Genomic DNA, 288,358 nt, shown 5'->3' with positions numbered 1-288,358 from the left:
ACTGCCAACTGAGATGAAACTAGCACACAGGTTATACCATGAAAGACCTAATTAACGACGCCCCCATTCAGCAGGAAGCAGTTTGGAGAGAAAAAACTGCGCCCATATTCCCAAATATGGTTATAAACGTTCTTTTACATTTAAAGGGGGATATGATATAGATATGAATAATTTACATTAGTATAGATTTTGCTTTATTGATAGAGATTTAAGGTCAATTTTGTTATATGTATAAGTGTTTCTGATTTTGATTAAGGTATTGTGATTGTGTAGTTCATTTAAATATGTACTGTATAATTAAGAAATATAGGTTGTTAATGGATAATCATCGATAATAGTAAAGCTTGTAGTCATGTTAGATTTTCTAGATATATTTTAGATAGACATTCTTCATGTCTTTCAAAGATTACAGAATAGGACATTTAATGTTTTAATAACTTAGGATTTTTCATGACAATGAGACACTCTGCTCCTGGCAACACCAATCTACTTCAAGAGGAAGATGGGCATCGAAGAGGCTCGTTATGGAGTTTGATAGCCATTTGGGCAAGAAACTGCTCTTGCCTGGACTATTGCATAAACTGGACACAGAGAACCCGCAGAGAGAGGACTACTGAACTTGCCTAAGGTGAGATGATCTTTCGGGGTTCCTGATTCATGAAAGAGTCTGCGAGACATTCTGCAGGACACAACAGATAGTGACTGAATTGACTTTGAATTTTCCTGCTTTATGGAAATGTCTGCTGGATAGCATGGGCCTGAAGGCTGAAGATGGATGCCCCAACGGTACAGAGGAACCTTGGGTGACTGTCCAGGCAGCGAGATGTCTCTGTCATTTCTAGAGTTTTAAAAGTTGCTTTTTTCTTGTTTGCTTAGGTAGTATTGTATCTTTCTGGAGTCTTTGATGGAGTTAAGAATAGTTAGTTATAGTTATAGTTTTCCTTAGTTATGATAAAGATTATTGTAACTTTTACTTGATAACTGTTTTGTTATATGTAATTTTGCTATGTTAAAGTTAAAGCTTTTTTTTTTAAAGCTTTTTTTTTGTTTGTTTGTTTAAACCGAAAAAGGGGAAATGATGGAGGAAGGTCATTGGCTAATAAAGGAACTTCCCTGGCCCATTTTATTGGTTAGAGGATAGGTGGGAGGAGAAAACAGAACAGAACGCTGGGAGGAAGAGGAAGTGAGCTCAGAGACTCGACTGCTGTCCTCTCGGGAGCAGACGCCTGAGAGAGACGCCATGCCCCGCTCCCAGGATGAAGCTCCGACCCAGGATGGACATAGGCTAGAATCTTCCTGGTAAGCGCACCTTGGGGTGCCATACACACATGATTAGAAATGGGCTAAATTAATATGTGAGAATTAGCCTAGAAGAGAATGGGCCAAGCAGTGTTTTTAAAGAATACAGTGTCCGTGTAATTATTTCGGGGCATAAGCTAGCCGGGCAGGCGGCTAGGGTGTTGGGGACGCAGCCCCACCGCCCTTATTACTTCAATCCCTCAGAACAATATGAAGAAAAAAATAATAACAAAGTTTAAGCATGAGCTATTGTCAACATGGGATGTGGCAAGTAAAATAGAGAATCCTCCCCCTTGCCTCATAGTCCAGCAGTAAGAAAAAATGTAAGTAACTTGTATATTACTATGGAATGTAGTAAATTTAGTAACTGAGAAACTTGAAGGCCAAACATCAAAACAACTTCCCATCCTCAAAGACTGGATGAACTGTCTCTGCTGTGAACCCTTCTTTGATCTATCCCCTTCCATCCCACCTACTCTCCTGTGCTCCTGTAAAATTTAATCATGCATGGTGTTCTCATATTTTCTTTCTGATTTCTTCTTTCCCATTTTTAGAGACTGGGACCATTTTAACCAATCCCCTCCCTTATTCATGTGTAAATAAAAAAAATCTAACTGAAATTTAGAATGTTAGAACTAACTACTAGAATTACATCTTGGCTATTTCCCAACTTAAGTGTTATCTTCTCAACACATGTCCACATGCTGCCTTTATAATGGCAGTATTAATATAAATAATGATAATAGCCTAACATTTGTAGAATGTTTTCTAGTTCAGAAAGCACATTCTATGGGTGTTAGATATAGATTTTAATTACTTTTCAGACACACAGAAAATGACTAAAAATAACTACACGCAGTTAACTGTTTTAACTAATATTTTTTGTTTATTTGCTTCAACTTTCTTTTTTTCTAGTCATATGTTAAAGGGTATAGCTGATGGAGGAACTTAGTGAAGAACTCTTATCTAACATGCACAAAGTTCTGGTTTCACTTCCACAAGAGAAAGAGAGAGAGATAAAGACAGAGACAGAGACAAAAAGATAATCAACAAAATGAACAAAAATGCAATAATGAAGCCCATTATTTTGCAGGCTAATCAAAAGAAACAAAAGGGGCTAAGGAGTTGGCTCAGTCAGTAAAGTGTTTGCTACAGAATCATGAGGACTTAAGTTCTGATCCCTAGCACCAAGTAAAAAGCCCAGCATAGTGGCATATGTCTGTAATCCTAGCACTGGGGAGGAAGAAACAGTAGAATTCCTGGATTATACTGGTCTTGAAAAATTAGTGAGCATCACATTCAGTACAAGACTCTGTCTCCAAAAAATAATGTGGAATATAATAAAGGAAAACACTCAACAGCAACCCCTGGTCTCCAATACACATTTGCAAACCTGTATGCGCACACACACATGAACAAGCTCACCACGATTTTTTTTTATTTTTTATTTTTTTTCACAAAAATGTCTTTAAAAAGAACATAAAAACAACACTGTGTAGTTTAAAAGTTAGGAATTAATGAGGACTAGAAGGATGACTCATTTGTGTATATTATGTATGCTATACAATATTAATTATGTATCACTTATGCCAAGTTGTATATATATAATATAGATGCATAGATCTTAAGCACGATCTTCTTGATACATGTCCACAAGCTGCTTTTATAATGGAAGTATTAATGTAAATAATAATACACACACACACACACACACACACACACACAAGCCTGTATCCCTCCCAGTATGGGATCTCAATGTGGACAAGAAGGAGTCCATTCCTAAAATTTCCAGGAACATTTCTGCCATAAGAATCAGGCCATAAAGCCATAAGAATCAGGGTCACTTCGTGGTTGGAGCCTGTGGCCATCAGGCAGCACAGTCCTCTACCTCCCCATGCCCTGGCCAGGCCTCCAGGTCCAGGATGAATGGCACCCATACCCAGGTCAGGGTCTACGGAATGTTGTGGAGAACAGAGTCTGCTTTACCTGCTCATGGTGATGCTGCTTGAAGGCATTTGGAAGCATTAACTCTGATACCTTCCCCAAACCTCTAACACCACTTTTTCAAGCGACTTTGCAGACCTATAGTCTGTACCTGCATTAAAGATGCATAGCCTAAAAATAAGCAGCCAATCAAGCCCACAGACAGAACCAACCACCAAGCCTCTCACTTTTGTAATTATTCACTAAGCAGGACAGATGCTAAGAGACACTGTTGAACTCACTAGGCCTTCAGGAGTTCTGACAGATAAGAGCAGAAGCAGGGTCTGTAAAGAGGTGACCAGAAAGGGAAACAAGTGAGAAAAGGAACCAGAGGTCCGGAATGAGTGTTGGGGTGAAAATGGAGGGAGGAAGGGGAGCTTAGAGGGCAACAGGGAGTGAGGCCCTGTGTGGTGACAAGGAAAATGGGGTGTAGCTTTGAATCTTAATGCTGTAAGTGCATGCTATTGGAGTATAGTGCCGCTTTAAGGCTGGAGGCTTGGTGTGGGCATGTCTGGAAAAAGTCCTGGGCAGATCTGCAAGTCTTGAAATGAAGCATTGATGGAACTGGACTGAAGAAGGGCCTAGTTAGGCTGTGCGTACATAATGAGAGTTGGGGATGTAAATGGGGGCATACAAAGTCTATTGGGCAGCAGGGCAGGGCTGAGTACTCATTCCACTGGAATACCAGGGTGAGCGTGAGCAGTGAGGAAGAGTTCGGGCCAAGACTATGGATCCCGACCAGGTGGGTGCGAACACAAGATTCTAGAGTGCAACTGAGTTGTGACGTTTGCAATGTGGGCGGGACTTCAAAGCCTTCCCCTGTGAGAAGCTGGACAGTTGGAGGAAGAAGGCAGAACTGTCCGGTGCTGTCTTGGTGAGGTGGGAATTGCAAGCAGGGCTGGGTGTGGGAACTCTGGAATGGGCAGGGTTATGGGAAAAGTCAGAAGGATACAAGTAGTTACCTAAGTGGGCAGGGCTACTAGAATATCAGGGCGTGGCTATGAGTGGTGAGGTATAAACTGCAGAAGGAGCTTTAAATTCTGCGGATTTTGCGCATAGACAAAGGATATGAATATTCTCCAATGAAATATATAAATGGCCAATAAACACGTGAAACAATGTTCAACATCACTAGCCATTAGGTAAATGTAGATTCAAACCACAAACATTTTATATTCATGCAAAATCAGACATGACACACAGATCACAGAACATGTCCTCTTTCTTGACTAGCTTTCATAATACTGGATGGTAACCCACAGGCTGCTGGCAGAAAAAGTTATCAACAGTCTTACCAAGTTGTACAATACAATACAGAAATACAATAATGGCTAGTGTGGCAAAATATGCCAAGGGTAAGGTAAGCCTGTGTTCTATGTGTGCCTGGCAGCAGTACTCTTAGGTTTGTTCTTTTCTTTTCTTTTTCTTTCCTTTTCTTTTGGTTTTTCGAGACAGGGTTTCTCTGTAGCTTTGGAGCCTGTCCTGGAACTAACCCTGTAGACCAGGCTGGCCTCGAATTCACAGAGATCCGTCTGCCTCCCAAGTGCTGGGATTAAAGGCATGGGCCACCACTGCCCGGCCAGGTTTGTTTTTTTCTTTAAAGTGGTTCCTTCTGCCTATCTTCATGTATACTTTAGATACATACTAGCATGAATTTGTAACATAATCTATACTGTAACTCAATATATTTCTAATGAGTCATTTAAATCCATGTCTTAACATTCTCAGAAACTATTAAGGCCGGATGAAAAAATAAGGACGTTTATAAGAATGTCTGGGGGAAAAAAGAAGTAAACGAGGAAACAGATAGAGGGAAGAGTACCAAAAGGGAGGGGGAGAGGGAGAGTAGGTGAGGAGAAGAAGGAAAGAAGGGGACAGGGAGAGAGATGACGCCAGCTTTTCCAAACCACTTCCAACATAACTTACTCTGGCTAGCATAGAGCTGCCCACGTTCCCCATTCTTACTAGTCCATCTCATATCCAAATCTTCCAAATGCTTGGGGTTTCTACTTGCAGAATATACCCAGAGTCAGATCCTCATCCTCTCCATAGCTGATTCTTCATTGCCAGCCACTGTCTTCTCTTGCTTTGATGATGGCTTTAGCATTTAAAGGACACCTCGCTTCTTCTCTTGCTGTACTGTGGTCTTCTCCAAACACAACAGGGGATAGATATATGGATAGATATATGCTAATATATCTGCTCATCACTTTACAAAGGCTCACTGCTTTCCTCTGAGTTCAAAGTGATAACTGTAGCCTACAGTGCCCAATTTCACTAGCTGCTTGCTCCTTTTCAGGCCCTTCTTTCCTACTCTTCTTCCTCTCCATCACACAGCTTCAGTCAGTCCAGCTGTTCTGCAAATTTTCAAACCCATTAGACAGGCTCGCCTTAATACCTTAATGCTGCCTAGTACACACTTTCCCTCAATATCGCACGCCAATCAATCTCTTGATTTCCTTGAGTCTTTGTTCATACTTCATTTTATCCAAAAAGCCATCATGATCATGACCATGATTTTTAACTGCATTTTGCATTACCCCACTCCTAGTCATTGCTTTACAGTACGCTTGCTTGTTTTACTTGTATTTCCTTAGAATGCATAATTTACAGTATTTAGTATATATATATTGTCCCTTTCTATAACTAGACTGTGAACCTCTCCTGGGCAATCCTGGAGATAATACAAACAGAAAGCAACCCCTCTACATGTAGAACATAAATGACAAATGGAGTAGAGATGTAGACTTGATGGTGAGAAACTTGCCAGATTACTACCACCTTAAAAATTTTAGACTTTTATATTAGCTGTTTTGAATAAGAAACATTTTAATTGTAACTTTAAAAATGGAACAGTATTTATATATTGATCATACTTCAATAGCCCAGTTAAAACCAGCTTTAGCGTTCCATTGGTAAACTGTTTTTATCTCCTCACCGTATTATACAGAACAATCCAGAACAATTTCAGATGAATAAAACACTGACTCTTGAGTTCCAAAAAAAAGAAAGAAAGAAAAAAGAAGGACGTTCTATCAAATGCTCTAGAACAGACCACAGGTCAAACCATAATCCTCTAGACAATGACCTTGGTCTACTTCATTCCTCGTACAATTTGTTCAGATAATTCAAGGATTAAGGAGGATAAATTAAGCCTTTCAATATAATCACTGGGATAGGAACAGAATACTTTTATTAAAATTCATTTGCTTTGAAATAATTAAATAAACCCTATTTCAAGTAAACAAATAAAAGTTAAACTGACAGAATGGTATATTTGGCCAATTTTGAGTTGCAAAAGACAAAAGTTTTACATACTCATGAGAACCACAGGTTAAACAAAGCATACTTCTACTAAAAAAAATTGATAACTTACTTTAGAAGTAACTACAGTTAAAGAAAATGAGCTTTAGACAAAAGTGTCCATACCTTTGTCTCTAAAGAGATGGGAAGGACACAGACTGACCACCTGGTAAAACCACCTGCCTTTCACAGCAATTGTTCCCTTCCTGGTCCCCTCCACTCGGTTTCCTAAACGGATCTCCACTATGATCTCAGTTGTATGACTCCGATTTATAATGAAATGATTTCACACACGTGATCTGATGGAAAAAGAGGATGTTGGACAAGAACGTCTTCCAGGCGATCCTTAAATCACACCATTCCACTCTGCCTACTTTCTGTGCTATCGCATCAATTTTTGAACCTGATCCTTTGCACCTGTTGACTATGGGCAGCATTTAGAGATGTGCTTCGAGATGTCGGTCATAATCTACAAGCTATCTAAAACTGTTTACAGATCACTTCAAATTGTTTCAAAACAGCTCTTTCAGTAAAACTTGGATAGAATTTAAAGGGTATCTCAAATTCCATTAGAATATGCTTAGGATATCAGGCAGCAATTACCTTGCAGGTTTTATGTTGCCCAACAATCAACTTTGTTTACTGAATTGCATGTGTAATAATAACTGGCTTTGTGGAACATTAAATTAAAAACATGTTAAAAAGCAATTGGGCCTATGGTAACTATGTCTGATTTGCAAATCCAATTTTCTAAATAAATAAATAAATAAAGTAAAAGAAATTAAGAGTTTAGCCTGATAACATATCTAGCCAGGTTCTCACAAGTTGTTTTTTTGAATGAATTAATAACAGCATGATTTGACTTTAAAGTGTGTTAGCCATGTTTCTGTGTCCCCCAGTATTCTAGCCAATTTTTCTTAAGTAGGAAAAGTTAGTTTAAACGAAAGGAGAGTTTATTCAACCCAAAACTAGAATATTTTCAAGATGGACATCGCAGGTGCAGGGAAAACTAAGATATTTAATTATACAGCTGTCTTCAATCCTTGATTCTGCCCTGTACCCATCAAATCATTTCTAGTTTTTGGGTCTCAGTATGTACCTACAACTCCCTTTCAACATAAAAAGCTTATGTGTTCACCAATGTCAGAGAAAAAGCTATTTGTTAAGTTTTAAGCTTCAAGCTGGGCATGGTGGTGTGTGCCTGGAATCCCAGCACTCAGGAGGCTGAAGCAGAAGTTTTCTGAGTTTATGGCTTGCTTGGGATACACAGTACAAAGCAGATCAGCCTAGGCTACATGGCAAGATCTTACCTTGGAAAAAACAGAGGTTTAAACTTCTACATATCACTTGTTTTCAAGGCTGTGTGTACTAAAAAACAAAGGATGAACGTGTCCTAAATGTTAATTTGGCTCTATGTGGCTTATTTCTGAATTTTTTCACTTCAGATGTTTAAAGTGACATTTTTTATTTTAAAAAAAAAATAAGCATTTCATAAACTTTAAATCTAATCATGATAAATCAGAAACTTGGCATTTTCTTAGGTTACTGAATTGAGTGTTTCTTCTAAGGGCTCAACAGACATTTTCTTGATAAGCCCTGAAGCATCCCTGTGAGGTGGGTGGGTGATATCATATTTCTGTGTATAAGCAACATTTTCCACTTGAGTTCTCCAAAGGAATTAAGCCCTGATGCCTACAGGCATCTACCCTATCTTAGTGTTCTATAGCTGTGAAGAGATGCCATAACCATGGCAACTCTTGATAAGGAAAACACTTAACTGGGGCTGGATTATAGTTCAGTTTAGTCCGATACCAGCATGGCAGGAAGCATAGCGGTATGCAGCCAGACACAGTGCTTTAGAAGAAGCTGAGAGTTCTACATCTGGATCCACAGGCAGCAGGAAGAGAGAGAAAGACACTGGGTCTGGTGTGGGCTCTTGAAACCTCAAAGCATATCCCCAGTGACACACTTCTGCCAACAAGGCCACACCTACTCCAACAAGGCCACACCTCCTACAACAAGGCCACACCTCCTAATCCTTCTCAAGTAGTGTCACTCCCTCATAACTAAAAATCCAAATATATGAGCCTTTGGGGGCCATTCTTATTGAAAGCACTACATACAATGTGAAGTGAATTAGCTTTTCCTTTATGAATCTAGATTACTACTAATTACTTCTCCTCTGAGAAGTTGTGGGAAACAGCCACTCAATTTTTGTATACAGCAATGCAGCTGAGAAATTCCAGTTTTCATCAATTTTCCTCCTTATTTTGGAGTATCCATTTATGATGCAATTTTATTTCCTTTTCTAACTTACTCGCCATATCTGTATCTTAGCAATTAGTTGAGTTTACTGGACACATCTTCATATTATAAGACTATGCCTCCAGTTGTTGCCCATTGCACATATAAGATCTATGTAATAACTACCTTTTACCTCATCTCTCCTGTCCTTGCTCTTACCACCATAAATCATTCTTCTACATGGATTATAAACCCACAGAAACTCTGCCTGTCTTTCTCTGGGTTACTCCTTCACATGCTGTGACGTAAGAACTCTCCCTCAATGGTAACAATACACACTGTAGTGTTCACTTGCTTATTTTTTTCTCTCCAAGGATCACCGCCCCTGAATTCCTGATGTCTTGGACCTTGAAATTGCTATTTCCAATATTTTGTCTATTATTTTTCACATTATTTAACATAAAATAGTAAATGTATATGATTTCACTTCATCTTACTTAGACTCCAAAGACCAGAAGAAGGCATGTGTGTGTGTTTGCACATAGGCACGTTGGGGATGGATCCCGCCCTCAAGCTAAGCATTCACTCCTCAATGAACCACCCTCTCACTCCCTACTGTGACCCTTGTGCTGTGTATGAATTTTTTGTACTTAGGATAGGCTGTTAGAGTTTATTCAGGGAGCTGGCTTGGTTTCAGAATGAAGTTACAATTGGAGAGTTCCTTGATGTTTGTCAAATATCTGGGGTGGGGGTGGATAAACTGATGATCAATGCATCAGCCAAGATTGTGTGACAGAATTTCAAAGCAATGCCTTGGAACTGCTCACGAAGCAAGTACCCAAGCGGCATATAGTATCTGAGATACCGTAACCAAGGACTGAAGAAGAATAGACTTAGAATAGTAACCCAGGTGAGGAGTGAGTTTTCAGATGATAACCTACTTATTGTAGACTAGACAATGGTCAGCCAGCATTTCTGTAGATGTAAAACTGGGATTCGGTGGAAGAGAGCATTTTGACTAACTTGCACATTTCAGTGGGCTAGTAGAGTTAATTCCTGGTTATCTGATTAAAATACCATCAACAACAACAAAGCAACTGTATCACTGTTGCAAAGAATTATTTCCTTGAGAAGACATTAAAAAATGTCTACCAGCTCCTTAGAAGGTCACAACAACAATCCAAGGTATGATTCCTTCAAAGTTCAAGCTAGGGATCAAAGAGTTTGCTGCGCATTCTTACAGAGCACGGATAAACAGTTGTTTATATTAGTGTGGGTGACCCCAAAGCAGCCACACTGCAAAGTCTTCATCAGCATGCTGGTGTGTTCCCTGCAACTACACAGATGGAGTCTTCTTCTGTTTACCTTCCCCAGTACCTTCTAAGACCCCATAGGTCACAATAAGGTCAGAATTGCACACTAATGGCTAGGAAGAATGGCTGGAAAGTCAGGCAAGGGTTCAATGACAGTCCCTATGCCCTCCTTTGAGGAAATGTCAGCAGTTCATTGACCTTATCATGTTGGGCTCTTGGAAGCAGGCACAGCTGATTTTACAAAGATAATGGCTGTTCTACTCAGAAGTCTGTGTTCTACAACAGGATCTGTAGCTTTGAAGTATTGAATATGTTTATCCCCATAACAAGTGTTGGAAGGAGATAAGTACCATTTGCCCTATTTGACAGATTAAAGCTCCAAATGCTTAAACTGCCTACCAAAAGTTTATACTGCTAACAAACAAGAGGAATTTGACCTAAGAGCCATGTGATTACAAACTCAAGGCTTCAATGGCCATCTGTGCCACAGGAAAGTGAAAGTCTATTTTTATGAGATTCTATACCCCACATTTCTGAATCTAAACAGGTGGCCATTTTGGGTCCAGTGATTATGAATAACGAAGGACTGAGGTAGAAAAGGTGTTTAGCTGCTCTGGATAACAAACTCTAGCCTAATCTTAACAGCTTGAAGAGCGGGTATTTTACCACATCATATGTTCTCTGGCTGCCCTTGTCTCAGAAAGCTCCAAAGCTCACCTTACCTTGGATAGCTTAGGAAGCTGTCATTAGAGTCTAAGATAGCAACAGGGTTGACTCATCTGGAGGCCTAAGTGGGGTGCTGAGAAGGCTGAGCCTTTCTCCTCATTGTAGTTCAAGGCCACTCCATAGCTGCTGCTGCTGCTGCTGCTGCTGCTGCTGCTTCTTCTTCTTCTTCTTCTTCTTCTTCTTCTTCTTCTTCTTCTTCTTCTTCTTCTTCTTCTTCTTCTTCTTCTTCTTCTTCTTCTTCTTCTTCTTCTTCTTCTTTTCTTCTTCTTCTTCTTCTTCTTCTTCTTCTTCTTCTTCCTCTCTCTCTCTTTTGCCCTTCCTTCCTTCCTTTTTTCTTTTTCTCTTCGTTGTCTTTCCAGTTGTTTTACCTTTTGAGTCACGATCTCTCTATGTAAGCCTGTTTGTCCTGAAACTCACTATGTAGACCAGACTATTCTTGAACCCAGAGAGATTCCCCTGGCCTCTGCTGTGACTAAAAGCATGTGCCATTATGCCAGTCCCTTCCAGCCTTTTCTAATAGTTTCTACAAAGCCATTCCAGCTTTACCCAATACCATGTCTATCTTAGTTAGAGTTGCTGTTGCTGTAATGAAAAACCATGGCCAAAAGAAACTTGGGGAAGAAAGGGTTTATTTCACTCACACTTCCACATTCATTATTAAAAGCAGCAAGAGTAGAACCTGGAGGCAGGAGCTGATGCAGAAGCCATGGAGGGGTACTACTTACTGACTTGCTCATCATGGATTTCTCAGCCTGCTTCCTTGCATAACACAGAACCACCAGCCTAGAGATGGCCCCACCCACAATAGTTTGGCCTGCCCCTATTAATCAGTAATCAAGAAAATGTCTTACAGGCTCATCTGATTGCAGACGGTTTGCCTAAAGGCATTTCTCAACTGTGATTCCCTCCTCTCACATGACTATAGCTTGTGTCAAGTTGTTAGAAAATCAGCCAGCACAGTATCTTGCAATTTTTTTCTTATTGCAGCACTGCCTTTTACCTACCCATTTATCTGTCTGTCTATCTATCTATCTATCTATCTATCTATCTATCTATCTATCTATCTATCCTCTCTCTCTCTCTCTCTCTCTCTCTCTCTCTCTCTCTCTCTCTCTCTCTCTCTCTCTCTCTCTCTCTCTCTCTCTCTGATATAGTTTCATCAGGTATCCCAGACTGCCTCTGGGTAATGGGATTGAAATTCTGAGCCACCATACCTCGAATATATTTTATTTCATTTATTTTGCTTTATTACAGTGTGTTGTTATGTAGCCCAGTTAACCCTGAATTCATGATCTTTCTGCTTTAATCTCCCAAGTACTGAAAGTAGAATTGTATGCCACTTACGTTTAGCTGTTATTTCTTTATTATTTTTAGATGTTGGTTCTCTATCATTGCATAACAATCCTAAAACTTATTACTCTGTTTATCCCACCTGGAATTCTCTCCCTCAGCCCCATCACAGGAAATGACAAAGCCACTAAATTTGAAAACATACTTTTGACAAACTCCTGAAAAACTGCAGTGGCTGTAATACCATTTTTCAGCCACTAATTTGAATAAAATGTAAAGGTTTAGCAACTTCAAAAGACCACAAGCCTGGGAGCCAGTGGGAGTTCATATCCTCTGTAGGAATATAAGCTGGGACAACCTCTTTGGGGAAGGATACTAGTTTTTCTTATAAAACCGAGATATTTGTTACTCCTTGTAATATATCCATTCTCTGGGGAGGGAGAAACTCCCCAGAGAAACTCTTATACACAACTACCACAAGTCATGTGCATTAAGAGCAGCACTGTATGTAATAGTGTCCATTCATGGAAGAAAGGGTAGGCACGTTCATGTAATAACATTCTGTGTGTCAGTAAGAAGAATTGCATTATACATAACAAGGATAAAGCAAGTGTTAGGAGAGACATAGAAGCATCTCCCCTTGTTCTTTCCCCTTTTTCTAAACAAGGAATGGGACCCAAGTCCTCACACATGGTAAACCTTAGAACTCTGTTACATGTTACACTTACAGCTCTCCATTCTTACTTTTTCAGAGTCAAGAAAAACTAGGGACACCTGCTTCAAGAGAAACCTTAAGGGAATCAAGAGAATGGTTCAGGTATGGTGGCACACACTCATAATTCCTGCCTGCCTGCAGGAGGAGGAAGAGGAAAGACAAGAGTTCAAGGCCAGACAGAGAAACGGGAGAATCTTTTGAAAGAAAGGATGGAGGGGAGAGGAGAGAGGAGGGAAGGAGAGGAGAGGAGAGGAGGGGAGGAGGAGAGGGGGAGGAGGGGAAGAGGGGAGGGGAGGGAAAGGGAGAGGAGGGGAGGGGAGGGAAGGGGAGAGGAGGGGAAGGGAAGGAATCAAGTGAATGAGAAAGCAAGTCAGGAGAAGGGTTAACTCAGGCCAAGGTAAAGAAAGTATTATGTCAGGAGCACACAAGCAAACTCCATGAAATGCTGGTATTAAGTTAGTTGAAGGGTTCACAAATAATCATTTTATTACTGGACTTCATAAGTTTATATATATATATAAACTTATATATATATATAACATATATATAAGAATATACGTATGCATGCATACATACTTATATTCTTTCATACGTAATTTACTAATGAAATTTTTATTTTTTTTACTTTTTTTTTATTGAGAAATGGAGAAAAAAAAACAAGTTTCCACCTCCTCCCAGCCTCCCATTTCCCTCCCCCTCCTCCCCCCCTACGCCCCCTCCTCCCACCCTTCTCCCCCTCCCCCCACTCCTTTCCCCCTCCCTCTCCAGTCCAAAGAGCAGTCAGGGTTTTCTGCCCTGTGGTAAGACCTAGGACCTCCCACCTCCGTCCATATCTAGGAAGGTGAACATCCAAACTGGCTGGGCTCCCACAAAGCCATCACATTACGTAGGATCAAACCCCCGTGCCATTGTCCTTTGCGTCTCATCAGCCCTCATAGTTCGCCATGTTCAGAGAGTCCAGTTTTATCCCATGCTTTTTCAGTCACAGTCCAGCTGGTCTTGGTGAGCTCTCAATAGATCAGCTCCACTGTCTCAGTGGGTGGGTGCATCCCTCGTGGTCCCGACTTCTTTGCTCATGTTCTCCCTCCTTCTGCTCCTCATTGGGACTTTGGGAGCTCAGTCCAGTGCTCCAGTGTGGGTCTCTGTCTCTATCTCCATCCATCACCAGATGAAGGTTCTATGATGATATGCAAGATATTCGTCAGTATTGCTCAAGGATAGGGTCATTTCAGGTTCCCTATTCTCAACTGCCCAAGGAACTAACTGGGGACCTCAGCTTGGGCACCTGGGAGCCCCTCTAGGGTCAGGTCTCTTGCCAACCCTAAAGTGGTTCCCTTAACTAAGAATTGTGGTTCCGTGCTCCCCTGTCCAACCTTCCTTTATCCCAATCCTCCTGCTTTCCCAAGGCCCGACCTCCTTCCCTTCTAACTTTTCTCTCCCCATCTCCCCTTACCCCCAACCCACCCCACCCCAAGATCCCAATTTTCTCCCCGGCAATTTTGTCTACTTCCCTTAGCCAAGAGGATAACTATATGTTTTTCCTTGGGTTCCCCTTCTTACTTAGCTTCTTTAGATTCACCTATTGTAGACTCCGTGACCCTTATTTATGGCTAGGAACCAATTATGAGTGAGTACATCCCATGTTCATCTTTTTGGGTCTGGGATACCTCACTCAGGATAGTGTTTTCTATTTCCATCCATTTGCATGCAAAATTCGAGAAGTCATTGTTTTTTACCGCTGAGTAGTACTCATACGTAATTTACTAATGAAATTTTTATTTTATATTTCTAGTTTACACTTGTCGTTTAGTTTCACATCTCCTAACTCTGCCATTTACAAACACTATGGATTTGGCAAGGACTGGGAGACTCTCCTACCTGGCATGTACCGGTGCTAAGTAACTGCTAGTTTCTCCCATGTGCATTGCATTTGGATGAGTAAATCCTACAGCCTGAACTGGTGGGGAAAAGTGAGGGTAAATCTGTTGATGTTTGCTGCTATTATTTGTTTGTTTTAAGACAAGGTGTTTTATAATTTAGGCTGGCCTTGGCCTTGAATTCTTTCAAAGATTTATTTTATTTATGTATGTGTGCAAGGCAGAAGAAGGTATTGGCTCCCCTGCAGCTAGAGTTAGAAGCATTTGTGAGCTGCCTAACATGGGTGCTGGAAACCACCCTCAGGACCTCTGAAAGAGCAGTAAGTGCTCCTAATCACTGAGCCATCTCTCTAGCCCCAGACATTGCATTTTAAAAATGCCTTTTTAAATGTCTGTTGATGTGTTAATTTTTTTCAGTGTATCATTGCATGAACTACAATGACAAATTACAGTGTTTCTAAATGTTAAACCAACAACATATTCTTAGAGAAAATGTATTCATGATTATTATTCTTATTTATTTTTGGATTTGATTTGTTGAAATTAACTTTATAAGCCTAGGCAGTTTGGATGCTCACCTTAATAGACCTGGATGGAGGTGAGTGGTCCTTGGACTTCCCACAGGTCAGGGAACCCTGATTGCTCTTCGAGCTGATGAGGGAGGGGGACTTGGTCGGGGGAGGGGGAGGGAAATGGGAGGCGGTGGTGGGAGGAGGCAGAAATATTTAATAAATAAATAAATTTTAAAAAAGTAAAAAATAAATAAAAAAATAAAAAAACCAAAAAAAAAGAACCACAGGTTCAACTCATTTCATACTCTCTCATAGATAACATCAATGTAATGAGGCATTAAAAAAACAAGTTAAATTTCCCTCACCACCAGACTTTAAATTCAGAAGGGCTAGGTCTTTTACAAGTGTTTCATAATATGCTTTGCAAATATTATCATTATGTATTTTAAGTTTAATAACAATAATTAAACTTGCTTATTGCTATATTTGTAGTTACAAATGGTCAGTATTTGTCTATGAATCTTCCAAAGGTTCTTGGAAAGTAAAATTTTTGTACAGAGAAAACGTGAATAAACTAAGCATTTTCTTTATATAAAACATAAAAAAGAAATTAACTTTATAATTTTTCATTCTATAATTTTTATTAAAAATGTACTTTTCATTTTACATACCAACTCCAGTTCCCCCTAACCTCACCTTGTACCACCCCCTCTTCCTATCCCCCATCCACTCCTCAGAGGGGTTAAGACCTTCCTTGGGGAGTCAACAAGGTCTGGCATATCAACTTGAGACAGAACAAAGCTCCTCTCCCTCAAACAAGACTGAGCAAAGTATCCCAACATAGAGAATGGGCTTCAAAAAGCCAGTTCATGCACCTGGAATAGGTCCTGCTGCCACTGCCAGGGGACCCACCAACAAATAAAGCACATAACTGTCACCCATATTCAGAGGGTCTAGTTCAGTCCCATGCAGGTTCGCCAGCTGTTCATTCATAGTCTTTGAGCTTCCACTAGCTTGGGTCAGCTGTCTCTGTGGTTTCCCCCATCACGATATGTAGTAAAAAGAGCGGCGGCGGGGCTGCGTCCCCAACACCCCAGCCGCCTGCCCGGCTAGCTTATGCCCGAAATAACAACACACAAACTATTCATTTAATCACTGCTTGGCCCTTCTGCCCTAGCCCTTACTGGCTAATTCTGATATCCCGATCAACCCATCTCTAATAATTGGTGAGCACCGGTCTTACCGGGAAGATTCTAGCCTAGTCCATCCTGGGTCGAGCTTCATAGCATGCATCTGCCCAGGAGCCAGGAGCATGGCATCTCTGCTGAGGCGTCTGCTCCGGAGAGCTGTGGAGTCTCTGACCTCACTTCCTCTTCCTCCCAGCGTTCTGATCTGTTTACTCCACCTACCTATGTCCTAACCAATAAAATGGGCCAAGGCAGTTCCTTTATTAGCCAATGACCTTCCTCCATCAACGATATTGACCCCTTTGTTCATATGATCCCTCCTTCCTCTCTTCAGCTGAACTCCAGGATCTCAGCCCAGTGCTTGGCTATGGATCACTGCATCTGCTTCCATCAGTTACTTGATGTAGGTTCTGTGATGCCAATTGGGGTAGTCACTAATCTGATTAAAGGGGGAGGCCCTTTGAGATATCCTCTCCACTATTGTTAGGAGTCTTAGCTGGGCTCATCCTTGTGGATTCCAGAGAATTTCTCTAACATCAGGTTTTCCCCTAACCCCATAATGGTTCCCTCTATCAGGATATCTCTTTCATTGCTCCCTCCCTCTGTCCCTCCCCCATAATGGTTCCCACTATCAGGATATCTCTTTCATTGCTCCCTCCCTCTGTCCCTCCCCCATAATGGTTCCCTCTATCAGGATATCTCTTTCATTGCTCCCTTCCTCTGTCCCTCTCCCATAATGGTTCCCTCTATCAGGATATCTCTTTCATTGCTCCCTCCCTCTGTCCCTCCCCCATAATGGTTCCCTCTATCAGGATATCTCTTTCATTGCTCCCTCCCTCTGTCCCTCCCCCATAATGGTTCCCTCTATCAGGATATCTCTTTCATTGCTCCCTCCCTCTGTCCCGCCCCCATTCAGTCTCCTTGATCCCACCGCATGTCCCCATCCCCCATTACCTTCCTTCTACCCGCTCCCAGTTTACCCAGATCTGAACTATTTTCCCCCCTTGGACCCTCCGTATCTGTCCCTCTTAGGGTTCCCCTTTTTAACCTAGCTTCTCTGGGTTTGTGCATTATAGATTGGTTATCCTTTGCTTTACATCTAATGTCCACTTATGAGTGAATACATACTGTGCTTGTCTTTCTGGGTCTGGATTACCTCACTCAGGATTTTTTTTTCTAGTTCCATCCATTTGCCTGTGAATTTAAAATGTCGTTGGTTGAGGGACATCTAAGTTGTTTTCAGGTTCTGGCTATTACAAATAATGCTGCTATGCACATAACTGAGCAAATGTCCTTGTTGTATGATTGTGCATCCTCTTGAGTATATGCTCACAACTAGTATTGCTGGGTCTTGAGGTAAATTGATTCCCAATTTTCTGAGAAACCACCATACTAGGGAGCTGGGCTCTCCAGCTGGAATATCAAACACTTACCTATCCCTCTAGGTACAGGTGGAGTCCATGATCACTAGTGCAGCGCTTGACCCTAATTTTTCTTTATCCTTCTTGCTCTACCTCCTGATTGCTAGGACTGGATTGCAGGTCTGTACTATCAAGCCCACTTTATAGGCTGAACCCAGGGTTTTGTGCATACTAGGCCAACATGCTACCAATTGAGCTATAGCCCCAGCCCTACCCTGTCATTCTTGATTTCAGACTCATGTTTTCTATGTCCTTTCCTTTCTCCTCTAACCCTGCAAGGAAAAAAAATCCTCTTATTTTTAAAGCCCACCCCTCCAATACAGGATCTCTCTATGTGAGCCTGACTGTCCTGGAGCTCACTAAGTATAGAAGGTTTTGAACTCACAGAGATCCTCCTGCCTTTGCTGGGATTAAAGGAATGTGCCACTACTCAAGGGTCTTAAAGCCCTTTTAAAATGAAACCTTATGTGATTATTTTCTTGATGTTTACGCTCCTTGTCCACATGATGGCAGAACAGGCAAAGAGTTGTGAAATGGAAACTGGCCTGTCAACAACTCCTTTTTACGAGTCAAGAAAACCTTATAGAACTCAATCTGTTACCATTTCATTAATGTCAGCCACTGAATAAATTGAGATTGAACCAAAAATTCAGATTAAACTTGATTTTCACACTTCATATAATAACTAGAACACATTAGCAGGCGCATAATAAAACATAATTTCTAGCACTATAGATATTCCTATAGGTAGGTTCTCACCCGAGAGAGAGAGAGAGAGAGAAAGAGAGAGAGTCTCATGGTCAGGTACAGGAAATAACTGTTAGTGAGCTAGCTTGAGCCACCTGCCCACCCTTGTGGCCAGAAAGGGAATATACTGTAATTGTTAGTTCTTTACATAACTACTTGATTTTGATTTTTTTTTAAAAAAAAAAAAGGTCATTTTTCAAAATAGTAGATTTCCTGTTCTAATCAGATAAAAATAACATGTCCGTAAAAGGGGGTGGCATAAGGTTCCCTATATAAATATCTATACTTTTAAGTTATCAAGTCATTGATTGTGTTGTTATAGTCTCTGTAATCTTAATAATTTGTGTCTATTCTTCTATTTGTATTTCACTGAAAGTTATATGAAGCTATGTGACTTGTTTTGAATGGCACCAGGGACCAACCTAACTGGGATGGTAAAGGAAGGCACACAGACAAAGGAACGCAGGGAGCAAATGGACTAAAGTCTTCGGTGAAGAAGCTGCAATACCTTGGGAGCTTAGTGCATTTATTACATGGAGTTAAAAAGGGAAGCAAGGCTATTCCATGCAGCTAAATAAGAGGTGGGGTTATTACAAACATATAAAGAAAAGGATAGAATTATTATATACAGCTGAACAGGGCTAAGACGTTGGTCCTTGACATGGCCATGCCCATTTCAACAACATACATTCACTCAGGGCTTCACTTGTTCCCTACAGCTGTGCATCTATAGGTTCCTAAATCTCAACTGTTTGTTTCATAAAGGTTAATATTAGAATTGATTGGCCACCACTGACTTTATTTCTTGAGTTCTTTTGTCATTCTTTTCTGGACCCCATCCACAAATTCCTTTCAGTCCCTGATTCCTGCCTTTATTGTCATATGTGGTGGCTAGATTTCCTTATATAAAAATCAGAAATAGCATCTCATTATCCTTTTATCCTTTCTAGGTGACGACTCTAAGATGGCTGAGTATGTCACTACACCCAACAACAACAGCTATTTCTGTGACATACATGGTCTGTGCATACTAGACAAATACCCTATCTCTGACCCACATCCCCAGTCCCAAATTATCATTTCTATGGAATTTCTTGTGTGATAGGTACCATGCTAAGTACCATACATAAATTGTTTAAATTAGTCTTATGTTTTCATTTGGAAGCTTTTATTATTTTTCTACTTTTAAAAGATGACAGCATAAAATACAGAAACATTAAGTTCCTCAAAAGGCACCTAGCTCATAAATGTTGTCATACAACCATCACAATATCTGTCTTCAGAAAATTTCTTGATCTCAAAATGAAATGCTGTCATCACTCAAAAATAATTTCCTATTTTCCACACTGCCAACAGCTACTAGGATTCTGCTTCTATCTCTGTGAATTTGATCACTGTGAGAAGATGATATAAGTGGAATCACAGTATAGTACTTTTCTGTTAGAATAATGTCTTTAAGGTTCATTAACATTATATTGAAATTTCATTCCTCTTTAAGGTTGAATAATGTTCTAATGAGTGAATGAATGTACCCTATTCATTTATCCATCTAACCACTGGTAAACTGTAGTAATAAGGGGTGGCGGGGGCTGCGTCCCTGGCACCCCAGCCGCCTGGCTAGCTTATGCCCCAAAATAACAACACACAAACTGTATTCATTTAAACACTGCTTGGCCCTTTAGCTCTAGCCCTTACAGGCTAATTCTCACATCCCGATCAACCCATCTCTAATAATCTGTGAGCACCGGTCTTACCAGGAAAGGTTCAGCATGTCTAACCTGGCGGCTTGCTTCATCGTGTGCATCTGCCCGGGAGAGCAGAGCATGGCTTCTCTCTGAGGCGTCTGCTCCCAAGAGGACAGCTGTGGAGTCTGAGCTCACTTCCTCTTCCTCCCAGCGTTCTGTTCTGTTTACTCCTCCCACCTATCTTCTAACCAATGAGGGCCAAGCAGTTTCTTTTTATTTAACCAATGACCTTCCTCCATCAGTAAACATTTATTGGAGCTTCAGTATCTTTCGGCTATTACGAGAAAAGCTACCATGAACATCAGAGTATGAATAGTTGTGAGTAAAAAAAAAACTATACTGAAAAATAATACTACACAAAGACCCCAATTATATGTATCATGTATGTGTGTGTTCATCACGTGCATAGAATGCAAGTTAGAATGTCAAAAGTGACTTGAGGGGCTGGAGATATGGCGCAGTAGTTCAGAGCACATGTTTCTGTTGTAGAGAGCTCCTGAGTTTGGTCCCCAGCAGCTCCACTGGGTGGCTCACAAACCACCTGTATCTCCAGCTCCAGGGGATCTGATACTTCTTGACCTCCTTGAGGGGCACTTGCATTCACATGTGCCTACCCCATACACTCATATACATAACATAAACATCTTTAAAAAGTGAGGCAACAGATGTACATCAAATATTTGAGTCATTGTCTCTGGAATGAGAATAGAGTGGGGGTGGAAGTGAGTCTGTAAATTTTATTATTACTATGCTTTAGTATTGTTCCTGAAAAATATTTTAAGGAATTTTAAAATGCAATGAAAAATAATAATGAAAATTTCTAGCATCCTGAGAGTAAAATATATATAAAGAATTTTTCAAGAGATCAGAAGAACACAAGAGGCACAAGAAACTGGAAATCAGTATGTGAGTTGAAAAGAATCTGTGGGAAGAGAACTGAAAGTAAGAGATCACCCTGGGCTGCATAGTGTGTTCAAAATCAACCTGTACTATATAATGAGACCCTTTTTCAAACAAACACAGTCAGCCTGGAGTGGTAGTCAATAGAAAGTTCCAGAAAACCCAGATTACATTAGCAAAACTTTGTCTCAAACAAACAAAATTCTAGTAAGAAAAGCTTTAAGGAGGAGCAGAAGGAGGGAGAACATGAGCAAAGAATTCGGGACCACGAGGCGTGCATCCACCCACTGAGACAGTGGAGCTGATCTACGGGGAGCTCACCAAGGCCAGCTTGACTGTGACCGAAAAAGCATGGGATAAAACCGGACTCTCTGAACATGGCGAACAATGAGGGCTGATGAGACACCAAGGACAATGGCAGGGGGTTTTGATCCTACTTAATGTGCTGGCTTTGTGGGAGCCTAGCCAGTTTGGATGTTCACCTTCCTAGATATGGACGGAGGGGGGAGGACCTAGGACTTAACACAGGGCAGGGAACCCGGACTGCTCTGTGGACTGGAGAGGGAGGGGGAAAGGAGTGGGGGGAGGGGGAGAAGGGTGGGAGGAGGGGGAGAAGGGTGGGAGGAGGGGGAGAAGGGTGGGAGGAGGGGAAGGGAAATGGGAGGCTGGGAGGAGGTGGAAACTTGTTTTTTGTTTATGTTTTTTTTCTTCTTTTTGCAATAAAAAAAATAGAAAAAAAAGAAAAGCTTTAAAAGGTCTATGTAACATTGCAATGTCAACTGCCTACCAGATGGGGGCAGTAGAGAGCCATAAATCTGCATAGACAGACAAACGGTTAAGGCAGAACTTCAAATTTTCAGGGTAGAGGTACTGTTATTTTCAGGCTAAAGGTGCTGGCAAGACACTAGAAACAAGACAATCAGATATAACAGAGGAAATTAGAACATCAGCAAGTGCTCAGCTCTGGAGAGCTAGGGGAGAGAAATCTGCAGCAAGCACTCTTTGCTGAGAATAATTCCACAGTGACCCAAGAGCAGCACACTGGGTCAGATGACCTTGAAAGATTCTTAGGTGTCTGGGGGCTGTGGGCCTACTTAGAAACACCCAGCTGAGCCATCGAATCCTGCACCTTTACTTGTTATAGTGAAAATACCCTACAGACTGAAGATGTGTGGCTAGGCTTAGGGGAAGTGCAGGTTTGAGTCTATCTTTAAATGTCTGATACGGTGCTGGGTGGATGGCTCAGCAGTTAACAGTGCTTGCTGCTCTTCCAGAGAACCAGAGTTTGATTCCCAGCACATACATGGTGGCTCACAACTGCCTATAACTCAAGCCCCAGGTGATCCTAGGCCCTACTCTGGCCTCATGCACACGCACACACGCACACACACACACACACACACACACACACACACAATTTATTTTTAATTTTTGATATTCCTGGAATTTTTGCACCAATTTTTATTTTAGAATACTGTATAAAAATATCATTTGTCTTGATAAACCAGTTTGTAAGCCATCCCTTAAATTAGATGTAATAAATAGTTAAGCATCACTGGGCCTAAACCTAATCCTGGTAACAGTAAAATAAAAACAGACAATATAAAGCAAGACCTGGAGATATAAAATGTATCTGTTAGCAGATGTGGTGATTCATGCAATTAATCCTTGCATTCAAGAGGTTGAGACAGGAGGATCAGCAGGAATTTGAGGCCAGCCCCAACTACAAAGTGAGTTCCAGGTCAGTTTATGCTACAGAATCACATCTCTCAAAAAAAGAATAGAAAGAAAAAAATCCCAAAATGTAGATAAAAATACATCTCATGCATGTAAAAAATAACTTATGCACAAGTTTAATCAAAAATTTTAACTCTATCCCAGGTTTTCTGAAGTTGAAATGAGTGATTTTAAAAAATTAGTTATGTGAACCTGCAGATGAAATAAAATTATATAAATCTATGTTAAAGCAAAAAAGTAAATGGTTTCTGTACCCCTTGTGAACATGGGATATTTGGGGTCCAGTTAATTTGGAAGTTATTTGTGAAAGGCTATCTTTAATAGTAAAAAAAAAAAAAAAGAGCTGGGCATGGTGGTACCCACTCTAAAGCCAGCACTCAGAAAGCAGAAGCCAGCAGATCTATGCTTTCAAGATCAGTCTGGTCTGCATAGTGAGTTCCAGATATGTGAGGGCTACATAGTGAGACTCTGTCTCAATGGATGGATGGATGGATGAATGAATGAATGAATGAATGAATGAATGAATGAATGAACAGTTGATAGGTGCATTCTTGCATTCTACAGGCACCAGAAAATTTGAAGAAGTAGATTAGGAAGCCAACAAGATGGTTCAAGAAAGTACTAACTGCCAAGCCTGAGAATTTAATCCCTAGACTCTACATGAAAGAAGGTAAGAACCACCTTCTGGAAGCTCTCCTCTCCTCCTTGACACACACAAGCAATAAAATAAGTGTAAAAAAATAAAATAAATATTCAAAATCACACAACTACTTTCACTTAAAAGTTATTTGTGGAACAGAATTATTAAAAGTTTCAAGATAAAGAAAACATCATATTGAGTGAGGTAACCCAGACCCAGAAAGACAAATATCAAATGTACTCATTCATAAGTGGCTTTTAGACACAAAGCAAAGAAAAACCAGCCTACAATTCACAATCCCAGAGAACCTAGACAACAAAGAGTACCCTAGGAGAGACATACATGGATCTAATCTACATAGGAAGGAGAAAAAGACATCTCCTGAGTAAATTGGGAGCATGGGGATCATGAGAGAGGGTAGGAGGAAAAGGGGGAAGGAAGGGAGGGGAGAGGAGAAAAATATATAGCTCAATAAAAACAATTTTAAAAAAAGAAAAAGAAAGATCCAGTTAACTAAAACTTCTTTACAGGTGTGCCTGCTCAGTGACTTGGGTTTTCAGTTAATTCCAGATGTAGTCAGATTGACACCAATAATAGGCATCGCAGGTGTTTTAACCGCATGTATGTGTGTGTACATGTGCATGCCTGGTGTCCATAGAGGTGAGAAGAGAGCGTCAGATCTGCTGAACTGCTGTTTGTGAGCCACTATGTAGGTCCTGGGACCCGAATTTGGGGCCTCTGTCAGAGCAGTGAAGGCTTTTAAAGGCTGAGCCCCCTCTCCGGCCCAGCATTGTTTTCTTAACTGGGAGAAGATGTATAAAGACATCTGATGGAAACTCACTACTTTGTAATATTATTTTGTAAATGTTGCAAATTGATTTTGTAAATAACAAATATTTCTTAAATGCTTCAAAAAAGGTGGGTTCTATTTTCCACTGAATATTTAGTTTTGTTCCGTTCTAATGGCCGTAAGTGCATAATTTCAACGACTTGTATTCTATATTAACTTGTATTCTATATTAACTTGTATTCTATATTAACTTGTATTCTATATTAACTTGACATGTTCTTTCGTCATTTCTCAATTCTTTAAAAAATTTCTAGTAATCATTTGAAAATTTCACAAACATGTATCTTGATCATATCCATATCTTAATACCCTCTCCAATTGCCTCATGACCTCCGAACCATCCCTTTCTCAACTCTGTGCCCTTCATTACTTGTTTAATTTGTTCGATTATTTTAACCCACTGAATCCAATTAGTACTACCAATATACATGGGTGTGGGCTCATCCACTGGGGCATAGACAAGCTTCCAGTGGCCAGACCCTCAAAGAAATTTGCATCTCCCTCCCCTAGCAGTCACATTCAGCTAGGGGTGGACTTTCAGAGTGTCTTCACAACATGGTGGAACTTTTAACTAGCTAGTTCTTCCATTGATAACCACTGCTGCTCTGACTTATGTGTAAAACAGCAGTTTAATGTTCAGATGTCAGCATTTCACAGCACTCTGCCCATCGTGCAGCTCTTATGTTTTTCTATCTCCTCTTCTGCAGTGCTCCCTAAGTCTTGAAGGGAATTCGTGTTATCTATGACTGAGCACCCATAGTCCCTTCTTCGTAGCACTGTAAATGAAAATGTCTCTGCATTCACTAGTACACACCTGTGTGACAAGACATTTCCTGTGGAGACACAACATGCATGTGTACTCGTTCCAGATGGGGAGCACACAAAGCCCAAAGTACAGGTACCACTGAAGCCCAGTTTGGTGAGCCAGTGAATTTTACTTGGGTTACTGACAGGGATATGGACGAGGAGCTGCTTACAAGAGCAGAAATGACTCAAAGACAGCTGCATCACTAAAGCCCACCCCAGCATGGGTGACAGCTCACAAAGCTGGGGACCGGGTGCACACTGCACAGCCTGCAGGCATCTCAACAAGTTGGAGAGTGTCCTTTCCAGGTGCCTCAGTTGGTCCTAAACCTCTTCCAGGCAGTTAGCTGGTCTAGTCTTGGGTTCTTCTTTGTAGCTTGGCTTGTCTAAAAGTAACTCTTAGCACTCTTTATTGTTCGTACTTGAAAGGGCAGGGCCTAGTAAATTTGGTCAGTTTTAGGGATTTTCTGAGCTATTTTGAGTTGATTCCCTCTTAGATTAAAGAGCTTTCCTGAAGGATGGACTGTTTTAATCTCTGAGGAAACTGCTACACACCACCACTGTAATAGGAATCTCTTGTGACTAAAGTTGGGAGCAGCCTAATGTATGGATATAAGCGAAAATATTTAGAAGGCAGTTTGACAATATGACAATTTAGAAAACCATCAACAGGACCTCCCCTAGGGCCTATGACCTCATTAGCCAAGTATTTTGACCATGTTCATACTATCAGGCATGAATTCCTCTTATAGAACAGACCTGAAACCAAATTAAGAGAGCTGTAGGTTACTTCAATAAACTATTATTGCACCAGTAGGCACATCATGCCTAGAAGGTCAGTATTGTAGCATGCAGGGTCAAGCGCTGAATACGACTACTGATGTTGTTCCCCCCACAACAGCCTGCCTGCAAAGCATATTCATACACAATAAAAGATAGTCACCAGGGTGTTTCCTGCTCAATTTAAGACTTTTTTTTATTGAGCTCTACATTTTTCTCTGCTCACCTCTCTGCCTCTCCCCTCCCCTTCAACCCTCTAAGATTTATTTTTTGTGTTCTTCAACCAAAATATGTAGTGCTCAGACCGAATGTGTAATCCTGTCCTCAGACCTCCTCTTCAGACTGTGTGCTCAGACTGACTGCTGCTCAGACTGCTTGCTCAGAGAGCTCCTCAGACTGACTGCTTCAGACTGCTGCCTCAGACTGCAGGGGCAATCATCAGACTGCAATGAGCTCCTGTTTCATCCCACCTTATATTCCTCTCTCCGCCCAGCCATATCACTCCTGTCTCCACCTCCCCTGGTGTTGGGACTAAAGCTGTGAGATTCCAAGTGCTAGGATCACCTTTGTGTGAGTTCTGTTATTCTTTTAGTGAGATTTAATCTCGTGTAGCCCAGGGTGGCCTTGGACTCACAGAGATCCATGGGCCTCTGTCTCCCAAATCCTGGGATTAAAGGTGTGTGTCACCACCGCCTGGCCTCTAGTGCTTTAGCTCTGCACTCTGATCTTCAGGCAAACGTTATTTATTAAAACACAAACACAACTACAGAAAAGAGTCCAGGAAAAGGCACAAAAAAACAGATACAACTTTTACTGAGTGATGAGCTCATCTACCTTGCCTTTTATCTCTTCAATCCTCCACATCACAGTAGGACAACCAAGTGTGGAGAACCACACCAGAACTCATCTTAGGAGAGGAACAGCAAGAGGTACGCTGATTTTGGACAGTGTCTGTTCTCATGAACCATAGCAGACTTGTAAAGACAAGGGATATAACTCGAAACTCCCATTACCAGTTCCACAGAGGAAAGTAATGTATCAACCATCTCACAATGGAATCTCTCATGAACATTGTATATAATAACTACACTTAAGAAAAGTGTTTTAAATCCAGGTGTGGAGTCTCATTCCTTTACTCCCAATAAGAATTACTTAGTCAGGTGGTGCTGGCACACACCTTTAATCCAAGTACTCAGAAGGCAGAGGCAGGAGGATCTCTGTGAGCTCAAGGCCAGCCTGGTCTACATAGTGAGTTCCAGGATAGGCACCAAAGCTACAGAGAAACCCTGTCTCGAAAAGCCAAAAAAAAATTACCCAGAAGATTTTTCTAGACAACAAATTCAAGAGAACAATTATACCTATATGATATGGGATTCCCCACTGTATGCTGTGAATACCATTGGCTAATAAAGAAATTATCTTAAACCTACACAACGCAGAACTTAGGTAGGCATGGGAAAACTAAACTAAATGCTGGGAGAAAGAAGGCAGAGTCAGAAAGAAGCCGTGTAGCCCAGCCAGAGACAGATGCCAGAACTTTAACCCATAAGCCACAGCCACCTGGCAATACACTGTTTAATAGAAATGGGTTAAATTAAGATGCATGAGTTAGCCAGAAATATGCTTAAGCTATTCAAACAGTATTGCAAATAGTATAGTTTCTGTGTGGTTATTTTGGGTCTGAGCACCCAGGAATAAATAAGTAGTCTCCTACAACACCTATATCCAAACAATTTGGGAAGATATATACAAAAACAAAGAGGTGAATAGAATGGGGATATAAATGCAAAATAGAATATAATTTAACAAAGAATTCATGAAGAAAATTCAAATTGAAAAAGATGCTGGAAATTAAAACCTTAATGAACCAGATTTTAAAAAGCAATGGAAATTATCTCCACAAAAAAAGGATCATGTGGAAGACATGCGAAACTGGTAATAGGAGTTTCGAGTTATATCCCTTGTCTTTACAAGTCTGCTATAGTTCCTGAGAACAGACACTGTCCAAAATCAGTATACCTCTTGCGGTTCCTCTCCTAAGATGAGTTCTGGTGTGGTTCTCCACACTTGGTTGTCCTACTGTGATGTGGAGAATGGCTCTCTTATGTTCAAACACTTGGTCACCAGTTGATGGAACTGTTTGGAAAAAGTTAGAAGGTATGGCCTGTTGGAGGATGTATGTCATAGGGGTGGTCGTTAAGGCTTCAAATGCCTCCTGCCATCCCCAGTAAACTCTCTGCTTTCTGTTTGTGGATCAGAATGTGAACTCTCCGATTCTACTCCAATGCTCTACCTGCGTGCTGCCATGCTCCCAACCATTATAGTGACAGACTCCTATGCTCTGGAAATATAAACGCCAACTAAACTTTTCCTTCTATATGTTACCTTGGCCCATGGTGTCTTATCACAACAATAGAAAATCAATAATGTACCTAATAAGTTCCCATCTATTGGTGATTGGGGATGTCTTGGTATGATAGGTGTGTAATAGGGAGGCCTAATGTGTTGAGTCAGGGCCTACCTGGGAGCCCTGGGAAGCAAGAACCCAGAGGAGTAAGCCTTGTGTAAAGTATGTAAGGTTGGAACAAGTGGGCCTAGCCTAAGGTATGAAAGATCCCAGAGGAGTCTAGTAGCCTGGCAGCACACAGAAGCAAAATCCCAGAGAAACTGATAGGCCTACAGGGTGAGACAGAGGAATGCCCACCCAGCATTTCAGGGAAATGAAATCATAGAATAAAAACAAACAAACAAACAAACAAACAAACAAAAAACCAGATGGCATACGGTGTGGAAAGTAAAGGAGCATAGGTAACCTGCTGGGTAGGGAAGGGAGGTCAAAGAGGATTCCAGCTACCTGTGAGGTAGGGTGACCTATTTGACAGCATAGAGAAGGGAAGAGCCAGGCCTGTGAAGTGGGAAGAAGCTCACACTCTTTCTTTTAACCATGTATATTTTTATTTGAGTCTTCCAATTTGCCACAGTGCTTTTGCAAGTGTGCTTGGCCTCCTTTACTAAGATATCCTTCTCTTTCATTTTCTCATATAGTCTTATTTGTTTCCCATGATTCAGCTCCTGTACTGTTTCTCCAATGTCACTGGCCCTAGACTTCCTTAATGAAATCAAATCTGTTATTCTCAGTTCTACTAGCACACAAGTAATTTTCTTTAATGTTTCCCCCACACACAATTCTCTCTACCACTGAAGCCTCTACAACACCGAAGAAGCCCCACTTGGGAGTTGAATACTGCCAATTCATGGTGAAACAACACAAAATTTCAAGAGCAAATCCATTTGTTGGAACGCAGTCTGTTTTCCCGCTGCCACCTATCTGTGATTCATACACACCTCTCTAAGAGAAATAAATGTCTTCCATAGAGACCCTCCTTGTCTGTATGCTGAAACAGAAACCAGGGCAGGCAAAAATAGGCTAAACAAAGAGACCAGGACATGTGCTTAAGCGAGGCATCTCCTGGTGTGTCTGTTTTAGGAGCCTAGGCTCGGAGCCCTGAGATGAGTCAGCTCTTTGAATAGTATATGCTGGTCCATTAGTCAGATACTGACAGAATGTGGTTGTCAGGGAAAACTCCTCAGCAAATTGAATGCTCTCTTATACAGCAGTTCTGATTAACGTCTATTTCCCACGTAAGATTAATTATGGTGATTAATTTATTAACTTAATGAACCTATCACCTACCATAGAAATAGCTTTGTCATTAAAGAAAATAATTTTCCCATTATGCAGAGAAAGGCACAATTGCCAACCGTTAGCACATCTGATAGTTTCTTTTGTCTCTCCATTCCCTGCAGCATCTGAGCAGCCTTCCTCACTGTCCTCAGATTTTTGCCCTACCTCCTTTAAAAATAGTTCGTACTTTTCCATCGCACAATTCCACTGTGCACATATATGACATTTTCTCTATCCATTTCTCTGTTGTTGGATCCCAAGGTTGGTTCCATTACACAGCTATTGTGGAAAAAGTGTTGCAATCAAGACTGTTGTGAAGATATCTCTGCAATACGGTGATCTTGGGATTTTTCAAGTAAATCCCTAGCAGTAGTATAGCTAGGAGGTGGGAGGGTTATATTTCCTAAGTACATCATATGCTTACATGATAATGAACTTTCTTGAGCTTACGGTCTTAGGTCATATGAAAGAGCAAGCCCATAAGTCATGGGGAACAAACAAGTAAGCAACATTCCTCCATGGTCTTTGCTTCAGTTCCTGCCTCTAGGTTCGCACCTTGAGTTCCTGCCTTGGCTTTGTTGGAGTGTACCTTGTGAGTTCAAATAAACCCTTTCCTCCCCCAAATTTCTTTTGACCGATATTTTATTACAAGCAGTAGAGAAGCAAAGTAAAAAACCAATCTCTATAACTGAGTACTTAACATCTGTTATTTAAAAAGCCCTACTGTGCTTTCCCTTTGGCATGGCATTTCAAACCAACTAAGACAGCCCCTGTCCGAACCAGCAATTTGATCTTGCCACTGTTTACAGTCAAACTGGAAAGCAATTATATATACCAGCTGTGGTGGTTTAAATGGAAAATGTCTCCCAAAGGCTAAGGTAGTCATGCATTTGGTCCCTAGTAGATGGTGCTTTTGGGAGGATATTATGGAACCCTTAAGAGGTGGAGTTTTTCTAGAGGAAGTGTATCAGTAGAGGTGGATTTTGAGAGTTAATATCCATGTCCTACTTCCAGTTTGTTCTCTTTGCTTCATATTTGCAGTTGAAGATGTGGTCTCTCAGATTCCAGCTCCAGCTGCCTACTTACATGCACTATAGCCTCTCCTTCTGGAATCATAAGGGAAAATTCATCTCTTAAGTTGCTTTTGGTATTTTATCACAACAATAACTAATAAACAAGCGAATACCTCTTTCTCAACTCTTGATTACTCTGCAACCCATTGAGACCTGATTTCTGCCTCCACTGTTCCACTGAGTATCTCTGACACTCCATTTGCTTTGCTGGATCAGCCTCTTTTACCCAAATTCTAAACAAAGGAAAGCTAAACAAACAAATTCCTCATAATTTGATTTGAACATTCTCCTTTACCTTCTCTCCCTAGGTTCTTCATATCCATTTCTACAAGCTAGACTTAGCATCTAGATTGGGTTTGTGACACAGAACCAAGAATAGAATTTGGATGTAAACAAAAGTAGATAAAAACATAAATTTTGATTAGGCAGCAGTGGTGCACGCCTCTAATCCCAGCACTCAAGAGGAAGAGGAGGGTGGAACTCTTAGTTCAAGGCCAGCCTGGTCTATAGGTCAAGTTCCAGGATGGTCGTGGCAACACAAAGAAACCCTATCTCAAAAAAAAAAATAATAAAAACCACAAAACAAACAAACAGAACCCATAATTTTGTGAGTGTTTTTGTAAGTGTATAGGTACATGCTTGTGGATACACATTACAAGCATGTATGTGAAGGCCAGAGGGAACAGTTGATTTTCTTCAAGTGCTATCCAGCTGGTTTATTGAAGCAGGGTCTCTCAGTGGCCTGGAGCTCACCAATTAGACTAGGCTGGCTAGACTCTGAGATCTACTGGTCCCTACCTCTTCAACACTGGGATTATAAATCCACCATTCTCAGGTTTTGTTTACGGGGTGCTAGGGATCTAAGGTGGGTCTTCATGCTTATGCTTCAAGGCACTTATTGCGACTTCTCTCCTCAGGCTGAAAAGGTTAACTTTTTATATTTAGTAATCTCTAGTGAACATTTAATATTTCTTCTAATTATTAATATAGATAACAATCCAATATGCATGATTTTTATCATTGATAGAAATCACAAATATTTTCATAAATCATGGTTGTTACTGATACATCAGAATATTATTGATACTTAGCATTATTTAAGCTTATAGGCATTGTTACATTCACCATCTGATCATTTAACAGATTAATAATTACATGTGTTCTTACATAATAATATCTTTATTTGATAATTGTATCTCAGTGTAACTTCTTTTCTTTGTAATCTGATTCATTTTCCTTGATCCATTTAAAAATATTATGCTGAGAAAAGGCCATAGGCTTCCCAGGCTTCCAATAGCATAAAGAGTGTTAGAAAAATCCTTTTCCAGATGCTGATGACTTAAGTGGCTCATGGACATCTGTATTTGAATACCTCATAGGACTCTGAAACAAAACTCCAGATTGATCTTAGCACTTCTTCCAATCTAATTTTCCTAATCACTCCTTCAGTAATTCAGAGGGGAAACATGAGGCTTCAACTTTTTTTTTTTTTTTTTTTTTTTTTTTTTGGTTTTTCGAGACAGGGTTTCTCTGTGGCTTTGGAAACTGTCCTGGAATTAGCTCTTGTAGACCAGGCTGGCCTCAAACTCACAGAGATCAGCCTGCCTCTGCCTCCAAAGTACTCGAATTAAAGATGTGTGCCACCACTGCTCAGCTTCAGCATTTCTTAAACTCGCCCATTTTTCTTCTTTGTCAACACCTCAATTTTCATAACCATGTTCTCTTTTCTTCCTAAATAATCTCCCCACAGAGTGAGTTCCTTCCTAGACCATTTTCCCATCACTATTAGAATGATAATTTTCCCCATGAATAACTATATATATATATATATATATATATCACACTTTACATTATCATCCTGGTATACCTTACTTGGTATAAGTTCCTTGAGCATAAGGGCTTGTACTTTGGTAATTTGTGCACCTATAGCATTAATCTTGGTGTCAGATATACAAAAATACTCTATAAATGGTGTTCATGTGAGCTCAAGTTCTCTAGAAAAGCTAAATCTATATTAAAAATCCTGTAGATTGTTTGACCTTGGCTAAATAGTTTTATGACTGTATATACATAGAATATTACAAGTGAAGAGCCAAATTTAGTCATCTTTAACCTGTTTTTAATTTTTTATTAATTACATTTATTTTTCAACAATTTCGTACATGATTAAAATGCATTCTGATTACTCTTATCCCCTGTGCTGGCTAGTTATTTGTTTGTATTTTTGTTAACTTGACACAAGCTAGAGCCATCTGAAAGGAGGGAACCTCAATTGAGAAAATGCCTCTATAAAATCAGGCTATATGGAGTTTTCTTAATTAGTGATTATGGGGGAGGGCCAAGCCCATTGTGGGTGGTGCCACCCCTGGGCAGGTGGTCCCTGGATTCTATAAAGAAGCAAAACAAGCAAGACATAGAGAGCAAGCAAGTAAGCAACACCACCTCCATGGCTGCTTCAGTTCCTGCCTTCAGGTTTTTGGGTTGTTTTGTTTTGTTTTGTTTGCAGAGACTCACTATGAAACAGTCTTTATACACTGCAATTATGTCTTGCTCTCATTATTTCATTACTAATAAAAAGGTGACTGACCAATAGCTGGGGATGAAGAGATTGGGCGAGACAACCTGACATAGAGGGAATGCTGGGAGGAAGAAGGGTGGAGTAAGGAATTGCCAGACAGACAGGAAGTAAGCAAGGCATGCTTACTTGAGCCTTGGGACATCACATAGATTAATGGAAATGGATTAATTTAAGTCGTACGAGCTAGTTAGTAACAAACTGGAGCTATTTGCTGAGCATTTATAATTAATATTAAGACTCTGACTGGTTATTCGAGATTCACTACTAGCACAGGAAAACTCTGCCTACAGAGACTCAAGGTTCATCCTTCATGACTTTGTTTATTGATTTGAGACTCATCTCAGCAATAACCTTGTGGATCTGATTCTTTCTTGGGAGGTACTTTAACATATTTATTATTTAAAGTTCTATTTACACTTCTGCATAAACCTACAGTTACTTGTGTGTTGAATTCTTGTCTCCTAAGTTTAGCACATTTCTTTACAGTTTTTTCATGTAATAGAATTTTAGATGTTGTACATGTCTAGTGAAAACAATCTCTGGATGTATTTTTCTCCGACAAAATAACAAATAGTAAACTAAGTATTAGTTGGTGAACATTTTTAAAAATTCATTAGCTAACTTGATTTCCACTTTGGGTAGCACTGACACAGAAAGTGTCTGGCATTGACCCATTAGTAAAGAAAGCGAGTTTCTATATTAGTTAAAGAAAGGTAAGCTAATCATAATTGCAAAGGAAATACCATTTCAAATAAATTAGCTTTCATTTTTTACAATATTTCTTTTGCTCCAAGACTGCTAATTACATTCAGGATAGTTACAAACCTTGCAACATAAAACATGCAAATTTAAATTATAATTTCCCCTTGCAATGTGAGAGAATATTCTAACATAGTAAAGAAATTGAGATATGTAAAAATCATAAATTCTTGGTTGCACTAAGATTCAATAAGTAACAATAAGTCCCTATGCAAAGGCAGAAGGAATTCTAGCTTGGAACAAAGCCAGTTCTTGAGACATTCAACATGTTCTACCAAAGAAACACTGCTTTACTGTTGCTGTTGTTTTCAAATATACATAAGCACATGGGATCATTCTTTTGACACTACTGTGAAATCAGACCTCCACCTAGTACTTCAGGTGCTTTATCCTGCCTTCAGGTTCTTGCCATGAATTTCTTCCCTAACTTTCCTTCATGATAGACTGTGATGTGGAACTGTAAGCTTCAATAAACCCTTTCTTTCATAAGCTACTTTTGGACATGGTATTTTAATATAGCAAAAGAGACCCTAACTAAGAAACCTCTTCCCTTATCTCTCTCCCCCAGACTGAAATGGATGTGTTGTTGTTGTTGGAGAATGTTAGGAGTTGTTTGTGATAGGGCCTTACTGTGTAGTTTAGTTTGGCCTCAAATGTATGAGCTTCCTGCCTTGCCTTCCAAATGCTGTGATTATAGTAATGTACCACTAAGCCTGACTCTTTAGTCCTTTTTTCTGCTTTTCCACAGCAAGATTATGCTGTCAGTGTCTGATGCAAAACTGACAGTGATGTCACAAACCCCAAGACCAGTCTGAGGAGATACAGGGGTAACCTCAGCCAAAGAAGCATTTGGCCAAACTCTGGCCATGAAGGTTCATATTTGCTTCTTATTCTTATTCATTTGGACAATCAGTTGCTTAAATATAAACCACATCCATGAATCATCTACTGCCAGAACCACAGGTACGTGCCTAAGCTTAATGTTCAAAATGTATTATCATATTATTAATGTATTATGTTATTAAGAATGCTGGATTAAGAAATATGCTCTTATAATGGTGTTGCTGTTAGGAGGGCTTTAAGAATTTGCAGTACAATAGTTGGTATTTTAAGTTCTATGTGGAAATTCAAAATCTAAAGAATATAGAGTTACAGTCCCCTCTGACTTTCCTTTAACACCCTCTCTGCCAACCAAACTAGACAGCCTTATGGGAATAAATCTACCAAGGACTTAAGAAGCAGGGGTTTGTTTTGATTTGGGTTTAGTTGCTGGAGTTAGGTTCTTTCTGTGTTGTTCAGACTCTTTTCAAGTACCTGAGCTGAATGACCCTTCATTCTTTGCCTCTGAAGTAGCAGTTACTAATATACTATTGACTTTGAGCATGGTCTGCTGTTATCTTGTCCTATTTCCTGCCACATACATAGTAACACTCAACTGTTCTCACCTATGCACAGCATATGCTCAATATGCTTAGTTACTGCAATAACCACCCATGATTCAGAGGTAATGCAGATAATGATATAAATTAGCCACAGATACTACTCACATTTGACATTTATAGCCATGATGTGGGCTGCCCTGTATATGTGTTGCTTTTATTGGATAATGAATAAAGCTGTTTGGGCCAATGCTTAGCAGAGTAAAGCCAGGTGGGACATCAGAACAGAGACAGAGAGAGTAGGCGGAGTCAGGGAGTCACCATGTAGCTGCTGAAGGAGACAGACGCTGATCCTTACCAGTAAACCACAGCCTTGTGCCAATACATAGATAAAGAAAAATGGGTTAATTCAAGATGATAGAGCTAAGCAAGGAATACGACTAAGCTATTGACCAAATAGTATAGTTTCTGTGTGATTATTTGGGTCTGAGCAGTCAGGAAATGAAAAAGCAATCTCTGACTACAAAGCCAGGATGTGCTCAAGGAAAGAAAATTACACTGGAAGGTTAAGTGTATAAGGCAATTGCTGCACAAGTGTGATGACAAATTCAGAGCCCCAGAACACACATAAAACTGAGCACAATGACAAGTTATCTATAATCCCAGTGTTCCTACAGTGGGATCTCACAAATCAGCTAACCTGGTTTTCAGTGCAGCAATACACAACCAAAGAGACCAGTAACACGAATTCTAATCAATATTAATAATAAAACTTGGAATCAGCTATTGTTGGACCCTGGAGTCCAATTACCGAGGAAGAGTTGCCCCAAGAAAACACTCTCACACCTCAGTTGATGCAAAAGCATGTGTATTTTAATTAATTCTGTCGCAACAGGGTTTATCAGCATTCAAGAAGCCAGAAAGACCCCGAATAGCAGATACAGGCTGCTTTTCAAGCAAAAAGCCACAGAAACAAGGGGGAAGTCTAGGGGATTGTTCTTCAACTATTGGGACTGGCTTATTCAAAGGGCTATTAGCAAAGATTGGTCTGAGCCAGGACTGGAGGGCGGTTACCAGATCAAGTGAGGTAAGAGGAAACATTTGAGGGTTACTTTGGCCCCTTCCCAGGGACTGAGTCAAAACATCAGGAACTGAGTCAACATCTTAAGGGTTATCTTGCCCCAATTTTAACAACTGAGTTTTATCTGGAGAACATTCACAAAGACTCAGGGAGACGGAAAGTTTCCAACATTTCAGTACATGTGTAGGTAATTGTTAGATTTCTAGTTCACAGGGGAGGGGGAAAGCACTAAGGCTGAGAGGCCTCAGAGTTGTCATAAAATTTTACATTTCCTCCTCTTATTTGGCCGAAAATCTCAATCCTGAGATTTAGAGGGTACTGGGTACCAGTTTCCTGTCATCCTGGGACTAGGGAGAGTTAGGTTACACAGGTGTTGATATTGAGGGGTTGGAGTCCCCAAACACAGGCCTTTGTCTGACACTTTTGTCAAGGTTAACTTTTTCTGTTGCAGGACGTATGAGAGGTGATATTGTTGAAACTGCCAGATAAGACTATTTCCTCGTAATGGAGGGGGGGTGAACCATGAAGGATCAGAGAAGCAGGGAAGCCGGCAACTAGAGAGTTCTTACCTCTACCAATGCTCAGACCAAAAGGGCAATCCTGTCCACAGACTGTCTCCTCAGATTGCATCCTTAGACTGCAACCTCAGACTGCTGGTTCAGGCTGCTGCCTCACACTGTTCCTCAGACTGATTGCTTCGGACTGCTCCTCAGACTGCACTGAGCTCCTATATCCTTCTGCCTTATATTCCTTTCTACACCCAGCCATATCACTCATTTTGTCTGTAGTGATATTTTGTTTGTAATCTAACAACTAAATCTTGCCTGAAGATCGGAATTTAGTGCTAAGCCACAAGAGGCCAGACAGTGGTGGGACACACCTTTAATCTCAGAACTCTGGATCTCTGTTAGTTCAAGGCCACCCTGGGTGACACAAAATTGAGCCAGTCTAAAAGAGAAACAGAGCTCACATAAAGGTGATCCTAGCACTTGGGATCCCATACCTTTAATCCCAGAACTAGAGAGGTGGAGACAGGAGTGATATGAATGGGCAGAGAGAGGAATATAAAAGGAAAGAGACAGGAGGTCAGTGCAGTCTGAGGAGCAGTCGGAGGTAGAAGTCTGAGCAGCAGTCAGTCTGAGGATGCAGTCTGAAGACCTTTTGGTCTTAGCATTGGTAGAGGTAAGAACTCTAGTGGCTGGCTACTCCACTTCTCTGATCTTTCAGCTTTCACCCCCTGAGAGCTGAGTCCTGAGTTTTTATTATTAAGACCAATTAGAATTCATGCTACAGAGACCCTGTCTCAAACAAAGTAGAAGACAGGGAATGACACCCAAGGTGTCCTCTGACCTCCACATGTACATTGAAACATGCACTTGTCCACACACAGACAAATCCATATGCACACAAATAGATAGATAGATAGATAGATAGATAGATAGATAGATAGATAGATAGATGATAGATAGATAGATAGATAGATAGATAGATAGATAGATAGATAGATAGATAGATAGATAGATATTTCAAAAAATGAGATAGTGATTGAGGAAAATACCTAAAGTCCTCTTCTGACATTCACGTGCACATGCATGGGGAAATCACATTTGCATACTTACATGCCCACATGTATGCACACACACACACACACACACACACACACACACACACACGCAAATTATTAAGGAAAGTTTCTTAAACTTAAAAAGGAATCACTGAAGGACTGGAGAGATAGCTCAGTAGTTAAGAGTACTTGTTTCTCTTACAGAGGGCTGAGTTCAGTTCCTGGTACACTCATATGGTAGTTCATAAGCATTTGCAACAACAGTTTCAGAATATCTGACACTCTCTTCTAACCTCTGCCAGATTCCAGGCATACATGCATATCGTATACATAAATACATCCAAGCAAACACTCCAACACATAGGCAAACACTCATAGACTTAAACATATTTTTCAAGAAATCAATGAGAAAGAGATTTGACTTCCATGTACAGTGGCAAACCACTCTCAAAGTGGGGGGGGGGGGACTGGGTTACCTAGCACATTTGCTGATGATACAATCTATTTGCAGTTGTAAAAACTACGGTCTCTACAGGAGCAAAGATGGACGATTTTAGGAAACGCTTGCTGGGCTTCATAATTGGAATAATGATCATAACCTTTACCTTTACCTGCTTTTGTTTACTGTATTATAACTGCATGATTGAGGAGGTCAAACCACCAAGAGGGTAAGTTTTACACATTTAAGAATGAAAAGTGTGTGTATGTTGTGTGGTATGTGGGTGGGTGAAGTATTTGTGCACAGGTGTGTGTACACATGCAGAAATCAGAAGATGATGTCAGATATGCCCTGCTCTATCGTTTTATGCCTTATTGTACTGATACAGTGTGTGTCACTAAACCTAAATGTTGGCTTACAGGCAGGAAGCCCCAGCAATCTTCCCCAGCAACCTCTCCCTTACATGTGGAGTACAAACATATGCTACCATACACAACTTTTTACTTGAGTTTTAAGTGAAATATCTATGAGAAAGAAAGACAGGTATTTACTTCTATATGTATGAGTATTAGTCTGCATATACAAATGTGCATGCAGTACCCATAGCAGCCAAAAGAGGGCATCAAATCTCTTGGAAATGGAGTTAAAGTTGCTTGGAGGCCACAGTGGGTCCTGTTAACTAAACCCAGTTTCTATGCAAGAACGGCAAGTACTCTTAACCACTAAGCCATGTCTCCAGACCAATAATACAGGCTTTTATTTGGGGGGAAAGGAAGTTCTTCAGAAGAAATCTCTGTTGTAAAGAGAGATAGCTCAGCAGTTAAGAGCACTGGCTATTCTATGAGAAGTCATGGCTTTGATTCTCAGCACCTACCCAGCAGCTCAAAACCATCTGTAACTCCAGGTTTAGAGGATCATTGTCATCATCTAGCCCCTACAGGCATCAAGCACAAACATGATGTAAATACATACATGCAAGCAACATACCCATATACATAAAATTAAATTACTGTTTTTTAATTAAAAGAGTAAGAGCTCACTATCTGATTACAATCTGGGGTAGCCACGGGACAGAAAATTGGGAAAAGGATGATTGAAATTTTTCCTTTAGCCAGGTATGGTGGCACACATGTTTTATCCCACCACTTGGGAGTCAGAGGTAGGTGGAGATCTATAAGTTTGAGGCCAGCCTGATCTACATAGTAAGTTCCAGGCCAGCCAAAGGATGTTAGGTGGTTAATAAACATCTTTCATGGCTAGTCCCTTACTGGAGATTGATAGAAAAAGGAAGGCAGGAATCTAACAAAGCAAGTTGCTTTTATTCTAGAAATTTGGCAACGTTAGCTTCCAAAATTGTCACTGTTTAATCAAAATGTAGGAGTTTTACAAAATGTCATGACTATGAATAACATTTCCTGACTTTTGTTTCAGTTATACCAGTGAAAAACAGAACAGTTTTTCTTTTTGTATCTCTCGCTTGACAGGGTATGTATCCTCCTCAGAGAGGGCATGGAGAAGTCTTCAGTATAGTAAACTTTAGAAGAGGAAGATGATAGAAGGGAGGAGTCCCTTTTCAATAGCCTTCAAAACTATTATCTGTTTACTTACCTAACATTGTGTCGTTAAGAGTTGAGCCCTAAACTCATTTACAAGATGAACATCAAGTTACTCTCTGCATTTATGGATGAAATCAAGGGTGTATAAGGGTTGAGGGTCCCCACTCTTACTGACTTTAATGTATTGGAGATCAATCAAGGGGACCCAGGTAGATGGAGACAGATTGTTGCAGGATTGATACCTGAGTGTGAATGGACAAGGAGACTATGATGTTTGGTGTGGTCTTAGTGCAGGTAACAACAGTTGATGTGAGTTAATGATTACAGTAGCTGCATCATCAAGTGGAGGGAATGGCCTTTCACCTTAGTCTTTCACCTTAGCATCCAGCTCTTAAAGACTTCTGGCCACCTCTTCCACAGTATTCCCTGATTCTAAGAAGTGGTGGTATACGTGACTTGCCTGGGGCTAAATCCACATTGGTGACACATTTTCTAAATTCTCCACTGTTTGTTGTAAGGAGAGGCTTCCTTGATTAAGGCTGAAGCTGCTTTTGCCTGTGGGCATACACATAGGTGTTTAAAAAGCAGTTTGCTGCTATATCAGTTTAGTTAACCATCAGAAGTCCATTCCTCCTGTGGGCATACCCCCTCCTATACTTGAGTTGTTAGTCAAGCTTACTGGTCCCCTTTCCATCACCCAGACTGAGACTCTAGAATCCATTCAGAGAGCAGTTAGTTAGCACCACTACTAAAACAGTCAAGCTGTTATTGCATAGGTGGGTATATCTAGCTTTCCAAATGGTTTTTTTATACTCCTTCTATTCCAATTAATCCTCCTCCATCCCACACCATCATCTCCCCAATTCCCTCTCTCTCTGCCTCCCTCTCTGTCTAAACATTTCCTCTCAGAATCCCTCTTCCTTTTATCTATGTTCTACTATCCTCCCCCTCAAGGTATACACACATGCTACACACACACACACACACACACACACACACACACACACACACACACACTTTTTTTCCCTAGTTCGCACAGGTACTCCACTAGATATAATGTACTAAAACTAGGATCCTCGTATGATGAAAGAGAACTAGTGAAATTTGTTCTTTTTATCCTAGGTTACTCATGTACAAATCCACTCGTTTCCCCTGCAAATTTTAATTTTATACCCAAGTTATAGTCTACTATACATACGTACCACATCTTTATTATTATTGACAATTTTGTGTCCCCCCATACTTAGACTAAAAGTTATCTAATGCCTTTGAATTCCAATTACTGCTCCTCCATCCCACACCTTCATCTCCTGTAAGAAGAATTAGTTATGAATTCATATGTATAACATGTTACAGCTGTCAGCACACTCTAATTGTTACTGAGTTTAACTTTTACTCTGGAAAAATGCATACCCTAAGCTAGCATTCTATTTCCTGATGATAGCAATAGTACTTTTGTTTTAAATTATGACACCCAAAGTTTTCTGTGTTTTAGGCTCAGCAAAGAAAATATGGAAGCTATATCATCCTGGGTATCCAAGGTATCAGCTTGTCAACCTGATATAATAACTGAGGACATTCTGGAAACTCAACCTCTGCTGTTAAATTCAGACCAAAAAGCTGAGCCCCCATGTCAAGAAAACCTATCTATGCCAAACGATACAATAAAAGCAGATGAGCCTTCAAGTCTAGAAAAGCCATGCATACCATCCAACCCACAAAATTCAATGAAATGTACAAATACTGATAAGTCGTCCATGCAATGCAGTGAAAAAACATCAAACAGACAATTCAATACAAAAAGGTCAACCAAGTCGTCAAATCCCCAAAGATTACGTGAGTCATCTAGCCTGAATAAGTACTATGAGAAACACAGCCTTAAAAAATTGCAGAAGCTCGCCCATACCCGTAAATTATCCTGTTCAGAGATGCAAGCCACACCACCTTGGCTAACTATTGTGAAAATGTCAGTTGCTCTGGCCACACAGCCTTGCAAATCAGTCTCCAATAATCAACTTGTGTCCACCAAACCACCTAGAAGGAGATCAAATCAGGCACGTAGAAGCCATGATCAAAAAAAGTCAATGAGTACAGGAAAGGCTGTGTTACGCGGAAAGCATTCATCATTCACATTTTGCAAATATTATAAGGAAAAATGCCTTACTTGTAATCCTGAATTTTTTCTCAAAGATCTTGCGGGGCCAAAGAGGGAGCATGCTGGAAATCCTTATGTTTCAAAGACAGTGAAGCCATTTCCCAAGTCCTTTTATGAAGCAGAGTATAAGTACATTGAAAGAGGGTACAAGTACAAATGTTATAAAGATAATGAGAGTAATGAGGCTATGAAAACCTGTGAGAGTGAAGACAGCGGTACAGAGGTAGTCATTATTTGTGACAGAAGTCATGAAAATGATGACATGGCTAAAAGCATCTCAACTTACTAAGGACTTAAAACAATTTAATCTACATGCAGAATACCAACATGTAATCACTATCAATAATAGACATATATGTTCTGAAGGCAATTAAATGCATGGCACAACAAATTATTGGTCGCTGTATTTATCACTGCATCTCATTGGCACAAGATTCATTTGGTGCATTTTTTTATATGTGATCACTTAAATGGGAACCATACATGTACATGTACATACAAATCTAGAAAGAAATTTTAAGATGGATAACCTTAACTGCTCTTTCCCCTGAGATAGAGCTCAATGAAAGGCCCGATTTGACATTATTTATAAAGGTTTTTTTCAGCGCTGAGGAGTAAACTGAGAGTATCATTTCTGCTAGTCAAGTAGTGTACCAGTGAGCTTTGTGACCACTTGGAAATGTTTTTTTTATTTTTAAATTAATTTTTTTATTATTATTTTATGTGTGTGAGTGTTTTGCCTCCATATATTCCTGTGCACCACTTGTGAGCCTGGTGCCCAAGGAGGCCAGAAGAGAGATTCCCTGGAAGTGGAGTTCCAGACAGGAGCTGCCATGTGGATGTTGAGAATATTAACTGGGTACCCTGGAAGAGCTCTTAATCCACTGAGTCATCTCTTCTGCCCCTGGAAATTATTTGTAAATTTTTATTTTCAGAGTTGGGATCAAGCCCAGGACTGTGAATACTAGACAAATGTTTCACCACAGAACTATACTCCCAGTCCCTGAAGTAACTTTTAGTTGGGGGTGGGATGTGTGGTGCTGATTATGGAATCCAGAACCACATACATGTTAGACAAGCTCTCTGCCACTGAGGCACATCCCCAGCTCTACTGTCAATACTTATGTGGAAAACTCATGATTTAAGACAGTGTCTTTTTCTATAGGACATAGTGCTTGTTGGAAATATAGCTCTATAGCTCTGTGCTATGGAATGAATGCTTGTATTTGCCCCAAATTCACATGGTTGAAACCTAATGCTATATAGGATGGGTATGGAGTCCTCAGGTGGTAGTGGGGTCATGAAAATAGAGCACATCATGAACAGGATTTGTACCTCTATAAGGGGCTAAAGTGCTTGCATCTGCACTGAGAGACCCAGCAAAAATTTCCATACATGAATTCTAGAGCTGGCCCTCCCTAGACATCTGCTGATGCCTTAAGTTTGAACTTTCCAGACTTCCGAACTGTGAGAAAGAAATTTTCAGGCTTACAAGCCATTCCGTTTATGGTATTTTGTTATGGACTCCAGACTATAACATTCTCAATACAGTTTGTTGCTGGATAATTTAGAAAAATTCCTAACAACCAGTTCTAAGAACACCTCCTCCTCTAGAGATTACCACCTAAATGGAGGCCTCCAACCTATATAGCACACACTCCTGGAATTCTATGATATCAGACTAAGTGTTGTAATTGACTCAGCAATTAACTTACTGTAGATAGCAAGGGGCCCATGGTGAAATTTATACACATTGATTATATAATGAAATTAAATGTTGGGGTCAAAGAAAGACTGGAGCTAAAACAGTAAAGTTGGGGACTGGAGAAAGGGCTTAGCAGTTAAAAACACTTAAACTACTTTAGCATAAGACCTAGATTTAATTCCCAACACCCACATGGATACTAATCATGACATTTAACTCAAATTCCAGGGCATATAACTCCCTCTTCTGGCCTTTATTGGCTTCTGCACATATGTGATATATATATACATATATATATGCATATATATACATATATATACATATATATGCAGGCAAACACATATACGTATAATTCACATACATATAAATACATCTTTTTTTAAAAAAAAAAGAACAGTAAAATTGGGAGCACTGACTGAAGAAGACAAGAGGTCTCACAGCTGCGTATGAGAACACAAAATTGATGGGAGGAAAGAGGTTTCTGAACCAGTGTTAGTGGCCTGCTGGTTCCCCTGATTCCTAGTCCCGAAGGAATGCATGCTAGACACTATTCCCCTTTCATATACTATTGAACCTGATGCAGGTACTCATAACAGAGTAAATCATGAGTGGAAATTGTCCATGTATTTCAGGAAAGAGACTCTCAGATTGCTCTGTGATATAAAATACTAAATAACCAAGAACAGCCACAGCTACAACTTGGTTTCTATGATAAGGGTTATTTTGATGTTGAAGCGATAAGCTGGCCACAAAAATGTGAAAACAACAAAAGCATAGCGTAGTATCAAGATTCCTACACGAATGATGAGTAGTGGGCCAATGACTAGTAGACAAGGCTGGCAGCCAATGAAGCAGGAACCAGAGATGAACACAGGAGGGCTCTAACTACTCCTTAACTGGGTGGGCAGCATACGAATAGAACATGGTCATCTCCCTGCTTGAACCAGGCGAACAGACAGCTACTTCACCTACTTCTACAAATTTCTTGTATCTTTAATATTCACTGTAATGAGACAATCAACTCATGAGCCACTGTTTCTGGTGGACTTTTGGTGGTTGTTGAATTTCTGGCACCTTAATTCCTAGGTCAAGTACAAATGGGCCAAGAAAAGGATGGAAGTAAGGAAGGGAAGGAAGGAGGAAGAGAAACGGGGAAAAGGGTGGGGTGGGAGCACTACTAAAACCTTGTCCACGTCAATAACTTTGAAAAATTAAACCTTGTCATTGCAAGTGCTTTGAACATCTTGGAAATGTCCTGATCTAATAAAAATGGTCTCAAATGACTACTTCCTGGCTAACTTGCCTCTCTGTCTTAACTTTATGCTACTTTACTCCCTTTGTTCCCACTCTTCCGTTTAAAGCACGTTCATTTTCATTTTTCAGATTTCTTTTTAACAACAAATACAGGAAAAATTTAAGGACTGGTAGAATTTTTAATATGTTGAGCATTGAAAATAATATGTAAGCAATTTTATAAGACTGTAATTTACCATTACATGGATGACATTTTGTTATCTGATTCAAATGCAGATACCTTAAAAAGAATGTTTCAAAAAGTAAAAAAAAAAAAAATGCCTAAATGGGGATTACAAATTGTTCCTAGAAAGATTCAAAGAGGAGATTCTGTCAATTACTTAGGTTACAAAATAGAAAATTTTTCTTTCTCCATGCCTATTTTGTCTATATTGTATTTTTATTGAATATATGTCTTTATAAATGATGTTTAGTTTTCCACAATAAACATTAGATTTTTCTACAGATCCCTTTCCTCCAATAATCTTTAAAGTTTCCAGGAAGATGTGGCCCCACAGCAATGACTCCACCTGGTTAAGATAAAATCATGATGCTGACAGCACTAAAATAAAGTTCAGTTTTTTGGGTAAAAAAATAAATAAATAAATAAATAAATAAATAAATAAATAAATAAAGCACGTTCCGAGAGAATCGGGGTCCTGGGTCCATCACTTCCTTACATTTTATACTGCCAAGGAACACTGTAAAACCATTTCAAGGATGCCTCTTCCCTTTCAGACCACCCCTATTCTCTTTCTTTTGAATTACCTCTCCATATTCATCTATAAAACTCATACTCCCCTCATGGCTATAGGACTGAAATGGATTATATTTTGCTTTTTGATCAATTTGGTTTAATGGAAGGAACTGAGATGATAAAGCAGACAGATTGTGAGTTTGAGGCCAGTTTGGTTTACAGAGTGCACATGTACAACATTTGCTAAAATTGTGATATTTGTATAAAAAGGTGATAAATGGTAAGTTTTAAAATGTTTCTCTAATATACCTTCTATTTATACAAAAGCATGAATCTAAAGGATTCTTAGAGATCTTCAAATTCACCCTTCTGTGGGAAAGGCATCTGTAGAGTGAAAAGTATGCTCAGGCAGCAAGATCACTTTTTTCCAAAGGTGAACTTGCAGTAGCATTGTACAGGTAATAACATTTTTTTAAATTTAATTTATTGCTTTTAATTGAACTTTACATTTTCCCCACTCCCCTTACTCCCCCCTCCTTCTACCCTCCCCTGACCCCCACACTCCCAATTTATTCGGGAGATTTGTCTTTTTCTCCTTCCTAGAAGAATCCATCCGTGTATGTCTTTCTCTCTTAGGGTCTTCTTTGTTGTCTAGCTTCTCTGGGGTTGTGGACTATAGGTTTTTCTTTGCTTTATGTCTAAAATCCACTTACGAGTGAGTACATATATGTTTGTCTTTCTGGATCTGGGAAGACACTTATGAGTGAGTACAAATTTGTCTTTCCGGATCTGGGTTACCTCACCCAGGATGGTTTTTTCTAGTTCCATCCATTTGCGCAAATTTCAAGATGTCATTTTTTTACTCCATTGTATAAATGTACCACATTTTCTTTATCCATTCTTCAGTTGAGGGGCATCTAGTCTGTTTCCAGGTTCTGGCCATTAAAAATAATGCTGCTATGAACAGAAGTCCTTGTAGTACGACTGAGCATCCTTTGGGTATATGCTATTGCTGGGTCCTGAGGTAGGTTGATTCTCAATTTTCTGAGAAATTGCCATACTGATTTCCAAAGCAGCTGTTCAAGTTTGCACTCCCACCAGCAATAGGGGAGTGTTCTCCTTACTCCATATCCTCTCCAGCATACGTTGTCATCAGTGTTTTTGATCTTGGCTATTCTTAAAGGTGTGAGATGATATCTCAGAGTTGTTTTGATTTGCATTTCTCTGATGGCTAAGGATGTTGAGCACTTCCTTAAGTGTCTTTTGGCCATTTGAGATTCTTCTGTTTAGAATTCTCTGTTTAGGACTGTACCCTATTTTTATTGGGTTATTTGTTCTTTTGATGTCTAGTTTCTTGAGTTCTTCGTGTATATTGGAGATCAGTCCTCTGTCAGATGTGGGTTTGGAGAATATCTTTTTCCATTCGGTAGGCTGCTATTTTGTCTTCTTGACCATATCCTTTGCCTTACAGAAGCTTCTCACTGTATTAATTGTTGCTTTCCGTGTCTGTACTTCTGGAGTTATATTTTGGAAGTTGTCTCCTGTGCCAATGAATTCAAGGCTACTTCCCACTTTCTCTTCTATGAAATTCAGTGTGGTTGGTTTTATGTTGAGGTCTTTGATTCATTTGTATTTGTATTTTGTGCATGGGGATAGATATGGATTTATTTGCATTCTTCTACATGTTGATATCCTGCTATGCCAGCACCATTTACTGAAGATGCTTTCTTTTTTCCATTTTATAATTTTATCTTCTTTGTCAAAAATCAAGTATTCATGGCTATGCGGGTTGATATCTGGGCCTTTGATTCAGTTCCATTGGTCCTCCTGTTTGTTTTTATGCCAATATCAAGTTGTTTTCATTACTGCAGCTCTACAGTATAGTTTGAAGTCAGGGATAGTGATGCCTCCAGGATTCCCTTATTGTACAGGATTGTTTTGGCTATCCTGGGTTTTTTCTTTTTCCATATGAAGTTAAGTATTTTTCTTTCAAGGTCTGTGCAGAATTTTTCTGGAATTTTGATGGAAATTGCATTGAATCTGTAGAAAGCTTTTTTTAGCAAGACTGCCATTTTGCTGTGTTGGTCCTACCTATCCAAGAGCATGGGAGATCTTTCCATTTTCTGATGTCTTCAATTTATATTATTTGTGGCTATTGTAAAGGGTGAGGTTTCTCTGTTTTCTTTTTCAGACCGTTTATCATTTATATAGAGGAGGGATACTGATTTTTTTTAGTTAATCTTATATCCTGCTATTCTACTAAAGGTGATTATTAGTTGTAAGAGTTTACAGGTGGAATTTTTGGGGTCACTTATGTATATGTATATTATCATGTCATCAGCAAATAGTGAAAGTTTGACTTCTTCTTTTCCAATTTGTAGCCCCTTGATCTCCTTTTTTTTTGTCTTATTGCTATAGCTAGAACTTTGAGTACTATATTGATAGATATGGAGATAGTGGACAACCTTGATTGTTCCTGATTTCAGTGGGATTGCTGGGAGTTTCTCTCCATTTAGTTTGAATCTGGCTGTTGGCTTGCTGTATATTGCCTTTATTATGTTTAGGTATGTTCCTTGTATCTTTGCTCTCTCCAAGACCTTATTATGAAGGGGTATTGAATTTTGTCAAAGGCTTTTTCAGCATCTAATGAGATGATCATGTGGTTTTTTTCTTTCAGTTTGCTTTTGGTTTTGTGACTTTAAGCTGAACTTCTTCTCCTTCCTATTATTCTTAGGTTTGGTCTTTTCATGATGTCCCATACTTCCTTGATATTTTGTGCTAAGAATTTGTTGGAGTTAATATTTTCTTTGACCAATGAATCTATTTCTTCTATCATATCTTCAATGCCTGAGATTCTCTCTTCCATCTCTTGTATCTGTTGTTTATGCTTGCATCTGTAGTTCCTGATCATTTACCCAGATTTTCCATTTCCAGAGTTCCCTCAGTTTGTTTTCTTTGTAGCCTCTATTTCAGTTTTCAAGTCTTGAACCATTTCTTTCTCCTGTTTGATTGCTTTTCCTTGGATTTCTTTAAGGACTTTGTTGATTTCTTCCAAGTTTTTGTTTGTCCTTTCCTTCATTTCTTTAAGGGAATTTTTCATTTCTTCTTTAAGGGCTTCAATCATCTTCATTAAGTTATTTTTAAGGTCATTTTTTTTCTGCCTCATCTGCAGTGGGATGCTCAGGTCTTGCTGTTGTATAACTACTAGCTTCTGGTTGTGCTGTATTGCTCTTTATGTTGTTGTCTACCCAATTCTTCCTCCGATGGGAACAGATGGAGCCTGTGTTTCTGGGAGATCTCCTTTCCTCCAATTGGTGTACTTGGGGGCTGATTCATTGATCGCTCCTTCAGATGTAGGCAGAGGAGAGACTTCAGTGATCATTCCTCCAGGTGCCTACAAGTTCAAGGTTCAGATGGTCATTCTTCTTGGTGTTGACGGGACTTAGGGTGAGGCTCTGGTGGTTAGATAATATTTGGAGCCTACTGCTGTGGCTGCTGCGCTGCTGCTATGCTTCTCCTCCTGCAATCTGGTTTGGCCGACCACGCAGATGCTCACACTTCCCAACAAAATTTTTAAAAAGCTTTATCTATTTATTTTAACTTTATGTGTATGTCTTCAGTGTATGTGTATCATATGCATGTAGGTACCTTTGGAAGCCAGAAGATGGCATCAGATCCCTTGAAACTGGAATTACTGGTGGTTATGAACCACCATGTAGGTGTTAGACATCAAACCAGTGTCCTCTGAAAGAGCACCAAGTTCTCTTAAGTACTCTCCAGCCCTTGGTAGCAGATTTTCAAATGATCACAAAGAAGTGAACCAGCAAGTGTGCTATGCTTATAGAAGCACGAAAGTCTTCAGTTTTATCAGTTCCTGCAGTCCAATAGCCCCTCCCACAATGTGAGTACTCCCTAAGAATTAAGATACAAGAAAGAAAAGAAAATCCAAAGAAACCAAGCTCTATAAAAGTATCAGTCTTCCTAATAAATACCTTCCTAATTGTTATCTATGTACAATTCACAATTACTCTTGTACTGTTTTGATTTTTGAAATAAGAATTTAAAATAATATCCTCTTCACCAGGCATGTGACACATGCCACGAATCCCGGCACTAGAGAAGAAGAAGCAAGCATTTCCTTGTGAGCGTCAGGTCAGTTTGGTCTATATAGCAAGTTACATGCGAGCCAGAGCTATACAGTGAGATCTTTTCTCAAACAAACAAATAAGAAATAAACAATAATCTTAGCTTTGCATACATACCTGAGAACTTTCAGAGCTTTATTTGCATAGAACTATCCACTTATCGAAGTCCAAACATATTGAAAAGACTCCTGAAGATGAGGAAGTAAACTGTCATTATTCTGCTGTACATAATTTTCTTTTAAAATACAACACAATAATATGGCCATTTTCCCCGGACATTAAAACTTCTTTAATAAAAATACACTGATGTGGGAGTGGTTTCTTTCTAATCTGTTGCTTTCATTGGTTAATTAATAAAGAAACTGCCTAGGCCCATTTGATAGGCCAACCCTTAGGTGGGTGGAGAAAACAGAACAGAATGCTGGGAGAAAGAAGCTGAGTCAAGGAGTCACCATGATTCTCCCACTCCAGGCAGACGCAGGTTAAGATCATTCCTGGTAAGCCAGCTCGTGGGCTACACAGATTATTAGAAATGGGTTAGGTCAATATGTAAGAGCTAGCTAATAAGAAACTGAAACTAATGGGCCAGGCAGTATTTAAAAGAATACAGTTTCCGTGTAATTATTTCGGGTAAAGCTAGCCTTGCGGGCGGCCGGGTGCCAGGGACACAGCCCGCTGTTCCTATTACAACAATACACAATCATTAATCACTTCCCGTATGCATATCTTTTCATGGCAAAAGTGGGCTATTTTTTAAGACACATTCTCACTCTACCTGGGACTTCCCATGTAGCCCCAGCTGATCTCGAACTTTTGATAATCCTGCCTCAGCTTCTTGTATGCTAGGATTACAAAGGTGTACATTTGGGTTGGCTAGTTTTAAAATATTGCATTGAAGCCAGGCAGTGGAGGCACATGCCTTTAATCCCAGCAATTTGTGGGCAGAGGCAGGTAGATTTCAGTGAGTGTGAGGCCAGTCTGGTTTACAGAGTGAGTTCTAAGACAGTCAGGAGTACACAGAGAAACCTGTCATGAAAAATTGCATTGAAATGACCAAAAATCGATAACGAGAAATACATAAAGAATGCATGAGGTTATATGATAATGTGTAATTATATAAATTTTAGGTCTAGAAATCCTGAGAACTGATCATATTTATCATCAGTAGACTTTCTTTGCTCTCCCTGGCATTTTTCTTTTTTCTCTTTTTTAAAAATTTTATTAGATTTTTTTAAAAAAAAGTACCAATCCATGTTCCTACTCCCTCCTTCTGGGTTAGGATAATCAAGTCTTCCTATTGTGTGACCACTGAGTTCTGGTGTTAAAATGTTGCTTTTTAGATTGTTGAAGGAATTATTGCATTGGCGCCTACCCATCTCTTCCTTCAAATTAGGCTGACAGGGTCTTTGGGAGTTTTTCTTAGCCTGCTCTGTACTGTCCATGTCTGTTTCAGAAAGCTTCCAAGGCTTTCTTGGTCTTCTCTTCTGGTTTGCTCTCTTGGTGCTCTCTCTTAATCCCCTCAGCGTTTGTAACAAGCTCTTGGTCCTTCTTAAATCCCCTCAGTATTGGAGCAAGCTGTGTTTCAGAGTTCCACCGAGGTTGCAGGAGGATAGGTGGGCTTGGGGGCGGGGATGTGGCTAGTAGTATGGATGGCAGCTGGATGGATTTGGGTTTGGGGGGAGCCTAGCCACAGGAAACTCCCTGCTGACTGGCTAGAAAAGCCAAAGGAGTTGGAGGAGGGGCCCGAGGTTTTGTCCCACTGGGGAGGTCATAGAGAGTGGGGCATCCCACCATGAGGCTGTTCACTCACCTCTTAATTCCCTTCAGTATTGGAGCAAGCTGTATTTAAGAGTATCTCTGGCATTTTTCTTTTCTTTTCTTTTTTTTAAACTTATTTATTTATTATGTATACAACATTCTGCCTCGATGTATGCCCGCACGCCAGAGGAGGGTGCCAGATCTCAGTATAGATGGTTGTGAGCCACCATGTGGTTGCTGGGAATTGAACTCAGGACCTCTGGAAGAGCAGCCAGTGCTCTTAACCTCTGAGCCATCTGTCCAGCCCTCTCTGGCATTTTTCAAAGTAAGAAAAAACTCAATGACAAATTGTGTGGTTACGTAGTAGGACAAAATAATTGTCATTAAGCTTCTTGTTCTTTTACTTCTGAATGTTCATCTACATGAAGCTGCTGAAGGAAAATTCTTGAGTGCTACAAGAGCAAGGGTATGTCTTATAGATGATTACAATAAAGATAATCAACTTCTGAGAGTGATACTGGTTTGAAAAAGGAATATATTGGTTTTGTGTGAATAAGTCTCTTATAAAATTTGGTTTAATAGAAGGAGCAGAGATAATAAAGTAGAATTGTCAAATATAAAGCTTTCTAGGATGGTGAGATGGTCCAGCAGGCAAAAGAACTTGCCATGCAAGCCTAATAACCTGAGTTCAAACCCTGGAAATCACAGTGGAAAGAGAGAACTGACTCATATATGTTACCCTCTGGCCTACAGAATGAGAGAGAGAGAGAGAGAGAGAGAGAGAGAGAGAGAGAGAGAGAGAGAGAGAGAGAGAGAGAGGAGAGAAAGATGAAGAGAGAAATATGGAGAGAGAGATACACATATGTGTACACAAATAATCTTTTAAAAAATAAGGTTTTTTTAAAAATAAGGTTTTCTGACTGGTGTAAGATGGTATCTCAGAGTCATTTTGATTTGCATTTCTCTGATGAGTAAGGATGTTGAACATTTCTTTAATTTCTTTAAGTGTCTTTCAGCCATTTGAGATTCTGTGTAGAGAGAATCTCAAATGTACCCGATTCTTAATTGGATTATTTGGAATTTTAATGTCTAGTTTCTTGAGTTCTTTGTATAATTTGGTGATCAGCCCTCTGTTCAATGTGGGGTTGGTGAAGATCTTTTCCCATTCTTTAGGCAACTGTTTTGTCTTATTGACCATGTCCCTTGCCATACAGAAGTTTTACAGTTTCAGGAGGTCCAATTTATTTTTTGTTGCTCTCAGTGTCTGTACTACTGGTGTTATATTTAGGAAGTGGTCTCCTGTGCTCATGCATTGAAAGCTTCTTCCCACTTTCTCTTCTATCATGTTCAGTGTGGTCGGATTTACATTGAGGTCTTTAACCCATTTGGACTTGAGTTTTGTGCATGGGTATAGATAAGGATCTATTTGTATTCTTCTACATGTTGACATCCAGTTATGACAGCACCATTTGTTGAAGATGCTTTCTTTTTTCCATTTTATAGTTTTATCTTCTTTGTGAAAAAAAGAAGAATTTAGGAATTTGTAAGAGTTGCCCTCTGGAGCACAAATCCCCCTCCCCCAGCTCCTTCTGCAGGACTGTCTTTCTTTCGCATGACCGACCCCCCCCCAGCACGACCGACCCCCCCCCCCCCGCACGCCTCCCCAACCCTGCCCTGCTGTATGCTAGGACCAGCGCTCAAGAACAGTTTTAAGCTCCTACACTAAGGCTATCCACCCAGAGCAGTGAGTGCCTGCCTACCGGGCAGGCCTCAGGGTCCCCTGTAAGGGAGCCTGGGCACCTTCAGCTCCTGCGCCAGGCTTCCTGCGCGCTCCTGGATACCGCCCCCCTCCTTGCTCCATTCCTCCTTTTGGCCCTGGAGCCTTGGGCTACCGGCGGCCCTGTTTAGTTGCTGAGGAATCCCATCTGGACGGGAACGGTTCCTGCTTCTACACTGAAGAGATATACCCAGAGAGTCAATCACAGCAAGGACTGGACCAAGACACCAGGCCTCTCCTGGCTCCATTTGAAGGAAGAGATGGGAAGGCGCCAATGCAAGAATTCCTCCAACAACCTGAAAGGCAACACGACACCACCAGAATCCAGGGATCCCGAAATAAGAAGAATTGTACACCCTACTCCAGAAGAAATAGAAGAAATCGACTCAAAAGTAGACTATATGAAAATAATAGAGGACCTTAAACAGGAGGTGAAAAACTGCCATAAACAATTAGAGATTACAAAGAAAAAGGTAGAGGAAATGAATAAATCGCTCAAAGACACGCAAGAAAACCAAGAGAAACAAGAATAAGCAATCAAACAGGTTAGGGAAGCGGTTCAAGACTTGAAGAATGAAATGAAAGCAATGAAGAAAGCACAAACCGAGGGAAGAATGGAGATGGAAAATCTGGGTAAACGAACAGGAACTACAGAGACAAGTACTAACAACAGATTACAAGAGATAGAAGAAAGATTGTCAGACACTGAAGATACCATAGAGAAAATAAACACACTGATCAAAGAAAACAGCAAAACCAACAAATTCTCATCACAAAACATTCAGGAAATCCGGGACATAATAAAAAGACCAAACCTAAGAATAATTGGAGTAGAAGAAGGAGAAGAAGGGCAGCTCAACGGTCCAGAAAATATACTTAATAAAATTATAGAAGAAAACTTTCCCAACCTGAAGACAGATGTACCTATGAAGGTTCAAGAAGCATACAGAGAGAGGCGCAGCGGCAGCAGCGCCAGACGCACAGAGGCGCAGCGGCGGCAGCACGGCAGCGGCGCCAGACGCGGCGGAGCGGTGGCCAGACCCAAGTGGCTGGGACAGGCGTGCAATAAGGAGAGCAGATCGCCCTACTACAATTGAATCAAAGAGGTAGGCCTTTGGTTGGCCAGGTCACTGGCACAAGGGGAGCCTGGTCCTGTCCTGAAGATCCTTCGGAGGGGTGAGAGGGTTCTTGGCCTGCAGCAGGAACCACGAAAGAGAGTGAGGGCATTTTGTAAGCGGAGCCCTTGGCCAGCAGGGAAACCTGATCCGGTTTCTAAAGGATCCATTGGATAGGATCAATAGGAGGAGATGGGCAGGCGCCAAGGCAAGAACTCACCCAATAATCCGAAAAACAACATGAAAACATCAGAACCCAATGATCTTACAACAGAAGTATTTGAACAACCTAACACAGAAGAAGTGGAAAAAATCGACTTTATGAAGATAATAGAGTCCCTTAAACAACATGTAAAAAATGCCCTTATAGAAATGGATGAGAAGTATAACAAAAAGTTTGAAGAAATGAGTAAATACGTACATGATACCCTGGGAAACCAAGAAAAAACCATCAAACAGGTAATGGAAACAGTTCAAGAATTGAAAACTGAGATGAAGGCAAAGAAGAAAATACAAACTGAGGACCAGCTGGATATGGAAAATCTAGGCCAACGAGCAGAGTCTACAGAAACAAGCATAATCAATAGAATACAAGAGCTAGAAGAAAGACTCTCAGATGCTGAGGACACCATAGAGAAAATAAACGAACAGATCAAAGAAAACAGCAAAGCCAACAAATTCTCAACACAAAACATTCAGGAACTATGGGACACAATAAAAAAACCAAACCTAAGAATAATAGGAATAGAAGAAGGAGAAGAGTCACAGCTCAAAGGCTCAGAAAATATTTTCAACAAAATTATGGAAGAAAACTTTCCCAACTTAAAGAAAGATATTCATTTAAATATTCAAGAAGCATACAGAACACCAAACAGACTGGATCACAGAAAAACATCTCCTCGCCATATAATAATCAAAACACAAAATATACAGGTTAAAGAAAGAATATTAAGAGCTGCAAAAGAAAAAGGGCAAGTAACTTATAAAGGTAAACCGATCAGACTTACACCTGACTTCTCGATGGAAACTATGAAAGCCAGAAGGTCCTGGATAGAGGTTCTGCAGAAGCTAAGAGACCATGGATGCAAACCCAAACTACTATACCCAGCCAAGCTATCGTTCACTATCAACGGAGAAAACAAGACATTCCAGGATAAGAACAAATTTAAACAATACGTAGCCACAAATCCAGCCCTACAGAAACTAATAGAAGGAAAATCGCAACCCAAGGAATCCAACACTGCCAACACTGCCTACAATAACCCAGGCATCTAATGACCCTTCACGAGCACATCTCAAAGAAAGGAGACACACAATCTCTACTACCAAAAGCAATAAGAATAACCGGAGTAAACAACCACTGGTCATTAATATCACTTAATATTAATGGGCTCAATTCACCTATAAAAAGGCACAGGCTAAAAGATTGGATACGAAAACAGGATCCAACATTCTGCTGTTTGCAAGAAACACATCTCAACCACAAAGACAGGCACCTACTCAGAGTAAAGGGTTGGGAAAAGGTGTTTCAAGCAAATGGTCCTAAGAAAAAAGCAGGTGTGGCCATACTAATTTCTAACAAAACTGACTTCAAACTAAAATCAATCAGAAGAGACCGAGACGGTCACTTTATACTCATAACAGGAACAATTCATCAGGAGGACGTCTCAATCCTGAATATATACGCCCCCAATATAAAAGCACCTACTTATGTAAAAGAAATATTACTAGAACTCAAGGCAGACATCAAACCACACACACTAGTAGTAGGAGACTTCAACACACCTCTCTCTCCAAGGGACAGGTCAATCAGACAGAAACCTAATAGAGAATTAAGAGAATTATTGGAGGTAATGAAGCAAATGAACTTAACAGACATCTATAGAACATTCCACCCAAATAGGAAAGAATATACCTTCTTCTCTGCAGCTCATGGAACCTTCTCAAAAATTGACCACATACTCGGAAACAAAGGAAACCTCCACAGATACAAAAAAATATCAGTGTCCACCTGTGTCTTATCAGATCATCACGGATTAAAGTTAGAAGGCAACAACCACGCTGCCCCCAAAAAACCGACAAACTCATGGAAACTGAACAGTCAACTACTGAACCACACCTGGGTCAAGGAAGAAATCAAGAAAGAAATTAAAGTCTTCCTTGAATTTAATGAAAATAAAGGGACAACATACTCAAACCTATGGGACACAATGAAAGCAGTGCTAAGAGGAAAGTTCATAGCACTAAGTGCCCACTTAAAGAAAACGGAGAATGCATACATTGGGGACTTAAAAACACACCTGAAAGCTCTAGAAAAAAAAGAAGCAGACTCGCCCAGGAGAAGTAGAAGACTGGAAATAATAAAACTGAGGGCTGAAATCAACAAAATAGAAACACAGAAAACAGTCCAAAGAATCAATGAAACAAAAAGCTGGTTCTTGGAGAAAATCAACAAGATCGACAAACCCCTATCCAAACTAATTAAACGACAGAGAGAGAACACGCAAATAAATAAGATCAGAAATGAAAAGGGAGACATAACCACAGACACAGAGGAAATTCAGAGAATCATTGGATCTTACTACAAAAGCCTGTATGCCACAAAACTGGAAAATACAAAAGAAATGGACATTTTTTTAAATAAGTATCATATACCAAAGCTAAACCAAGACCAGGTGAATGATCTAAATAGACCGGTTTCTCGCGAAGAATTAGAAATGGTTATCAAAAATCTCCCTTCGAAAAAAAGCCCAGGACCAGATGGTTTCAATGCAGAATTCTACCAGAACTTCCAAGAAGAATTAATACCTATACTCCTTAAGATATTTCACAATATAGAATCAGAAGAGTCATTGCCAAATTCCTTTTATGAAGCTACAGTTACCCTGATACCAAAACCACAAAAAGATCCAACCAAGAAAGAGAATTACAGACCGATCTCACTCATGAACATCGACGCAAAAATCTTCAATAAAATACTGGCAAACCGAATCCAAGAACACATAAGAAAAATTATCCATTATGATCAAGTAGGCTTCATCCCAGAGATGCAGGGCTGGTTCAACATACGCAAATCTATCAATGTAATCCACCATATAAATAAACTGAAAGAAAAAAACCATATGATCATTTCACTAGATGCGGAAAAAGCATTCGACAAAATTCAACACCCCTTTATGATAAAGGTCTTGGAGAGAATAGGGATACAAGGGTCCTACCTAAATATAATAAAAGCTATTTACAGCAAGCCAACAGCTAACATTAAATTAAACGGAGAAAAACTCAAAGCCATCCCACTAAAATCAGGAACACGACAAGGATGTCCACTCTCGCCATACCTCTTCAATATAGTGCTTGAAATTCTAGCAATAGCAATAAGACAACATAAGGAGATCAAGGGGATTCGTATTGGAAAGGAAGCAGTTAAGCTTTCGTTATTTGCAGATGATATGATAGTGTACATAAGCGACCCCAAAAATTCTACCAAAGAACTCCTACAGCTGATAAACAGCTTTAGTAACGTGGCAGGATACAAGATCAACTCCAAAAAATCAGTTGCCTTCCTATACACCAAGGATAAGGAAGCAGAGAGGGAAATCAGAGAAGCATCACCTTTCACGATAACCACAAATAGCATAAAATACCTTGGGGTAACCCTGACCAAGGAAGTGAAAGATCTACTTGACAAGAACTATAAGTCTTTGAAGAAAGAAATTGAAGAAGACACCAGAAAATGGAAAGACCTCCCTTGCTCTTGGATTGGGAGGACCAACATAGTAAAAATGGCAATTCTACCAAAAGCAATCTATAGATTCAATGCAATCCCCATCAAAATCCCATCAAAATTCTTCACAGATCTGGAGAAGACAATAATCAACTTTATATGGAAAAACAAAAAACCCAGGATAGCCAAAACAATCTTATACAATAAAGGTTTGTCTGGAGGCATTACCATCCCTGACTTCAAACTCTATTACAGAGCTACAGTATTGAAAACAGCTTGGTATTGGCATAAAAACAGAGAAGTCGACCAATGGAATCGAATAGAAGACCCTGACATTAACCCACAAACCTCTGAACACCTGATCTTCGATAAAGGAGCTAAAAGTATACAATGGAAAAAAGAGAGCATCTTCAACAAATGGTGCTGGCAAAACTGGATGTCAATCTGTAGAAGAATGAAAATTGATCCATATCTATCACCATGCACAAAACTCAAATCCAAATGGATTAAAGACCTCAATATCAGTCTGAACACACTGAACCTGATAGAAGAGAAAGTGGGAAGTACTCTACAGCACATGGGCACAGGAGACCACTTCCTATGTATAACCCCAGCAGCACAGACACTAAGGGCATCATTGAATAAATGGGACTTCCTGAGGCTGAGAAGCTTCTGTAAAGCAAAGGACACTGTCACTAAGACAAAAAGACAACCCATTGACTGGGAGAAGATCTTCACCAACCCTGCAACTGACAAAGGTCTGATCTCCAAAATATATAAAGAACTCAAGAAACTAGACCGTAAAAGGCTAATCAACCCAATTATAAAATGGGGCACTGATCTGAACAGAGAATTCTCAACAGAAGAACTTCAAATGGCCAAAAGACACTTAAGGTCATGCTCAACTTCCATAGCGATCAGGGAAATGCAAATCAAGACAACTTTAAGATACCACCTTACACCTGTCAGAATGGCTAAAATAAAAAACACCAATGATAGCCTTTGCTGGAGAGGTTGTGGAGAAAGGGGTACACTCACCCATTGCTGGTGGGAATGCAAACTTGTGCGACCACTCTGGAAAGCAGTGTTTCGGTTTCTCAGGAAATTCGGGATCAACCTACCCCTGGATCCAGCAATACCACTCTTGGGAATATACCCAAGAGAGGCCCTATCATACAACAAAAGTATATGCTCAACTATGTTCATGGCAGCATTGTTTGTAATAGCCAGAACCTGGAAACAACCTAGATGCCCTTCAACGGAAGAATGGATGAAGAAAGTATGGAATATATACATATTAGAGTATTACTCAGCAGTAAAAAACAAGGACTTCTTGAATTTTGCATACAAATGGATGGAAATAGAAAACACTATCCTGAGTGAGGTAAGCCAGACCCAAAAAGAGGAACATGGGATGTACTCACTCATATTTGGTTTCTAGCCATAAATAAAGGACATTGAGCCTATAATTCATGTTCCTAGAGAAGCTAAATAAGGTGAATCCAAAGACAAACACATAGGCATCCTCAGGAATATTAACCTTCATCAGGCGATGAAAGGAGACAGAGACAGAGACCCACACGGGAGCACCGGACAGAAATCTCAAGGTCCAAATCAGGAGCAGAAGGAGACGGAGCACGAGCAAGGAACTCAGGACCACGAGGGGTGCACCCACACACTAAGACAATGGGGATGTTCTATTGGGATCTCACCAAGGCCAGCTGGCCTAGGTCTGAAAAAGCATGGGATAAATCCGGACTAGCTGAACATAGCGGACAATGAGGAATACTGAGAATTCAAGAACAATTGCAGTGGGTTTTTGATCCTACTGCACGTACTGGCTTTGTGGGAGCCTAGGCAGTTTGAATGCTCACCTTACGAGACCTGGATAGAGGTGGGCAGTCCTTGGGCTTCCCACAGGTCAGGGAACCCTGATTGCTCTTCGAGCAGATGAGGGGGGGGACTTGATCGGGGGATGGGGAGGGAAATGGGAAGCGGTTGTGGGGACGAGGCAGAAATCCTTAATAAATAAATAAATTTAAAAAAATAAAAAGAAAAAAAAAGAAAAAAAAAAGAATGTGCCTGGATGATGACAATACAGAATTTGTTTAAAGGAAAAAAAAAGAAGCTATGATTATATATTTTATTTATATTTATATAACTAGTATACATGTAAATGGTGAATATCTGATTGGGTTGTTTATAATGATATGATTAGTATTCTGGGAATCAAAAACTTGTAACTCCTATGGCAAAGATTTAAGTTGAAATATTAAAAGTGATTCAAAAAGCAAAAAAAAAAAAAGAAGCATACAGAACACCAAATAGGCTGGATCAAAAATAAACATCCCCTCGCCATATAATAATCAAAACACAAAATATACAGAATAAAGAAAGAATATTAAGAGCCGCAAAGGAAAAAGGCCACGTTACTTATGAAGGTAAACCTATCAGACTTACACCTGACTTCTCTATGGAAACCATGAAAGCCAGAATGTCCTGGATAGATGTACTGCAAAAACTAAGAGATCATGGATGCAAACCCAGACTACTATATCCAGCCAAGCTTTCGTTCACTATAAATGGAGAAAACAAAATTTTCCAGGATAAAAACAAATTTAAACAATACGTAGCCACAAATCCAGCCTTACAGAAAATATTAGAAGGAAAATCACAAACCAAGGAGTCCAACAATGCCCACAATAACTCAGTCATCTAGAGACCCTTCACCAGCGCAACTCAAAGAAGGGAAACACACAAACCCTACTACTAAAAAAGTGACCGGAGTTAACAACCACTGGTCATTAATATCACTTAATGTTAATGGGCTCAACTCACCTATAAAAAGGCACAGGCTAAGAGATTGGATAAGAAAACAGGATCCAACATTCTGCTGTTTACAAGAAACACACCTCAACCACAAAGACAGGCACCTACTCAGAGTAAAGGGCTGGGAAAAGGCTTATCAAGCAAATGGACCTAAGAAACAAGCAGGTGTGGCCATACTAATTTCTAACAAAGTTGACTTCAAACTTAAATCAATCAGAAGAGATGGAGAGGGACATTTTATACTCATAACAGGAACAATTCATCAGGATGAAGTCTCAATCCTGAATATCTACGCCCCTAATATAAAAGCGCCCACGTACGTAAAAGAAACATTACTAAAACTCAAGGCAGCCATCAAACCACACACACTAATAGTAGGAGACTTCAACACTCCTCTCTCACCAACGGACAGGTCAATCAAACAAAAACCTAACAGAGAAATTAGTGAATTAATGGAGGTAATGAATCAAATGGACTTAACAGACATCTATATATTATTCCACCCAAATAGGAGAGAATATACCTTCTTCTCTGCAGCTCATGGAACCTTCTCGAAAATTGACCACATACTCGGTAGCAAAGCTAACTTACACAGTTACAAAAAAAATATTAGTAACCACATGTGTCTTATCAGATCACCATGGATTAAAGTTAGAATTCAACAACAATGCTACCCCCAGAAAGCCTACAAACTCATGGAAACTGAACAGTCAACTACTGAACCATACCTGGATTAAGGAAGAAATAAAGAAAGAAATTAAAGTCTTCCTTGAATTCAATGAAAATAAAGAAACAACATACTCAAACTTATGGGACACTATGAAAGCAGTGCTAAGAGGAAAGTTCATCACACTAAGTGCGCACTTAAAGAAAACAGAAAAAGCACACATTGGAGACTTAACAGCCCACCTGAAAGCTCTAGAAAAGAAAGAAGCAGACTTAACTCGAAGGAGTAGAAGACTGGAAATAATCAAACTGAGGGCTGAAATCAACAAAATAGAAACACAGAAAACAATCCAAAGAATCAATAAAACAAAAAGCTGGTTCCTGGAGAAAATCAACAAGATTGATAAACCCCTATGCAAACTAATCAAACGGCAGAGAGAGAATACGCAAATTAATAAGATCAGAAATTAAAAGGGGGACATAACCACAGACACAGATGAAATTCAGAGAATCATTAGATCTTACTACAAAAGCCTGTATAACACAAAACTGGAAAATGTAAAAGAAATGGATGCTTTTTTAGATAAATACCATATACCAAAGTTACACCAGGACCAGGTGAACAATCTAAACAGACCTGTTGGTCGCGAAGAATTAGAAGCTGTTATCAAAAACCTCCCTACCAAAAAAGGCCCAGGACCAGATGGTTTCAATGCGGAATTCTACCAGATCTTCCAAGAAGAGCTAATACCTATACTCCTTAATGTATTCCACAATATAGAAACAGAAGGGTCATTACCTAATTCCTTTTATGAAGCTACAGTTACTCTGATACCAAAACCACACAAAGACTCAACCAGGAAAGAGAATTACAGGCCAATCTCACTCATGAACATCGACGCAAAAATCCTCAACAAAATACTGGCAAACCAAATCCAAGAACACATCCGAAAAATTATCCATTATGATCAAGTAGGCTTCATCCTGAGATGCAGGGCTGGTTCAACATACGAAAATCTATCAATGTAATCCAGCATATAAATAAACTGAAAGAAAAAAAAACCATATGATCATTTCATTAGATGCTGAAAAAGCATTCGACAAAATTCAACATCCTTTTATGTTAAAAGTCTTGGAGAGATTAGGGATACAAGGGTCATACCTAAATATAATAAAAGCTATATACAGCAAGCCGACAGCTAACATCAAATTAAATGGAGAGAAACTCAAAGCCATCCCGCTTAACTCAGGAACACGACAAGGCTGTCCACTCTCGCCATACCTCTTCAATATAGTGCTTGAAGTTCTAGCAATAGCAATAAGACAACATAATGGGATCAAGGGGATTCGAATTGGAAAGGAAGAAGTTAAACTTTCGTTATTCACAGATGATATGATAGTGTACTTAAGCGACCCCCAAAACTCCACCAAAGAACTTTTACAGCTGATAAACAGCTTTAGTAATGTGGTAGGATACAAGATCAACTCCAAAAAATCAGTCGCCCTCTTATACACAAAGGATATGGAAGCAGAGAGGGAAATCAGAGAAGCTTCACCATTCACGATAGCCACAAACAGCATAAAATATCTTGGGGTAAATCTAACCAAGGAAGTGAAAGATGTATTCGACAAGAACTTTAAGGCATTGAAGAAAGAAATTGAAGAGGATACCAAAAAATGGATGGACCTCCCTTGCTCTTGGATTGGGAGGATCAACATAGTAAAAATGGCAATTCTACCAAAGGCAATTTATAGATTCAATGCAATCCCCATCAAGATCCCATCAAAATTATTCACAGATCTGGAGAGGAAAATAATCAACTTTATATGGAAAAACAAAAAACCCAGGATAGCCAAAACAATCCTATACAATAAAGGATCTTCTGGAGGCATTACCATCCCTGACTTCAAACTCTATTACAGAGCTACAGTAATGAAAACAGTGTGGTACTGGCATAAAAACAGAGAAGTCGACCAATGGAATCGTATAGAAGACCCGGATTTTATCCCACAAACCTATGAACACCTCATTTTTGATAAAGGAGCTAAAAGTATACAATGGAAGAAAGAAAGCATCTTCAACAAATGGTGCTGGCACAACTGGATGTCAACCTGTAGAAGAATGAAAATAGACCCATATCTATCACCGTGCACAAAACTCAAGTCCAAATGGATTAAAGACCTCAATATCAGCCCGAACACACTGAACCTGATAGAAGAGAAAGTGGGAAGTATCCTACAACAGATGGGCACAGGAGATCGCTTCCTATGTATAACCCCAGCAGCATAGACATTAAGGGCAACATTGAATAAATGGGACCTACTAAAACTGAGAAGCTTCTGTAAAGCAAAGGACACTGTCACTAAGACACAAAGGCAACCTACTGACTGGGAGAAGATCTTCACCAACCCCGCAACAGACAAAGGTCTGATCTCCAAAATATATAGAAAACTCAGGAAACTAGACTTTAAAATGCTAATTAACCCAATTAAAAAATGGGGCACTGAACTGAACAGAGAATTCTCAACAGAAGAAGTTCAAATGGCCAAAAGACACTTAAGGTCATGCTCAACTTCCTTAGCAATCAGGGAAATGCAAATCAAAACAACTTTGAGATATCATCTTACACCTGTCAGAATGGCTAAAGTCAAAAACACCAAGGATAGCCTTTGCTGGAGAGGCTGTGGAGGAAGGGGTACCCTCATCCATTGCTGGTGGGAATGCAATCTTGTGCAACCACTGTGGAAGTCAGTGTTTCGGTTTCTCAGGAAATTCGGGATCAACCTATCCCTGGACCCAGCAATACCACTCTTGGGAATATACCCAAGAGATGCCCTATCATATGACAAAAGCATTTGTTCAACTATGTTCATAGCAGTATTATTTGTAATAGCCAGAACCTGGAAACAACCTAGATGCCCTTCAATGGAAGAATGGATGAAGAAAGTATGGAATATCTACACATTAGAGTACTACGCTGCGGTAAAAAACAATGACTTCTCGAATTTTGCATGCAAATGGATGGAAATAGAAAACATTATCCTGAGTGAGGTATCCCAGACCCAAAAAGATGACCATGGGATGTACTCAGTCATAATTGGTTTCTAGCCATAAATAAGGGTCACGGAGTCTACAATAGGTGAATCTAAAGAAGCTAAGTAAGAAGGTGAACCCAAGGAAAAGCATATAGTTATCCTCTTGGCTAAGGGAAGTAGACAAAATTGCCGGGGAGAAAATTGGGATCTTGGGGGTGGGGTGGGATGGGGGTAAGGGGAGATGGGGAGAGAAAAGTTAGAAGGGAAGGAGGGGGGGCCTTGGGGAAACAGGAGGATTGGGATAAAGGAAGGTTGGACAGGGGAGCACGGAACCACAATTCTTAGTTAAGGGAGCCACTTTAGGGTTGGCAAGAGACCTGACCCTAGAGGGGCTCCCAGGTGCCCAAGCCGAGGTCCCCAGTTAGTTCCTTGGGCAGCTGAGGATAGGGAACCTGAAATGACCCTATCCTAGAGCAATACTGACGAATATCTTGCATATCATCATAGAACCTTCATCTGGTGATGGATGGAGATAGAGACAGAGACCCACACTGGAGCACTGGACTGAGCTCCCAAGGTCCCAATGAGGAGCAGAAGGAGGGAGAACATGAGCAAAGAAGTCGGGACCACGAGGGGTGCACCCACCCACTGAGACAGTGGAGCTGATCTATTGGGAGCTCACCAAGGCCAGCTGGACTGTGACTGAAAAAGCATAGGATAAAACTGGACTCTCTGAACATGGCGAACACTGAGGGCTGATGAGACACAAAGGACAATGCCACAGGGTTTTGATCTTGCTTAATGTGCTGGCTTTGTGGGAGCATAGCCAGTTTGGATGTTCAACTTCCTTGATATGGACGGAGGGGGGAGGACCTAGGACTTACCACAGGGCAGAAAACCCTGACTGCTCTTTGGACTGGAGAGGGAGGGGGAAAGGAGTGGGGGGAGGGGGAGAAGGGTGGGAGGAGGGGGAGAAGGGTGGGAGGAGGGGGAGAAGGGTGGGAGGAGGGGGAGGGAAATGGGAGGCTGGGAGGAGGTGGAAACTTGTTTTTTTTTTCTCCTTTTCTCAATAAAAAAAAAAGAGTTGCCCTCTTACAAATAATTGATATAATGGACCCTGGGTATTTCTTTTAAGAGATTGTTATTAAAAAGAGTTAGCCTTTGTGTTGGAGACATGGTTCATTTGCTCTTGCAGAGGACACAGATTTGGTTCCCAGCACCCACATAGTAACTGCCGGTGTCAGGGAATCTGATGCTCTCCTCTGGCTTCCACAGGTACCAGGTAAGAATGTGGTACACAGATGTACATGCAGACGATCCAGTCATAAAATATAAATAATCATTTAAAAACTTTAAAGAATCCGGCCCCTGAATCTCTTTCTGGATTCCTGATCTGCCCCTCGTTCCCACACTCCCACTGTAGTAGTGCTGCCATGAGGCCTTTATGAAAGCTGTTTCTGTTCTTGGACATTTAGCGTCTAAAACAATGAGCAAAATAAAGTTCTTTTTATAAGTTCCCCAGTGATCTAAATGAAAGAGCATTGAGGAACTGACAAGACTAACTTGAGAACATGATTGTTTTGGCTCACCTTTTTTGGATAAAGCTCATCATTGTGGGAAATTCCCGGAATGAGGAGTTTGAAGCAGCTTTTCAAGTTGCATCCGCAGCCACAAAGAAAAGAAAGATAATGTCTGTATTCAGCAACCTTTCACTCAGAACCTCAGCCCAGTCCAGGAAATGGTGCTTCCCACATTTAGGTTTTGTCTTCTCACATCAATTAACTTAAGACAATCAGTCAGGTATGCCCAGAGACTAGTAATCTAGATAAACCCCTACAGGTATGCCCAGAGACTAGTAATCTAGATATACCCCTACAGGTATGCCCAGAGACTAGTAATCTAGATAAACCCCTACGGGTATGCCCAGAGGCTTGTTTCCTACTGCTGGCTTGTTGAAAATCAATGTTAACATCACAGAGCCAGATGGGATCCCAGCACTGAGAGGGGGAAGTGGACACAGAGTCTCACCCCTAACAGAGAAGCTGTTTGCAATTGATACTCGCCAGCAAAGGGCAAATCTGTCTTCTTTGGTGGAGTGTCATTGGGTATCAGTCACACTCCAGGACAAGCTCCTAATGCTATGGGTTTTGTTGTTGTTGCTGCTGCTGCTGAAATAAAAATACATAAAAAATAAAAGCAGGCGTTCATAGGTATGTTTATTAATATCTGGATCTTTGATTTGATTCCAATAGTCAACCAGTCTGTTTTTATGCCAGTCCCAAGCTGTTTTCACTACTGTAGCTCTATAATAAAGCTTAATGTCAGGGATGATGATGCCTCCAGAAATTTCTTTATTGTGCATGATTGATTTGGCCATCCTGGGTTTTTTTTCCATATGAAGTTGAGTATTGTTCCTTCAAGGTCTGTGAAGAATTGTGTTGGGGTTTTGATAGGAATTGCATTGAATCTATAAATTGCTTTTGGTAGTATTGCCATTTTTATTATGTTGATCCTACCTATCCAAGAGCATGGGAGATCTTTCCATTTTCTGGTATCTTCTACAGGAGAACTCTAAGAAAAACATATATAGATCCCCATGGGAAGAAGAAATAGAGATCTCCTGAAAAAAAAAATGGGAGCACGGATGTGGGGGATAAAGGAAGGTGGGAGGAGAGGAGGGGGAAAGTGGAGGAGAACTTGAGGGAATGGGATAGTCGAAATGGAGGAAGAACAGAGATGAGAGCAAGAAAAGAGATATTTTGATTGAGGGAGCCATTATGGGGCTAGCAAGAAACCCGGCACTAGAGAGGACTATAAGGTGGGATGAGACAGGAACTCGCTCTCATTCAGTCGGAAGATTTCATAGAGGTAAGAGCTCTCTAGTAGTTGGTTGTTTTGCTTCTCTGATTTTTCATCTTGAACCCAAATATCTGTCTCTGGGTTTTTATTATTCGTGTTATAGGTCCTAGATATATGCCAGATTTTGTTGCTTTGGGTTTTTTTCTGTTTTTTAAATTAATTATTATTATTTTATGCATGTGGGTGTTTTGTCTTCTTGTTTACCTGTGTACCACATGCATGTTTAGGGCCCAGAAAGGCCAGAAATACATGTCATATTCCTTGAGATTGGGGTAACAGGTTGTTGTCTGACCCAACATAGGTGCTAAGAATCCAACCCAGGTTCTCTAGATGAGTAGCCAGTGCTATTAACCACTGAACCATCTCTCTAGCACCTATCTTTTTTCTAAAGCTTCCATTTTGTTATATACCTTTGTTGTACATGATCCAACTTTTATTTTATTATACATAGTCTCAGAGGTCTGACAACATCTATACTGAAAGCAGCTGTAGACTGTACTCAAAAAGAGCTAGTAGAGAGTGATTAGCATGCACAAAGCCCCCTTGTTTGATTTCCAGCACTGCATAGACAGCCTGCCATGATAGTATATGCTCAGAATCCCAGTACTCATGAGATGGAAGAATGAGGATTAAAAAATCATCTTCGGCTACAAAGTAAGTGGCCAGCCTATGTTAGAGATTCTGTCTTTTAAAAAGAGGTATCTGAAGACCTATACCAAGCTTCTCAAGCATTAAACAAGTATCCCTCCCCTTCCTCTGAGAGCCTAAGATTCCTGTCTTAGTTAGGGTTAATATTGCTGTGATGAAACACCAAGACCAAAAGCAACTTAAGAAGGAAAGCATTTATTTGCTTAAATAGCATAAGTCACAGTCCACTGAGGGAAGCCAAGGCAGGAACTCAAACTGGGTGGGAACCTGGAGACAGGAGTTAAAGCAGAGGCCACAGAGGAGTGCTACTTTCTGGCTTGATCTTCCTTGGTGTGGGAGGTCCTTCTGTCTATGTATTGTTTTTATTGGTTAATGAATAAAGAACTGCTTTGAGCCTATGGCAGGGAAAAACAGAACTAGGCAGAGAAAGCAAGGCTGTATGCTGGGAGAAAGAAGAGAGGAGTCAGAGAGAAGAGATGGAGCTACCAGATTCAGACACTGGGAACTTTAGCCAGTAAGCCACTGTCACATGACGATACGCAGATTAATAGAAATGGGTTAAATTAATATAAGAGTTAGCCAATAAGAAACTAGAGCTAATGGGTCAAACAGTGATTTAATTAATAAAGTTTCTATGTAATTATTTCAGGGCTGGGCAGCCAGGAACAAACAAGTGGTCCCTTCTCCAACACCTCCTGACTTACTCAGACTGTTTTTCTTACAGAACACAGAACCACTGAGTGGAGGAGTGTTCCCACCCACAGTGATCTGGGCCATCCCCCATCAATAACTAATTAAGAAGATGCCCTACAAGCTTGTCTGCTTACAGTCTGATCTTATGGAAACATTGTTTCAGCTGAGATTCCCTCCTCTCAGACGACTTGATCTTCTGTCAAGTTGACATAAAATTAATCAGAATAGCACTCTGGCCAGGAAAACAGAAAGGGTAACTTCAGATATTCATCTCTTCTTTCCACTCCTCCAAATCCAATCCCTGAATCTCGCTCCTAGCTCTTTAGCAGAGCCTTTACTACAGCCCATCTCCCTGCAGCCACTCCCAGGGGAAATAACACAGATTTTTTCCTTCCATCCTTCATTCCCTCTACTTATCATTTTATGCCAGTGCACAATTCCATCATGCAGTCCCTGGGAATCTATTGTAGAATGATATTGTAAAGTGTTTTACATTTGCTTATGCTCTGGAACATTTGTTTAATGGTGTAAAGATGTGTTGCTTTTGGTTATAAGATTTCTCTGTGTAGCTTTGGAGCCTGTCCTGGAACTCACTCTGTATACCTGGCTAGCTTTGAACTCATAGAGACCCACCTGTCTCTGCCTTCCAAGTGCTGGTTTTAAAAGCATACACCACCACCACCCAGCAAAGACAAGGAAAATGTTAAATCTAAAAAGATCCTGGCACAAAACATCCAAAAAATCTGGGACACTCTGTAAAGATCAACTCAATGAATAATAGCAATAATAAATAAATAGTGGTGGCGCACGCCTTTAATCCCAGCACTCCGGAGACAGAGGCAGGCAAATCTCTGTGAGTTCAAGTCTAGTCTGGTCTACAGAGTGAGTTCCAGGTCAGCCAGGGCTACACAGAGAAACCTTGTCTCACAAAATTGAGAGAGAGAGGGGGAGAGAGAGAGAGAGAGAGAGAGAGAGAGAGAGAGAGAGAGAGAACAATAAAAGAGAAGAAACCCAGGTCAAAGGCACAGAAAATATTTTCAACAAAATCATAGAGGAAATTTTCCCTAACCTAAAGAAAGAGATACCTATTAAGGTACAGAACGTATATAAAAAAATACATTGGGTTAGAAAAGAAATTCCCCTCAGCACATAATAATTAAAACACTAATGTACAAAACAAAGAATGTTAAAGGCTGCAGGGGGAAAAGACCAAGTAACAGGTAAAGGTAGATGACCTATTAGAATAACCCCTGACTTCCCAGTAGAGACTTTAAAAGCTGGAAGGGCCTAAACAAAATTTCTACAAACTCTAAGAGACCACAGATGCCAGCCACTGTACCCAGAAAAAAACTTTGATGCACAATAGATGGAGAAATAAGAGATTCCATGACAAAAACAAAATTTGAGCAACATCTACAAATCTAGCACTTAACCTGTGGGTCAGGACCCCTTTAGCAAACCACGATCTGCAAAATATTTACATTTTTATTTATAATAGTAACAAAATTATAGTTATGAAGTAACAAAAATTAATTTTATGGTTGTGAATTACCACAATACGAACTGTTTTAAAGGATCACAGAGTTAGGAATGCTGAGACCACTGCTCTAGAAGGAAAACTCCATCTAAGAAGGTTAACAACACCCAAGAAAATGCAAGGAATAAATAATTCCAGACTAGACAATCAAAAGAGGGGAAACAAACACACACAACCCACTACCACCACCACCACAACCACAATAACAACAACAAAACAGCAATCAACAATGCTGCTCATTGATATCTCTCAACATTAATGGATTCCCCCAATAAAAAGATGCAGACAAAAAGAACTGACCCAAAAATAGGACCCATCTTTCTGCTGTATCCAAGAAACACACCTCTACATCAAGAATAGGTATCAATTCAAAGTAAAATGATGGAATTAGACATAAGAAGTAAGTAGGTACCATTTTAATATCTGACAAAAATATACTTCAAACCAAAACCAATCAGAAGAGATAAGGCAGGACACTACATACTTACCTTATTTAAGATTTCTATTGCTGCAATGAACCACCATAACCAAAAATCAAGTTTGGGATGAAAGGGTTATTTGGCTTATACTTCCATATTGCAGTTAATCAAAGAAAATCAGAACAGGAGCTCAATATGGCAGGAACCTGGAGGCAGGAGCTGATGCAGAGGCCATGAAGGGATACTACTTACTGGCTTGCTTTCTGTGCCTTGGGCAGTCTGCTTTCCTATAGAACCCAGGACCACCAGCTAAGGGATGGAACCACCCACAGTGGACCGAGCCCATAAATCACTAATTAAGAAAATTCCATACAGTCCTCTCTTATTGAGCCAAGTCATCTTTCTCAATTGAGGCTCCCTCTTTTCAGATGATTCTAGTTTGTGTGTCAAAAGAAAAATCCACTAGGACTATGTAACACCTAGGGACAAATACATGGGCACCCAAGTTTGTAAAAGAAACACCACTACCTCTTAAATTACTTGTTGACCCCCCTCACACACTGATAGTGGAAGATTTGAATGCCCCACTCTAGACAAAAATAGTCAGCTCATCCAAAGAAAAACTAAATAAAGAAATGCTAGAACTGATATTTGAAACCAAACAGATCTAAAAGATACATGCAGAACATTTCCCCAAAATGCAAAAGAATGTACCTTCTTGGAAAATAAACACAGGGCCCCTCCAGCTCCTGCTGCAGGAGCTTCTTTGTTCCACAGGACCCTGCCTCCTCCCCCAAGCCTGCCCTATTGTCTGTGGGGTCCTTGGCCCGGGAACAGTTCCTGCTCCTGAACTGAGGCTTTCCACCCAGAGGAGTGAGTGCCTGCCCGCTGGGCTGGAAGGTCCATGGAAGGGAGTGCAGGGCACCTCCAGCTCCTGCTGCAGGAGCTTCTTTGTTCCACATGACCCTGCCCCCCACCACCACCAAGTTCGCCCTTTTGTCTGCAGGGTCCTTGGACTTCCAGGAGTCCCTGCTCTTGTGCTGAAGTGTTCCATCCAGACTGGTGAGTGTGTGCCATCCAGGGACGGATGGTCCAGGAAAGGAGCACAGGGCCCCTCCAGATCCTGCTACAGGGGCTTCTTTGTTCCACATGACCCTGCCTCCCCCAAGCCTGCCCTATTATCTGGGAAGTCCTTGGCCCAGGAACAGTTCCTGCTCCTGCACTGAGTCTATCTACCCAGAGGGGTGAGGTCCCCAGAAGGGAGTGCAGGGCACCTCCTGCTCCTGATGCAGGGGCTTCTTTGTTCCACACAACCCTGCCCTCCCCCAAGTTCACACTTTTGTCTGCAGGGTCCTTGGACTACCAGGAGTCCCTGTTCCTGTGCGGAGGAGATCCATTCAGATGGGTCCTTGGCCCGGAAACAATTTCTGCTCCTGCACTGAGGAAATCCACCCAGAGGGTCAGTCACAGCATGGATTGGACAAAGACACCATGACTTACCTGGCTGCATTTGAAGGAAGAGATGGGCAGGTGCCAATGCAAAAATTCCTCCAACAACCTGAAAGGCAATATAACAACACCAGAATCCAGGGATCACGCAACAAGAACACTTGAACACCCTATTCCAGAAGAAGTAGAAGAAATTGACTTTAAATGTAACATTATGAAAATAATAGAGGACCTGAAACATGATGTGAAAACCAGCTTTAAAGAAATGGAGAAGACAAACAAAAAGGTAGAAGAAATGATATACAAAGATATCCAAGAAAAACAAGAAAAAACAATCAAACAGGTAATGGAAACAGTTCAAGACTTGAAAACTGAAATGGAGGTAATGAAGAAAACACAAACCGAGAAAAGGCTGGATATGGAAAATCTGGGTAAATGAACAGGAACTACAGAGACAAGTATAACCAACAGAATACAAGAGATAGAAGAAAGAATCTCAGACACTGAAGATACTATAGAGGAAATAAACTCATTGATTAAAGAAAATAACAAATCCAACAAATTCTTAACACAAAACATCCAGGAAATCTGGGACACCATGAAAAGACCAAACCTAAGAATAATAGGGGTAGAAGAAAGAGAAGAATTACAGCTCAAAGGCCCAGAAAATATATTCAACAAAATTATAGAAGAAAACGTTTCCAACCTAAAGAAGGATATTCCTATGAAGGTACAAGAAGCATACAGAACACCAAATAGACTAGATAAAAAATCTCCTCACCATATAATAATCAAAACACAAAACATATAGAATAAAGGATGAATATTAAGAGCTACAAGGGGAAAAGGTCAAGTAACATATAAAGGGAAACCTAATCAGAATTAGACCTGACTTCTCAATGGAAACCATGAAAGCCAGAAAGTCTTGGATAGATGTGCTGCAGACACTAAGAGACCATGGATGCAAGCCCAGACTACTATACCGAGCAAAGCTTGCATTTACCATTGATGGAGAAAGCAAGATATTCCAGGACAAAAACCGATTTAAACAATACATAGCCACAAACCCAGCCTTACAGAAAATACTAGAAGGAAAACCACAAACCAAGGAAGCCAACAACACCCATAATAACACAAGCATCTGACAACCTTCCACTAGCACAACTCAAAGAAGGGAAACACACAAACATTACCACCAGAAAAAATAACTGGAGTTAACAACCACTGGTCATTAATATCACTTCCGCTCCTCCAGTCAATAGCCGCTGAGATACCAGCCCATTGGGGCATGGTCTCTCTCTCTTTAAAAAAGCGGCCACTTCCCTTCTCGCTCTCTCTTACTTCCTGCTCCACTTCTGGTGACTAGACTCCCTTCCTGATTGTGCAGAGGGCTGTTGTCTGGGACAGTGATCTGTAAGTTTTTTTCCCTTTAAATAAATAACCATTCTATTAATCATAATTCTAAACTGGTGTGGGATTGTTTTTGACTTAACGCCTTCACCTTCAGGAAGAAGATAGGATTGCCGGTCAGAAGTTGGGAGCACAGGGGGGGGGGGGGAAGGGGAGACGGGGAGAGAAGGGAGAAGGGGAAGATTGGGGAGAGCTTGGGGGAGTATGATGGGTGAGATGAAGGAAGGGTGGATATGGTAGCAAGGAAGAAGATATCTTAACTAAGGGAGCCAATTTAGGGTTGGCAAGAGACTTGGCTCTAGAGGGGTTCCCAGGTGTCCAAGGGGATTTCCCCAGCTAGGTCTTTGGGCAGCAGAGGAGAGGGTGCCTGAACTGGCCTTCTCCCATAGCCACACTGATGAATATCTTGCATGTCACCATAGAACCTTCATCTGGCGATGAATGGAGCTAGAGACAGAGGCCCACATTGGAGCACTGGACTGAGCTCCCAAGGCCCAGATGAAGAGCAGAAAAAGGGAGAACATGAGAAAGGAAGTCAGGACTGTGAGGGGTGCATCCACCCACGGAGACCGTGGGATTGATCTAGTGGGAGCTCACCAAGGCCAACTGGACTGGGACTGAATGAGCATGTTGATCAAACCGAATTCTCTGAATATGGCTGGCAATGAGGGAGGACTGAGAAGCCAATGATAATGACACCAGGTTTTGATTCTACTGCATGTACTTGCTTTTTGGGAGCCTAGTCTGTTTGGATGCATACCTTCCTAGACCTGGATGGAGGGGGGAGGGCATTGGACTTCCTACAGTACAGGGCACCCTAAATTCTCTTAGGACTTGGGGGGGAGGGGGAGCGAGAGGAGGGGGATGGGAATGGGAGGATGGGAGAAGGTGGAAATTTTTAATAAATAAAAAAAGAATGTACCTTCTTCTCAGCACCTCATGGAACTTTCTCCAAAATTGGTCACATACTCAGCACAGAGAAAGTCTCGACATACACAAGAAAATTGAAATAATACCTTGCATCCTATCTGGCCACCTTATATTAAAGTTGAATATCAACAACGACCAAAATCTTTCAAATTCATGGAAACTGAACCACTCACTACTGAATCAAAAAGGAGTCAATAAGAAATTAAGAAACTAAAGTGTAGTAATATGAGCAGCGGTTTGGATTGCATCTAATTGAATTGTTGGCCAAAGAGGTCCTATGGGAATCCCCAAGCAATCCAGGCTATTGCCAAGACTATACAGGTTGCTCTCTACAGTCTGATGGTAAAGCCCTATTGCTGATGGCAACACATATACAACTCACTGAACTTGAAGAATTCCAGATGGTGACTACATAGAGCCTTCACTCATACATGATAGTGTCTTTGGTACAGGAAGGTACTCTGCTCACCACCAAAAGAGAAATGTAAACACCAACCCAGCCACAAACCCTTTGCACTACAAAGGTGTCCTGCCTCCAAGATATGTTAGTACAATGGTGGCACAAATCTTGTGGAAAGAACCAAACAATTTCTGATTTGACTTAAGGTCCACTCCATTGGTGTGGGAAGTTCTTCTGTCTATATGTTGCTTTTATGGATTAATGAATAAAGCTGTTTCAGCCAGTGGCTTAGCAGAATAGAGCTAGGAGAGGAAAACTAAACTGAATGCTGGGAGAAAGAATGCAGAGTCAGTAAGAAGTCATGCTGGATGGAACTTTGCAAGGTAAGCCATAGCCACGTGGCAATACACAGATAAATAGAAATGGGGTAACCAAAGATATAAAAACTAGCTAGCAATGCACTTAAGTGATTGGCCAAGCAGTGATTTAAATAATATAGTTTTGAGTGGTTATTTCAAGTCTGGGCAGCCGGGAATAAACAAGCGGCCTCCTACAACACTTCATGAGCCAGAACTCACATCTGGAACTGGTTGTGTGATCAAGAACCTGAGATTAGATAGCCCAGAGACCTAGGGGAAAACCAAATACTATTGGTCTACTGAAAGAACATATCAGTAAAATGACTCCTAATGATATTCTACTATACTTATAGATCAGTGTCTTGCTCAGCCCTCATCAGAGAAGCTTTCTCTTGCAGCAGATGAGAAAAGCAAGACAATATGCAGAGAGTGAAGAAACCTTGGGACACTCAGCCCTAAATGGGCTGTCTCTATCAAATCCTTCCCATTGGGCCAGGGAGCCCTATGGAAGAGGAGGCAGAAAGATTCTAAGAGTCAGAAGGGATGGAGGACACCAAGAAAATAAGACTCTCAACATGAGCAATGCACATATAAACCCTGAGAAACTGAGGCAGCATGCACGAGCCTCCATGGGTCTGCATCAGATGGGGTCCTACCTCAGAAAGAGGTGAACACATTCCTCCATCCCTAACCCAGAACTATCTATCTCCAATTGGTAACTACTTGAAAATGAAAATTTAGTTTTCTCCAAGGGAGTCTCACTGGGGAAACAAACTATTCTTAAGTGTAGACCTACATGCCCAGCAATAGGTGGCTAGTAGTAAATGAACCTAACAGCATCATTAGAAGTTCTTTCAGATCTCCTGAGTAAATTGGGAGTATGGGGACCTTGAGAGAGGGTTGAAGGGGAGGGGAGAGGCAGAGAGGGGAGCAGAGAAAAATGTACAGCTCAATAAAAATCAATAAAATTTTTAAAAAGAAGTTCTTGTTTCATAATGTCATGCCAGGAAATTTTTTAAAAGTCTCATTTTAATATTAATTTAAATATACATTTAAATTAATATTATATATTATATTATATATTTAAATTAATATTATATGTTATCATATATAATATATTATATATATTCCTCTCTTTTCATCCTACAAGTCCTTTGGATATATATTATGTCCTCCAGTTTAGTGGTTTTATGAGAGTCCTGAGTGTGACAACAAGTGGATCTCTGTTTCTTGTGCCTTCTCTTGGGCTCTTTTCCTTTTGTTTGTTATTTCCTATAATGATGTGTTAGTATTTGTTTTATATCATTACACCTTATTATTATCACTTAGAAGCTGTTTGCTTTTTAATCCAGAAAGGGGGTGTATCTGCATGAGAAGAGACATGGCAAGGGACTAGAAGGAGTAGAGGGAGGGGGAACTATAATCTGGATAGAGTATGTGAGAAAAGTAATATATTTCAATAAAAACAAAAATAAATAATGAAAACAACATTGAGCTTTAATTATCATGGGACAGTTTTACAACCATCTTCAATCTATACATAATATATAGATGCATATACCTGTGTGTACTTCATACCATATTGCCTGACACTTGTGATGCTACACATTCTCCGATCTTTAGTTTTGCTTGAACCCATGCAGTGTATAATTTTTGAAAGACTACTGTAAGCTAGGCGGTGGTGGCACACACCTTTAATCCCAGCACTCAGGAGGCACAAGCAGGCTGATCTCTGTGAGTTTAAGGCCAGCCTGTTCTACAAGAGCTAGTTCCAGGACAGGCTCCAAAGCTACAGAGAAACTCTGTCTTGGAAAAAAAAACAAAACAATAAAAGAAATGAAACTAGAAGAGTTACTCATGAGAAGTTGGTGGTAAGACCCTGTTGCTGAAGACACCATACTGATTTGATTATACCATATGCTTGGATCACAGAACATACAGAAATCAAGTTAGTGCAATCTGGAATCTTCCTTTTTTCTTGCTAGCTTTCTAAGTACAAGAAGGTCTGATGTGGGCCGCCAGGGGAAAAGAAATCATAACAGTTCTAGTGAGCTATTAATTTGTGAGTTACAATAATGACTAGATGGGTGCATATTGCACATTAGGACAGTAGTGGCATGAATACTATTGGGGGTAATTGACCACACGTTTTTGTTAGAATCAAGGCCTGTTCCACAAGGCAGACTCATACCTCGTACTGTTAATAGGGCCCAAATCCTAGGGCTTGGTAAGGCATAGGCCATACCTACTACTTTTACTCTGTTGAAAGGACACAGTATTAAACTACTCCCTAAATAAGTGTTTTATACGTGTAGATTAAAACATCTGTCAATCCTAATGAAAGAAAAACTTTCCCCCCAGTATATGGTAGTTAATTCAAAAACTTGAAATGGATCAAAAGCAGAGAATAAGAGACTATGTGGTACTCAACTCCAAGATCTCATCTGTGTCCCATTGTCTCCTATAGGGTTCAGGGACCATCACAGAGGAGAGAGCATAAAGATGGTAAGGGCCAGAGATAGTAAAAGGCTTCTGCAAAACAGTGTTTTCCAGATTTGAAAGGGATGCTATATATACGAACTCACAGTAGCTATGATCGTATGCATAAGACCTTGTGCTACTTTTTTATTGCTGTGATAAAACACAATGACCAAGGCAACTCCTAGAAGAAAGTTTATTTGAGCTTATGATTCCAGAGAGATAAGAATCCATCATGGCAGGGAATCATGGCAGCCAGCAACAAGCATAGTGGAAGACACAACTGAGAGCTCAAATCGCAAGCCACAAGCAAGAAACAGAGAGAAGAAAACTGGCTTTTTGAAATCTCACTGGCAATGGCATACTCCCTCCAGCAAGGCCAAGACTCCTAAACATACCTGTGGTGGTTTGTATGAAAATAGCCCCCATACGCTCATTAGGAGGTATGGCCTTGAAGAAAGTGACTGAGGATGGGCTTTGAGATTTCAAATGTTCAAAAAAAAAAAAAAGATTTCAAATGTTCAAACCAGGGCCAGTGTCACTCTCTATAAAATTCTTGGTTCCTTCTCCAGCACCATGTCTGCCTGCAGGCTACTATGCTTCCTGCCACCAGGATAGTGAATAATGGATAAAACCTCTGAAACTGTAAGCCAGCCTCCAAATAAATGTTTTTCTTATTAAGAATTGTTATGGTCATGGTGTCCCTTCACAGAAATAGAAACCCTAACATATAGGGATTGCCTTTCTATATTAGCATAATCTCCTCCAAGAAGTTGATCTTGGGAGATTTTGATTCCTCTAGCTCTACTCTGTTGTTCAATGGTCCACTAGGTCCTCCATTGTACTTGTGGGCCAGGCTCCCAGATTGTTGTAACTAAGTCTTTCCAGTCTTAAGGAATAATTCTATTACAAGTTGATCATGAGTTTAACATCTGCTTCACAAATGGTGAATGCATGCCATATAAGACTACCACTTCCTTGAATCCCCTTAAATCTAACATTGTCACAGGAGTCCATTCAGCTCTTACAGAGTCTTGGGGATATCTAACATTTGGCAACTTCTGTAAGGTTACTGGCTATATTAAGATTGCTTGTTTGAAAACCTTAGGCTGTTTCTCTCAAACTTTGTAAAGCAATGCTGAAATTGGTTCTCCATTTAATTCCTCTGTCTAGACTTGAATATCTCCATTATCTGTTTTACTAAGTTTTTCTGAGGCCTGTATCTTGATATTCATATCAAACAACTTTTTAGAGATAAACCAAGAAATATCAAGATCATAATTAACACTGTATCAATCTCAATTAATTATCTTGTCATTTAATTGTTTTATTTTAAGTCATGCATTATGTAATCATACAGAGACCTAACCATTTTTTAACATGGGAAAGAACACTAATAACTAATTTTTTAACTAATTCCTCCCTTTAAGAATTCCCAATTTTCTCACCAAATCTGCTGCCGATGACAATGAAGATGTGAGATTGACTACTACTGCATAGAACAGTACAAGCCTGACCGCATTTCAAGGCAGCTACCTAGTTTGGCAGCCGCCTCAGAAGGGGGTTCATGAAAAGCCCACCAGAAGAGAAGAAAGGAAAACCTAGCCAGCAGGGCATTGCTTCCTGCCATGTGTAGCTGCAGCCTATGCCAGTGGCTGTAAAGCCATAGACAAGTAGCGCTTTTTTCCATGAATTTTTACACCAAATCTAAGCACCAGATGTAGCATGAATCTAATTGGTCTTAAAAAACCCAAAGTTAGATCTAAGAGGATGAAAGCTGAGAGATCAGAGAAGCAATACAACCAGCCACTAGAGTGACCTTTTACTTCTACCAATGCTCTGACCAAAGGTGTGAACCTGTCTCTAATAATCTTCTGACAGCATCTGCTCCTGTCTCCTCCCTAGTCCTCTCTCCACCCAGCCTTTTCACTGCTGTCTCCACATACCTAGTGCTGGGATTAAAGGTGTGTGCCACCACTGCATGCTCTCTATGGCTTACTAGTGGCTTAGCTCTGCACTCTGCTTTAGGCAAGCTTTATTTGTTAGATTACAAACAAAATGTCACTACAATGCCTGAAGGTAATTCCTAGGTGATTTTAAATCCAGTCATGTTGACAATAACAAATAACTATTATATTTTAAAGCCAAGAAGATACTGACAAATATGTTTCATTTCAAGTGACTCTCATACAGAAACATATTATATACAGGATTAGATTAAAAAAACCATAGCATTATTTCCTAATTGAATGACAAAGATTTCCATGATTGAACTTAGGAATAGGAAGTAGTTATATATGCATCACAATATATACTTACCATCTCTGTAATAAAAGCAGAAATTTAAAATATGTATATATGTGAGTACATTATATATTACATATGTACTATATATAATATGTGTGACTGCATTATAGAAATATATGATAACTCAAAGACCTAAAATACTCACTGTCTCATGACCTATAATCACAGCAGTTTGCTCAGCAGCTTTCCTTGATCTTATCTATTCTTTAAATATGCTATCCTTAGGCATAAATATAAATGAACATGAATCAATTATTTTCCTGGAAGGCTTTTTATTTAGACTATGTTGGTATATAACAGTTCTTGAAAAATATGCCAGAGCTATAAATAGGTTCTCTGTGCATTTGAGTTCATGAACATTGTTTAAAACCAGTGCCTCAAAGCCAACTGAGGAAAATATTACATGTTCTTGAAATAAACAGTAGTTTAAATCAAATAAGAGATGGACTTTTCTCACTAAATTATAATAAGGAGCAAAAATCGATTTCTATTTGCACATGATAGTGTACAACTGTAATCCAAGCATTTGGGAGGAAGTAGGTAGTGTTAGATCACAGATGCAATCCCTGTAGAGATTAGTCATGTCTTATAGCCCATTTGATATCTTCCCTAAACTACTAAGATCCTGTAATACCAGTGTAGAGTGAGGTGAAATGATTAGCTTCCTGAATTTTGATCTTATATCCTATCAAGTATATTCATTAAACTGCTTAACTCAGAGATGTATTCCCTTTTTAAAATATTTTTAAATATTTTAAAATAATGAATTTTCTTTGTCTGTGGGCTGCTGTTGGATGTCCTATCCTAGCTTCCCCCATTGAGAATGGCCAGCCTCACTAAAAGATCTTTAATCAGAAATTGCCTCAGAGCATCTCTTTATGGAATCTGGAAAGAATCTTTATAATTAAAAACTTATTGCTGGATGTAGTGGTACACGCCTTTAATCCAAGCACTCGGGAGGCAGAGGAAGGTGAATCTCTGAGTTCAAGTCCATCCTGGTCTACACAGTGAGTTCCAGGACAGCCAGTGTTACATAGTCAGATCCTGTCTCAGAAAAAAAGGAAAGGAAACTTATTGCTTCTAGACTACCAGCTAGATCTTGTCCCAGAAATCATAAACATCTAATACAGAAAAAAAAGGGAAAAAAACACAAGAAATAAAAGAAGCCAGATATGGCATACAGGCCTGTATTTCCATAAATTTGGAGGCTGAAGCAAAATGATTGCCATGAGTTCAAAGCTAATCTGGACTACAAGGTAAGACCTAGACTCAAAATAACAATAACAACAAACCCCAATATCAATATGGTACTTTATAAACTATCAAAAAGTGAAGCAGAGGAGTTAGAAATATCCCAGAAGTTAAGAGTATTTGTTGTTCATGCTGAGAACCTAATTTCAGTTCCTGGCACCCACATGGTGGTTCCCAACCACTTGTAACTCTATTTCCAGAGGATCTGATACCCTCTTCTGAACCCCATGGGCTCCTGCATATACGGGATGCACATGCAGCATACTCAGGCAGCACACACATACAAAAGAAATAACAGATAAATATAAGTTTTAAATTTTGACTTTATAAAGAAGTGGAACAGGGCTGGGGGCATAGCCAGGTTGGTGGGTGACTTGACTAGCATACACAAGTGTAGTAATTGGAGCAGCGGGGCTGCGTCCCTGGCACCCGGCCGCCCACATGGCTAGCTTATGCCCTGAAATAATTACACAGAAACTGTATCTTTTTAAACACTGCCTGGCCCATTAGTTCCAGCTTCTTATTGGCTAGCTCTTACATATTGATCTAACCCATTTCTAATAATCTGTATAACACCACAAGGTGGCTTACCAGGAAAGATCTTAACCTGCGTCTGTCTGGAGTGGGAGAATCATGGCGACTGCCTGACTCGGCTTCTTTCTCCTAGCATTCTGTTCTGTCTACTCCACCTACCTAATTTTCTGTCCTATCAAAGGGCCAAGGCAGTCTCTTTATTTAACCAATGAAATTAACACAAAACAGAAGACTCTCCCCCATCACACAAGGCTCTAGGCTATTTCCCAGGCACCTCATAAACTGGACACAGTAGCACATGCGTGCAATCCCATCGCTCAGGAGGTGAAGGCAGAAGACCAGGAATTTAAAGTCATCTTCAACTATATAGTGAATCTGAGGCCAGCCTGGGATACATGAGACACTGCCAAGCAAACAAACAAACAACAGAACAAATAAATAAATACATAAATAAATAAATGGCAAAAATAAACATAAAATTAAAAATTAAACACAAAATGCCATACAGAAGCACCATTGCTATCTAGAGTGGATAAATCCGAGTCTTTATCAAGAATTCTGTACTTTACAGAGCACCCAGTTGTTTATGGACTAAGAAATAAATAGGGTAGGCACTCCTGAAAGAGATACAAGACATAACAATCCAGTGTTTAAAGAGATAAGAGAAAAGCTAAACTTCTGCCTAATAACACATCCACAAATTGTCCACAGAATCCATTCCATACTTTTGTGACTGATCCATTCCTTTTAGCAAATTTTATTTGGCTAGCAATGTTGATATAGCAATGGGCTAGGTAGGCTAGAGATTCACAGTGATTAGAGTAGATTAAACTTCTTGTGGATGCCTGGGGTTTTTTGGAAATAAGTTTGCATCATGGTAAAGTACACCAGGTATTAATGATAGGAGATTTCTCAGCAGTCAAGGAATGACAGTTACTAGAGAAATTGCATAATTATTAATTATGACTTATAGCTGAGCAAAAATTGAGACATTACCAATTACAGTCTTAGTAGTTTTCTGTAAGAGATGAGCTAATTAGGTTTTTGTGAGGAATGACAAGACCACTGTGCCTTTGAATCCAATATTCTAACTGGTTGCCTGGGTGATTCCGGGCAATCTATAATGGATACACACAGCGAAGAAAACAGCTCCTCTCTGAATTTTAATGAAAAACACAGTGTAAGTACATATTTGATGGGTTTAAGCTTTTTTTTGTCACTGAATTGCTAGGCTCAAGCCAGAATAGATTGAAAGATTTTCATAAAACACTGATTGAAGTAGCATAGTAAAGGGAAAATGGAGTAAGGAGGACATACTGGCAGGTAAAAGTACGCCAGTCAAGGAAGAAGAAACTAAAGTTACCACTTCCTAGATGAATCTGCTTTGTATCAAGCTGACAGTATACTATACTTCATGAAACTGTTAACATGTTGGAACATGTTAATTGAAGTAACTTGAATCTCTGTTCTCAGGCCATGGTTACTAATATTTGGCACCAAAATGAACCTTTTTTCCCTTTGAGCTAAGAGCTGTGTTTTCCATCAACAACTAAATACTTCTAAAATCCTCAGATTCTTTTGTTGTTGTTTTATTTTGTTTTACTTTCAAGACAAGGTTTCTCTGTGTAACAGCTCTGGTTGTCCTGGAACTAGCTCCGTAGACCAGGCTGGCCTTTGGTGTGGGAGAACAATTCTATATCTGTCAATTATGTTTTAAATAAATGCTGATTAGCTGATAGCCAGGCAGGAAGTGTAGGAGGGAAAACCAGACAGGAAGTAGAGGTGAAGAATAAGAACAGGAGTATTCTGGGAAGAAGGAAGCTCTTTCCGCAGTTATTCCCAGACCACCGAAGAAGCAAGATGTGATCTGCCTCACTGAGAAAGTTACTGAGCCATGTGGCTAACATAGATAAGAATAATGGGTTAATATACATTATAAGAGCTAACTTGAAGCCTGAGCTAATAGGCCAATCAGTTTATAATCTTATGGAGACCTCTGTGCGATTTTCTTTGGGACTTGCTGGTTGTGGGAAATGGGCAGGATGGAAACCCCAACAAGCAGGCCCTCGTGTTACAGGCCTTGAACTCTGAGCTCTGTCTACTTCTGCCTCCTGAGCTCTGGGATTAAAGGCATGTGCTACCACCCCCCAGAAAAATTCTCAAATTCTTGGATGAAGAGATCAGATCTCATTTTCTTGTTCATAAGGAGAGGAATGTAGAAGAGCCATAATATTCCAGGAAGGTTTTTTTCTTTATTTATTGATTTTATTGGGCTCTACATTTTTCTCTCTGCTCACCTCCCTTTCTCTCCCCTCCCCTTCAACCCTCTCCCATGGTCCCAAAGCTCCCAATTTACTCAGGAGATCTTGTCTTTTTCTACTTCACATGTAGATTAGATCCATATATATCTCTGTTAAGGTCCTCATTGTTGTCTAAGTTCTCTGGGATTGTGAATTGTAGGCTGGCTTTCTTTATTTTATGACAAAAAAAAACCACTTATGAGTGAGTACATGTGATATTTGTCTTTCTGGGTCTGGGTTACCTCACTCAGTATGTTTTCTAGCTCCATTCATTTGCCTGCAAATTTCAAGATGTCATTATTTTTTTCTGCTATGTAATACTCTGGTACTGCCCCTTTGGATATCAGTATGACGATTTCTCAGAAAATTAGGAAACAATCTTCCTCAAGACCCAGTAATACTACTTTTGGGTATATACCCAAAGGATGCTCAATCCTACCACAAGGACATGTGTTCAACTATTTTCATAGCAGCATTGTTTGTCATAGCCAGAACCTGGAAACAACCTAAATGCCCCTCGACCAAAGAATGGATAAGGAAAATGTGGTACATTTACACAGTGGAGTACTACACAGCAGGAAGGGTTTTGTAAAAGACGTGCTTAAACGAAGGCAGGTAAAATTCAAAAAAATTTCTAGTAGACACCTGCTGAGATAGCTGCCTGTTCACCTGGATTTTCCTCCCCGCCCCCCCCCCCCGCCCCATCTTTTAAAAAAGAAATTCCTGGTTTACTGAAGGGTACTATTAGAGACTAAATGCTTATCAGGTAAGGATAAGACATGGCCTGCCCATAACAAAAATAAATGTTATTTCATCTATTTGAATATAAAATCTGGTGTGGCCAGCAGTATTCTATCAGAGGTATACTGCCATTTGTCGTGTGATTTGGGTCCCAGAACCCTGGCTATGGGCAGTAGGGAAATGAAGACACACAGACATATGTACAATGATGCTGAGATCAAATGCAGAATACGGAAGCAACCCAGAACCTCGATGTGTTTATTAGGTACAGTGCAAGGGGCGGGGGGTTGACTAGTCTCAGTAGAAGGTCTCTGTAGGTGACAGCAGTCTCAGGCTACCAACATTCCAGAGGAGGAAGCTGCCGTTGGTAGTCTTTGCATACACTGAACAGTCCCTCTTATATAACCGCTCAGACTCCTGAGGAAAGTTGTCGTCCCTCTCAAGCCTGGCTCGTATGAGTAATGACTTTACCAATTTACCACTCGCCAATTGGTCTTGGAGTCCTCAACAGGCCTTGCTCATGTCTAAACACACATTCACTCTGGACTTCATTCACTCAGAGATTCCTTTGGTCCCTATTGTGCGCATGTGTGAAAGGGTCCTGTTGGGATCTGAGGGCATGCTAGTTTGATGAGCAAAAGGCCCATATTCTTGTCATATGCTGTCCTTCCCTCACTCATTACCTGTGGCCTCTATAACCTCAAAAGAAAAGAGAAATGCATATCTGAATAGCATATCTAGATTTCTAGAAAGTCTAGGAAAGATAGCCTGAGGGGCAGCCTTACTCATTCTTCACTCACTGAGTTGGCCAGGAATTTAGTACAAGTTTCTATAATTATAGTCAAATTTTTTTTCAATTATGCAGTTAGAAGCTGGGCCTTGTGCATGCATGCTAAGCAAACAGTCTATTGCTGAGTTATTAACCAGCCCCAGTAAAAGCTTCTCATCACAATCAAAATAGTACTACTGGAAAACAGAAATTATATTTGCTTTAAAATATCATGTCAAAATAATAAAAATTCAAGCCTGGTGTGATAGCATATGCTTGTAATCCAGTGCTAGGCAGGCAAAATCGGGGATATCACAAGTTAAAGAGCAGTTAGTGTTACACTGGTTTCAGTCAAAAGGCAGAGAAGCAATCGGGTTGGTCTACAAAGGATGTTTGAACCAAAATTGTATTATTTTCAGCAGGAGCAATTTAATAAGTCATCCAATGCCTTCATCTTTACATGGGACAAATAAGGCCCAGAATGTGTAAGTGGTTTGCATAAGAAGCAACTACTTCACATCCAGAATTGACATCTCTTAGTTCAGGGTCTTTTCTTAGCAGCACATGGATATCTATTAATTCCTTAGTCAACATTTTCTGAGCTTTACCAGTGTGCCTTGCTCTTCCCAAAAACACAAAGACTAAGATAGGTAAGTCATATATGATCCTGATTTACATATAACTTTCACAGCCCATACCCTCAAAGGGCTCATATTTTGTTCATAGCTTTTGTGAATGTTGGTATATTCAGTTATATCCTGTGACAAGAAATTAAAATAGATTCAAAATGGCAAATACATTAGCAAGTAGGGCAGATTAGATACTTGCTGAAGAGTGCCAAATGAAATTACAAATGCTAGAAATTGAGCCAGTAAGAACCATACAACTTAAAATAAAGCAGACACCAACAGAGATATTAATTAATTCAAGGTTGGATTTGATTGTTAAGGGGAGTTTGCATCTCTATCACTGCTGGGAAGAGAGCCATTTTAAATGGATTTTGATGGCATCCTGCCTGAATCTTAGTACTTTAGTGACGGCTTGGATAAGATAGAATTTGAATTAATTGATCAGAGCACTGGATGTGCAATTTGCTATTATTTTAAAACAATGAAAAGTGGTGGAAATAGAATTGTAGAGTACCCACAGAGTTTGTTCAGTTTTAGGTGTGCACCTCAGGTTCTATTCTATTACTTATGAAGTCCTAATTGCCTGTTCTCAAACAAATTAAGCATTTCTCAGTAGCTCAAGATCACTCATTCTCATGTATCCTTTTCACCTGAAAACATAAGATCCATTCTTTTCTCTTCTTAGACAGTGTTCTTTCTTGTCTCCAGAGAGAATGCTCACTCCTTTCTTCTCAAATCTGTGTCCTGTATTCTCCAATTCCTAAAATGGCTTCTCTTTATAAAATATTTAGCCTTTTTTTTGATTTTTGAGACAGGGTTTCTCTGTAGCTTTTTGGTTCCTGTCCTGGAACTAGCTCTTGTAGACCAGGCTGGTCTCGAACTCACAGAGATCCGCCTGCCTCTGCCTCCCAAGTGCTGGGATTAAAGGTGTGCACCACCACCGCTCGGCTAGCCTTTTTTAAAAACAGAATTCTTATCTCTTTGTTTTATTGGGTACTTTGCTTACTAGTCGTGAACTCACCATGGTATCCAGGATGGCCTCTTTCCTCATCCTCTCCAGTACTGGTATTATAAATGTGTGCCAGAATGCCTGGCTTCTCTTTCTACTTTTAAATATTTATACGTTCCTTTAGCTTAGAATATAGCTTAATCTTAATGGATCTCATAACTACTGCAAAACATTTTATTTCCTTCTTTCAACATTAAACTTTGCAAATGAACAGTTTACACCTATAAACTCCTGATATCTGGCTTCGAGTACAAACACGGTTGAAACTGTACTATTAAAGCTCATAGATGATTTCTGAAGCATCAAATGAAATAACTTTTCTCAATTCCTATTTTCTATGGCTAGGAATAATTCACACCATGCTACACATACCAAGCTCTAATGCCACCTATTTCTATGCACAGTAGGCATTTTTATTTGAGCATTTGTTGCTGTTTCAGCATAGTTAAGATGGATTCATAACTTTCCCCATTGGTGTTTCCTTTGAATGACTTTCCTACTTGGCAGATGTAAGCTCTGCAAAATCGGGGATCGTATCTCTCACATTCATAGCTATTTCCATCACATGACTTTGGTATAATCAATATTCAATAACTATTTGCTGGAATACTTAACAAATGAACACCATTCTTCCACTAAGGAAGCTTTAATTTCCTAGAATTATTTTGAATTCACTCCTTTTATTTGATATGTATATTATATTAGTTTTCAAAACTCATAAATTATGCCTCCAAAATGTTAGTATCATGGATTTGGAATCAATTTAACTCCTTTGACTCTTTGCTATTTTCTAACTATGACTTTGTAACTAACTTTTGTACTAACTTTTTAAGGTTCATAACCCATCAGTTTCATCTACAAAATGGAGGGTAATAGATATACTTACCTTTATCAGATTATTAAGTACATAGTATATAATGCATGCAACAGCATGGCATATAACAAATGTTGAAGAAATGACAGCTATTTAAAGTGGTTGTATTACTCCCTAGTGTAGGCTCACATTCCCCAAAGGGGAGATTTACTTACTAAATATTGACTTTTCTTGAAATGTTCTCTATTTTCTTCTTTTTCTTTTGGCTTTTGAGATAGGGTTTCTTTGTGTAGCCTTGGCTGTCCTAGAAACTAGCTCTGTAGATCAGGCTGGCCTCGAACTCAAAGATATCTGCCTGCCTCTGCCTCCTGAGTACTGGGAAAGGCATGCTCCCTCACCACTCAGCTCTTTCTTTCTGTCCACTCAAAATGCTACATAGTCTTTTTAAAATTAAGTTTTATATTTGAAAGTGATAGATATTTATATCCAAAAGATGAACTGAATTCAAAGACTTAGAAATAAAAGGTCAGACTCTTGCTCCACTTGTACCAACTTCTGATCTGTATGTCTAGAGTGATAAAGTAATTTTAGCCGCTTTAGTTATATATTTTCACAGAAAGTCCCTGTACTGATGCCCTAGCTTTATGTCGCTATCAACAAAAAAAAGCACTGATAAGAAGGAAAGGTTCATTTTGACTCATGGTTTCAGAGGCTTCTGCTCTGATTCTGGGCCTGAAGACATTATGACCAAAGGACCACTGAGGAAGGATGTGGTGTTGAGGATACAGTAGTTTACTTCATGCTGTATGGAAGAGGAAGAGCAGGGAAATCATACTCTTCAAAGGAACACCTAATCCCAGTAACTAACATCCCCTAGAGACTAACTTCCTCCAAGCAGACGCTACCACTCACTACCACCTAACAATGCCATCAACATAGGAGTTCATCAGTAGATTAACCCATTGACACATACATCTTTGGGGAGATACCTTATATCTAAACAAAAACCATCAATGTTTCTTGAATACTCAATTATTAGGTACTATGACTTACCTTTTCTAGCAGGTAGACAAAGACATGGGTTTCACACAATACAGTTCTCACCAAATCGTGCTGCCATCATTCTATGCCAGTAACCTCACAGGCAATCATGTTAACACTGCTCCATCCATCCTCACTCTTGATGTCCTATTTAGTTTTGGTTATGTAAATTTCTATCACTGTGGAGCCACATCAAATTTTATTATGACTCATTTGCTTTTTTTTTTGAGCAACTTTCTTTTTTTCCCTTTAGACTTAAAAAATAGTTCTTTTAAAAAAAAGTTTGCTTGCTTTACTTCTGGAGTATCTATCACTAGTTTCTTATTAATTTTCCCATAGGGCTGTAAATCCTTCATTTTTAATACTGTTCTCTATAGAGTCAAACACATAAGGCAATCAGGTTTGTTTTTCCTTTAGAGCACCCCTCCTGGATCTTCTTTTCCTTTCTTTAGTTTCATCAGGCATGCCACATAACTGCTTGACTTGAGTTTCCATTCATTATTATTTAGAGAATTCTCTTTTTCTTTTATGCTTATACCTGTTTTCTATGCCCTATGTCTTCTTTCTTGCTTTATATTCTTATTTAATGGAATATACATTCCAGTATCTTCCTAAAAGTGGAGGTTCGAATTTTGTTTCATTAGGATATAACTGGGATAGAGGGCTAATTTAGTGGCATAGCACTGTGTAGCCTGCATGATGTCCTGGATTTGATCACCAGCAAAACACACAGAAACAGATAGACAGACAGACAGACAGACACAGACACACACACACACCATTTATTACCACTCTTTAGTGTACAGTCATTGTTCCTCCATTGTTCTATTTATATTACCTAGTGAAGCATTTTTTTCTCCCGAATTTTTACTCTTTCTCTGGGTTGGACTGCTTTCTTGCTTCCTGGCCCCATCTTTCTAATGGGCATTCTAGAACCTTGCTTCCTTTTCATATCATGAGTGATTACTAGAATACATCTGCTTCTCCTTTTTGAAAGCAAAACCATATTAGATCATCCTCAATCTCCTTGGACTTGTGCCATTCTCTATGATTATGAACCTCATCTGTCAGTACCGAAAGACGCAATTAATATAGGCTATTTGGAGCACAATAATAGGGAGTACTGATCTCATCTGAAGAAGTGACATTTAAACTAAGATCTGAAGTATGAATAGCTAACAGAAGTAAAAGCATTTCAGCAGAGGTGGTTGCCTGTGCAAATGCTAATAGGAAGGAAGAAGCTCCGAAACTCAAATAATGAGCTGAGTCCAGTTATGTAAGTCAGAGGGATAATTGCCTACCTGAGCCTAGAGAGGAGGGCAGGGGTCAGAGAATTCAAGTTCTTGTAGGTGATATTTGGGAGGATTTTGGCTTTTGTTAAAAGCAAAGGGAAGTGTAGTAGGCTTTCTTTTGGGCCACCAAACAACTCCCAAATCACTACACGGAGACTTAATATCAGTTATGAATGTTTGGCCTTAGCTTATGCTTGTTCCACTAGCTCTTATAACTTATTTTAACCTGTTTCTCCTCATCTACACTTTGCCTTGGGGCTTTTTACCTTTCTTTCCTTCTGTATTCCCTATTTTCACTCTTGTGTCTGTCTGTCTGGCAGCTGCTTGGTTAACTGGCCCTAGGCATCTTGTTCTCTTCTCTCTTCTCTTCTCTTACGTATTCTCTCTGCCTGGCAACCCCACCTATCCCTCTACTGCCTAGCTATTGGCCATTTAGGTTTTTATTAGGCCAATCATGTGCCTTAGGGAGGCAAGGTAAAACAAATGTTACTCATCTATACATTGTTAAAATACGCAACAAGAAATGTAACACACCTTTACATAGTTGATGTACTATTCCACAACAGGGAAGGCCCCTGAAAAGCAATAAGAAAGACGGGGATTTTTCTAGTTTTTGAGATAGGGTCTCTATAGTCCAGGCTGGCCTTGAACCTGAGGCAATTCTTCTGTCTCATCCTCCCAAGAATTAGGATTACAGGCAGGAACCACCATGCTCCCATGAGGGGAGTAATTTTATCTATTTTTTTTAAGATTTTGTGGCTGTTGCATGAACAGCAATTTGGAAAGGATCAACAGGAAGAATAATGTGGACAAAATTGGTCTTAAACATCAAGGCTAGCCTTGAAACAGAGAAGGACATTTTGTATATGCAAAAATAATTGTAGGAGACATGTCTAAAAACTCAGCATATCCAGAAGGATTTCTTCAACTTGCTGATAATAGGCAATTTAAATTCACAAGTCATAGTTTCATTTATTTTTCCTTTAAAAACTTTAGGACTAAGTGGAAGATGTAATTCTACCTCACATCACTTCCTGCTGATTTACTGTATTCCAGGCTTGTGCTCCTTCACAAGATGGTGGGACAGCTGTCCCCTAGGGTTTGTTCTGCATTCCTTCTGGTAATCTTTCAAAGTAGGAGGTGGGAAGGTATAAATGGCATGGGAGTAAAAACCGAGAAGGACTCCTGAGTGCTTTGCATAGAAACGGGCAAAAGGATCACTCTTTTTCCATCCCCTGGCTTCAAGTTCTATCCCTAGTCAAGTTGAGGAGAGTCCAGACTCCATCCTGAATTCCCTGGAAACTGTGGCTTCTGCTGCAGTCAGATGACACTCTGGAAAAGTTGGCATTATGTGTCATTACCGGCTGTGACAGTGTCAGCAGGAGGAAGGAAGTTTCTGCAGCTCTGTTTATGGAGTTGGCTGAATAGAAATGTTAGCTGCTGGTTTGCTTTTCATAGTCATCCACAACACCTAGGTTTTCTTTGGAAACTGTGAAGAGGCACTGAAAAGAACAAAATTAATTTCTTTTTGTCTTAAAAAAATGACAAAGGAGTTACTCCATGGGGTGTATGTGAGAGCAACTATAATTTCAGCTTGAGCTTGAGATACAAAAAAAAATTGCTTTTATATAAATCTCATATTTTGGTAAGCACAGTTTGGTTAGTATGAAATTTCATTTTTATATTGAAGTAAATTAGTCTGAACTCATGAGAATAGGTGTTGTGCTGAAATAAATTGGGACAATAAGGAGATAGTGTAGTGCTATTTCATTTATATTTTAATAAATAAACTTGCCTGAAGTTCAGACAGAAAAACAGTCACACTGCTCAGCTTTACAGACCAGGCTGCAATAACACACACCTTTAATCCCAGTAGCCACACTACTTTGCTATAAACACTGGAAGGTGCATGACTTTCATCCCAGTGGTTTATGCCTTTAATCTCAGCCCTGGAGAGGATTATAAAACAGAGGGAGGGCTGGAGACATGGTTCAATGGTTAAGAGCACTGGCTGTTCTTCCAGAGTTTCTGAGTTCAATTCCCAGCAACCACATGGTGGCTCACTATATCTACCATGGGATCTGATGTCCTCTTCTGGCATAAAGTTGATAGAGCTGCCATATACATAAAATAAATAAATGAATCTAAAAAAAAAAAAAACAGAAAGAGACAGCTCTCAGACACTGTCTGAGATTCCTGGAGGCAGGATCGCTATTTTGGACTGAGGTTAAAGTAAGAGCCAGTGGCTTGCTGCTTTGCTTTTTGAATCTTCAGGTTGAACCCCAATTTCTCTCTCTGAGTTTTTATTAATCGTGCTTCATTTAGTGGAATTCTAATAACAAATGATATGTGAGCAACAATTCTTACTGTGTCCTGAGGGATCTTAAAGTCATTGCTTTTAAAGCTCGGTAATATATTAAAAAAAGAAACAAGTGGGAGAAAACACTAACAATTTTGAGTGTCCATTTTTTAAAGTTTATCTGTACACATCTATAAAAAGAGTACATTTTTCTTCCATCTGCTTAACAAAACTAGATGTAGACAAAATATTTACTAGTAAGAACGTCCATATCAAACTGAATTAGTTTTCGACTACTTATTTTGTCAAAAAGTTTGTATTTCATTGATAAAGATTCTATACTCGTGCCTGGATTGTTATCAGACTTAGGAGTAACAACCTGTAGCATGAATAATAAGAACCCAGAGACATATATTCGGGCTCGACATGAAGATCAGAGGAACAAATCAGCCAAGTCACTAGAGAGACCTTTTACCACTACTAAATCTTCAAACTGAAAGGGCGAGTTACTGTCTCCACGAATTCTCAGACTCCACACTCCACTGAGTTCCTGTCTCTTCCCCTTTATATTCCTCTCTCTACCCAGCCATATCACTCCTGTCTCCATCTCCCTAGTGTGTGACTCCCAAACACTGGGATTAAAGATATGAACCACCACCACCTGGATCTGTTCCTGGACCGATCTTGAACTCACAGACATCCATCTGTCTCTGCCTCCCAAGTGCTGGGATAAAGTTGTATGCCACCACTCCCTGGCCTGTATGGCTGACTAGCGTTGCTGTTTTGCCTTCTAATCTCTAGGCAAGTTTTATTTATTAAAACAGAAATAATATACCACTATAACAACCTGTGATTCAAGGCAGATCTGGCCACCCATCCTCAATGAGCCAATTAGATGAGTCATATTAAAAGTGGAAAGCAGAAAAAGGAGATTTATTCAATGTGGTCACACTGATAAAGGACAAAGAAATCCAGTGGCAGCTGCCTCCAATACCTTTCCGCAAAGAACATGCATGTCAAAGCAGTCTCAGTCAAGTGTGGTCCCACCTACCACTGACCCATCCAATCACTGTCTGGACTTCAGTCTCAAATTGGAAGGTATAGCAATTTTTAGAACTGTGGAAAATCTCTTCTCTGAACAAGTTCACTTTCTGCCAGGGGGATTTTTCTTCACTAGGTGTAAGAACCCTGGGTAAACTCCCATTTCCTTGTGATAAGTCAGACATAGAGACACACATTTCTACAGAATGTCTTCATTTCTGTCCAAGCACATTTCAGAATGAGTAGCAATAACTTCCTTCAACATTCAACATCCCCCTCAAGTATTCAGAATAGGAGTTATTCACATAGTAGCTACCCAACAAATAATTAGTAAGTGAAATTAAAAGTTTCTGTGTTCAATAAAAGTAAAGTCAGGAAAAACAACTCTATTTAAAACCAATTCTTTGGAGTAGTAGAGAGCACGATCTCAGATCTTAATATCTAATTGGTACATTTAAGATTTCTTCAAGATTATTAGACATATCCTTAAGCGTGGGGAAATAGAGGAGCCATAGTAAAAAAGGTAGAAATGGTTGACTTTACCTCTAGGCAGGTAGGACCATTTAGGAACGAATTTAAATCTGAATTTGCACTTTATTGTGTGGGGGCTTCTCCTTGATCATGGAAACAAGGTCAAAGTTCATAGTTTGTTTCTAAGGATGCTTTGGGGCTTTGGCTTTTATCTGTAATGTCCCGCCCACATGTGTCCCTGTTCCTGCCTTGACAGAGTGGCTGTGTTCTTTTTCTTAGGTTGCCCTGTACTTTCCAACTGACCTCTCCCTCTCTTCCCAGGACTTTGTTCCCTGGGCTCCTCCAAAGCCTTCCCACATTCCAAGGCCTGGGTTAATCTCGAGCAGCTCTGTTTTATAGGCTTGGCCCAGTGAAAATTTCATGGTTTTCAGGAAAGCTTCCCGGATCCTTTTTAAAGGCATTATCCTCTCCTGTTTCCTTTGCCATTAGAAAGCATCACAAAACGGGTAATTTTCACGCGTTTGTACCTTGTAACTTCACTGTGGCCAGCCTGCTGGGGAGGTCTTTTAATACATCACTGTATCCAGCTTCTAGAAAGACAGCACCAAGTAAATGTTTGTTGAAATCTAACCTTCGGGGGCGGGGAGTGTAAAATGGGAAGTACCCTAGCCTCACAGTAAAGGCCTTTCAAGACTTGACACCGGGTCAGCTAGAGAGCTGAGCCCAATCCTTCTAGGCTGGAGGGAGAATTTGCCTGTCTCTACAGAACTCCCTTTACCCACTTCTTTAAAGAATTTATAGAATTCAAAAGTTCTTAGCTAAGAACAGCCTAGCGCTCCGTCTCAGAGGGCGGTGGAAAAATGGGTGGGAGCCGGGAGAGCTATTCAGGCTCAACAGAATTCTTGACCAAGCTTTCACTTTTTAAGTTTTGAACTTTTGTACACTGCAATTTTAAGACAGCAAGTTGAGGGTGTGCAGGATTAACGCTGAGGAAAGGTCGAGTTCTGGGTAAGGTTATCAGCATTCAGGGCTGAATTTATCCTCCTCATCACAGTTCCCACAGCTAAGAATGTACCCAGTGTTTCTGATTTCCACACGCAGTGGTAAGGAGAACCTTGATTCAGCCCTATGGTCTCTGCAGCTTCCTTCTGCAACTCTGTGAGCAAACCCTAGTCGGGCGTGTGGGGGAGCTCCCAGCCCGCAGTAGCGGGCAGAGAGAACCATTGGACTACAACTCCCAGGATGCACTGGGAACATCGAAAAGGGCGGGTAATCGAGGCGAGGGCGGCAGGGAAATCCCGCCCCGCTGCGCAGTGGCAGCGACACAAAGCCCTACTTTACAACCTCCCAGAGAAAGTGGAAGTAAGAGGGCTAAGGTGGAGTAGCTGGACGGAAGAAAACCACAACCCAGGCAAAGACCAGAAAGCCCCAAAATACGAGAAAGGGAGGGCTGCGGCGGCGGGAACCAAGAGGCAAGACTCTCCCGTTTGTAGCCTAGGAGGGGGCGGCTTTTGTAACTACTCCCGCCGCCCGCGCTAGGGTCTCCTCAGCCGCCGTTAGTTCCGAGTGTTTCCTTGGAGAGCTGCCCCTCCCGGTGAGGAAGCGGGGCGCTTGGCGGCCTCCAAGTGGGCCGCAGCGAGGTTCCCCCTCAGCCCGAAGTGCCGGGCGAAAGCGCGGGGCCGACGAAAGGCTGCGAGGGAAGCGGAGAAGCGGACGAGTTAGGGCCGGGGTGAGGGAGACCGGGGCTCCTCAGACACCCAGGAGTCGTGTCAGGCGAGCGAGGCGCGGGGACGCCCCCCGCTGAAGCTAGTGGGGAGTCGGGCGGGGGGCTCCGCAGTAGGACGAGTGGAAGGCGCGGGGTGCCCAGCCCGGCGCTGACGGGGGAGCCTTGAGCACCCCCCCCCCCCCCCCCCCCCCCCCACACACACACTCCTCCTCGTGCAGGGCGAGCAGTGCTCGGCCCCTAACCCTCCCCGCCCGTGCTCGCTTCTAGGCGGGCAGCCGAGGGAGCGCCTGGCGCTGCTGGGGCCAGATAAGGGGAGCGACGGGGTCGCCGCCCCCGGGCCAGGGTTGGTTGGGGGCTGGCCCCCGGGAGGGCGGGGCGGCGAGCGCGTGGGCGGGGGCGGGGGCGCGCAGAGGCGAGGAGGGCAGGCGGCGGGCTGGTGGCGGGGTAGCTGAGCTAGCTGGCCACTTGGCGCCTCGGGCCCACGCCGCAGTGTGTTTTGTGGACGGCGCCTTCGCAGACAGCCCCCCGTGGACGGAGCCCGGCTCGGCAGCCCGCAGCCCTGGACGCGATGTTCCGCCGGACCTTGAATCGCCTGGTGAGTCCACTTGCGGAGGTTCCCGGCAGTACCGGGGGCAAGCCGGTTCTCTGGCCCCTCCGCTCGTCCGGAGTCGATGTGCGAAGGGGACCAGTGGGACGCGCCACCCCCCCCCCCCCCCCCTTCCATTTTAACGGAAGCATGCTGCTTCGGGTGGCCTGGGTGGGGAGGCAGGTGGGGCTCTCTGGTGTCCCACCCCAGCCTCCTGAACCTTTCAGCCCGGGTTTCCCCGGGCTCCGAGGAACTCTGCCTCTGGACCAGGGATTGCCTTGGACAGGCAGACTCGGGGACCTCGGGGTGGGATGGGGGCTCCCCGGGGCTCCCTCAGTTTCCCAATTAGTGGAAGATGGCGTTTGATTATCTGGGAGGAAGGTTTCTTTTGTTTCCTCTGCCACGAGCACGTGGAGGTAAAACCTAGATCTGTCACCATGGGCCAAAAGAAGAGCTGGTGGGGGGGGGGGGCGCGAGAGCCCGGGGCTACAGCAGGACCCAGCCTCGCCCCAGCTCCGGAGGGCGGGCGGCTGCTGCCCAGAAGCCAGGCAAACTTTGAGGACTCAGCCTCCAGGCTCACCTTGAGGGCGAGATAAAGAGCCTGGGCCGCCGGCGGGGTGGGCTGGGACCGGGCGACGGCGGGGAGGCTGCGCCAGCGCTGCGGAGCCTGGAGCCTGAGGCTCGCGGAGGACTGGTTGGCTGCTCCGGACTTGGGATCTAACGTGCAGCTCGGCTCCTCTGGCCACCTTGCCCCCCTTTCTAGCCACCCCACCCCCAGAAAAGAAAGGGAATTGTCCTTCTTTGAGGAGTTTGGCACAGGGTCGGGGGGAGGGGGAGGGAAAGCGATTTCTGGCTGCTACTGACTTTTTGGATCAACCTGAGTGTTCCCAGGGTTCCTTAAGGACGGAGTAAAGTGGAGCAGTTTACTTACACGCTGCTGTTTGTAGCAACTTCCCTAATTTCCAGAGGAGGTGGCGGGAATAGGATTTTATTTCTGCCAGGGATAGGAAAGAAAGAGGTCAGCCTCAAATTTTATGTTTCTGTAGTTAGGGGGAAAATGCTGAGTGCGTCCCCTGCACTCTTAGGATAGACTTAAGAACTTGACAGACAGTTTGGTACCTTTTGTGAAGTCATTTCGAATGAAGTCATTGCTGGTATGTTTTTCGTAGGTCAGATGAACTTGCCCTTAATTTTCTTTCCTTCATTTGGAACTTTCACAAATGTCCCCTGCTTAATTTAATGATCACGCTTAATACGTCCCTTTTTAGGTTGCCACCATCGGTGCAATAATACTCAGTTTTGCTAAATGTTTCTTTCGCTCAGAAACACGCAAATGAAGGTGGAGCTGATTAGTACCTGTGGCACTGAGCAGCAAAGGTTGTGCGAACCAAGGATCTCAAGTGTCCTGGGAAATGCATTGTGCTGGATGCTTTGCTGAAGCAAGTGACTAAAATTTGTTCTCACATTTAACCTGAGACTGTAAAAGAGCATTGTACCTCCTAGTTCTGTTTCACATAGGTTCTTGTGATTCTGAAGTGTTGTTTTTGGGTGATAAAAAGAGAAAGGTGAGAAGAAAGCTAATTGTAATGCGTAGGGAAAAGGGTAATTTTTTCACATGGCACTCATATGTTGCAAAATAACTGGTCTCTGAGTCATGTTAAATTCATTAGCTCAAAATTAAGATGCTGACATCCCCAACCCCATTTTTTTAAGGCTTTGGGCATTTGAAATTACACAACCAGTGCTGATCCAAAAGCCGTTTTCTTTTGCTGCGAGTGATCTGCATTGTAGCTGTAAAAATTAAGCATTGCTGGCCCACAAAGCTAGGGCATGCAGTAGAATTTGCAGCAGTTGTTGAGTGCCAGCCTGCTGGTACCTTGCATTCTTCCCAAGATTTCTGCATAGACTCACTTTTACTAATATGAAAGGGAGCTTTGACCTCATTGTTTCAACTAAGATGTCCAGCTGCACACATTTTACTGCACAGTCCTGACTATGATAAGCCCTAGGAATTTGTTCCAGTGTCATAAGCTGGAAGGTTCTTAGGAGTTCTGTCTGAGCCCTAGGCCTAGAGCAAGGAATTAAACTGCAAATCATTGCACTGACTATACCATCAAATTTTCACTGCTAAAAGTGGCTTTAAATTTGGGGTGTGGAGTGGACAAATTTTTAAATTCTTTAGATATTAAATCATGCTCTATTGTCATCTACACGGAGCACATTCTTTTACTAATATATACATTTAAATCACCAGATCAGTAAATTAAAGATTGAATTGGAACTTACACAGCCCAGTAGATGTAGTCCAAGTATTGTGTTTTCCTTACAATTGTTTTTAAGATTTTAGAGATAGGGCTATGGATTCTTTAAAAAACCAATTATGCTTTTTTGGCAGTCATTCTTCTGAAGTTAACTTCAAATGTTATGTATAGTATTGTTGGTCATTGAACGTTAGAGGATTATATGCTAAAATAGAACTTTTTTTTGTATCTTAAACCTGTGATGGAAGGTAAGACTCACTTAGGAATCACTTCATCTTCATAAAGCTAGTTGTGTTTGTTGAGTCATTTTTAAAATGTCATTTTCTTCCCCAGCTCCTCTATTCTTCAGCTAAGAGAAATGGTGATTAATTGTACTTTTAAAAGACAGGGACATGACATGATATCTTTGCCACTAATAATTGTCCTTCCTGATAAATTACAACTTTTGAAAAAAATTCTGAGTCAGAGTCTCACGTCAAGCAGATGGCCTTAAGCTCAATGACCTTGAATTCCTGATCCTTGCTTCCACTTCCCAAGTCTTAGGATTGCTGGTGGTTTCTACAGCTGCCAGCATCAGTTTCCTTTAGGCAGCCTGTTGTGGGTTTTTGCTTGTTTCTTTGTTGATTTGAGACAGGATCTCTTATCTAGCTCCGGCTGTCCTGGAACTCACTCTGCCTATGGAGTGTTGGGATCAAAAGCAATTGCCACAGCATCTAGCTTCGTATTTCTTTTTGCAAATAGTGTTACTCCATAGTCTAGGCTGACTTTGAACTCTGTCCATCCACTCCTTTAGCCTTCTTAGTGCTGACATTACAGACTTGCACCATAATGCCCAGGTTTTGACAGTTTGTGGTGGAAGATTAGTGGAGAATAGTGTACAGCATTTTGGGAGTTAGACCTGTGGGGTGTCTTAAGAGCACTACGTGTTTGTTCCTAGTCAACATCTCTATAAAAACAACAAATATGTAATAATAGCTTTGCCTGTCCAATTAATTTGCTTCAAAGGCATATTTAATTGGAAGTCTGGACTAGTTAAAATTTAGGATGTAAGTTAGGTCGTGGACTTCGATGTTATCCCATCTTTTAATAGAATTTGTAGTTGTTATAGGAATTTTATACTTTTGTCTAAAGTTTCATAAGCCATAGGCTTAATGGCTTATTGACAATCTGTCACAAAGTTTTCTCTTTTAGCTTATTAAATTAATTCTTGCTAAAGGTTCAAATAAAGTATCTTGATAAAGTAAATTAGGTGATTTTGTTGAGTGGGTACTGTCCATTTAATTTGTTGAAGGGATATTGGACAGTACAGGTCATTGATAATAAAAGCTTATTAGTACTGTGGAAAACTAGAGTAAACTTGTATCACTGATTCTAAAAGTATTTAAACTTTATTGATTCTATAAAGAAAATATCTTATCAGAGAGACTGGGTAAAATTAGTCTGCATTAAGAATGAAAATTTTAAATAAAGCTACAAATGCAAAATAAAAATTAATGAATTGGGTAGCTGGTTTATTACCTTGAGTCCAGAGTAAGCCCACTTTAATAAAACAAAATGTATGAAGGTAGTTAGCAGAATAATTCAAGTAACTGCTTTTTGTCCCAGAAGCAAGAAAGTTTTTGGCTTCCTTATGAAATTATAAGGGTAATTATGAGTTTTTTTTCTATTTCATTTCTCTAATAAACTTGTCCTGATATTGTTGAATGTCAAATACACTTATTTTGTTGTGTTTTGAAATATATCTGCATATATGTATTGCAATATTTTTGCATTTATATAACTAGTAATATACATCTATCCATTTTGACATTTACCAGATAGTTCTGATAGTTGAACTTGCCCCTACCTAGAAGCAACCTTTTTAAGTTATTGCATTCTTTATAATTGCCTTTTAATTTGTATGGCTTTCTAGACTTGCTTTTCTCAAGTGGGAAAGAAGCCCTAATCCCTAGGGTATATATTGTATATAATAAATTAACTTTTCCTAGATAGTTGGAGGAGAAAATGCAGTGTGAGAAAGGAGGGTGTTCTAAACCGAAAGCAATTGGGGGTGGCTTTTAACACTATACTTGGTACTTAGAAGATGTTTAATGAATAACTGTTGAAAATATAGCTTTTAAATGTTTCACATAGACAATAATCTTTACGTATGATCAGTGGTTTATAGTGAGCCCCGTTTTTATTCAAAGTGATTTAAGAATAAGGAGTTTGGGCTGGAGAGATGGCTCAGCAGTTAAGAGCACTGTCTGCTCTTCCAGAGGACCTGAGTTCAATTCCCAGCAACCACATGGAGGTTCACAACCATCTATAATCAGATCTGGTACCCTCTTTTGGCATGTAGGCAGGACATTGTATACATAAATAAATATTTTAAAAAAAATAATGAGGAGCTCTAGTTCGTGGGCATGGGTAAACCATGCACCAATTAGTTGTGTTCTAGGAATTACAGTATATACATCGATTACTGAAGCTATACTGACTATAATATATTCTTTTGTAGGTGATTTAGTCATTTTATGGTATAGGGAGCACTGTTTCACTCAACAAATACTAAGCAGCTACTTCTCACTGGACATTGTGATAGGGAATATATCATGAGTAATGCTGACAAGATGCCTATCCTGAGATTCTTTATTATATTCATAACTATAACTAAAGAAGGCAAGATGACTACATTTGTATTATTTGTGGTATCCCACACAATTTGATGTCTGTGAATAAGTTAATGTTATATATTTACTAATCATTTGTCTTAATACCCCAAATAGATCGTATAATTTATTATTTTCTAGTGGCTTTGATGCTAGATAAAAATTTAATTGTAACTGACTGACATATTTGATATACTTGGGAAATTGTTCTTTTGAAAATAGTTGTTAAGCTGACCCTTTTGCAAATTGAGAAACCTATTTAGGAGTGATCCACTGCAACTTGGGGGAAAAAGATGAATCAATAAGTTTCATTTCTCCATTCCACTCCTCTCTCCTCTCTTTGAAAGAGTCTTGCCACGTAACCCTGATTAGCCTATTCACTTTGTACTCCTAAGCTATTCTCAAACTTCTGAAGTCTTCCTTCCTGGGCCTCCCCCCAAGTGCTGAGATTACAGGCATTTATTACCATGTCTGACTTGAAATATATCTTTACACAGGTTAAGGCAGATTTCTCTACCCAAGTATTTCTGTGTTAGTTAAACAATCCAAAACTGAGAATGTTTGCTGAATGCCTTCAGTAAGAGTTTCTTATTTGTTGATTTTGTTTGTATTGCTAATATTTCAACCTTCATTTAAAAATTCATATTTTTCAGTATATGAATGTTTTGTCTCTGTTTGGATACTGAGCCTGGGTCCTCTGGCAGAACAGGCAGAGTAGTGGGGGGCGGTTAGCAATTTATTTTAATTTTTATGGCGGTAAAACAGTCTTATTGTGAATCTTATATCTTCTATTCCAGAGCTTTTATAAGCTGTTTGTAACAAAGATACCTATTAGGCACATTTCCAGATGAAGTAGTACTCTTAATGCAGAGCCTCTGGTCTCCTCCTCCTCCTCCTCCTCCCCCCTTCTCCTCCTTCTCCTCCTCTTGTTCCTCCTCCTCCTCCTCCTCCTCCTCCTCCTCCTCCTCCTCCTCCTCCCCCTTCTCTTCCTTCTCCTCCTCTTGTTGTTCCTCCTCCTCCTCCTCCTCCTCCTCCTCCTCCTCCTCCCTCTCCCCCCTTCTCCTCCTTCTCCTCTTGTTCCTCCTCCTCCTCCTCCTCTTCTTCCTCCTCCTCCTCCATTTTCTTCCTCTCTTTTTTTTTTTGAGAAAGGGTCTTACTTTGTAGCCCTGGGTAGCCTAAAACTTACTATGTAGAACAGGCTGGTTTCTAAGTCATAGAGATCCACCTGCTTCCTGAGTGTTGGCATTAAAGGTGTATGCAAGACTATTTTCCAATAATTCTTTAATTTTATGGGTAAGGGTGTTTTGCATGCATGTATGTCTGTGTACCACGTGTTTGCCTAGTGCCTATGGAAGCCAGAAGGGGTGTTAGATCACCTTGTGGGGCAGTATGACCAGTGGCCCCTAGAAGAAACCCTTTTTCTTCATGTTGTTCAAAGAATTAGCTTGTTTGGCAAATTTAAATAATGTTTTGTTGAGTGGACAAAGTCACAACTGGTTGCTTATCAGCCATGGTTGATCAGTTCTTTCAAAGAGGGCAGACATATAGGATGGAAAATAAAAACATGCTTTCTTCTTTTTCCTGGTGTTGTTGAGTTCCCTGTATATCTTCATTGCTTAACCTCTGAGATATCTGAAATCCTTGAGATTGTATGCTTTTTCTGGTTGGATGGAAGAATGTTCTGACATTCCAGGCAAATTAGGTGTGCTTCGCTAGTTATTTATATTCACTCAAAGTTTGTTTTCTGACCTGGTATAAGTAAAGATCAGTAATGACCATAAGGCAAACATACTAGTACAGCTGCAGCATATGTTTATACTACTGCAGATTAATGATGAATGAGTGTTCAGCACTGCAGATATGGGCACAGGATGCCCATCCACGTTGACAGGCAGCCCCTCAATTACTGCAGTGCATGGATGGATTGCCAGATTGGTTCATTTCTTGGTTATAAAAGATGCATTTTTTAAAAATGGTGTTGGATTGGCAATATCTGGTTTAGGAAGTTGACTGTATTTGTAATGTACAAACTACCATTGATTTCATGCCCAAAATATTTAATAGAATGTGAGAGGGTTGAAGAAGACTACTTGGTTCAAGCAGGTTATCACTATTTCTTAGACCTCTCTAGTCCTTATTATCTTGAAGTATTAATATTACAGTATGTTCTTAGTGCAGTCCTCTTCATTGATATATTCTTAGAAAATTCAAAACAGTGCATTGGACAATGATTTTATACTAGTACAGGTAAGCCATAGATATTTAGTAAGTACTTGTGAGTTGTTTTGAACTGAATTAACAACACAAAATGAATCATTAATTAATCATTTGAAAAAACAGCTACTAAGAAACCTCTGTTTTTTTTTTTAAGCTAAGAAACATATAGCAGAGGAAAATAATATTCTTTTCACTGGATAGTGTTCTATGTTATTGTTTTGAATGAGAAAAATAACAATTATATGTCCCACTTAGTAGCCAGAAGAAGTTTGCCCTTTACTGAAACTATTTTTCTCTATACAACAGAAAGACAACCTTTAAATCATACCCTTTTCTTGACATTTCATAAAACTGTAATTAATATTAATATATTATCTTCAGCTTTTAAAATTAAAATTAAAAGTACATTTGTATGCTTTGTTAAGTACAGTTGATAACACATTTTCTGTTGTCACTAACAAATCAAATCTAGTTTGAAAGCCAAAGATGCAGAATTAACTCTAGAAGAGCTTTGTATTACTTTTTGTTTTTGAGATAGAGTTGTCTCTACAGCTCAGAGTGACCTGTTGTCATTATTTAGCCCAAGTTGACCTTGAACACTGAATCCTCCTGCTTTAGCTTCCCAAGTGATGGGGTTGTAGGTATGTGTCACTATGCCCATTTGATTTATGTCATTTTACTCACTGTGGTAAGTGTGGTTTATCTGAATTCAGAGTAACCCTTTCTTAATATTTAGTACTAAGACTATAAGATAGTACAAAGGCAGAACAAGCCAGGCATGGAGGTGCATTCCTGCAAACCCAATGATGGAAGGATGATGAGCTCAAAGCCCAACTTCAGCTATACGTTGCATTCTAGGATAGTCTGAGCAACAAGAGACCCTGTCTCACATATCCAAAAATAGGAGCACAGGGCAGAGGAATTACAGATCATGAAGGATTTGCAGTTGTGTTGTGAAATAAATCTCAACCCTGTTTGAAGGCTGCTATGAAATATTGATATTGAAAGAAAATTACTTCCAAGATCAGTAAGCTGATTAGCATTGGGGTTGAGTCTGTATCTGATACTAATAGAAATCATACCTTTTCAGTGCTACCTCAACTATGCTTCCCAATAATGAGTCATTTCTTTTCATATTGTTGACAGTATTCCCTCTTTGTCATTTGCCGCAGAAGAGCAACCTGCCGCTAGCAAATTGATGCACCCAGTGGGGGAGCCAGGAAGTATTGATGTTTCTGCCAGTTTAGCGTCAACACTTGCTGGTTTCCTCTCTGGAGCATCACCAAGTTCGTGGATTTCTATTTGGGTTTTCATAACTGCCCAGATCTCTCCTTGTTCCATATATTTGTTCATCTTCCCAACATTCGTTTGCATCTTTCTCACATCTCGTTCTACACATGCCGTAGTTCATAGGCAGTAAATATAAAGATCCTTATAGGTAATATAATTCCATATAGCAAACACACTGATGAGTATTTTATTGTTGTGTGTGTGTGTGTGTGTGTGTGTGTGTATGTACACAGACAGACACACATATGGGGAGAGGGGGAGAGAAATTATTGAATTATTGGGCTAATAAATTTAAGGCAATACTTATAAGTATTACTTTATTTCAGAATGAATTTTGAGTTGAATAATCAGGAAAATCTCCAGAAATATATTTCTGGTTGGTCTCAAGTTTCAGACTATTTACTGTTGTAAAGGAAAAGTAACAATTCTGCAGCAGTATAGTAGATCACCAGGGAGCAGAAGCCAATAGGGAACTGTCACAAATAACAGCTGGGTAGGGAATATTATGTAAGCTATACCTGCCGTGAGAGCAGTGGGGATGTCCTTTAATCTTCACAATCTACTTTGTGGCAATGTGGATTAAGGAGTCCATAGTATAGTACACAACTTAATTTATTTCAGTCCCTTTCCCTTTTCATTTTATTTTAAAGAAAACATAAGCTGGGAAGATGGCTCAGTGTGTAAAATCATTTGATTGATGACCTGAATTCAGATTCTCAGAACCCACATAAAAACCAGATGCAGTGGTTCAAGTGTCAAAAATCCCAGTGCCAACCCTACTGGGAGATTGGAGGCTGAGACAGGAGAATCTTCAGAAGCCCACTTAACAAAGCAGAAGTAGTCTCTTTATTAAAGCATGGTAGTTTGAAAGAAAATAGCCCCCAAAGGGTGTAGCACTATTAGGAGATAGGGCCTTGTTGGAGTAGGTGTGGTCTTGATGGAGGAAGTGTTCCACTGTGGACGTGGTCTTTGGGGTCTCCTATGTGTTCAAGATACTGCCCAGTGTAAAAGTCCACTTTATGTTGCCTTCTGATCAAGTTGTATCCAGCACCATGTTTGCCTGCATGCCACCATGCTCCCCACCATAATGATAATTGACTGAACCTTTGAAACTGTAAGCTGGTCACAATGAAATGTTTTCCTTTATAAGATTTGCCATAGCTATGTTGTCTCTTCACAGTGACAGAAACCTAACTAAGACATAAGTTGGTATTAGGGACTGGGGTATTGTTGTGAAAGGCCTGTCTATGTTTTTTTTTTTTTTTTTTTTTTTTTACATTTTTGGAGGAATTTGGCTTTTGGTACTTTGGTTATGAAATTATTGGAATGCTTTAAGCACTGTTTAATGGGCCATACTAGTAGAAACATGGAAGACAATGATGCTGATAATGATTTGAACTCTTTAAGACACTGGCTCAAGAGGTTTCAGAGGAGAAGACTTTTAGTATGTGGTATTTTGGTATAGAATGTGGCTGCTTTTGCTGTAGTCTGAAAAGTTTGCCTGAGGATAAAGGGAAGTTTTGGTTAATTCCCTTGGCAAGGAAAATCTCAAAAAAGCTTAGTAGAATCTGGTATGTGGTTATTAGTGTTCACTCTGATGAAGGTTTATAATGAAAAAGAGCAAGCTGAGCAAATAATACACAAAATGTACACATTGAGAAAAGGGACACTCAGAAGTGGAATAGAGTGCTAAATTCTGTATTCAAGGAGGCAGATTAAGAAATGGAATAAAGGGAATAGTGGTGGCAAGATCCACAAAGCTAAGTTTCCAACTTGTGAAAAGGAAGTAAAGAAAAGCTTAGAACTGGTTTTGATTGTGCAAGCCTTTAATCCTGGCACTGGGAAGAGAGAGGCTAACAGATCTCAGAGTTTGAGGGTGGCCTGGTCTATCTATAAAGCAAGTTTCAGGACAGCCAAGCTTAGGCAGTGAAAAACAGAAAGCTGGTGAAGATGTAATTGAACAAGGGGTCAGCAAGCAGCAAAACTTGGTAGCTTTGGCCACGTGTTTCTGGCTTTAGAGTTAAGGATAGAAGAAATGGGTTATGGAATTTGCCTTCCCATCTAAAGGAAGCTGCTGAGGCCAGGCTGTCGCATTCAGCCTCGACCTGCAAGGATGACGCGACACTGGAGCTCTTCCTGCTAGCAGTTTATTCAGGACCTTTTTTTTAACAATTGTATCTTTCTCTCTTTCTCTCTCCTTCTCTCTCTCTCTCTCTCCCTCGCAAACCTCTCCCAGCCCTTAAGTAGGCACGGGCCGCCAATCCCGGATTACCAGGTGGGCACTGCCCATAGGTTCACGCATATGCAAGCAGCTGACAATCATTGCGTGATAATAGCATAAGTCATGTCTTAGCCAATATTAGGAGCTGATTATCAGGTGTGGCTCCACGCAGCTCTCTACACCAGGCATGTATCAGGGGTGTCCGTGAATGGAGGCCTAGTAGAGAGGCCATTGCATGAAGCTGTGAATTTGAAGCCTGGATTGCCTTGTAGACCCCAAGATGTTAGAGATGCCAGATTCGTGGGGATACTTGCTGAAGGGAGCTGCTAACAGGGAGTGGAATCAGATCAAGAGAAAGTGTTCTAGTCAACAACGCTGAAAGGAGTTGGAGATCTGAAGATCATTATGACATCAGACATGGAGATGCAGTTTGGAGTTTTCCAGCTGGTTTTAAGTCTTGCTTTGGTCCTATATTTCCTCACTGTGCTCCCTTCCCTATGTTTTGGAATAGTAATATATATATTGGAAGTATAGGATCTGCTTTTTGACTTTTATTTTGCAGGGGATTATAGTTAAAAGATTGCATTAATCTCAGAACAGACTTTGAAGTTTGGACTTTTAAACATTGTTGTGACTGTGATAGACTATAGGGTCTTTTGAAGTTGGACTAAATTTTATAAGGTTTTTAAAAGTGCTGCAAGATCTCTGGCGGCAGTAGGCAGCAGAAATGCTGTAGGTCCCAAATGGTGGTAGCGGGCCATGTGGCGGCAGACAGTGTGCCCTGGGAGCAGCCAGTTTCAGGCAGAGATGGCTGCCAGTCTCCGAGCAGTGGCTGGTCCCAGGCAGGGAGTCACATGGCGGGTGGGCAGAACACAGAGACATGGATAGACACAACTTGAAGAGTGAGGCTGAATATTTATTCAGGTGGTTGTAGGGGGAAGGGAGCAGAGAGCGAGAGCGAGCGAAAGAGAGAGAGAGAGAGAAGAGGAAAAAGAGACAGAGAAGGGGGAAGTGGAGAAGTGGTGAGAGGGGCGAAAGCGAAGCTGCCTCTCCGAGAGGAAGACAGAAAAGAGATCAAGTTTGGCTGGAAGCTGAAGATCAGCCTGCCTCAGCAGATGGGGAGGGAGTGGTTGTGGCTTGTCTCTTAAAGGGACCAGGGACCAAAACCATAACACTAAATGCATTCTGCATTGTGATATTGTTTCAAGCTTATAGGGGTCAGGAACTGGAATGCAGTAATTTGAATGTAATTGGCTCCCATAATCTCATAGGGAGTGGTACTATTGGGAGACATGACCTTGTTGGAGTGAGTTTTTCATTGTTAATTTTCTAACAATAGTGTGTGTGTGTATAATTTTTTTTAAAAGAAAACAAGCTATCCTTTTTCACTATACATACCAATCCAAGTTCTCACTCACTCCCCTCCCCGCACTCCCTCCACATACCCTCCCACTCCACCCCCATCCAATCCTCAGGGCAAGGTACACTGCCCTGTGGAAGGTCCAAGGCCCTCCCCACTATATCCAGGCTGAGCAAGGTATCCATTCAAAGAGAATAGGTTCCCAAAAAGCCAGTACATGCAGTAGGGATAAGTCTTGGTGCCACTGCCAGTGGCCCCTCAGTCTGCCCCAGCCATGCAACTGTCACAGTTGGATCAGTCTTTCCAACTTTGGCTGGAGCTCCTATTAGCTCAGGTAGACTGTTTCAGTGGGTGAACCCATCATGGTCCTGACTTCCTTGCTCATATTCTCACTCCTCCCACTCTTCAACTGGACCTTGGGAGCTCAGTCCAGTGCTCCAGTGTGGGTCTCTGCCTCTGTTTCCATCGGTTGCTGGATGAAGGTTCTGTGGTGATATTTAAGATATTCATCATCAGTCTGACTACAAGGCAAGTTAATATTGCGTTCCCTCTCTTCTATTGCTTAGGATCCTAGCTGGGGTCATCCTTGTGGATTCCTAGGCGTTTCTCTATAGAGTCAAGGGCACAATTTTGACAAAGCCATTCTACCTGAATGCTGCTAGGTAACCCATAGAATATTAATTATAGGGTTTTTTTTCTTTCAGGCTTCTAGTCCTCACTGATCATCATTCTGATTAGAATGTTTGGGAAAAGATAACTAAGAAAAGATTTTGAGTATTTGCTTATTTAATTTATTTTAAGTATATAAGTGTTTTGCTTGAATGTTTGTCTGTACCATGTACATGCTTGGTGCTCTTGGATTTCAGATCCCCTAGAACTGGAGTTACTGGTTGTGAGCTTCCATGTTGGTGCTGGGAATTGAAGTCAGGTCCTCTGCAAGGCTAAGTGCTTTTAATTGATGAGCCATCCCAACATTATAGCTATAAGGTACATTCTGGAGTTGAAGAGATGAAAAGTTAGGAATAGTTCAGAGGATTTCCAAATGCCCTACAACCAGTTTACACATTTTGTTAAATGAACCAAACTTGATGGATTACTCTAAAGACCGTATTGATGTGTATTTCCTCAGTTTTCCTTTAATGTTATTTTTTTGTCTTTTCATCCCAGAATAATTTAGTCATCATGTCTCTTTAGTCTTATGTTGTTTTGGCAGTTCTTCATTGTGATGAAGTTGACAGTTCTACAAAGTATGTAGTAAGAGCTGTGGGTCGCTTCCCGCCTTCCAGCTCCCAGCCACTGGCTACCTTTACCCAAAATAATTACACGGAAACTGTATTCTTTTAAACACTGCTTGGGCCATTAGCTCTAGCCTCTTACTGGCTAATTCTCACATCTTGATTAACCCATTTCTAATAATCTGTGTAGCACCATGAGGTGGTGGCTTGCCGGGAAGGATCTTAACCTGCATCCATCTTGGAGAGGAGAGCTATAGCGTCTGCCTCATTGCCTTCTTCTCAGCATTCTCTTCTGTCTACTCCGCCTACCTAATTTTCTGTCCTATCAAAGGGCCAAGGCAGTTTCTTTATTAACCAATAAAAGTAACACATAGACAGATGACCCTCCTCCATCAGAAGTACATTGACATTTTGTATAATGTTTCTTTATCATAATCTGTTTTCTTATGAGACGGGATTTCTCTTTGTAACAGTATTGGCTGTCCTGGACCTAGCTCTGTAGACCAGACTGGCCACAAACTTACAGAGGTCTGCCTGCACCTGCCTTTGCCTCCCAAGCACTAGAATTAAAGGAATGTGTCACCACCACCCAGGCTGATTTTTTTAAAATCATGATTAAATATGTCTTATTGAGCTTGGGAAGGCAGTAAAGTGCCATTTGTATAACATCATATCAAGTGTATACACATCACCAGCATGACTTATCACTGTTGTTGTTTGTCCCAGTTTCTTTTCTGGTGCCATGATAAAACACTGAACAAACCAGTTTGGGGTTGGAAAGTTTATTTGGTTCACACTTCCACATCACAGTCCAACATTGAGATGAAACCATAGTAGGAATTTAGCAGAAGCTGGAAGGCAAGAAACTAAGCAGAGACTAGGGAAGAATGTTCCTGGTTTGTTCCTCTTGGTTTCTTAAACAACTATAGCTTGCCCAAGGGTGGCATAGCCCTCAGTGGGCTGGGCCCTCCCACCTCAATCAGCAATCAAGAAGATGTCCCAAAGACATGCCTACAGGCCAATCTGGGGGAGGCAGTTCCTCAATTGAACTTCATTACTGCCTCTATTTCATGTCAGGTTAACATAAGTAAACCACAATGTTGCCTTTAAGTCACTTATCTAGAATAGTATTTGTGAGATTTATCTACTGAAAATATACTCTTTTTTTCTATTTCCATACCATGTTCTGTAGAATCAAGTCACTAAGCATATCCTAAGAACCTGTCATGAAGAGGTTCCAAGCAATATCTGTTTTGCTGAGAATTTATACATTGCTTTTTACTATCTCCTTTAATTAGGAAATGGTTATGTGTACTTAGTATATTTAAAATGCTTATTTAAATTATAAAGTATAGAGGCTGGAGAGATGGCTCAGCAGTTAAGAGCTGTTCTAGAGAACCCAGGTTCAATATCCAGTGCCCACATGGTGGCTCAGAACCATCTGTAACCCAGTTCCAGGCCCCTGTAGACACCAAGCACATATACAGGCAGGCAAAACACCTATACACATTATAACCAAATTTTTTCTAATTATGAATATATTCTGCTGATGAATGGTTTTGAAATGGCAATTGATATTTAGTGACTATTCTGGGGCTCTTATGTGGGAACTTTATGTAGTTTTGCATTTGTACTTGTCAACTGGCAGTTGTCCCCATCACTTTCCAAGCCTTTCTGTTTGCCTGTGTTATTGGAATTTAGCTGACTGTTAATATGTTTCTGTGAAACAATTTGTGTAGATAACATTGAGTCTTTTTGATTGAGAAGAACTCATTAAAATGATTGTAATGTTTGTGCCTTTTCTACTGTGCTTTTGTTGAAATAGATACAGCACAAAAGGTTTGCTCATTTTGCTAATTAATACCTTTGGTGGAAGAAGGAGATACTTCCAATCTGAAAATGTACATTTTTCAGAATTTCATTTTTTTTGAGACAGGGTTTCTCTGTGTAGTCCTGGCTGTCCTGTAACTCTCTTTGTAGACCAGCCTCGCCTCAAACCTGTCTCTCCCTCCCGAGGCCTGAGATTAAAGGAGTACGCCACCACTACCAGGCTAGCATTAGATATATTAACCAGACTAACAGGATTTGAAAAATAAAGTTGCTTCACATAAACTTGAGGCTGTTATAAACAAAGCAATTTATGGCATGTGCCATAAAGAAGGTTCATTCCTGGTAACTATCAGATTTACAGGGAACAAAGAATGAGGGTGGGTGGTATTCATATTTGCTTAAGGATTGTTAAGGTCAGATGTGTCATAGGAACATTGTCTCTGTCAGCTCATCCTTCCTTCCTGTTCATAATTCATGTTTTGATTCCTAATGTTCACGTAAAGTGCTTCCCAGAAAGACCGTTGTGGAAGGAAAAGCTAACATTGAAGGTAACCTTTAGTTTTCTTATTAGTAATTTTAGATTCCTGTTTAATTCATTAAATAGGGAGTAATAAACCTCACTGTGTTTAGATGTATTTCAAACAATGGAAGCTAGTATATCTGTCATTTAAAAAGCAAATATATAAAATTTTATTTTAACTTTTATGGGTATACTTTATATAATCGTTAATTTGCAAAGGTGTTAGTTTCCAATACATATACCACACCTAGTTTCCCTTGTTATTAATATCTTACTATATTAATATATGATTTGCAATTAATGAGCCAATATTCTTTTTTGCTTTTTAACAAGTTTTTATGTGTGTATGGTGTACATGCTTGGGTGCATGTATGCATGCATGCACACTTGTGAACATGCACATGTGTACAACGTATGTGTGAAGGTCTGAGGTTGATGCCAACAGTTTATTCAGTTGCTAAGATAGGGTCTCTCAATTGAACCTAGAGCTCCATGTTGTGACTAGTATGGCTAGCCTGCTTGCTTGAGGATCCTTTTTTCCCACCTTCTGAGCTCTGGTATTACAGGTGAGCTGCGATGGTCACATAGCATTTTTGTAGGATCTGGGAGATCTGAACTCACTTCTGCCTGGCGTTCCATCCACTGAGCAATCTCTTTTTCCTTTAAATTTTTTTTTTTTAAAAATCATGGTCTTGTTATGTAGCTCTGACTAGGCAAAAACTCACTGATTAGGCCTGTTAGTCCATGAACTTCTAGCAATCTTCCCTCCTCTTTCACAGATGTTCTGGGATTACTGTCATGCACTAGCATGCCTACCTAAAACTTATTTAACTAAACTTCATAATTTATTCAGAATTTTTTGGTCCTTAATATTCCTTTTCTGTTAATAATCCTATCTTAAATACTTAACAATCATGGATTTTTTTGTTTTGATTAGTTTTTCAAGACAGTTTTTCTCTGTGTAGCCATAGCCATCCTAGCACTGCTCTGTAGACCAGGCTGTCCTCGAACTCAGATATCCACCTGCCCCTACCTCCCTAGTGCTGGGATTAAAGTCTTGTACCACCACCTACCAATTGATTCTCTTTTTTTATACATTATTTTTTAAAATTTATCTTATGTGTATTGGTGTTTTGCCTGCAATTTGCCTGTGCACCACATGGGTGCCTGGTGCCCACAGAAGCCAGTAGAGTGAGTCACATTTGTAGAGACTGGAGTTATAGATGGTTATGGGTGCTGGGAATTGAACCTACATATTCTAGAAGAGTAGCCAGGGCTCTTAACCACTGAGCAACCTCACCATCCCCATGACTCCTCTTGATTATAGTGGTTTTTCTTGACTTAAATGATACTGATAGTTTTTAGGATTCCTGGTAAGATGTTTTGTAGAATATCCAATAATTAGAATTTGTCTATATTTTTAATGATTAAATATTGGAAGGGTTTTTTTTTTTTTTAAACAATACCATTGCACTTGATTAAGTGACCCAAAGAGTTTAGTTAGTAGCTTACATGAGTATGGATGAGGGATTATTTACAGGAATGTGGTCAGTTTACCACTGGTTATACCAACCAAAAAAACCAAAACAAACAAACAAACAAACAAAAAAACAAACAAAAGGGCTGGAGAGATGGCTCAGTGGTTAAGAGCATTGCCTGCTCTTCCAAAGGTCCTGAGTTCAATTCCCGGCAACCACATGGTGGCTCACAACCATCTGTAGGGAGGTCTGGCGCCCTCTTCTGGCCTTTAGGCATACAGACAGAATATTGTATACATAATAAATAAATCAATAAATATTTAAAAAAAAAACAAAACCAAAACCTTCTTTTCCCCAGCAACAGTAAACTGCCAATAGTTTCTCAGGGAGGTGAGAACCTTCTAAGCTGCCCTCTAGCAACTGTTAACTGTTTATAAATCCTCTGGGATAGAGTGTGTTGGGGGTGGAGCCTTTCAAACTGTTCCATCATGCAAGATGGAATGTTGACAGGACCTTATTTTGTGCAGGTAATCAAGTAATATTTTTCTGAAAGGAAAACCAGAAAGACAGAGGGCCATGCTCATCACATCATATCCATGGGGCATAGTATCAGTGTGACTTGTCACTAATAAACTTTACCTTCATTGCCTGTATGAAATAGTGTCTGTTGCATTACTCCCTTGAAGATTTACCGATTTCTTAGAATACAAATTTGCGATGATTTTATCTCTGATTGTGGAGAGAAAGAGGATTCATTTTCTTATTCAACAGAATTTATTGCAAGATAAAGAAAATGTGGACTTCTTAGGTAAATTTTATTTTTTCCTTCAAGGTTTATGGCTACTAGTTAGGGTAATAAGTCATATTTAATGAATAATCTATACATTTTAGGAAACAAAAGTTAACAAGTATCTGGTATGATGTACAATACATATTTGTTTAGCTGTTAAGAATATACTGAACTTTACAAGAAAATTCTTTTTGTAAGAAAATATCAATAAGTAATTGAAATGCATTTGCATATTTCACCAATTCAATTCTTCATGAATTTTTAGTTACTAGATTTTCAGTTACTTCTAAATATAAATTACTTCCCTAAATAAGAGCATTTCTGTCTTCATATCTTTAATGTACTATAAGTACAAAAGACTGTATAAACAATAAGTTGAGCAACCTCCTGCTTATTAAATACCCTCAAATGCTAGTCATAGTAACAGATCAGAAGAATGCTGGGAGTAAGCCTCACAAGTACATCTTGTGTTGAAATTTCTTAGGGAAATTTCGAGGAATGAGTATGTCACACCACAGATGAGCCTGAAGGATTAATTTGATTAATTTTATTCAGCAACAAAATCTCATAATCAGATAATGTTTCTTGATGCCTTCTCTTGCTTTGGAGTTGGATAATCTTAATTGTGTAACTTCCGTTGGGTTTCCATTCTGTCAAGAATGAAAGACTGTCTGTGATGGTGGAAAATAATATTTTCCATTGAACTATGCATAAGCTCAGTGGGAAGAGTTAAGAATTACAAATTAATGTGTTTAACTGAATTTTGTTTCCTAATGATAGGCATCTCTACCAGATTTAGCAACACTACAAACATGGAAAGAACAGAGGCCATCTGGGTTTCTTTGCTGGGTCTGTTGCTAGTTTGTTGTGTAATATTTTGGTAGTTTATCTCTTCAATGATCTTTTATATTTTACTATGCACAGGAAGAATACGCATAGAACTGAGCATTGTTTAGCTCCTTTAAAAATGTGTAGGTCTAGGCCCGGCGATGGTGGCGCACGCCTTTAATCCCAGCACTCGGGAGGCAGAGGCAGGTGGATCTCTGTGAGTTCGAGACCAGCCTGGTCTACAGAGCTAGTTCCAGGACAGGCTCCAAAGCCACAGAGAAACCCTGTCTCGAAAAACCAAAAGAAAAAAATGTGTAGGTCTATGGTTCACAGTGAGAACTAAAAGTACCAGAGTGGACTGTTATCGTGATTTCATGTTATATTCATAATGAGATACATAAAGCAAAATTGTTGAAGGTATCTGACTTTTCCACAAGACAGTTTGCATATAGTTGGAGGCATGGTATTTTATAATATGAGCTATAAATACGAAGAGGAATTAATTTGGGGGTAATACCTGTGGACTGTAGAACGTTTTATGATGAATATTCTAGATTAGTGAAGTAGTGGTAGATAGAAAACATGTAGAGAGAGCCCTGGGCCTAATTATTTTTTTTTCTATTCTTCCCATATGTTATCCCCCTCTTTATGCTTTTTTTTGAGTTTTAATTTGTTTTGTTGTTTTGATGTAGAGTTTCACTATGTTGCCCCTGCTGACATGGAATTAATTTATGTTGAGCCTCTGACCTCAGCCTCATAGAGTACTACAATTAATTACAAATGTGAACCACCACACCTGGCTGCATTCTCTCTTCCATTATGTCTTAGTGACTCTGCGTGGGCTTGCTTCATACTGTCTTTCCACAGCTTTCCTGTGGATGGAGCTGAGGCAGGTCAGCTTTGAACAAGGCTTTGGGCTCTGTCCCATCCAAAGTTGAAAATTGTTTTGGAAACCTGAGGCTGCTAGCTTAGCAGTTCAGTATCTTTGCTAGTCTCATTCTGACTTCATGTGTTTTGCTAGGACTGCTTTTGACTATTTCCTTATTGTTATGACTAACGTTGTATTTTTGTGCCAATAACCAGGCCTTAGTTTGATCCAGCCTTGTAAAATCTTGATCTGTATAAAGTTATTGTATCTGTTCTTTCAAGGGTGAAAATATGCTTTCTTTCTGCTAGTTCTCTCAGAATTTGAGTTCTACCTAGATCATGCCTGTGATTGGATTTTCCACTGTTCAGTTTCCTTACTGTTGATACTCACCAACTAATTGACTGTCACAACTTTTTAAGTTCTTTCTGCATTCTCTTTGCTCGGTATCTTCATGCATGCTGCTCACCTATCTGTGCCTCTAATTCTTGCTGCCTCATCTTTTTCTAATTATGTACATTTTGCCTATTTGGGATTTCTTCCTAGGCAGAATACTCTTGAGTTTACCTCTAAGCACCTCATGTGCTCCATCCATCTAAAGTCTTACCTGTAATCCAAACTTTGTGCAGCTTTTTTCACTATGCTATGCTGCCTACATTTCTAGTACTGCCTAGAGTGAATGTCACACTTTTCTGTCTCATGAGCTCTTGGACACTGAAAACCTGATGGAAAGTGATATGCAATGAGGAATTAAATCACAGCTGTAGATTCTTGTTCTATTAGGTACTCTGGCCTGCTGCCTGATACTCCCATCGTTCATCTCCCACCATTACCTGCCAGACAATTGCAGACGACTCTAAACCTGGTTATCAGTATGTTTTCACCTTAACATAGAGCCTGGCTCATAGTGAGTCATCAGTAAAGAGTTATTGGATGAATAAATGAATATAAGACTCAGTAGTGTATTTTTCAGTTTAGATTTTCCTCTGCAAGTGCAAGTTAAATGACTCTTACTAATTTGTCACAGAACTCTGCAAACCCAAGATCATACACACTGGCTTACCCATGTTACACCTGCTTGTAACTGTCACTGAATGACTTGATAGTCAAAAATGCCTATCAGGGATTTTGGACAACCGCTCACATTTTCCCATCTTATAGTATCTATTGACAAGGTGAGTGAGTGTTTGCTCAGGCTCTTCAGCACTTCAGTCAAGAAAAAGAAGTTACACAGAACAAAGTATTCTTCCCTTGCCCTTCTAAATCAGAACACTTGTAAAGTAAGGTGAATTAGTGCTTGAATAGATTCCTGTGTCTTTGGCATGGCTTTGAATGAGTTATGTATAAGCTCAAGCAATTGCTAAAGACAGTGGTTATTTGTTATCTTCAGTTGGCCTCTTTTGATTACATACTAAATGAGGGTGTTTGAGTTTTAAATTATGTATGTATTGACTTCTTACCAGAGACCCATTTTGCATAATCATATCAGTTAGTAATCAGAGATCTGTCTGCTGTCCATATCTTATTCTTGGCTCAAATTCATGATCAGACATCAACATTTTTAGTTCTGATTGGTTACAGATATCTCTTAGGTCATGCTCATTTTTTTCAGGATTATTAATAAATATAGTTTACATGTGTTGAAGTGTTTTTAGGTATATGCAATTGTATGAGTTTGGGCAAATTATAAATTATATAATTTGCTAACAGCTGAAATAAAATGATAAAAATTTCTGTCACCTTGTGCTCCTTTGTAGTTAGTTCCCTTCCTATTTTGCCAAGCCCTACTAGTTTTTTAATCTGATTTTAAGTCTTTTGCAAACAGTGCACAAATTGAGTGTCATTTCTACTATCAAAGCATAAAAAATTCTCCTATTCCCTATACCCTTTCCTTAATTGCATGTATTTGTTCTTTGTTTTCTTGATAATATTTATACCGAGTGGACAATCACTAATTTTATTTGTGTCATTAATTTACATTTCTGGAGTTTCATATTAATGGAATCAAAGTACAACCTTTTGAGTCTAGTGCAATGCTTCTGAGAATCATGCTTGTCCCATTTTTCCAGTTTTCTTTCATTAGCTAGTAGATTTTCCCCATGTGGTGTACATCTGGAATGTTTTTATGTATTAGTGGTTATGCATAAAGTTGCTTAAATATCTGTGCTTAGCTTTTTTAGGCATTTACCTTTTCTTAGGTGAAAACACAGAAATATGTTTTCTATGGCTGAGGTTTTTTTTTTGTTATGTGTGGGTTTAACTTTATAGAAAGTTACCAAACTGTTCTCAATATCCATAACCTTTTTGGTGCTTAATAGCGATATATAAGGTTCTAATTGCTCCATGTCCTTTTATTGTCTGTGTTTTAAGAATGTATTGATATTTGTATTTTTTTATTTTTATTTTATGTGTATGGGTATTTTGTCTGCCTGTATGCATGTTACCATCAACATGCCTGGTGATGACTGCACAAAGGCCATTGGATCCCTTGGAACTGAAGTTTTAGATGACTATGATTTGTATGGTAGGTGCTAGGAACTAAACCCAAGTCTTCCAGAAGAGCAGCCAGTGCTTTGAACCACTGTGCCATCTCTCCAGCCCTGCTGAGAAAGAAAATTTTATAGGTGGAAAGTGATTTCTCATTTTCATTTTATTCTACATTTTTCACAATAACTAATATTAATTTTACTTTATTCATCGTATGTTTGCATGTGCACACATGTATAAATCAGAGGAACACATATGGGACTTGGTTCTCTTCTTCCTGTATGTGGGTCCTAGGGATGGAACTAGGGCAGTCAACCTTGATGGCAGGCACCACCTTTACTGGCTGGGTCATTTTGAGCAAGTGTTTGCTAGCATTTTTTTAACCTTGTGGATGTTTTTAATAATACAGTTTTAGGTTTCTAGATATGCCTGTCTTTCACGTATGCATTTGTGTTTTTTCTAATTTTCCCAGTTTGTGGCTTGTTTCATATTATTTTACTTTATTTGTTACATTTATTTATTTACTTACTTTATGTTTATACATACAGATGTAGGTTCCAGGGATGAAATTCAGGTAGTCATGCTGCCATTACCCACTGAATGAACCATTTTGCTAGCTCTTGCCTTTTTATTTTTAAAAAACAATTTTTCAAAAAGTAGAAGTTTTATATTTTTGATTTCGTTCTATTTTTTCAGGTTTTTTAATGTTTATGACATTTCTGTACTAAGAATTTTCCCCAACCCAAGTTCTTATATAAATATTTAGATTCTTTGCATAAATTTTATAGCTCTTGTGTTCATATTTCAGTGTATTGTCCACTTGAAGTTGATTTTTATGCATGGGTTAAGGTTTTGTTCCTTTTTTTAAAAATTGGGGTTTGTTTTGTTTAGTTGTTGAATCATTATTTGTTGGGGAAAATTACTTTTTGTCTCTTGAATTAACTTGGCATTTTTGTGAAGAAGAAATTGTCTGTGTATGTATCAGTTTCCAGACACTAGTCTTTTTATTGAGCTGTATGTGTTGTCTTATTAATACCAGACTACTTGGAATGTTATAAAGTATTTTTAGTCAATTGATAGGAGTAGCTCAACTTTTCTTTTTTGTAATTGTTTAAGTTGGACTGGGAATATTCTTAATAGTGAGGTTTTTGGTTAGTACCACACAGACTATTGTTTGGGCTTTCTTATATACGTATTGCCCATATTACTTTTAAAATCACCCTACACATTCTGAGAGGAGGAAGGGAGAGCAAACACTTTTCATTGTGATCTATAAATTTGAATTTTGGGTATATGTTATCTGAGTTCTCAGCACTGCCATTTACTTAAAAAATTATGACACACTCATCTCTCCATTCCAGGTTTAAATAATGTGTTATAGACTAGTAACTTCTTTTTTTCTTTTCTAAAAACAGAGTTTTTGCTAGGCAGTGCTGGCACATGCCTTTAATCTCAGTACTCGGAAGACAGAAGCATGCAGATCTCTGAGTTAGAGGTCAGTCTGGTCTACAAAGTAAGTTCCAGGACAGCCAGGGCTACACAGAGAAATCCTGTCTCAAAAAAACAAAACAACAAGAAGTAGTAGAACAAAAAAATGGAGTCTTTTATCACTGGCCAGACTGGCCTGGAACTAACTATGGAGTTATGGAACTAACTCGTGACAGTTTTACACTACTATCAACAACATGGAGTTTTTATGAGGAATATAGATAATACATGTAAATAATTTCACACGTAGAATGTGTTCAATATAGTGATATTCAGTAATCACATTGTTTTTTCCTTCAATGAAATGTATTTCACAACTGAAAGTAATTAAGTTTTAAAGATTGCCAAATGAAACTCTTAGAATGATTTTGCTGTTATTTATTTTGCCAAAATAGCCTTGAGCAAATTGAACATGGTTTCCTTTATCTCTCTCAAAATAACGTCAGTTTTATATAATGATCAATTTGGAAGGTTGTTTGTTTTTTTGAGACTGGGTTTCTCTTTGTAGCCATGACTGTCCTGGATCTCACTACTATGCAGAGCAGGCTGGCGTTGAACTTGAACTCACAGACATATGCCTGACTCTGTATGCTGAATGCTAGGATTAAAGACATGATAAAGCCATGTTCAGCCCAGTTTGGAAACTTTTTTAAAGTACAGTTGAATGCTTTGGGTTTTTCTACTGGTTTTGAAGTGGTTATTTCAACCCAGAAGTCTGGAGATGACATTTATTTCCTGAGTCATGTAGGTCTGATTGTTTATGACTTGTGAGACTCTCTGCTTTAATGAACACAAACCACTTAGGCTGGCTGGAGGTAATGGTCACTTTTCCAGTAAAGTTATTTTGGTTATCACAAGTAGAGCCCAAGAACTTTGTGTTTCCTCAGTCAGTTCACAGGAGGTAGGAATCAAAAGAAAAATTGAGCTCAAGAAAGTTTGTAAAACCGAGAGGACCAGGACATTAGGGAACAGTTGTCTCCAAGCCTACACCAATCTATGGCCTTTTGGAAGTTGATTACCACCATCATTATTTGATTTCATAGTAGTAGTTTTCCAATCAAATGTATGCTGCTTGATACTTGAAAATATGGAAAATCTATAGTATTTGGAGATTTTTAAAAAGTAATGTTACACTATCCCTTGATGTTGCTGAAGATCAGTTTAGCATTAGTAGTCTGTTTTGAGTGCAGTCCTTCTATTACCATAGCACCTTAGTAAATACATTAAGCTTGTAGCTCAAACTGTGGTTCAAGCAAGCTATTGTCATGGTGAATACAATTATCATTTTGAATATCACATTTGTTCATAATCCAGATTTTTGTCTTTGTTTTAGGGTAGTATTTACCTTTTGATGATTTTGATTCCCTTTGTTCCTAAGTGGTAAATTTATTTCATAAAAAGTTCATTTTACACTGTTTTTTTTTTAGTATGATTTCGCATATCTCGGACTGGCCTCAAACTCATTATGTAGCTGTGGATGACCCTGAACTTCTGATTCTATTGCTTCTACCTATGAAATATTTGAATTACAAGTGTATGCCATCTTGCTTTGTTCAAGGAATGCTAGATTTCAAATTCAGGGCTTTATGCAGGTTCAATAAATATTCTACCAATTGAACTTTAATCCAAGGCCTAAAATTTATTTTTACGGAATTGAAAGTACATGGTTCACCCCTTTTCATTTAATTATTTCCATTTTATATTCATTGAGACTAGGTCTTGCTTCTGTTTCTTGTTTTTGTTTTGAAATATGTTTTCATGTGTTTCAAACTGACCTGTAGCCAAGATTGGCCTTGAACTTTCAATACTCCTGACTCTTCTTCCCAGATATTTGGTTCCACTTTAATTAAGAGAAAAGTAGCTTCTAAAGATATATTTTTTTTCCACCGATTATCATTGACTATTTAGTTGTTACCTAGGGCCTGGTTGAAGTTTTGTTCTGGTTCATTAGAAAAGTTCTTTGAGCCTTGAAAATTTTCTGACTCTTTTAATCTCATTGATGTTGTAGATATTCAAAAACAGATGTCTGTTGTCTACCTTTATCCTCACAATTATGATAAATAAAAGTAATTATTTGTTCATCTTTCAAGGAATTTACAAAATAATGAGTTAGTAAGAGAGATGAAGTATTGTGAATAACTTCTTCTAACCCATCAAACATGTAAATACCCCTTCTCAATTGACTGAACAATGGTTCCAGTGTCCCAGCAAGAATTTGTAAATACTGGTAACTAAACTTTCGAGTAATTTTAACTAAAATACTAAGCAGTAAGTTTGAGGCCCAGCATTACAGATTTAGCTAGACCTCACAGAGACTAATTTGTGTTCAATACATTTCTAAACAATAGAAAGAAATAGTTTTTTAATTAAGAAAAAATGGAAATCATTCTCAAGGACATTACAAACTAGAAGGCAAAATGCAAGTAAATAGAGAGATTTATATTTTCTAACTCATCCAGTCCATTCTCTATAATGCTACAGTTCTTTTAAAAATCATATTTTTTCCCTAGTTAGGTGTGACTTCACAAATGGTAGCATGATTCTTTCGGGTAGGGCATTGGAGATCAGAGTCCTTCATCAGTTATGCACCATGTAGTTGGAAGGATTTGATCTGCCCCCACTTGACTTCCATAAGCAGAGGCAGGTGGATCTCTGTGAGTTCGAGGCCAGCCTGGTCTACAAGAGCTAGTGCCAGGACAGGCTCCAAAGCTACATACAGAGAAACCCTGTCTCGAAAAAAACTAAAAAAAAAAAAAAATTCCTTTTCTTCTTTTCTTTACATGTCCTTAAAAGAGCCACTTTAAGCGTTTCTTTTGGGAGATGTTTCCTTGAAAGAAAGTTTCAGTGTTTATAGTCATACTGCTACAATGATCACCCTTAATATGTGCGTCATTGATTCCACAGTTTGTGTCTTTACCACCTGTTGTTATAGGATCAAATATCTCATAGCTGCTTGGGAAATAGTGAAGGAATGCATTTTTAGGGCATAGACAAATGTAGGGTGATAGTAATCGAGGCAGAGTGAACTGAGCAAAGTCGTGCAGGGAAAGGAATAAATTACTTAACTTTTCTTTCCCTTGTCTCTTTCTCCCTCTTCCTCCTTATTAAATAAGTATATATTTTCCCAAAACTGTCATTTTTAGGGAAAGTATGTTATGATTTAAAACAGTGAGAGAAAAAAATATCTTTCTGGTAGTTGAAAATGATTCGTTGTTGAAAACAGTGAATATTTCTGGGGAGGGTGAACACTTCTCTTGAGGGGAAGCACAGTTTTGGAAATGGAATTTTATTATTGCCAAGAAAAGTGTAATAATGATCAAATCTCATATAACAACTACTATCAGAATGGAAATTTCCACAGAGCAAAGAGATTTCAAAGTCTTAGCTAATGGCTCATATATATTTAGTATTCAGTGTAGGAGAACTCTAATTTTATAATAGAATTTGACAAATTTTGACAATTCAGTTTGTGATGTATGAATTAATGGAGGTCCATTTATCTTGGCATTTGGTGACTCTGCCAGATATTGGGCATATTTTTGAAGAAAAGAATAGACAGTTGACTAGAAGCCCAAATCTTCACTATCAACTACCTACCACTGCTGCATATTGGTACAGGACATAAACATGCTGCAGATAGAAAACACTCTATCAGCAGCTAGAGATTTGACCCTGTCATTATTAAATGTTCCACTGAGTGGGATCGGACCTTATGAATGATAGGTGCCCCTTTTACACAGATTTGAATCAGTCCTGTAAAGTGTCTGTGTCTTTCTAGCCACTTCAGTTAAGCCACACAACTCCTTTGTGCTTCAAGTTCTTCATATATAAAATGAGAAGACTAATTAATAGGGTTGTTAGAAGGATTAAATGAGTAAATACACACAAAAAATCTTTAAATAATGCCATGTAAGTTTTACATAGATTTTAACCATTGTTATTATTATCATCATCGTCATCAATCTTTTCACTTTCCAGCATACAGACAGTATCAAGTGTCCACTTACTAGCTCACTAAACTAAGTATTCTTTGAGAGCTTGTTCAAAATTGCAATCTTCTTTGTGTTGTCTTTTTGGTTTGGTTGTTTTTGTTTGCTTTATGTGTACAGTGTTCTCTTGCACACCAGAAGAGGGCAGCAGATCTCATTATAGATGCTTGTGAGCCACCATGTGGTTGTTGAGAATTGAACTCGGGACCTCTGGAAGAGTAGCCAATGCTCTTAACCTCTGACCTATTTCTCTAGCCCTTCTTTATGTCTTTTGAAGCTCGCATCTTAGTACTAATTTTAAATATATGTGGAATGAATGAATGAATGAATCCTGCTGAGTCTATTTTAGCTTTGCTCAAGGATGACCGCTTCAGAATAGATAACATATATGGAAACTCATCCCTGAAGAAGAGTGATTCTCCTCTCAGCAGTCATTGGTCACCTGGGAAGCACGTGGAATTTACCCTGTCTGTATCGGCAAGTCAAATATTGTTGTCATTATGCTATTTTTATTCAGGCAACTATATTGTAATTCAGAAGTACACTTTTTTATAGAAGATACTGTCTCATAGAAGATAATTCTGGTCTTCCAGCTTTTAAAAAATTTCTGTCTCTTCCACAATTTTCCCTTAGCCTTAAATGTAAGTGCTGCATTGGTAATGTATCAGTAGAATTAGATACACCACAGCCATTTACTTTGTACATTTTGACCAGTTGTGAATTTTTGTAATAGTCTCCCATCTAATGCAAGAAGAAGCTCATTGATAATGTTAAAACCTTTATTTATCTGTGAGTCTAAGAATAAGTATTTAGAATCTAGTAAGATATATTAGTTTAGAAAAATGGTAGAAGAAAGTTCTACTGTTGGATCCATAAGAACACTGGCCTCTACAGTACTAGGTATGAATTCTCTCCTGTTGAGGGGCATTAAGAACCCAAATTGGGGGCCTACAAGATGGCTTAGCAGTTAACAATACTGGCTGCTCTCTTCCAGTGGACCCGAGTTAGATTCTCAGCACCTATATATCAGCTCACAACCCTCTGTAAATTCCAGTTCCTGAGCACCAGGCACCCATGTGTTGGCAGACAAAACACCTTAAATGAATTAATTTTTAAAAAAAATGAGTCTAGGATATATGAGAGGAAAGAACTGGAAACAAGACATTTGAAAAAAAGTCTTTGTGCAATGAGATAGATGCTTTACTTCAATAATTATTCTTTTTCAACTTGTTATTCTTTTGCTTCTTAAAACCTATGTGCACATCTGTTTTCCTCTTATTTCTTCCTTTCTAAGTTAAATTAGATTTGAAATAACTCATTAATGATTTGAAATCACTGGGTAAAGACAGCTGGAATCAGTGGTGTAGTTTTATTCTTGTCTTATCCCTCTAGGGATGGTGTGAAAATAGATACTTTCTCTAATTATAGTCACTAAAAATCTATTGAACGCTTCCGTTTTATAAAACCATCTCCATTTCCCTTTTCTAAACACCTTTTATTTTTGCTACTGATAGTTGCTGTTTGTATTATTCTGGATTCAAACATTTGATTCGTTTATGAAACTAAACACTTAATACATTGTAGAAAGTAGTGGCTCACAACATTCCATAACTCCTGTTTCAGGTGATTTAAAGAAAATTGTGCTTGTAAGGAAAAGTCATTTTGTATTCAGTTTTTAAGGTACTCTCTTGATTACTGTTGTCAACATGGGGGTTGATTGTGTCCACATTTTGATGAGTAACATATTATGACTATAATATTTATCTGGTTGTAGGAATATATTTAGATCTTATTCAAATTTGGCACAGCATATAGATAAATCTAATCCTATAGAATACTCTTTTAAATACATAATATTTTTCCTTGTTAAACTATTGTGTGCAACTGTAGAAAACAGAACATTAGTTGATTTAATTATTGACATTCACTAATTGTACATACTGATAGAGATCAGTGGGATATTTCCATATATATCGCTAATCGCATCTAACCAATAATATTATATATGTTATATATATATAATCATGCATGTCACTAATCACATTCAGCTTCCCTTTTTTCATGCTACCACTTTCTCCATTTCTACTAATCGACATTCTACTTTCAAGTTAGCTAATTAAAAGATTGCATATGTAAGTGAAAATGTACTTGTCTGTGTCTAGCTTATTTCAGTTATCATTTTGTCTTTCAATTCAATTCAATAAAAAAATAGGATTTCATTTTTTGGCTGATAGCAGTTTAGTGTGTGTGTGTACATGCTACACATTATACATTCATCTGTTAAGGATTACCTGGGCTGACTCAGTATCTTAGTAATTATGAGTAATGCTACAATAAATTAATATTTCAATTTCTGAAATCAAAGTTTAAAAGTTTTAAATATATAAGTGATTGCAAAAAGGTGCCGCATTTCTTGAGAGTAATGAAAACCTTCTAAAATAGCATTGTGATAGTAGTTGCATAATGCTGTGAACATATTAAAAATATTTTGTGATAAATGAACAGATCCTGTGTCATATTGACATATCAATAAAGCAGCTTGAAGGTGTACTTAAATCATTATGTAATGGCTCTACAATTTTTTAGTTGACTGTGTATCCTTTGGCAACTTGCTTTCCTTGCTGTACCCTGGCTTCTTCAAATGTATAGTGAGGATAATACTGTTAAAAATCTTCTCTATCAGCTGGTTTTGAGAATTAAATGAAATATATGCTAAGAACTTTGAAATGTGCTTTTGAGCATAAACTTCAGATATCAATAATATTTGGCATATTTTAATCGTACACAGAGCTTAGAAGAAAAGTCTGAGGATGGATGTACTCAAGTGCAGTGTGGTTAGTGAATGGATGGGTAACAAAAGCCACATGGAAGGATTTGGTTGCTCAGAAAGAATATGTAGATTAGTGAAAGATAGAGAAGTGAGTGAAATAGTATGCAGGCAGGAGGAGATCCAGAAAGGAAAAATGAAGATCATTGCTCAGAAGGATGTGGTATTACAGAAACAAAGGGCAAAACAGACTATATGGATGCTAATAGTAGTACTAGAGAGAAGTTAAAGACTGGAAACTATAGCTAGGGTTGGAACAGTATAGAATATTTATCTAGCATGCATAAAGCTATGGATTTGTTTGTAGAGTTCTGTAAAACAGAAAAACAAAATTAGAAGAAAATTTCAAACTGTAAATTTCCATTGGGTTTGGCAAGTTTGTATTGTGAAAATATAGGGCCAAATACTAACCAGCCTACAGAGAAAGATGGTTTTAAAAAAGCATGAGGAAATTCTGAAAGCATCTTTTTTTGAGGAGGATAGTCATTTCTTTAGTCATTGAGTTCCTACAGCATGTCAGGCACTGCTCTAGGTAATTGTGGTATACCAATGAACAAAACAAAATAATCTCCATCCTTAAGGCTGTCCCTTCATACTGGTCCTGGTACAAGGAAGAAAGGACTAGAAGGCAGATATTTTGTCAATGAATTTTTTAAAGAAGTGTTTAAACATATTTAAGGTAAGGAACAATGGGGATAAAGTAGAAATGCCGGGACTTGATAATGCAGAGGAAGTATGGTAACATTGGTGCACAAAGATGGAGATCAGAAAAGGGAGGTAGCGAGGCACGGTGATGGCGCACCTTTATTTAATCTAAGCACTTGAGAAGCAGAAGTAAGTGGATCTCTGTGAGTTTCAAACCAGCCTAGTCTGCATAGTGTGAGTTCCTGGACAGCCAGGGCTATATAAGAGAGACCTGTCTTAAAAAGAAAAAAGAAATGTAGGTGAAGACTTAATTAGTCCTGAACCAAAGAGATGTCATTTTCTCAAACTGCAAGAGCTGGCATTTATGTGCAGGGAAATGGGAAGGGCTTCTTGGCACTAGATGTCTTTGATTGAGGGATGAAAAAGCAAGGGCTCATGTGGGGAGAAGTATGAAAGACAATTTGAGCAGAGTTATAAAGTTTTGAAATATATACTTAGGTGGAAATTGAGATTTTAGAAAAGGAGTTCTGAACTCTTGTAGGTTTTTGGATCAAAGTGTGTATGTTGGGGGGGGGGGTGTCTTTTGTGGGTGATGGACTTTCCAAGTAGTGTAGCAAGATTTAGTGTGGAGAACAAGATTGAAAGCCAAGTTTCAAAGTCTTCATTCATTGTCAATAAGTGACCAAAGATCTGTTTTTGATAGAGATGATAAGATGGGTATTAAAGGTCACTAGAGATAAAGAAGTCAAAGAACTGTGGAGTGAACTGACTGTGCAGATTAACCTGATAATTTCATCAGATGCTGGAAGGAGATGAAGTGGAAAAGTTGCTGATGACCCAAGTGAATGAGGCCAGATATTCTTGGGGTGAATAGATGGCCATATGAGAAGTAAAAACTAGTGTCTGTCTTCACATTATATGAGCCCAAAGGTATGAAGTGATGAGGTTAAATTAGACTATATAAGCAATGCAGAGGCTAATGGAAACTCTGGTTGGTAGAAGTTAGAGGCGTGTTGCAGAATATATAGGTAATTATAGGAAAGAATTTCCAGTTTAAGTGTGAAGAGAAAGTGGTTAACAGGGCTGCAATTTCTGCAGGGCATAGTATAATCGTGGCAAGGGGGAAAGGGAACATGATGACCCACGCCTGTAATTTCAACACCTGGAAGGCTGAAACCTAAGGATTGCCATAGTTTGAGGCCAGTTTCATCAACATGGTATATTCCAGGCCTGCCTAAGCTATACAGTCTCCATCTCCCCCCCCCCCAAAAAAAAATAAAGGAAGGAAGGAAGGAAAAGAAAGAAAGATAGACAGATGGATGCTAGGAAGAAATACAGAGAGATAATACGAATATAGGCAGCAGAATCACTGTAATCGGTAGTTTTAATTGGCTTTTAGGATTCAGTGCTTTTTTTTCTTTATTTGTTCTCATTCATTCATATTTGTTCTTCCATTCCACTTCCTCCCTGCCAGTCCTTTCCTCTCTCCTTGTCCCTGTCCCATTTCTTCCCTCCAAATGCTATGACATATGAGCAGATAGGCGTCCCCCAAATACCCTGTAATTTCCCCCAGTCTTTTCTCTCTGCAGAAATGGTCTAAGCCTTTCTGAAGTTATAAACTTCCTAATCTACATCTTTTGGCATTTATTCTAATCTATGTCTGTTTTGTACAAAATACAACTACAACAGTATACATGCTGTTTTAGAAATGTAGCCAGAAACCTTAGTTTTGATAACACTTTTTTGGATTACTTTAAAAATTAAAATGTGTCTTCCCAGGAGTAAATAAGACATTTCTGTGTAGTATTTTTTGTTCACTGTTAGGGCTCAGTTTCTGCTTTTAGTATAGCAATAAGATGGTTGTTTATTTATCTACTTATTTATAAAGAAAACGGGGGAAGAACAGTAACAAATAGTGTAGGTCCGAGAGTTACACAGTGGAAGAGTAGATTTTATGCCTGTGCTATGGACACTTAGTTGATCAACTGTTCTTATTTAAACATTTCCAAAGCTGTTTTTCATTACTTAATTCTGATTATCAGACTCTAGTATATGAATCCAAGTCCAGAGGTAATCCTTACTAAGATTTATAGCCATTGACACCATAAAGATGTGTAGTTTAGTTGCTTAGGAATTTACTTGTGGGGAATTATTTAAGAACGAAAATGTGTGACAGCTAAGAAAAAAACTGGACATTGGTAAAATTGAAACTCCTTAGGAAATAATTAGTTCGTTTTGTTATATAACATCGTGGATGAAAATCAAAGGTTACTTGGGTTCAAACAAGAAGAAATATTTATTTTTCTTCTTTTCTATCCTCCTTCCTTCACTCTCTCCCTTCCTCCCTCTCATTTCTTCTTTCTTTTTTCCCCTCTGTGTAGTCCTGGCTGTCCTGGAACTTACTCTGTTGACCAGGCTGGACTCAAACTTAGAGACTTGCCTGCCTCTGCTTCTGAGGTCTGGAATTAAAAGCAAGCACCACCACTGCCTGGCTGGTTGTATTTCTTAAAATCAAGCAAAATGTCATGCTTTATCCTAGACATAAGTGTAAATTTGTCATACAAACTTTATTTTAGAAATCACAGTAAAACCATTTAACTCATAATGTTGTGTAATATGAGAAAGAGATACACACAACAGTCTTACAATTTTTATAATAGTCTACTGTTTTCCTTTTGCTGTAGTAGTTTCATATAGTTAATTATTCCCAAAGAAAATCTATTCAGATATCACAGAGATGGAGACAGTATTTAGCAAGTATACACATGTTTTAAAAATGATTGCAGCAATTGTTTTTAACATTCAGGATGTAGTGATTCAACACATGAATGGGGCACATTATTTATTTGTTTTCTGCTTACCTAAATATGTGAACTAGGCTCAGATTCTTCCCACTGCTCCATTCTTACTTTGATATACTCATATTTTTCTCTGAAATATCCCTGACTTACCTTGATCCTAAAAACTAAATTGCTTTAAACATTTACTGTTGGTAAGTACATTAATGGAAAAGCTGGAACGCTTATGATAATTTCTCTAAGTTTCTTCTTTTAAAAAATTTATTTATTTATTATGTATACAACATTCCTTCCATGTATGCCTGCCTGTCAGAAGAGAGCACCAGATCTCAGTAGAGATAGCTGTGAGCCACCATATGGATGCTGGGAATTGAACTCAGGACCTCTGGAAGAGCAGTCGGTGCTCTTAACCTCTGAGCCATCTCTCCAGCCCCTCTAAATTTCTTATAAACAAGTTCTGGAGGAGTATTTTATTTAGTTTTGTTGCTCTGTGTATTAAAATCAAAGACAAAAGCCATTGCTCCTTACAGAAGTGCCTTGATTCTGAAATACCAGGTGAGGCTTTGTTTTGAGCTGACCAAAACTTGGTTTAGGCCCCCAAAAGAGACATTTAGGCTCTCTTGGGACCGAGACTTATCAAGAGTGAGAGCACAATGGATGGGGATGTTTAAGGATATTAAAGAAACTAAGGGAACACAGATAAGTGTGTCTACCAGGACCTAACATTGGTCATAATCTCAATCTTTTATCTTAAACATTTGATATTCCTTTAAGTATGTAACTGCTTATGTTCATTCAAACATGTTAAATATTCCTTTTCTAGGACCCTAACATGTTAATTTTTGTAGATCCGAATTATTGATGCCCATGGGGACCTTCTCATTTGGCTCCTGCATTTTATAGATAAGAAAATTGAGATGCAAATGAGAACTGGGATTCAAAGTTGTTTTTCTAGTGAAGTAAGCGTCTTCCTAATTTAGCAAGAGAATGATGATTATCATTTTGCCTTACATATTTCTTGTTCTTGAAATTTTGGTTTTAGTAAAAAGGAATAGTCCTTTGGGTTGTAGGATTTCACAATACATGTCTACATGCACAGATTAGTTGACTTGATTTGGAAAGGATCAGAGCGGAAAATGATTGTCTGAGGTCAATTATTTCCACTTCTAAATCTGTGGCCCTCTGCAGAGCCACTACTCTAACTGCCTTCTTCCTGTTAGTTAGGGTGTTACCAGGACAGGATGGGAGGTTTCTTCCTATTGCCTGCCTGGGTAGATACTTCCCTTTTATGCCCAGCACCCAGCCTCCCCTGAATGGCAAGCATTGCAGAGTGATGTGGTAGTCTAGAGTGTATTTATTTGATTATACTTGCTGCTTGTTTTTGTTTCTAGTCTGATGCCTACCAAGACCCTCTAGTTTGCTACTGCATACAACCCTGAGCTGAATTATTTATTATAACCTTTGAGGAGCCTTGAGAAGTTTGTTTTCCTTCTTTTGGAAATATTTTGAGTGTTTCATGACTATGAGTAAAGTCACAATATATCATTTTTCTTTTATTTATATGCTAATTAAAAGCATTGAAGAGATAGCTCAGTAAGTAAAGTGCTTGTCTAACAAGCATGAGGAGGAACCTAAGTTGCATCTCTGCCGATATAAAACCTGGGTTTGATGACATGTGCTTGAAATTCCAGCTTTACGGGGGGGGGGGGGGGGGCTCAGAGACAAGTAAGAATCCCTGGACCTTACTGACAAGCCAGCCTTGTCTGATTAGCAAGCCTGATAGCAAGCCCCAGTTCCCAGTAAGAGATCCTGTTTTAAAAAGCAAGGCGAATGGTTCCTTAGGAAAGACATCTGAGACTGACCTCTGGTTTCCACAGATGTGCTTGCCTGCACATTCATACATACATATGTACATAAAATTAGTAAATTGTTATCTGATTAGTATAGAATAATGAAATGTTTGTGGTCCTTTTGATCTTATAACCTTAGTATTTTTCTCTTCCATTTCATAAGAACTTTATCTCTTTTGTTAGAAAACTATCTATATTGGTTTCATTTGGACTCCCTGAGTTTGAAGCATAGTAATCCTACAGAAGATGTTTTAACTTATTTGTATTGAGTATATTTTACGTGGGTATTAAGTTTTGAAATATGTTTTGTGAGCAACTGGTAGTGTGTTCAATTTTAAAATCTGTATTGTGAGTAATTGGTAAACAAAGTCTGTTTCCATTGTTCTGTATGATAATACTCTTTTTCTTAGTATTTACTATATGAAGACAGTGTTTTGTACTCATAAGTCATCACCATTTCCATTTCAATTTAACGTTTTTGAATATTTGTCTGCATGTACGTAACTGTTGCATGTGTATACAGTGCTTGTGAAAGTGAGAAGGTGGCATTGCCTATCCTGAAACTGAAATGACAGGTAGTTATGAGCTGCCATGTGCATGCTGGGAACCAAACCCACATCTTCTGAGCCATCTCTCTAGCCCCACCGTTTCCACTTAAATGGTGAGGAAGCTGAAACATGATGTTGAGTCAATGAACTTTATGTAGTTTACATAATAGTAAGCGGCAAACTCAGTACTTGAACCCAGACATCTGGCTCATTTACCCATATACTTAGCTTGTATGCTCCTTTACTTTACCAGAACTTAGATGCCACCTACTCTGAAATTGGGATAATTTCATGCCCTCTGAAAGAAGGTAATTATCACAAAAATCAGAGAACTTGACATTTGAACATTTAGGGATATACCCATTAAAAGATGAGACAGGGCTTGGGAGAGATGGTTCAGTTGGTAAAGTGATTGTCATGTAAGCTTGAGGACTTGAAGTTGGATCTAGCACCCTTGTCAGGTGCAGTGACATTCTTTTGTAATCCTAGCACTCGGAAGATGGGAAAAACTCTGGGACTTCTTCACTAAGTCTAGACAATTGGTGAGTTCCGGGTTCAGTGAGAAACTGTATTAAAAATATCAACTTCTGGCCTCCACATGCATGCACAGCCCCTACAACACAGCCTTGACCAAAATATATTTTTCTCTCTATAATGGACCTCGAGTCTTCACAGATTGGCTCCAATGGGATACTGTGATTTGGGAGCTAGCCTTGTTTAGTCAAACAAGTGAGCCATATTTGACTATAATGCTGCCATCCCTCTGTCCTTCCATTAATAAATCCAGAATTTTTACCTCCTTATAACACATATTTAGGCACCTCAGATTACAGTTGTATGCTGAGAGAATAAGACAACAGATCTCCAAGAATTACTGATTATGATTACCGTGGGGGAAGCTATGCTGTGCAAAGGTTTCCCCAAGTTTGCATATTTATACTTTCCATTTACTACTAGAGCTTTTAATTGGATTGTTAGATTTGATATTAAGTGACCTTAAGTTTACTTTTATGGAGATTCATCCAGGTAATTCTAGTCCAAACAAATAGCAGTTGAATATAATCTGTGATACTTGTAGAGAAAATTAAGACAGAAGACCAGTTTGGTGAGATTAGGGCCCTTTTAATAGGGAATTCCCGTGGAGAGAATAGCTAGAATGGCTGACAGAAGTAAGGTATATTTAGACTAGTCCTGGAACCAAGCTCAGTATGTGGCCAAAGATAAAATTCTTTTGTCATAGCATATAAGTCTAGCTATGTAGTGTAACATATGTGAAATCTACAACATATTTTAGAATTCATTTCATAAAATTCTAGATAAAATGCCATAATTACATAAGACTTGGATACACATTCATTATTTTCCTGGAAATTTTAAACTAAACCTCCCCCTACTCAGTTTTTTTCCTTCAATGATCCTTTTTCCTTTATTCTTCTGTGTTTATTTAGCAGTGTGCTGCAAATATGTTTATATGTTTGTCCTGCTTGGGTATTTGATCAAACCCATAGTGTTAAAAACTTGTGCATGACAGGAACTGGTATAGCCCTAAATAAAATGGCTCAATGAGAGTTAGAGTGTAAGCAGAAAGAGTGACTTGCTTAAGCTTTGCCTCAGGTTTGCTCTTCTCTGCCCACTGATAACCTTGCAGCAGGACTAGAGGTGAATGACTAAAACAAAAGGACACGAATTCCTGGAGAGCAACCAGCCCCAGGAGTTGCAGGTGACTTCAGAGTGCCTGTAAAGGTCGTGAAATTCAAATCCTGCTCAGGTACTGTGTAAAGGACCAAAGCAAGGTGAGAGCCTAAAGAACGGTGGGGGTGTGTTGTGCTTGAGTTATATCCTAGTATTTTCTTAGTAGCAATTATATGGTTAGCTAAGAAAGAGTTTGCTAAGAAAGTCAACAATTCATTAAAAACATCAGGCAAGGCGCGGTGGCACATGCCTTTAATCCCACTACTTTGAGGTAGAAGCAGGCAGATCTTTATGAGTTCAAGACCAGCCTGGTCCACAAAATGAATTACAAGACAACCAAAACTGTTAACACAGAGAAGCCCTCTCTCAAAAAAAAAAAAAAAAAAAAACCTTTAAAAACCTTTTTAGAGGTTGCCTGGTGGTGGTGGTGCATACCTTTAATCTCAACACTCTGAAGAAGAGACAGGTGGATCTCTGTGAGTTCCAGGATAGGCAGGGCTACACAGGGAAACTTTGTCTCAAAAAAGAAAACAAACAAACAGACAAACCCAACAAAACAAATCTTTCTAGGATCTGTTTGTCATCTATAGAACAAGAAAGTGTGTGCCTTCATTAATGAGTGTGTGTAAGAAGATTGACATTTTATACACTTCATTATAACCTCTTCTACTTAAAACATGGTATCCCCCCCCGCAAAAAAAAAAAAACCCTAATGATAGCCATTTTGTGACTAACATATACCAGTTAGGTCTCTGAGCAGTTTTCTACATAAGATCTTAGGGATATCAAAAGATTGTAAACAGGAAAATCACTAATTCATTTTAAGATTATCAATGAAAAGATTTTCTTACAGATGAATAACTTTTCCTTGTGGAATTTTAATATTTTCCTCATCCGTGTTTATTCTCTCTCTCTCTCTCTCTCTCTCTCTCTCTCTCTCTCTCTCTCTCTCTCTCTCTCTCTCTCTCTCTCTCTCTCTCTCTCTCTCTCTCTCTCTGTGTGTGTGTGTGTGTATACGCGCATGTGCATCTATCCCTAGTTATTTGTGTGTGTATGTGAAATACCTCGGGTGCCATGCTTAAGAATGCTATCAACTCTGTTTGATACGGGGTCTCTCATCCTACAGCATACTAGTTAGGTAAGGCTGGCTGGCCAGTGTGCCAAGGGATCTTTTAAGCACTGGAATGACTAGCAAATAGTACAATGCATGGTACTTTTATGTGGTTTCTGGGAATCAAACTCAGATAGAGCCTCATGCTTGTGAGGTAAACACTATACTGAACTGAGTCTTCTCCCCAGTCCAGGTTGAACTTGAACTTACAGTTATTTCCTGCCTCCGCCTCCTGAGGTGATGATGGAAGGGGTAGGGCACCATGGCTGAGTCTGAACTCTAACATTATTATTTGGAGGGTTCTTTTCTGTTTCAAAAAGTAATTTTTTTTTTCAGGGACAGCTTACATACTGCAATGCGCTGCTCTTTGTTCTTGACATTCTTTTTTTTTTTTTGATTTTTCGAGACAGGGTTTCTCTGTGGTTTTGGTTCCTGTCCTGGAACTAGCTCTTGTAGACCAGGCTGGCCTCGAACTCACAGAGATCCGCCTGCCTGTGCCTCCTGAGTGCTGGGATTAAAGGCGTGCGCCACCACCGCCCGGCTGTTCTTGACATTCTTTATGCTTTCCCTTCACATAGCTGCAGTTTTTACAAGGGAATTCAGTGTCCATCTCACAGGTATACTCACATGTACACAGTGTCTGTTCAGGTAAAAACATGTATCAGACCTTTACTGACAAACCTGAACAGGGCCCCAAGAGCACAACAGAAGAGTAGAAGAGACTGGCTCTTTAAAAGTACTTGTTCTTGTAGAGGACCTGGTTCAATTCCTAGCACCCACAAGGGGGTTCACATTGATCTGTAATTTACAACAATCCATAACTCCAGTTCCAGGGGATCTCATGCCATTTTCTGACTTCTTCAAGTCGCCAAACACATACATGGTACACACATATACATGCAGGCAAAACACTCACACATATAATAAAATGAATAAATCTGAGAAGGAGTTTAAGAAAAAGAATGGGAGAAAGTGGCAGGTGTCGGATATAAACAAATATGACAGAAGAAAAATCTCTGTACTGTGCCACAGAAAAATGATCAGTTTTATGGTCATGATAACTTCTTTGGCTTATTGAAAATTTTATGTGATCAACTTGCTCTCTTTCCTGGCTCACTGTAATAATCATTTCAATCTACTGCCTTCCTTTCCATTTCACTGTGTAGTATCATAGAAGCAAATACTTGCTGTGAGCAAATAGAAATAATACTTGGATTTTAGTAGTGCTTGGCATACATCAGGAACAAATATTTTATATTTATAAGCATTCTGTACTTAGGATAAAATAAAACACTAAAAACAAACATACTAGTCTTGTTTTTCATTTCCTGTAAGTCAAAGTAATATAAACCTAATCTGATTTTCGTCATAAAAACAGCATTCTATTAAGGATTATTTCTAGCCTAATTCCTGACTTTCTAAGTAGAAACAGCCTCAGCTACCAGTTTTAATCAAGTGTTTAATCAGCTGGATATGACTAATCTGAACATTGCTTTGGATAAAATTGTTTAAAATCTATGTAAATCAATTAACAGTAACCAACAGTCTGGAAATATGTTTGAAGCACTAAAAAGTCACTATACAATGCTGCTCTTGTCACAACCACTGCTTTGTTTTTTTTTTTCTGAAAATGATCAAAAGAATTTCCTTTTAATTTTAATTAGTATACATGTGAGTATGTGAGCATGTTTGTATGTGCCCACAGAGGCTTAGGGGCGTTGGGTTCTGCTAGACCTAGATTTACAGATAGTTGTGACCTTCCTGATGGAGGTGCTGGGAACTGAACTTGGGTACTGGAAGACCAGTATGTTCTCTTAACCCCAGAGCCATATTTCTGGTTCTTTAATCTAAAGTTTATTTAAGCATTTTTTTTTTAACAAAGTCAGGGTATTCATGCAGGATTTCTTTGGGTTAAGTTTTTTTTTTTTTTTTTTTTTTTTTTTTTTTTTTTGGTTTTTCGAGACAGGGTTTCTCTGTGGTTTTGGAGCCTGTCCTGAAACTAGCTCTTGTAGACCAGGCTGGTCTCGAACTCACAGAGATCCGCCTGCCTCTGCCTCCCGAGTGCTGGGATTAAAGACGTGCGCCACCACTGCCCGGCCTTTGGGTTAAGTTTTAACTAGTATGTTTGAGGAAACTTTAGTGGAAACTGGCAATTAACAGCTTTTTTGAGAAATTTGCTGAGACTTTGTACTTTGCTTGTTGTATATTCTCTGTAGGGAAGAGTTTATAGAACAGAGCTAGGTATGGTAGTACACACCTTTAATCCCACACTCTGGAGGTCTTGAGGCAGAGGCAGGCAGATCTTTGAGTTCAAGACTAGCTGGACTCATAATAAGTTCTAGGACAGCCAATGCTGTGTAGAGAGACCCTGTTTCAACCCCCAACACACAAATATTATAGAACAGGTTATTAGTCAGTTGATTTGATTCGTCCTTAGAGAAAGTAATGGTGATATGAATATGGTGGCACATACCTGTAATTTCACCACTTCAGAAGTAGGAGTATCAAGAGGAACTCAGTGTCATTCTCTGCTTCCTAGCAACTTCAGGGCTATACTGGGTACATAAGATTCTAACAAAAAAATAAGAAAAGAAAATGATGGCTGATGAGATATGAAGAATGATTATAAGTAGGTAAAGAAGTGATAGGAGTATTCTGTGCTGAGAGAAGTAGTGGAGCAGAAAGAATTTTGGGGGCAGGAAGAAGCCTAAGGCTCACTTGAAATGAAAAGAAGACTAATGAGTTATAACAGCAATAAAAGAAGGTAAGATAGTTAGGCAAGATATGGAATTAGACAAGGAGAGAACTTGACTATGTGTAAGACCTTGTGGTATAGACTAAATGTATTAAGATTGACATGAGACCATTATTAGGAAGACTGGAGGACTGGTGCGTTCAGGTTTGCATTATATGACTATTACCTGATACTGGCTGTGTCAGTTTTCACTATTGACATTTACCTGATTTTTGTGAGTGTTCGAATGTGAGCAATCTCCCCGACAACAATAAGCTGCTTGAAGACAGATACCATGTAAAATCCATCACTCTGTTTCCGGTGCCTTGTATATAGTAGAAAATCAATTAATTCAGGTTAATAAGTTTATTAACAACATTAGTAAATTTATCTTGTTAGCTAGGGATATATATATATTGTCCTTTAACAGGATCTGTGCCTACTGTGTATGATGCCCTGAATTCAGTCCTCGGATAGTAGACTCTTTAGAGTTACTTTTTTAAAATTAAGGTAAAATTCACACAATATAAAATTAACCATTTGTGTTACATTTTCTTTGTGTAATCCACAATGTGTGTGGAGATCAGAGTACAATTGTTGGGCAGGGAATTGAACTTAGATTGTAAGACTTTGCCAGCGATGCCTTTATATGATAAGCCATCCCACCAGCTCAAAATTAACAATAAAGGTAAACACTTTATTGTTTTTAGTAGTATGAGGTTAGAATATATATATCTTTTGTTGTTTTTCTTCCATGTTTCCTGACTTTTTCTCTCCAAAGTAAGGAGCTTGCACTAAAGAAATTCTCTTAACTATCTTGTTTGACAGTAGCTCATAAGATCCCAATTTCAGAAGTGATCCTGCCATGTCATACAGGAAGAAGTACTGCATAGAGAAGCAAGGCAGAATCTAAACCTGAAGTAGGAGAGAAAGAAAATTAGGAAGATTTGGCAATTGAAAAGAGCCGTTCACCCTGGAGTCAGTTGAAGACTCTTGCTGTCTTGAGACTGAAGAATTCCATCATAGTGGGTCTTAGAGCTGAAAGGGGACACAAGCCACCATCCCTAACCCAGAAGATCCCCAATTGATAACCACTTGCAAATGAATATTTAGGTTCCTCCAAGGGAGTCTCACTGAGGAAACAAACTACTCTTAAGCATAGACTGTATGCCCTGCATCTTTGGAGGTTCTTTGTCTCATTGTCTCATAATGTTGTGTCAGAGTTTTCTGTTGTGTTTTTATGGGAGTCCTGTGTGTGCAAATGTGTGGTCTTTTCATCTGTATGTGTTTCTTGTGCTTTTTCTATGGCTTTTTTTCCTTCTGTTTGTTTTGATCTATTCTGGTTGGTTTATATTATATTATATTATATTATATTATATTATATTATATTATATTATATTATATTATATTATTATACCTGTTTGTTCACCAAGGAAACAGAAAGGGGTATATCCAGATGGGAGGGGGAGGTCGGGAAAAACTGGGAGGAAATCAGAGGAAGAGAAACTGTAATTAGAATATATTGTATGAAAAAAATCTATTTTCAATAAAATGACAGGAAAAAAATGAAGACAGGGACTCATGCTGTAGCTCAGGCTGATTTATAACTTACTATGTAGCCTAGGCTAGTCACAGACATGCAATCTTTCCAACCCAGCCTCCCAAGGACTGGGATTATAAATTTGAGCCACCATGTCTAGTCTCTAAAGTAAACTTTAAATTAAAAAAAAAATAACTCAGTGGGAAAAAATTGAGCATACAATCTGGAGAGATGGCTCTGCAGTTCAGAACACTTGCCACTCTTCTAGACAACTCAAATTTGGTTTCAGCATCCATATCATGTCACTCACAATTTCCTGTAACTCCAGCTCCAGGGAATCCAGCACCCTCTCCTGGCCTCTGTATGCATTGGGCATGCGTTTGGCATACACATACATGCTGGTATTCATACATACACATACAATGTTTTTTAAAAGAATTCTAATGTTTTATTAGGGTTTTCTAGAGTAGCAGAATTTATAGATTGAATCTATCTATTCTCTCTCTCTCTCTCTCTCTGAATGATTTATTAGACTAGTTACAGGCTATGGTGTAACTAATCCAACAATGGCTGGCTGTGAATGAAAAGTCCAAGAATCCAGTAGTTGCTCAGTTTGGATGTCTCGTCTGAATTTTGGTGGATGTTAGAATTCCCAAAAAAAGTAGGCTTTAATGCCAGTGAAGGGATGAATTTCCCAGCAAGGTGAGGACAAGCAGTCAAAGAGCAAAACTCTATATTCCATATTCTTATATAGGCTTCCAACAGAAAGTGTGGCCCAGATTAAAGGTGTGTCTTTCCTCCTCAACATCTGGGTTAGAAGTGGATCTACTCACTTCAAACCAAGCAAGAAATATCACATAGGTGTGCCCTTCATTTCTGGATTGTAATTTATTCCAGATGTGGTCAATTTGACACCCAAAACTAGCCATCACACATATATTTAAAATTTGCTTAAAACCTTTCTGCCTTTCCACCTTTAAACCTGCAATTTTCTAGTAAACTCACCCAAAAAACATTTGCAGTAAATGATATGTCTGTACTCCACTTGTGAACCCCTTAATGTCCCCTGGGTTTATTTTACCAGATTATAAACTCATACAAGACTCCTCAGAGCCAGCCTATAATCTGTTATCCTGAAGAATGATAGATGTAGAGGGAGGGGAAGGTCCTTTAGAAATATGCTGAACAATGAAGTTCCAAGAGCTTCAAAAATCTTATATATGGTCACTACTAAGATATGTAGGCACAACTCTTCTTTCTCAAAAAGTTACATGTATTTATTTATTATTTATTCATCCGTCCATCTATCTATCCATCTATTTATTTGTGTATGCTATTTGTGTATGTGTTTGTGTGTGCATGCCTGTGCAAATACGTGCTCATATGCCACAATGCACTAATGGAAGATTGAAAATCCATCATGTTGGGTCTCAGGGATTGAACTCAGTTTATTAGACTTGGTGTGTAGCACTTTTACCTACTGAGACATCTCACTGACCCGTGAGTCATTTTGAGAAGTCACACACTTTAGGTGTGCCTCATTCTTTCCCTGATTACCTTTCTTTGTTCTTTAAATAAATTCCAACTCTGCTTCCTATGGATTCATACTGAAATTCTTTTCCATAGCATGACTGAGGATCTAGTTTGCCCAAATGGAAGTCTTTGAAAAAAAAAAAAAAAAACTCTAGTTGCTTCCAGCATAAGTATCAAGCTGTCCATTTTTCCTCTGCTTCTACTGACAAGTTACCAAGCCTTGCTGGGTTTTCCTACTCAATCTTTTTATTTATTTATTTAGTTTTTTTTGGGAGGGTGGGGTGGGCGGGCACAGTTTATCTGTGTAGCTCTGGCTGTCCTGGAACTTATTCTGTAGGCCAAGCTGGCCTTGAACTCACAAAGAAATCTGCCTACCTCTGCCTCCCTGAGTGCTGGGTTTAAAGGTGTGGGCTGTCTGGCCCTACTCAATCTTTTAACATTAGATTGTCACTTAATGAAGAAACCTACAGCTACTATGCTGTATTATGATTTAGGTGAAAGCATTTTTCATGTTCAAAGCTTGACAGGTATTTTTAATTTTGGCTTCAGGTTCTTATAATTGTTCTAGATACCCCTTCAGGTGCTTTAGAAGCAACCCACTGCTATTTTCCATCATATGCTTAAGTAGAACCACAAAATAATATTTTTCTTACTTGTTAAAAGTTTTGCTTTGTGGGAAGTGACTTGGGACCAGTTTGACTTTTAGTATGATTAGTATTTTGTGGGGAAGACATACATTTTTTACTATATGCTCTGGTTAAAAAAACTTTCAAGTAGGTTTGTCTTTATATGTATTTTTATTTTTTGTAACAATCCTGTGTGCAATTAAACTTCATAATTCCAAGTTGTTTATTAGTTTTTAAATTGCCCTTATTTTAATTAGCCTGTTTTAACTTATAGTTGCTTGTACCTTTGGGTGTGAGGACATAGATGTTGTATTTTAAGAGGGTTAAACCATTTTTCTCCTCTAATAGGCACATTTGAGAAGGGATTCTTTTTTTCACATGTAATGATTAACATTAAGTAAAATTTGACTGTAAGTGATTTAAATTGATGTCTTTAAAGACTTAAAGAACCAATGTACTTATTAGAGTACAAGATAAATATCCTGAAGACCTTAATGTAGTCATTTTGTACTCAAACACACATTTTGAGAAGACCTTAGTACATGAGTTTTTTATTTTTTGGTCTGTATGCTTTTCAAAGTGTTTTATGTATCCTTTTTGCTTAGAAGCTTACAAATAACTTTCATTCCAGTACATTACCCTTTACATGTGGTTTTGAAAATTAATCTTTATTTTCAAACAGTTATTCTTGCTCTTGATTTATTTTATTTTAGAAGTCTTGGCTGAACTGGGTTGCCAAATTGTACATCTGAAGCTGCATTGTAAGATTTCAGTGCTAGATGTATGAACAAATGTTATTTTTAATAAGATCATCTTGTCAAGCCATATGCAAGTAACAGACAAAAACTCCAGTGCCACGGCTTTCCCAAGACACACACAGACCAATTAGTATCAGAAGGTAATTAAGACCTTAAGATCTTCTGGTACCTTTCCTCTCATAATTGAACTTTGGAAGCAAAAACCTCTACTTGGGCTTATAGCCAAATACGTAATTTTACTTATCTACTTTTGCTATATAAAGATAGAACCATCATAATTTTACCAATTATCTCACCTCATATCTTTGAAAGCTCTGCCAGTATGACCAATTGTGAATGCTGTGTTTTTCCTGCCAATAGGATCTACCATGGTTATAGCCTAAAGGTTTGATGCAGTTTTCCCAAACCACATATTAAATGTGCTGCCATGGCATCTTTTTAGGGAGAAAGTCCTGTATTTAAATAATTGTGTGAAAGGCTAATTTACACAAAATTAAAGTGCTTCCTTGTAAACTTTTAAAAACTTGCACTATGTAAGTATTCATTGTGAAGCTAGGAGAGGGGGTTATGGACTGGGTTTGGTCCTTCTATAAGAAACATTATTGTTAACTTGTTCCATGTAATGAATTTTGGGAAAAATTTAATAGTGCATTCTGTTATTTTTGACAGTTTATATTTATTGTGGGTTCCTAATTGACAGTGAGGTCTAACAAAGCAAGCAGATATTTTTAAATTTACAAATTATTTATTTGGTCTGCTCTTTCTATGCCTCAGCATACTACAAATTATCTTTTTTTTTATTTCAAAACTCTTGCTGATTTCTGTAAAATCTAAGCGTCTTGAAGGATAATTAGTCTTGGGGCTGGAGAAATGGCTTATTATAAGTTAGGAGCATTGGCTGCTCTTCCAGAGGACATGTGTTCAATTCCCAACACCCACATGGACGATCACAATCATCTGTAACTCTAGTCCCAGGGGATGTGACAGCTTCTGGCTTACACTGCAGGACATGTACATGGTGTGTGGATATACATGCAGGTAGAACACCAATACACACAAAAGTGAAAGTTTTTAGATTTTTAGAAAAAAAAATAGTCTCTTGAATTGGAGAGATGGCTCAGCAGCTAAGAATATTTTCTGTTCTAGCAGAGGACCAGGTTTGTTTCCCAACACCTACAAAGGTGGCTCACAGCTTCCATACGTCTGGTGCTGGTGATTCTTTGCCCTTTTCTGGCCTCTGTAATCACCAGGCGCATGTGTGTGGTACATATACATACCTGCAAGCAAATACTCAAACACAAAATAAAATTAAATCATTTTTTGGAAAAGAATAATTATGTCAGGTTTGGTGGTGCATACCTTTAGTCTCAGCAACACTTAGAGGGCAGAGACAGGTAGTACTCTGTAAGTTAGAGGTTAGCCTAGTTGGTCTACATAGTGAGTTCAGGTTATCTAGGACTGCATTGTAAGCCTCTGTCTCAAAATAGAAGGAGTGGTGTGACCATTTAGTCTTTATTGTTCACGGCAACTTCAAAATCTATGCTTTGGAGAAGGTAAGGAAATATAGAGACAATGGCATTAATGCTGGAACAGTACTCAAGTGATTATGTACTCTAAGACAAAGGGAGAAAGTAATTACTATTTTGCTGCCAAGATATCAGAGTGACATTCTAAAGGACTTTAGGTGTGTGTTTTGGACAACACTCTACAAGAGCTCCATAAGTGGGCCCTCATTTACCATGTAGCACAATTTAAATTTGTGATGGCTCATTGTTTTAAGTTGTATATTTCTATAATTACTTAACATCTGAAAAACCTTATCTTTTGTTCACAGTAGTAATTCAGCATCATAAAAGGTGATCTCTGTTTATTGAGTTAATCCTACTATAGGTAGTTTTTAGTTTGTTTTACCATTTTAGAGATAAGGTAATTAAGTCAAGTAACAAAAAACTATTTTTCTCGGGTTTCATTCTGAAAACACACACAGTTGTTAATGTTTTCTAAGAGTATATTTTCTTTGGTTTTGTTCACTCCATATTTTGTTCCCAAATCCTTCAATTGCAAGAAAGATTGTTCTTTTCAAGAACAGACTTTTCTTTAATAAGAACTGATCGAAGAAATTGACTCTTTTGTGAGTCAGAATCCAGAGGTGTGTCTCTTTAAGCCATGTGCCACGATGAAAATCTGTTTTTTTTTCCCCTTCCTTTCTTTTGAAAACGAATTTGTAGTAGTGGAGATTGAACCAAAGGCCTTCCTTATACGTGCTAGGAAAATACTCTACCACTGAGCTACTTCCCCAGTCAGGCGCATTACATCTAACTTTGGGGGAAGGTTAATAAATAAGCTGATATTAGCTGGAATGTGTTATTTTATTAATTACATTTACAAATTGGACTTTTTTTTAGCTGGTTTGCTTTCTGTTTATTTATCAGCTAGAGTTGAAAAATATATCCATTGGGCTTACTGGAAATACTCCAGTATATATGTAAGCCAGTAGACCTTTTTAGGAAATTTCATACCACTTTTGAAATAATAAAGCCTGTTCACATCATCGTATATCTCTTTCCTCTCTGTCTGTGCCCTAAACATAATTTTTTTCCTTTTAATATTTTTTCCTTTTCTGAGATAAACAGTAGTTCTTGAATGAGAATTTATCTCTTCTAGGTAATAATATTGATGGTTGTTTTTGCTAGATATTGCCATTTGCTGTTGAGATATAATGAGATCTTTAAATAATCAGAATTTACCAGTTCCAAATAAATTTTCCACAGAAACCATTTTCTTAGACCTTACATGTGTTTTGTACAAATTTTTGAAGCTTCAGAATTTAGAAATACAGCCATTTCCTTGAGGAAAACCCCAGTGATTCCTAACAAATACCTAGACTGTTCCTCAAACTATGCACAGATGTAAAACTAAAATTTTAGTTAAGCTAGGTAGTAGGCGGAAGCAGGTGTATCTCTTTGTGAGTTTTAGGCCACCCTGGTTCTATATCAGCCAATGCTACATACAGACCCAGTTTCAAAAAAATCAAATGTGTGTATGTGCACGTGTGTGCATGCATGTGCACATGTGTTAAATTAAGTTTAGTGAACTTTCCTAAGAAAGGTAATTGTCACCATGGTTTGTTTATTGTGGGTAGGGATTAGGGGAAGAAGATGAGAAAAGAATATAGTGCCATGCCAGGATATTGATATTTGAAAAAAAAAAGATGCTTGAAGTGATACTACCAAGACAAATTAGGATCTTTAGAGAAAAGTAGCGGGCAGCTGTGAAGTGGTAAAATAACAGAGGGCTGGCCACCACAGTGCTGCTTCCAGCTTATTCTTTTAGGTCCTTTAATGCTTCCTTTGGCACCTCCCACAGAAGTACATAAATTCCTCAAACCGAAGTTGGCTTTCATCCTAAGTTCCAGGAAACTTTGCAAGGATCACAAAGATTGGTACAATTTCTTAATGACTTGCAGCCTTTTCTCTGTGATTTGGCTGCTTTTCTATTAGAAAATTTCCAGTCAGTATGCAGATGGCCCCATCTTTTACTTCTGCCTCCGAGGTTTGTAATCTGTATTTTATTCTGTTTTCTAGTTACCCAGGGTTGCTTAATCCAGAAGCCTTCTTCTTGCTTTCTCTTTGTATGCGTATTTATCCATTTTCTGATGGTATTCATCAGTGTTTAGTTGAGTTGCCAGCTTCTCTTTCTCTAATTTTAGAATTTAACTACCTTCGTATTTAGAGTTTTAAGGTTTGTTAAGTGTTTGGAATGAAAAGTGGTGTACAGATACGGTAGCAAGAACAAAAGATATTTTGTCACTTTGTAAAGACTTGTTTATGTATGAGTTTTGTCAGGCTATAGACAAGATATGAAAGATACTATAAAGGTAGGTTGCTGTGTACCATTAGTAAGTTTGGGAGATGCAGGCTACATTTTTTAAATCAACCTCTGAATCATTTTTAAAATTCCTGTTAAAATTGTGAACCACAAATGCTTACAGCATTTTGATCCATATACTCCCTTAAGTATCTTTTAGGAAAGCTGAATTTCATTTACATTTCTGTACTTGTGGGTTGGGTTGAGAGCATGGTGTTCATGGTGTGGGAATGCTTAGGATTGGTTGTTCCTGGTGAACTTTAACTGTTCAGTAGAACACATTTATATCATGAATGTCCAACGAAAACTTCCAACAAGGTGTTGTTCCTATATATACCCTCCCGCTCTTTTATTTATTTTTTTAGGTGTTGTGCTTGCAGATTTTGATGTGTTTGTGTAGAGCTAAAATATATTCTTTATAGCAATTTTTTACAGTTTATATGCTGCCAGTTGGTAATACCCAAGTTTATATATGCATAACAATTTCATGTGCTTGTGTTTTTGATAAGATATTTACAAATTTCAATAAACAAGACCACATAATTAAGCTCTAAAGTCAAAGCCAAACAAAATGTTCTATCTAAAAGTTTGCTTTGCTTCCTCTGGTAAAAGAGGAAAAAACAGCTTGGTCACTTTAGAAGTTGCAATAAAAGCAAAATAGGAAATGTACGTTCTTAAGATTCATTTTTACATTGTGACTTTAAGTTAATGTCAGGATTATTCACCTTTGTTTGTTGCAATGGAGCAAGCATGGAAACCTTAATTAATTGACCACTGAATACATTATAGTAATTTCAACCAAGAAGCTTAATACACTGCAGTCACTCCCTGGCAGCCTACTGTTCTTCTCCCTGTACTGCTCCCCTCAAATCTTGGGATAGTAATCTGACTTTGGGAGGCTTTTAAATAGGCGTTTTAACTTTTGAGCATTTTTTTTCAACTTTGAGGTAATTTGTCCATTTTCAGACTTACTGTGCAGTTAAAAAAAAGTACTAATGCTTTAAAGAAGAAAATAGCTTTGGGTTGGAGTGTGAATAGTTTAAATCATTTCTGTGTCTTCAAATTTTTTAGCCTAATTTATATATATTTATTCTATATGGGTGTTTTGCTTGCCTGTATGTATGTCTGTGCATCAAGTACATGCCTGGTGCCTGGGGAAGTCAAAAAAGGACATCAGATTTCCTGGAAGCTGCCCTGTGGGTACTGGAATCGAACCTTAGATGCTCTGGAAGATCAGCCTCTGCTTTTAACTGCTGAACCATCTCTCCAGCTCTTTTCAAGTTTTAATTAGTAATTTTGTTCACTTTTACTTATAGGAACTCAGAGACAAGGCTGACCAATAAAAAATATGTAATTATCAAGTATGTAAATATGTATTAATGATGTGTCATTAAGATAGAGTTGGTGCTAGTCTATTTCAGGTTTAAACAATAATATTTCTAAAGACATTTGGATGGGACTTAGTCCAGCACAGAATGAACTCCTAATGAAAGTAAAGACTGTATTGGTGACAGGAATTACATACTCCTAGACCAAGATTACATTGTCTGCCTTCCAAAGTTGATTGTTTTTTAGTGTTTCCTTTTTGGATTTCTTTGTTCTGGCAAAAGTATCTATTTTATTCAAAATCATGGTAAGCAACACTGAAGTTTTAACACTACATGGCAACAAGTAGTACAGTAAATTTATACAAATTCAGAGTTGTCATTGTATGTGAGCTAAACTACATTGCACAGTTGCAGGAAATGCAAAGAGAGATTACAGTTTTATTAGAATTAGGGTAAACAGGCACAGAAAAGACACCTGCTTCATATCACTGCATCTCCAGTCCTCAGGAAGCTTCAAATCTAAACCTTCCCTAGAGAAAAAGACCTATTTTGATAAATTTGGAAAGTGGATATTATACAGCTTTTTATTGCCATCTAACAACCACCTTTAGGAGCTAGACATTAATATACACCTACTTGCACATAGTTTCAATCCATTTTCTTGAATTTATGGAGATAGATATCACTTAAGCATTATTTTAAAGAGATCCGAGAAATAAATGTGTGGGTAAACCTCTTAGTAAAATTGTTAGTATCATTCAGTTGTAGAGGATTCCTAAAAAGATGTGCGTACAAATTATATTTTTTACTTCGGAGGACCAAAGAAGTTGAAGACAATTTAAAATTGGGAAAGTACTAGTTCATTTTCATCTTAAAATATCATCTTAAGCTAATTAGTATCCACTGTAGAGGGGAGAAGCCATATTAGCAGTTTAAGAAGCATACTGCTCTACTGACCCTCTATTCTTTTCCTAGTCCTCATCCCTCTTTCTGCTTTAATTTTTATTTCCTTTGTATGGGTATACTGTCTGCATGTATATCAGTGTACCATGTGCACAATCTGGGGCAACAGGGCAGGAAATTGAGAAACAACAGACACACATACAAAAAAATCTGGGATTGGGTAGACTGGAATCTGGTGGAGACACACCAACAACAGACAACAGGAAACCCACCTTATTTATTTTATAAATCTGAATTGAGGAGGTGGGTTTGTTGTATACAGCTGAATGAGGAAGCGGGTTTAGCTTATCTAGTAGAGAGCAGGTCACCACAGGGAAGCGGTCTTAAGCTGCAAACATCCGGGAGGAGGAAGCTGCAGTAGACGTTTTCTGCACATACTATCAGTATCCACACATGAACTGGGGAAGCCTTTGTAATTTCCCTGAGCCTGAGTCAGGGAAAGCTTGCCAGTCTCATTGGTCTGAGGCATTGGGGTTATCGACATGCATTTTCATGTAAATAACACACAGTCAATCGGGCTTCCTCTGCTCCTCACAGTTAACCTCTACTTACTTTTTAAAAATGTGTTTATTTTTATGGTGGTATAAACCCAGGGACTTATATGTAATAGGCAAGCACTCTACGACTGAGATAAACACATCTGAGTTTCTCTGTTAGTATTTTCCAGTTATTTTTGGTTGACTTTGTACAAATTTGAAGGCAGTGCCTTATTTGTTTCATAAGCTTAATTTAAAAATAGCAAAACAGAGATGCTTTATACTCAGGGTGATTATTACTTATTAAGGTAAATTTTACAAATAATATCTTCAGAAGACACGAATGCAGGCACTAATATATACAAATACAGTAAATATTTGGAAAACTTCAAAATTTCTAAGTAGTCTTTTAACATTATTTTGAAGATTGATATCTTTGACATTTGAATAACTCAACAAAAACTCTTTGTTGTTATTATTTTAAAATATTGTAATTGACAAATTATTTTTAAAAATAAGAATAAGGATCTAAGATAATAGTTTTTTACCAGTATAGTTAGAAACTGTTTCAAATATAGTACTATCAAAGACTATTTTGAATATATAAAAAATGTATTCTATTTCAAACAAAGAGAATAGAAGATTGAAGAGATGGTAAATTGGTAGAGAGCACTGCTGTTCTTCCAGAAGACCCAAGTTTGGTTCCCAGCATCCAAATGACAGTTCACAACCATCCATAGTTCCAGTTACAAAGTATCAAGTATCCTATTCTGGCCTCCTTGGGCACAGTGCAACAGACATACATGCAGATAAAACATCCATACATATAAAATAAACATTTTACATTTTTTAAAATAGAGAACTGTGAAGTCCCAGAAAGTTTTACATATACTAGAGCATTACTCTGAGTCTTTTCAATACAGTGAGTCTATTTTTAAAAGATATTTTAAAAAGCACTAGAAATATATTGTCTTTAGCGAGACTTTAGGATAATAGAATTTGGGAGGTCACAAGGAAGTTTTCTTATAAAGGCAAAGATTCATACGGGTTTGTTTTTTTTTTTTGTAGAAAGGTGATTTTTCTATTAATAGGATTTCTGACATGTTTAGAAATAATTTGCATTGTAGTTTCTCTTCTCTGATATGTTTGTTGACAAAAGGTCCTCAGAAGTTGTATAATAAATAAAATATTCCCATTCTAATTTTTTCTAAGTTAGCATGTTGTTGTAAACATAATAGTTGAGCTTCATTTGTACTATGGGTGGAATAATATGGCTGCCACTAACAATACAGGTTTCTTTAGTATGCCCTCTCGAATTTCACTAGCATAAATTGACAGTAGATTGATTAAATTTACCATGTATTTTAGGAGAACCAAAGAATTGCAATTACTTACTCAACTATTCAAATGGGTTCAAGATATCTTTAAACCTTTTTGGGGGGCAATCAGAAAAACCTCTCTTAAGGGAGCCGCAGCATGCTGCCAGCAAGCAAAGCCCAGGTTTTTAAGCGGATTTAGTTGGCCACGTTGGCACCAGAAACTGTATTAATTAAATCACTCTTTGGCCCATTAGCTTCTTATTTTCTATGTCTTACATATTAATTGAACCATTTCTATTAATCTGTGTATCACCACGTGGCTGTGGACCAGCTAAAATTTTAGCATGTCTGTCTCTGACAGCGGCTCTATGGTTTCTCCCTGACTCTGCCTCCTTTCTCCCAGCATTTAGTTTAGTTTTTCCCGCCCAGCTCTGTTCCCCTATAGCTCTGCTATAGGCCCAAATCAGTTCCTTTATTAACCAATAATATTCACAGCATACAGAGGGGAATCCCATATTATAAGAGATTTGTGGATTTTAATTTCTTGACAAGGTTTTCACCTTCCCCTGCTACTCTGATTCTCCAGAGTTCTAAGCATGGTGAAAACAGAGAAATATGGTGAAAAGATGACCTTCTCCTTCTTTCTCTTGGTTAGTGCGCTGGAGAAGAGAAACGAGTTGGTACACGCACAGTATTTGTTGGCAATCATCCCATTTCAGGAACAGAAGCTTACAGTGCACAAAGATTTTGTGATAATAGAATAGTCTCCTCTAAGGTAAGTTGTGTTTCTTTTTTAAACTCTCCAGATGCTCATATAAAGTTGCATATTTTTATTTATGCTTCTAAGGAAGCTGGTTCTTTTACATTTGTTTATACACATAGTCATATACTTCTACAAATCATAATACCAACTGTAGTAATTATTCCTCAAAAAATAGTTTAGTTTTTAAAACGCCTATCATTTTGTCTGGTTATAACTTTTACTCGCCCTCCTTTATGATTCACAGTTCCTGTTGATTGTGCATATTACGTTAGGCCTTAAAATGTGCTACAAGTAATTATTATTGTGCTTAGAAGGGATATTTTTCAGTGATCAAACATTTGCCAACTGACATTTTGCAGATTTGTGGGGGCTTTACTTATGTAAAGCTTTCTGAATTGCCTTTGAAAAGATTAGTCTGTACATGATTTCCGTTCTTTAGGATGGTTCTTAGTGACTTTCATTTGCATATCTTCTGTTTCCTAACTTCTGACTTATATTTCTAGCTCCTAAAAAAGGCCCGTATACTCCTTGACCTATGACCTGTAAAATTTAATCACAATAGCCATCACTTTTGGGCTAATGATCTTATTTCAGTGTGGTATAAGCTAAGAGCAGTGGCCTACATGTTTGAACACCTGCATTTAAATCTTGATAAAATATTCACTAGCTATATCATCTTTGTCAAATTAAAATATAATTTATGAAATGGCTAATACTTCTTATGTAAAAACACTTCTTAAAGCTCTTAGTACCCAGTAGTCATTGCTCTGCTAATATTAATTTACTGGTCTTTATTGCTGGCAGACCAGACAAGATGTTAGGTAGTAGATGACTGGTTTACTATCATCTCTTGTAGCATGGAACATATTTTGATAATGTTCTTGCTTCCAAATGAAGCTTGGAAAGGGAGAGCTAAAACATTAGTGAAATTTAGTTCAGTGTACACTTGAAGTCAATTAGGACCTGAAACCCAAAATCATACCCTTCCTTTAATAATACACCACATTTTGGTATTCAAATATTCCTTTGGTTTCTCCTTTAGGTAATGGCATAATGAAAATTGTTTTTGTTAAAAGATTAATATGTAAAATATAGGCAGAAGCAGACAGATGTCTGCGAGTTCCAGGACAGCCAGGATTGTATTGTATGAGACCTGATCTCTACAGAAAAAGAAAAGATTAACATGTAAAACATAAATGTGAAAACTGAGTAGCCATGTAGAACACTGTGATATATCAGATAAAATGTTGATTTTCTTTTACTCTTAAGTCCTGTCACAGAAATTTTATTCTCAGTCAGGGGCTACTTGTGTCTGTGACAGGGTCTCACTGTGTAGCCCTTGCTATCCTGGAACTCATTATGTATGCCTGTAGACCTAGACTGGCCTCACACTCACTGAGATCTGCCTGCCTCTGCTTCCCAAGTGCTGGGCTTAAAGGAGTGTATCAATACACCTGGATAAAGTGTAGATTTTTAATCTCCAATTTAGGGTAGGAAAAAATGAGGCGCAGAGAAAATAATTCTCTCAAAATATTCCCCTCTTAGACTTGGATAGGAAGTTAAAATCGTTTAACTTGGACCTTAATTCTCTTATCCATAAAATAGGCCTATTGAATTGTTCATTTCATGAGATTGTAGTGAGGATGAAAAGAAATGATACACAGAAAACATTTACCCCTATGTTTGGAAGTGTTAACACCTAGTAAATGTTATGTCTTCTTATATTATTTGTGTTCATGGGATTATTCCAGTACATTACTGTTGATGTTTTTGGACTCTTGTGATTTGAATGTATAGAGAGAGTCCTTTTTGGTAGAGGGCCTTTGGATCTACTCTGGAGAAACTTAACAATTTTATAATTGGAATTTATCTTCCTCACATTACCTTTTGGTTCCATATATTTGTACCATACTCTTTGAATTGAATAAATACAGTTTATAAACTATGCTAGCTGTCTTCCAACTCTGTAGCAAGTGTTACTTTCTTTTCTCTACTTTGTCATAAAAATAACACTTGTTTTTGGTGCTTTTTTTTCATTACAAATAACCCCCTGTAGAGCCAATGTATTAGGAAATAAATGTTAATACAGGGAGCACTGAAGAAAACACTTTGACCTTTAAAGTTTATTTACTTGTAAAATCAGTGTCTACTTTTTTTCTGGGAACACAAATATTTTCTTAAAAAGAAATGTCCCTTGAGGTGTTACTAATTTAAAGTACTCTGTGGAAAGTTTTGGTTATCACCAGAATTTTGTAGCTGATGCAAAATTGGAAATTCCCTTCCTTAAGAAAAAGAACATTAATTGCACTGTTATTGTTCTTTAGGGCTTTTTTTTTTACTTTGTTTTTGATTTTTTGGTTGTTGTTTGTTTTTTTTTTTTTTACAATTTCTGAGCTTTAGAGTACCATCAGTGAAATAATCAGTGAGTTATTCATAGTTGATTTAGAAAGCTAAACTTGACTCAAATCAGAGTTTTAGGTCTAAATTTATATTATCGTTTTTCCCTTATTTAAAAAACTGAATTGAGAAAAAAAGAAGAAAAAAATTGAATTGAGACCTGTAAAATGGCTCAGTGTACCTGTAAGGCATCTACTACCAAACCTGATGACCTGGGATTCAGTCTTTGGGACCTACACTGACTCCCATCAGTAGTCCCCTGACCTCCACATGCACACTGTGGCACATGTGTGTTCTCTTGCATACACATACAACAAATAAACCAGATTCATCAATAGTGCAATTTATTAAAACTGAGAGGACTTCTTTCTTTCAGTTGTGTCTGACACACTGAAAATAACCTGTAAATTTTACTAATTTCTGATTTAGTTTTAGTCAGCAACTTTATTGCTTTTGAGAGGTTCCGAATTTTCAGTGGATAGAACAGTGTGATAAGTAAAATTTCTGTGTGGCATTGTTAGTAAGAATCAAGGTAGATTGCAAAGCTCAAAATTCCATTTAATGCCAACATAAAGGAAAATTGATAATAACTTGAGTATAGTAATGTAGCAAAGTGAACAGTTACCAATATAGAACTTACTATAAAATTAGTCTTGCTTTTTTATTCTATTGCATCCATATGTATCTAGTAGTTAGAGAAGGTTATGTTCTTTGTGTAGTTCAGCTTGCTGATAACTTTATTGGTTAATTTTTAAATAGTTACTATTTCATTTTTACCCATGTCCCTGTTCCTTTTGGTTGTTTGTTTGCTTTTGACAAGGTTTTGTTATTTTGCCAAAATTGGCTTTTGTATGTAGTCCAGGCTGTCCTTGAACTCCTGGCAATCCTCCTACCTTACCTTCCTAAGTGTTAAGATTACAGACATGTACTGCCCCATCTAACTTGGTTTCCACTTTGCTGTTCCTATATAGAAACATTAGAACACATTACTTAGAGCTTTATCCTTAGAATTCTTAGTGCTAAGTAAAAAGCTTGGTGAACTTCATGTAAAAACAGCTTTTTTCTTCTCTCATCTCTGGTGCTTGGAATCAAGCATAAAACTACATTCATGTTGGATAATCACTTTGTCACTGAGCTATACATACCCCATACTCCAGACCCAATCAAGTAAAGCTCAAAGCCTTTAATCTATTAGTTCATTTTCATTTCAACATTTGGAGATTTATTTGATGGAAAAAATTGGTTTTAAATTCTTTTAGATAATAGATACTTGAGGCAGTAACATAACTTTATCATATAGTATCAGTTTTAGAACCCATATGTATATACCAACTACAAAATAAGTGAAAAATACTCTATAGAAACTACTTGCAGGTCTAAGGAGATGGCTCAACAGTTAAGAACACTGGCTCTTCTTCAAGAGGTCCTGAGTTCAATTCCCACCACCACCCAAATAGCAGCTCACAGCTGTCTCTCACTGTAGTTACATTTGACTAGTCCCATGGGTTCTAATTCCCTCTTCTGGTATACATACATGCAGACAAAACACCCATATACACAAAATAATACCTAAATAAATGTAAAAATATTAAAAACAAGCTAACACCTAAGTGGCTGGGTATACCTGCGAGATATTTTAGCCCACTTGTGGTAGTGCATGCCTTTAATTCCAGCACTCAGGAGGCAGAGGCAGGGAGATCTCTGTGAGTTTGAGGCCTGCCTAGCCTACAGAACGAGTTTCAGGACAGCCAAAACAAAACAAAATTTGCAGTGCTGGTATTTCTGTGTAGCAACAGTTGAACATGTTCTTAAATATTTAGTCTGACTTTTAACTTTATCATTCCTTGCTAAAATATTCTAGTGGGGGATTGGAGAGATAGCTCAACAGTTAAGAGCACTTGCTCTTCCTAACACCAACATGGAGGCTACCAACTTTCTGTAACTCCAGTTCCAGGGGTCTCAAATGTCTCTTCTGGCCTCAATAGGCACCACACACACACACACACATATACAGGCAAAAAATACCTATATACATAAAATATAAGTAAATTATTTCTAAAATTAGTGTAAGGATTCATTCACTCAATCATCTAGGCAAGAACTTAGGATAGAAAAATCTGTTTTCATCACTGTATTTAAAATAACTCATATTTGCATTTTCTTCCTGTGATTGGCATTGTTTTTGGTTTGTAATCACAGACCAAGTCTGAGAGTCCAGTTTTAAGATAAACAATTAAATTTTAATAACTTCATGTATATATCTACAGTTCCACTTTTATTCTAATTAGAAAGCACTTTTAAAAGAATTCTCTTAATCTGTGTTAAAGTATTGGTTTTAATGTATAGAATAAATAATTGTATCCTAGTTTGCCTTTTAATTCAATCAGTGATTTAAATGGTCAGTGCACAAATTTTACTCATCATTTCTTGATTTAAAAGTCTCAGTGGTGGCCTGACAAGTGTAGTCCTAGGACTTGATAGGCCAAAGCAGGAGGATTGCCCTGACTTTGAGGTTAGCATGGGGCTGTATGTAGTATGAGACCCTGCCTGAAACAAACATCATGTGTTTCTTGCCAGGCATCATGCCTAGAGCTTATAGTAAGATAAGTTACAACACCCTGAGGTCTTAGTTCATGCCCTGATGAAGGAGAGAAGAGCAATAATTTCCAATGAAAGGACCAGCCAAAGTTCTTAAGAAAAAAGTTAGTCTGGCTAAGTAAAACAACAGTAGTGGGGCAAAGAATACATGTACTTCAGTGGTGTGGCTATGTAAAGCCCTGATTTGAGTCCTTAGCATTGCAAAACAACAGCAGTAGCCTAACAGGACTAGATCAAAAAAAGTTCCCTTTGATCTGTTAATATTTCCCCAATAAGGACATTTAAGTGGTCTTAATGCTTATCTGGTTTTTTTTTTATGTTTAGTTTGAGAACAGAAGGTTAGTGTCCTGGTTCACCTATTAGCAGTTTATTAGAGTTCAGCTTTTATTTATTTATTTATTTATTTACTTGAAATCGATATGGCAGTTAAATGCTGGTTTTGGATTATAATGGTTTCAAAGCAACTCTACCAGTGGTTTTAAATGCTTATTTTTTTATCATAAGCAAATTTGAGAATATCATGAAAAATGTGAATTCTTTCAAATAATAGACATTTCAGACAGCACTTAATTTTTTCACATTTTATTATTTTTTTTAAAAAAAGAAAGCAAGCTATTCTTTTCATTTTACGTACCAATCCCAGTTCTCCCTTCTCACCTTCCATCCCCTCTACCTCCCCCCATCTCACCCTCCCCCAATCCACTCCTCAAAGAGGGTAAGACACATTGCTTTGGAGAAAGTCCAAGACCCTCCCTACTATATCTAGGCCGAGCAAGGTATCCATCCAAAGAGAATCGGTTCCCAAATAGCCAGTACATGCAGTAGGGACAAATCCTGGTGCCACTACCAGTGGCCCCTCAGTCTGCCCCAGCCATGCAACTGTCACCCACATTCAGAGGATCTAGTTTGGTCCTATGCTTGTTCCTTACCTGTCCAGCTGGAGTTGGTGAGCTCCCGTTAGCTAAGGTAAAGTGTTTCAGAGATAGCACTTAATTTTATGGTTGGTTGATTGGTTTGTGGCAGAGTCTCATTATGTAGCACAAGCAGACCTGAAAACCCAAAGTAATCCGGCTGTATCTGTCCGTCAGTGCTAGGCTTAAAGGTGTCCCTGGCATTTCTTCATTTACTTTTTTAAAAAAGATTTTATTTTATGAATGTTTTGCCTGTGTGTATGCATGTAATTGTGTGTGTGTGTGTGTGTGTGTGTGTGTGTGTGTGTGTGTGTGTGTGTGTGTGTGTACTACATGCATGTTTGGTGCCTTCTGATGGTCAGAGGGAAATATAAGATGGTGATGAGCCATTATGTGGGTGCTGGGAAATGAATCCTGTTCATATGTAAGAACAGGTGCTCTTAACCACTAAGCCATGTACTACTTCCCTGGTCCTCTCTAAGGTACTCTTTTGACCTCAGATTTATTCTCCCTGTTGACTGTTGATTGTTATCTTAGTTTCTATCATTGTGATAAAACACCATGACTGTTGCAACTTTGCTGGGGTGGGGGGTGGAATAGGATTTATTTACTTTACCTTATAGTTTATTATCATGAAGGGAAGTTAGGACAGAAACTCAAGGCATGAACCTGGAGGTAAAAATTGAAGACCTTGAAGGATTGCTGCTTACTGGCTTGTCCTTCCTGGCTTGCTCAGTTTGCTTTCTTATACCCCCTAGTACCAGCTTCCCTGGGAGGGCACTACCCTTAGGCTTGCTTAAAGGTCATTCTTATGGGGGCATTTTCTCACTTGCAGTTCCCTCTTGTCAGGTGACTCAAGCTTGTGTAAAGTTGACATATTTTTTTTTTTTTTCTGAGACAGGGTTTCTCTGTGTAGCTTTGGTGCCTGTCCTGAAACTCACTCTGTAGACCAGGATGTCCTCAAACTCACAGAGATCCGACTGCATCTACCTCCCTAGTGCTAGGATCAAAGGCGTGCGCAACACTGTCTGGCCAGCCCAGTTCTACTGTAACTGCTTGCCTCCATTTGTCTTCTTTCTCTTGAGATTCTCTGAACTTTGAGAGCACCTAAGCCTTGTTTAAAGGAGATGTTAGAGGCCAACCAGATGGCTCAGGCAATAAAAGGACTTGCCATGTAAGCCTGACAACTGGAATATGATGCCTGGGACCCACATAAAGATTTGGAAGGAGAGAGATCCTGCCACAAAATTATCATCTGACCTTCACGTGCACACCATAGCTCATTCACCCCCAACCCACAAAATAAATACATAAAATTGTTTAAAATCAATTGAACCTGAGTCCTCTGCAAGAGTAGCCAGTGCTCTTAACTGCTAAATTATCTCTCCAGGCACAATAATTTTTTTCTTGACACACCTATTCTGCTTTCCCTTAAAATTATTATTCACTGTTGAACTGCTGATGAAATTTTGGATGAGCCAAAGGCTAACTCATATCTCTAAAACAAATGAATAACAAAGTTTCCTAGAATCAATAGGGAAAAGCCTAAACACTGTGGCGCATACCTATAATCCCAATATTTGGGAAGTTGAGGTAGAAAGTATTCATTACTATAAAAAACATTAAATACTAGCTTTTCTGAAAACACTGTAAAAAATTTGTTTACCATCAAAGAGTTCCAGTAAATTTATCTTCTCTCATGGTGTAAAACCTTTTTGCAAATGTTTTAATCTCCTAACCTAACAGGGTAAAACTTTTATTAGCTGAGTTGCAACTTATTTAATTAAACTTCATTTAAATGAGCCATTTACAAAATATGAGGTCAAACCCCAACCAATGGGAAAAACACAGTCACCACTTGTATTAAAATAAAAACCAAGTGAATTTGCCATTCTGGTGTGCCTATGCCTGCTCTTCCATTTTTTTTTAATGAGTAGCTCATTTTTCTCATCAAAAGTAAAGTTTTACTTTGTCAAGACACTAATTGGAGTAATGATTTCTTCTTTAAAGCTCTGAACTTATTTTTAACAATTACTATAAGTTGTAAATGTGTCTGTGTTTTCAATAAGGTTTTTCACTGAATAGGCAATAATTTCTATAGAAGTAAGTTGTTCAGTTGTCTTCCCTACTATTCATTCTAACAATTCCTGGGAGAGATAAAAGTTATTTGAATGAGTGAATGAGTATATTAATTCTTTTGGCTAGGTCTAATCACTGGATTTAGATCATTGTCAGAGATAAAATTTTGTCTCTACTAGTACCGCCTATCTTCATGACAGCTGATACTGTGTTCATAATTGAAAAGGTACACACACAATCTGAGTGCATACACAAGATGTAATTTATTAATGCCTTAAGCTTAATGACTGGATCATTTAAAAATCAAGAGATGTAATACATACCATAATATAGAAGACTTGAAACCAGAATTTAAAAAAAAAAAAACAAAAAACCTTTGAAGGTAAAAGGCTAAATTTACACTTGGAAAGACTCTATTTTGATAAATTGCATATCATGATATCCATTGATAAAGGACTGGAAAGCTAATGTCTCAGAACATGACAGAGTATATGGAAATTTACTGCTAATAGTTTTTAAAATTTATTTTAAACAATTCTATGTATTTATTTTGCGGGTTGGGGGTGAATGAGCTATGGTGTGCACGTGAAGGTCAGATGATAATTTTGTGGCAGGATCTCTCTCCTTCCAAATCTTTATGTGGGTCCCAGGCATCATATTCCAGTTGTCAGGCTTACATGGCAAGTCCTTTTACTGCCTGAGCCATCTTGTTGGCCTCTAACATCTCCTTTAAACAAGGCTTAGGTGCTCTCAAAGTTCAGAGAATCTCAAGAGAGAGAGAGAAGACAAATGAATACATGTAATATAATATGAGAGCATATAGCAAAGAATCCGTTTTATGTTGGGTTGGAGAAATTAAAAATGTAGCACTTAGTTGGCCAATGAAATTTTCAGTGAAACTTCATTTCTGGAAAAAAAGTATTCCATACCTCTAAATATATTCCGGTGTAACATAAGGGTGTGTTTTCAATTGTTAGATATACTAAATACTACTTTATATTATAATAAGATTTTTCAAGTTTCTTTTCTAATAATTCTTCTTGTTCAACTTATTTTATAGTATACACTTTGGAATTTCCTCCCAAAGAATTTGTTTGAACAGTTTAGAAGAATTGCAAATTTTTATTTTCTCATCATTTTCCTTGTACAGGTAAGAACTCCATGAAAACAACATGGATAAATTTGGTTGTTTCGAACAATTTGTAATCTTAAGTTGTCCTGTGACTTAAAAACATTTGATTATTATTTTTAAGTAGAAATGTAATTGCACTTCAAGAATTGTGTGATGGTATAGGTCTCTAAAGCTGTCTTAGAAATGAGATTTAATTTTTCATGGATTTCGTATCTTTATCTTAAATGTATATTGTATAACATCTTAATGATTGTTTATATATCAAAATTTTAAATAGTTTAAACTAACAGTTTTACTTTTTAACACCAGGCTTTTGTGGTAGGAGAGGAAATAGTTTATTCATCTTAAACTTCCATATCACTGTTCATTACTGAAGAATGTCACTACAGGAACTCAAGCAGGACAGGAGCTTGGAGGCAGGAACTGATGCAGAGGCCGTGGATGAGGGTTGATTAGTGACTTGTGTTCCCTGTCTTACTCAGCCTGCTTTCTTATAGAACTCAGAACCACAAGTCTAGGGATGGCACCACCCACAATGGTCTGGGCCCTTACCTATTGATCACTGATTAAGAAAATGCCTTATAGCTGGATCTTATGGAGGCATTTTCTCAATTGGGGCTCTCTCCTCTCTGATGACTCTAGCTTGCGTCAAGTTGACATAAAATCAGCCAGTATACAGTCCTATCTCAGCTTCCCAAATATTGGGATTATAGGTATGTGCCACCATGCCTAGGCTTTCCCCCATTGATTCTAGGAATCTTTGTTATTATTTTGTTTTAGAGATATGAGTTAGCCTTTAGCTCGTCATAGTGAATAATTTTAAGGTAAAGCAGAATAGGTGTATCAAAATAGATATTGAGGCTTGAGAAATAGTTCAACAATGAAGAGCACTGGCTACTCTTGCAGAGGACCCAGATTCAATCCCTGTACCCATGTGATGACTCAGAACCATCTGTAGCTCCAGATTAAACACTAGTTTTAGTCTATTTGAACACACTACTTTTCTTCCTTATTACACCTTTCTATGTGCCTTACTCACTTACTTCCTTGAAGTTTGAAAGTAGTAAATCTATCTGCTTTTCAGTGTTCCTTTTACCGTTTGGTATTTTAGATTTTAATCATTTTAAATCATGTCTTACATCTTTAAGTATATAGTTTATTAGAGTTTTTCCTTCACTTACTACTTTAATGATAACACCCTCCTCATCTTTTTAAATGAAGCAGAAAAATGCCAGTGAGTTAATGTTGAGTGCTTTTGTTTGTATACACTGAGGCTTTGCCTAATGGTATTATAATTTAGTTTAGGCCTCCTGTTTAAAAGCAGTTTGGGACAGAATATAGAAAGAGTAAACTGCCATAGTGAATGATGAAATTTTTAGAAAGGCACTCATATCCATGGTCAGATGTCTTAGAAGCAGAAAGTACACCATGGATTCTATTGGCAAGAATCATTCAGTTGATTAAAGAGTGCATTTAATTAAGTTAAGCAACTATATGCTGACTACCTACAGTTTGTTGTACAGTAGTCCCGAACAAAATATGATGATCAAAATACTGAGTTTTTTCTACCCTTAAGGAGTTGTATATTCACTTAACTCAAGAGATTGAAAGGGCTTCAAAAGTACGTGATATCTGAACTGATCTTTGAAGGATTAGAAGAGGTTTCCATGGCAGAGAATGCTACAACCAGCATTCCACAAATAGAAAAGAGATTGTGTAAAGTCATACATGTTTAAAGTTCTAAAAGTCTTAACATCTACATTTCTTTTTGTCAGGGGATGATAGTGAGATTTGAAGACAGATTGTAACTACAAACCCACCCCCCCGATAATCTAGTTCTACTTCCATGTTTCTTATTTTTGTGAATAACAGCAACATTCACCCAGGCATGTTAATCCAACACTTACAAGATATCTGCAATCAATAGTTATAGCTCATTACTTACCAGTCCTGCCATTTTTTGTTCCTGAATATCTTCAGTGTTTCTTTTCACATCTTACTTCTACCCTGATCCAAGACATCATCTTTCACTTGGATTACAGCAGTAGCCTCCCAAGTAGTCTCGTGTCCTCCACTCTTATTCTCTTCTAGTCTTTTTTTCACAAAGCATTGAGAATAAATTTTTGTGTTACCTTTTCCTGTGTAAAATCTTCAAAGATCCCCTACTGTGGAATGAATAGTCACAAGTCAACAGCTTTCCCTGGACTCTTCAATGTGACATTTTTGGGGGCATTTTTTTAATTTTTGTTTTGTTTACTTGTTGTACATGTGTCACTTTTCCTTTTAGAAGACCCTGTATATATTGTTCATTGTACTTGAAAACTTTCTTTGAGATAGTTAACTCATAGCTATCCTTATAGATCTCAGCATCTATACATTGGTTTTAATGTCTTATTTTCCTTGTAAGCTTTCAGCTCTGTGAAGGCAAACACTTCTCTATCTTTTTAAAGCAAGATTTCTAGCAGCTGAATGGTAGCAGTACAGGGCGCTGGCAGAATGCTTTTCAGCCATTAGCTGATAAACCAGTATGCATATTTCAATAAAAGAGATCATCTAACCTTGGATGAAAACTAGTTCTGAATTTTCTTAAATTGACTTGTATATATTGTTTGGTTGTAATTAAAATTAGTATTCATCTCATTAATAGAATATATTTTGTTTGAAATATTTGAAACATGTAAATGCTACATATGAGTTAATAGCTAATTTTATTTTCAATTTAATTTCTTTACCTAGGTCACAGTAGACACACCAACCAGCCCAGTTACCAGTGGACTTCCACTTTTCTTTGTTATAACTGTTACAGCAATCAAGCAGGTAAGTTTCTTACTTAAACTATGCCTGTTCTTTAATGCAAGCTGGTGTAAATTTTCTTGTAAATTCTCTAATTTATTTACTCTTTTCTTTCTCAATATCTATGTTTATGTGGTATAAGCATAATGAACAAGTAGACAGTTCAACTCAGTAGGGAAGCGGAGAGTGGATTTTTACTGTTCATTATTCTGATGAGATATGTCTTGGAATTTCCCATTCCAATGAATTTTAGTTGTTGTTGGTTATAGCCTAGAACTTAAGAACACAAATACTTGAATTTCTTTATTATCAGTAATACTGTTGAGGAGGGTGATGGGTAGGGGAGACTTCTATCCTTCTTGTCAAAACTGGCAAGCTGCCACAGATTATGATGTGATTGTCTTTGAAGTATTTTGAACATTTTATGTGTTAGTACCTTTAAAACTGTCCAAATGAAATGGAAAATTTTAACCGCAAACTTTAAGTGAGGAGTGGGTTAACTGTATAGGAACAGACCGCAGACTATGCTTATTTGCAAACATTTTTAGATAGTACTTATCAATATGCTTTTTGAAAGTACCTTAAGGTAACTGATAGATTGAAGGAACAAGGTTACCTTTCCTATTGGGGTTATCTGATCGTCTGTCTTGCCTACTAGGGATTTTACAAATTGTTTTTTCATGTATTTCATTGCTAAATAAAGACTTGGAATGTTCTTTCCCTCTGGCTATCTAGGTTATTATTTTCCTTACTGTCATAAATTTTTAGTTCTAAGAATAGCATTTACGGTTTTCAGAGGGCTTTACTGATTCATTCTACTCCCACTACTAGTTCATGTTATATCCTTCCTTTCTTTATTAGTATCAGAGAATGTACCCTATGAAATGATAACCTAGTGTTTTCATAAAGAGGGATAGAATAGGAATGAAGAGGAAAAAACGGAGAGGGGAGGAAAAGCTATCAAGAGACTATTTTTCAGATGTAGTTGAAAAGGCACAGATATTACAATGAGGGGAAAAAAACATTGAATATAAAAGAAGGTGGTCATGTTCAAATGAGCATCCTGCTTCCTTAGCTCTTTTAGTTTAAATCTATTCCACAAGAAAAGCCCAGAGAAAAGTGAACCATTAAAGCTCTGATTATTTTTTTTATTCTAAAAGCAAACACCAGTTTCTATTTTCTTTAATCATTAAGTCAGTGGAGAATTTTAATTATTATCTCCACGATACATAAAATCTCTCATAAAACAAATTTCAAATTTTCCCACTTTCTGCATGAGAATTACATTTCTAAGTGATTAGGTTTATCATAAAATAAAATGTCAGAACAATTATCTTTTCAAATTAAAAGTAGAAAGATATGCTAGAGAGACGACTCAGTACTTAAGAGCCCTGGCTTCTCTTACAGAGGAATCAGGTTCTATTCCCAGAACCCACATAGTGACACACGACCATCTATAACTCCAATTTTAGGGGATCTGATACCCTGTTCTTGACTCCCCAGGTACTGTACACTCATGGTGCATAGGTATATATGAAAAAATACCAACACACACAAAATAAAATGAACAAATAAGTCTTCCTGGCAAAGTAGAATTATAATGTTCCTTAATTCTTCAGGCATATATTGAGGAAAACATAGGTATTCATTAGAGCACTGCAGGAACAAATAATAGATTTTCACAATGAAGAATGTTAACACTCTAATACCTGTTTTGCCTTTAACATATATCTTATTAAGGAACCTTATACTACAATAAAGATATATGCCTAAGAAGTATGTTTAAAGTATGCTTCAAATTTTCTAATAATGTGTTCATCATTGTGTCTGTGGCATTCTGTGTTGAAATTAACATTATAAAGTTATAAATATAATTTTTATTATCTTTATAGGGATATGAAGATTGGCTTAGACACAGAGCTGATAATGAAGTTAACAAAAGCACTGTTTACATTATTGAAAATGCAAAACGAGTGAGAAAAGAAAGTGAAAAAATCAAGGTACTGTTTTACTACATCACTCCTTTTAAAGCTACTCTTAATGGCGCATATGTGTACGCACATGCACATGTGCTTGCATGTTTATGTGTGTACATACATATATGCCATGGAATATGTGTGGAGTTCAGAGGACAAGTTTCTGGAGTCGGTTCCCCCCTTCTGATATGAATTTGTGGTTCAGAATCAGGGCATCAGGCTTACATAGCAAGCACTTTTACCCTCTGAATTTACCCTGGCCCCACTCAGAATAATTGGAATCAGTCTTATGTGATAAAAATGCACACTTGGAAGTGTACAGATCAGGGCAATAGAGGTGCATGCCTTTAATCCCAGCACTCAGGAGTCAAGAGGCAGGCAGACCTTTGAGTTCAAGGCCAATCTGCTCTACAGAACAAGTTCCAGGACAGCCAGGTCTACACAGAGAAACAGTGTCTCAAAAAAAAAAAAAAAAAAAAAAAAAAAAAAAGGCTGGGGAAGAAAAGAAAGTAAAGGAATCGGTATTATTTGTTTACATTCACAGTGTAACCACCGTCACTATTTAGACCCCAGAAAAGGGAATTCCATACTCATCACACATTATTTCTTCTACCTAAGCCCTGTCAGCACTAACCTTTCTCAGTCAGTTTGCGGCTTTAATATTTTACATGAATGAAATAATCCATAATCCATTACATGAACTTTGTGTTTTTCATCTTTCAGAATATTTTAAAATCCATTTGTGTTGTAGCATTTATCTATAATTCATTTCTTTTGATGATAGCATATTCTATGTGTATACCACATTTTCTTTATTTACTAGCTAATGTTTCTTCTGTGGGTGGCTATAGATGTTGCTGCTATGAACATTCAAGGACAAGTTTTTGTTTGAGTATCAGTTTTCAATTCTTTTGAGTATATGCCTCGGTTGAGTGTGCTAGTCTTGTGACAGTTTTAATGAACTCCATAACTGTTTTTACACAGAGAGTGTACTGTTTATATTTACAGAGCAAGGTGGTATTTATATTTTATTCAAATTAGTCATAGTTTGCTGCTTCTACCAAATCAGATCCCTGCCAGATGACATTTAGATTTTATCATATCAAACTTTTTTTGATTGCCAATAGATTTTTTTTTAAATAGTAAACTTTGCTGTTTAGAACAGGTTTGTGTTCACAGCAAAACCTAACAAAGTATAGCTATATAGCCTTGTTCTGCCACACACTACCCTTTTCTATTGTAAGCATCAGTAAACCTTCTTCACCACATAAAATTTAGTTACAGTAGTGTTCACGCTTAGTGCTATCCATTCTAGGAGGTTTGATAAATGTATGACATGTATTTAACATTGTAACATCATATAGGATAATTTCCCTGTCTCTAAAAATCTATGTTATGCCTCATTATTCTTCATTCTCCCTTAATTTCTGCAGACAGTGGTCCTATTACTACTACAGGTTTTTGCATTTTTCAGAGGATTATATTGTAGAAACCATACCATATGTGACCATTTTTTAAAAAGATTAACTTCTTTAACTTAGTATACATTTAAGTTGCCTCCATGTTTTATCATGGCTTAATAGCTCATTTCTTTGTAGTGATGAGTTATAATAATTTTTCTGTATTTACCAGTTTACTTCTGGAGAAGGTAGATATTTTACTGCTTCCGATTTTTATCAAATGTGAATAAAGTTTCTACAAACATTCAAATATAGGTTTTTCTGTGGATATAAGTTTTCACTTCATAAGATGTAATATTTTCATATGGATATTAATAGTGTATGTTTTTTTGAAATGGGCCTGTCTCTGCTTCCATCAGATCTTTAGTGTTTGGTATTTGGGTCAGTCTTGTCAGGAGTTGGGTTGCCTTTGTTTCTTTTATTGTAATTATTGTTATTTTAATATACTACTGTGCTTTACATTCTTTTGAAAGATTGATTACAGTTATCCTGAGTTTTGTGTTGGACCTGGGGTGCTAGAGTGTTTTTCCTGTTACTTTTCCATCATCTTCTTTTACCTTATTCTAGATGGCCTGACTAGCAGTATATGCCTCTTTCTGTCCTCTTGCTTTTCTCTCAAAGCAGTATACTACTGTTTCTTATTTCTTACTCAGTATGAAGCTCCACATAGGAACAGAATAATTTATTGGCTCTCCAGTACCAATCTCAATCTCAATTTTGGCCAAGCACTCTGCACCACACACACACACACACACACACACACACACACACACATCATGGCAGTTTCCTAGTCTTACAGTTCCGTCTCTCATGGTAGTCAGGTCCTTTGGTATAAATGGGCTTCCTATTTCATCTCATGCAGTAGCTTGCTTCCATTTTCTTTCTTCTGCCTCTTTCCTGCCTTTGTCTTAGATGTAAATGAGCTTCTTGCTTCCTATAAGAGAGGGTTTCCTGATCCTGAAATGCCTCACACGCTACACTAATTGTCATCAAAGAGTTTTGGTAACTAGTAGAAGCAGAGATCCACAATCAAGCTCTGGGCTGAGCTCTGAGAATCTTATGAAGAGAGGGAGGAAGGATTGTACAAACCAGATATGAGCGTGGGCTCAATGTCATTACAAGGGAACCAGGGGAGACAACTAACCTGAGTTCATAGGAGCTCACAGACACTGGACTGACAGCTTTAGAGTCTGCGTGGAAACAACCTAGACCCTCTACATATCTGTGACAATTGTATAGTTTCATCTACTTGTGGGATTCCTAGCAGTGGGAGTGTAGCTTATCCCTAACACTTTGGCTGGCTTTTGGGAACCTTTTCCTCTTACTGGGTTGTCTTACTAAGCCTTAATACAAGGGGAAGAGCTTGTTCCTACATCAACTTGATATGCCATGCTTTGTTGATACCCATGGGAGGCCTGCCCCTTTGTGCACGGAAACAGATGAGTTTAATGTGGGGGTCTCAGAGGGAAGGAAGTTGGAGGGAATGGGGGAGAGGAATGTAAGCAGACTTTTCTGTTCCACCAGCCAGTTCCCAAATATCCATACAGGGACTTACTAATTTTAAATGCTCATATGTTAGCTCATTTTGTTATTAATTAGCTCTTATAACTTAAATTAACCCATATTTCTTATCTACGCTCTGCCATGTAGCTCAGTACATTTTCTCAGTACAAGTTCATCTGCTGTTTCTGCATCTCTTCATGACTCCTCAGACTCTGCCCTTCTCCTCCCCAGCATTCTCTCTGCCCTGAAACTTCTGCCTAACTACTGGCCATTTAGCTTCTTCTTTAAACCAGTCATATTGACAAATACTCACACAATGTAAAGGAATATTCATTTTTCCTCATGCATTCCCTTAATATTATAAAACAGATCATCTGGGGCTGGAGAGATGGTTCTTCCAGAGGATCCTGGTATGATCCCCAGCATTCACCTGGTGGCTCACAACCATCTCTAACTCCAATCTCAAGGGATCTAATGCAGTACTGTGACTTGTGGGCACTGCACACATGCTTCACATAGCCTTCAGTGCAAGCAAAACAAACTATCTATTGTATAGGATTATATATATTATCAGAGGACTTAATATGCAAGGCAAAGGATAAGACCTTTGGAAGGGAGACAGAACAGGAAATCCATTTTATTATTATTAATTATTTTATGTATGTTATTTCTGTGTATGTGGTATATATGCATGTTGCAGTGTCCATGTAGGAGATCAAAGGAAAAAGTGTAGGAGTCAGTTCTCTCCTGCCATGTGGGTTCTGGGGATTCAATTGAGGTCATCACACTTGGTAGTAAATGTCTTTTCCTGCTAAGCCATCTTACCAGCTCCCTGTAAAAATGATATAGGGACTGGAGAGATGGCTCAGAGGTTAAGAACAATTGCTTCTCTTGCAGAGGGCCTGGAATCAGTACCTAGCACCACATAGCTTCTTACAATTATATTTAACTCTACTTTGAAGGTCTTCTGGTCTCTGAATTCACCAGGCATATGTAGGCAAAACACTGATCCACATTTATTTAAATGTTTTTAAATAGTAAATAGAAACAGAACTATGAAGTGATAAAGTCATTCTCTCTCCCTAAAGTTGTCTTCTCCTTTAGCTTCAGGGTGAAGCCTAAATTCCTTAGCCTGTATGGCCTGGCCCATTATGGTATTTTTTCTGTATATTTAAGTATGGCAATTGTTATATTATAACCTGAGCATTTATGTAACTGCGGAAGAAAACATCTAAAAATAATATTTAAAAATTAATTTGATTATAATTGCCAATTCTGGTGCTCTTGGATACTAATTTATATTAATTAAGAAAATATATTTTTCAATTCAAATAGACCTAAAATCCTCATCTTAATCTCTAAGAATAGAGGGATTTCCTGTATTAGTTGAGCATTCTCAGTCAGTGTACCCAGGTCAACATGATGGGCTTTGACTTCTCTTAACTGTGACTTTGCCTTCTGTCATCATCAGTTGCCTCTTTTTACCTCTCCTGTATATTTAGCCCTCTGATGAACTTAAAATTTTTGTTTTGTAGATTGTTCGTAGTGTATTTATGATTGGTGGTAATAGTCTTGTGGATTTTGAGGTTTTTTTTTAAGTTTTGTTTTTACTTTTTCTTTTAAACAGGGTCATTTTCTCAGTAGTGTGCCATGAAAATTGTTGGATAGTGTTATCTGAAGGTTTTCTTATATCCTTCTCAAGAAATATATATTGGCATTCTCAATTTGTGAATAAAGTAGCCACATTGAATTAATAAGCAGTATTGACACCCATCAAGTAGTTAATATGCGTACATTATTTAATGTTTTGTTTGTTTCATCATTTCAAACACCAATCTTCTGCAGTTATTGGAATCATTTAAGCCATTTATCAAAGTGGTATTATTTAGTGACAAAGTTGGGACATGAACTCAGGTTTACAAGTCTTCACTTTTTATGTTTTATTCTCTGCATTATTGAATTGTTCAAGATTCCATCTCTCAAGTTTTTCTTCTTCTTGGGTACAGGATATTTGCTGATAAGAGATTGTTATTGCTATAATTAACTGGTTCTTCTGATGGAAAATTCTTAGAAAGCTAATCTAAGACTCGCATCTGCCAATTATGAGGAAAACTGATCCTCTTCTCAATTACCTGAGGTTTCTGAACACTAAAGAAGGAATCCAACAATCATGACTGCAGACAAAATATGCTGGTTCAAAGGGAAAATGTAGATGCCTCTGGTCATGAAGTACCTAACTTGAAACCTCTAGATTTTCTTTCTTCGCTCTTGAAATGGCCATAGAAATTATCTTATTACATATCAGTTTCAGGAATATCAGAGAACACAGAACACATGAATGTCAGAATTACTTATAATACAACAGTGCTAAGATATTCTGTAAGCATTCTAAGTCTTTATTTCCTTAAAGAGGATTTTGAATATTCAATAATAGTCTTTAATTTCTTTGCATGTGATGTAGAATGCTGATAATTTCAAAATCTCATCTGTAGATATCTCTTTAATAGTTTTAGCTTTATTGTGAGGTATACTGAATGTTTTGTCAAGAATTTAAAGTATTTATTCTGCTGTTTTAGGTTGGTGATGTAGTAGAAGTACAGGCAGATGAAACCTTTCCCTGTGATCTTATTCTTCTGTCGTCCTGCACAACAGATGGAACTTGTTATGTCACTACAGCTAGTCTTGATGGTGAATCTAATTGTAAGGTAATGGAGATTAAACCTGACCTGAGCATTTTATTCTCAGAATGATTAATGAGATAGTTCTGTGTCCTAACACTCTTAAATCCCTTACCTCACTTTTGCTATTTATGTAAGTTTTATATTTGAAGACAGCAGTTATGTGATTATATTTGAGCTTCTAAGTAAACACCCACCTTGGAGAATACGTTTGCATTGTGGGGGATAGGGTGGGGGATTATGCCCTAACTAAAAGCCATCAAAATTATTGATGCAATTCAATTAACATTTGATTTATGCTTTTTGTTTGTGTTTTTGTTGTACTTAGGACTGAATTCTTGGCTCATACTTGCACACTAGAACTACTACTGAGCTATTTTACTACCCTAGACTTTTATAAGTGAGAATACTTGTGAGCTAAACTACATAACTACAAAATAACTTCAAGTATTTTGTAACTTTATAGTTCATCTATTTTTAATTTTTTAAGAGTTACATATTTTTGTTTAAAAGGTTTATTCTGCGTCTGGAGAAATAGTGCTATAGTTAAGAGCACAAACTGCTCTTCTAGTGGACCTAGGTTCAATTCCTAGCTCACAACCAGCTGTGATTACAGCTGCATGGGATCCAATTCCCTGACCTGCTTGGACACTAGGCACATAAGTGGTACACAGATGTACGTGTAGCCAAAACATCCATACACATAAAATTAAATAAATCAATTCATGTGATAACTATTCTAATATGGAGTAATTTGGTTACATGTATTCATACCTTAGGATATAGTTTAACAAATGTTGTATTTTATTGTTAACCAGTAGGAATTTTAAGTATGTTATAGTCAATTCAATCAGAATGGGAGATAATTTACTTTGCTGGTACTTTTTGGCCTTTGCCATCCAGTGTTCCATGGGACATAAAGACTTATCCTTTCTGTTCTGCCTTTAAGGAGTATGGCAGCCTTGGAGTCCAGCCCTCAGAATTGCACCTAGAGTTGCAGAAAAGAATGCCTTCAGAACAGCAGGGACTTAGGAAAATTTCCTATGTGAAGTAAAAAAAAAAAAGACTCATACACAATCTGAGGGTTATGCTCTTTTTATTTGCAGCTCTTGTTCTCTCCAGTTCCAATTCTCTAGTTCTAATTCTCTCGGTCCAATTCTCTCTAGCTTTTTTGTTCACCTGCCTTATATGTACACATTCAACAACAAACTTTTTTCAATAAAACTGTTATACAAACTACATTGAAGTTAGTGAGTAACCATAACAACTCCGGCTTCAAGTTTCCTGGTGTACATGCTGTGACCTGAGACTGGGGACATAGTGCCTGGTGAGAGAAGCTGCTGAAGGATTTGTGCAGGGAGTAGGTTTTTATAAACCAGACTTAGCAAGAGGTTTTAAACCAGCTAAATATATGTAGCTTGTCTTAGACTGTGGAGAAACTGTTGTTTTCTTATGTTAGTCTGAGTAAAGAAACAAAATAGGCTTCTAAGTGTCTTAACAGTCCTCGTGGAACAATAGATCTAGTACTGAAGCATATCTTAGTATATTTATGTTCAACAAAATTACACAGCTTAATGGGAAGTCATCTTCCTGATCATCCACAGATAGATGTGCCCATAAGATTGAAGTGTAATCATGAGATCACATGAACAAATTACAAGAAAATGCACAGTAATGGGGAGATTCCCCAACTGTTTTTGCACATGTGAATTTACAGACAGAAACAGCCAGTTTCCAGAGTCAGTGGTCCCATAAGTCTTGCTTGAACAGGGTTCTCTCCAGCAGAGAATAATTCATCTGGTGGGTTGACATCTGAATTATCAGTTGCCATCTGCTGTATTTGTGTCATGGCCCTCAACAGCTCGTTGCAAAGGAGTAATTCTGGTTTGGCGTAGCCTTTACTCTCAGTACTTGAGAGACAGAAAAAGATAAATCTCTGTGAGCTTGAGGCCAGCCTGATCTACATAGGGGATTCTGTATGGAGAGATCCTGTTTAAAAGAATAAAAGTAGTAATACTAATGAGCTCACCTCTTGGTATATGTTTGGGGAGGTCTCCTATTTGTTTTTTTCCCTGTAGAATTAAGGAGTAGAACTCAGAATGTGAAATAAAAGCTTTACTTGTTACTATTTACTGATTTTGTGTTCAAGCAAATGATACTAAATTACTGGTGTCTTAGCTGTTCAAAAATTGAGTTATATTTTAGGGATTATTAAGATACAGATCTGTGTAAAGATTCTCTAACATTGAGAATATTGTTTAGAGGAAGAAAATTTTCGGTTTTCTTTTATTCATTAAGTAGCAATAAATCAAAAATTTTAAAGTCAGGCAGTAGTTTTAAATGTAAAGCAAGAAGTTCTCTAATATTCCTAAAGAGTATGTTAACAGCTTTCCCTTGTGCATAAGTGCTGTAATACTTGAATCTGCATTAGCCCTTGTTGACAGTTTATAAATAGGTTCATTGGATCTTGTCTTGCATTTTGGATGAATTAAGAGTATAGTACATATATGTAGAATATCTTAATCATTGAATATAAGACATTAGCTTCCTGTTACTATATAAAATATACCCATATTGAACAGTTTCAAAATCTTTATAAACTGTTTATGTAATGGAACTATTAATTTTTTTTCAAATCTTGGTTTTATATATAAAGAGAAAAAATATATTAAAATCTTCTTGGGGATTTCAGTTAACTATATGCATGCTACAAATGTAATACTCTCCAATGTCAGTGTCAAGGAAAGTTTTTGTTTTTCTTTTACCTTTAAAATCCTTTTGGAGCAGGTTACCTGTGTATTTGTAATGTATTTTAAAAGTAGTGTCCTGTAATTCATTTGGTGTAGAATGTCCATCAACATTTGTAATATTTTGCTTAACCCTCTTACTCTAAAATGTGCTGTTTCTGAAATAAGTTGGCTATAAAGTTACAAAAAAGAAATACTTTATATTTGATTATCTTGTGCTTTCATATAGACACATTATGCAGTACGAGATACCATTGAACTGTGTACAGCCGAATCCATTGATAACCTCCGAGCAGCAATTGAATGTGAACAGCCTCAACCTGACCTCTACAAGTAAGCATCTTGTTTTACTTTATTGCTGTCCTTTGACTCTGCTTCTTCTTTGTCACCAGTAAAGCAAAAAAATACCCATTACTTATTTACCAGTCTACTCTTGTGTATATTTTTATGAGCTGTTCTTCCTCTTGGAAAGGAAATTAATCGAATGAGCATTGCTCACTACCAGCCTAAGGTAATTCATTATGGGCCTAGACATCCTACTTTATTTTCCTTTTCTTTTCGTTACTTGTAAACATGGCTATCAGGTTTCTTTTTTTAAGAAGCCTCATCTATTAGACTAATGGAGTTCCAGGAGTTGATTAAAACAAAAATAAACCTTTTGCATCTTATCCAGTGTGAACCAAGAAAGAGGATATGGGACACTGCAGTTAGTAGGCACACTATCCTTTCTTGTTAATGATGATGATGAACTAAAGATTGCAAATAGGCAGTTTGATGTTCACAGGCTATTGAATTCATGGATCTGTAAACTGTTATGTTTTCTTCTGGCTCGTGGATGCAGGTTTTCTTGATTAACATTCATTGGGGGTTGTCAAAAATTGGCCTTAGTATCTAGGACTGGTTAGTTTAATTAGGGTGTGGTACTGCTGAGGGTTTGGTAATAGTTTTTATTTTTTTTTTAGTTTTTTTTTTTATTGAGAAAAAAATTTTCCGCCTCCTCCCAGCCTCCCACTCCTCCCCCCTCCCCCCACTCCTCTTCCCCTCCCCTCACTCCTCTCCCCCTCCCCCCACTCCTCTCCCCCTCCCTCTCCAGTCTGAAGAGCAGTCAGGGGTCCCTGCCCTGTGGAAAGTCCAAAGTCCTCCCCCCTCCATCCTGGTCTAGGAAGGAGAACATCTAAACTGGCTAGGCTCCCACAAAGCCAGGACATGAAGTAGGATCAAAACCCAGTGCCGCCGGGCGGTGGTGGCGCACGCCTTTAATCCCAGCACTCAGGAGGCAGAGGCAGGCGGATCTCTGTGAGTTCGAGACAAGCCTGGTCTACAAGAGCTAGTTCCAGGACAGGCTCCAAAACCACAGAGAAACACTGTCTCGAAAAACCAAAAAAAAAAAAAAAAAAAAAAAAAACCCAGTGCCATTGTCCTTGGTTTCTCAGCAGCCCTCATTGTCCGCCATATTCAGAGAGTCCGGTTTTATCCCATACTTTTTCAGTCACAGTCCAGCTAGCCTTGCTGAGCTCCAATAGATCATCAGCCCCACTGTCTCCGTGGGTGGGTGCACCCCTTGTGGTGATGACTTCCTTACTCATGTTCTCCCTCCTTCTGTTCCTCATTGGGACTTTGGGAGCTCAGTCCAGTGCTCCAGTGTGGGTCTCTGTCTCTATCTCCATCCATCGCCAGATGAAGGTTCTTTATTAATGGCTAGAACCCAATTATGAGTGAGTATATCCCTTGTTCATCTTTTTGGGTCTGGGTTACCTCACTCAGGATGCTATTTTCTATTTCCATCCATTTGCATGCAAAATTTGAGAAGTCATTGTTTTTTACCGCTGAGTAGTACTCTAATGTGTATATATTCCACACTTTCTTCATCCATTATTCCATTGAAGGCCATCTAGGTTGTTTCCAGGTTCTGGCTATTACAAATAATGCTGCTATGAACGAAAGTCGACCAATGGAATCGTATAGAAGACCCAGACTTTAACCCACAAACCTATGAACACCTCATTTTCGATAAAGGAGCTAAAAGTATACAATGGAAGAAAGAAAGCATCTTCAACAAATGGTGCTGGCACAACTGGATGTCAACCTGTAGAAGAATGAAAATAGACCCATATCTTTCACCATGCACAAAACTCAAGTCCAAATGGATCAAAGACCTCAATATCAGTCCGAACACACTGAACCTGATAGAAGAGAAATTGGGAGGTACCCTACAACAGATGGGCACAGGCGATCGCTTCCTAGGTATAACCCTAGCAGCATAGACATTAAGGGCAACATTGAATAAATGGGACCTACTGAAACTGAGAAGCTTCTGTAAAGCACAGGACACTGTCACTAAGACAAAAAGGCAACCCACTGACTGGGAGAAGATCTTCACCAACCCCGCAACAGACAAAGGTCTGATCTCCAAAATATATAGAGAACTCAAGAAACTAGACTTTAAAATGCTAATTAACCCAATTAAAAAATGGGGCACTGATCTGAACAGAGAATTCTCAACAGAAGAAGTTCAAATGGCCAAAAGACACTTAAGGTCATGCTCAACCTCCTTAGCGATCAGGGAAATGCAAATCAAAACAACTTTGAGATATCATCTTACACCTGTCAGAATGGCTAAAATCAAAAACACCAATGATAGCCTCTGCTGGAGAGGTTGTGGAGGAAGGGGTATCCTCATCCATTGCTGGTGGGAATGCAAACTTGTGCAACCACTTTGGAAAGCAGTGTTTCGGTTTCTCAGGAAATTCAGGATCAACCTACCCCTGGACCCAGCAATACCACTCTTGAGATATTCCCAAGAGATGCCCGATCATATGACAAGGGCATTTGTTCAACTATGTTCATAGTTTTTAATTCATTCCATTCTATGCCACCGTTGCAGATAACATCCACTATATGGGCAAGCCATAATGTTAATTCGTGTTGTTGGTCAAGTAGAGGACCAAATGAATGGATTTGGTTTACTCTATTTAGGGTTAGTAATAGTAAAGAAATATATCCTACTATGAGAATGTTGATCCCCTCCCCCACAGTTTATTCCTTGTTTCCTCTTTCTCTTTTGTATGTTTTGATATTAAGAACTAGAGCCACAAGCAAAAACAAAAAAAAAAAGCTTTCTCCACCTTCAAGTAACTAATGAATAAAGGATATCAATCAATAAAGTTAAGCTTATAGTACAGTAATAAAGATGTATACAAAGTCCATGAAGTTCCAGAAAAGGGAGGGACCTATTCTACCTGATAATATATGTATATGTTTCACACACATATACATATTCATATTTATAAGGGAAATTCCCAGATTGTAAAGTTGCCTTAAATATGAAGGATAATTTAGGATAGACAAGGTTATTCTAATTTACCTAAGCTGAATCCCTTCAATATGACTTTAGAATACCAAGTATTTCTACCACTCTGATAGAAATCATGCGTACTATATTTATCAAATTCAGTTATCTTTCTTAGGGCAAAGAATCTGCCCTTTTAGTTTTTTATGTTTCAGCATTTTTCTAGTACAGTACTTTCACAACTAACATAGAATGAATGGATAGATCTTCCTATTTTGTATATAAAAGCATTTAAATTGAGGCACTACAGAGATTACTCAGTGATTAACAGAACGCATAACACACACATTAGACTTGTCATAACTACCTATAGCTCCGGGGGGATCTGATACCTCTGACTTCTTTGGGCACCCGAACAAACACAGAGATACACATGTTCATACAATGAAAAATAAACATGTTTTTAAAATACAGCATAAATTTTGATTGGTAGGGATGTGGATATGAATCTGTAAGAAGTTACAGGGCTGAATATTATCAAAATAAAATACATTGTATGGAATTCTCAAAGAATGAATAAAATATTTGAAAATCAAGATGTTTTAAAATTATTTGAACTGTATATTACTTTTCTATGAAGAAAACACCATACTGCAAATTACAAAGTATAAAAGTCTCACTAAGGAGGGGTTAGGCTGTTTTATCCTTATTTTGCAGAATTATAGGTTAAGTGCTTGGATCAGGTCAATTGCCAAATACAAACATTTTCAAGTTTACATAATCAAGTATTCCTTGTGTGTAGTTGTCAAAAATTGGACCTGTGACTAATAACAGTGTCACCTGAGAGTATGACAAAGAAGTTTAAGGATGGGACCCAGAATTCTGAGGTTTAAGTAAGATTCTTTCTACCCCCTGTGATTCATAAGCAGCTCATGTATAAAAACCATTGAACTAATCATTTCAAAAATTGTATATAGTATCAGAAACCATTACTAATCACATGAATCTAAAATAAAAGCCACAGTGTTTATAGAAAGGTATCATTTGATGTGTTGTGTATATGTATAATACCAAGTAGAATTCCATTAATTTAAAATATTTGTTTATACTTATTATTTTAAAGATTCGATTTAAATGTTATGTAGTTTATAAGTTCAATGTAACTTTTTTCCAGATGCTTAATAGAATTTTAAATTCATTCAGTCTTATATTTTTTTTTATAATCTGATGAATTTCTAATTGCTGGTATTTAGATTTTCACACTTGCTTTTGTGTTTTGTTTTTGTTTTTAACAGGTTTGTTGGGCGAATCAGTATCTATAGTAATAGTATTGAGGCTGTTGCCAGGTTAGTTGGTTATTCCTTTTAAAAACTATCCTTTTGGGAGGAGGAATATTTTTCTTTTAAACCCAATAAAATAGCCAAATGCCTTTCCTTAAATAAAGTGAAAGGAAGAGAGCTAAGTAACCTTGTGATTAGTTGGGCTATGGCGATCAGGTCTCTTTGTGTTGGGTAGAAGATTATTATTGAAATAATATATAGACTTTCTAAAAGAACAGAGCTCCATGGGAACAGCCAAATGTTCAACCAGTAGAGACACTTGCCACGAAAACCTAGCTACCTGAGACCAATCCCCAGAAACTACTTTAAACATGGAAGGAGAGAAATGACTCCATAAAGGTATCCTCTGACCACACATACATACTCTGTGTATGTGCACCAACACAAGCATAATAATTATATACAGAAAAGTTTGAGCTAAAAAAAAAAAAAAGAAGAAGCTGGGCGGTGATGGCACACACCTTTAATGCCAGCACTCAGGGAGACAGAGGTAGGCAGATCCCTGTGAGTTCAAGGCCAGCCTGGTCTGCAGAGAGAGTTCCAGGACAGCCAGAGATACACAGAGAAATCCTGTCTTGAAAAAGAAAAAAGAAATAAAAGAAAAAATAAAATACATAAAATAGCAGCGCTCTGTACCTGTTGACTGCTTTTCCAAACCTGTTCTAGATAATCACATATATTTTCATTGGTTGTATGGTGGCTGACAAGCTTGAACATAAAGCTGGAAAATAGTAGTTTATGGGAGAGTAATTGAAGGTCTAGGCAGTGAGGAAAATGCTAGAATTACTTGAACCTAAATAAAATGTAAAGTTAATCATTTATGAGGCATTCAAACAAACAGGATGCTTTCTTTCCTCTCTTATTACATAGTTAATTGTCTCACCTTTTCCACTTTGCCTTGATCTCCCAGAAGTCAGGTTCATTCTCTACAAAGATGCCATTGTGTTTTTGCAGCTTGGCATTTGCCTTCCCAGTCTTTTATCTGTGACCCTCTTTTTCTTACTTCTTATAGCTCTTGTCTTGCTCTCTATAAGTCATAATCTTTTGATCTTTCTTTACCTCTGTATGTTACTGGCTACCACTGTACTATGCTCTCATCTGGCTCTACCTTCAAGTCACTTCAGATGGAGGGATCATTCTGTTCATCCTAGGGAGTAAGCTTATGGTAGAAATAGATACATTCTAAACCCCTTGGAGAATAGATGTGTGTCAGGGCATCTGTCCCCAGTAATGATGACATTGTACATTGTTTCAATAAACTGTGCTTGTTTTTCACTTAGATCTTTGGGACCTGAAAATCTTTTGCTGAAAGGAGCTACACTTAAAAATACCAAGAAGATATATGGTGAACAACTTTGAAAATATGTTGTTAAAATGTGTTTCATAAAGCTTGTGAATAGTGCATGTTTAAAAGTCAACATGGCAGATACCTGCCTTTTATTCTCAGTGTATATTTATGTGTTGATAATTTACAAGATAAATTAATGAGTATGATACTTTATATAATTTAAATTTTAATATAAGTGATCAGCCAATGAGTATGAAATACTTTGAATTCTTACCCTTATAAACTGTGAAGAATTAACAGAACCAAACAATCAGGTTATTTTATATTCTGTTATTCTTTAGGAGTTGCTGTTTACACTGGGATGGAAACCAAAATGGCTTTGAACTACCAAGGGAAATCTCAGAAACGTTCTGCTGTTGAAAAGTTAGTATGTACCACAAATTTTGTTTAGGCATTCTTGATTGAAATAGTTATTTCTTCAGTAACTCCAAATAACAATACAGAAAGTCATCATCCACAATAATAGCAGCTACCATTTTAAGCACTTGTTTTTGTTCCTGAAACAGTCCTCACTGATTTATGTCTTCATTTGATTCAGTCCTCTAAATAATCCTATGAAATAATTTACGTCAGACTCTTTCAACAATACATGTGAAGAAACAGTCTCTAAGATAGTAAATGAATTAACTAAGCTTGCATAGGTTTAAATGGCACCATTTACCTTAACTGTAAATTCATTTCCTTTTGTTACTGAATTTGGGGTCTTTTTGTTGGTATGTGCAAGTTGATTCTAAAATATTGTTCTAGTAGACATTGGAGTAGTATCTGGTAGATCATTAAGACAGGTACCACTACCAGGGCTTTTTTAAGTTTAATTTAAATTTTATGTGGTTATTTATGTGTGTGTGTATTACAGTCTCATGCAGCCCAAGATGGTTTTAAATTAGCTACATAAGCTGAGGATGATCTTGATTTTGTAATCCTCTTGCTTCCTCCTCCCAACTACTGGGATTTTAGGTACTACCAGGACAGACACACGTCTTTCTTTATAGGCATGTATATGACTCATTGTGCCTTATCCAGACTTTATTTTGAAATAATGCTAAGAGAATGTATGCTGAGCTTAAGGTTCACATTTACTATTCTACCTTTAGATTGAAATATTTAGTCTTTTGGGGAGAAGATACCAACTACACTTTCCATAGAAGTTAAGTAGGTATTAATACATAGGGATATGTATGTTTCCACTTATTTTAAAATGTGTGCTTGAAAAGCCAGACATTGTTCCATGGGGAACATTAGTGATCAATAAACAGTTCAGGGCTAGATTTTCCATTTTGCCATTTAACAATTATTCTTTGGCTGTGATAATTAAGATTCTTATGTAAAATTTGGGATATGATTATTATAATATACACAGGAGAATCTTTAGTTAATACTAAACTAAATCAAAATAAAATAATTTAAATTTTTATTTTGCTTATGTCTTAAGTAATGAGACATAATATCTTACTTTTCAGATCTATTAATGCCTTCTTGATTGTTTATTTATTCATCTTACTGACCAAAGCTGCAGTATGCACAACTCTAAAGTATGTGTGGCAAAGTACTCCCTACAATGATGAACCTTGGTATAATCAAAAGACTCAAAAAGAACGGGAAACTTTTAAGGTAATTAACTTGCTATGAGGGACTAGGCTATCCTTTACTGAAATACTGCTCAGAAAAATGTTACCTTTTGATTTAGATTTAATTTTGTTCCTTTATATATGTCTATGTTTATTTCTAACTTTTTAAGAGACTGGAAAAAATAATGAGCTTTCTAGCATCTTAATTCAATACGAACTTGTGCAATATCTACATATAAACTTTGAGCATTCTTATTTATGGATGGGAGGAACATAGGACTTAAGGAGGTGAATAAGTATTAAATTGGAAAGTATATACATCGAAAATGTAGATAAAATTCAGAGTGTTCTAAAATGTTCTTTGTTGTTGTTGTTTGCTTTTTTTAGACATGGTTTCTCTGTATAACAGTCCTGGCTGTCCTAGAACTTGCTTTGTGAACCAGGCTGTCTTCAAACTCACAGAGATCTGTCCACCTCTGCCTTCTGAGTGCTGAGATTAAAGTTGTGTTCCACCACCACCCAGTTTAAAATGTTCTTAATACTAATAATTTTGATTATAATGATATAGTGTCATTAAGAAATTTTTTATGTTAATAGTGTGCTAAGAATTGGAATAGAAAGAAAACAAATTTGTATTGTATTCATCTGAAGAGGCCATGAATCGAATTAATATGCACTATCTCTTATTTTAGGTTTTGAAAATGTTCACCGACTTTTTATCATTCATGGTTCTCTTCAACTTTATTATTCCTGTCTCCATGTATGTCACAGTAGAAATGCAGAAATTTTTAGGCTCATTTTTTATTTCATGGGATAAAGACTTTTTTGATGAAGAAATTAATGAAGGAGCCTTGGTTAACACATCAGACCTTAATGAAGAACTTGGTCAGGTGAGAACACAGTTTTTACTTAAATTAAACTAATACAGTAAAAATCTTTTCTAGTCTGGATACCAATATATGTAAATGACTTAGGATTTCTATTGCTATAAAGAGACACTATAACCACTGCAGTTCTTCCACAGGAAAACATTTAATTGGGACTATCTTACAGTTTCAGAGGTTAAGTCCATTATCTTCTTGGCGGGAAGCATGGACTTGGTACTGGAGAAGGAGCTAAGAGTTCTGCATCTTGATCATCAAGCAGCAGAAGTGAATGCTGCACTAGGCCTAGCTTGAGCATATGAGACTTTAAATAGAATCACCATAGTGATATACTTCCAACAAGGCAACACCAATTCCAACAAGGTCTCACCTCCTAAAATAGTGCTATTATTATGGACCTATGGGGGCAGTTTTATTCAAACCACTACTTTCTATTCCCTGACCCCCATAGGTTTGTATCCATATAATAATGCAAAAGGCATTTAGTATAACTTCAGAAGTCTCAATAGTCTATCAGTCTCAACAATATTTAAAATCCGAAGTTCAAAGTCTCTTCTGAGGTGATCTCTTAACTGTAATCCCCTGTAAAATAAAAATGAAAAACATACTTTCATTATACAGTGACACAGGATATACCTTACTATTCCAAAAGGGAGGGAAGGGAACATAGTGAGGAAACATTGAACCAAAGTGGGACCAAAAATCAGCTGGGCAAATTCCAACTTTTGCATTTCCATGTCTGATGTCAAAGCCTTCTTCAGATCTACAATTTCTTTTAACTTTGTTGACCGTAACACACTTCTTTCTCTTGGGCTAATTAGACTCCATTAGCAGCATTCTTTGGCAGGTATAGTTGGACTTTCTTTTGTACCACCAGTTCCAAAACAATGGCACAGAGACTTTTTAGAAATTGTGAAAGCTTGGCCTTAGCTTAGGCTTGTTCCCAACAAGCTCTTAAAACTTAACTTGTTTATATTAATCTATGCTCTGCCACGTGGTTTGTTACTTCTCCTCAGTAAAGTATGTCCCACTTTTTCTATGTCTGGTTGGTGAATCCCCTCTCAGATTTTTTTCTCCCAAGTTCCTTTCTCTCCCTCTGGAAGTCCTGCTTATCCTCTCCTATTTAGCTATTGGCATTCAGCTCTTTACTAAACCAATCAGAAGGTGCCTTGGCAGAGATACTCTTTACAGTGCAGAAAAAAGATTATCCCACATTGTTTTTCCCTTTTTGTCTAAATAAAAAGGAAAGATTTTAATTCTAACACAAAAACTATATACAGTAAGAACAATTATCAGGTAAGAATTGCATTCACAATGTCTAGTCCATCTGTATTTGGCAAATTCGGAGAAAGTACTGTATTATCTATCCTGTTTTGATGAGTCCAAAGTTTTATGCCTAAACAAACTACTTTCTATTAAAACTTGTATTATCAATCTAAAAATATCCTTTTAGACCTTAAAACATCTTAGATAAATAACCTTTATAAGCTTTACATCTCTTTTGTAACTTTTTTTAATTTGGTAGCAAAGAAAATGCTAAAATAGCTGCAACCCTTGGGAGAGCAGATCCTGCACCTTGCATGGGCAGTACAGTAGTGACAATCCCATTGGTGGAGGTGTGAGCAAGGGAGAGTTGTCCTTATTACCCATCTGTCATTTGGTGGCATGGATGGAGGAGAAATGCCTTTCCCCATTAATGCCTAAGGCAGGTAGGAGAGCTGGCCCCGGGGCCATAAGAGCAGGAGAGGTAGCCCTGTCCCTCATTGTTGACAAAAACTATGCTTTTGCTTCCCTGTTGCCCAGACCCAAATAACTATATTTTTACAACACTGTTTAGCCAACAGCTCAGGCATATTATTAGTTAGCTCTTATATCTTAAATTGACCCATTTTTATTGATCTGTATATCGCCACAATGCTGTGGCTTACCAACTGATTAAAGTTCTGTCGTTGTTCTCCTTCAGCAACTACATGGGATCTCTCTGACTCTGCCTTATTTCTCCATGTGTGTGCGTGTGTGTATGTGTGTGTGTGTGTGTGTGTGTGTGTACAGAAGGTAATCCCACATCACCTCATCAGCTGCAGCACTCAGGAGAGTGGCCCCTATACCACACCTGGGCAGCACATTAAAGTTGAACCTGAAGGTGTAGTTGTGGGAAATCCAACCCTGAGAACATGAAAATGGGCAAACTGGCCCTCCCTTTTGCTCATCACTGTAAGGGGTGAATGCACCAGGCAGTACAGGAGAGCTCACCCTGGTGGTGAGAACAAGGGAGAGCTGGTGGGCAACTACCCAAGCCCAGAATCAGGGTTATGTGTTGGCCCACCCTAACATCTTCTCCATCTGGTGGGCCACATAAAGAGACCAGTCCTTCATACCTAAAGCTGCAGGATTTCCACAGCACAAGGCAACAACAGGATAACCAAGAGGAATTCCAGCAAGGGCCCAGCATCAATAGTGTGACAGACACTGAAGACTCGATCCAGATCAACAAACTCTTTGCAATGAACACCTGCAAGTAAAGATATATGATAAAAGGGTTTATTGCATGACTCACTGTGTCACACTACAGCTTCCATGACAAGAGTGATTTCTTTTCCTTCTCTCTCTTTTTCTCTTAAATTTTATTTTGGGGTGAGGTAGCAAGGACAGAAGGTAGATATGAAGGGATGGGGCAATGAATGGGATGGAGATGTGTGATATGAAACACAAAGAAAAAATAAAAATAAGAAAATGAAAAATGGTAAAACTGTAAATATCTAGTTTTCAACCCCATCAGAGACCTGAGACTCAGAAAGTACAAGAGCAAGCAGCTTCTAAAACTATAAAAATGACAGAGAAAACTGACTACCTGTACATTCGCCCAAGGTTCCTCTGAAACATTGGACCATACATCTTCTGCCTACAGGCCTAGAATATCTGACAGACTTTTCTGTGAAGCAGAAATTCTGAAGGAGTTTTCTACCTTGTCTTGGCAAAGTTTGGCAATCGTCTTTTTTTATATTCTGCTTGTTCAATTTGGACAGCATACTGTCAGCATTTGAGGCAAGGGCAGTTTTTTTGCCCAGAGGCTAGCTTTGCCACATTGAAAGTAAGCTCCATATAGAGATTCTTCAATTCTCATCATGTTCTCTGAATTCATTGGTGCAACCAGAAGCAGACATAACTCACTATCATGAGAAGCCTTATATTATTAAAACATTTTAAATATTATGTTGTATAAATCTCTGAAGTGTTTGAAGACCATGTATCTATGTAAAATAGATCTGTTTAACCTTGAAAACATACTTAATATGACTACGAATTTGATTCTTATAGATGACTAAATACTAATCTGCATTTTTTAATTATCCTAAACAATTTGTAATAATAGCTTTCAAGGACTAGAACTTCACATTCCATTTTTAAATGAGCTACATAGGTACAATACCTTAAACAAGAATAGAAACATAGAGGGCTGGAGAGATGGCTCAGTGGTTAAGAGTACTGACTGCTCTTCCAGAGGACTCAGGTTCAATTCCCAGCACCCACATGGAAGCTCACAACTGTCTGAAGATCAAGTTGCAGGAGATCTGACACTTCACACCAATGCACATAAAATAAAGTTAAATAAACCATAAAAAATATTTTTAAAAAGAATAGAAACATATATACAGTATGTTCTAACAAAATAACCTATCAATAGTTTCTATCAATATACAAAAATCTATACCAATGTAAAATATTAAACTACTAGTTGCTTTTTAGTATAGTCAATATTCTACCCTTTTATCCTATCATTCCTATACCTCCCTTTTTCCCCATTAGATAGGAGAGAAAGAAAGGATCAAGGAAAGAAAAAGAAAGGGAAAAATCCCTTAATCCAACCTTCTTTGTCAAGTATTTTTCCTTGACCATTACCAATAACAACTTGTATCCATCCCCCTTAAACAACAACAAAAATCCATAGCTCACTAAACAACCAAAACCTACCCACCCCACCTCTTGTGAATATGGGCATCATGTTCTTAAGATTACTTCCTATTGTAGGGGGAGGGGACAGCAACAGCATCTTTAGGGAATCCTGAGTAAATTGGGATAATGGCCAATTCCTGGGAGAGGTAGCTGTATCATTGGTTGTCCAGTCTCTGTGTGATGGTAACGTGTAGTGCTTAACTGAAGTCATGACTGGAGTAGTCTATGAGGCTGGGCCATCTCACTTAGAAGTTTTGAAGTTGTTCTGGATGCAGATTTTTGAGGAAACTGCAACAAAGGCACTCTGAGAGGCTGAATCATCTGGGCTACTTGTCTATATTGGTATCTGATATACATACCAACATTAACACAAGTATGGAGTGTGCAGTGTCCACAAATCAACTAAAGATGGTCTCTATGTTTGAGCAGGTAAAAGTCATCTGTCGACATTATAAGTTCATTTGGAGTGTATAACGAAACTAATATAAATCTCCGTCCATGCCGTATGAAAGGATGGCATGTAGCAATGAGTCATGAGGACTCTGTAGCCAACAAAATTTATCATGTCTTATCCAGCCTTACAGAGTTCCCATATAGAGGAATCAGCATATATGTTACCTATCCTGTAGTCTTTCTTGTTTTTTTCTTCATGTCTGCAAGATTTTCAGGCTATCTCCCTAGTTAAATATGATCTTTATTAATTTTGAAGGAATCCATAGCTTTTTGTTTCTTATAGAAACAAAGTCATAACTTTTCCCCCAACCAAATACATTTCCTGACTCCCATTCTGAAGTTAAAACATCCTTAAAATATGAAGGCTGATTTAATTTAGCAGTTTTTTCTCCAATCCAGTGTCTCTCAGCAGTAGTGAGGTTTTTTTTTGCTCATTAGCATTTTAAAAATTTTAAATTAATAAAGCACTAAATAGGATTCGCATGCCTTGTGTTATGGCATTCCCCGTCCTTACATTGCTATTGTCTTTTTTCTGTGACTGACTATACCCATTTTCTTCACCATCTAAGCACATTTTCAAGCATACTGTATACATTCTTCACCAAAATATTGTAAGAATAGTCTCTAGGCCACATACTAACAATTTTTTTCTGAATCCTCTTGAGCCAGGCCTCCACAGTTCAAATCACCCTCAGCACCCCTTTCTTCCTTGTATACACCAGTATGGCCCATTAAACTCTACTTAAAGCATTCAACTTCTTTTCTAATCAAAAGTCCCCATTCCTCCATTCAAAAGCATGGTCAAGCCTATCACAGCAATACCCCAGTCCCTGCTATCAACTTCTTTCTTACTTAGGGTTTCTATTGCTGTGAAGAGATATACCATGGCCATGGAAACTCAAGGAAAACATTTTATTGGTGTTGACTTACACAGTTCCAGAGGTTCAGTCCATTATCATCATGGTGGGAAACATGGTGGCATACAGGTAGACATGGTGCTGGAGAAGGAGCTGAGAGTTCTTCATCTTAATCCACAGGCAACAGCAGTGAATACCCCACTAGGCTAGCTTGAGCATATGAAACCTCAAAGACACCCCCACCCCCACAGTGACACACTTCCTCCAACAAGGGCACACCTTCTAATAATGCCATTCCCTATGGACCTATTTTTATTTAAACCACCACAGTAACCATTCCTTCTCTTGATATATAATTCAAAGAAAAATATTTAATGCAGACAGTTAATTAAAAGTTTACAGTATTTTCATAACTGTCACTTAAGCTATTTGACTGATATTTTTGTAAAGTATTGTTGAAATAGGAGCGGCGGGGCTGCATCCCCAGCACCCCGGTTGCCTGCTTGGCTAGCTTATGCCCCGAAATAATTACACGGAAACTGTATTCTTTTAAACACTGCCTGACCCATTAGTTTCAGTTTCTTATTGGCTAGCTCTTACATATCGATCTAACCCATTTCTATTTATCTGTGTAGCCCACAAGCTGGTTTACCAGGAATGATCTTAACCTGCGTCTGTCTGGAGTGGGAGAATCATGGCGACTCCTTGACTCAGCTTCTTTCTCCCAGCATTCTGTTCTGTTTACTCCGCCTACCTAAGTGTTGGCCTATCAAATGGGTCTAGGCAGTTTCTTTATTAATAAGAAATCATTCCCACTTCAAAGTATGAAATAAATACATTTGAATGTTAAAGAAATCCTTATAAAAATTCACCAAGTGTTAGATTATGAACGGGATGTGTAGTTTTTATCACTTACTATAATCATTTGTGAATAGGATAAGGTGTAATAAAATACAGCTATTTTTACATGTGCATATTGATAACCATAATTGTCCCATATTGATATTTTCTAGGGTATATTTCTTATCACATTGAACATAGACCTAGCAAGCTATGCTTACTCCTTCCTTCTCAATACCATATCCCAGTGTACTTGCTTCATATAACAGTATAACCAAGAAACCTTGTTTCTAACATAGGTGCATTTACTTTCTAATGCAGTGCAACCTGTGATTCCAAGTAATGACATCTTAGGTGCTTTTCTCATTATTGTTTTGTTTTTCTTGGTCTTAGTGACTGAACCTAAGATATCAAGATCTACCACTGGATTATAATATGTTCATTTTCTTTCTACTTTTGAGACAGGGAGTTACTGAGTTGCCTGTTTGTGATCTTTTTGTCACTGCTTCCCAAGTAGATCCATAACAGACTTGTGCTACATGACCTAGCTTTCTTGTTGTTATTGAGATAGATTGTTCCCTTTGTTTAAATTTACTGTATATTATGTAATGGCTTGCAGTTAATTCTCATGATAGTTATATTAGAGTGTTATAAATCTCTGACTAGAAGATGCAAATTCAAGCATGAAAGTTTAGCTAGAACAAAGCCTCACACTTGTTTGAAGTGGTGCTTGTTTGCATCTTTAATTCAAAATACTTCCTAAATTTAGCCCTTCTAATGCTCTTACTCTATAAATCTGACCTTTTTATATTTTTATTTTATGTATGTGCGTGTCCTGGCTGCATGTCTTTGGACCATATTGTGTAGTGTCTTTTGAAGCCAGAAGAGGGCATCAGATCCTCTAGGATTATAGTTAGAAACGATTGTAAACTGCTACATGGGTGCAGGGAATTGAGCCTATAGCCCCTAAAAGAACAGCCAGTGCCCTTAACCACTGAGCCATATCTACAGCCTCTATTTCCGCTCCTGACACAACCTTTGCCTAAACCAAAGTACCATTTCACAAATGCAATTGGCAGAGCAAAAGGACTTTGCATATATTATTCTGTTTAGAACTGACTTCAGAATCCTGGTAGCTCAGACCTTGAAGTCTACATTCATCATAGATTCTGGAAATGCTGAAACAGTTAAAAAACAAAAAAAAAAAAAACTGGAACAGTGGCATTTTTTTAGATATTTCCAGAAGGTTATTCCATTAAATAATTGCACTATCACAGTTGATACCAGCCTTTTTAAGCCTCACATTTGCACATAGGAGCCAAGTTGAATAGAGTTACTTTAATCCAAATGAAAGGTATCAGTCTACAGGCTTTTGGCATGAGAAAACATTTGAATGCACAAGTTACCAGCTCCTGCTTGATTCTAAGTAAATATGTGCCATGCTTGTTGCTTGGTTATAGGGATTTTTCTATCCAAAGGAGAAGGGAGGGCATTAGATAGACTAAGGCTAGCCTCAACTACTAATGCAATACAATAGATATCATCCCAAAGTTGAAACTTAGATTCTAAAGGTAGACAGGATACCCAAGCCAGGTTTCACTTGGTAGGATTCTTACCTCATTCTTTCAGCTCTCCTCTTTAGCAGTATCTGTACTACCTGTAGGAATAGTCTAGTCTGCCTCTTATCTTCTACATTGTATTAAGACTACAGGAAGTAAAATAGAGCTTTGGGTAATGATCTGGTAAATTTGTTCAGTGGAAAGAAGCTACTGCTTTTGTTTCAATTACCATTCAGTTCCCCAGTCAAACTCTGCATTTCTGGGTTATGGTTATCATTTCTTCAAATCACAGAGTTAATGGTAGATCACTCCTTTAATTAGTATGATGCCTAAACCACTCAGAATCATTACTAGTGTGTATGTTTAGAAACTACCTGACTTAAAATGCAACGAAGTCATAAAGTATTTTCTTTAGGCCATTTAGCATTCAATGGACTGTTCCACAAAAAATTAAATGTAACCAATTTCCTCTTTTATGAGCCATAATTCAAGCTGCAGAGCTTTTTATGTTACTAAAGGTAGTATCAGTTCGTTGCCATCAAGGCCATTGTAAATATTTGCTTTAGTGACCCTTTGGTATTTAAAAAGTATAGAAAAGTTTATATTGGGACAGTGCTTGGTGTAAGAAACAAAACACAGATTGCTGAATTTTTATTTTTTTTTATTGAGCTCTACATTTTTCTCTGCTCCCTCGATGCCTCTCCCTTCCACCCTTCAACACTCCCCCAAGGTCCCCCATACTCCCAATTTACTCAGGAGATCTTGTCTTTTTCTACTTCCCATGTAGATTAGATCTATGTGAGTCTCTCTTACTGTCCTCATTGTTGTCTAAGTTCTCTGGGATTGTGGTTTGTAGGTTGGTTTTCTTTGCTTTATGTTTAAAAACTACCTATGAGTGAGTACATGTGATAATTGTCTTTCTGTGTCTGGGTTACCTCACTCAAAATAATGTTTTCTAGCTCCACCCATTTGCCTGCAAAATTCAAGATGTCGTCATTTTTCTTTCTGCTGTGTAGTGCTCCGTTGTGTAAATGTACCACATTTTCCTTATCCATTCTTCGATAGAGGGGCATTCAGGTTGTTTCCAGGTTCTGGCTATGACAAACAAAGCTGCTATGAACATAGTTGAGCACAAGCCCTTCTGGTATGATTGAGCATCCTTTGGATATATACCCAAAAGGGGTATTATTGGGTCTTGAGGAAGGTTGTTTTCTAATTTTCTAAGAAATTGCCACACTGACATCCAAAAGGGTTGTACCAGCTTGCACTCCCACCAGCAATGCAGGAGTGTTCCCTTTACCCCACAACCTCTCCAGCGTAAGTTGTCATCAGTGTTTTTGATATTGGCCATTTTTACAGGTATAAGATGGAATCTAAGAGTTGTTTTGATTCGCATTTCTCTGATGATTAAGGATGTTGAACATTTCTTTAAGTGTCTTTCAGCTATTTTAGATTCCTCTATTGAGAGTTCTCTGTTTAGGTCTATACTCCATATTTTTATTGGATTATTTGTTCTTTTGATGACCAATTTCTTGAGTTCTTTGTATATTTTGGACATCAAACCTCTATCTGATGTGGGGTTAGTAAAGATCTTTTCCCATTCTGTAGGCTGTAATTTTGTTTTGTTGACCATGTCCTTTGTTTACAGAAGCTTTTCAGTTTCAGGAGGTCTCATTAATTGTTTCTCTCAGTGTCTGGGCTGCTGGGGTTCTATTTAGAAAGTGTTCTCCAGGGCTGGAGAGATGGCTCAGAGATTAAGAGCATTGCCTTCTCTTCCAAAGGTCCTGAGTTCAATTCCCAGCAACCCCATGGTGGCTCACAACCATCTGTAATTGGGTCTGATGCCCTCTTCTGGCCTGCAGGCATACACTCAGACAGAATATTGTAAAATAAATAAATAAATAAATAAATAAATAAATAAATAAATAAATAGAAAGTGAGCTGGGCAATGGTGGCGCACACCTTTAATCCCAGCACTCGGGAGGCAGAGGCAGGTGGATCTCTGGGAGTTTGAGGCCAGCCTGGTCTACAAGAGCTAGTTCCGGGAGAGGCACCAAAGCTACAGAGAAACCCTGTCTCGAAAAACCAAAAACAAATAATAGATAGATAGATAGATAGATAGATAGATAGATAGATAGATAGATAGATAGATAGATAGAAAGAAAGAAAGTGGTCTCCTGTGCCAATGTGTTCAAGTGTACTTGCCACTTTCTCTTCTATGAGGTTCAGTGTGGCTGGCTTTATTTTGAGGTCTTTGATTCATTTGGACATGAGTTTTGTACATGGTGATAGATAACGGTCTATTTTCATTCTTCTGCATGTTGATTTCCAGTTATGCCAGCACCATTTGTTAAATATGCTTTCTTTTTTCCATTTGATATTTTTTGTTTCTTTGTCAAAAATCAGATGTTCAAAGATGTGCGGATTGATATCCGGGTCTTCCATTCGGTTTCATTGGTTCTCTTGTCTGTTCTTATGCCAGTACCAGGCTGTTTTCAGTACTGTAGCTCTGTAGTATAGTTTTAAGTGAGGGATTGTGATGTCTCCAGAAGTTCTTTCATTGTACAGGATTGTTTTATCTATCCTGGTGTTTTTGCTTTTCCATATGAAGTTGAGTACCGTTCTTTCCAGGTCTGTGAAGAATTTTGCTGGGATTTTGATGGGCATTTCGTTGAATTTGTAGATTGCTTTTGATAAGATTGTCATTTTTACTATGTTAATTCTGCCTACCCAAGAGCATGGGAGATCTTTCCATTTTCTGGTGTCCTTTTCAATTTCTTTCTTCAAAGATTTAAAGTTCTTATCATACAAGTCTGCCACTTGTTTGGTTAGAATTATTTCAAGATATTTTATGCTATTTGTGTCTATTGTGACAGGTGACGTTTCTCTGATTTCTTTTTCAGCCCTTTTATCATGTGTGTACATGAGGGCTACTGGTTTTTTTTATTTAATCTTGTATCCTGCTACATTACTGAAAGTGTTTATGAGTTGTAGAAGTTCCTTGGTAGAATTTTTCGGGTTGCTTATGTAAACTATCATATCATCAGCAAATAGTAAGAGGTTGACTTCTTTTTTTTATTTATTTTTTTTTATTTTTAATTTATTTATTTATTAAAGATTTCTGTCTCTTCCCCGCCACCGCCTCCCATTTCCCTCCCCCTCCCCCAATTAAGTCTCCCCCCCCTCCTCAGCCCGAAAAGCAATCAGGGTTCCCTGTCCTGTGGGAAGTCCAAGGAACCCCCACCTCCATCCAGGTCTAGTAAGTTGAGCATCCAAACTGCCTAGGCTCCCACAAAGCCAGTGCAGTGCAGTAGGATCAGAAACCCATTGCCATTGGTCTTGAGTTCTCAGTAGTCCTCATTGTCCGCTATGTTCAGAGAGTCCGGTTTTATCCCAGGCTTTTCCAGACCCAGGCCAGCTGGCCTTGGTGAGTTCCCAGTAGAACATCCCCATTGTCTCAGTGTGTGGGTGCACCCCTTGCGGTCCTGAGTTCCTTGCTCATGCTCTCTCTCCTTCTGCTCCTGATTTGGACCTTGAGATTTCTGTCCAGTGCTCCAATGTGGGTCTTTGTCTCTGTCTCCTTTCATCTCCTGCTGAAGGTTAATATTCAGGAGGATGCCTATGTTTTTCTTTGGGTTCTCCTTATTTAGCTTTTCTAGGATCACTAATTATAGGCTCAATGTCCTTGGTTTATGGCTAGAAACCAAATATGAGTGAGTACATCCCATGTTCCTCTTTTTGGGTCTGGCTTACCTCACTCAGGATAGTGTTTTCTATTTCCGTCCATTTGTATGCAAAATTCAAGAAGTCCTTGTTTTTTACTGCTGAGTAGTACTCTAATATGTATATATTCCATACTTTCTTCATCCATTCTTCCATTGAAGGGCATCTAGGTTGTTTCCAGGTTCTGGCTATCACAAACAATGCTGCTATGAACATCGTAGAGCATATACTTTTGTTGTATGATAAGGCCTCTCTTGGGTATATTGCCAAGAGTGGTATTGCAGGGTCCAGGGGTAAGTTGATGCCGAATTGCCTGAGAAACCGCCACACTGCTTTCCAAAGTGGTTGCACAAGATTGCATTCCCACCAGCAGTGGATGAGGGTACCCCTTTCTCCACAACCTCTCCAACAAAGGCTATCATTTGGTGTTTTTTATTTTAGCCATTCTGACAGGTGTAAGATGGTATCTTAAAGTTGTCTTGATTTGCATTTCCCTGATCGCTAAGGAAGTTGAGCATGATCTTAAGTATCTTTTGGCCATTTGAACTTCTTCTGTTGAGAATTATCTGTTCAGCTCAGTAAGAGGTTGACTTCTTCTTTTTCAATTTGTAACCCCTTGATCTCCTTTTGTTGTCCTATTGCATTAGCTAAGAACTCAAGAACTATATTGAGTAAATATGGAAAGCGTTAACAACTTTGTCTTGTTCCTGATTTCAGTGGGATCGCTGGGAGTTTCTCTTTATTTAGTTTGATGTTGGCTGTTGGCTTGCTGTATATTGCCTTTATTATGTTTAGGTATGTTCCTTATATCTCTGCTCTCTCCAAGACCTTTATCATGAAGGGATGTTGCATTTTGTTGAAAGCTTTTTGGCATCAATGAGATGATCGTGTGGTTTTTATCAGTTTGTTTATATGATGGATTATGTTGACAGACCTCGAATATTGAAGCATCCCTGCATCTTTGGGTTGAAGCCGACTTGATCATGGTGCATGATGGTTCTGATGTGTTCTTGGATTCAATTTGCCAGTATTTTATTGAATATTTTTGCATCACTGTTCATAAGTAAGATTGGTCTGTAATTTTCCTTCCTAGTAATGTCTTTCTGTGGTTTGAGTATCAAGATGATTGTAGCCTCATGAAAAGAGTTTGGCATTGTTCCTTCTGTTTTTATTGTGTGGAATAATTTGAGGAGTATTGGTATTAGTTCTTTTTTGAAATTCTTGTAGAATTCGGAGCTGAGAAAAAATCTGTTCCTGGGCTTTTTTGGGGGGTTGGGAGACTTTTGATGACACTTTTATTTCTTCAGCAGATATAGATCTGTTTAAATTGCTTATCTGGTCTTGATTTAATTTTGGTAAGTGATATTTATCCAGAATGTTGTCCATTTCCTTTAGTTTTTCAATTTTGTGGAGTACAGGTTTTTGAAATATGACCTGATGATTCTCTGAATTTCCTCCATGGATGTTGTTATGTCCTTCTTTTCATTTCTGATTTTGTTAATTTGGATATTCTCTCTCTGCCTTTTGGTTAGTTTGGATAAAGGTTTGTCTGTTTTGTTGATTTTTCTGGAAGAACCAACTCTTTGTCTCATTGATTCTTTGTATTGTTTTTTTTTTATCTATTTTGTTGATTTCAGCTGTCAATTTGATTATTTCCTGCCTCCTAGTTCTCTTAGGTGAGTTTGCTTATTTTTGTTCTAAAGTTTCCAAATGTTCTGTTAATTCACTAGTGTGGGATTTTTCCAGCTTCTTTATGCAGGCATTTAGTGCTATGAACATTTAGTGCTCTTAACAGTGCTTTCATTGTGTCCCATAAATTTGGGTATGTTGTGTGTTTCATTGAATTTTAGGAAGTCTTTAATGTTTCCCTTTGTTTCTTCCTTGACCCATTGATGATTCAGGTGAGCATTGTTTAATTTTCAAGTGTTTGTGGACTTTCTGGAATTAGTATTGCTGTTGACTTGTAGTTTTAAACCGTGGTGATCTGATAAGGTACATTGGGTTATTCTAATTTTTTTGTATTTTTTGAGGTTTGTTTTGTTACCGAGTATGTGGTCAATTTTTGAGAAGGTTCCATGAGGTGCTGAGAAGAAGATATATCCTTTTCTGATTGGATGGAATATTGTATAGAAATCCATTTGAGTCATAACATCTATTAATTCTGTTATTTCTTTGTTAAATTTTTGTCTGACTGACCTGTCCAGTGGAGTATTGAAGTCTTCCACTATTAATGTGTGGGGTTTAATGTATGATTTAAGTTTTAGAAGTGTTTCTTTTACATATGAGGGTGCCCTTGTATTTGGGGCATACATGTTCAATATTGAAATTTACTCTTGATGGATTTTTCCTGGGACTAATATGAAATGACCTTCTTTGTCTCTTTGGACTGATTTTAGCTTGAAGTCTATTTTGTTACATATTAGCATAGCTACACCTGCTTGTTTCTTAGGTCTATTTGATTGGTATATTTTTTTCCAATCCTTTACTCTGAGATGATGTATGTCTTTGAGGTTGAGATGTGTTTCTTGCATGCAGAAGGATGGATTCTGTTTTCGTATGCAATCTGTTAGCCTGTGCCTTTTTATAGGTGAGTTGAGTCCATTTACATTAAGGGATATTAATGACCAGTGATTGCTATCTCCTGTTAATTTAGTTTTCATTGCTGGTGATGTGTGTTTTTTTTTTTTTTGAGAAAAGGAAAAAAACAAGTTTCCGCCTCCTCCCTGCTTCCCATTTCCCTCCCCCATCTCCCCCTACTCCTCTCTCCCTCCCTCTCCAGTCTGAAGAGCAGTCAGGGTTCCCTGCCCTGTGGAAAGTTCAAGGTCCTCCCCCCTCCGTCCATATCTAGGAAGGTGAACATCCAAACTGGCTAGGCTCCCACAAAGCCAGAACATTAAGTAGGATCAAAACCCCGTGCCATTGTCCCTGGCTTCTCATCAGCCCTCAGTGTTCGCCATGTTCAGAGAGTTCGGTTTTATCCCATGCTTTTTCAGTCACAGTCCAGCTGGCCTTGGTGAGCTCCCAATAGATCAGCCCCACTGTCTCAGTGGGTGGGTGCACCCCTCACGGTCCCGACTTCTTTGCTCATGTTCTCCCTCCTTCTGTTCCTCATTGGGACCTTGGGAGCTCAGTCCAGTGCTCCAGTGTGGGTCTCTGTCTCTATCTCCATCCATCACCAGATGAAGGTTCTATGGTGATATGCAAGATATTCGTCAGTATTGCTATAGGATAGGGTCATTTCAGGTTCCCTATCCTCAGCTGCCCAAGGAACTAACTGGGGACATCGCCTTGGGCTCCTGGGAGCCACTCTAGGTTCAGGTCTCTTGCCAACCCTAAGGTGGCTCCCTTAACTAAGAATTGTGCTTCCGTGCTCCCCTATCCAACCTTCCTTTATCCCAATCATCCTTTTTCCCCAAGTTCCCCCCCCATCCTCCTCTTCTCCCTTTTCTCTCCCCATCTCCTCTTTCCCCCATCCCACCCCACCCCCAAGATCCCAATTTTCTCCCCAGCAATTTTGTCTACTTCTCATAGCCAAGAGGATAACTATATGCTTTTCCTTGGGTTCACCTTCTTACTTAGCTTCTTTAGGTTCACCAATTGTAGACTCCGTGACCCTTATTTATGGCTAGAAACCAATTATGAGTGAGTACATCCCATGTTCATCTCTTTGGGTCTGGGTTACCTCACTCAGTATAGTGTTTTCTATTTCCATCCATTTGCATGCAAAATTTGAGAAGTCATTGTTTTTTACCGCAGCGTAGTACTCTAATGTGTATATATTCCACACTTTCTTCATCCATTCTTCCATTGAAGGGCATCTAGGTTGCTTCCAGGCTCTGGCTATTACAAACAATGCTGCTATGAAACCATCAGTTGTCTCTGTTTTAGTTGGTGTAGCCATTTTCCTTGGGTTGGAGTTTTCCTTCTAGTATTGTGTGTAGGGCTGGGTTTGTGGCTAGGTATTGTTGAAATCTAGTTTTGTCATGGAATATCTTGTTTTGCCCTTCTATGGTGATTCAAAGTTTTGCTGTGTATAGTAGTCTGGGCTGGCATCCATGGTCTCTTAATGTCTGTATAATGCCTGACCATGAGCTTCTGACTTTCATTGTCTCCAGTGAGAAGTCAGGTGTATTTCTGATAGGTCTACCTTTATATGTTACTTGGTATATTTCTTTTGCAGCTCTTAATATTCTTTCTTTACTCTGTATGTTTAGTGTTTTGATTATTATGTGGCACGAGGACCTTTTTTTGGATCCAGTCTATTTGGTATTCTGTAAGTTCTTGTATCTTCATAGGCATATCTCTCTTTAGGTTGGGAAAGTTTTCTTCTATGATTTTGTTAAATATATTTTCTGTACTCTTGAGTTGGACTTCTTCTTCTATCCCTATTTTCTTAGATTTGGCCGTTTCATGGTGTCCCATATTTCCTGGATATTTGGGGTTAAGCTTTTGTTAGATTTAATGTTTTCTTTAACTGATGAGTCTGTTTCCTCTATTGTATCTTCAGCGCTTGAGATTCTCTCCTCCATCTTTTGTATTCTGCTGATCATGTTTGTGTTTGTGGTTCCTGAGCGTTTTCTCATTTCTCTTTCTATAATTCCCTCGCCTTGTGTTTTCTTTGTTGTCTCCTTTTCACTTTTCAAGTCTTGAATAGTTTTTTTTTTCATATGTTTCATTTCTTTTTCTTGGTTTTCTTTGAGGGAGTTTCTGATGTCTTCCAATTTTTTGTTTGTCTTTTCCTTCATTTCTTTAAGGGAATTTCTCATTTCCTCTTTAAGAGTTTCAAACATTTTAGGTCATTTTCTTTTGCTTCATCTATATTTGGTTGTTCAAGTCTTTCTGTTGTAGGGTCATTAGGTTTTACTGGTGTCATGTTGCATGTGTTCTTACCTTTTCTACTCATCTTTTGTTCTGATATTTGTGGTTGAGGCTGTCTGAGATTCTGTTGAATAATCTTCTAGGTACCAAAGAATCCAAAGCTCATATGGTTGTTCCTCATGGCATAGTCAGTGCTACAGTTCCAGTTACCCCGTTGGTTACTCCGTGTTCCTGGAGATAGCTCAGCGCTCTTGTGCTTTGCTCTGCTCCCTTGGAGTTTGCTGTCTCAGGCCTACTTTGTTCTAGGTTACCCACTTTGACCTGTTTCTGTAAATTCTGGTCTGGATCCCCTCTGTAGAAGTCCCTGGCTTGAAGTTGGTCCTGTAAAGGTTTCTGGCTCCAGTCTACTGCCTTGGAGTTCCCAAGCTCAGGTGCTCCCAGAACCACAGAGGACCTGACTCAAGCTTACTTCCTCAGAAGTCCCAGACTCATGCTCGGACCTGCTGAGTTTCCGTGTTTGTGTCTATTCCCTTTGATGTCCCAGAACAATGCCTGGACTAACAGAGGTCCTGGCTTAGGCCTACTCCCTCTGCAGTCCCAGACTCATGCCTGTCCCCACAGAGATCTCTGGTTCCTTCCTACTCCCTGGGATTTCCCAGATTCATGCCCAGACTGGCAGAAGTCCTGGCTCAGGCCTAGTTCCTGGGAGGTCCTAGACTCACACCCAGACCCACAGGGGTCCTGGCTTGGGTCTACTCCCTTGAAGGTCCTAGATTCATGTCCGGACCCTCAGTGGTCTCTGACTCTGGCTCACTCGCTAGGTGGTTATCCCCCTGTACCTGCTCCGATGGAGATCACTGACTCTCCAGATTGCTTAATTTAATTAGAATGTTTAAGATACATTTGATAAAGTACCAATCTTTGATAAAACTGTGTAGTGATGAGGCGAGCAGGCCTGTTTTTTGTCCTACCTCGCTCCTGCATGGCTAGCTTTTGCCCCGAAATAATTACATGGAAACTGTATTCTTTTAAACACTGCCTGGCCCATTATCTCTAGCCTCTTACTGGCTAACTCTCACATCTTGACTAACCCATTTCTAATAATCTGTATAGCACCACAAGGTGGTGGCTTACTGGGAAAGATTCAGCATGCCTGACCTGGTGGCTAGCTCCATGGCGGCTGACCTACTATGCTTTCTTTCTCCCAGCTTCTGTTCTGTCTACTCCACCCACCTATGTTCTGACCTATCAGGCCAAGCAGTTTCTTTATTAATTTACCAATGAAAGCAACAGATGGACAGATGACCCTCCTCTATCAAAACTGAATGATTTTAATGACTCTTGAAAAACTCATGGGTCTAGCCTTCTTTATATTCCTCATTTTTGCAGCTATATTTAATATGACATTATTCTTTTTTGTTTGTTTGTTTTGTTTTTCGATGTAGGTTTTCTCTGTGAAGACCTTGCTACCCTGGAACGTGTTCTGTACCAGGTTGGCTTCGAGCTCACAGAGATCTACCTGCTTCTGCCTCCCAAGGACTAGGTTTAAGGGCATGTGTCACCACCCCCTGGCAACATATCATTCTTAAGTATAAATTCCGATTCTACTAATTCAATAAAGTTGTTGTTTTGACGTCCTAAGATGTACCTGGGATTTGTTCTATGTACTGAAGGTGCTATTATGAAGTTAAAAATACTCAAATTATCAACGATTTGGGCAAACATATTAGACCTAATTATATTAGTATGGTTATAATTAATCAGAAATATTAGATGGTATGGGGAAGTAGAAAGAATCTTAAGACTAATTTTGGTCAAGTGAATCACGGTATTAATCAACATTTAGAATGTAGGGCATATTTTTTGTTAAGCTTTATGTGTAGTCATTATAGTCTGGCACATGAAGTATTTTACTTTAAAGAAAAATGAAGAGATTTTTCTCAAGATTTGTGAGTGATAAAGCCAGGACTCTGAAGTGTGCCTTTAGGTTAAACTATTTGTTGTTTTGTTTAATCAGTTTTTACTTACAAAATAGATAACTTCGTGTTTTCAGTCTAGCTCAAGAGTTCTATTTAACCTCTGTTTAGCAGCCAGTTTCACTAAAAGATCAGAAAAAAATAATTTTTTTTCTTTTACTATTCTTAGAGTAATTCAACACAACACCATCATAATATGGAAGTAGAGAGGATTTGCACACATACATCAAGCCAAATTCTCTAGTGAGCTCCAATTCTGATACTATTCACCTGAAGATACAAATTGAAGGCTAAATCCCACAATACTGTCATCATTCAGTTGCCAGTCACAAGTGCAGGTTTTTCTTTGTGATTCTGACCATCCAGTTGCAAATCAAAATTTACATAGACTCTTGACTGACTTTCATTAATTTGACAACGTGGCCCAAAAAAATCTCAGCGAGTCATAATATTGCTTATTTTATTTAAGTGGTTATGAAAAGGGATACTAATGGGTAGCTAGATGACAACAGGCAAGGTACATGGGAAGGAGTGCAGACCTCTCATGCCATCTTGAGTGTGCCAGCTTTAAGGAAATCTTCACATGATCAGCTCTCTGAAAGGTGGTCTTGTTTTGTTTTGAGGGTTCAATAGAAGTAGCAAAACATAATATAACTGATTAAATCATTAACCATTGTTGATAACTTAACCATCAGATTTTTTATCCTCCCCCTCCGGGGTTGTAAGATGGAGGTGAAAGTTCCAGCCATCAAACTAATGCTTTAATTTTTCCAGTGACTTGCCTTTATTCAGTATGATATCTAAGTATATAGGGCCATCAATCATTTCATTCGTATATAAAAGATACCTATTTCTTTTTGGTGATTACCAGAGGTTTTTTAGAGTTTTATTCATGAGACTGAGATTATTAATATTAGGTATTTTATAATGTAGCAATCTTTTCCCATTTTCAGACACCCATCCCTTTACATCAAGAGGACATAGAGCCTCAAGTAGTAATGAGACATTACTTAGAATCCTACTCAGTTATTCATACTTACCCTAGTTCATTATCCAGAATGTCTCCAAGGGTGAGAATATTGAGAATATAGATTTCATCCAAAACTGGTCCAATTAAAAAAATTATTAGGAGGCTTTGATTTGATTGAAGTAGGAAACACTGTCATCTCTTTGTCTGAGCCCATTTTAAGGTATTTAGTATTATTAGATTATACTCACTGCATAATTCCATTTATTCATTTGGGATCCACAACTGTGGTTTCTGCTTTTCTTCATATCTAATTTTTTTTACTTTGGGAAAGGTGATTAAGTTTGTCTGCTGTGTTTATCTAGACTCTAGGCTACTACTCTAGAGGAATCCTTCCCTCAATCTACTACCATTTAGATATGGTAAAATTACGTGAAGGTATGATTAGCTATCTGTAATGTTACTTCCAAGTATGGTAAATGTACAGCCCACTGATATAAGCCTCTTAGGAGTTCTAAAGGGAGTTTTCAAACAGGATCTGGGAGTGTACTTCAGTGTGGAGTGCTTGCTTAGCACTTATAGAATCTTGAGTCCTATTCCCTACAGAACAAATGAAACACTTGAAATTACTTGCTTCAGAATAATATTGCTTCTTTGTTTTGTGTATGTATGTTTGTATATATGATTGTTTTTTCAGTATTAGAGATTGAACCAAGGACTTCACACATGCTAGCCAAGCCTCTTAGCACTAAGCTATAGCTCCAGCATTTTTTTTTTTTTTGAGATAGGATCTCAGTGAAATATCCAGGATGACTTTGAACTCACTCTGCAGCTCAGACATGTCTTAACCTCAGCAATACCCCCACCTTGGCCTCCTTGGCAGCAGAGATCACAGGCCTGTACCACAGGCCCAGCACTCAGTATTTTCACCCTAGTTCTGTAACCATTGCATCAGAAAAGAAAGAAAATTGAGGTAGTCGGTGGAAGGAAAAAGAGGGTATAGAAGCAAACTGTCTTAGCACCTATTACAGATTCCTCTATCTTCCTCCACCTTTCTTGCTACATCCGCCAGCAAAACAAAGACTATCTAGTTGGGATACACCTTTTGTCACACCGTGCTGAATATGAACACACACTCATTGATCTCCCATCTCAAAATAACATTCTTACCAGTCTGGAGATGCCATGTGTGTTTGAAGCTATTTCAGAAAGTAAAGGGATCAAATGTATATTTTACAATATTTAACTAATGCAGACTCTGTAGCCACAAAATGATGAACTTGGGTTTTCTGATATGGAGAAGTCTTTTCATCCATCTCAAAGCTAGAATCTGTGAGGGAGAGCCAAGCAGCAATCTCCCTTTTTTTCCCGAGCCTTTAAATATGAAAATTCTTTTAAATATAAATCACAACTAGTCCCCTGTTTACTTTTCCTGAGTACATAGAATATGAGAATGGTTTTATAAGTTTTCTGATTTTAGAGCCAACAAAATCAACATTGCCTAGTAATTTAAATTTGAAAATAAGATGCATGTTTTAGTTCATAGTTTTTTGCCCTATACTTTTGAGATTTGGTGTTTGCAGACCTTTACTGTCTATACTGTCCCACAGAGGCTAAAGAATTGTACATTTTATATTGAAGTTACCACTTTTAACACTAATGCCTTAAGATTCTAAAAGGATGCTAGAAAGATAGCTCAGTCAGTAAAGTGCTTCCTTCAGAAGCACAAGGATATAAGATCTCTCCTAGGGAACCACTGAGAAAAGGCCTAGCATAGTGGTTGCACTTTAACACAAACACTGAAGAGGCTCACTAATGGACTAGCCTTGCTTCCTTTGGGAGTTCTAGGTCAGAAAGAGACCCTAACTCAAAAGAGAGATGAACAGTTCCTAGGGAACAACACCCAAAGTTCTCCTCTGGCGTCCACATACTCACACACACAAAAGAATCTCTGAATGAACTAATACTAATCTAAATGCATGATGTGAAACAACCCAGGATTTGTGGAAATATGAAAATGAATATTTTGACCAAGAATAGAAAGCCTCAAAGAATTTCAGTTTATTTAGAAAAACCTCAGTGATGCACAAATAATAACACTAAGATGAATTTAAAAAGAAAATTCAAACTTGGCTGGCTAATAGGGAAAAAGGAAGACTAGAATGCTTTATTTGTGTCAGTGCTGCCACCATGAAAAGCTTTGAAAAATAATTAGAAAGCAACTGCTGGAGTTCATCTCTTTTCCGTACATTATAAAAACCTTAATCTTGTGCTTACACTTGTTCTTGTCAGCCCATAATTTTAACTATTTAAGCATACATTACTGAAAAGGAGGATAAAATTGTGGGTTTCTAAAAGCCAGATGTTATAAATAGAATAGATAAAAACTGAGATAGAATGTAAGTGCTCAAACTGATTTAATATAATGAAAATTTTATTTCATTAGCATATTTCCCATTTTTGCAAAGGTACAATACATATTATATTTTAACCTATTGCTTTTCTTAAATTTGGAAACATTTTTAGGAATATCTACAAAACTAGACACGAAAAGAAGTTTTTATCACCCTTTACCTGTTATATCTCCTAAGTAGATAACTGTCAACATTTCTCTTCTGTATATGTTCTACAGTCATGCTTTTTACGCCAATGCAGTATTTTTATTAAACTTTCTTTTTACTTATTCTTTGTGTCCTTTGCATCACACATCTCGATCCCATTCATTTCCCATCCCTTTGTATCAATTCTCTGCCCTTGCAGCTTCCCCCTTAAAATAAAATAAAATTCAAGAGAAAAAGAAAAAAGGACAAATCTCATCTTGGAAGCTGTAGCATGACACAGTGAGTCACGCAGTAGACCCTTTTATCCACATTATCTTTACTTGCAAGTGTTCATTGCAGAGAGTCATTGATCTGGTCCAAGGCCTCTGGTTTCTACTACACTGTCGATGCTGGGCCCTCACTGTGACTCCTCTTGGTTATCCTGCAGTTGCCCTGTGTCATGGAGATCCTACAGCTTTGGGTCTGCAGGGCTGGCCTTCCTGTGCTCCAGCAGATCACAGACGGGGTGGATGTTGGAGTGGGCTAACACATAGCCCTGGTTCTGGGCCTGGGTAGTTGCAGGGTTGGTCAGCCCACCAGCTCTCCCCTGTCTTCACCTCCAGGGCAAGCTCTCCAGCACTGCCCAGCTAGTTTTCCCCTTGCAAGAGGTGGGGCCAATTCTGCTTTCACATTCTCGGAGTTGGCTCTCCTGCTCCTACACCTTCAAGGGCCAGCTCTACTGTGTTGCCCAGGCGTGTGCAGGGGACAGCTCTCCCACCTTCCATATGCAGTGAGGGGTGTCAGGGAGAGAGCTTCTTTGCCCCACCCACACACACCACCATATGTCAGATCAGGGGCAAGACCAGATTTCCCATGCTCATGTTCTCAGAGGGACCAGCACCTAGTCAATAGGGTCAGCTCTGTTGTGCTGCCCAGGCAAGATGCAGGGCCCACTTTCCCAAGTGATGTAGCTGATAAGGGGAAGGGTCAGCTCCCTTACCCTCACCATGACATGGCAGATGAGGGGCCTGTGGCCAGCTATCTCACTCTCCTACCTTCAGGGCCAGTTCACCCTTGCTTCTGCCAGAAGGGTGAGCTCTACTGTGCTGCCCAGACAAGGAGCATGGCCCGGTTGCCTGAGTGCTGCAACTGGTTAGGAGGAGGGTCAGGTCTTTTGTCTGTCATTTGTCACAGGCAAGTGAGGGGTACGGGGGAGCGACATCTTCCACACACCCACACATAATGCAGTATTTTTATTGAGAGTTCTTCTGACAAGATAGTTCCCCAGATAAAGTTGCTTATCAAAAAGCCTAATGACCTAAGATAGATCTCTGGATCCTACATGATGGAAGGAGACAACTGTCTTCTACAGGTTGTCCTCCAACCTCTGTTGGCTTGTATGTTATGTGCGATGGCATGGACACATACACCCAATGAATTTATAAAATAGAATAAAATTGTAATTGTGCTTTTCAAGAGGAAAAATTATCAGTTTTTCTTTTATTGTATGACAAGTACATTTCTATTACATTTTTTCTCATTGTATTATGTACATGACAGTGGGGGGTGCACTATGTTGGTTTCTTCCTTAGAAAATTGACTTTTTACTTTACCTTATAAAAAACATTAAAGGATTAAATTAAAGGTGTTTAGCTTAATAAAAGAGTCATGGTTTTCTGTCCTATTAGTCTTCTGCATTTAAGTAAGTTTCAGTATCTTTGAAAATGCTCACAACTTTCTCATTCATTTATTTATAATCCAACATTTGACAAGTCTTAGAATAGGTGATTTCTATGGCTGTGGAAATATGATTGCCTTCTTATAGCTGTCTAAAACTTAACTATATTAATGAAAATTTATATGTTTATATCCTTTTTAGGTGGATTATGTATTTACCGATAAGACTGGAACACTCACTGAAAATAGCATGGAATTCATTGAATGCTGCATTGATGGACACAAATATAAAGGCACAACTCAGGAAGTTGATGAATTATCTCAAACTGATGGGCCCTCAGCCTTTTTTGATAAAGCAGATAAGGTGACATTTTCCCAATTAATATTTTCCCTGAGAAATCAATATTTATAAGCATTCGTTATTATTACATAGTAGAAATACAGTATTTTCCAATGGGCACATGATACAGACCTTTGAATAATCATTTGTACTTTGAATACACCTTCTTTTATTAACACCTTTAGCATTTATAAACAACTAGAAGTTACAAGTAGAATTATAGGAAATGGCATTTGAACAAAACATTAACTTGGCTGTATGTGGATTCACATTTTTTAAAAAAAAATCAGCTCCTCTAAGAAGTCATCTTTTCAAATATAGATTTGAAGTTCTAGATTTTCATGTTAAACCGATCAAAGTCTCCTGACACTTGAACAATTGCTAGATTGTGACTTAGATACCTAATTACCTCTTAGGCTATGAAGTTATAGCCTTAGGTATAGGTGGTACTACTCTAACCTGGATGAGTTAATACATATTCCAGGGATGCTGACTATGAACCCGTAATTCTATTAGTTGCTAGGTATGCTTTTGAGTATTGGGAATTTATAAATTTTCATTAGCTAGTTTCTTAGAGATTATAAAATGCTGTCACATTAATATCTTTTCTTTGTTCTCTTTCTGGTTACCTAGGGATAAAAATAATAGTCATTTTCCGTTTCTGTTTTACAGAACCGGGAGGAACTCTTTCTGCGTGCCCTGTGTTTATGTCACACTGTAGAAATTAAAACAAATGATGCTGTTGATGGACCTACAGAAGCAGCTGAATTCACCTATATCTCCTCCTCACCAGATGAAATAGCTTTGGTGAAAGGAGCAAAAAAGTAAGCATTTCTTTTACTTCTGAGAAAGTGAAACCACAGGAGGGCAGAAGTTTGTTTGTTTACTTTTTCATTTGCTTCAGTAACTCTTTCTTGTGCCTTTCCTATTATGTAACTTCAAAAAGAAAATAGTGATACATTTGTTTAGCTTGACTTATTCATGTATTCTGACATTAGTCCAAATTGTCATACTATTTTGTAAATCAGTGGCAGCTTTTGTATAACACATGTAATTTCTGAATGCTGCCAGCAATTTTGATGTCATTTGGTAACTGACAATCTAGTTTACACATGAGATTCAAGATGACTAAGTACCTAAAAGGCCACATACTATGTTTGCTGAAAATTGGAATTACAGATTGAATACAGTAGTAGCCAGTCATTGGCTTGCTCTTTGTTGGCAAATGAAATAGGAAATGCAATTGGAGATTGAGATTGTATAAAAGAAGAAAGGAATTTAAAAAGATAGGTAATAACAGTGAAAGAGGAAAATAACTGTTTCTTGAAGATATACAAGTCTTTATTGTTTTTGATAGGTTTGGGTTCACATTTTTGGGAAATTTGAATGGACATATACGAGTAGAAAACGAAAGAAAAGAAATAGAAGAGTAAGTAGTTCTATATTTTGATGTTTGTCATTTTTTTTAAACCAATTGTGAACATTAATGCTTTGCTCAGCCTGATGCAGGGAGGAAGGGCTTGTTCCTGCCTCAACTGAATATACCAGACTTTGTAGACTCCCCCATGGGAGGCCTTATCCTTTTGGAGTAGTGGACAGGTGGGGAAGGAGGTCAGGAGGAGGGATGGGAAGGGGAATTGTGGTTGTATGTAAAATGAATTAAAATTTTAAAAAAAAGATTTGAAAGAGTAAGAAGTAGTTTATGGAAGGGCTTGGAGGGAGAAAAACGGGGGTAATGTAATTATACTATAAATAAATCAAGTAATCATATTATGAACTCAAAAAATAAAAGTAGCTGGGCGGTGGTGGTGCACGCCTTTAATCCCAGCACTCGGGAGGCAGAGGCAGGCGGATCTCTGTGAGTTCGAGACCAGCCTGGTCTACAAGAGCTAGTTCCAGGACAGGCTCCAAAACCACAGAGAAACCCTATCTCGAAAAACCAAAAAAAATAAATAAATAAATAAATAAAAATAAAAGTAAATATATTCAGATAGTAAAGAAAACTTAATGTACCTATAAATATTGAACTGTGTTCTCCCATTTCAGGATTTCATATAAATATAGTTGGAGTAGGAAAAGCTATTTTTCATAGAGCGTCAAAAATGAGGATTTAAAGTAGAAACTCCAGTTTGGTTTACGTGTCCAGTAGCCAGAATGAGTCTTGCTGAATTATTTGCGAAATATAGGTGAAAATATTCATTCACAAGTCCCTCCTTTTCTTAGCTATTCTGTATGATTTCATCTAAGTAATAGTTTATCCATGCATAGACAAATCTAAGCCATCTCATAATGTTATTGGACTCTTTAAGCTCTTCTATGGCTTCTTACTGTTTTAGGATAGAATGGCACATTTCTGAAACAGCACTAAATTCCCAGTTCTCAACCCTTGCTTACTTTGAGTATTTCATCTCTTGCATAGAACTGAGTTTTTCAGACATTGGAACTTTAAACTCTGTGTGAACCATGTGCTGCCATACATGCTTTCATGTGTTTTCTCCCCTGTGAAAAGTCAGTCCTGTTTCCTCCTCGTGTCATTCATTTAGAATCCAGTGCATACCCTTGCCAGGAGACATTTTTTTCAGTTCTCCGCTTTTCTGTGCTTGGCTCTCTCCATTTTAAGTATTTTTGATTGTAGTATTGCGTGGACATGGAATATAGTTATGTTCATTATCCTTTGTCTCCTTTATACTGTGGTAAGTTCTTGGAGAGAAGAGTCTTTGGCAGATTCATCTCAATTTCTCAGAACCTAGCCCGTTGTCTGACAGCATAGTAGGCACACCAAAATTACAACCATCCTATACCCCCTCCAGAGATGACTTGGTGAGCCAGTTCTTTGTTTTCCATTCTTATACAGTCACTCTCTTTGTAAGTTATACAGTGAGAAAATAAAAATAGCTTTTACTGCTATTGTCAGCATGCTCTACATGCAGAGAAATTTCAAAGAAAAATAAAAGTACCAGTTGTATAAAAAACTAGCTCTTCCCATCCAAAGAGCAAAGCTTTGTGTTCATTAAGATGTTTCAGTAATATACTTTTTCTTATTCAGTGTAGTTTAGGTATTTCACTTTTTTTGTCTTTCCTTTCCTAAAGGTATGAACTTCTCCACACCTTAAATTTTGATTCTATCCGCCGACGTATGAGTGTAATTGTGAAGACCCAAGGAGGTATGCATCTTTAAAATCTGACTTACTTATCTTTTTCTAATTGTAAATTTTTTTGTCAACTTTTTTGAGGAAAGAAACCTTTTATGTAGTTTAGGATTAAGTAATCTTACAGATTTTACTGAAACAGCAATTTAGTGTTTCAGAAATGTCACATTTTATCCTAAAACAGTAAGAAGCCAGAGAAGGGTTTGAAGAGTGTAATAACAGTATGAGATGGCTTAGATTTGTCTATGTATGGATGAATTATTAATTATATTAAATTATACGAAGAGTTAAATGGTCTGGAACTACCAATTATAGAAGTCTAGAGTTCAGAGAGTGACTGGTTTTCGATCCTTCTCTGACCACTATTATTCTCCTACTGCTTTACACTCATTGGAAGCAAGTACAGACGTGTGATTAACCCAAGTTTCTAGGAAAGGGCATTTTGTTTCATTCCAGTGCTACAAACTGTGAAAGAATAAAACTTGCCTTTTCAATTGCCGGGCGGTGGTGGCGCACGCCTTTAATCCCAGCACTCGGGAGGCAGAGGCAGGCGGATCTCTGTGAGTTCGAGACCAGCCTGGTCTACAAGAGCTAGTTCCAGGACAGGCTCCAAAACCACAGAGAAACCCTGTCTCGAAAAACCAAAAAAAAAAAAAAACTTGCCTTTTCAGAGAAATGGGTACCATCATCTCTAAGTTCTTCACTATCTTTGGAAGGCACTGTGGTAGTTTGCCTTCTGTTCAGATTCTGAAAGACTCATGGGACAGCATGCCTTTATTTGCAAGCTCTCAGATGTATGTACATGTGTGCACATGTGGTTTTTGGCCTAATTTTCAAAATATCCTTAATTTATTTTAGTATTAATTATTTTGCAAATTCCTTAATGATGAGAAATGGAGAAAGGTGGGTCACTTTTACTCTGCCTTCTGGGATGACTGCAAAGTCATGAGATTGATTTTAATATATTCTTATGAAGTTTGTTTATGACTTAAATATACTTCAGATGTTTGATTAGAAATGAAACATTTAGCATTTAAATCCTTACTGCTTTTATGTGTGCACATCTATACCTATATTCTTCTGCAAATGGTAAAATGCCTGCAAAAATGATATACAAAGGTCGCTGGTCCCAAAGCTACATTTTTTAATTTGCTCAGCTATTTACCTCATAAGGATAAAGTGTCTTTTAATACTCAACAGTACATGATCTAAAACTGTATTTATGATATCAGCATTCTACAAAAATATTTTCAAGTTCCCAATACAGGCCATCAAGCAAGTATTCTTCTAGTTTATTCAAAATTAATTCAAGCTGTTGGAGTTTGAATGTGGTTCTTGGCTCTACTTCATGTCCAGTTACATTTTCAAAGTAATGTCACCTGGAGTTCCTTGACACAGCCTACTAGTTCATGATTTAATGCAAGGAAATATAGCAGGGCTGCATGTAGTAGTATCTGGCTTATTTATGGTGTCTATAATGTTCTGGAAAGATGATGATTGTTCTTTTGATAAACTAAAGTTCTAGATATTTCATTCCATTTGATTTAACATTGCAAGACAGGCTCAAAATATATAGCAGCTGTATGAGAGAGGCCATCTTAAAGTTAACTCTTCTTAAAATCCTAATACCAGTCTTCATATTCTGAGTTGAGTGCTTTGGTTCTTTATTGTAGGAGATATATTACTTTTTTGTAAAGGAGCAGATTCATCAGTTTTTCCCAGGGTGCATAACCATGAAATTGAGTTAACCAAAGCCCATGTGGAACGTAATGCAATGGTAAGCCTATGCCCTTCCCTTCAATAAGTAAGTGGAGAAATACTGCATATAACTATGTTTATGGTTTTTAAATAGATGTTAAAGTTAATTTAGTTTATTTTATGGTCTATTTCTTGTGCAAGGAAATTTGGTTATATTCCTATATTCTTTATTTTGACATAAACTATTATTCTATACTAGTACTGTGGTCAGAGCTAGTACTAAGTGAAGATGTTTCAATGATCTTACTTGTTGAAGATGTTTCAAGGAGTTTTTTTTTTTTTAAAGAGCTGTTAGTTTCTTAGAACTTGACTGAATGTTAACTCTTTGGCTGCATTCTGTTCATTTTAAAAAATTAAATGTGTTGCCGGGCGGTGGTGGTGCACGCCTTTAATCCCAGTACTCGGGAGGCAGAGGCAGGCGGATCTCTGGGAGTTCGAGGCCAGCCTGGTCTACAAGAGCTAGTTCCGGGACAGTCACCAAAGCTACAGAGAAACCCTGTCTCGAAAAACCAAAAAAAAAAAAAAAAAAATTAAATGTGTTAAGAATTTTTCCTGTACAGATGGGTAAAGCAAATTCATTTCAAGAATATGATTGGGGCTAGGGAGATTGCTCAGAAGTTAAGAGCATGCACTGGTCTTACAGATGAGCCAGCAAGTTTGGTTCCTAGTACCCACAGTGGGTAGCTCATAACTAACTATACCTCCAGCTCCAGGGGATCTTATGCCTCTGGCCTCCACAGTCACCTGCACTTATGTGCACATAACTATACACATACACTGACACATGCTCAACACATAATCTTTAAAATAGTAGGACATTAATTCAGCTATTACAGAGGTAACTGTAGACCTTCTGCTTTGCTTCTAGGATGGGTATCGGACTCTTTGTGTAGCCTTCAAAGAAATTGCTCCAGATGATTTTGAAAGAATTAATACACAACTCATAGAGGCAAAAATGGCCCTACAGGATAGAGAAGAAAAACTGGAAAAGATTTTTGATGAGATTGAGACAAATATGAATTTAATTGGAGCCACTGCTGTGGAAGACAAGTAACTAGATACTGTTGCTAATTTTTATTTTTAGTTTTTGAGGTTATAATATAATTACATCATTTCTCCTCTTCCCTTTCCTTCCTCTAAAAATGCCATGTCCAACTCTACTTTGTTCTCTTTCACATTCATGGCCTCTTTTTCTTTATTTGGCTGTTTGTGTATCTATTTCTAAATATATAAATGGTTACTCATGTTACTATATAATATGTAAGTAATATATTTTAAGTAATATGTAAATGTTGCTTGTATGTTTGTTTTCAGAGCTGACCATCTGGTATTGGATAACCAATTGGTGTGCATTTACCTGAGGGAGACTGTTTATCCTCCACCAGCCAGTATTCCTTAATTATTTGTAGTTCTTTATCTCTTCCAGATCTTTCCCCAGGCCATATTAGCATATCTGCTGAATAAAGATCTGCTCTATTATTTTAATCACCAGTCACTTAGGGTAGTATGACTCAGATTAGTAATTTATTTACATATTTTGAAATATCTCATTTAGCATTGCCATCTAAGATTATTTTACCATGTATAGAAAATACAGCAGATGTTGAACTCTAGAAATAGTTTCAAATTAAATGCATGTATCTAAGAAAGAATGAATCCTTTATCAATATAGTTTTTTAATATTTACTAAATCATCTAATTGTTTATGTAACTTTTATAAAACAACCTTACAGTACATAAAGCAGGGTTGTAAAACCATTATTTGAGCTATTTCCTAGAAGAATGGGTAAGATTTTGGTAAATGAGCAGAAAGGAAATTTCTGGTAAACAGCACAAGAATTTAACCTGCTTCAACAAGCCAGAATATATTTTTGAGTACTTTAAAATATGATTAAAAATAAGACAAATATATAAGATGAGATCTGTCAGACATTATTTTAAGACTTAGTGATGTGCTTGAAATATTTTTTTAACTTTTGAGTATTTTACAAGTTTTCAAAGAAAGGACTAGAGAAATGACTCCATGGTTTGGCATACTGGTTTCTTTTCCAGAGAATGTGGGATCAATTCCCAGCACCCACATGGTATCAGTAATCAACTGTAACTCCAGTCCTGAGGAACTTAATGCCTTCTACCATCCTTGGACACCAAGCATGCACATATCATACAAATATATGTGCAGAAAAAACCAACCATGCACATATAATACATTAATTAAATTTTTAAGTATGGAAAAAAATTACCGATATATTCAACCAATTGAAAGTATTAAAGTTTTTATTATTTTTATGTTAATATTTATTTATTCTTTGATACTTTCATACATGCATAATATAATATAATATAATATAATATAATATAATATAATATAATATAATATATAGTTATTTCATCCCCATTAACCTCTCTCATCCTAGTCCTGCTCCCATTGACCCTTCTGTTTTCATGTTTGCTTCCTTGTCTGTCTTTCTGGTTTGATTGATTGATTGATTGATTGATTGATTTTGTTTTTTGCAACCCACTGATTTCAGTTAGCGTTGCTTGCATGAGCATGAATGGTATGATCATTTACCTGAGCGTGGAAAACTTAATGGTGACTGTGCCATTAAAGAAAACGAATATCCTACCTCAGCAACAATTAATTGCCAGTAGTTCCTCAGAGAGTAACTATATGAGCTCCTTGCCTACTTATGAGAGAATTGTTGATAGGTCCCATCTTGTGTAGGTAAACCCATCTGCTATGAATTTCTGAGTGCAGTGGCCATGCAAGTCCAAAAGATAGCAGTTCAAAGTACTCTTCCTTTCTTCTAGCCCTTATATTCTTTCCTCCCCCTCTTTCAAGATGTTCCCTAAACCACAGAGGGATAATATAAAATTCTTATTGAAGTCTGAGCTGTAAACTGTCATTTATTTTCATACTTTGACCAGTCATTTCATTAACTATCACCCACTACAAAGAGAATCTTCTATAACCAATATTGAGAGCAGCACTAATCTATGAGTATAAACAAAAATATTTAAAAGACAATTTGATACCATTTCCATTTAGTAAAAACAAAAATCCCAGTAGATTACCTCTTAGGGCCTAGGACCTCCCCAGCTACAGACTTTTGACAAGAGTTTCCTTCCATAGAATGGCCCTCAAATACAATCCTTTAAAGATTTGTTTATTTTTTGTGTATGAGTGTTTTGCCTGCATGTATACCTGTTGCGCTACATGTGTGCAGTGCCCTTAGAGGTCAGAAGAGGTTGTCAGATCCCTAGAAACTGGAGTTACCAACAGTTGAAAGATGTCATGTGGGTACTGAGAATCTCCTCAGTAAGAGTAGCCCGTGCTTTTAAACCACAGCCATGTCTCCAGCTCCCTCAGATATAACTTCTAGAAACCAGTTGCTTCTGCCTGTCAATCACATTCACAGTATATTGTATCATGGATATATCTTACTGGCAGGTTGATCCTGTAATCCAAAGGGTTCTTGATAGCTCCGCATTTTTTTCTTTTCTTTTTATTGATTTATTTATTAAAGATTTCTGCCTCCTCCCTGCCACCGCCTACCATTTCCCTCCCCCTCCCCCAATCAAGTCCCCCTCCCTTGTCAGCCCAAAGAGCAATCAGGGTTCCCTGCCCTGTGAGAAGTCCAGGGAACACCCACCTCCATCCAGGTCTAGTAAGGTGAGCATCCAAACTGTCTAGGCTTCCACAAAGCCAGTACATGCAGTAGGATCCAAAACCCATTGCCATTGTTCTTGAGTTCTCAGTAGTCCTCATTGTCCACTATGTTCAGCGAATCCGGTTTTATCCCAGGCTTTTTCAGACCCAGGCCAGCTGGCCTTGGTGAGTTCCCGATAGAACATCCCCATTGTCTCAGTGTGTGGGTGCACCCCTTGCGGTCCTGAGTTCCTTGCTCATGCTCTCTCTCCATCTGCTCCTGATTTGGACCTTGAGATTTCAGTCCGGTGCCCCAATGTGGGTCTCTGTCTCTGTCTCCTTTCATCGCCTGATGAAGGTTAATATTCAGGAGGATTCTCATTTTTATTCATTCTCATCTTCCCTTAAACTTTTCCATCTTCAACTTCTGTCCTAAAATTTTTTTGAAGATTCATCTTATTTTTATTTGAATTAAGTGTGTGTGTGTGTAATGGATAAGGGTGGTGAGAATTCCATGTATGTGGGAATACCCCTGCAGGACATACATCTGATCTCTGATAGCAGGAACCACAGGTTGCTGGGAGCCACCTGACACATGCTAGCAATTGAAATAAGGCCCCCTGGAAGAGTAATACATGCTTTAAACCCCTAACCATCTCTCCAGTTCTCTCCTGAAAAATTTAATAACATATATTACAAAAAGTTAAAAAGTTTCATTGTGACATTCCCATACATACACATATTTTAATCATATTCTCAGCTTTTATTGTTCTTTCCTACTTCTTAAAATTCTCCTTTCCCTTCCTCCTATTAACAAAATTTCTTTCGTAAAATTTCATTGATTATTCTGGTGACTGAAAGTTTAGAACCTAAAGAATGTGTCATTCTTCTATCCTTTACCTTTTAAAATTGTTCTTAAATCATCATTAAAAATTACTGGGTTTCCTCTTTATTATTTCTTTTCTATGATACAGGATATCAACTGTGTAGCTCTGGCTTGCCTAGAACACAGTATAGAGACCATGTTAACTTCAAACTCATAGAAATCTACCTTCATTTGCCTCCCATGTGCTGGGATTAAAGGCAAGCTACCATACTTAGCAGATTTCCTAATCTTAAAAGCTCCCCAAAGATAACAATTTATGCACAGTCCCCATATCTAATTAGAATGTTTTAGCTCTTTCCATTTTGGAACATGTTAAGAATTTGTTGGTTCGACTTGAAAGCTCATGCATTTAATCCCAGATTTTGGAGGCAGAGGCAGGGATCTCTATAAATTCAAAGCCAGCCTGGTCTACATAGTGAGTTCCAGAACATCCAGAGCTACATAGTGAGATCATGTTTCAAAAGAGAAAAAAAGAATTATATGGTGAGATGTCATAGAAAATACACTTAAAGTGACAATAAATAAAGACATTTGGTGAATATTTGGATATTTTTGCTTATAGTTTCAATTCTTTTGTTTATTTGTTTTGTTTTGTTTTTTGAGGCGGTTTCTCTGCAGCTTTGGAACCTGTTCTGGAACTAGCTCTTGTAGATGTATGCCATGATTGCCTCAAAAAAAACAAAAAAAACAAAAAACAAAAAAAAAACTCCACCTGCCTCTGCCTCTCCCTCCTGGCTTTATATTTTCAATTTTTATTATGCTGCTAGGTACCAGTTACCTCAAGAAATATGAAATTTTCTGAACTTCATTGTTTAGAATTTAATTTAGTAAGAGAAGCTCTACCGGAGACAAAAACAAAGGTGATAAGGAGTCAGGATTCTAGACTTGCATTGCTAGTAAGCTGTAAGAATGCTTGCTTCAACAGACTTCTGTCATGAAATTTAGAAGTTAACAAGGTTTCTTTGTGTTTGTAGGCTGCAAGATCAGGCTGCAGAGACCATTGAAGCTCTGCATGCAGCTGGCTTGAAAGTCTGGGTGCTTACTGGAGACAAGATGGAAACAGCCAAATCCACGTGCTATGCCTGCCGCCTTTTCCAAACCAATACTGAGCTCCTGGAACTGACCACAAAAACCATTGAAGAAAGTGAAAGGAAAGAAGATCGATTACATGAATTGTTAATAGAATATCGTAAGAAGTTGCTGCATGAATTTCCTAAAAGCACTAGAAGCCTTAAAAAGTAAGAAAGTGCATCTATTTCTTACTTATACATTTATACAAATGTAAATAAATAACATTTGCATTTTTTTGCAGAAGGCGCTACTTGCCATAATTTATCATTCTCTGTTGATGTTTTATTCTTGTAAGTTAAAACGTTCCCCAGAGGACTTGGTTAATGGTCCATTTGAGATCATTTGTCACTTTATATCTCTCTTAATGTAAAAGAAAATTAGATTTCTCAACATTTTGTGTTAAAGCTCATTTTTGGTTTTTTTGGCAGTGCTGTAAATTGAACCTAGGGCCTTACACATTCTAGGCAAACACTCTACCACTGAGTTATCCCCAGTTCTCTGTCCTTTTTTTTAATGAATTTATATTCACAAGTACTAAAAGCATAAAATTGTACATACTAAGTTAATGAAATATTTGATGCATGCACACACTATATGTTTAAATTAGGGCTAAACACACTTTTTCCCAAAGCACATTTCTTTATAGCAAAAACTTTCGGAATCATCCCTTCTAACATTTTGAAATTTATGTAAATTAGTGTTACCTATAATCACCCCACTCTATAAGTAATATACCAAAATTTCTTCCTCCTGTCTAAGTATTACTTACTATTTTTGATCAACTTTTCTTCATTCTTAAATCCACATACTCTCCTAGCTTTTGATAACCACCCTTATATTCTCAAGTTCTATGAAATCAGTGCTTTGAGATTCATATGAATAAGATCACATATGATTTGTCTTTCTGTACCTGGATTATTTTATTTGCTTATTATATTACACATGATATAATGAGTTCATGTCATCTATGTAGCTGCAAATGACAGAATTTTATTTTTTGTAGCGGCATGGTATTCTATGTATGTATGTATGTCCCATATTTTTTTCACCTGTTCTTAGTTGATAGATACTTATGTTGTTTCCGTCTCTGGGCGCTTGTGAATAGTGCTGAAATGAACACTAGAGTGCATATGTCTCTGACCTTCATTTTGCTGTTATATATATAATCAGTAATGAGATTTCTGGAGTATAACAGTAGTTTTCATTTTCTTTAAAAGCTTATTCTAAAGTAGCTCAATTTCTAAACATTTAGTGTCTGACATACAGTAACATCAGTCCGTAACAGAAAATTGATTGAATTTGGTCTATTCTAAGTGTGTGGGTGTGAGACAGAGATATTTCATGCTTGTGTTGTGTGTGTATTAGTCACTTTTCTATTGTTGTAGTAAAACACCACTACCAAGGCAACTTATAGAAGTTAAGTGTTTATTTGGACTTATGTTTCCAGAGGAATAAGAATCTGTGGTGCCAGATCAGAGGCATGGAAGCACAAACAAAAAGCTAAAAGCTTATATTTTTTGATTGCAAGCACAAAGCAGAGAGACCTAACTGGAAATGGCATGAGGCTTTGAAACCAAAGATGTCCTTACTCTAGCAAGGCCACACCTCCTAGGCTTCCCCCAACAGTGCCACCAACTGGAATTCAAGTGTTCAAATGTCAGAGCTCTATTGAAGACACTCTTACTCAAACTACCACAATGTGCATTCAAATTGTGATCCACACAAATCCCCTACCTCTGTTACCACCTCCTTCCAACCCACAAATCTTTTACCCATATTCATGACTTCGTTGTTTGGTTAGTTGATTGCTTGCTTGGTTGGGTTTTTTGTTGTTGTTGTTGTTTTGTTTTTTTGTTTTTTACTTTTGTTTTGTTTTGTTTTAGAGACTACTTTGTGGCTGTGTTTTTGGAACTGATTTTTTGAGACAAGGGCTCACGTAGCCCTGGTTGGCCTTGAACTTTTGATCCTTCTACCTCTATCTCTCTTTGCATTTGTTTTCTTAGCACCTAAATGCCTCTTAGTCATATTTAGACGTTAAAACTACCTAAAAAAAACTTTAAAATATAATTGTGTGGTACCAATTTGTGCCCAATATTTTCTTTATTACTTAGTCTACAAATGGAGCCAAGCATGGACAGTTTATTTTTAAATATAAGTAAACTAGGGTTAAGAACCATAGGTCATATAGAATGTTATTTATTTAAATGATGCGTATGTGTATGTGTATATATATTGTTGGCTTTCTTTCCCTTGGTTTTTCAAGATAGAATTTCTCTGTGTAGCTCTTGCTGTCCTGAAACTCATTTTTTGTAGGCCAAGCTGGCCTCAAATTCAACAGAGATCCACCTGCCTCTGTCTCCTGAGTGCCTGGATTAAAGGCATGTCCCACCACCACCCGGATATATAATGTTCTTTTATTTTGTCCTATTTGAAAAAACCCAGTTCTATCGATACTCTTGTCATTCAGGCAAAGATACTATATTTATTTGCCCCTAAGTCATTTTATCTTTTGTTTCCCTAAAGTTTCAGGTTAACTGATTATTTATCTTCATATCAAATTTTACATCATTTCACAGTAGTTTGACTAATTTGTATGTAGTTCAAAAGACTTATTTTAAATTTTTTATAGAGTCATACTGCACAACCACCTTCATTTTTATACTTTTCAGAACTTAGAAACAGTTCTTGCCCCCATAGCACTGTTAACCCCTTGTGCCCTGTTATTTCTGTTGTATAGGCTTCTTAATAGGCAAACTTCACATAATCCACTTTGTTCTTTTTGTTCTCTTCTTCATTTTTCTACTGAAGTTGACATTATCAATTAATCCTCCCTAAAACTCTCCTTCTTAGGCCAGTGAAATAGCTCATCAGTTTAAAAGCCCTTGCTATAAAACCCTTCTAACCTGAGTTCAATCTCCAGAACCAACAGTAAAAAGAGAGGACAAATGCTAGAAAGTTGCCCTCTGACCTTCACACATGTGCCATGCATGTGAATATGCATGTGCACACAAAATAAAACTTTAAAAAACAAAAACCAACTCTATTTCTCTGATGTTCACCAAATGCTGATATTTCTTCTTTTGGCAATCTAGTATCTTCATTTTCTCCCTAATTAAACAGTTTTTTCTAACTAAAAGTCACTATTGCTATCATTGGGGGCAGTTCATTCTTTGGGATGAATAAATGAAAGAACTAGAACTGGTGACTTGTCTCATCTGGGCTATTCACCTCTGTGATTAACTAACTCAAACTCAAGCAGGGTGTGGTGGTGCATGCCTGTAGTCCCAGGACTTAAGAAGGGAAGACAAGCAGGTCAAGGAGTTAAAGGGAACTTCTTAGTTACAGAGAGAGTTGAAGATCAGCTTGATCTTTACGAGACCTGTCTCAAACAAAATAAAAGTCAAGGTGTTAATTCTAACTGTATAATAGATTCAAACACATTTTTAAATCTTTTTCAGAGCATGGACAGAACATCAGGAATATGGATTAATCATTGATGGCTCCACATTGTCACTCATACTAAATTCTAGTCAAGACTCTAGTTCAAACAACTATAAAAGTATTTTCCTGCAAATCTGTATGAAATGTACTGCAGTGCTCTGCTGCCGGATGGCACCATTACAAAAAGCCCAGGTAAGTGGATATTAGTTAATTTTCCATTCTGGATCCTCTTTACACATCTCATTTCCGTGCCTTTTCATTCTTTGTGAGCAAACCTGAAGTCTCTTCCAAATTATTTTAAACCTGTACTGTACCTTGTACCCTCTAGCTTGCTGACCAATTCTTTACCTGCTAGACTTCTCTAATGAGTACTTAGTTCCTACTGCCTCTGCCTGGTGTTCCTTCCTCCTCATGGCATTATTAACCCTATGTATCCTGATCTTTCTTCTCTTACTATTCTGCTAGCTTGTACACAAATAAACCTGGCCCAATTCCTTAAGCAATATTTTTTTCCTGGTTTCGTTACTACAGTTGACACTATCATTTACATTCTCCTCAAAATCTTTCTTGATTTCTGTGCTTGCCCAAAATGCTGATATATTCTCCCTCTTTGGCAGTGTAGCATCTTTTCATTTTGTTTCATTCTGTATTTTTAGATTTTTATTTTAATGTGCGTGAGTATTTTGCCTGCATGTATATCTGTGCACCATTTGGGTTCCTGGTGTCTGCGGAGGCTAGACTAGAGCATCAGAACCCCTGAAACTGGAGTTACAGACATTCATGAGCTCCCACGTTTGTACTGAGAATTGAACCTGAGTCCTCTGAAAGAACAGCCAGTGCTCTTTACTACTAGGCCATCTCTCTGGCCCATTACCCTGAACTTCCTTAATAGTTTTTCTTTTCTATGGTAAAGTTTTCCTTTGATTTTCACTTTATGGACTATCTCTCTCTGGATTAACTCTTCCTTCCATTGATACAGCTCTAGTCTTGGCTTTTCCTTAAGATTATGTCTCCTGTTTCTAGCTGTCTGCTAGACATTTCCATTTGGATTGCCTACTACCACGTTAAATTCTAGTATCTTAAGATAGATCTTAGAGTTTTCTTGAACAGTTTATTCCTGTTACTAGGGCCATTTTACATTGTTCCCTGTGTATCATATTATAGTCTGTTTGTTTATTCTGCCTATTTTTGTCATCGCTTCCATTTTCATGAACCTTTTGATGTTGCTCATGTTTCTCCCCTCCCCAGAAGATGGTGTATCTTGTGGTTCAGGTCTCAATGTAGTTTATATCTGTCACTATAATTACTTTTTCTAGACTATTTTCTCTTAGTATCTTATGTTCATATACACAATGTTTGAGTCATTATCTTCTGTCCAAATCTTTGGGTTCTATTATAGATCCATTTTTTTGGGTTGTCCTTATTGTCCCAGCTATGCCTTCTCTGCAGCTTAACCATCATTTTCCTTAACATCTCCTATTATTTCTATAACCAAGCTTACTATAGTTTCAACTTTCTAAATTCAAAACCTTTATTTATTGATGGCCCTCATGCTTTATTCTTGTATGTGGCTTTAGCTATCCAAGTATGTTTTCTAGTACATTTTATTACTTTTTTTCTACTTGTTTTTCCTTTCTTCTCACTTCTTTCCAGAGCCAGACATTGAGTATCTCGTTAAACTTTATTTGTAATTTCCTAGCTTCTTTTTATTTCCTCTTCACTTTGTTTTCTACCAGTGCCTTCTGTGTAGTAGGAGCTACGGGCTGTGTTCCACCACCCGGCTCCTGGCCACCGGCTAGCTTTATACCCGAAATAACAACACACAAATTGTATTCATTTAAACACTGCTTGTCCCATTAGCTCTAGCCTCTTACTGGCTAACTCTCACATCTTGACTAACCCATCTTACCAGGAAGATTCTAGCGTATGTCCATCTTGGGCTGGAGCTTCATCACGTCTGCCCTGGAGAGGAAAGCATGGCATCTGCCTCACTTCCTCTTCCTCCCAGCATTCTGTTCTTTTTACTCCACCCACCTATGTTCTAACCTATCAGGCCAAGCAGTTTATTAATTAGCCAATGAAATCAACAGATTGATATATGACACTCCCACATCACTTCTGTACTTACTGCTACTTGTACAATATTCTTCCATGTTGATCTGAATTCATGATCTATACATGAAAATTCATTGATCTAGTCACACCAGACCTATTTTATGAGTGGTTACTATTATTAATTCCCTGTGTGCCTTTTGGATATCATTCATTTTCTCTGAAAACACCTTATTATTTCCTTACACGTACAAATTCTACTAGTATTTCATTATTTTAATCATGGTTTCTTTCATAAAATAATGCCTAATCGGCAAATACTTTCCTCTTTTTTGATATCATAAGCTTTCTTATATGGAAAATTTTCACATTTGTTTGTTTGTTGGGTGGTATGTGTACCTTGGTGCACATGTAAAGATAAGAAAACCACTTGCAGAAGTCTTTTCCTACCCTCCTCCATATGGATATCAGGGATCATACTGGATAATAGCATGTACTCCTATATAGATACCATATTTTATCTTTATTATTTATCTGTTTACCTTATATACTTGAATTTATAATTCATTTCTATTTTTATTTGCATGCTTTCTAGTGACCACACCTCTTTTGTTATTAGTATATTGTTTTGAATAGTAGTTTGCATCTATTTATACTTAATGAAAAAGCTATTTTTAGTTAAATTAACTTTTTCTTGAAACCTACCTACAGTTTGGATAAAAACCATGGGTAACTTGAAAAGATTAGAGAAAAACTATATATTTACCTTACCAATTCATTTGTGACTCTACAGTCAGTAATCACAAATCCTTTTATTTTCTACAAGTACAAATTATAATCTTTCAACCTAACCTATAGTTTTCTTGAAAAGGTTGTCACCTTGATAATTATATTGCCTTCCAGGCTGCAATTTTTAATCCTTGAGGTACAAATTATTGCTGCACATAGTATACCAAGGGCAAATTAGTTAACATTATTATAGCCCATTAAAACTGAATTTGAGTTTGTCCTTAGTTCTTTCACTTACAGGAATAAGAGAGTATTTCTGACAATCTTTTGTAAAGTTCTTAATAGGAACCAAATTAATTGGAGTGGTCATGCAAATGCTAACATTTCACTTCATTTTTATGTTGAATGAAATTGGACATGTAGGATTTTTTAAATGATTTAACGCAGCTAAAAACTTATTGCATCTTATTTAAAGAAATGCTGTGTTGTCTCTTACTTGCATAAATTATTTGTAATCATTTCATTATATTGAAAATGAATTTTATTTATGCTAACCAACTAGATAAATCAGGGGACAAACTTTTTGGAAAGCATTATTTAGCAGCTGAAACTTACATATCATGTTAAGGCTACTAAATTCCAAGGAGTCTTGAGAGTAGATGTCAAACAGTGACTATCTGAAACAGTGGAAAAACAGCTTTGACTCAAGTATTTTCCCCAAGAAACTTTCCATGAGGTTTTGGAGACCTCTAAAGCAGAAATCATTGAACAACACTATAGGTAAACATTTTTTATTAAGTATTTGCCCTTAACACAGCATTGAATCACACTCAATGTTTTCACATCTAGATGAGCTACTATTTAGAAAGTGACTGAATTTGTAGCATTTTTCTGCAAATCTCACCTCTTTTAAGATACCTCCTTTGAAATGTAGCTACCTGTAAGAGAAAACAAACATATTGTGTGGTGAGGAGAGTTAGTAAAATGTAATTGGCAGCATAATAGGTGCATAAGATTAGCATATATGTTCCATAATTACCATTGGGGTATTCTAAAGGGAGATAGGAATGTCTTCAGAAAGAAAGGATTAAGAGATAACCAAAACACTATTCTGATTATTCCATTCTTGTTCTGGTAGCTTTGTACATGTTACCTCAAATCCAATTTATGGTCTCCACTCTCACATTAAAAATATAATCTAAAAAGAACACGGGAAAAGATGGCAAACGAAGGAAACGTGCCAATCTTTAGTAAGCATGTCAAGAAAGGTTTTGAACATTTATGCATGTACAGACCTAGAAACAAATGGGGTGCTAGTGTTTCATTTTAAATGACTATGTTACTTCACACCTGATAACTTAAGACTCTCACACATGTATGCAAACTAACTTTCTGTTTGGAAATCCTCCAATTACACCTATTAATGACAGTAAACCCCAGTGAGTTACTACACATTCTGCTTTTGATTTTTCTGTCTCTTGTATTTTATGCTTAGATTGTCAGAATGGTGAAGAACTTGAAAGGCAGCCCTATAACACTGTCAATAGGTGATGGTGCCAATGATGTCAGTATGATTTTGGAATCTCATGTGGGAATAGGTAAGAAACATTTAATGTGATGGCCTCTATAAGGTATCATTGGCAGTTTTGCTTTTTAGGTTAAATCAGTCTTACTCTAGATTGTTTTAGTTACTCATCTGGAATTTGAACTTGTGAATAACTGTTAATATAATAAAAGACTTCTTATAATAGTGACCATTCCAAGGTCCTCCCCATAGTGGTGAGAGGGTATTTGTATTTGACAATCAAAGTGAATTTTTTTTCCCAAGGCAGGGTTTCTCTGTGTATCCCTGACTGTCCTCAACTCACTCTGTAGACCAGGCTTTCCTGGAACTCAGAGATCCACTTGCTTCTGCCTTTTGAGTGCTGGGATTAAAGATGTGAACCACACCCACCTGACTTCAAAATGGATTTTTCAAACCTTGTGTCACAATTAATTGAGTAGTTCCTATTTTGGCAGCATGCATGAAATTTTATTAATTTCTTACACCTTTAGCCAGGCTGCCTACTCTATTACTGTTCCCTCTGTTTTTCGAGATTGTTAACTGTTAGAAGTTAAGAAATTATCACTGGCTGGCTCATTGTCTACAGTGGTATTTATGGGTACCATGGGCTATGGTGTTGAAGTCTTATGTTGACTTATACCAACAGTTTTTCTGGAACCTACACAAAGTTTTCACACACCCAATTGCTATTAATTATTCACACACCCAGCAACATTTGGCAATGGATTGGGAGCACATACAGAATTGAAATATTGTATTATTATATAGTGAAGTTTAGATTCCAAAATTCCTTCTCCTACTCAAAAGTAGAATGATTTAGCATGGAATTCTAAGTTTTTCTCATTGGTTACCCAATGTGGAAATGGCCTATAACTCATAAAATCCATGAGTAGCTATTGAGTTTCATATAGTGAAAGGGTTTCACTGTCTTCTCATTGATTTCTTTGACCACAAAACCCAGACCTCTGACTTGCCTTAATATAACATCTAGTTTAGTGTTATGCACAGTTAAGCACATACGGAATGCCTTAAATAATTTTAAGGTGGATTTTTCCCCACTAGATAAGTTTTGCTTTGTAACAATTAAAATAATGACTAGTTAATTGTTTTATATTGTACTAACAAATAGCTAATAATCAATTAAACATACTTTTATTTGGTGAGTCTCAGTATTATTTTTAAAGCCACTCTTTATTTTAAAAGAAGTAAATATAAGGTATACACTTGATTTGTAGCATTTAAATAGCTTAAAAATATAAACACAAACCAGGCATTTGCTCATTCTATAAAGTTATCACCATACAAAATATTCTCTCTTTAGGTATTAAAGGAAAAGAAGGTCGTCAAGCAGCCAGGAATAGTGATTATTCTGTCCCAAAATTTAAACATTTAAAGAAACTGCTATTGGCTCATGGACATCTATATTATGTGAGAATAGCACATCTTGTTCAATATTTCTTCTATAAGGTATGTGATCGATCAGATGTTTATAATTTAGCTGTTTTGCAGGGGATTGTTTTTGAGACAGGATCTTGCTACATGGCCTAGATTTAAATCAATTTGTTTTTGTTTGTTTCTTTTGGTTTTTGAAGACAGGATTTTTCTGTATAGCACTGGATATCCTGAACTAGCTCTGTAGATCAGACTGGCCTCAAACTCACAGAGATCCGCCTGCTTCTACCTCCTGATTGCTGGCAGTAAAAGAATCAAACTTCTTTTTATTTATTTATTTATTTATTTATTTTTTAATATTCCTTAATATATTTTATTTATTTATTTATTAAGGATTTCTGCCTCCTCCCCGCAACCGCTTCCCATTTCCCTCCCCCTCCCCCGATCAAGTCCCCCTCCCTCATCTGCTCGAAGAGCAATCAGGGTTCCCTGACCTGTGGGAATCCCAAGGACCGCCCACCTCTATCCAGGTCTCGTAAGGTGAGCATCCAAACTGCCTAGGCTCCCCCAAAGCCAGTATGTGCAGTCGGATCAAAAACCAACTGCGATTGTTCTTGAGTTCTCAGTATTCCTCATTGTCCGCTATGTTCATTCAGCTAGTCCGGATTTAACCCATGGTTTTTCAGACCTAGGCCAGCTGGCCTTGGTGAGTTCCCGATAGAACATCCCCATTGTCTCAGTGTGTGGGTGCACCCCTCATGGTCCTGAGTTCCTTGCTCGTGCTCCGTCTCCTTCTGCTCCTGATTTGGAAATAGAAAACACTATCCTGAGTGAGGTAAGCCAGACCCAAAAAGAGGAACATGGGATGTACTCACTCATATTTGGTTTCTAGCCATAAATAAAGGACATTGAGCTTATAATTCATGATCCTAGAGAAGCTAAATAAGAAGGTGAATCCAAAGACAAACACATAGGCATCCTCATGAATATTAACCTTCATCAGGCGATGAAAGGAGACAGAGACAGAGACCCACATGGGAGCACCGGACAGAAATCTCAAGAATCAAACTTCTTATGTAACTAGGGCTAACACACATTTCTCCTGTCCCAACCTCCAAGGTGGTGAAATTACAGATGTGTACTACGGTGCTGAGCTTTGCAATTTAATTTCTGTGAATCAAAACCAAGGTTTTACTGCTCCTGAATATAACCTGCTCAGTCTAGATAATGTTTGTTTTGTGTATGTGTGTGTGTGGATGATCAGAGATGATCATTTGCTATTAGATAACCAATTGGTGTGATCTTCCTTGGGAAAGACTATTTCTTCCACTCTTGGCATTCCTTATGTAGGGTTGACTCTTCGTGATCTTTTCTCCATCCACTTTTGCTTGTATATTGCTATTGTCCTTGTTCATCTGGTGTTAGGTGATCATGTTGGTGAGATTCTCTGGGTTAGCTTCTGATATTACTAGGAGATGCAATCTCACATCGAATTCCCTGATCCTCTGGCTCTTACAGTCTTCCCCCACTCTTCCTTAGTGTTCCCTAGGTCTTAGGTGTGGGTGTTGTTTTGTAAATGTATCTATTCGAAACTCAGCTCCACAACTGTGCATTAGATTGTTTGTGGTTTTCTGTAATGTTATCTACCGATTTCTAAAATAAGTTTGTTTGATGAGAGGTGAGGACTATACTGCATCTGTGGATATAAGAGCAAATATTTAGAATGTAGTTAGAATGCTGATTTAGTAAAGTGGTGACTGTATGTTTTCCTCCAAGACCCATGACTTCACTAGCCCTGAATAGTTAGCTAGGTTTCCAGTACCGGGCATCATTTCCTTCTTGTTGAGTGTATCTTAAAGCCAATTAGAGAGCTGTTGGTTACTACCAAAGTATGTGGGCCACCACTGCACCCTTAGGGTTATTAAGCAATTCTGGTTCTCGATATAGTTCATAGAAATCATTGATCAGTAAGACTATAGGTTGCCTCCCTCCTTTGGAACCTTGCATGGTGCCTTCTGAATGCTATTCCTCAGGGAAGAGACATTCAGGTCAGTTCCAACTCAGGGGCTTCCAGCTTCCAGGCCCTTTGTCTGAAGTGTATGGTATCTTCAGCAATAAGGGCTTAATCCTTCCACCTTTTGGAGACAACCAAATAGCAATAGACTGTTTTTGGACAGTGCTGACCAACAACTCAAAAGAGGGCTTTTCATGCCTTTTATTGAGGTTTTTTGCTAGGTGGTCTTTGGCTCTTGGAAGGAGCATTGTCAGCACAGATTAGAAAATTTCATTTAAACTGTATATGCATATTTATACACAGACTTACATATTTTATAGGTTTTTAAGTATATAATTAACAGTATGATTCCTTATGACTTTTTCAAACTTCCCTGCTAAAACTTCACCTTTCTTCCTCTTTCTCCTGCATTTATCTCCCCTCCCTCCAAATTAGAGCCCCCATTTTTCTCATTTATCCAATCAGATCACTTGTACTTGTATTCCCTTCTATATGACTCCCCAAACTCACCAACACTAGCAATGGTTCCTCTTTACATTTGTGTTTCTACAGTTACTCCAGGATATGTACTCATGTCTGAAGATTTGGAACTAAGAGCCTCCCATGAGAAAAAATATGTGATAATTGTCTCTCTGGATTTAGTCCTATCCATTTACCTGCAAAATTGATGGTTTTATTTTTCTTTACATCTGAATAGTATTCCATAGTATATATATACTCACATTTTCATTATCCATTCACTGGTTGATGGACATTTAGGTTAGGTTATTTCTGTTTCCTAGCTATTGTGAATAGAGCAGCAATAAATATGGCTAAGTATCTGTGGAATAGGTTTTCTCATTCTTTGGACATATGCCGAGGAGTACTATAGCTGGGTCATTTGGTAGTTTTATTTTTAGCGTTTTGGAATTTCTCCACACTGACTTCACAGGGGCCTCACCTGTCTGCAATTTGCATGTCATCCTTGTGCGGGGCCTGTACAATTTCCTGGATTTTTTCAGTATTAGTGAACGTACTGCTGAAGTGAGCACTGTTTTTTTTTATTTTTTGAGACAGTTTCTCACTATATATGACCCTGGTTAACCTGAAAACTCCCTGTGCAGACCAGGCTGGTCTCAGACTCACAGAAATCTACCTGCCTCTGCCTCCCAAGTGCTGGAATTAAAAGTATAAAGTGTGCTACTGCACCTGACCATTTCAGAAATTTCTGACTTTAAATTATTTTTGTGTATGTCTTTGGAATTCAGATTAGACTTGGTTTTCCAAAACCCTAAGGTACGTTGTCACTTATTTGAGAGCTCTGATTTTCCCTCTTTAGCAAGGTCTCATGTATCTCAGGCTGGCCTTGAAATATGTAGCTGAGGATGACCTTGAATTTGTGATCCTTTGTCTCTAATTCCCAGGTACTGTGATTACAGGTGTATGTCTTCATTCTGAGTTTATGAGGTGTTGGTGTTTGAACATAAGGCTTTACACATGCTGAACATGTACTCTACCAAATGAGTTAAATCCCCAGCCCCATCTTATGTTTTAAATGCAGATACTTAAAGATATAAATTTCACTCTTAGGACTACTTAACCTATAGGTCTTGGTATGTTGTATTTTCATTCAGATCTCTGATTTTTTTTTTATTCCCTCCTTGATTTTCAGTGACCTATTCATCATTCCATAGAGTATTTTTGTTTGTTTTTGAGACAGAATCACACTGTGTAGTTCTAGCTGGTCTGGAACTCACTGTGTACCTCTGGCTGGCTTGAGATTCATAGAGATCAGCCTTCTTCCACCTCTTTGTCTCCCAGGTACTAGTGTTAAAGGTATGTGCAACCATACCTGGCTCAGTGTTTTTTAATGTCTGTGATTTTTGTATATGTTCTATAGCTTTTCTTGATATTGGTATCTAGTTGTAGTCTATTTTTGTCAGTTAAAGTATAAGAAATTACTTTAATTTTCCTCCATGTATTAAGATTCACTTTGAGTTGGGTGGTGGTGGTGGTGGTGCACACTTTTAATCCAAGCACTCAGGAGGCAGAGGCAAGCCGATCTCTTGAGTTTGAGGCCAGCGGGGTCTACACAGTTAGTTCCAGGACAGCCAGGGCTGAAACCTTGTCTCAGGGGGGAAAAAAACTGACTTTGTATCCTATTGTTACTGTATGTTCTATTTAAGAGAAAGGTCTGTGGACTGCTGCGAATACTACATTCTGCTATGTTCACATAGAATTTCTATAGAAAACAGTTAAACTCATTTGATCTGTGATGTCATTTAACCCAGACATTCCTCACCTCTCAACACATACCTTTTTAAATAAGAATAATTATTTGTTTGTAAGTAGAGTATTAAAGGCACCTTTTATTGTTGTTTTGGTATTGCTGCTTTTTCTCCCTAAGTATATTTTTTGGAATACCTTTTTCTATCCTTACACCTAAGATTGTATCTATCTTGGATGCTGAGATGTATTCCTTAGAGGCAAAAAAAAATGGATAGATTCCATTTTTAAATCAATCTTCTAATCTGTGTCTGTTTGCTGAGGAATTGAGACATAAGTATTATTATTATTGAAGTATGTTCATTCCTCTTATTACTATTCCTTATTTGCTTAACTGTTGTTTCTTTTCTATAGACTTGTGGTCATGTTTATCTTTCTCTTCAATCCAAAGGATTCCTTCCAGTATTTTCTGTGTAGGTTGTTTAGTGGTTATGAATTCTTTTATTCTGTTTTTATCACAATTAACTTTTCTTTCTCCTTCAATTATGTTAGTTTTGTTGGAAACAATTTGGTTGATTGTTGTCTTTAAGGGCTTGAAATGAATCATTCTAGAAGATCTCCTGGTCAAAGTTTTTGTTTAGAGACCTTGTATTATTCAAATGAACCTGACTTTATAGGTGACGTTATGTTCTTTCTTGCAGTTGTGTGTATGTGTACACACTCACACACACAAGTACTGCAACATCTTGAAGTCACTTCTTTCCCTTTACCATCTTTGTCCTGAGTATCTAACTAAGGTTGCCAGGCTTAACAGCAGATGCCCTTACTCACTGAGCCATTCATTACTCTGCCTTCATATTTATTTATCTTTCTCATTGTTCTGTGTTTCAGTTCCTCTACCTTGTCTTTAAGCCTTGATATTCTGTCCTCCCTTTAATCCATTCTATTGGTAAGACTTTTTAAGAAGCTTTTAATTTGACTTATTGAATTTTTTGTTTTCAGTATTCAACTTGTTCTTTTATTTAGCATTTCTAACTCTTTGCTGGATTGTATTTTCATATCCTCTGTTTACTTATTTCATTTAACTGTTTCTGTTGAGCATTCTGCTTTGGAACCTTTGTCTGTATTCACCACTGTCTCTGACCAGGTTTTCATCTAGCTGGGTACTATGAGGTTTTGAAGCAATGTTTCTTCACCATAGTGTAGAGAGGTATTCTGCTGGCTAGGTTCAGCATATATTTGTAATACTTACTCTTAGTTTCCAGAGGGTGCAAAGCCATCAACTCGGCAGGAGTCTTTTAAAATGGTGTTTTACAACTGTTCCAGTTAGTTGCCAAAGAAAGGGGTATTTTTTTTAAAAAAAAAAAAAAAAAAAAAACCTTTTCTTTGAAATCCCCATGCATAACTTTTGTCTCCTTTCTTCCAACTTTATTTTCTATTATAAATGTCTTTTGCTGAGAGTATTGTGCCAATTTTTGAGGCTCTCTGTCAAGTTTCAGTGATCACTAACAGAAAGGAGGGAAGTTTCCCAGACTATGCTGTCCTTTCAGGTCAGACTCTTTTTGTTTTTTTTCTGATCTTATTTCCAAGGTTTTCTGTTTTACTTTGAACTAAACTAGATATTTTGTGTCCATCACCCATATCTTTTGATAGATTTCTCCAGATTATTCCCTAGATAATCCATCAGCCCAAGCCTACCATGATGTCCACCATCTTGTCTACCGTCTACTGTTTCACTTCATTCATTTTGTCATCTATGGCCCATCAAATGAGTCATCATCAATAATTTTTCGTGGTATATATAGCACCAGATGCCAAGGCTCCCATCTATGCTTTTGTTAAATAAAAAAATTAAAAATTAATCTGGTGCAGGTACACCTTTAATCCCAGCACTCACGAAGCAGAGAGGTAAGTAAATCTCTTGTCTGAGGCCATCCTGAGTTACATGAGGATACCTTGTCTCCAAAAATAAATAAATAAAAATAAAATAAAGGAGAATGTTTAGAAATAACACATGTGTGTGTATATAGAAAGGAAGCTGTATAGCTTATATATAAGAATATGGATATTCTTTTCATATTTATACATATATGTGTATATGTGTGTGTGTGTAAAACACTGATGCTAGGTTGCCAGATTTGCTATAAAAACAAAAACAGCCCTGCCTTGCCAGTCTGTATTAACTAATTGTTGGGCCAAACATTGAAAAGAAAAGGTATAATTATGATTTTATTAATTGAACCCAATGTGTGTAAAATAGTTTATTGTTTGACAGAAGCACTTAATTTATTAATTAATCATCAAAAGCCTCCTATGAGACAAGTTGCAGTATCTCAATTTTAAATATATAAAAAAATAGATCTCAAGGAAATGCTGTCATGGTTCTACAGCTGAGAAATATGAGAGGTATATTTCCACAAAGGTTAAATCCAGGAACCTTCATCAGAGTTAGGGTCTTTTGGGCTTGGCATCACTGATTATTTTTTGACCTTCCCCTAATAGAAGGTTCCCATGAAGATTTATCATGTATTTCTTTGCTAATCTGACTCTTCCCAAAAAGCTTGGTTTGTCCCCGGTTGGATTTTGCCCTGCAATTCAAGCATCTACCACCAGATGGAATGAATTCTCTGTTAAAAGAACAAAACAAGCCTGAACTTACCAAATGTTGACCAGTGTTCAAAAATTATCTCCCCATTCACAACAAAGTGTATCAGAGATTATTTATGTAGGTGATGCCTTCTGTGTTCCTTATTATCTACCCTACTGACTCAACACTATTCATTATATACAGCTGTCCTTTGTCCAAAAAGGATTTCTAATCTTTTAACAGCCTTTGACTTACCTTTTAAAAAGGCATTCCCTCTTTTTTTTAAGATTTATTTTTAATATGTGTGTGAGTATGTGCACATGATTGAAGGTGCCCATGGTATCAGATGATCCTGAGCGAGAATTAAGAACATTGTAAGATGTCCATGTGGACAATGGGAACTCATCTCTGGCTGAATCAACTGATTCAGCTGCTGAGCCATCATTTTAGCCTTTCCATTCCCAGCCCCATTTTCTTACCATTTCATTTTCAAATTCTTTCCCTATTAATGGAGTAATTTAGCTACAAATCTATGTTTGTTTCTTTATTCAATCTTCCTCACATAATAGAACCAGGTTACTTTGAAATGTACTACTTTGCAAAGAAATTTTACTCTGTTATGTTGTCCATTTTCTTTTACTCCAGCCCTATATTGGAATACCAAAACGTAGTGCTGTTTGGCTTTTTGGAGGAGCTTACCACCCAGTTCTCAAATAAATAACATGTGGAGTCTTATTATTACTTACAATCACCTGGCCTTATCTTGACTTGTTTCTGGACAGCTTTTCTTTAATTATCCTATCTACCCTTTGCCTATGGGCTTTTGTCTTCTTACTTATGTATATTTTCCTTTCACTCTTACTTTATCTGTGGCTGGCTGTGTGGCTAGTTCCTAGTATCCCCAGTATCCCCTTCCCTCCTTTTTGTTAGGGATTTTCCTAAACCAAGCTCTCTGCCAATGCAAAAACCCCAATCAAGCCAAATCACAACAAGCCAAATTAAAAAATATCCAGGTTTAATGGGATTCCTATGCTCTCAGGCAGCCCCAGGGGGGGGAACCAGGAAGCCACAAATGCGACTATGTGGGTGGGGGGTGGGGGAGCATGCTGGAACTTTCCGGGAAAGCAGTTTTAATAGACTGGGGGAATGGTCAAGATTTTGGCAGGCTGTCTTGACCCTCCTCCAGGGAGGGGTCAAAGCTTGGTGGGCACAAGGACCTGGCCTCCAAAGATAGAGGCCAGAGATCAGGACTTGGGACTTACATTCCAGACTGTTTGTATAAGGGGTAACAGGAAGCTGAGGTGATGATATTTGACTAACATTTAGGCTCTCTTAGGAAAAAGGAGCGTTGACTCAAGTCTGGCTACTTCCTGTGAGCATGGGACTACATGGGGAAGGGGAGAGCTGGGTGTTGGTGCGTCCATGCTCAGTGAGAGATGTGGCTGGAAAGGCATCCTATGTACTATCATCCTGGAGACACCAGGCATCTCTTCCTTGGGGGAGGTGAGAAGGCAGGTGTCTAGGAAAAAATATTGTTAACACCAAAGATGAGTGTGCCAGGATGAGGAGGAGCAGGTAGGCCCTTCATTGTGGCATCTTGGAAAATCGGAGGGTAGAAGATCCTGTGTGCTGGAGAGACCAAGTGTCCTGAGTAGGTGCATGCTTGATCCTGGAGAGATGGTACCAGCGTGGGCGTCCCAGGAGCTTAGCAGCTGAGGGGATTACTGTGTGAGGTCCTGTCCATTGAGGTTCAAGAGACCTAGGAGTTAGCTGTTTGAGGAGTACTCTGTCCCCTGGGGAGAGCATGGCAGATTTAGGGGCATTAGGGTCCACTGGTGTGGGGGTAGGGATACAACTGTCAGCGTGTAAATGGAAAAGGGACCTTAAAAGGGAGAGATAGGGTAGGTACCCCGCCAGTGGAGAAGTTTGGACAGGAAGGTGATGTTTAAGGAGAAGGGGGCCTGCTGTAAAGCAGCTCAAAAGGGCTCAGGCATGTAGGGGAACGTGGGGTGGCCCTGAGGTGAGTTAAGAGCAGTGGGGAGAAGGGAGGGCCAAGATAACCTGAGTTCAATGGAGAGCTTGATTAGCTGTTGTTTGATGAGTCCATTGGCCCTCTCCACCTTTCCCGGGGATTGTGGATAGTGGATGGGTGGTATGGAATTTTCAGGAGATGTTGAGAGCTTCTGACACAAGCTCCATGACCCTGGAATTGAAGGCTGGCCCATTGTCTATCTGGATGGTTCATGGGACACCAAACCGAGGAATGATGTGGTTTAGGAGTACCTGAGCCACCACATCTGCTGTTTCCCTGGTGACTAGAAACGCTTCTATCCATCCTGTAAAAGTGTCCACAAGTGTTAAGAGATAACAGAGTTTTTTTTTTTTAAATATTTATTTATTATGTATACAGTATTCTATCTGTGTGTATGCCTGCAGGCCAGAAGAGGGCACCAGACCTCATTACAGATGGTTGTGAGCCACCTTGTGGTTGCTGGGAATTGAACTCAGGACCTTTGGAAGAGCAGGCAATGCTCTTAACCTCTGAGCCATCTCTCCAGCCCCCGATAACAGAGTTTTTTATGAGTAGGCATATGAGTGAAATTAACCTGCCATTCTTTGCCCAGTTGGTTTCCACGAAGCTGGTGTACAGACTGACATATGTGGAGAGTCCCTTGTGGGTTGGCCTGGGCATGCGTCTGGCAAGAGGAGGGAACCTGTAAAATAGAATCTCGGAGATGGGTGGGGTTAAAAGGGGGCTCCAAGAAGCAGTACAAAGCTTTGGGGAAGTGGCTAAGGATTTCTCGACCCAGTAAAGGTGCTGGGCAAGCAGCTATCACTAAGAAAGAATGAGAGAAAAGTTGTCCTGCAAGGATGCAGGGCAGTGGCAAAGTTTTTAGTGGGAGAGGAACAGGTCCCATCTACCCCCATAACTGAAATTGGTGAGGGGAACGTAAGGCCCCAGTGAGATGTTAGAACAGAATAGGTATCTCCTGTATCCAAAATAAAAGTAATGGTCATACCTACTACCTGTAGCTTTACCCTAGGCTCGGGTAGGGTTATGGGATATAATACCAAGTCTGGGCAGCGTCAATCCTCTGCAAGGCTGAGAAGTTCGAGGACTGGCACAGTTTCACTTGCCGTTGTTGGTGAGGCTGGACCTCCATGGTGTGGCATAGAGGACAACCCGCATGGGGGCATTGTGATTTCCAGGGTCCAGGTTGCTGGCAGATAGGGCATAATCTCGAAGGAGGCATAGTGCAATATCGTGCCACATGACCATTTAGGCCACACTTGAAACAGTGTACATGTGAGGTTGACTTAGGCTGGGCTCCATCAGGGTAGATCCTTGTGGTTGGCTTCCCTTGTCCCCCTTCCTGCGACCTTAGCGCAGCTGCTAAGGCCTGGGTCTGTAGATTAGCTGCCTGTTGTAGCCTTGTCTGTCTGAAAGACTCAGCTGTTTCTTCTCAGGCATTAAAAACTTTAAAGGCCATTTTTACCAATTTTTGTATAGGGGTTTGGGGACCTTCCTCAACCTTTTTTTTTTTTTTAGGTATTCTTTATTTTTTTATTTTTTTATTTTTTTTTATTTTTTTAAATTTATTTATTTATTAAAGATTTCTGTCTCTTCCCCGCCACCGCCTCCCATTTCTCTCCCCCTCCCCCAACTAAGCCCCCCCCCTCAGCCTGAAAAGCAACCGGCTCTCTGAACATAGCGGACAATGAGGACTACTGAGAACTCAAGAACAATGGCAATGGGTTTCTGATCCTACTGCACGCACTGGCTTTGTGGGAGCCTAGGCCGTTTGGATGCTCAACTTACTAGACCTGGATGGAGGTGGGGGTTCCTTGGACTTCCCACAGGACAGGGAACCCTAATTGCTTCCTCAACCTTTTTAAACTTTAAGCAAAAGGATTTGTAAAAAAGGAACCTAGCCACTTTTCTATCTGAGAGGGATCTGGAAGAGAAAAGGGAACATGAACACTCTGACTCCTTTGACTCCAGCCACCTCCCAGAGAGGGCAGAAAAGGGCGGAGCTATGGTGGGATCTTGGGGAGGAGACTGGGGAGGATTGGGAGGGGCTATCCCAGTGCACAGAGGGGGTCCAAGGTTGGGAAGAGGAGGTAGGAGGGGGAGAGGAGGAGAAAGGTAGGTAAGGTGGAAGTTGACCTTGAACTTCTCAATTGGGTTGGAAGCGGGTGGACTGGGAAGGAGAGGAATGTGGAGAATGTTGCTCCACCAGAGGGGGTTGAGTTGTGTGGGCTTGAGGGAGTGAGGGAGGGGCCAGTGCCTCTGGCTGCAAGGTCCAGCTGGAATTGTCAGGGTCCCAATTCCCAGATGACTGGGAATTTGGAGGCATTGCAGCTTTAGCTGCCAAGACCGGTGCCATGAGACACTGGCTACTAAGGGAAGGGCGAGAGCGCAGAGCCCAAAAATCATGGACATATGTAAGCTCTGTCATTTGTCCTTACTGTTGTTCTTAATTCTGCGGGTTAGACAGTAGAGACATTACGCGAGGAAAAAGACACAGACACACAGCGGTCCCACGTGGGTGCACTTTAATGGGGAAGGGATAACAAACAGGTAGGGGGCGTGCAGACACAGTAGGAAAGGCGGGGAGGTAAAAAGGGACGAACTCGTGACGGCCCTTGCTTTTAACGGGGAATGCAAAAGCTTCTGGGAAATGTGTTCCATGCTTGCCTGCGCTGGAGTCCAGAGGGATGCTGGGAGTTGTGGTCTCTCAAGAGAACAACACTTACAGCTACAAAAATTTTTTAGGTCCCGGGGGAGAGTAAGCTCAAGGCTTCCTTCTGGTGGCCAATGCATCCCATTGTCAAGATCGTGTTGAGGCTAAATTTTAATGCATAGGGAAATTAGCTGTTTGGAACAGTCCCAATTTATAAAGATTTTGTAAGAGGCATCCCAGGGGCGACAGCGGATCTGGCTTTGAACTGCAAGTGACCATTTTAAAGTCTATGCCTAACCCCGTGGCCTAAGTCTATTACAGCAGGCCTGCTAAAATAGCTCTTAGGCCTAATGGGGTCATGGAAATTGGATGCTAGGTGTCCCTAAAGCAAACAAAGTCCATCTCAGCTAGACCCAGTTTGCCGGTCTAGCCACTGAGCTAAGATCAGACTCTTGATGCGGGCACACGGCTTCCACAGGAGTCTGATAATCAAAAAAGTAAGTACAAATGGGTCCCCCCAAAACCCTATAGCATAGACAAGAAAAAGGGACTCGCCTAGCCACAGCCACTGTAGCCCAGGAGCCCTTATTAGCATGGTGTGGAGAGCTCAGATTGTGGACTGGGAGCTTTTGATGCATGGCCTAAAGCCATGCGGAAAGGCCATCCTACCCAGTGGGAACTCCAAGATGTTAGGAATTTTCCTAATGCGAGCTCTCTACCTACGCAAAAATCCATTTCAAGCCAAATTACAATAAGCCAAATTAAAAATTACCCAGGTTTAATGGGATTCCTGCGCTCTCAGGTGGCCCCAAAGGGGAACCAGGAGGCCACGAACACAACCATGGGGGGGGGGGCAGTTTAAATAGGCTGGGGGGGGAGTGGCCAAAATTTTGGGAGACTGTCTCGACCCTCCTCTGGGGAGGGATCAAGGCTTGACAGGCACAGGGACTTACACTTTTATTGCTCCTTCTTCCTTCAGATTTCTCTTATTTATTCTCTCTGCCTGCTAGCCCCGCCTATCCTTGCTCCTGCCTTGCTATTGGCTGTTCAACTGTTTATTAGACCATCAGGTGTTTTAGACAAAGAATCACAGCTTCATAGATTTAAACAAATGCAGCATAAACAAAAGCAACACATCTTTACATCACTAAGCATTCTACAGCATAACTAAAAGTAGCACCTTAATATTTTACAGCACTGTTATTTGATCATTTATCTTTTTTTATTTATTTATTAAAGATTTCTGCCTCCTCCCCGCCACCGCCTCCCATTTCCCTCCCCCGATCAAGTCCCCCTCCCTCATCAGCCAAAGAGCAATCAGGGTTCCCTGCCCTGTGGGAAGTCAAAGGACCACCCACCTCCATCCAGGTCTAGTAAGGTGAGCTTCCAAACTACCTAGGCTTCCACAAAGCCAGTATGTGCAGTAGGATCAAAAACCCATTGCCATTGTTTTTGAGTTCTCATCAGTCCTCATTGGCCACCATGTTCAGCAAGTCCTGTTTTATCCCAGGCTTTTTCAGACCCGGGACAGCTGGCCTTGGTGAGTTCCCAATAGAACATCCCCATTGTCTCAGTATGTGGGTGCACCCCTTGCGGTCCTGAGTTCCTTGCTCATGCTCTCTCTCCATCTGCTCCTGATTTGGACCTTGAGATTTCAGTCCGGTGCCCCAATGTGGGTCTCTGTCTCTGTCTCCTTTCATCGCCTGATGAAGGTTAATATTCAGGAGGATGCCTATATGTTTTTCTTTGGGTTCTCCTTATTTAGCTTCTCAAGAATCACGAATTATAGGCTCAATGTCCTTTATTTATGACTAGAAACCAATTATGTGTGAGTACATCCCATGTTCCTCTTTTTGGGTCTGGCTTACCTCACTCAGGATAGTGTTTTCCATTTCCGTCCATTTGTATGCAAAATTCAAGAAGTCCTTGTTTTTTACTGCTGAGTAGTACTTTAATATGTATATATTCCATACTTTCTTCATCCATTCTCCCATTGAAGAGCATCTAGGTTGTTTCCAGGTTCTGACTATTACAAACAATGCTGCTATGAACATAGTTGAGCATATACTTTTGTTGTATGATAGAGCATCTCTTGGGTATATTCCCAAGAGTGGTATTGCTGGGTCCAGGGGTAGGTTGATCCCGAATTTCCTGAGAAACCGCCACACTGCTTTCCAAAGTGGTTGCACAAGTTTGCATTCCCACCAGCAATGAATGAGTGTACCTCTTTCTCCACAACCTCTCCAGCAAAGGCTATCATTGGTGTTTTTTATTTTAGCCATTCTGACAGGTGTAAGATGGTATCTTAAAGTTGTTTTGATTTGCATTTCCCTGATCACTAAGGACGTTGAGCAGGACCTTAAGTGTCTTTTGGCCATTTGAACTTCTTCTGTTGAGAATTCTCTGTTCAGCTCAGTGCCCCATTTTATAATTGGGTTGATTAGCCTTTTTCGGTCTAGTTTCTTGAGTTCTTTATATATTTTGGAGATCAGACCTTTGTCAGTTGAGGGGTTGGTGAAGATCTTCTTCCAGTCAGTGGGTTGCCTTTTTGTCTTAGTGACAGTGTCCTTTGCTTTACAGAAGCTTCTCAGTCTCAGGAGGTCCCATTTATTCATTGAGGCCCTTAATGTCTGTGCTGCTGGGGTTATACGTAGGAAGTGGTCTCCTGTGCCCATGTGTTGCAGAGTACTTCCCACTTTCTCTTCTATCAGGTTCAGTGTGTTCAGCCTGATATTTAGGTCTTTAATCCATTTGGACTTGAGTTTTGTGCATGGTGATAGATATGGATCTATTTTCATTCTTCTACAGATTGACATCCAGTTGTGCCAGCACCATTTGTTGAAGATGCTTTCTTTCTTCCATTGTATACTTTTAGCTCCTTTATCGAAAATGAGGTGTTCATAGGTTTGTGGGTTAAAGTCAGGGTCTTCTATACGATTCCATTGGTCGACTTCTCTGTTTTTATGCCAGTACCACACTGTTTTCATTACTGTAGCTCTGTAATAGAGTTTGAAGTCAGGGATGGTAATGCCTCCAGACAACCTTTATTGTATAGGATTGTTTTGGCTATCCTGGGTTTTTTGTTTTTCCATATAAAGTTGATTATTGTCTTCTCCAGATCTGTGAAGAATTTTGATGGTATTTTGATGGGGATTGCATTGAATCTATAGATTGCTTTTGGTAGAATTGCCATTTTTACTATGTTGATCCTCCCAATCCAAGAGCAAGGGAGATCCTTCCATTTTCTGGTGTCCTCTTCAATTTCTTTCTTCAAAGACTTAAAGTTCTTGTCAAATAGATCTTTCACTTCCTTGGTCAGAGTTACCCCAAGATATTTTATGCTATTTGTGGCTATCGTGAAAGGTGATGCTTCTCTGATTTCCCTCTCTGCTTCCTTATCCTTAGTGTATAGGAAGGCAACTGATTTTTTGGAGTTGATCTTATATCCTGCCACATTACCAAAGGTGTTTATCAGTTGTAGGAGTTCTTTGGTAGAGTTTTGGGGGTCGCTTATGTATGCTATCATATCATCTGCAAATAACGAAAGCTTAACTTCTTCCTTTCCAATATGAATCCCCTTGATCCCCTATGTTGTCTTATTGCTATTGCTAGAACTTCAAGCACTATATTGAAGAGGTATGGAGAGAGTGGACATCCTTGTCATGTTCCTGATTTTAGTGGGATGGCTTTGAGTTTTTCTCAGTTTAATTTAATGTTAGCTGTCGGCTTGCTGTAAATAGCTTTTATTATATTTAGGTATGACCCTTGTATCCCAAATTTGTCCAAGACCTTTATCATAAAGGGGTGTTGAATTTTGTTGAATGCATTTTCAGCATCTAATGAAATGATCATATGGTTTTTTTCTTTCAGTTTATTTATATGGTGGATTACATTGATAGATTTGCATATGTTGAACCAGCCCTGCATCTCTGGGATGAAGCCTACTTGATCATAATGGATAATTTTTCTTTTTCTTTTTCTTTTTCTTTTTTTTTTTTTTTTTTGGTTTTTCGAGACAGGGTTTCTCTGTGGTTTTGGAGCCTGTCCTGGAACTAGCTCTTGTACACCAGGCTGGTCTCGAACTCACAGAGATCCACCTGCCTCTGCCTCCCGAGTGCTGGGATTAAAGGCGTGCGCCATAATGTGTTCTTGGATTCGGTTTGCCAGTATTTTATTGAGAATTTTTGCATCGATGTTCATGAGTGATATAGGCCTGTAATTCTCTTTCTTGGTTGGGTCTTTGTGTGGTTTTGGTATCAGGGTAACTATAGCTTCATAAAAGGAATTTGGCAATGACTCTTCTGTTTCTATATTGTGAAATACATTAAGGAGTATAGGTATTAGCTCTTCTTGGAAGTTTTGGTAGAATTCTGCATTGAAACCATCTGGTCCGGGGCTCTTTTTGGAGGGGAGATTTTTGATAACAGTTTCTAATTCTTCACGACTAACAGGTCTATTTACATTGTTCACCTGGTCTTGGTTTAGCTTTGGTATATGGTACTTATTTTAAAAATGTCCATTTCTTTTACATTTTCAAGTTTTGTGGCAGGCTTTTGTAGTGAGATGTAATGATTCTCTGAATTTCCTCTGTGTCTGTGGTTATGTCACCCTTTTCATTTCTGATCTTATTTATTTGCATGTTCTCTCTGTGTCGTTTAATTAGTTTGGATAGGGGTTTGTTGATCTTGTTGAGTTTCTCCAAGAACCAACTTTTTGTTTCATTGATTCTTTGGACTGTTTTCTGTGTTTCTATTTCGTTGCTTTCTGCCCTCAGTTTGATTATTTCCAGTCTTCTACTCCTCCTGGGTGAGTCTGCTTCTTTTTGTTCTAGAACTTTCAGGTGTGCTGTTAAGTCCCCAATGTATGCTTTCTACGTTTTCTTTAAGTGGGCACTTAGTGCTATGAACTTTCCTCTTAGCACTGCTTTCATTGTGTCCCATAGGTTTGAGTATGTTGTCTCTTTATTTTCACTAAATTCAAGGAAGACTTTAATTTCTTTCTTAATTTCTTCCTTGACTCAGGTGTGGTTCAGTAGTTGACTGTTCAGTTTCCATGAGTTTGTCAGCTTTCTGGGGGGTAGCATTGTTGTTGCCTTCTAACTTTAATCTGTGGTGATCTGATAAGACACAGGTGGACACTAATATTTTTTTGTATCTGTGGAGGTTTCCTTTGTTTCCGAGTATGTGGTCAATTTTCGAGAAGGTTTCATGACCTGCAGAGAAGAAGGTATATTCTTTCCTATTTGGTTTTTTTGTTGTTGTTGTTCCCACACCGGGAGTCGAACCCCGGGCCGTATTCTTTCCTATTTGGGTGTAGTGTTCTATAGATGTCTGTTAAGTCCATTTGCTTCATTACCTCTAACAGTTCTCTTAATTCCCTATTAGGTTTCTGTCTGATTGACCTGTCCATTGGTGAGAGAGGTGTGTTGAAGTCTACTTCTAGTGTGTGTGGTTTGATGTGTGCCTTGAGTTTTAGTAATATTTCTTTTACATAAGTGGGTGCTTTTATATGGGGGCGTAGATATTCAGGATTGAGACTTCATCCTGATGAATTTTTCCTGTTATGAGTATAAAGTGTCCATCTCGATCTCTTCTGATTGATTTTAGTTTGAAGTCAGTTTTGTTAGAAATTAGCATGGCCACACCTGCTTATTTCTTAGTTCCATTTGCTTGAAAAACCTTTTCCCAACCCTTTACTCTGAGCAGATGCCTGTCTTTGTGGTTGAGATATGTTTCTTGCAAACAGCAGAATGTTGGATCCTGTTTTCGTATCCAATCTCTTTTTATAGGTGCCTTTTTATAGGTGAATTGAGACCATTTATATTAAGTGATATTAATGACCAGTGGTTGTTTACTCTGGTTATTCTTATTGTTTTTGGTAGTAGAGTTTGTCTGTCTACCTTCTTTGAGTTGTGCTGGTGAAGGGTCACTGGATGCCTGAGTTATTGTAGGCAGTGTTGGCAATGTTGGATTCCTTGGGTTGTGATTTTCCTTCTATTACTTTCTGTAGGGCTGGATTTGTGGCTATGTATTGTTTAAATTTGTTCTTATTCTGGAATGTCTTTTTCTCTCCATTGATAGTGAATGATAGCTTGGCTGGGTATAGTAGTTTGGGTGTGCATCCATGGTCTCTTAGTTTCTGCAGTACCTCTATCCAGGACCTGGCTTTCATGGTTTCCATAGAGAAGTCAGGTGTAAGTCTGATCGGTTTACCTTTATAAGTTGCTTGCCCTTTTTCCTTTGCAGCTCTTAATATTCTTTTTTTAATCTGAATATTTTGTGTTTTGATTATTATATGGCGAGGGGATTTTTTTTGATCCAGTCTGTTTTGTGTTCTGTATGCTTCTTGAATTTTCAAAGGAATATCTTTCTTTATGTTGGGAAAGTTTTCTTCCATAATTTTGTTAAAAGTATTTTCTGGGCCTTTGAGCTGTGACTCTTCTCCTTCTTCTATTCCTATTATTCTTAGGTCTGGTCTTTTTATTGTGTCCCATATTTCCTGAATGTTTTGTGATGAAAATTTGTTGGCTTTGCTGTTTTCTTTTATCAGTGTGTTTATTTTCTCTATGGTGTCTTCAGAATCTGAGATTCTTTCTTCTATCTCTTGTATTCTATTGATTATGCTTGTTTCTGTAGTCTCTGCTCGTTGACCTAGATTTTCCATATCCAGCTGGTCCTCAGTTTGTGTTTTCTTCCTTGCTTCCATTTCAGTTTTCAATTCTTGAACTGTTTCCATTGCCTGTTTGATCGTTTTTTCTTGGTTTCCCAGGGTATCATTTACGTATTTACTATTTCTTCAAACTTTTTGTTATATTTCTCATCCATTTCTATAAGGGTATTTTTTACATGTTGTTTAAGGTACTCTATTGCTTTCATAAAGTCAATTTTTTCCTCTTCTGTGTTAGGGTGTTCAAGTCCTTCTGTTGTAAGATCATTGGGTTCTGGTGTTTTCAATGTTGTTTTTCAGATTGTTGGGTGAATTCTTTCCTTGCCGCCTGCCCATCTCCTCCTATCGATGCTATCTAATGGGTCTTTTAAAACAGGATCAAGTTTCCCTGCTGGCCAGGGGCCCCTGCTTACAAAATGCCCTCACTCCGTTTCCTGGCTCCCGCCTTGGGCCAAGATCCCACTCACCACTTAGAAGGGTCTTCAGGACCAGGACCAGTCTCCCCATTCGCCAGGGACCTCACCAACAAAAACCTACCACTCTGCCGGCCAGCCACCAAAACAGAGAAACTCCAGCTGCCCTCTGCCCCGAGCTCCTGACCCAGTGCCCAAACAGACTAAACTGGGTGATCCTGTGGCCCCGCGGAAGTGAGGGGGAGTGAAGGAGGCCCCTGGGCACAAGCTGGGATGGGCCAGGGAGAGGTCACAGCAGCCCTCCCAGACTAGCAGGGGGGGGAGGGGGCGCGTGTGTCAAGGGGTCGGGGAAATCCCCCCCCCCCTGCTCCATTTCCTGTGTCCCACCGTGGGCCAAGAACACTCTCCCCACTCAGGAGGGTCCTTAGGGACAGGACCAGGCTCCCCATTCGCCCGTGGACCTCGCCAATAAAAGTACTACCACTCTGCAGGCCAGGCCCCAAAAAACCTACTTGATTTAATTGTTGTGGGTCGATCTGCTCTCAGTTTGGGCTTCACTATTTCATGCTTGGACTATCCTGGTCTCCGACGCTTGGGCCTGAGCGCAGCTTGGGCCTGCATGCCAGTCTCTCATTTATCTTTCTTTAAAGGTAATCCCTCAGTCTGATGTTGTTTTACCATATATGGATTTGAGTGTGGTATGGTAGGGTTTTTTTGGTTTGGTTTGGTTTGGTTTTTTGGTTGCTTTACTGTTTTAAATGTATATGTGTGTTTGAAACAGGGGCTTACTTTGTAGATCAGTCTGGCCTTGAATTTGCCTTCTGCCTCAAGCTTCCTGAGTACTGTGAGATTACAGCTGCTCACCATTGTGCCTGGCTTTACCACATGTTTAAAATGAATATGACTTTTCCTTGGTTCTTATTATTCCATCCTTCCTTAAGACCTAATTTAAGTTATGAATATTTTTTTTCCTTTTTCTTCTTTTGGTTTTTCAAAACAGTATTTCTCTGTATAACTCTCCTGGACTGGGCTGGCCTTGAACTCAGATCCACCTTCCTCTGCTTCCCACAATGCTGGGATTAAAGCCTTGTGCCACATTCAAGTTCTGAATTTTTGTCAGGGAGGGGAGTGACCTGGGGTCTCTCTATATAGCCCTGTCTGTCCTTCAACTCCCTATGTAAACCAGGCTGGCCTCAAACCAGAGCACTCAAGTAGTTTATAGCCTACTTTGAAGAATGACAGTCATTTAAAAAAAATCATAGTTCTGGTACATTTGCCTAAAGGCATTGATTTCAGTATTTTATAGTAACACTCCGTGGCTTGTAATGGCCTTGTAAATTCTCCACTTGCCATTTTTATGTTTGATTTTAGTATTTCTCAAGATAAAAAGGTAAGTCCCTTTAGAGAAAGAGGCTTTGTTTTTTAATGTACATGTATTTATTTAGTGTAATATGTGTGGGAATGCATATGTGCCAGGGCACATGTGTAGATATCATAAGACAGCTTGCAGTAGTTCTTTTTTTCTACCGTGTGACTCCAAGGAATTAGAAATCAGGTCCTCAGGCTTGGAGGCAAGTGCCTTCACCTGCAGAACCACTTCACCAGCCTGTTTTTTTTCTTTAATCTATTTTCTTATTGTTAAAAGAATTTAACAAAACTCGTATGTTCCAGGGTAAGAGCTTGAGGATTAGAATTATTAAGCAAAAGGAACAGAGATATAAGAGAAATAAAAGACAGAAACACAGACCAGCATCAGGAGGGACTTTCAGTGACTACTGAATCCACCTTATTTATATTTCACATGCCTATATACTTCAAAAGGGGAGGAGGAATGCAACAGACTTCATTAACATTAGGAAATGACTTGAATTCTCTGACCTTTTGTTCCGGTGGAGTGAATCCACCTCTATAGCCAAAATATGAATTAGCCACACCCTAGGTCAGAATTGCTCCTTTGCAGCCACACCTGTTGTCAACAACTTTGAGAGAGCAAAAATAAGCTCAAACTCTCTGTCCTCCACTCAAGGTAGAACAGGTTCACATCTGTGGGTTTCTACACAAGAAAGGTGCCTGTGCATGCCCATATGTGGAGGCCAGAAAACAATTTTATGTAGTCAGTTCTATCCTTCTACCTTTATGTGAATTCTGAGGATTAAACTCGTTATCAAGCTTGCAAGTACCATTGCTTGCTGAGGCCATCCCACCAGCTGCCCTATTTCTTTTATTTTGTTTATTTAATGGGGGCAGGGGTGCATATATGTGCTATAGTGCATATGTGGAGGTCAGAGGATAACTTTTGGAAGAGAAGCTTGTTCCTTTGTGCGAGAGCGAGACAGGGTTTTGCTGTATAGTCCTGGCTAGCCCAGAACTAACATTGTAGACCAGGCTGGTTCACAAAAATCTGCCTGCTTCTGCTTCCCGAGTGCTGAGATCAAAGGCCTATGCCAACACACCTAGCTATTCAATTTGATAATGACCCACTTTGCTTTTAGCAGATTCTTGACCATGTTGTTTAATGAAGCATTAATAAAGAGAAGTATCAGTTAATTACTATTGGTGTCAACATAAACTATAATAATATTCTGAGTATGTATTCCTATTAATCAACTTTAAAATATATGTTTGAGGTCAGAAACTTAGGTCTAACAGTGCTTGTTGTTGCAGGTGACTGGAGTTAGATTCCAGCACCCTCTTCTGGCCTTCACATGCACACACACAGAGACACAGTTGAAAATAAAATATTTAAATTAAAATACACATTTTGCATATTATGTAAGTCTATAGTGATTCTATAAATCCAGTTGGAATTTAAGGGACAATAATTAGGTATTCATATCAGATAAACATATTTCTTTCCTTTAACAAGAATATAGAAAGCCAGCATGGTAACTTATCTTTGGAATCCCAGGACAGGAGGCTGAAGCAGGAGGAAAACTATGAGTTTGAGACATGATAGGAGTATATATCAAGTTCTAGACTACCTTGGACTGTAGTGTGAGATCTTTCTCTTCACAAAGGAAAAAAAAAGAAATAGGAGTATATATCAAGTTCCCAACTACCTTACCTTAGACTGTAGTGTGAGATCTTTCTCTTCAGAAAGGAGAAAAGAAAAGAAATTTGGAAATAGCAAGAGGTTCTTCTCATAAGTGAGATTCTCTTTTGTTTAGGTAGGGGAAAAGTTACTCAGTATGAATTAAGCATTTGATTTCAATTAATCATTTAAAACTAACTTATTTATATCTTTGCAACAGACAGTTGTTGCATTTAGGGATGAAGGATTTAGGAATGACTTTGTACAATGCCCTGTGGGGGTTTTTAAAGTGATTAAGTGAAAATACTAATCTTGGTCTTAATATTTTCCAGAACCTTTGCTTCATTTTGCCACAGTTTTTGTACCAATTCTTCTGTGGATTCTCACAACAGGTATGTGCCCTTCTTAGTACAAGTGTAGCAAATACAAGAACTATAATGATGACTGACTCAGAAAATTGGTTAGTCTAGAATCAGTTTAATGATTTTTGACAAGCTGGATAACCACATTGTCACAGGTATCTGTGACTGAATTTCCAAATCTTAAAAGTATTTTTATTTCTCTTGATTCTAAATGCCAGGAAGCAATGTTTTTCTGAGGATATTGTAATGTTTCAAACAAATCATTTTAAGACTTGCAAGATAGTGATAGGGAAGAGGCAGAAAAATACATGATATAGGATATGGTATCAGTGCTCTGAAGAAAAAATATAAAATGTACCAAAAATAAATGTAACTGAATAATAAAAGGATGTACTGTGACAAGATGAGAGGCTACTATTTTGAAAGAGCTATCTGAACAATTTCTCTAATAAATCAACATTGAGACAGAGACCTGAGTACCCTAGGGAAGAAGTAAGCCGACATCTTAAAAATGTTACAGGTAAAGAAATGGTCTCTGAGGAGATGGCATGAAGCACAAATCGTTACTATTTACTTTGGACTTGTATTAGTGCTGGCAGCAACATGCTTTATATTGTGTTTTTGATGTACATATAGGCTGTCTTTTTTCAATCCATAGTCTCATTAGATACTCTTTGGAAATCAGAGATTGGGCTGTGAAAATGTAGAAATGGAATCACTATTTAAAACAAAAACTTCTTTTGTTTTAGTAAAACTAGGATATTACTTGTCTTTTTTTTTTTTCCATGAAAAAAGATACATTCGTTACAGGTTTAGCAAGATGACAGTATTATCAAGTAAACCTTTTTTGTGGGACATTCTGTCTCCTCTTATTATGCATCCAAAAAATTACAATTAAAGTTCCATCCTGAGGGGCTGGAGAGATGGCTCAGAGGTTAAGAGCACTGGCTGCTCTTCCAGAGGTCCTGAGTTCAATTCCCAGCAACCACATGGTGACTCACAACCATCTGTACTGAGATCTGGCGCCCTCCTCTGGCATGAGAGCATACATCGAGGCAGAATGTTGTATACATAATAAATAAATAAATCTTAAAAAAAAAAGTTCCATCCTGAAGCAAAGATAGATTGATGTTTCTTTGTTTTCAACACTAAATTACCCAACAGTCAGCCTGGGAGTTGCTCTTTTAATTTACTCATTAGTGAAAATGGGTAGTTTCCAGGGCAAATTCCGTATTGTATGTCATGGACTAGTACAGTAGTTCATTTGAAAATAAGAAGACATATAGCATATTTTTATGCTTTTATTTCAATAAAATAGTTTTTGCTGGCCTTAAATCTTTGTTCATAGGAACTATATCAAAATTGTCTCCATTTTTATTCAGAACCATCCTCTTAACTTCATTGAGAATGTTGAATATACTATATCACATGCTTTTTCTCTGCTGAAGCCAAAAAAGATGATCCCCTTCTGGGTCTGCCAGCTCCCTGTATACCCTCACTCTAGTCCCTGTCTTTAATTTAAACTCATTGATGAATGTAAAGATGAATCATGTCTCTCCCCAGTGCTTTGCATGTACTATATTCTTTACTAATGGTTTAGTGAATGAACTAAAAAAAGTTCTGTTCAAGTTGTTTCCAACCTTTTCAAATCATTTTTCATTGTAATTATATGTTTACTTCACTGGTTGAAAATATGTAGTTGTATTGATTAGTATCACATTTAAATGAATTTTATTAATCAAAGAACATTTACATGTGTGTGTGTTAGGATTCTTTTAATCACAACAACAAAATGGTTATATCATGACTTCTAGCAGTGTCTAGACAACACTGAACTTGATAAATACTTTCACCTGAATAAAGGTCATAAAATACTTAAAAATTTTTCAATGGAAGTTTTATAGGCTAGGGAGATGGAACAGTGTTAGATAGTTAGATGTTCGATACATGGCACAGATTGGATAGCTCACAATCATCTTTAACTCTAGCTCCATGGGGATCTTTTTTTATTGAAAAATTAAAAAAAAAAATTCCGCCTCCTCCTAGCCTCCCATTTCCCTCCCCTTCCTCCCACACCACTCCCCTTCCCCCCACTCCTCTCCCCCTCCCTCTCCAGTCCAAAGAGCAGTCAGGGTTCCCTGCACTGTGGAAAGTCCAAGGTCTTCCCCCCTCCATCCATGTCTAGGAAGGTGAGCATCCAAACTGGCTAGGCTCCCACAAAGCCAGAACATGAAGTAGGATCAAAACCCAGTGTCATTGTCTTTGGCTTCTCAGCAGCCCTCATTGTTCAGAGAGTCCGGTTTTATCCCATGCTTTTTCAGTTCCAGTCCAGCTGGCCTTGGTGAGCTCCCAATAGATCAGTCCCTCTGTCTCAGTGGGTGGGTGCACCCCTCACGGTCCCGACTTCCTTGCTCATGTTCTCCCTCCTTCTGCTCCTCATTGGGACCTTGGGAGCTCAGTCCAGTGCTCCAGTGTGGGTCTCTGTCTCTATCTCCATCCATCACCAGATGAAGGTTCTATGGTGATATGCAAGATATTCATCAGTGTGGTTATAGGATAGGGCCATTTCAGGTTCCTTATCCTCAGCTGCCTAAGGCACTAACTGGGGACATCCCCCTGGGCACCTGGGAGCCCCTCTAGGTTCAGGTCTCTTGCCTACCCTAAGCTGGATCCCTTAATTAAGATATATGCTTCCCTGCTCCCATAACCATCCTTCCTTTATCCCAACCATCCCAATTCCCCAAGTTCCCCCCATCCTCCCCTTCTCACTTTTCTCTCCCCACCTCCCCTTACCCCTATCCCACCCCTCCCCCAAACTTACACCATCTTCTGGCCTCCTTGGATACACGCAGTCACATGAACTTATCTATACACATAATTTAAAAATCTTTAGAAATATATTTTGAAAACTTTCTAATTTCTGATCGAGGCTTTACAAATGTGGTGTGACTTCTGTGTTCACTTGTCCAGTATTTACTGAATGCTTTCAGAATTCCATCCTCTGTGGGAAGCTCAGTACTGTCAAAGCACTCTAGGAAAAGATTCCTAAGCTCATACTTACAGCTGATCAAATTCAGTTTATTAGTCTTTGAGAGTAAGAACACACATCAGAGGAACTCTCAGGAAGAGGGCAACATTATTATAGGACTTGAGCTTTATTGTAGCATTTGGACTTATAAAATATTAATCAAAAATAACAAAATATTAACCAGAAAAGATCTGCAACATAGGTTGGATACTCCCTATGTTTAATTTCTGTAAGAACTCCTGGCTTGGATTTATTTATTTGGGTTTTTTGTTGTTTTGTTTTGTTTTTCAAGACAGGGTTTCTCTGTAGATTTGGAGCCTATCATGAAACTAGTTCTTTAGACTAGGCTGGCCTTGAACTCACAGAGATCCACCTGCCTCTGCCTCCTCCTGAGTGCTGTGATTAAGGGCGTGCACCACCACTGCCCAGCTTATTTTGTCTTTTCTAAAATAGCTACTAAATATCTACATTTTTAGCAACTGAAAAATCTTACATAAAGTTAATAGTTTTTGTCTACTAAGAATAAGACATGGCCTGCAAACATTCTAAAGATCCTGTTAAAGGGTAAAGTTTGTTAATAATGACACATAAATTTTTTCAATATTTTTATCTCTACCAGGTAGAGTGTCCTTACTTACAAAGTTTCCTTTGCTCCCACAAAAAGCATTTTTTAAAAAAATAGCTACAGGTTTTTACAAGTAAATAATTATATCATAGATGAATCACTGCAGAACATTGTTTTTCTGTTTGTTTGTCTTTTCAGCCACTCTATGATGCTGCGTATCTTACAATGTACAATATCTGTTTCACATCCCTGCCCATCCTGGCCTACAGTCTACTGGAACAGCACATCAACATTGATACTCTGACCTCAGACCCTCGATTGTATATGTAAGTTGAAAATGTAGCTCATGGTAGAATGTGTGAAATCCTCTTGCATCAGTTCTGGTATTATTGGTATTAGTTACCATGCTGGGCTTTAAGTAGTGGGTTTCATTTACTCTATAGGTAGGAAGGACACAGAATTGATCACTTGGTTCATTAAGTGGTTCTGTTATGAATTTTCAGCTAAAATATATCATTCAACAGAAGAGTGGTCTATTTTCCTAGATAGCAGTTCTATACTTAAATGGATATTTATAGGACATAAGTTATTGTACAGTCTTTCATAGAGATGCAAAAAAGGCTATATCGTAACTGTGGCCCAGCCTAAAGTGTGACTTACCTTCCTCACAAATTTGATCATAGCTTGTTCCTGGACAATAGATTATTGTTACCCTGACAACTTTTTTATAAACATGAAGTCCTGGTCTGTGTACATGTACCTCAACATTTTCCTACTGAATTTTAGCAGTGACATTATGCATTATACCTTTAGAACTTATATGACTCACATTTTGAGAAATATTGACTTGAACCATTTGATTATTTTAATATTCTTAATAGAAATTTGAAACCTGAAGTAATACTTTTGTTAAGAGAGTAGGCAGGTATAGCTGATTGCTTGAGCTTTAAACAACAAAAGGAACAGGTCTGGTAACATCTGCTGCATGACATACAAAGGTATTCAAGCCATGTTACTGCTCAGCCTTTCTCCAGATCCCATATTCCTGTTTTTATTTATGCTTTCCTTTATATTGGGTGTCCTGTGTGAGTTTCTAACAGTTTCTTCATCATAGTGTGACTAAAAAGTTTGTCTAGAAATTCAGTATGCCATGAAACTCCTGCCATTCTTTTCCCACAGAATTTTTACAAGGACAGGAATCACTTTCTGCTTTTGTACCCTTTACCTCAGTCTAAGTCTCTGACTAGAAAAGCCACATTAGCTAGCATTTGCTAGACACTCAGTCTAAGAGTCTTCAGAGAGATTCTTTTCCTGTTTCTGAGAAACAGCCATGTCTTTCTTCTCCTACTTTTCCTTTTACAGATAGCATCCCCAGAACTTCAGTTTTGCACCTAAAAGTCCTATAAGATAAAATTTGTGGGGGCTGGAGAGATGGCTCAGTGGTTAAGAGCATTGCCTGCTCTTCCAAAGGTCCTGAGTTCAATTCCCGGCAACCACATGGTGGCTTACAACCATCTATAATGAAGTCTGATGTGCTCTTCTGGCCTGCAGACATACACACAGATGGAATATTGTATACATAATAAATAAATAAATATTTAAAAAAAATTTGTGTAATTTGTCATATTTTCATTCTCTATCCTAAGTAAGTAAAAAAAAAAACATTGCATTTATGTTATAACTGGGATAATATAGCCCAATGACATTCTGTAGAGTTATCAATAGGTGTGCTATTTGAGTAATTAAACACCCTTAGATACATGGTATAAGAAATTTTAAATAGAAGTAAAAAAGGTACATACACAAACCCATTTTCTTTGTGCACATCTGCTTCATTAGATGTAGTAGCCTTATTTGACATTCTTCACATTCTGGTGTTGACTGAAAAGATTGTGGTATTTTCAAAATTTTAATTTTAATCAGTCTACCTGCCATTTATTAGGACATCATTACTAGCTTTGAAAGATTCCCCACTTAATTAAGTGTGGAGTTTGAGAACCATTATATTATATATTCCTCTCTGAGATTTATTTGTAAATGAGAATAATACTTAGTTTTTGTACTCCCTCTGCTTCTTCCCTCTCTCCCTCTCTCTACCTGTCTGTGTGTATACATACATACACATGTGTGAGTGTGTATGTGTGTATGTGTGTGTGTATATATATATATATACACTAACTTAATGTATATATACATGTATAATGTTATAGGTAGGTAGGTGGATGGATGAATGGATAGATGGAAGGATGAATGAATAGATGGATAATCAATCCTAACTCAGTTCCTACTATTTTATAAATAAGTGTTAAATGGTATATAATTATTATTGATATTGTTTTGCTTGGCCAAAATTTTAGAAATATTTTACAGTTTACTTCAGTGTTTTGGTCAGGTAGTGATTACATGAATATCCTAACTTTGGTCAGTCCATCTCTTTATTTGAAAAAATCTTTCTGTCCATCAGGGTAGCTCCTTCATTATAACAAGCTCAGATTAATGCCCATCTTTGGTGTTTCCTTGTATCTTTAACTCAACAGCCTACAAAGATTCATTAATTTTTCTCTCCATTTCTTTATAGGAAAATTACTGGCAATGCTATGTTACAGTTGGGGCCCTTCTTATATTGGACATTTCTGGCTGCCTTTGAAGGGACAGTATTCTTCTTTGGAACTTACTTCCTTTTTCAGACTACATCCTTAGAAGACAATGGAAAGGTAAAAACCATGTATTTTTCCCATAGACACTACATTTTCACACACGTTTGTGGTAATCATTTTGCAAATTATTTTTCTTAGCACTAGGTCTTTAACATAAAGAAAGTACTGGAGTCATAAATCACTTTTGGCTGGGTGATGGATGATGCATGCCTTTAATTCTAGCACTCGGGAGGCAGAGGCAGAAGGATCTCTGTGAGTTCAAGTCCTACATGGTCTACAGAGTGAGTTCCAGGACAGGCTCCAAAGCTACACAGAGAAACCCTGTCTCATAAAACCAAATTTAGGAAGAGAGCTTAAGCAAACCGTCTAGAATCTGAATTTGTTTATAGTTTTTAGGATATGAGAGAGTTCTTGGGACTTTAGACTTTATACCTATGTGTTGTGATAGGAAAAACAATAGCTTTTTCCCATGCCACCTGCATTTCTAATTTAGTTAGTAGTTGAAGCGGTGGCTACTGTGTATTTGTAGTGTTAGACGAGTATGTAAATAGGGAATCTTTTCTTTCTTTTCAAAGTGGGAGTGCAGTATTCTTTTTTAAAATGCTGTGTAGGCTCTGCTAGCCCCTTCTGAGAAAGTGACAATATCAGTGAGCAGCTGCACTAGGATGATTTTGACCTACTCATACTCTAGGAGAGAAATACTGATGTGGGACAAGGGAAGAGGCCATCTTCCTGCAGCCACACACTGGGAAACTGAAACTTCTGCCTTGCATGTTGCTTTCACTGTGTTCTCCTTTGCCATGTTTGGTACTTTTATGGTCATTCTTATCATAAATATGAAGCAAAAAGCTAAGTTTCAAAAATAATTTATTACATATACTATGTCTGAACCCTATACAACTAACATCTCTTACAAAAGTGTAAGCTCAATGAATTTGAATAGTACTTTGAAATTAGATACTATAATCTGGCCTTCCTAATTTGAACTAACAAGTTAGTTTAGTATGAATCCTTTCTAATTATTAATTTTAATGTAACTATTAGAAAAACTATTAATTGACCTTAGAATACATATATCTAGCACTTGCCACAGAAGGTCCTGATAAATCTCGGGTATCCTTTGGAAAGTCACATTAGCTTTCCAAGTCAACTTTCATCTTCGAGTAAATAGAAGTTCAATTTTATGACTTCTCAGATCCTTCAGCCATGAGTAGTTCTGTGGGTTTTCCTTTTTATTTTTTGACACAAAAAATTGTATATGACTGGCTACTGCTTTTAAAAAATGCTTCAGATTTGCTTTATGTTGACATTCATGGGCTTAGCCAATATTCTAGGTGGTATATAAGAATCAGTGGTCCAGCCTTTTTCTGATTCATTATGCATTTTGAGTTCATGATGTCCAAATTAAGTTTTTCTTGTATATGTCACCATCCTTTTTAAGTGTTTTCTAAAATTACATAAATAAGAATTTTTTATCAGCAGCTAAACCCATGTCTGATTTAGTTGAATCCTTTTTTTCTTCTAGTAACCTTGTTTTGTTTTTATTTTTTAAAAACGTTTTACATCTCATTTTCTGTTTCAACATTATGCATTCAGATATTGACAGCATTTGGTAAGCATATGTGCCATTCATTGCCATCGTTTGGATTTATAAGTGGTACTGCTTCTCTTTGGTGTGCACATGCTAACAGATTTAGTAATAATTAGACTCGCTTTTTAAAATGTGGGTCCATTTGTGTTTATGTAAGAACTTTCCTTATATTCTAGGACAAAAACATACCAAACTCATTAGTGACATGAGTCATCCAGATGACTTTCTTTAATAAGTGGTGCTTTTAGTGGAATAGTATGTTTCCCTCTTCCTTTATCAAACCAGTGAACTCCCTGTTTGATGCTGCATGGTAATGAACCCAGCCAACCACAGATGTGGTATATCTATCCATGAAAGTCTAGCATTGTGACTTAATCTTAACAACCAAGCCATTTTCCCAAATAATTCACAAAAAGATCTTTGGCAGTTACATGCAGGATTAAACCTGAATTTTTTTTCTTCAGCAGGCTTGTATATTTATGGTACATATAATTTTTAAATGTTTTTCAGATATATGGAAACTGGACATTTGGGACCATTGTTTTTACAGTCTTAGTATTCACTGTAACTCTGAAGGTCAGATTTATTTATTCAAATATATTTTGTATAATCTTTGTCTCTTAATATTTGTGTTACTATATGTTATCCAAGTCCTTGTCTGAATGCTTACTAAAATATATGTGATGCTAGGGGTTTTAGTATTTGTATATTTTTTTCATTTTTTCTACTACATGTTCTATGTTTTTTATTTTGAAAATAAAGAAATTCAGACACCATACTTAATGGAGACCTATTTCTCCTTAATCACTGGATTGTTTTATTTTTTTGAAAAATGTTTCATTCAGTATATTCTGATCATGCTTTTTCCCTTCTCCAATTCCTCTTAGATCTTACCTACCCACTTAGCTCTTTGCCATTTCGTTTTCTCTCTCTTTAGAAAACAAATAGGCAAACCAAACAAAAACTCAGAAACACTTAGAAGCCAGAAGGGGAAGTAAGCATGGATTCCCACCCCTAACCAAGAAGCTGTCTGCAATTGATACCCACTTGCAAAGGAAAAATTAACTGTTGTTTTTAAGGCATTATACTAAATTATATATAAAGAGGCTGAAAGTGTGTGTGTGTGTGTGTGTGTGTGTGTGTGTGTATGTATGTATGTATGTTGATAACTTGTATCATAGGGCTGAAGAGATTGCTCCGTAGAGGACTTGCTTAGTTTTGCAGAGGAGTGGAGTTCTGTTCCTAGCAGCCATGTTGCAAGGTTCACAACTGCCTATATTATCAGCTGCAGGGGATCCAACACCCTCTTTGGTCTCTGCGTACATTTGCACATACATATAAATAAAATTATAAATATTTTAAAACTTTTATTTATTTTTATATGTATGAATGTTGCCTGTAAATATCCAGTGAGGCCAGAAGAAGGCAATGCTCTCCTTCAGACTGGAGTTAGAGACAGCTGTGAGCTGCCATGTGGGAGCTAGGAATTGAACCTGGGTCTTCTAGAAGAGCAGTCAATACTCTTCAGCCCTAAATCATTTCTAATTTTAAAAAAACTTGAATCTTTAATAACTTAGTATCTATTTAAGAATCCCTACTTGGCTCTAAAAGAATTTTATTCCTTAAGACACTTAAATAAGTGTCTGTATACAAGATATGTATGCAAAAGAGCACGGTGATAATGAATTTACCCATATGTTTTTTAATGAAGTATATAAAGATATGTGACAGGAATAGGCCTGATTGTCTGTATCTATAGTTCCTGAATTTGGGAGACTGAGGCGAGAGGATCACCAAGAGATCCAGGCCACCTTGCCCTGAGTGCAAGATCCTGTCTCAAAAATAAACAAAAGTCAGTGCAACAGAAGAAATGGAATCTTGGCAAAATCATTGTCATTCATATGTAGCCATATAATAATGCTCTAAAGCTTTGTTAAATGCTGTAAATGCTGTCCTTGAAACTCATGAATTTGGATTTTCATAGTTGAAAGCATAATTCATCTGATCCTTCTAGTAATATTTCACATGGAGTCTTAGGTTGAATCAGAATTCAGAAATATCGTTGTCATAGGACTTCTGTTGTCTCTATATTTTTGTTCTAATATTTTCATTGTTCATCTGCTAATTCAGTAATATCATAGAACTTTACTCTGTGTATGCGTATTTCTATTCCAAGGCATACCTGTGGAGGTCAGAGGACAATGTGTCCTTCCACCATTTGGTAATGGGGATTAACTTTTCAGGCTTGCCAAGCAATCATTTTACCTACCAAACCATCTTGCCAAGCATTTTTTGAAGGATTTTAAATAAATTCTACAATTAACCTCAGGCTAGCCATTTCATAACTATGTGTCCTTAGACAAGTAACCTCACTTCTCTGTATTTCAACTTGTATAAAATAAAGCTAAAAGTAGCACTTTCTCCATCTTAGGGGGTTTTGTCATAGGTCACGAATGAAAACAAAATATTTGAATGGAAGTGTCTAGAATGTATCAGTGTCGACTATTAACTATTATTATGTTTCATAAAATCATGATTCTTCAATGGAAGTGTCCTGCTTTTCTCAGTTTATTGTCCTAGTCCTTTGCTTTACACTTAAACTCAGCGTCATTGCAGCACATGTGGCTCATGGTATCCACTCCATCTTCTTTTCAAGGAGTACTGTTGTATCATTTTCCCCTAGCAGGCCAGAGTGGGAACTCAGGATTTGTCTGCATCACAATGTTATCAACATCCTTTTATGAATGAGAAATTGTAACAGAGCTAAGGACCATGGTGTCTCTGCAAATAAAATTAAGTCCTCTGCTTGTTACCCTGTGTGAGCTAGAAATTTTAAGCAAATGCATGAGATGATATTATTTCTAGATCACATCTGAAAACCAAACGTGCCGCAATCTAAAAATAAAGTCACTATCAATCTTTATAGAAACATGCAATTTTTAAAATGTAAGGCAACTATTTTTATTAATTTAATGGAGTAGATAATGGTTTTGTAGTTGGAAATCTGTACCCACGGTTCATTGCTCATAGTGTATGATGCATAGAAGTAGTTGCCTCTACATATAGTGACTCTTACCTATTCATTCTTTTATAACTTCTGGTCTGCTCTTTTTAGCTACTCTTCCTCTCCTAGTTTTTGGCATACCTGCCTCAACCAACTAGATCTCATTTGCCATTATATCCCTGGTCACTATTACCTGAAGACTTGGGACTTTGGCCTCCTAGTTATTACCATTGCTTCATTTGTCACCTGTCACTCAATAGTGAGACATCTGTAGCCCTCTACTACAAATTACTTGATTTAACTACACTTCTATGCCTGTACTATAGAATTTAGAGAGCTCACAGCAGCATTCAGCATTCTTATTTTAGTACGTTGAAACACCTAGCTTCTGCTCCTTTAGTTATATCCTCTTCTAAAGCCATGGCTAAGGTGAAATCCTCTCATAGCTATTGCATCTGTATAAATTATCAGATATCATAATGTATTACCTAGTATATTTTGTGCCTGTCAAAAAATACTTATGTTGTATCTTTTCAGCTTGCCTTGGATACCCGATTCTGGACGTGGATAAATCACTTTGTGATTTGGGGTTCTTTAGCCTTTTATGTTTTTTTCTCATTCTTCTGGGGAGGAATTATTTGGTAAGCAGCTGTACATATGTTAGCAATATTAAATAACAATATGTATGTATGCTTTATATGTAAAACATACTTTTAAAGTTTTGACTATGTGATATGTAAGATGGCTAATCTTTGATATTAATGGACTAGAGGTTACTTATACCTTGTAATGTTGCTACTTTGAAGTAAAATTTCTAAGTATATTAGTCCATTTATTTAGTTCAAATATTGAATTCAAATATTCATTCAGTATTTGTATAGCCTTTGCCCAAATATTTAAATTTATAAATATATTAACAGCTCTCTGTGAAATAAAATAATTAATAGCCTGACTACGAATGTGATTTCCACTAGAAATGTGCTTCCTATGAAATTTCAACCTGATAACATTGGCTAAAACTTAGATTATTGTCCATTTAGACCAGTGTTCTCAATCTGTGGGTCATGACCACTTTGAGGGGTCATATAACAGATATTTACAATCCATAGCAGTAGCAAAATTACAGTTATGAAATAGCAACAAAGTAATTTTATGCTTGGGGTCACCACAACATGAAGAACTGTATTAAAAGATCACTGCATTAGGAAGGTTGAGAACCACTGATTTGGACCCTATTATCATTTAAATGATAGCATTTTCCTTCAGTATTTATAGGAGAGGCAGGATCACCAGAAGTTCAAGGTCACCCTGAGCTATACATAGTGAGTTTGATGCCATCCTAAGATACAAGATCTTTTACATCCCCCAAAAGGGAAATAGTTTCTCTTTTGAAAATCTATTTAAGATAAAATCCTTTAAAAAACATGATCAGGTGTAGTGGACCATACCTTTAATGTCAGAATTGGGAAGGTAGAGATATGTAGCCTGATCTATGTAGTGAGTTCCAGACCAGTAAGGGCTACATAGTAAGAAATTGTCTCAAAATAAAACACACACACACACACACACACTGAATCACTTACAAAGTGTGTAATTATAGCATATATTTGGCACCTCTATAGTTAATGATTAAGAAGCAAAACTGAAAAAAATACTTGTTTCTTTAGTATTATGCAACTAAACCAAAATTTACTAAATGCAATATATAGTTGTCTACCCAGAATAATTCTTTGACACTGAACTTCTAAAAGTTAGACAAATTTCCATAATAATAAAATATTTCTATAACCTAAACAATTTCAACCCTTTATACAGACTTTTTTTCAATCATTTAAATGAAAAGACTTTGTCAGACAGTGATACCTACTGAAAATAAAGTACAGTAGTCTTCCCTTGCTTATGGTTTTGCTTGAGGGTTTTACTTGTTCTCAAAGAACCATAGACTACTAAAAATCATATGAAAACTCTTGAAAAAGGCAGTTCATAAGTTTTAAGTGTAGTTTTTGATAGTGTGATAAAATTGCACACCACCCAGCTCTGTCCTGCCAGAGACATGAATCATCCTTTGTCCCTTGTACTCAAGCCATATATACCACCTATCTGTAAATTGCTTAGTAAAACGAATTCACTTAATTCTGTGCTTAAGCAGAATTGCCCAGCTACACATGAACTTAAATTATAAAACAACCAACAAAATGGGACTGGAGATTATATAAAACTTTATCTGAATTCCCACTAATTGCTCTGAACATGTAAAACACAGAGACATTGAAACCCAACCCTCCTTTTTAAGATTAAAAAAAAATATTATGCGGTATATGTGTGTGAATGGATTTGTGCATGTAAGTACAATGTGTGGAGGTCTGAAAAGAAACTAGTTCATGAAGTGTGATGCATGATCAATGATTTAATAAAAGAAGCAAGTAGTTATTAACCTGGAGTTCTTGAGTTCCAAATCATTTATGATAATCTGGTATGCATCCTGACCTTAAGCAGCTACTGTCTTCACCTCAATTTAAAGTAATACTTTAGATAGAAAGATTATGTGTTATACAGTTTAGAGGATAAGGGAGATAGGATGTGCTTCTTAACTCTATTTAACAGTTCAGTGGAGGCCGGGAGGTGGTGGCACATGCCTTTAATCTCAACACTCATGAGGCAGAGGCAAGCAGATCTCTGTGAGTTTAAGGCTAGCCTGATCTACAGAATAAGTTCCAGGACTACTAAGGCTACACAGAAAAACCCTCTCTTAAAAAAACTAAAAGAAGTAAATAAATAGAACAGTTCAGTGAATGATTTAAAATAAATTCCAATTTCAGATGAAGAAATCTCATGGATTTGGGATTCTAAGGTTTACACTATCTTATTAGCAGTTATAGTCTGCCATCTGTCTATCTCCTGGGCACAAATTGTTATTCAGTATATGTTTGCAGACAAGAAGACTAGATTCCTCTCAGTTATGAGTGTCTGTGGACTGTACAGTTCTTTTTCATATATTTGCAGAAGTTTTTAAGGAGATAATTCATTTAAAATGTTAGATTTATGAATGAGCAAAAAATCCTCATTTTAATAAGGCAGCTGAAGAAATAAATGCTTATTAGGTTGGAAATTAATTTCATTTCTCTTAAATATCTTTAAGCTCTGGCATTTTCCAATACATAAAAATATTCACCATTTAGCAGCTTTATGGTTTGTTTCCAAGTCAGATGAATTTTATGTTTTTTTTTTTTTGATTTACATCCCTTTTCTTTCTAAACGTTTGGTAAATGAAATTTGTATACTGTTTTGGGAATATTCTAGAGAAAAATTTTTTTTTAATATGTGTGAGGAAGATTCCTTTTAAATGTAAAAGACAGGAACTAATTTGGTTTTCTGTGTTTTCTTTCCATCCCAGGCCTTTTCTGAAACAACAGAGAATGTATTTTGTGTTTGCTCAAATGCTGTCTTCTATATCCACATGGTTGGCCATAATTCTCCTAATATTTATCAGCCTTTTCCCTGAGATTCTCCTAATAGTAGTAAAGAATGTACGAAGAAGAAGTGCCAGGGTAAGAACTACATTTATGTTCTAGTCTAATATTTGGAAGCGGCTTCACTGTCACCGTGAACTGAAAACCTTATTTAGAGAATTGCATTAGTTACAGCATGTTAAACCCCTCCTTGCAGGTTCATCACTTAATTTCCTCTTCTGCATAAAAAGTATAGTAAAAACTTCGTAATCCAATACAGGTGGTAAGTAGATTCCTTAATAGTGTTCTGTGTGATCTTTAGTAATCCATATGGAGTATCTCATATGCTCCATATGGAATTTTTAAAGGGAAAAAGACTTTATTTTGTATTTATCTCAGAATTAATTTTCATATCAGGAATTTCCACACCAACATTTCAGCTTTGACCTTAGAAATTGCCGATTTTTTTTTCAGTTGATAATCCTAATTTGCCTTTCAAACCTGTCCCCTTTTTTTGATTATAGTGCTGCTTAATCTCTGTGTTGCTTCTAGCCCTGTCTCCTAGCAGTATATTCAACCAAAAGAGAATTCCTTACTCTTCAGGACACACTTGTGAAAATTTATGATAGTTCCTAAGTGTGTTTGTATTGTTAACTTCTAAATTATATTTCTTCCAAGAGAAGTTATTTCCCTCTGGCACATTGCCTGATACCTTTTGGACATTTCTTTAAAAGCTTTTAAGTGAAAGGGTTAGAATTGCCTGAAAAACCACTGGCAAATTTTTACTAGCAGATTAATTAAGTATATCCTATTCCTGCCAACACTTGCTCACTTTGTTAAAATAAAGTCCTGTTTTCTTCATATTGATTATCAACTAGCTCTTATAACACCATTAAGGCAGTATTTTTGGGAAATAGTGTGGTCATGACCACTTGATGTAGTTAATCAAATTATCAACCAATTGAACTACAAAGCTGGTATATCATAGGGGTTTTCCTGCATATTGAATTAAGAAACCAAGTTTTTTGACATTATGTAGACATGTAGATATGAAATTATTATGTCTTCAAAAGTATTTTAAAGAAGGCCTAGGAATACAGCTTTGAAAACATTCATGCCCTCAGTACGGGGGCGGGGGAGAGCAGTATATAGCTAGGTGGCCAGAATTGCTCTGAGCTTCCTATTTTTATGTGGCTTATGGGATAGGATGATCATAATTTAGTATAGATAAGCTGTATTTGTTTACTCTTTTAATCCTTCCAGTGGCCTTTGACTAGCTCCATTGAGCCCGGTTTTTAGTTTTATAATAGAAAGTAGTATTGATGGAACCGTTTTCTTCCAGACTGGCTCAAATGGCAATTTTCATATAGCCAAATAAAAATGATCAAGTAAGACAAAGGGAAGGAAAAGAGAAAGAAGAAAAATGGCTCAGGGACTGCAAATATATGTCAGTTGGTAGAATATGTTCCTAGTATACACGAAGCCCTGGGTCCCATCCTCAGCATTACCTAAAATCAATATAGTGGCCCATACCTGTAATGAGCAACAAGAGGATCACAGCTCAAGGTCATCCTTGGCTAAACCCTGAGACCCTGTGGGAGGGAGGAAGGAAAGGAAAGATCCTTTCTCAGTACAGAATCTACAAAGGAGGTTCTCTTGCATAACTCTTCTAATTTTTTTTTAATCTGAAGAGTACATTTTGGGCTGCTTCTAATGTTTCTTTTTGGGATAATGAAGCTCATGTTGCAAAATGGCTCATATTCAAGCTTCATGCTCTTAAGGGTAAAAAAATGCCCAGAATTCAAAATCTTCAAAATGTATCATCCCAATATCTCTTAGGCCCTCTCTAAAAATGAGACACCAGCTGGAATGCCCAGTGATGTTTGTATAGACCATTAAGTGGAAGGATGTTGCTGGGAAGCAATAGATACCTCGTCTCAGAGCATTTTTATTCCATGTAGACAAGAGATTCCAAATTTCAACTGAAAGCATAGAATGTTGCCAGTGGGTCAGCATGAAATTTTTTTGTGGTTTATATCCGTGACAGAAGGAATTCTAATGTCTGTGCTATAGCTTGGCGTGAAAATATGCTAGAACAAACAGGAAATTTTCCATAATCATTTTCATTCATTTAGTCATTCATTCATTTATTCCTATCCCTTTTTGAACCAGTAAACATTTGTTGAACCACCTGCTGATGAACATCTCTCTATATAACCAGTGTCTGAAAGGCTAAATTGTTTTTCAGACTCTATAGGATTTTTAGAGTGACAAATGTGTCAGAACAGTTATGAACACTAAACTATACTATCTGTGGGGGGGGGTACAATATATATATGAATGCATATAGGCCAACAGAATCATGACAACCATAGGTCACATCAGAGTTCATTAGGCCATTGATAAACAAAAAGAAGCCAACTTTTAAACAAAGCAGAATGAGTATCTTATTTTCCATAAATATATTAGTCTTTATGTTTAATGTCTAATACTGTGACAGCATGAATGATTTCCTGTTTTGCTCAGCATTCCTTGTTAAATGATAAGGTAGGCTTACTTTAATGTGAAGCAGATTACTTTACAATGGGTCATGCTCAGAGCCTAGCAGATTATATAATGGGATGAAATTGAAATGTGTGTCCCTATCTAGAGTAGAAGGGGCCCCTAACTTCAGTATTCATACTACACATTCTCTACATACTCCAGAATTGTCTGCAGCTGTTTGTAAAACGAGACTTCATAGTAGGTAGTGAGCATGCTTCTATGATATTTGAAAAGGAAGCTAATATATTTAATAATTATAAAAGCGTCTTTATTTTGGGTTCCTCTCAATTCAATTTATATTGTCTGAGGATTCGTGATGCGTTCATTAACTACTATGGTGGTCATAATTCAGGGATAAGTCAAACATGGCCCCAGCTCATTGGAATTTTCCTTCTAGTTACATTATAAAGTGTGTCCATTCTGAACCCTTCTGAACAAATATAAAACATAATGATACAATCAATTATATGGTTTTTGGTAGCATAACAAGATTAGAGTAATTTCCTCCTAAAAATCTCCAGTAAAATAAGCTAATAATGGCAGCCCCCAGCACTGCTGAAATCTGTTACGATGTTTACATTATAAATAATGCTCACGGGGATGGAAAGATGGTTTAGCAGTTAAGAACACACATTCTTGCAGAGGACCCAGGTTCTCCTAGTAGTTCACAACCATCTGTAACTACAGTTCTAGGGGATCTGATGCCTTATGACCTACACAGCTGTTATGCATGGTCATGGTTTACAGACAAAAATGCAGGGAAATACTCTTATACATAAAATAAATCTCAAAAAAAATATAAATAAAGAATGCACGGTGGGGCCAGGCGAGGGTGGCGCACGCCTTTAATCCCAGCAATTGGGAGGCAGAGGCAGGCGGATCTCTGAGTTCGAGACCAGCCTGGTCTACAGAGCTAGTTCCAGGACAGGCTCCAAAGCCACAGAGAAACCCTGTCTCGAAAAACCAAAAAAAAAAAAAAAAAAAAGAATGCACGGTGGGAAGAAGGGGAGATGAATGTGATCGAAATAGCTTATACTCGTATATAAAATTGCCAAAGAATAAATACGCTTGCAATAGGCTGAGGATAAAAATAGCCCTTTGGAATATTTATGAATCTCAAGAGAAAATTAGGAAGAAAAGCATATTATTTGCCAGGTGGTGTACACCTTTAATCCCAGCACTCAAGTGGCAAAGGCAGGCAGGTCTCTGTTAGTTCAAGGCCAGCCTGATCTAGAGTTAAGTTCCAGAATAGCCAAGGCTACACAGAGAAACCCTGTCTCAAAAAAAAAAAAAAAAAAAAAGGCTGGAGAGATGGCTCAACAGTTAAAAACACTTGGCTTCCAGAGGTCCTGAGTTCAATTCCCAGCACCCACATGGTGGCCTACAATCATCTATAATGAATCTGATGCCCTCTTCTGCTGTACGTGAAGACAGAGAACTCATATACGTGAATAAATCAAATATTAAAGAAAGAGAAACATAGCAATGAAAAGTCTCAGTAAACTATAAATGATTATAAATGACAATTTTCTAATTTGAATTTTTAAAAATATATCTTTGAAAATAAGCTGACTCAAGTCACTTGAGTTATAGTTGGATTGCAGTTCATTTACCTCTTAGCTTAATTTTCGGTAACAAGGGTTTTGTGTGTGTGTGCGCGCGCGCTTAAAGCCTCATCTTTAAAGATAGTAAAATTTACACCAGGCAGTGGTGGCACATACCTTAAATTCTAGCACTTGGGAGGAAAAGGCAGCAGATCTCTGTGAGTTTGAGGCCAACCTGGTCTACAGAGTGAGTTCCAGGACAGCCAAGGATACACAGAGAAACCCTGTCTCAAAAAAAAAAAAAAAAAAAGAACAGCAAAGCTTTTCCAATTTTTGAAATGACAAAGCTGCAAACCATACCATTGGCGGTGTTTGATGGAGCTACCATTGAATGTTGAACAGTGAAAGAGCAAGATAACACCTGAAAATGAGTTTAAGGTTTAAGGTTTGAGGTATTTCAGAAAGCTGCATCTCATATAAACACAATAGCCTATGTGTAAATCATTGAAATACCCCTGGTACCTCTGTACCCTCTAGGCAAGTAGTAAATACTACTCTACTTTATATTTCCTGCATGGAGATTTCCAACTTTCCTTATGTAATGTTTTCTAATATAATCTACCTCATTCTAAAAGGAGGTTTCACTGCCTGCTAGACATGAGAAGAGTTGCCTAATTACTAGGAAATGACCCACTAACATTCTTATGCCTAGTGTGAGTGATGTCTACACAAAAGATGAAGGAATATTCCAATATAGATATGAAGCTATTTAAGAGGAGAACACAGGGAAAGAAAAAACTCAGCTATGTGACTAAAGTTCCCAGAGAATGCATTTTGAAAAATATATCATTTTAATAATAAATTGTAAAAATGATGTCATGTTGCAATCCTTACAGTGTCATATACAACCATGTATTCAAGAGGATAGTACTGCTGAAAAAATGTATTAATGAAAATAAAATGAAATTGTAATCGTATTGTAAGGAAAACCTCTACTGTCATGGTTCTTGGGATGTGCCTTTATCCTTGGCCTCTTTGACATACTGCTACTTAAGCTGCTCTCAAAGCTCTGTAGGTGACTGCAAGAGTGTGGACATTTTACACTGGTTTAGCTCATCATCACCTGTCCTATCTACCACTACCAGTTGCTACTTCTGTTTTTTATTGTTTTGAGTTCTTTCTTTCATGTCATGCTTTCTACTGCTTTCTGTATGCTTATATTTTCTTTTCTTTCTTTATAAAGTCTCTAAACACTTAATCTATTGGCCCCTAACATTTTTGCTTCCTGTACTACTTTTATCTGGTGGTTGGATACAAGTTTTGAACACAACAAAATGTGCTTATAGTTGCAGTCTCTAAATAGATAGGCTTGTACATTAAACTTAGGAATGGGGACATGGTATCACGTTAATCTTGTTGCAAGGTTTTTGCCCACAAAACAGAAGATGGAAATAATTTTTTCTTTCAGAATCTGAAATATTTCTCTAGTTTTATCAATTGGTAATTTGCATATTGCCAGTATGTCCCCAACTTCTGCATTTAAAGTAAAATATAAATGGGAAGAAGTATAGTTATATTAAAACACAAATAAATGCAAGTATTTGTATTTAAAGGTTTGTTATTAAACTCTAGGATATGTACATCATGTGAGCTATTTTCTTTGCCTAAGTCTATTTAATGAATAAAAAGTTAAGAGTAGTCTTCTGATTGGGTGGGTGTTTAGTTGTTTTGCGGTTTTTGAGACAGAGTCATATTTATAGTGATCCTCCTGCCTCAGCCTCCTGAGTACCTGGACTATAGTGTGTACCACCACACTTGGCTAATGGATAATCTTGATTAGCGGAGATTTTGAGTTCATCTCTATCCATAGTTGACCTCCCATCTTCTTTCTTGCATGGGCAGTGCCAAAGCCAACTCTGCAAATTATGTCATGATTATAGACATGGAAAAAGAATCTCTCAGATTTTCTAATTATCTAATATAGCCTTGAATATTTTTAGTTTGAAAAATATGTGCTTTACATAGGAAAAATTTAGCCTACCTTTGTAAAGAGGTCTTTTATGCAAGAAAAATAGTGAAACTGAATTCTGCCATTATAAAAAAAAAAAATTAACCGCTAATCCAGGGGCAAATGGTAGGATGGTTGTACCACCAAATATTTTCTCATTATATTGGTTTTGATTGGAGTTTTAACTTGTAACTGCCCAACTACATGTTGGTCCTTTTATAATGTCTGTAAAATTGAATAGGAAAGATAGTTACTTCAGGTACATTAGTGATTTGTGATGGAACTTGATTTTAACTCTCTGACCAATGGATTTTGAACAAACATATGGTAGTGAATTAGTGATTAGAGATTAACATTTTTAAATGAGAGGCATATTAGAATTATTTTATTTAAAATAGTACATCCCCATTAAAACAATTTTAAATTCGAGCCAGACAGTGGTGGTGCATGCCTTTAATCCCAGCAATTGGGAGGCAAAGGCAGGCGGATCTCAGTGAGTTCGAGGCCAGCCTGGTCTACAAGAGCTAGTTCCAGGACAGGAACCAAAGCTACACAGAGAAACCCTCTCTTGAAAAAACTAATAATAATAATAATAATAATAATAATAATAATAATAATAATAATTTTAAGTTGATATACAGGAAAATAGCAGCTGGAACATATAATAGATTATTTTTAACTAACTCTACTTTTACTTTAGTAAGTAACGTCTTCAAAACTAACTTGTCATTTCTACTTCTAGTTCTCAAGGTTTCTTTTTAAATGTTTTACATCTAAGAGAATATTTACTTTTTCTTTTCTTTCTTTCTTTTTTCTTCTTTTTTTATGGTTTCTGCATTTCTCTCTTTTCTACTGCAATTTTCCACCTTTTGTGCAATTGTGAACAAGGTAACGAAACGTCTCCCTTCCTCAGGAACATCTACTATCTTCATGCTTTCTCAAACTTCCAGCAATCACAGTTTCTCTTGGAGTGAATAAGGTGATTTCCTTTCTTAATGTACCAACTTGCTTGCATCCTCATTGCCTGACACCATTTCTGATTCTTCGTAGACAGTTACTTCTCATGATTCATTTTTATATTTTCTATTGATACTTAAAACATTTTACCATTTTCTTTTAACCATTTAGTCACCTTCTAAATTGTCTTACTGGAGAGAGAGTAATTTTCAAAAACTTAAACTATAACATTGTAATATGGGATATGCAGTATGGTTGCCATGATGTTAGAACTAGCCTGTTCATCAGGACAAGAGTATTTTGCACAGATTTTTCCTTTTTGACACACTCAGCACCAGCACAACTTTCAGAGGTGTTCACCAAAAGGATGGTAAGGTTCACTAATCAAGCCATATTGACTCATCTTACCATATAACCTACCACTGCCATCCCAGAAACCCAAGTTTGCCACATACTGCTAATGTCTATTTACTTCTACCACAAAAACCAGTTTGAATTGGAGACTTTCTTGGTCCTTTAAATGTATTCAATTGAATGTTATGTGTTTGCTGTATAGTAAAATAAGTAATTTGTACTGTGGGGCCAGGAAAGTAGTCTGTAGGAAATGATTTCTTTTTTCTCCTACATTTTTGTCACCAAGTAGGTTAACCTATCTTCAAATGCTTTAAGTATCTTTGCCTCACTATTACAGAGCAATCTGAGCTGTAGAAGGGCATCTGACTCATTATCCGCCAGACCTTCTGTCAGACCTCTTCTTTTACGAACATTCTCAGACGAGTCTAATATATTGTAACAGGTACCTAGTGTTAAACAAGTGGGCTGGCTTTAAAAAACAGATTAACAGCATTATAAAAAAATAAAAATATCACTCTTTAAATTTTCTCTGCTGTTGGTGTGGTGAACTTTATACTATTCTTTGCAAAAATATAAAGATGCATTGCTTGGAATATGGGGAAATTTATACTTTAAATTTGCTAAAACTAATGATTTTTTTGACGTTTTCAGAGCTGAATGTTAATACAATATATTTAATTTGTGAAGAACAAATTGTCATGGCATTGCCATCATGTGAAAATACTTGATACTTATCTAGAAATATTATAATTTTGACTTATAAGGTTAATTTTGAAAATTCAAAATAGATATTCCAAAATTGCATCTGTATAGTACCAAGTCAGTTTAGCATTGCATGTTTTTCTGGGAACTATGTGAAAATAATCAAATGTGTTTGTACCTTCATGTGCTGTGTCTGTGTGTTTGTAGGTATACACTTTTAATGTCCTTGTAAATGTCTAATCCCCAAATATATGTTAATGATCTAGTCCTCTAATTATAACATTTTTAATGTCAAGTTTTATTCAAGCTAAATGTTTCAACTCTCAGAGGTAAAATCTTTCCTAGCCATTCAGGGGGATGCATGCTTAATGGCAAACTATTTCCTAGTTCATGTTTCCAAACCACATTTATTTGATAGCATTGTTTTTATTTACCTCAAAAATATTTTAGAAGAATTAATATACCATAAGAGGGACCTTAGAACTCAGAATGATTTCTTTCATGTGCAATCTATATTTTCTACTGCAGAAGACTCTGACACTCCAGGTTCTGGAAGGTATTTTATCCACTGAAGATAATTTAGACGAATTCCTAAGTAATTTACTCATAAACTTGTCTACTTACAAGCAAGTCAATACAGTTTATAGTGCAGAGGATCTTTATGTGCACATAAAAATTATGATGTATAGCCGGGCGGTGGTGGCGCACGCCTTTAATCCCAGCACTCGGGAGGCAGAGGCAGGCGGATCTCTGTGAGTTCGAGACCAGCCTGGTCTACAGAGCTAGTTCCAGGACAGGCTCCAAAGCCACAGAGAAACCCTGTCTCGAAAAACCAAAAAAAAAAAAAAAATTATGATGTATGAATAAAATTGTGGAACAATTTACTTTGAATCTGTTATTCCACCTTAGCCTATTTTAATAGATTAAATCTGTTGGTTTTTTCACTGCCCATCAGTCACCACATTCTGTGTCTGCAGTGCTATTTTGGAAGCAGACTTCTTGTGCTACACTCAGCGTGTTATATATTTTTAATGACTTCCCTGCATGTGTTTCTCCTCTGTAATGAGTTTACTTCTTAGTGGCCTTCAAAGGCTTTGACCATTTTGTTCCAGATTGCTTTGTCCTAAGTAAACCATGAGATGCATCTCAGCTATATTATTTGCATTTAATTTTGTATCCCCCTGGATTGCTTTCTTTAGCTTGGTCTGTGGTTGGGGGGGCTCTGCTGAGTAGCAGACACTGCAACTGCTTTTGGCCTCTCCAGGGCCTCAACTCCTACAATATCTAGAACTTAAGAGGTTTACAAAAAGCTGTTTCATTTTTAATGTAGTTATTTCTTCCAGGAATTGATTTCTGTGTAGCAATATTTCTTCTCCAAGGAAAATATTTGGCAATTCAGCCACTGAGTTTGTTCCTTGGTAGATAATGGGACAACCTGATTTCTTTCACATATTCTCAGGGTGAGTGGCAACCTTATTTTGGTTAAAGTCACTATGACCTGAAGACTGGGGAACATGAATAGAAACCGAAGGTATTATAGTCAATTTATAGTCCATAAGAAACGCGTCTTAGGTTGGGAACAAAATAGTACTCTCTTTAAGATCTTCTTCCATTACTGTATTTCAAAAATGTTGAGTTTTAGACCATCAAGTTGATTCATCAGATAAAGGTGCTTGCTGACAAGGCTGACCACCTGAGGTCAATCCCACATGATGGAAGGAGAGAACGACTCCTAAAGGCTGACCTCTGACCCTCACAGATGCACTATGGCATGTGTACACACATATACATGCTAAATAAATACATTTTAAAAAAACTATGAAGCTTGATTTTAGCATGGAGAATCAAAAGGTATTCCCCCTCTTCTTGATACATAAATTCACTGTTTATATTCAGTGGTCAGGTCGTCTATTATATCCCATCCCAATCACAGCATGCAATGATGTTTAGAGGAGAAAGAAGAATATGCAGATTTATTAAAGAAGTTTCTCTGTTTTTTTTAAATATATGATGAATAATAAAAAGTTTGAATCATAGTAAATCATCTACCAAAAAGAAAATTTAACTTTGATATTATGGATGGTGTTTTTTTTTTTTTTAAGTAAAGGAGTATTTTCACAGAAATTTTCCAAAACTAAACATCTCCAACTTCACAAATCCAGGGGCTGGGGCAGTAAAGTGCTGGCTGTACAGGCCTAGGGACCTGAATTCAAGTCCCAGCAGCCACATAAAAACCCAGGTATGCTCGTACACTTGTAATCCTAATGCTGGGAAGAGAGAGAAGAGAGGATTCCTTGGAAGACAAAGCAAGAAAATTTGTGGGGCTTCCTGGCTAGTCAGCATAATCTATGGGCAAGCCCCAGGTCCCATTGAAAGACCCTATCTCAAGAAAAACAAGGTGAGGGCCTAGTGTAATGCTGCATATATTTAATCTCAGCACTTGGGAGGCAAAAGTAGGTGAATCTCTGTGAGCTCAAGGCCAGTCGGGGCTATATAATAAATTCCTGCTCAAAATAGTAAAAAAAAAAAGGTGAATAACATGACACCAGAGGTTAATCTTTGCCTTCTACATGCCTTTGCACACACATGCATATATACTTACATACATACATATATACATACATACCCAAAGATAATTCACACATCAAAAAAATAAGCAATTTATTCTTTGCAATTTCTGAGCATCTGCTATGTGCTAAGCATTTTACTAGATGTTAGAAATAAAACCATCATGTTCCTGTATTCCAACAGCTCCCAGCTTAATAGGCAGTCCCAGTGTGAAAACCTACTAGGAGAACCCTGGAGCAATCCAAAAGCAAAGAGCAAGCCTGAACTATTCAGCTGACAGATGAGGAAAAATGTAGAAATCTGGTTGTGGTGTCACTCTTTTTTCCCCTCCTGCATGTGAATAAAACTTGGCACTTCTGGTAAAACAGTTGCTTTACTAGCATAACAAAATTTACTACTTGGTGTATTTTTTAAATGTTATACAGATGGTTATATATTGTTACCAAAATAAATTTTGTAACTCTATATTTTAACCTTTTCAGAATCCGAATCTTGAACTGCCCATGTTGTTGTCCTACAAGCATATTGACTGTGGTTGCAGCTAAAGAAAGAAAGCATGAAGGAACAACTACAAAAGATATTAACTCAGGATACTCAATATGCAACAAAAACCACTCTCATGTGTAGGGTTCAGAATAAATGTCCATTAAAATACCAAATAACTCTCCTAACCATTTACAGTTATTGTAAGTAGCCATTATGGCCAAAGTTAAGAATTATATGAAAGTTTAAAGTAAGCATACTTAGAATTCTGGATTTAGATAGAATAATGTAACTATAAAATGGGTGCTCTTTTAACCCATTGACTTTGTGAATGGATTTAAACATAGTAGTATAAAGTAGAAGTCATGCAATGGGAATGAACAGATTTTGCTAATACAGTGTTACTTTTTTGCCTGGCAAAAGACATAGGCTGTTTGTATCACATTTCTTGTTCCTGCTGAATGATTATCTTATTTTTTCCACATACAAAAGGAATACTTGAAAATACAGAAGGACTAAATGATATTACTGCATCAGACAAAATAGTTCATCTTCTATTCAATCATAGGCTAATTGTCTTGGTCTAATATCCTTTCCAAAAAATACCTTGAAAATATTGTGCGATACTGTTAATTCCAGGTATTATTGTAGAAAAGGGGTTGGAAAAGGTTATTTGGTGTGATTTCTTCTGAATTACACACCACTTATGTATTTAAGATGACTAAATTTGAAAATAAAATACTTTGGTCACTTGGGTAATAGCCCCTCAAAAGTTAAGCAATAAAAGGTATTTCCGGTGTCAATTTTGCTGGGTAATGAGGTAAGAAGGGTTAAATATATAAAAATAAATGCCATTCTTAACATTGGCATTTTATAATTCTGTGTGGCAAAGAGGTGAAGCATAGCTTATTTTAAACTACTAACGGTTTTTATTTGAAAGAGGTTGTATTTGTGCATACATACAGCACTTTTTTAAAGTTACCAATTTGGTAGGGGAGAGATTCATCCCAAAACTATTCAGTAGCTTGTAGAGGCATGGCTCTTTGGACATGAATGTTGTCTCTTGTAGCTAACTGGGACAGGCAAGTGGTCTAATTCTGAACTGTGAGATGGGCTTGGTAAGATTCTCAAACTTCTGGACAACAAAGAGGTTTTAACCCCTAATAGTTCACTTAAAACATGAAGTCTTTATTTGATAGAAAGACTACATTTGAAAGCTAGACTAAAATAATATTTAAAAAATATTTTTCTATCAGTTTCCAACTTTTTTGTCTTCTGACATTCTTGTACTGTTTGTTTATATTGTACCTTGATTTAGCAAAGTATTGCATTCTTTCTATTCCAGTATATTTATATAGTCCATATGGCACATTTGATTCTTCCATATATATTGTGTTGATATTTACATGTAATTTTTCTTGAATTCTATAAAGGTCATAATTTCAATTATCAGAAACCATTCCATAATTACTTAATTTAATTTGTTTTTGTCTATCAGTATTATTTTTGAGTGTTTTGTTAGGTGTCATTCACAGCTTAAATGTGCTGTGTGCTCTTGTAGCCTGTATTTGAGGTGATCTGCTGAAAGCAAAGTCTTTCTATTCTTTGCCTATTCCAAAGAGCTAAAACATCTAACCCAGGAAAGCTTTGCTATTTTGTTATTGTTGTTGCTGCTGTATTATTATTTTACATCAGAACTATAAGGACTGTGAATAGCTGTAAGATCCAAATAGAGAGGCTTAGTTAATGAAGAACGACTGAGGAGTTTATATATATATATATATATATATATATATATATATATATATATATATATCTGGATATCCAGGATAGTAGATAATAAAACTGAATATATGTGACATGTTGCAGTGGAGGGAAATCTAGATAAGCAAGTGAGGGGTATTTAGAGTCATGTCTCAGACAAATTACATTGTACACTGCAGCTCAAATCAGAGGAACCTGGGTTTGCTTTTTGAAAGATTTTTACTAAAGATCTAAAACATGGCTAACATGGGATTAGCAGATGAAGTGACTTGAAATGAGCTATCCAGTATTCCTAGCACTACAATCTAACCACTCCTATATCAGAAGAGGGCAAGAAATCAGTTGTAAAAAAAAAGAAAGAAAGAAAACCAGTAGGACCATATTACCATAAATAGAATGATTTTTGAATGATCAAAATGTCCATGTAATTTTCCAAACTGTTGTCTTTTGTTTGAGGGTGTTGCCTATTAAACAGAAAATATTCATTCCATATCTACTACATATACACCAGCAACAGTATAAATGTAAGCCTAAATTTGCAAAAGTCATAATTTAGTGATGGAATTTTTTAATAATATGCAGTATATAAATGTGCAGATTTTATGCAGATGTTGATAAAACCATTTTTCAGCTTGTAAAATGGAACTGCAATATTACATTTTTCAATTTTTTACATCTACTTCGTTGCTTTCTAAAATGAACGTGAATGCCATCTTTTATGAATGCAACTTGCCTTTTTCGTTACAGAAATTTTCGTCTCATGTAATCAATAAACTTTGGTATGATATGATTAATAGTTGAGCCTCTTTTTTAAAGTATCAATTTGATATTAAAGTTTTATGGGTACAATTTAGTAATAGAAAGTAAGTTTCTAATTTTCTATTTGCATATATAGTTGCTACATCTCCATGAATTCAACTGATGTTTTATGGCAGTACTTAATTTGAGGTGGGTAAAAAACTTGTGAAAATTTGTAATAAAAACCATGTTTTATAATTGTACAAATAAAGACTCAGCCAAGATATAGCTATGAAACAGTGTGTATTAGGCATGCACAAGGTCTTGGGTTTGATCCTTAGCACAAAAAAAGTATAAAACACAACCAGCTCAATAAATTCATGTTAAATGTTCATGGTAGACTTTTACTGTTGCCCACACACTGGAGGGAGTATGATGTACATTCTGTGTGATCTGCATTTTTGACCCATTGAAACTATTTGATAATTAAGTGACCAGAGATGAAGTTTTACTGTAGCTTGAAAGTTAGTTCAAAGATGTACGTATTCACATCTCCCTTCATGCTTCAGGCTACACTCAGGCCTTGAGAAAGAAGACTCTTTTCTGGAAAAGTGCTTATCTGTCAAATCAGTTGCTCCACCTAAATCTGATTGTGTTGCATTTTACACTTCAGTCACTTCATTTTAGTAACCTTTCAATTCAATTAGTACTCAGGTTAGTCTAGAGTTTTTGTTTTTATTATTGTAAGAAGTGTGCTGTATTCAGAGACAAAATCTGAGTTAAAATTTCAAATACTGTTACTCCATGTGATAGAACTCAAATGAGTTAAGGGATCAGACTTGTTTTGTAAAATGTCATTTGCTACTCAGGTGGAAGCATAGTTATTTTTATATTAAAGACTTGCTTATTGCCCTGACACTAGTTGATGAACACTTGTCATTTACCAACATTTTACATATGTGTAATACATGCTTTCTAACTTACCGAAATCAGTCTTTTCAGGATTCCTTCCCTTCCCCCCTCCAATGGGTCACTCTGTCTCCCTGCTTTGTCTGCCTTCGATTCACGAATACAGTGGCTGTTGTGAGGTCTGAGTGATTTGACCTCTTCAGCAAGAAACACATGCAAAGGTTAGGGACTGAGGTTATCACTATGGTTATTCAGTGAAATGCATCTACGGGTAAAATGCTGGATGCATACTAATGAAGTCTGAAGGCTTGAGTTCTGGGAATAGTTATCAGAAAAAAAAAAGAGATGGCATTAGTTTGATATTTTTTCATTCACATTTTCTCATTCATTGGATGAGCAAGAAACCAGAGCTCAGTGCCTAGTTCATTTATCCTTGGTTCTAAAGAAATGTTCCTCTATGGTTTAAGCAAGACCTGATCTCAGGAGTTTTAGAAAGAAGCAGATTGGTAGCTAAAATAAACAGTGTACCTCTTTGTAGGCCAGAAGTCCTGCTGACAATAAGTCTTTGGCCCTTGTCCTTTGGGTAGGGAAAAAGAAGGATATACATTGCTAAATCACCTGCTGCTCCTTTAGGTTTTTGTGTATGTGAACTGCCAAGAACGTGGTTTCTATTAGAAAAATCACCAAATGCCCAGCTCCTCATTTTAGGTAACAATGTTCTAACCACAGTATATAAGTTTTTACATTTTTACTAATCCCAACAGCCTGAGGAGATACATACTGATATTTCCCATATGCCCAATGAGGAAACAAAAACCAGGGTCACATTGTCTATTAGAGTCAAAATTTAGATCCAGGTTTGTGGCAAGTGTCTATATAACTGGGACACTATATTATTCTCCATTATGCCATCCCCTGATGACATAAATTAACAAGCCACCCAAAATTAATCATGAGAAAACATCAGACAAACCCAAACTAGAGGGTTTATGTATAATAATGGGCATGTTCAACATTATAAAGATCATGAAAGACCAAGATTGAGAAACTGTCTCAGATAAAGGAGACCAGCCATCATGAAGCATATAATCTTGGACTATATATATATTATATATATATATACTTTTTAATAGAATATGTAGGTGGTCCCATATAGCACAGGCTGACCTTGAACCTTTTTAAATTTTTGCATATAATCATGTGAATATGCATAACATGATGCATGTGTGGAAGTGAGAAGAAAGCTTATGGGAGTCAGTTCCCTCTTGTGAGTTCTTGGAATTGAACTCAAATTGTCAGACTTGTTTGCAAGCACCTTTAACTGCTGAGCTATCTTGTTGGCTATGACCTTGAACTTCTTACTCTTCTGCATTCAACTCCCTAGTATTGACATTACAGGCTTGCACCACCATGCCTAGTTTTATGTGGTACTGGAGCTACACCTCAGGGCTTTGTGTGTTTGGCAATTATTCTACCACTGAGCTACATCCCCAGCCCCTCATCAATGTTAATTTTCTGGTATTTGAAGTTAGATTGATCATATAAACTGATTTTGAGGAATCTAGGCGAATGGTATGTGGAACTCCTTTGCACTATTTTTCAACAAATCTAGGATTATTTAAACATAGGTTAAATAAAAATAATGAATTATAAAATGTCAATGGAAAAAACAAGTGGAAGACAGAAGAGTACATGTATATTTACCTAATTCATTTTTATCTTCACAATATCTCTGTATAGGGACTATTAAACTCCAGATTCTTACAAGTCAAGGCCAAAGTAAAATCATTATCTTTTCTTTGGTCCCTCAGAACAGAACTCAGGTATAACTCATGTCTCTTCTGATCTGTATACCTTGTAGTGAGGGCATGCTTGCACCCTGCCCGGACAGGTGTAGGCCCTATGTATTCTGTTGGCCTGTCCTTTACAGGGACTTAACTATATGTCCTGTCATAGAATTCATCTGTCAAGGCCACAGTCTAGACCAGAACTCATATGACTGAACAACATGTAGGATATTCTGAACATTTTACAGGAATGTCAGTGACTTTAGACATTTGCCAAATGGTGTTGACTGCAGACTTTACATGAACCCAGTGATCAGTCTCTAGTAGTAACTGAGGATAGATGACCCATACTGTTGTAAAGACATCTGCTTCCTGATTTCCAGGAGGACTCAATGGCCTGCAGGCTGCTACATGGAAAACTATCAGGGGTTATGATTCCTATTATGTATTTGTCTTCACATCTGTTTCTTTTACCATGGCTGACCCAACACCTTCCAGTTTTCCTTTTCTCATTGGGACACCCATAAAATGGAGCCTCGTGAGTGTAGCCCACTTGACAGTATCTTGTCTTAGGCAGTCAGTCTCATGAGTGACTATCCACATTGCTCTTCACTAGGCCCATTGGCTACATTTTCTTTCTTTTTTTTCAGTCACATGGTTTCTATGTTTATTTGTTTAGTAAAACTACCCATTCCTTTTCTTGCTCCCATTCTTTATACCAGGAGTACAGGCATACATAGAGATGTATGTGTGTCCCTTTTAACACTTAATCTGGGTTATCTGTTGGGTCAGTTATTAGAGGGGGGTCTCAGAGACTTGGAAGGACGCTTAGCCCAAGAAAGCCTATATCACACTGATAACATGGCTTGCAAAGACTACATCATATTCCTGTAAATATGCATACCACCTTTGTAGAGTTTAATTTTATGCCACTCTAGAAAGAGACTTGACCGGAAGGTTGCTCAATCCTTTCTTAATTGTATAAGGTATTTTTGTGGCTACCAAGGTGTGACTGGTGATAAATTCTGCCTGTTGTAATGGTTTCTGTGCAGCCATCAGCTGTTACAGCACTATATACGGAGCATCTGCCCCTTTCCAAAACCATATTATAATCGTTTGTTCAGCTTGTTTTTGCCTTAGCCCTCAGCTGTAGCTGTCTGAGCTTGTGGTGACTTCTAACACAAAAAGGCGCTGGGATAATTGGACACACAGCTGTTTAGCCTGTCCTACAAAGATCTTAGCTTGCTCAACAGCCTCTTTAGCCTTCCTGTTTCAATTCTGCACGCCACCCATCTTTATCAAGTTATATAGAGGATGGGCAAATAATTGGGCAAGGTGGTTTGTGAAACTGCCAGTGTCTTAAAAAGCCCCAAGAATATCTAGCTCTTTTTTATTTTTTTCATTTATTTTACAAATCTGTAACTTTTATACATTTACAAGCACTGACTGTTGTAGGATTTTCTCAGCATACCAATATTACTGGACCAGGATGCCGCCAGGAATTTTGCAGTTGTACCTGGCTCCTTGGACCTTGTATGGATTGAAATCTTATTCTTTTAGATACACCACTATGTCTTTTCAATGTTTTTCTAAATCTGTAAAAACACTCAGAAGTTAGCATAATGTTATCTGTGTAATAAAACCTTATTAGAAAGATGGAACAGGATAACAAAGCAAGGTGCTAGGCCACCATCCTTCTGACAAATAGTGGAAGTATGAAGGTATCCTTGGGGAAGTAATTTTAAGATTCATTGTTTGCCATTCCAGGTGAATGGAAATTAGTCTTGGGATCCAGCAGCAAAGAGATTAGTAATAAACACATCACTTCTATCTGTTTGACATCGCCATCCTGAGGAACTTTCATGGGACCTTGCATTTTTCTACCCACCATGGTTTTGGGCCTGGCTCAAGATGTTTGGTTTATCCCAGTGCCATGAGGGAATGGTTGTGCTCACTTGTTAGCTTGACCCTAGCTGTGGTGTGGTAGGCACTTGCCAAGCTGCCTTTGCCCACCTCTCTCCCCACTTTCTTGAGCCAGGATGTGATAGAACCATGAATTGTGGCTGAGCCGCTTCAGTTGTCACTCCCTAGCCATATTGAGTTTCTGTGAGTACCCCAGCTAGGCAAACATTTTTCATCCTAAGCATGCTTGTTTTTCAAGCTTTTTTTTTTTTCCAGGAGAGAAATGTGCACAGTTTACGTATTGCCCGCCCCTAGGATAAGCCTGGTACTTTTAGTTTGTATCCGTTTATCCTCATATTCGTCAACGGCTGTGCATTGCCCCTGGTGGTTTTAGGTGTTGACAAGAATTAAAGTGTACTCAACTTCAGTATCTACCAAAGTCCAAATATTTTGTATATTGGTAGAGGGACCAATGAATTTATAATTTACCATAAGGCCTCTGCTTGCTGTGTACGGCCCTCACTCCCAGACAGCTTTAGCCATCCTTTCAGAGGAGCAGCTAAAGTGTTTCCCACCCTAGAACATCTTTGTCCACATCAGGCGTACATCGGGGACTATCTATACCTTCCTGTCTTCCATGCTTTTAAGCCTTTGGTAAACTTGCTGGCCAGGCTTTAAATTCTTCCAAAACTCCAATTCCACATTGTTTGTTTTTTTCTCTTCATCTCCCTGGTGCTTTATCACATTAATTTTATTCACATCTTTAGATAGGTTGTTCAGATCCACCAAAGCCTCCTCACAAAAATCACATTCCACCATGGAACTCACCAAAGCCACTACCATTCCATCCCAGTCCTGAAGTCCCCGATGAGTCAATATCTTTTTCAACTCGGGTGAACAGAGTTCTATCTGACCCAGTGACAAGCTTTATCAGACGTGCTTTTAAAAAAATGAACTAGCGGGGGCTGGAGAGATGGCTCAGAGGTTAAGAGCATTGCCTGCTCTTCCAAAGGTCCTGAGTTCAATTCCCAGCAACCACATGGTGGCTCATAACCATCTGTAATGAGGTACCCTCTTCTGGACTGCAGACATACACACAGACAGAATATTGTATACATAATAAATAAATAAATAGATAAATATTTAAAAAAAATGAACTAGCATTTTTCCTTGGTTTTCCTCCTCTTACGTATCTGACTCTTCCCACTGGTTCCAAGTTTTGGGATCCCAGGAAGGTCTCTTCAGCACAGCTTTAACTTGCACTCAAAACCGTCATTTTGACTGGAAACTGTAAAGTGCCCTCAGCTGACATCTGGAACTCCTTGCCACAAGGCACTGTGCTTCACTTCTTTCACTGCTTCTTGAGTTGAGCCTCACATGGTAACTTGCCTTCCTATCTATTTTCCCATTAGTGCAAACTTCTTTGTACACTTGCCCTTCTGTCTTTCTGCACCTACCTGCCCACCATAGGATACCTGTCTCTGGCTACCAGCATGCTAGTTTCTAGTCCCCAGACTTTTCTTATCAAGTTACATGTTCCACACTGCACATGAAGTACTGAGAGAAAGGTTCTGAATAAAGACATCCCGAAGACTTTATTTGAATGGGTTCATTTGAGTTAATTTTGTTTGTTTCATTTTGTTGAGACAAAATCTCTCTATGCAGCCCTGGCTGTCCTGAAACTCTCCTATATAAAACAGGCTGTCCTCAAACTCACAAAGATCTGCCGGTCTCTGCCCACAGAGTGCTAGGATTAAAGGTGTGTGCCACCATGTCCTGCTGATACACAGTTTTTGTTCTTGATGGTATGGGGGCCGGGGGACGTGGTTTCTCTATGTAGCCCTGGCTGTACTAGAAGTCACTTTGTAGACCAGGCTGGCCTCAAACTCGCAGATCCACCTGCCTCTGACTCCCAACTGTTGGGATTAAAGGTGTGCATTACCATGCCCTGCTGGTATAAAATTTCTAAGAACTTTCACATTAATATTTACAGTTTACAACACTCAAATATGACAAAAATTTACTTGGTATATGGCAGATGATACGTTGTATTAATGCAGAGTTCCAGAAGCAGATAAGAGTTCAGATTTAGCCTAGTACAGGTTGTAGAATATTGATTGATAAATTGCAATCTCTATGGACTTTAGTGTCCTAATCTGTAAAATGGGAGGTAGCAAACCTATTCAGCAATGTGAAGATGCTTATATGAGATCATACTTATTACAATACAAGGACTGGGGTGATGGCTCAGTGGGTAAAGTGATTGTCCCGCAAGTCTGACAACCTGATTTTGGATCCCCAGAACCTACATAAAAAGCAAGACACAGTAGTGTATGCATCCATAATCTCAATTAATCCCTACGAAGACATAGGGACCTGAAACAGGAGAATCACTGGAATCTCTCAGGCAATAAGCGTGGGATGTACAACAGTGAACAAGGAAGGAGATCCTGTCCCAAACACGTGCAAGGTGACGACCTACACCTGAAGTTGATCTCTGATCATTCACATGCTGCAGCATGCATAACCCCCAAACATAGACACGTATATACAAATCACCTAACCAAGCTGGGCATGGTGGCACAAGCCCATAATCCCAGGATTTGAGAAACAAAGGCAGGAAAATTGTGAGTCTGCCTCAAACTGAGATGTGTAGCAAGTTCTAAGCCAGCTGGTACAATATAATAAGACCCCTTATGAAGAATCAAACTGACTAAAGATGATGCTCAATTGGTACTGTGCTTGCTTAGCGTGCACAAGATCCTGTGTTTGAGACCCATTATCACATAAACCGGGTGTAAACACCTATAATCCCAACACTTGGGTAGTGGAGATGAGAGTCACCCTCAGTTGCTTAGGGATCAAGAAATTGTCTCAAAAAGAAAAGGAAAAGAAGACAGGCAAACTAAAAACACAAGAGACGCAAACTTCAGCATATACCAGATATTCAGAAATTGTAAGTCATCTTACTATTTATAATTAAACAATAGAATGGTAAGCAACCAAGGGCGAAAAAAATTTAAAGGATGCCTTCTGAAAGCATCCAATTCAACTCCTTAATTTTACACAAAAGAAAAATGAGAACCAAAATAAGGTGGAAAGAAATGTTATGTCCTTGACTGGCAAAATGAATCAGTGGGTTAAAGGCACTTGTTACAAAGCCAGACAACCATAGTTCAGTCCCTGGGGTCCACATAGTGGCAAGAGAGAATCTTCTATAAGTTGTCCCTTAACCACTGAGCACCAAAGCATGTGCACACAAATAGACAGACAGACAGACAGATAGACAGACAGACAGATAGACAGACAGACAGATAGATCAATAGATGGATCAATAGGTAGATAAATCAATAGACATGTGGATGGATGGATGGATGGATGGATGGATGGATGGATGGATGGATGGAATAAAAAACTACAAAGATATGTCCAGGTAATAACCATCTAACTGTAAAGGGTCAGATGCTATTACTGAACTTAGAGAGCAAACACATTTCCTGTCTTATTTCTAATGCTTGAGTTTCTACAATGAGGAACTCAGGCATGAGAGCTTGAATTTCTTTTTCTTTTTTTAAACATAATTTTTATTGATTCTTTGGGGATTTCACATTATGCACCCCAACCCCACTCATTTCCTAGTCCCTCCATACCCATCCATCACCCGTGTAGAACATCCCCCAAAGAAAACTTAAATAAAAAATAAATTTAAAACAAATAAGAATATTAATTAAAAAACAAACTAATGCCAGCCACATTCAGAGAGTCCGGTCTGATCACATGCTCATTCAGTCCCAGTCCAGCTGGCCTTGGTGAGCTCCCACTGTCTCAGTGGGTGGACGCACCCCTCGCAGTCCTGACTTCCTTGCTCATGTTCTCCATCCTTCTGCTCTTCATCTGGACCATGGGAGCTCAGTCCAGTGCTCCAATGTGTCTGTCTCTATCTCCATCCATCCATCCATCGCCAGATGAAGGTTCTATGGTGATATGCAAGATATTCATCAGTGTGGCTATGGGATAAGGCCAGTTTAGGCACCCTCTCCTCTGCTGCCCAAGACCTAGCTGGAGACATCTCTTTGGACACCTGGAAACCCCTCTAGAGCCAAGTCTCTTGTCAACCCTAAAATGGCTCCCTTAATTAAGATATCTTCTTCCTTGCTCCCATATCCACCCTTCCTCCATCTCAACCATCCCACTCCCCCAAGTTCTCCCCAATTCTCCCCTTCTCCCTCCTCTCTCCCCCTCTCCTCTTCCCCCCCATCCCACCCCTACTCCCATCCTCCCAACTTTTGCCCTGGAGGGCTGACAGAAGCCAATGATAAAGGCACTGGATTTCGATTCTACTGCATGTGCTGGCTTTTTGGGAGCCTAGTCTGTTTGGAAGCATACCTTCCTAGACCTGGATAGAAGGGGGAGGGCCTTGAACTTCCCACAGGCCAGGGCAGCCTGACTTCTTTTAGGACAGGAGAGGAAGGGGGAGTGGAGGGAGTGGGAAGGAAATGGGAGGAGGTGGAAATTTTTAATGAATAAATAAGTAAATAAAAGACTAATGAAAATAATGTCATGCAGTATACTCTTTTTTTCCAAACAGCTTCACTTGTAGATGTTCATTGTATAATGTGTTGTTGGTCAAGGCCTCTGGCTTCTGATACCCCATCAACACTGGACCCTCACAGAAACTCCTCCCAAATATCATACTGTTGCCCCAGAGATCCTGTATCTCTATTTTTTACAGGACCAGCCCCTTCACGTGCTCCAGCAGACCATAGATTGGGTAGATGTTGGGGAGTGCCAATTCAAAGCCCTGGGCCAGGGGGAGCAGGGCCAGTTTGGCAAAGCCCCTCATGGTTCACCACATGGTTCACATGGGACCCTGTGGTAATACAGACAACAGACATCAACACAAAACCCAGCTTCAGCAGGACCACAGACTCAGACATGGCCAGCAGTAGCAGTTTGAGCCTTCAGATTGGTATAGGCCAAGGAGCAGCTTGGTTTCTAGACTCCAACATGGTCCCTGGTAGCAGCCCAGACCCCAGGCACTCACATAGCTTTCGATGATAACAGGAACCATGATATCAACACAGATCCTGGCTGCAATAGGGCCACAGACTCAGACATTGTCCCCAGCCACAGCTCAGAAGGGTCTGACTTTCAGTCTCAGAACCCACATATAAAAGTCGAGGCATGGTGCTGAAGATTTATAATCCCTGTTCTGGGAAGGTGGAGACAGATCCCTGGTGTTAGTAGCCAGCCTAGCCTACTTCGTGGATTTTAGACCAGTGGGAGACCCTGCATGTACCTAAGGATGACACTCAAGATAATCCTCTTGTGGGGGGTGAAGAGATGGCTCAGAGTTTAAGAGCATTGCCTGCTCTTCCAAAGGTCCTGAGTTCAATTCCCAGCAACCACATGGTGGCTCACAACCATCTGTAATAAGGTCTGGTGCCCTCTTCTGGCCTGCAGGCATACACACAGACAGAATATTGTATACATAATAAATAAATAAATATTAAAAAAGAGAGTCCTCTTGTCTCCAAATGCTTGTATATACACATACACCTGCACGGCACCATCATGCTTGCACACAAATTGCAATTGTAAGATATCCTCTTCAATTATCTATCTCTTGGATTCAACTTTGTCTCCTATAATAATCTGAAGCAAGATGACTTTTCTCTCTGACAAGGCACATTCATGTATTCAAGGTATATTAGACTGTCCACTGCTGTAATGAATACCTGAAAAAATGGTTTCAAGAAAGAAGGATTTCTTTTGGCTCATCAGTTTAGAGGATTCCGGCCATGGTTGGCTGGTTCCATTGTTTCTGGGCCATAATGAGCATATGATGGAGCAAAGTTGCCGACCTCATAGCAAACAAAATCGGAGAGTCACAGACAAAAGGACAGGGGACAAGATAAGTCCTTCAAAAACATGCATCCAGGGACCTACTCCATGCTATCAGGTGTTTTGAAATAATATTTTTGTACACTGTGAAGATGTGTCTTTGCCCAGGTGCCTTCTTATTGGTTTAACAGCCATTAGCTAGGCAGGAGTTATAGGTGGATCAGCCAGGCAGATGGAACTCTGGGAAGGAGAAGGATGGAGTCATGAGGAGTTGCCAGTGAGACTCAGAGGAAGCAACATGTGCATTGCAAAGTAAAGATAACTCAGCCACGTAAAAGAACACAGATTAAAAGAAGTGAGTTATGGGCTGGAGAGATGGCTCAGTGGTTAAGAGCACTGACTGCTCTTCTAGAGGTACTGAGTCCAATTCCCAGCAACCACATGGTGGCTCACAGTCATCTATAATGAGATCCAGTGTCCTCTTGTGGTGTGTGGGCATACATGGAAGGAATGCAGTCTACATAATAAATAAATTTAAAAAAAGAAGTGTGTTAATTTGTCAGAGCTAGTTAGTAACAAGCCTAAGATATGGCCAAGCTTTTATAAAAAATAAGTCTCTGTATGGATATTTGGGCGCTGATAGGTGGGACAGAAAAGTCCACCTGCAATCAGGCCCTACATCATAATCTTTCCATCACCTCCCAATAAGGCCATCAAATTATGAGTTCATCAATGGATTACTCTGTTCATACTATCAGGTCCCTGATGTGGGATTCCCCTCTGTATGCTGTGAATATGATTGGTTAATGAACTGGCTTGGCCTGATAGGGTAGTATAGAGTAAGCCAGGGAAAACTAAACTGAATGCTGGGAGAAGGAAGGCAGAGTCAGAGAGAAACCATATAGCTGCTGCTAAAGACAGATGTGCTAAAACTTTGCTGGTAGGCCATAGCCTCGTGGTGATGCACAGATTAATGGAGATGGGTTAAATTAAGATGTAAGAGTTAGCAAATAGGAAACTAGAACTAATGGGCCAAGCAGTAATTTAAATAATATAGCTTCCGTGTGATTATTTCAGGAGTCTGGGTCAGAACAAGCGGCCTCCTTACAAGTCCCACAGGATCCAGTCACATCCCCAAATCCCATTGGCTGGCAACAAACATGCGGGCCATATTTTATAGTCAAACCATAATATCACATTCCTTTTGCAGGGTTCCAATTTCAAATGCTACCAACTTGAGTTTTGCACAAGCTTTTCAGAGCCAGTTCCATCTTGATCACCTGTTTCTGGCTAAGCTACCCTTCATCAGTGTCATTCTGTGATGGTTAATATTGATTATCAAATTGACATGATCTAGAATCATGAGGAAGCAAGCCTCTGGTCATGTCTGTGAGGGATTTTCTAGATGAGGATAATTAAGGTGTAGAGATCTTCTCTAAATATGGGCATCAACATCCTGTGGGCTGAGGTCCTCTACTGCAATAGAAGGAGAAAGCTAACTCAGTTGAGCACCACTGTGCATGCCTCTCTGCTTCTTCTTGTTGCAGTGTGAGCAGCTGCCTTGCCCTGCCATGTTTGACTATACCTTTGAATTAGAAGACAAAATAAGCTCTTCCTTCTTGCTTTTGCTGGGTATTTTGTCCCAGCAACAAGAAAAGTAACTAATAAATATTCATAAAACCTGGTGCTAAGAGAGCCACTGAGATGTCTCATCCAGTAAAGGCACCTAGTGACTAGCCTAAAAACCTGGGTTCCATCCCTGGGACACACACACACACACACACACACACACACACACACACATACACACAATAAATAAATAAACAAACAAATGAAATAAATAAATGTAAAAATTATAAGAACAGAGCACAATAATGGAGTTATGTAATAGAACCTTCCTCTCTTACCTGTCTCCATTGCTGCAACTGAAAA

At 38.4% G+C, this 288,358-nt stretch overlaps 2 protein-coding genes across 7 annotated transcripts; both read left to right on the top strand.

The window, feature by feature from the left end:
- Window positions 1-35,034: 35,034 nt before the first annotated feature.
- Window positions 35,035-42,631, top strand: CUNHXorf66 (chromosome unknown CXorf66 homolog). Its single transcript, XM_041637194.1, has 3 exons — window positions 35,035-35,137; window positions 38,704-38,860; window positions 41,683-42,631. Exons 1-3 carry the CDS (start codon window positions 35,035-35,037, stop codon window positions 42,629-42,631), a joined length of 1,209 nt encoding a protein of 402 aa, XP_041493128.1.
- Window positions 42,632-96,910: 54,279 nt separating this feature from the next.
- On the top strand, window positions 96,911-276,033 carry LOC121437340 (phospholipid-transporting ATPase 11C). 6 transcript variants are annotated; one of them, XM_041637216.1, is made up of 30 exons: window positions 96,911-97,088; window positions 151,860-151,979; window positions 161,013-161,102; window positions 163,821-163,901; window positions 165,770-165,877; window positions 171,393-171,521; window positions 174,471-174,574; window positions 178,826-178,876; window positions 180,151-180,215; window positions 180,500-180,581; window positions 181,679-181,829; window positions 182,479-182,676; window positions 206,237-206,398; window positions 207,047-207,198; window positions 207,732-207,803; window positions 209,465-209,538; window positions 211,197-211,300; window positions 212,150-212,331; window positions 216,791-217,054; window positions 220,346-220,520; window positions 224,605-224,707; window positions 225,995-226,140; window positions 247,999-248,058; window positions 251,820-251,947; window positions 254,200-254,335; window positions 256,380-256,445; window positions 259,411-259,514; window positions 262,268-262,421; window positions 270,067-270,171; window positions 273,482-276,033. In XM_041637216.1, the coding sequence occupies exons 1-29, from the start codon at window positions 97,062-97,064 to the stop codon at window positions 270,166-270,168; spliced, it is 3,390 nt and encodes a 1,129-aa protein (XP_041493150.1). In that variant the 5' UTR covers window positions 96,911-97,061; the 3' UTR covers window positions 270,169-270,171; window positions 273,482-276,033. The 6 variants fall into 6 exon arrangements, with proteins under 6 accessions (XP_041493150.1, XP_041493151.1, XP_041493154.1 ...); XM_041637217.1 differs by lacking the exon at window positions 270,067-270,171 and adding an exon at window positions 269,307-269,397; XM_041637220.1 differs by lacking the exon at window positions 270,067-270,171 and adding an exon at window positions 262,540-262,605.
- Window positions 276,034-288,358: the final 12,325 nt, after the last annotated feature.

Source organism: Microtus oregoni, unplaced genomic scaffold (assembly GCF_018167655.1).
Source record: "Microtus oregoni isolate MIOR12 unplaced genomic scaffold, Mior012 000052F_000, whole genome shotgun sequence".
NCBI lineage: Eukaryota > Metazoa > Chordata > Mammalia > Rodentia > Cricetidae > Microtus > Microtus oregoni.
Note: the sequence above shows the minus strand (reverse complement) of the source record. Positions and strands in the feature narration are given on the sequence as shown.

Bases quoted from the DNA above. Each gene is read 5' to 3' on its own strand.
- CUNHXorf66 (XM_041637194.1), top strand. From the start codon at position 35,035: ATGAAGGTTCATATTTGCTTCTTATTCTTATTCATTTGGACAATCAGT. The intron at 35,138-38,703 runs GCCTAAGCTTAA...ATCTATTTGCAG, and splicing joins TGCCAGAACCACAGGTACGT to TTGTAAAAACTACGGTCTCT. The intron at 38,861-41,682 runs GTAAGTTTTACA...TCTGTGTTTTAG, and splicing joins GAGGTCAAACCACCAAGAGG to GCTCAGCAAAGAAAATATGG.
- LOC121437340 (XM_041637216.1), top strand. From the start codon at position 97,062: ATGTTCCGCCGGACCTTGAATCGCCTG. The intron at 174,575-178,825 runs GTAAGCATCTTG...TGTTTTTAACAG, and splicing joins CCTCAACCTGACCTCTACAA to GTTTGTTGGGCGAATCAGTA. The intron at 180,216-180,499 runs GTGAACAACTTT...GTTATTCTTTAG, and splicing joins AAATACCAAGAAGATATATG to GAGTTGCTGTTTACACTGGG.